Genomic DNA, 206,371 nt, shown 5'->3' with positions numbered 1-206,371 from the left:
CTGCCAGCACAAGATAAGCTCTGTCCTGCCTAAAGGAGGCAGCTACCTATGTGCCTCATGATCTGTGCAGTAACTCCAGGGTGTTGATGCAAATACAGGAAGAAGTGACAAACTCAGGAGGCAGAAGATTTCAAAGGTGCTGACAACTAACATCAGAACTTGGGCTTGAGACATTGTGATGATAAACTGCTCCAGCCATTGGGGCTAGTGCCAGACAGCAAAAATAGGCAGGATGGAGAATGAAAAACTAATCTAGTCTTGGGTCAAAGAGAGAGTTCTGCTCCTGCCTCAGGCAGTCTGGGAGTGCAGCACCAACACACCAGCCTGAGCACTGCAGGCTGCAGCTACACACACTAAATTTACTGGTTATCTTCCACAATCACATTTTGGCAATTCTTTTTCTAAGGCTTGTTGAGTACAGAAAATCTCCCTCTAGGAGTGGAACAAGGACACTTAAAAAGATGAAGAAAAGCAACTACACTTTAAATTAAAACATGTTGCAATCAGTTCAAGATAGTTAGGAAGAAACTAAGACAATTGTTTTACCCAGCCCGAAATGCAGTTTTCCATGTACAAAGGAAGTGTAAGAATTGTATTCAAAGACAAATGCTATTTTTTTTTTTCTGACTTTACATTTTTCTCCACAGAGTAATGGATTAAACCAGAGCAGTGAAATATATTCTCCACAGTACAAGACAGCCAAAGTGGCATTGGCTGTATACAGAAGCTGCATAACATGCTCGTACCACAGGTAGTTTTTGGTGGAGATGGAGGAGAAACAGACCCAGAAAATGGCAGAATATCCCTCAAGCAGCTGGCATTTGCAATGTTATATGTAATTATCCCATGACAATGTGTGCACATGCACTTTATCTGAGAAAGATTCAAACAGCAGCAGAGCTATTATTTGTAATTACATGTTCAGTGTAGAGTACAAAGTGTCTAATTTAGAGTTGTTCATTGTGATTTGGTCTGTTGCATTCCTACAAAGGTTTATTCACTGAAACAAAGCAATGCTAAAAGTTAGTTATTTCCAGCTGTGAGTGTGAGGGTTATCCTCTTCAAAAGGGGAAGCAACTTTCATATCCTTTGCCCATCTGTGAAATACCCACTATCTGCTTACATCAGCTGAAATTATTGCCACTTGGGAGCCATAAAGAACTACCAATTAATTTTTCTCTCTTGCACTAAATGAACTTCTTCATATTACCTGAGGAGTAAATTTATATCAATACATCTATTTTAAGATGGTTCATATTTATACTTTAAGCACAATAACCTGGCTATGATGGTTTGGATGCAAAAATATTTTAAATGTCAAACAAGTTGATACCATAATGCACCAGCACTTCTGATATCTACTCATCATTTATAAAACTTTTGTCAGAAATCTGAAGTGCAAGAGGGCTTCACCCTGATCGTGGACAGTCAGGCTTTAGGTGAGGCTTTCCAAACTCAGTGTGCATTTATCTGTACTCCAGGTGCTGTGGCCAAAACAGCCTCCAAACACTTCACAGTTTGAATGCCACAGGCTCTCAGGCAGAGGCCCATCCTGGATATACCTTGGCAAGTTCCAAAGTCCATCTGCACCTAAAGCACTATTACAGGTGGCATGACCTGAGAAGTTAACTTTTTAAAAGCAATACATATGATGTTGGATCTATGCACATAATTTAAAAATGAAAGCCTCATTTAAATGAAAAGATACTTTAAAAATGTTTTTAATGGAAAAAATGTTGAAAATCTCCCCATAGAAGTTATTTCACTGAAGATATAATACAATGGACTCAATTTTAAATTTTCTTTCCACATCTCAAAAAATTAGAAACTCATAAAGGAAACTTCAACAAGCTGAGCAGGTCTTCTGTGATTTTAGAAACAATTTGGCAAGTGGTTTAAAGGGCTGCCCTTGGCCATGCCATAAATAGAAAGGAGCACATGAAGATATTGTCCCTTTAGGCACTGACTGAAAGCAAAGTGCAGGGCTGATATTACTTTCCACAGAAAGCAAACTACACAGTGATAGTACCAAAAATATATGGCAAATTTTCTCCTTGATTTAAAAGACTCTAGACTCCTTTGTAGGATGGCAAAAATAGAACAAATATATTGATTCTGCTGTTTAATCCCCCAGTCCTAAACTTCTGATTCCTGTAAAGCAGGGCCAGGCAAGTTCTCAGCACCTTCTGCAGACCGAACGCTCTCTTATCAAGTTATTTTCTGTGGAGCAGAAAATGCTAATCCATTCTGCTGCCTGGGATATTTTAGGCAATGGATGAGGAGAGGGAAGACAATAAAAATAGCTTTATTATCCCAGTCCTTGAAAGGTGAAAGTGACATACAGCAGGCTTAAAAATGTTCTGTAGAAAAATGTAAAAAATGAAATATTTTTTCTTTCACACCTATTTTTTTTTGTAACTTCTTTCGGGTTTGCTACATATTTTAGGGTTAATTTGGCAAGTATTAACCCAGGAAAGCTAATTCTTTTACACTGGCCAAGTCCAAATTTTCTAGGAATCTTATGGAACAATCAGACTTTTTCCTGTGTCACATGGACAATGTTAGCAGTAGATTCCATGTTGTTCCTTCCCCCTCATTTCTGCTGCCCTTTCCTCCCCTCCATCAAGTTTCAGGGTAGTGATGACTGTCTTCAGTCACAGACTGATTAACAACAGTTCAGATCTGCTCTTTCACTGTATTTACAGCTCTGACCTGACCTGAATGACCAAGAGTTGGACTCTGCAAATGAATGGTCAGATCCAGTGCAGTATTTTAGAAACTTATCATCACAAGACAGTCTTCCTTCCAAATTTACAAACTTAGATATTAAATCTAGAGATGGATGCTCTCTAAAAATACAAATGAATCATTTTTATTTGAAAATATCAGCATCTGTTGAGACTGCAGCGAAATTTGCATTTTATTTTACTAGTTTATCTTTGATTTGAATCATCATATGTTTTAATGAAAAACCTCTCCATTGCCTGAGTGCATGAAGGTCTATTGAACACAGTATCTATATTGGCAGAGCCAATATAGCTGGACCTACTCTCTGTGTGTAGGGTAGGAGGAATACAACCAGAAAGCACATCAGAACAACACAGCTCAATATTTATTGGATTCCAAGTCCAACCCAGTTCTCTTCTTGCGCCAAATATTCTGAAAAACTGAAGTGCAATTGGCTTAAAAATAAATGAAATGATGCATGAAGAGGCAGAATATTTAACAAATATGAATTTACTGTGCTCAGGACTGAACTATTATCTTCACATCTATTTGGATGACATTTTTCCTCTATTCACCCTGGGTTTTAATTCCCATAGGTAGGATTATAATGAAGAGCTGCTCAGTATAATGTATTTATTCAGATTTGCTGGTCATTAAGGAATAAGAGTGTTCTGAAGCTTACAACAATTTAGACTATTCACATTTTATGTGGTCATAATGGTCATTATGTGCTCATAAAAGCATGTTACCTCATGATACCTATGAAATCAGCGTTGAGTTTCAGGTGTTCTTAATATACACAAGAAACACCAGACACAAGTTCACTGAAATGACTGTAAAGCAGTAGGAATACACCTTTCACATTTCATGCATCTGTTAGTGTTGGTGGACTGACAAGACAAAACCAGTAAACCAGTAAAAAATACTTTGTACTTTTAATCTGAAACTTTAAAAAAAGCATTATTTTATCATCAGTATATTTTAACAAAGTGTTTTGCAATTTCTAATTTCAATGCAAATAAACATACCTCTTTACTAACACCTCACAACAACTCCAGGAAAGTGCAACACTGAAAAGGGCAACAACTCCACTGAAAGGGCAAACTCCCCCAGGAAAGGGACCACCTGATTTCAGCTAAATTCATGGATGGTCACATAGAGATTGTGTTAGGAGCTAAATGAGAACACCTGTTCTGCCTCAGTGTTAGACAAGAGCCAAGAGTGATGCCTCCAGTAGAAGGGAAGGGGGTGTCCTTGCCTTTTCCCACACTTGTAAGAGAGTCAAGTTAAAACATCTCTTGGATACATCAAAAGGGAGGCTTTTTTCCAGTTATCTATGAATGAGACCCATCTAGGTTACAATTTCTGGAAATATTTAATAAGAGAATAATTTAATTGGATAATGTGCCTATGAGTAGCTATCCAAATGAAGAGAAGTGACCTACTTTCACTTTTATTTCAGGCCCCAAGGAAGGATCACACTGTTCTCCAACATTACAGCAGGAGCAACAATCTTTTCTATTCTTGTACCTCCTTGCTAGCAAGCTGTGGGTGCACAGGGACTTGGGAAGGGATGGCTGAGCCCACTGGACCCAAGGGAACTCACACACACATCCTCAGGAAAGCATCCTCTGGAATCCAGGTGTGACAGCCACACCTTTGTGGGCCACCCTGCCTGGGTCAATACCATAACCCCCCAATGCCTGTGGCCAGGGACAAGGAGTGCTGGGCTGAAAGATGAGTTCCTTTCAGGTACATCACATTCACTTCTGGAAACAGAGGTACCCAAACCATCAGTCCCTTTGGGAAATCATTTTCCCTGGACTTTTCAAAACCTGACTCCTGCTGCACATAGGGACTGACCTGAGCAGTTTGAGCTCAGAATTTCTTAGTGGAGCACATGGAATGCAGAGCTAATGCCACATGCTTTTGTGTTCTCTGTGTGTGTTTGGGGGATCCTGGCCGTGTCTTTGCACAAACACCTTCCCCAGTTCACTGGGACCAGCAGCCAAATCCTGCATAAACACCCATTGGACCTGAAGTCTTCATTGCTTCACTCTGTCTGAGCCAAGCATGCAGCTTCTACAGTGTCCACTATAACCCAAATTAAAGAAAGCAAAAACCTAATCAAACCAGAACAGTATCATTTAAGAGAAGAGCCTCTCATTACCCTCCCTCAGTGTAGAGGAAGTGTCCAGAGAAATCCTACACTCTCAGAAGACTCTGACCACAAATAACACTCAGATGCTCTGACATAGTATATTTTTCTAGACAAAACTTCGCTGTTCATACAATAAATTTCTGCCTTTCTGATGATGATGTACAGATTGCAAAGCAGCTGCTTTTCCTAGGATAAGTCTGCTCCCCCTGAAGAATTTCCTATTTGTTAAAATAAATTTGCTGTTATTTTAATAAGGACAGAAAAATCCTTCACTGTAAAAAGTCTACAGAGGGGAATGAGAAAAGCCTATAAACATTTTTGAAGGATACATTAAACAAATTAGATACATAGATCAGATTTCTGGAAAGAAAAAGTGTTTGCTTGCTTCTCTTCATTTTTCATTCTCTTTTTACCCAGAGAGCTTTGATCATGACAAACTGAATCCAGTTGGATCAGCAGAAAGAAATAAGTCATTAATAAATTTAAATCTTGAGGAAATTCTTCAGGCTTCAAAGAAAATATTATAGCTTTTGGCAGTGAATGCTTTTGTATTGGCTATTACTTGTTTATCATTCAAAATTGCTAATTTTGATACATGTTAATCAGATTGCTTTGGATACTTGGTAATCAGATCACCAGGTATTATTCAGCAGGAAATTCTGAAAGCACTCCAACTCCTGTGGTGGACTGGCTGGAACCAGCCACTGAGAAGAAAGGTCAAACTTACACTGACTTCCCTCCTGGGGGAAAAAAGGTAATGGAAAGGGAGATGAAATGCTGGTAAACAAGTTTTCCTCAATACTCCCTTATACACCACCACGAGTGCTTGGATATACAAGCCCAGATGCTGCCTTTATTCCCTGCAGCAAGCACTGCTACAGCCCAGAGAAAAGTGCATAACATTTTATGTGTATAACTCAAAAGAAGGAAATTGATTAATGAGGTCTAAAGGAATGGGTAGATTTTTTTCCTTCTCACAACTCAGTCCTTTTTCTGTGCATTGATTTTTTTTTCTGTGCAATCAATTTCACTTTCAATTGCTTCTAGCAGTTGTTTTGTTGCTACAGGAGCTTCCAAAGTTTCTCTAAGCTGATCTCACTATTCAGCTCCTACTGATAAACCCGTGACACTGAAATGACCTTGCTCCAAATGTTTTCATTTCTCCCAGTTTCTTTTCCTTGTCCCTTGTAGCAGCATTATGAAAACCTCCCATGTACAGTGGTCTTAAAATATTCTGGATTTACTTTATTTACCAAATTTTTCTTCACTTTTGTTTTTTCCCTAATATATTAAGGGTGTAATTAAAACTGTCATTTCAGTCTCTTTATGCTACTGACTTCCTTCAACAACACTTTTTACTCTGGTTATTTTTTAAATGATTCTGTCAAAACCTGCCTGAAATATCTTTTTTTGATTCTCTTCCCTTCGTTCTCCAAAACCTTTCCTAATCTACCCCTACCTTATTTTCAGGTCATACTCTCAATTTATGTGCTCCTAGAGCTGATCTGCTGTTTGCTCATATTGAGCTGTTCAGCAAGTTTCACTGTTCACCTCTGCAGCCTGCTGTTTCCTTCCTTGTGTTAAAGGATTCTTAAAAAATTCTTCAGTGGATATTACCAAACATTTACTTAAAATTCTAGCATGTGGTTTAAAACCACAGCTAGTCTATACAGCTGCTGCTGTTGCACCCACACCACTGCCTATTGCACTGATCTTTCTTTTCTCACCATCCTCTGTTGCCTCCTGCCTTCAAGAAGTTGGGGCAGCCATGAGTTTACAGCATTTAAAATTCATGTGTGGACCTTCTGAAGCCACCAGAAACACAGCAAATAACACTATTAGCAGGACAGAATAACCCTGCTATTACTTCTTGGTGTAGAAGAAGTTAATATTAAACAAGACATGGTTTTGAACAGAATCTCAAACCAGCTTCTCCTTCTGCCTTTCCACCTGAGTTCAAAGACAGCTTTCCAAATTATTCTCATAAATGTGTACTTCACTTCCAAAGAGGGAGCCAAATCAGTTAAATGCTTACTAATAACTGCAGGGTTATTGAGAACATCAGTGTTTGTATACTTGCTGGGGCCTTTTACAGAAGCAAGCAAAGGAAACAGAAATAAGCAGCAATATTTAGCCAGAACATGTGCCATATTCAACTGCCAGTGTGTCAACCTTGACTAATTTCCTGTCAAAGAAAAAGAAATCACAATTCTCACTTCCTCCCTTGAGGTTGTCAGCACGCTATTAACTTGAGAATCTTTTAAAATTAGCAATCAAATGGTTAGTCTAGGACAAAACAAGGAAACATCTGTCAAAATAATAACTGCAATACTCAGTCCTTGAAATGAATTAGCAGACTTCTGAAAACCTATTGAGTCCACTATTCCCTCCTGTTTTGCATTCTTTTAAAGGATCATGGTAAGTAAGATAAATAAAAACTAAGGGTTTGCAGTGGATATATTACCTGGAGATAGGCTGCTTGCTTGCACAGAGCTATTCATGGAGCTGTGACATGCTACCAAGATAAAACACTCCACTCAACTGTGAGAGTGGCTGAAAAAAACAGATATATAAGGATTAACAAGTTACAGCAAGGAAAATTTCTGTTAAATCATTAAAAAAAATTTTCAGAATTTACAGTGAGGGGGAAACATTGGAACATATTAAAAGTGAGGCTGTGCAATCTCCAGCCTGACAGATACTCAAAATTTGACTGGACAAGGCCTTGAGCAATCTGCCCTGCTCTCAGCAGTGGGTTGGACCAGAGACTTTCTGAGCTACCTCACAGCATGAATGATTGCCACTCTATTCTGTTATTGAGTGAAGGAACCACCTCCTCTGTTTGGTTATGATACTCTTTTATACATACAGTCTGCTACATTATGTCACTGAGGATACCCTAAAATGCCCTGTTCTGCTGCTTCCATCTGAAAAGACATACAATCTAAACCAAGTCCAAACACTACAAATTTTCTGAAATCTGCCCTTTTGTTATGTAGATATCAAATGATGAGAAAAAATAATTTTGCTTGTCATCATATGGAAGACAGTGTCTCTGCATTGCTCCACTATCTAGATTATTTTGAAATAAGGTGCTTAAGAACTATAAAGTTAATTTGAACTGGCTGTGGAGGTAAATCCAGACTACTGGTAGAAGTGACAAAAAGCAATTATTTACATGAAGAGAAAGATTGAAAAGTTTAAATTTCAAGCTTCTGAGTTGGCTTTTCTTCTTTGGCTTATCAGGATGAAGAGGTTGCAGAAGTGTCTGAAGTGCCCTTGTGGCATTTCCTGGGCTGCTACAGACTCCTTCACACAGTTTTGCTTCTCTTTGGTCTTCACACCTCCAATCAGAGGCAAGTTTCAGGGAAAAGGGAAAGCACTTCCACACTCTGCTCAGTGCAGAGAGGATAAATAAAAGAGGCACTCTGGAAAGCATTTTGAAAACTGACAGTTCAAAGAGAGTCAGGACATTCAAAGCTGCAGAGTCATAAATTAATCATTTTTCATCCAGCACATAAATGCTATATTTTCACTGCATTTCTTCGTTTGATGTCAGCAGTCTACCATATCTGTGAGGCACAGCAGCACACAAGTTCATTCCCCATGATAGTAATCTGACACTATTCACTTTGAATCCTATTGCACATTTTAGAAATATAAAAATTTCAGTTTCTTCATGTTTCCATTTTGTTTAAACAACTGTGGTGAAATGAAAACAGTAAGTTGCATCTCCTTCCCCTCCACAAAATACTAATCTTGGTTTTCAACTTTTTTCCCTCTGTATGTTGGTGTTTGCTTTCCTGATTGTGCAAGCATTCAGACCTGTCATGCTGTAGGAATTGAGGCATTTCCTATGGAGCCAATTACTTTCCTTATATTTAATCTTCTCTCTCACTCTTTTTAGTAGCATATGAGAGAGTTCAGTGTTATTTTATGCTCCGTGTTAGAGAAGAAAAATAACTTGCTTTGAAGATGTAAAAAGGGGCAATGGCTGGGACAGTTCTATGTGTATTCTTCTAGTTGAGGCAAAACAACTGGAATCTTGTGTCTGATATCATGCAGAACAGGGATGTATTCTGGTTTAGAATTATATTGCAGTGGGATGGATTTCTAGAAGATTTTAGCACACAGAGATGTCAGTGCCTGCCTGGGGAGCTAAGAGAGCTCAGCAGCCCCCAAAATGAAGAGGGTTGGGGTCTGTAGAATTAAATAGTCAAGCCATTTCTTTCCTATGAATGTGTGCAATAATAACTGAACTCAAGGTTCTATACTATGATCTGAATCTGAGCCTTGAGTTAGTAAATCCCTCTTTGAAGTCTCTGGATCCCAAAGGGAACTCCAGGCACTGCACTTGTCCTGTGTGTGATATATTCTCCTCTCCCACCTCTTTGTTCTGCATGTGTCACCACTCCAGACTCTGGTGATGCAGACATGGCTGGAAATAGCTGGGTTATTTCAAGTTCCTGTAGCAGAAAATCACTAAAGTTTTTCCCAGAGAAGCTTGGACACCTTTAACATTTGGCACAAGGTAAAGGCAAGGTCACTGTTACATGACATGGAAGTTGGAAATTTCTATTATTTTATGCAAAAAACCCAGTTATCATCTGTATTTGAATGGGTCACATCATGCAGAGTCTTTCATGCTGTGAGGAGAAATGAGCATTTGAAGACCTTTTGACGAGTTCTGCCAGCACTGCTTTGTAAAGTTGTGATGATTCCAGCCATTGGTACAATTCATGTGACTCCTTTAGCTCCCAAAAGAACTGTTCTTAAAGAACACAGCAAGAGCAGAAAACGTGGGTGTTGTATAAGGTATTTTCCAGAAGAGATGGGTCTTTGTGAGGGAACACCAAATGAAAAGCCCAACAAAATTTCCCTTGTATAATAATAAGGTTGCTGATTGAATTTTAAAGCTGTGCCCTAAGTTGATTCAGCAACAACCAAGAAAGCTGAGCCAAGATGGATTTAAGGTGCCAAGTTCTTGATCTCTAATTCTGCTGTTAAGTGTATCCAGTAATTTGGTGTCCTAATTACAGCTCTTTCCCTTTTTTTTTATAGGCACTTCTCTGCATACTGGAAGGGAAAAGTGATGCAAAAACTGGGAGGAAGGGCAAATGTAATATCTGCAAAGAGTGAAAATGCCTTAAGTGCATTGGCATGACAAAGTCCCTTTAGAACTTGGAAATTAAAGAGCGCAAGAAAACTCATTTAGAACATAAATATGCCCTGAAAAGAGTGCAACAGAGTAGGAGCAAGCTTCCTCCTACAGAAGAGTTTAATTTTCACAAAAACACCCTAATTGATCTGATAAATGTGTATAAAGTTTCTGGGTACACCAGGCTAGGCTGGCTGGCTGCATAGTAAGTGCAGCTGAAGTGTTTCAAGCTGACTCTTCCATGCTGCTAAGGAATCTCTTGGTTGGACCCTTATTTAAGCATAGCTCCAAGGTTTCAGTTGGCAGCTGGGATTTGGAGAGCACTGCACACTCCACCTGAGGCAGCATCATGTTCAGCATCTCTAGCTGAACAAAACTGGGCCACAAGCAGTGACCTGGACAGTGCAAAACTGTGAGTAAAAAACCCACTGCTCCTCAGGCAAACAAGCTTTGAATTCTTTCTAGTGTTTGCATGGCCACCATTACCTTAGCCTCACAAAGGAAGAGCAAAGTTTTGGGTTAAGGAAAGGGAAAAAGGAGGAGGGCAAAAAAGACAGAAAGAAAAAACAGGTTTATACTAGCTAGTTTTAAATGTGGTTTTCACTGGAATACCCTCTCATTACTTCCACTAATGGATTTTCCTTTTCAGTACAGGAAATTAGCTAACATAGGAGTGTGGGCCACAGTTTCTGTCACTGGCTGCTGCTGTGTAGACAGTGACAGGTGGTGGTGATTATTTTTATTAGGCTATGTATTATGCAATCAGAATACAAATGCAGATTTGGTTTTGCTTCAGTGGAAGGATAGGTCTGGAGGGAAGTAGAAGAAAAAATTCAAATCTCTAGAGCTGCACACATGGCCAATAGTAATCTAATACAGTAGGAAAGGGGATTCTATCAGAACACATGAAAAACTTTCACAATCTTGCTGTTAATCTTGTGAAAATGTAAAAATCTCTCTTTTATTTTGAAACCATGCAGGCAAAGTTTCCACTTTTATCACCTTTCTGCCACACACAAAATTGTATGTAAGGAAAGAAGTCAGCTTATTTGAGGGAACACAACAGGCCTACACTGGAACAAAAGTGTTTCTGCCAGGAACAGACAGGTCTGCAGAGATGGGAACTAAAGTAAAGAAAAGGAACTCTGGCTATGCACTGACAGTCCAGCAAACAGAAGTCATCATGACTACATAAAATAGAAATATGAGATCCAAATAATCACACTAATCACATCTCTATCCAGATATCTGATAAAAAGCTCCAAGAGAAGCCACTGTTATAAGTGTAAGCAGATCTGAATTGTGTCCTAGTAATACCTTTCATGTTGGAATACCTACACGTTTTCTTGATTTTTCTGTTAAAAAAATGTGTACCTAAATCTGGAAGAGTATCTCCAGAATGCCTTCATGTCTGACATCCTATATCCCACCTGCAGCTACAGTCTGTCCATACAGTGCTTCAACAACAAGTAAAATGGAGAGGAGCAATGTTTGGGGTAATCCCAAGTGTCTGGGGTGATACTCACACGGCCTCCCAGGGCTCTGTATTCTCCTTTAGCTTTTAAAACATTTTTCTTGTCCTCCACATTGCTTGCTCTCTGTTTTTTCTTGCTAATATTCTTACCATGGAGTCTCAGACTATTCAGAGGACTAAAGGAATGAAGGGAATTGCCCTGTGTTCATCAGTAACTGCTCTCCCAGCAGCAGCATTCACTCCAAGTCCTGTTACTCAATTTGCAATATCCCACAAGCCCCAGTACAGCATGTTGTCCTTGCCAGCACTCAGCCAGTGCCATGGCCAGCTGCCAAAATGGGAACAGCCACAGTGTCTAACTCTGGACAGTCTGGGCTGTCCACAATATCCATCATTAGTATAGCTGCAGTAATGAGCAATAGCAGAGAAGCTTCACAGGAAAGTCCCGTAGACATGAGACTTTTCAAAAAACAAAGAGGTCTCTAAAATGGAGAGCAGGTATTCAGATGAGGTGTAAGAGCATCTAAAGAACAGACAGGAGAAAAAAAAGCATGTGTCATTCTATTTAAAGAGTTATATATTTTCCCACATAGCACAGTGAATCTGATTTCTTACAGCAATTAACATAAGCTCCAAAGAATATGCATGTCCAGTTTTGGAATTCTGAAATGCAGTGCAAGAAAAAAATTGAAATATTTCCTACAAAAGTTGCCTTGCAGGGAATAACTGCTGACTGGAGACCTCACCACAAGGAATATCATATAGATTTTATTTTACAGAAAAATGCAGAGCTGTTTTGAAGCCCTGTGCATTCACCCTGGGGAATCTCCAGAGCCCTTTGCACTGTAAGAAAGATATCTTGTCATTAATGACTAATGACTGGTGGGTAATCCTGCAGCAGAGTCTCTTTATCTGACAGGACTCCACACATGGATGACTTGCAGCACAATTACCCTACTGTGGTTGCTAGGTGGCAAATGCAGTGCCTAGAAAACATCTGATGCTGACAGCTACTGTAAACTGTTTTGTAGGAACAGCTTTAGCACAGCATAAATTCTGCAATAAAGTTTTCTAAACTAGAGCTATTCCAAACAAAAGCACCACAAAAATCACGTTTATACTGAACTTTTGACATATACAACTTAACCCCCATTTCTCAGGATAAAAATTTATAAAACCAGAATTTTCTAAAAGCTGAGTCAACAAAACAGCCAGGTCACTAGAGAAAAGGCTGTTCTGATCCCCTCACAGTTTACAGGCACTCCTAACTCTGCCCTCCCAGGAGGGACTTGGCACTGCTCAAATAGGCATTGTAGCTGATGAAACAAGGATGTAAAATCTTACTTGCAAACTACTCAAGCACCAATGCACTTCTTGTGCACTGCTCACCATGCAGAGTTAACACCTTGAATTCCTTGGTCTTCAAACTCCCCCTTCCCTAAGGATTTGCATATGTTGTTAGCTGTAGTACTCTCCCAAGATGCACACCCTGAACTCTGATCCTTGCAGCTTTGTGGCCTTCTTCAGGAGATGTGATCCTCACACAGTGACCAGTGCATCCTCTACCACTACAAACTTCCATTTCACATCCTCTTCATCTCTGCTTCCCCTGTCTAAACTGGTCACAGAATGTTACCAACAATTAAAATGTAGCAAAAAGCACATACTCTGACATTTAGGATTTGGCACAGCATAATGCAGCTACTGTAGCAGAATAAACCTAAATTATGTCCAGTTGCAGATATTGAGATGGAGAGTACACCTAATCCTAATCAAGAGAAAAAGAGAGAAAAAAATCTTTACTTGACACTTGAAACAATGGAAGTAAATGAAAGAGGGGAAAGTTAGATAGATTAAGTTGCAGGAATCTGAAGGAGAGTGAAGGCCTTTAAACAACACCATCAGAACAGCTTATGGCTCAGCTTGTAGTATAGTGAGTAATTGCTGGTATTCAGGAAATTAATCTGAAGATCTTAATTGCAACTCAAACAATTACTCATAATCAGACTGCTGTAATAATCTTCCCTACTAGCAGATAAAACAGCTCCTTCATGTGTTAAATATTGCCCATATTTAATGTTCTGATTGCTCTGGTGCAATATTCCTATCCTGGGTTTCATAGGTTGTGTTTACTCCCAGGAAAACAGGAGGTGTAAACAACATCCAGGCAAAATTTATCAGGAAGCTTGCAGGAAAATATGATGACCAGAGTTATCAAGAGACTAGATGAAGCTGTCTGAGTTGATTTGTCACTTTGGGATTAGTTTTTCATATTATTTCCATCTTCCCTTTTTACATCACTCAAACCCCCATTTTGTCTCTAAACCATCCCTACCTTCTCTGCCAGCACCAGGCAGTTCATCCTAAAGTGCAGAAGCAAATGTTTCATTAGATTTCCATTCTGGGTAGTTATAGCCATGTAGTGTTTTCTGGTTTCCCCAAGAGCTGACACTTCCAGTTTGAGGTGTTTACTGTGATGTGCTTGCAGAAGTGCTCCCAAAATTCAAAGCTAAGTCAGGCAAATTGGCACAAGTGTTGAGATAACAAGGGATTTCTTTTTCTCTTTGCTAAGGTAGGGAGGGTACAAACAAGGCTTTATCTGGAGAGATTTTCACTGCAATGCAATCTGTCACAGAAAATGCAATGTACTGAGGGACACTGATTTGTGTCACTGCTCTTACACAGTTTCAGGAAGCACTTGCTGTAAAAAGCAGGACTATGGTGATAAAGCCTAATAAGATTGTGAAGCAGTTACTAAACGTTTGCCTACTCAGTCTCAAAACAATCCTACTCCAATCTGAATGTTGTAAACGCACAAATTTGCAACCTGAACAGATTTTCTTTGGGTTTCCCCAGCTAACACATCCAATACATGTCTTGGAGAGAGGAAATATGGCTCCAGTAGGGGAAGCAGTAAACAAGGAGAGAGCTAAAAATCTGGTAATGTTCAGAGCCACTTTTTTTTATTTGATTAAATTCACTTAAAATGGTTAACTTGAAAAAGAAAGCTTCAGTGCCAGTGTACAGGATGGAGTACTTACATATCCATATCTCCAAATCAGCCAAGGTCTAACAAGATCCATACAGAAACACTAAAGACTTCTTTACAATTGGATTTTTTAATACCTGGAAGAAAGAAGTTACTTAATAAAACTAGTTCATGTGACAACTCTTCCAGAAAGTCATTAAATCACTCAATTTTTCATTAAATGTTTCTTCATAAAATAAAGAAAACAAAAAATCCAACCACACACATAATGGTCAGCAATGTCATTTTTAAAGACAATTTTTCTATTTTGGTCCCTGTTCCTCTGGACTATCTGCAGGCTATGAAGGTTTCTAAGCTTGTGCTTATCTAATCTTCCATTTTTGCAGCCGTTCAGATTCCTACTAAGAAACCAGTCAGAAGCTGATTGAAGACTGTTTGTCCTAAGAGACATCTTTGCCAAAGGAAAAGCATATTCTGGGCCACACTGCTGATGACAGAAGGAAATAAGAGCATTCTAAGTTCATCCAGATTAGGAAAAGGCTGCTACACACAGGAACATAAAATATGTGGGGTTTTATCCATGGATGAGAGAAGGAATGAAAATAAAAACTTTTAGCCTCTGCTTCCAGTCTTGTTGTAAATCTCTTTGTGGCAAAGTTAAATTGCAGGAGATGCTGAACCACTCTAACAGATGTGCTTTCCAAATGTATAGCAAGGAATCTGTTCTTCAGCATAACAGAGTTACCTATAGTGCCAAGCAAACACCATTCCTGAAAAGTGGAGTTTGTTACACTGCCAAATCTTTAACTAGGAAACCATCCCCTCTCCTGTCTCCTATAGATCGGGCCTGCAGCCTAATTACAGAGCAACATTTGATTTTGCTAAAACCTGTCTGTTCTCAATTTAAAATAACATGTTTTAAAATGGGGAACTGACTGCACCCAGATCCATGGAGTGAGCCTGAGATGCTGGCACTCTCCAGATGTCTTTCCTCAGTAGGCTTCACAACTCTGGCAGACAGCTTTACAAATAACTGCTGCACAAAGGAAATGCTTTGTACCTTGTTCATCAGTTTTCAAGTACACAAACAGTCTTCAAAGCATGAGACTAAGATGTTCAACACAGCAAATTCATATTTTTACATATTTTGAAGCCGTGGAAGTGAATAGGATATAGCTGCAGCTATCTCCTAGTACTGCAGCAAAATAAAGATTATCCTTTTCATTGTGAGTATGATGCATAGCACTGTTTTCACCTTTTATCATCTATGGAGTTACATATAAAAGCTGTATTTTCAGGGCACAATGCAAGGCATCCAAGCAGAAACACCTCTTGTCCCAACTTAGGTTCTATGCCAAAAAAGGGCTTCAGCCTTCAGAATCCTAAATTAAAGCTCATGCTCAGATGGCTTTTAAACAATCCATTTTCCCTGGCCTGGATTCCCAGTCTCTCATCATGAAGTACCACTTACAGCACTAATCGGAATTAGAGAATGCATCATTCAATTATGCTGTCATATAAAAACTATCTATCTTCTGAGGGTTTTCTTTTAAATAGCTATGGTGGGTGTTCCTAGCACTAATGCAGACGTGGAGTGATTCTACTCTTCAGATATACAGTGAGGCTATTCTCACATTAATCTCAAAAGTGCTTTTACACTTCATGAGTCATACCCATAATTACAAATAGCTGAGTAAAAAACCCAACAGATGCTTTCTTAAGCAGAAGGCTAAGGAAAGCTGGTAGGGTTCCACAGCAGAAGAATGCAAGAAAAGATTTGGGGGCATGTCCAGCATACTCTGGTAGAGGAAGCAAATCCTGGTTTAGTATTACCCTGAGGTTTTGCAAAACTTAAAAATAATTAAACTTCGACCCACACAAACTATTCATATACTTTCATTTCTCTTCATGCACAGAGCTGGATTAATAATTTCTTGTGCATTTTTTTCCCAGGTGAAATAAGAAAATATAAAACCTGCTCAAGTTGCTGGAGAGGGTCAGCTTGGTCCTATTTTCTGTGTATGTGCTCTCCAGTGACCTGTAAGTAAAGGTGCAAGATGTTATTTACACCTCCTCAAATACAGACAGCAGCAGTTTGTCCTTTTTAACAATCCCCCTACAGACCTGCAAAACTGTTCTGTGTGGTCTCTTTCCCTGATAAACTTTCTAGAGTGCACAATGATTACTGAACACATTTTGCACCAAGGAGTGCTACAGAATAGCAGGAAATGGAACAGATATTATGGGTGTAATATGCATCTGCTGTATATTCTCTGTGTTTCCCAGGGGAAATAGAGGGAGTAGAAATAGATGATTTATTTTACTGGCCACCATCTCAGAAGTAATACAACATATGCCCCTAATTAAAGGAACAAATATTGACAGTAATTGTTCAAAATCTAAGCATAATGAATATACAAAGAATATACTTAGAGGGACAGGGTATAACTGACAGAAGGAAACTCCAAAAACAAGTACTTTTAAAATAGCCACATTAGCAGACAAGGAGTGTGTGATGTAAATTTGCAACAATGGAAACAATTTATTTCTAACAAAATAAAAAGTACAGGTGTATCATAATCTAGTAATTTATTTCTCTGACAGTGGTATAGTCCCTGAAGAGAAACAAAGAATCTCTATAATTAGTAACACTTAAAATCAACACTGCTGGAAACTATGCTTGGGTCAGAGTAGCTGTCACAGTGGCAACCACAAGTGACCCCAGAATTGTTCTGTGGATAATTCCCAGTGAAATCTATAAGCACATGTAATGGTTAAACTCTTGAGTGCTTGTGATATGAAAACATCAAAGCAGAAGGGTGTGCTTTAAATGACAGCATAAATTCAGAAAAGTGTCAAATCTCTTTATGTAAGTTATGAATATTGAGGAAGAAATTGTATTGATAAACTTGTAATTCTTCTCCAAGGAAGAGAAAAATATCTCCTGTAGTAGCATGTTGCATGTTTACAGTTGTACATTAGTTGTGCACAGCCAAGGAGCAACAGTAAATAAATGAGAGAAAACTCTTAATTTTTTCATCCTTAGCACAGCTGAAAATCAAATTACTCAATTGCTTTAACTGAGTATGCTTCAGCAGCTCCTGGTGAAGCATATAGTGGGTTCTGTGCTCCCCAGGTGTGGATCTGAGATCATTAGACCCTTGCCCCTGCTAAAAGCCTTAAATGTTAACTGAGGATGGGTGAAGGTAACAAAGTAAGAGGAGCTTTTAAAGCAATTTTAAAGGATTAACAGCACTGCACTTTCTCCACAACAGACTGGAAATTTCCCATCCAAGCCTGCACAGAGCAAGCAGCTCATTTACAAAGATAAGAAACTGATGTGAATGAACCCACTTTGTTCTCCATGCCATTTACTAAATATGAGATACAAAATGACTATTAAAACTTTCTCAAAGGCAAAAAGTTTTCAAATTATACCAAAAGAGATTGCCAGTCTTCTTCTCTTAAGGCTGTGCTATTATTGGATGGCTTTTACCAGTCAGCTTTGTCATAATTGCATTCATGATTTTTGTACAAAAGGGCATGACCCTTCTCCCTGGAATGGATTGGGACACTTACATACAGTGGAGATTCCATCCATGGTTATGTAAGTACAGCAGGCATCTCTGGGGAGATTCAAGTAACAAAATGAGATTTAGCTATCTTATTAAATTACTGGCCCAAAGGCTACCTCTGCATCTGCTCCCCTCACAGAAGGTTACAGCCATGGCCAATGGTACTTTGCCAGACTATTGAGACCATTGGCTACCGACCGGGGAAGTAAACAGTGTCTGCTTACTCTTACACTTCTTTCAAAAAAGATTATGAGCTTTTAAGGTTTAGTAGTGTTTTATCATCTTTTCTATGGTAGTTCAGTCATAAAGACAGTAGAAACTGATGCTGCACTACACTTATTAGATCCAAAGCTTAAACCATTATTCTTACATTAAACAATGACTTCTATAAAAATGTTCTTAACTGGCTGTGGTATCTCAGATATTCCATGCCACCATACATTTCTGATTAACCAGAGTATAGGATGGTGTGCTTGGGGCAGTGTGTACCATGAAACAGCTGCTCTGCTAATGCTGTAAATTGGTTAGATGGGATTTGAGAGCAGTCCAGAGTTACCTGTCATCTTAGGAAGGTCTCCTGACACAGCAACATATGTAAGGGGCTGTACAGCTCCCAGGCAAAAGATGACTTGTGTCTGGATGGCTTAGAGAGCAAGTAGAGGAGGTGAGACATCCATGGGGGTACTGGGCCATATTTAGCTTTCCAGTGAACGAGAATGGAAAAGAGACCACACACCTTGTTTCATGCTTATGGTGGACACTGCATTTAAGGAAGGAAAAATTAGTTTTACCCCATAGAAAATTTTGCAGTCAGGCTGGTTTTGATTAGAATAGAGTGAGTTTTCTTCATAGTAGCTAGTGCAGGGCTATGTTTTCAATATTCCTTGAAAGCAGGGTTGATAATTAAAAGAGAATAATAAAATGAAGTAATCTGATTCTTTCCCTCATCCTGCTAATGGGAAGCTTGTTTGCTGACTGGGGTTAAACCACGCTATAAACTGTGTGTAAAACAAGTTTTTTCTGGAAGTTATTGTGACTCCCAAACTTGATCTTCTGTCACAGTCTATTTCTTCAAAACTCATTCTTCAAAACTCAGAGGAGCCTCAAACAAGTTGGGATCTCTGTTACCAATAACTATACCCCATCCGAGAAGTCGCAATATTCTTTTTTACTCCAGTAACGACCAACCTCAGCCGAAGGGTGACAAATCCCTGTATTGAGCAATTTCCTAACTGCAGCACCATGGCATGAATTACCGAGTAAAGCTGGTATAGTGGGAATGCGACCTTTCTGCAGGTTTGAGGTAGGGAGGCCGGCGCTGTCTGCTCGGGGCCACGGAACGAGGGCTGGCTGGGCCCTCAGTGCCGCCAACACCGCGGCGGCTCAGGCGTGGCCTCCGCTAACAGCGCCCCGTCCTGTTGCTGCCCGGTGAAACCAGAAGGCGCCTCTTGCAGGATCACAGAGGTGTCTGAGGGCTTATAGCCCGGCGGGGATGGCGAGAAGAGCGCTGGGGGGGCTGGGTCAGCGACGTCCAACGCCCTCAGTGCCTGGCGGGGGTGGCTGTGCCCTCACGCCCTCGCCGTGATGCCGCGCGGGGCTCAGGGCTGAGGGCTGAGCCGCCGCGGGGAAGGAGCGCGACCCTTCAAGGGAGCCCTTCAGCCTTCCGCGGGCCGCCGGCCCCGAGACCCACCAAGCAACGTCTGGAAAACATGTCCTATGGAAAGTGGCTGAGGGAGCTGGGTTTGTATAGTCCCGACGAGATTCCGGGTGGACCTCATCACTCTCTACAACTGCCTGAAAGAAGGTTGTAGTGGGCTTGGGGCCGCTCTCTTCTGTCGTGCCCACAGTGAGGGGAGCAGAGGAAATGGCTTTAAGCTGGCACGGCGGCTGTTCGGGTAGCCAGGCAATGGAACAGGTTGCCCAGGGCGGTGGTGGCGGCACTATCCCCGGTGGTGTTTAAGAGGAAGAGGCGTCTGGATGTGGCGCTGGTTGATGTGGTTTACAGATTTTGGGGTGATTCTGAGAGTGCTAGATTGACGGTTCGACTGAACAGTATTAAAGATCTTTTCCAACCTCGATGATTCCACGATTCCATGCCTCTATGATTCTCCGACTCTGTGATTCTCTTCTGTGATTCCATCCTCACCCCTCGCGGCGTGGGGCGGGACCCACGGCGGCTGTCACGGAAAGGGAGGGAAGGGCCGCGGGCGCCCCGCCCGTCAGCTGTTGCTGCCCGGGCCCCGATTGGTGCCGCGCGGCGCCGCCCGGCCCCCGCTATAAGGCGGAGGCGCGGGCGGGGAAGGAGCTGCCGCGGCCGCGGCGAGGCTGGCGGGTGCGTGGGGCTGCTGCGGGATGGTGACCGCGGGCGAGCGATCCGGGGGCGGGAGAGGCGCGGCTCGGTTCCTTGCGGGGCGGGCGGGCGGGCTCGCCGTGCTGTGAGCCGGGGCGGGGGTCGGTGAGGCGGGCAGGGACCCGCGCCGGGGTCGGGGCCGCCAGAGTTCCCCCCGCGTTCCCCCGCCCTGGGCCGGGGCCGCCCCTTCTCGCTCTTTGTGTCCGCGCCCGGCCCTGCCGGGTTCCGAGCGGTGCTGAGCGCCCCGCAGGCCTCGCGTGGGCCCCGTGGGTGACTCGGGGCTCCCCCGGCCCGCGCTGCCTCGCCCGGGGCTCGGCCCCGTCTCCCGGCGCTTTGCAGCCGCCCTGCCGTGCTGCAGTCACAAGGCGATGCCTCACGGGTCGTCGGCGCCTGCTCGGGGTGGGCGCCGGGCTCCTCTCGGCTGGAGAGGCTCGTCCCTGCTCGCCCAGTGCGAGGAGTTCGGTACGTGCTGCAGGGTTATGTCCAAAGCGACCTTTGCAATGACAATCCAGGAGTTTTCGGTAACGCAAGTTGCTCAAACTGAGTCTTGTTCCTTCCTCTGAGTATCTGCAGTGTACCGTGGCGTCTCGTGCTCTTCCTTTTCCTGACACAAGTGTAGGTGTAGACATTACACTTGTCAGTAGAAATTGCTTTTGAATAAAACCTAAAGAACTTGAAACCACTTGTGAGACTGTTACCTTGATTAGCAGGTAGGTGAAACAGTAAGGGATCTTTCCCTGACAGCTTGTGCCAGACTGGTTAGTAGTTAAACATGATTATGTCACTGGAAAGCTAAAAGTGAAAGGCACTCAGGATGCAGAGCAGCTAGAGACCAATGTGATCGCTCTCCACAGGGGAAGAGCAAGAAGGAAGACTTGCCAGACGAGATCCAAAACCAGTGTGACCTTCGCCTTTAATAAGGTGATTCAGAAACTGTGTGCGTAGAGGACTCCTAGCCAGAGCTGCTTCCTGCAGGTATGTGACTGACTCCCGGCATACTTGCTGTCTAAAGTTTTGAGCTGTGTGTAAAAACGGTTTGACTGTCAGAAACATCAGGTGCTGTGTGTAGTTGCTGTTACACAAAGCCATTTAAAAAAACCCCAAAATTACACATTTGGAGAGCTACCTTGAATCTAAATTAAAAAAAACTGGTTTTATGAGCAAACTTAATGTTGACATCTCAGTAATTTTTTAATATATCAAGAATTAAGCTGTGCCAGGGGATATATGCAACATAATACTTCTGGTAATGGAATGTCAGAAATTACTCTTACCATGTCAGGACAGACTCTTCATTAGAGCACCATGTGGATGTGATACTGACAGATAAAATCTGGAGTCTGACAGATGTTTTGCCAGCCATGCAATTGCCTCTGAAGTCAACATGGTCTTAACACTGTAAGCCTGTTTCCAGTTCTGCATTAACTGGCTGACTTGCCTGTCAGGCAGTTACAGCATAAACCTCCTCCACTAACTGTGCTGCTGAGAGCCTGTCTGCTCTTTCAACTGTTGTCACATCTGGAAAACATCTTAGACTACTGCTCTCTCATCTCTCCATCTTGCTGTCTTCTGTAAACTACCAACTTCTGTGTGGTTTAGCTTGGTGCAAAGCTTTAAAAGTGACTCTTGATTAAGTCTAAGGTACCACTACACCTCGTGTGGGAACTAACTGCTGTTCCAGCCAATGCTGATAGGTATTGGCTTTTGTTCTAGAGTGTCTAACAATTGCCTGAATGCTAAGTTCTTGGAATTCTGTCCACAGCTAATTAGCCACAGAAAAGCCCCGTTCTTCTATTCCTCATCAAAGCTATAGCAAGGGTGGGAAGAGATGATTTGCATTGAAACCTTCTACTAAACGGCTCCCTACTTCTAAAATAGCCTCTGGCCAAGCCCCAGCTTGTGCAAGGTAACTTGGCATTATCACAAGGAGGTGATATTAACTGGAGTTAATGAGGAATAACAGTGATGCCAATTTTTTATGTGCAAGTGGTGAAGCCTGAGCACTCCTGTATTGTAAACCCTTGCTTTCTATGGGTAGTGTGGGTACTATACACACTTGAGTGCTAGTGGTAAGTGTACAGCACTGATCTTCCCAGTGGGTTCTCCCCTTGTCTTCCATTGGCAAGAGGTGTATTACTGTGATGGGTATGCAGCATTCCTCTACAGGGATTTTACTAGAGAAGCAGGAGAAAGCATTTTTCACAATTAGAAGCATGTTGATTTAGAAGCTGTTGTTGGAGGCTTTTTAAGGAAACCGTTCTGATTCTTTTAAAAAAATTGAGCTGAAGGTCACTCTGATAGTTTTATTCTCACTTCTTTACTGTGCCCCATTTAACTTACTTTAGGTGGAATACTGTAACACAGTAATTTCCACCTCCTCCCCTTCCTGCCACCTCCCTCCCCAAAAAAGCCAAAATACTTAAACCTTGAACTTAACTCCTTGATGAGGACTTCAGTATATCTGGTGAACTATAGTAAACTTGCTTTTGAAGCCTCTCCCTACAGCTTTGGCTTGAATGGTAGCAGTGAAACATGCCTGTGGGCATTAAAAATAGTGACCTTAGCAGCATAATGCCTGTAATAATGAAAAACTTGGTTTAGGAACTAATTTCAGTCTTGCACTGCATTTGTCCCCTAGCAGCTTTCTGCAGTTCTGACTGCCTTTAGTTACAGCTTCTGAATTGGATAATAAATCTTCACAAATGAATTTCTGAGTAGAAGCTGGTATTAAGCAAAAAAGAAAAGCAAGTTAATTATGGAAAAATGGTTTCTAGCTGATGTTTTCACTGCTTGATTGCTGTAAGAACTAAAATAGGCTATTTGCAGTTCACACCAGTCATCTGACTAATCTTGCTAATGAGTAAATATGCTTAGATGCTTGATTTGATAGCAAGTGTGGTGGGAAGGGACATAGCTCTACAAGTGCCACCAAATATATGGATGGTGATGGCAATCCCTTTGAAGATCAGAAATTTACAGCCTCGAAGTGATGAACAAAGGCAGTGCTGCTCCTGGCATGCTCAGAGGGGCTTTTTAGCTCAGGTAGGCTTTAAGGGGAAAGTGAGTCTGAACAATTTGTGGCCTTTAAATCAATTTAAGGGCATTTACAAAATACAGTGTTTCACCTATCAAGGAGAGTACAGAGACAGCTTAATCTGGATTCCAGTTAGTTGCTGGTGGAAAGAATGGTTGCAAGGTTGGAGCTGTCTGTCCAGAAAACAACACAATCCCAAGGCTTCTCCACAAGTTCTTGCTGATGTAGTTACAACATGCAAATGTACCGTGCTAAGACTGCAGGAGAGCTGTAGTTCTAGCTGTACAATGACCTAAAGCCAGAAAAATAGCAGCGTGAGCTAGCAACAACACTGTAGCTTCCAAACTATCTAAAGCTACTGTCACACACTTCTAACTAGTTGTTTGTGCCATCTGTACAGATGCTTAATACCTGACTTTACATAAGGTGCTGGCTCTCAAATCCCTGAGTGGGAAGAGGATATGCCTGAAGGAAGGATGCCTGCACTTTGTCATTGAGAGGTGAAGTTATTTGAATTCTAAATCAAATAGAAAACATTCAGAATTTTAAAGGTAACCTATAGATTTGACCAAGAAAGGTCTTTAAGAGGAATCTGTAAGTTGCTGTGTTGGACTCAAAATTGTCAAGTCATCATAAATCAATCTTGTGCATCCTGAAATAAGGTTGCCAGAAAATCCTGGTGATGGAGAGACTGGTGATGTGAAGTTTCATACTTTATATGGTTGATGCTGTCTAGTCACAGACTGGTGGAGGGGTAGCATCTGCAATAGTTTCCACTATGAAAAACTATTTTCTAGGTGACAGTAACTGCTTAATGTAAGGCTATATGCTGACCCAAAGTGCTGTAGAGGAACAGTAGGCTGTCACAATAGTGCAAGCTGCAGAAGAAGCCTCAGTGTGGCTGTGCAGTGTCTGCATGTGAAGCAATGTAAACTATCTTTTATGCTGATGCTGTACTGTTTTGGCTGGATCAAACAGTGCTGCTCTTCAGACATGCCCTGAGGAAAATGAACTACATGAAAGTCACTCTTAATCACCCTCAGCTGATCACCCTGTGTTGAATAAGCATTGCAGAACCAAGGTGATTATTGCAAATCATAGAATACTTGGACTGCAATGGGCACACAGCCCTGCTGAGGGTGTGTAGTGTGGTCAGGTTTGGTTTTACTATTTAGGCAAAACTGAGTCTGCAGAACTTGGCTGGTTGTATCAGATACACTACAAGCTATTGATTGCTGTAGTTTACAGGGCTGGAAATGTAACCAGAGTGCAAGCTATGTGACACTGGATTCTAATGGCACCTGCTGAACTCTGGAGTGGTGTCCTTGCTGAAATGGTGATACACATGGGTCTGTTATTCCATGACACATCAAGGAGCAAACTTGGTCTATGGCTTGAGCTGTCTTGGTAAGGATCCTGCACTGTAATTGCCTTGACTTGTGTTGAAATGCAGGTGAGACTTGGTGCAGTTGGGTGTCACTCACTGTGACCCAGTGGTCCTGGGTCGGGGTGGGTTAAGACTGACTCCTGAGGGGTTTTTGTATGAAGATGCTGTACTTGCACAGCAGTGATGGTGAGGAGGAGCCTTTCCTGACCCTCATCAGACAGCAGCCAGAAGAGACTTCTGTTACTGCCAGTCAGTGGGAACAGGTCCAGAGACAGGCACATGTGCACTTGGAGCTGGCCTTAGAGCCTCTAAGGATTGCACCTTTGTATCTGAAATGGCAGCATTGAGCCCTAACCTGATTTTTACAGTAGTACAGAGGTAAGAGATGTTCCTGGCTAGGACTGGTCTGGTCTCTCTATAGTCTTGCATGAGTTTATGTTTTCTTGAAGAGCTAGAGTAGTAGGAAAGAAACAAGCTATTCATTCATTACCTTTTATGTCCTAGTTGAAGGAAGGAAAGTGAAGCTGTCATCTTTATAAACAGTAACTTTGAAACTAAAGACAAGGCTCACATGACTTTAAAAATAGGGTTGTGAATTTGGAAGAAGTAACAAAAGACATTTACCTGTATATTTTTTTCCTGCAAACACTACAGCAAACTAAGGTAGTCTTGGAGCTCTTCCAGTTTCCTGCTGCTGCCTCTCTCCCAGTTCTAGCTGCAGTCCTAATGGACTATGTTTCTCTTGTAGTTTTAAAGCCACCAAGAGGAGCAGAAGCTTCCATTGTGCTTTGTTAGTTTTAAATACAGCTCTACCTGCTTTTTGTGAAAATAGCAACAGATGTTTTATGTGCTCAATGAACAATTAATTACCACATACCCAGCCCTTGTAAGCAGATTAGTGTTATAGAAAGACTTATAGTAATGCATTAGCACTGCAATCACCTTCACAATTGGCTTACCAGTCCTGGAATTGTTAGTATATAAGAAGGATGTTTGTAAATTAAATTTTAAAAAAGGCCAGACACTCAAATGTATCTATAGAATTCCTTGAGGAAAACTAAAGGTAGCTGAATTGCTACCTTGTCACAGATTTGAGATTTCACTTGTGATACAGCATTTGTATGAACAGTCTTGAATCTCCCTGTGCTAAATCGTAATTCCATAGAGCTTTCAGTCTTGTCTTGTACTCCTAGTGAAAATTGTTACCTCTTAGTAGGTTGACCATGTGCTCTCTTAAGCATGTCAGGAGCCAAAATGTGGTTCTGTGATTCTGTGATGAAGCAGCATAAAGCACTGGAGTGCAAGAGGCTCACATGCCCTTGTGGACAATACCAGCCATGAATATAATATTGCTGAATGCAGTAAAACTGCACAAATTCATTATTTATTTTTAAACCTGCAGGAGTTTGAAGATGCATCAAGACTGATAGTGAGGATAGAAAAATCTCCTGAAGAAGAGCAGAGCCTGAACTATTGGCCATGTCCATCACAGATCACAGCCCCAGCACGGGAGTGGTGACTGTCATCGTTACCCTGATCGCTATTGCGGCTCTGGGAGCGCTGATTCTGGGCTGCTGGTGCTACCTGCGCCTGCAGAAGCTCAGCCAGTCTGAGGATGAGGAAAGCATTGTGGGCGAGGGAGAAACCAAAGAGCCCTTTCTGCTGGTGCAGTACTCTGCTAAAGGACCCTGTGTGGAGAGGAAAGCTAAGCTAACTCCAAATGGCCCAGAAGCACACAGCTAACTCAGAGCAACACCTGCAGATGGGCTGTGATCATGACGTGTAACCAGCAGAAGCATCTCAATACTGTGAAGAACCTGGTCTCCTGCACAGTACTCATCAGAAAACATCCTGATGAGCATTAAATAAGCTTTGTTTGCAACTGCATGCACTGAGAAGTTGCATTTTGCATCAGCTGTGTATCCTAATTCCTCTGTGGCAGGAGCTGACTGGCCTGGTGTAATGTCCATTGCTGGCAATGGGCACAGGGATATACTGGTGTGAAGAGACTACTACTGTATTTTGTTACTTGAATGTTCAGCTGAGCCTATTTTGATGGAGCTACTACTGTAATGTGAACTACTTCACAAGTGTGAACTGTAAATAGGCTGCCAAAACTTCTTGCTTTGTGTTCTGTAGCATATGATGCAACTGTATATAATACACTGGGACTCCTAAACCACTACCATGGATAGGACTCCAGACCTTCCAAACCAGATCTGCAGTTCCAGCTTGCTTCTGCTGCTAGATGGAGTGTGCAGCCAGAACTCCTTCTTTGAACAGTTTATTGGATGATGCAGAGTACTTCATTTAAAAAGAAAGGATAAGCCTTCAGTAATATACTGAAGTAGGAAACACAGGAGCAAGAAAGGAAAAGTTGCTTTAGCTGCAGCTATGTTGGGTAAACTTTTGGCTGCTAGAACTGAGTTCTCTATGTAGCTACTGCTAGGAAACTGCCATTTTGATGGGTTCCAGCCTGGGAACTTATGATGGATACTGAACCCTCAGGGAAAGTCCAGATGGTTTCCAGGTGTTTGAAATGGCAGTAGAGCAGGCTTCTGTCTTCCATAGGTCTGTGTGCTGAAACTGCTTAGTGGTTACTTAGCAGAACTGGCTTAAGTGCAACTAGTATAAATTCTTCCTAGAACAATGGTTTGTGTACTTAGAGTGTATGTTAACAGCCTGTTAAAAAAGGCATTTTGTAATACATGCAGACTCTAGAATTCAGTTAATGCATCTTGTATGTAACTTTTGATGGAACTGTACTACAACAGGAGAAGTTTCAGTCTTTTCTACTGTTGACAGGGGCAAGAGTTATTGCTGGTCAGTTTGTAGAAGTTTTTAGCAAGCAATGGCCAAGTCCTTTGAGATAACACATTTCCTGCTCTGTGCTGGAGTTCAGCTATAGGAACTGTAAAAAGATGTTAAATGGGAAGTTCTGGACTGCAAAGGTTTTGGGGAGAGAAGAAGGAACAACACTGAGCAGCCACTGGCAGCTTATATATTCTAAAATTCTTCCTGTAGGGACACATGCTTTGAGGTCACTGGCCTGTTTTCTATTACTTTATACATGGCCTCCTTTGCATACTGATGTTTTTAAACACTTAATTACCTAGCCTTAATTCAGCTCCAGAGGAAGCATTAGACTTGCTTCTTGTACTTGTACATATGGAATAACTTAAGGCCTAGCAAGCTTGCTTGAGAATTTCAACTATATGCAAGGCAAGAATGGCCTAGACAAAAAGTTGTCCCCTTCTTCTACACTAAGATGTTGAATTGCTTTGTTAGTGCTACATTTGCCTTTTTAAAATTGAAAGCTGTAATTTGAAGCAAAAAATTGCTGTCAGTAGTAAAAAGCTCCTGCTGTTGCCTCTTGAGTACAACATATGGGGTACAGCTGATAATGTTCTTACCCTGACACATGCTTTTAAAAATACTGCTCTCAACGGACCTGCACGTATAGTCAGACCACTCCACTTAAATAGCTGTACTTGAGACCTCTAAAAAGCAAAGAAAAAAAGGATTCATTCAGTAAGACTTCCTCTAGTTTTCAGTAGAGAACAGTTCACACATGGCTCTTGTGGTTTCCAGACAATCAGAATACCTGTATACAAAAGTGATACAAAGTGCTGAAGTTTGAGAACAGAACAGTTGTAGCAAGATGACTTTGTCCATTCAAGTTTACTGATTACACAGATAAAGTGTCTATTTTAATTCAGCAAAGAGAATGCAGTGTAAAGGGCAAATTTCAGAAATTATGGAAAAGTATAAATCAAAGGTCTGATTTCCTTTCTAGCAGCTGCAAGAGAAAGCCAGTGAAAACTAACTGGTCCTTAGTCAGAGGTGCTGCACACTGCTGCCCCTACAAACCAGTATCTTTCATTTAAATGGATAGGTGTTGGCAAGTTAGTGCAATAGTAAAGTGCAGAAAGTGTTTTCCATTCTCCTCTTCTCTTAAGATGGGGTATCTAATAAGTTGTTCAAGTATACAAAAATATTCCATTTGATTTTTCTTTTTCTAGATCATGTGGGGGGAAGTCTTTATTTACAATGAATGTCAATAAAATTTGCATAAATACCTACCCAATACTGCATCACTTGACTTTGTGTAAGCAATTATTCTGTCCTATTTCCACTACTGTGCTCTGTCTCTATGGTATCAATATTATCAATCCTTTTTTCCTCTAAAGCAGCAGTAGCTGTTGAAAGTGATATATCATCTTCAGAAAGTGTTTGCTCAGATTGAAGGGGTTCTTCAATTTCATCTCTGCTCTGTAGCTTTCCTCCTCTTGATGCCACCAGAATTCTCAGTAAAGCATTTTCTTTAAGGAGGTTTTCTGATGCATCAGCTAATTCTTGAAGCTTTTCAGCCATTTCTAACAATTCTTGATTCTTCTGGTCATATGTGGCCTGTAATTGCTCACTGTGGAGCTGCAGAGTCTTGTGCTGCTTTTCCAGGGTGTGTTTTTGCTGCTGTAGTCTCTGCTCCTCTCTCCTGGCTTCAGAGAGCTGTGCTTCAAGCTGGTCATGGGCCTGATGAAGGGCACTGATTTCTGATCTCAACTTCTGAATTTCTCTCTCCAAGTGTGAGATGTGTCCTTGCTGTAGAACTGACTCTTTATGTAGGCATTCTCTGGTACAGGGCTCTGATGGAGAAAGACTTGAATGATGTAAAATGAATTTCAGGAGATTGGGAAGGTTAACTGAAAAGTCTTCAGGGAACTTCACACTTTGCTCCTTCCTAGAAGGACATAACAAGTTAATAGTAAAGTACTCTGGAAGGTTAAGCATAATTTTACCTAAGCATCTGCTGTTTACCAACTTGATACCTTATTTTTCATCAAGTATGGTTAGTACAGCAGCTAAGAGAAAACCTAAACTCATGTAAGAGAGATAGATCACACAGATTTTCTTTTGATGTTCATTTTGCCCTGTGTTCCATCTGAGTGCTCTAAGCATCTCTGCATGGGACTGGTATTTGAAGAAAAAATTCCGTTAAATCTCAGAAGACAGATTTAATTCTTAAAAAAGAAATATTCATGATCATGGGTTATGAGCTTCAAGTACATATTAAAGCATCACTGTATGATCAGAGTACAGTGCCATTAGTATTTGTAAGTTGAAGGATGATGTTTAAATGTTCTTAAGTCTATGTATATTAATTAGACTCTAAGTCCAGATATATAAAGCTACACAATGGGAAATCACTATTTTGATTAGAAAAAGCAGTAGCTTAGTGAGTTCTGCCACCTGAAAGCCATGGCAAGGGAGCAGTTTGCTTTTAAACAGTAAGTCACTTTAGTCAGCAGTAAGGCCTGTTCAAAAATAAATCTCTTCACTTGTTCCTTTTACTGCTTTGTCTTTATGTCATAAGTAATGAAGGAAGCAAACCAAACAAGGTTTTTCTGTTGGTGTTTTTCCCCTCCTGAAGCTGTGAATACTAAGCCCAGCATATGGAGCAGGTAAGCCTCCTTGCCTTCTGCAGGAGCACAAACTGTTAGAACAAGAAAGGCCAAGAACAGCAAGTACCGAATTTCTTCCTCAAGACTATCAGCCACTAAAAAACAGCTCCAGCTGTGACAAAAGTTACAATTACTGCCCTTTGTGAACCCTGTGCACACATATAAAGCCAACTATCCTCTAAGGACTAGACTGGAAGTCACTCCTGCTCTTCTCTTTCTGAACCAGTTCCACCTTCAGCCTTTCACTCAGCATGTTCCAGTGTAACACAATTTCTCTTCCTCCTGCAGCACAGCCACTTCCACCTCACCCTGTACAACTGGGAAACCAGCTAATAGTTTATCACTTTGGGTCTGCTCCAGTTTTGCCTGTCAGCAGTGTATTCTCTCTTTCCTGAGGCAGCCATCAAAACAAGGAAGAAAAGCTTAGTTTGCTTCCATCTGGCTGTCAAACTGATGACTAGAGTAATGGTAAGCAGCATACATTCAGATATGGGTTAATTATGTAAGTGAGAAGAAGGACAGAGAATAAGCCCAAACAAAAATGATTGCAAAGCAAGAAAGCCAGATTCAAGTACAAAGCCTGAAGGCTCATGGTGCTCTTGAACAACACAAACCAGATAACTCTTTATGTCCCCTTGTGTTTAACATCATGTCCTGAATTGGTTACAATGTGCATCTGGAACAGGGGAGTTCCTTCCTTACCAATTACACTTCCCTCAAAAATGCCTTCTGTAAAATCCAACTCATAAACATGTGGGATATAAAAACATTTCATTTCATTTACTGAAAACCACTTACTGTACAGCAGGTAGAAGACAGATACCATCTTTTATCAATAATTCAAGAACTTCAGTCAGATGAGGCTCCTGCTCATCAAGATTAAGCTATTTCTGGCAGAGTGAGCACCATGAGTGTTCCTCCCCTGCAGATTCCTGATGATGGACCAAGTTACTCTTGTAATTACCATCAGCAGTTGCTCAGCTGACTATCAGCTCCCATCCCAGATTAAAGAATCACAACATAATTTAAGCAAAAAATAGTCTATGCTAAATCAAAATTGACTCTCTATATTGTGGCAATGTTTTATTACATCATCATCTATTTTTATTGATCAAAACCACAGCATGTATCAAAGAAGCTAAAAGGCTATTTAAAACAAATAGCAGAACAAAACATTAACAGCATGTGATGGAAAGAAATTGAGAACAGAGTTAATTTGCAAAAATTGTCTCATAAGGCAAATGGATAAGAAGCTGCATTAAAAAGCCCTAATATGAGGCACCTTTATATCCAAAATGAATATGTGGCTACTCTAGTAGTCCTACAGGTACTACAAATACTATCAGATCCTAATTTTCTTGATTACTCACATTCAGCAAAATATATAAAACACTGGAGAGGAAAAGCAGGAGTGAAAGCAATGACTAGAGGTAAGGTACCTTTATAAAGCCAGTTGGAACATTATAAAAATAATAATAATCTTAATAAAATAATCTTAATAAAAGTACTCAGTCTGTCCCTCCAGAGACTGTCTAGAGCATTACAGAGACCAAATGAGTACCTACAAAAAGAATCAGGGAACTGATCAGTTGGGGTGGCTCAGAACTGATATAAACAAAACTCACTCTGTATTGGATTAAAACATCAATGGCAAAACTTAAGGCACAGATTCAGAGATTTCGTGGTACGTAGCTGCCCAGCACCAGTAGAATGAATTCCCATTTGCTGATGGTAAGAGCCCTTGAGGGAGAAGGGTGGAAATCTGGGAGTGTTGGTTGGGTTATTTTGTTGTTTTCCTGGTGGTTTTTTTCATTAGAATATGAATGTGGTAAGAATGCATCTACAGAAATGAATTAATCTTTGGCTTTTTTCTCTACTAAGACACGTAACCAAATAATTACTGCAGCTCAGTAAAATAGAAGTTAAAAAACCACAGGCACAAGAATTACTTTACCTCTGATGAGGAAAAAATAAAATGGTTGGGAGACGGTCTGTCATAAATTCCCAGGGAAGGTCATTTCGAGTCACATCAATTCTGTGAGGAAAAGACACACTGATGAAGAGAACAGGCAGATGAACAATCTGCATTTCCTTGTAAAATGACATTTTAGGGATTGGGAAGAAGGAAATCTTAAGTATCTGTGAAAGAAGTCTAAATGTGTTCTGCCAGAAATACATTGTGCATGAGTCAGCAGAATTAATTACCAATATTCAAGCTGCTGACTCTCAGTTTAACAAATATCTGTGTGGGTTTTTCTCTCAAATAGTATGTTCAATTCTGCAACTGCTCTCAGCCAGCAATTAAACCCCAGTTGCTCTCTGTGTACACACAGTGCACACATTGTGTACACATCTTCCTTCTGAGACAGACACACCAAACATGAGACAAGTTATTTTTAGTCCCTAATTTGTTCCTCAAGTACATCTCTTAATATTGATCCCTCGAGTAGTTTTGGGAGTAAATTATTTTGCTTCTTCCAAGGATAAGCACATGCTTAAAGGCACTTTTTTCCCTAAAGCTCTGAGTAGAAAGGAAGCCATGATTCAACTGTTTGTTACTGTTTTCTTCAGAATTTTAGAGCTTCTTTTCACAAATTTCTTATTAATTACAAATAATTATAGAATAAAATAGACAATCACATCAGTAATACTGCTGTGAAAATAACGGAGCAAAGGAGAGAACTTCAAAGTCAGGCAAGAGAATGGATGTAGCCTTGGGAACAGCATCACATCTGTGGCAATAAAGCCACAATTACAAACAGGGATAAAAACCCAGATTTTTAATTGATTTATTTTTTCTCTACATCTCATGCTATCTCCTGGAGTAAGTTCAGTCAGAATCAAATAAAGATGCAATCAGAGCAGATGTTTTAAGTATTTAGGTATTATTATCACATACATGAACAAGAATGTTTCAGTTGCACTGAAATATTAAAAACCCTGGAAACACCAAAGAAAACAATAGGTTTTTTTACATATAATATGTGTTTAACATATATATTAAAAATGTACATTACACATATGCATATAAAGATATAAATATATTTCTGTAAACTGGTCTGGCTGGGGTAAAGTTAATTTATCATAGGATGTAGATTGCCATTTTAGATTTGTGATGCAAATGATGTTGCTAACAAATACATATATATACATACACACACACACAAATAGCATATTACTATTTGCTACAAATCACCACAAAGTTATGGATTCACTTCCTGAAATTAGGAAGTTTCAAGGTTAATTGCACAGTTTAAAAATTAATTTTAATGGAAGTGGATAACTACTGCAGTGAGATTGAAAACACCAAATATATGCAAAGGAAAACAAAACAATGCATTCAAAGAGAAATGAAGCAGATGACATTCACATCTATATTGCATGGTTATAGAGAGAAAAAAAAGTATTTATTTTCTAGGCTGATGACCTCAATGATCTTAAATTATTCTGGAAAGATGAAATTAGAATCTTTTTACCTTGCCACAGTGAAACTGTCAGGAGGCAAAAGCCGAGCAAGTTGAATAAAGATGTGATTAAGAGAAGCACAGAATCCACACCACTGTGCATAATACAGCAGCAAGACATTCTGGAAAATGAAATGGAGAAGAGTTTGATTATCTGTTGGAGGTAATCTGCAGAAAGGAGGACTAGCTTTCACACCATCTACCATGGGAACTGTTGAAATGTGAAAGCAATTTTTTCCTAATATTAATGAACTTTATTGTAAGTTATTCACTGCTGCTCTCTGACTACTGAGTTAATACACAAAAATTATTGGGGAATTCGCTTTCCATAAAGTCAAAATGAAAAGATTTAGTTTAGGATCATTCGCTTTAAGTGAAAATGCACCAAACTTTAAAACACTTCCCAAGATTCTTTTGCAATCTTAAATTCTATATATCTAACACTGACTGTACACTTCATATGGAAGTAAAAATAATGTCCAGACTTCTGCTTTTTGCCTCTAACTGGCAAAGCAGGACTGGGGCTGCTGGAAACCAACTGGAGATGCAGACATTCACTGCAGACTTGAATGACAATGGATTTTCCTTACTATCATGTATTTTACAAAATCGAGGCAATTTAACTGTACTCAGGATGACATCTGTTCTCATGGCATGCAATTGGAAAGCTTTTGAATTCTTACAAAACACTGTATTTTATGTTATAAGTAAGAAAAGCATGTCAATATTAAACATGCCCTCCCTAAAATCCATGCCCTGATCTGTGAGAAGCTGCAGGGTGACTTGGGGCTACCTTGGCACTCAGGAACACGGTCTGGTGGAAGGTGCTCGTGGTCACTTCAGTCACCACATGCTCCTCATCAAAATGGACTGAAGGGTCATCAACCAGATGCCTTTTCAAGGGACTGTAGAGAACGCTGAAGTTTTTAATGAAGGTCTCTGAAATGAAATTGATACATATCAAAGTTATTACGGTTTTGCAGAGGTGATTTTGGTACTTTTTGCTTTAGAACTCAGAAGAACTAACAGAGAAAATACAGACTGAAATCTGGTTTCATGTCATTAATTTCTGACAGTTTGGTAACCACAACTGATGTGAAAACAGGATAAACCTTCACTGTTTGTTTTTTATTTTGCTCATTACCGTCTTGTCAGTTGCCACACTGGATTTTAATCTTGTGTCAATGTGCCATAATAATAATATTCTATTCTCCTAATCACACACCTGCTAAATCATACACAGTAACCGCTCAGTTTTTTGAACTTATATATATATTGAAAGGTTCCACTTAGTTCCACATTTATTTGCATTTTTTCTTCCATTTTTAATTACTTTCTCTGTAATTCTTTTCTTTTGACCTTTAAACATCTGCTATTTCCATGCCAATATCACCCATTCCCTTTTGTCTACCAGTGACCACCTTCCTCTTTGTTCTACTTTCTCCTTAATTTTAAGATATTTAGCAAGTAGCTGGCAACTGGTAAAAATTTAAAATAAGCTCCAAAGCCCTCAATTACCTTCAGCTACACTACTCTGAGCCTGAACTACATTCTCAAAATTGCTGCAAGGCATCAGCAATATCCTTCTTTTCAACTTGGATAGAGAAGAATTATTCTGTGCATTAAGAAATAAGTATATTTAATAATCAAGAAAAAAAGGTAAAATATGAAAAAACATTTAAAAGAATTGTTTTATCAAACAGAAACGACTTTGTGCTTGTATTTCCAGCATAAAAACTAGGCCCAAGTAAAACTGGCACTTTTGTACAGACATACAAAATACCAGATCAGAAAGTTTATCTCTGAAATGTGATCAGCAGTACATTTAGTTCCTTATTTACTATTCAGCATTTCATTTAAATCTCACACTAGGCCAAAAGAGGATTTTTTTTCTTTTCAGATCTCCAGACTTGGAATACTTATTTTATTTTAATTAACCCCTTTCTTTCATTACTCTTTTATCATGCCTACATATTCCTGAATTTCTAGAAACCATCTATAAAGACTGAGATCTGACAAAAGTATTAAGCACCCAATGATTTGTTTTGATATTATGAAATATTAAGTCAAAATCTTAAGGAATTAAAATAAAAAGCACCAAACCCAATCATAAATCAGAGACTCCTTGATAAAATATGTAGAAGCAAAAGTTTTCTGGATGTTCAAATGATGGAACAGCAATGTACTGAATATTACTCTGCAGAGAAACCCTCATCATGCTCAGGAAATCCTGTGACCTAAAAAATGTTTGAGACACAAAGTACTGGGAGCACAAAGGGGAAGGAAATTTCTATGTCCTCATTCTGATCTTAATATTTCCTAAGCATCCTTTTATGGTCACTGAGGTTTTTGTTTGTTTTTGCAGAGTCTTTTCCTGGGTTGGGATAGAGACAGGATACAGGGCTGCATGTGATCCTTAATAAGAACATGGCTATTTATTCTATGTTGTACATCTTTTTGTACTTAGATTTATGGCAAAAAAGAAATGTAATTGGTGCTATAAGAATTATAGTGATATATGTTCTTGAGCGATTTATTTTAATAGCTGAATTTTCTTCCATGTTTACTTACATAGCCAACATTAGGAAACTCAGTATTTTCTGAAGGTACACTCAGTTTTGCACATCAGCATGACAGGCAAATGCACACAGTTAGGAATATTGTGTCTTATTCACAAACTTGCAAATAAATCAGAACTGCAATCCTTGAGTTGTTTTGTCAGCTTTTTTTTGCTTTGTTTGTTTTTCTGGGTGTCTTTTTTTCCCTCCTCCAATTCAGACAGGAAATAACAATTGGCAGATTTGGCCACAACCACTTCAGAGCTCTACCTTGTTACCTTGAAAACAGACACACTTTTCAACATAAATTTAAAGCAAGTTGGTTTCAGAGGACAAGAGGACGGGGAAGTCTCTGCTGCTAAGTGGTCAGTATGTCCCAAAATTCTGTGATATTTCAGAACAGCTGAGCAAACACCAACACCATTATTAATATACAAGCATCTTCTGTAATCAGTTATTTTAGATGAACAGAAATTTTTTTCCACACACAAGTTAATTTAGATTTTACCAATTCCACCAATGCATGCAGTCAAGAATCACACATTTTAAGGTGAATTCTTATAAAGCAAATTACTTATGGTATAAGGAACTTAGCTCTTATGCCACCTAGAATATGATTCTATTCTAGCCAACAGAATCATTCATAAATGCTTAGTTAACTACTAAATAGAATAGAACAAATTATAATTTACAGTGTTAACTTCACAAAGTAGTCTTACTTTTACAATGGCATTAAATTTTCCATTCCTGCTTGGAAATACAATTTTCTGAACGCAAGCATTTGTATAGTGAATACTGTACCTAGGGTAGGTCCAACAAGTGACTGATTCTGGTCCAGAACATAGTGCACTTCTTCTTTCAGGTCAACAATGGCAGCAAATTCCTTAAGATGAGTAGATCTTGATGCTCCTAGTCTCTCTGCATATATCCAAAAAAGATTTGAATCCAGTAGATAGAGATTCAAGGTTTTGTTGGTCCTGCAGCTCAGACCAGTAATGTTCATGCTACTAATATTAAGGTCAGGAATAAAACAATTCCTATCCTCAATGTGAGGAATAGAAAATTGAGTGTTATCTTTCTTCCCATGGGAAGAAAATGCTACTTTGGGGGTCTCAAAGATGGTCTTCTCAGAACTCATGAGACTTAAAAAATGCCTGTTTACTGTCCTGCAACATGCAGTGTAATAGCTAAAGGGACTATAGAAACTTAAGAAATTGCTGCATTCTATGGTATTTGATATTACTTGGAAAAAAGTATGTTCCTGGAGGTAGAAAGAGTCCAAAGCTGCTTCTATCTCTAAGAAGTTACAGTGTGGCACATGGACTTTATTTGGTTTGACACCAAGAGTCTGGTTAACACAGAGCTCACAGACATTGTGGGTTCTGGAGATGGAGTGCCACTGTGGAAGCACCACCGTGTTACAGCACGGGTACTTGGCTATGGGAAACGTTTCAGGGAACTTCAGCTGTGCATCTGTCACTGAGGAATCAAAAGCTGGTGAATCAGAGTCTCCTGCAGGCTGAAGGTCTGCCTCAGCTGCCTGGCTTTTATTACACTTGTGGTATTCCAAGGCCACTTTGGTAATCTTAAAAGAGAGAGAGAAAAAAATCAAGATTAACTGTACATAGTTCACCCAAATGCAGTTATCTTTTGCAGGTTTAACAACATTATATGCAATTAGAGATGGAACTTCAGAAACACTGAGTTGACTAATCTTTGCTCTTTCAAAAATTTACAGGGGGCTCTGACTTAACAACAAAGTTGAATTTTCATATATTTCAGCATATAAACATTGCATATATAGAACAACAAGGTCAATTTAAAATATTATTCAGTTCATCACACTGACAGCAAGGTCCTCCATGCAACAGATTTACTACAGTGCAGTAACACTACATGTTATGGCTAAACCCCACTACACAAAGTATTACTGAGTAGAGGTTCCTGAATTTTCCAATAGGAGGAGAAAATACATGAAAGCATTCTCATATGAAAAGGAAATAGAGATTTCTTCTGGCACAGGTGGTAAATGGATTTTGTAACAATCACTGAGAGTGCTGAAGCAATGTTTGTATTCTCCCAACCACGGGCAGATAGTTGTAATACTCCAAGTGTATTCTGTACATTGTAACTTACTGGGAGAAGAAAGAAAATAAGAAAAAACCAACCTGTCCCTCCATGCAAACATTTGTATACTTCATCACCAGTTTGCTTTTCATAACCAAGGTTAAACAAGCAGAGAAAAAAGGACATGTATGGACCATATACGGAATTCCCTTTCTGGGAGACAAGTGACAGCACACGCAAGGAAGAAAAACGAGAGAGGAAGTTTCCTATCATTCTTATTAGCACACTAAACAAAATACAGAGCACCACACACTGCTTACAGGAGAACACTGATAGAAACCATTTAAATTATCAAAGGTATGTTGAAATGTCACATCCAGGAGGGCTGTTGTGTCACAGGACCCTCAGTATTAATGTGGTCTACAGCAATGCATTGTTACAGTCTTCTAGAATTAGCTGTTGGAAATTTTCATCCTGAAAAGGCTTAACTGAATACTTGAAAAAACTTGGCCCCTCACACTGTAACCTAGCCTGGAGATCTGGACTACCTAAAGAAGCTTGAGAAGAGATTATGAAGAGAAAACCAGATGTGCAGTAAGAAATCTCATTTCAGCGAGCTGTAATCAGAAAAAAATTTTTGCTGTGAGATTTTTCAACACTCAACTTGAGAGCCTTGTTCTCTGCAACTGCCTTTCAGTCAAGTGGTTTCACTGCTTGATGAAACCCACAGGCTGGCTGCAGTAAACAGCTCTTCCCAGGGCAAACAAGTTGCATAATATCTCCCTGTCCAAGTGAAGCTATACAAGGACAACGGGATTATTTTGTATCTCATTTCATATTTTGATAAACACTGTTATTTAGCAGAATGAAATCTGAAATGGAACATCCACCTTCTGCTGCACTGATTTGGTAGAAATAAGTGGTAGCTGTTACTAGAATGTGTCATCTGTGACAAGCCCCACTGAACAAAGCCTGCTAAACAGAAGACAGGTTACTACAAGAGTAATGGCAGCTCTTCTCCAGGCATACACTTCCCCGATCCTATTTCATAGCAGTCTAGTGTACCTTTTATTGTGTCTATTTAGCTTAGCTAAATATTGTTTAATAAATTACTTTAATTTTTTCCTTATTGTTTCACATACTGCAATATTAATTAAGCCTCCTTGTGGAAACTGCACATTCCTGGACACAGATGCCAGGTAAGTCAGCACTGTCACAAAAACTCAGCCCTGCTTTTGGTCTTTCACAAATGATTGTCTGTTCCACACTGCTTAGAGCTACATGATCACACTGGGATGTGCAGCTTTGTGTTATACTAAATGGGATGATGGGTTCCAGCCAGAAAATAGCCCAGGGACAAAAAACTAGTTTTCATCCAAGTTAGTTTCCCTATCTCATTTCTCCACAGCCCCACAAACTCCTGTCCTAGGCAGTTCAGAGGAAGAGAAAATTGGTAGGTGATTAAGGAACACCCAGGATATAAAAATCAGATTGGCTCCGAGTAGTTTGATTGGGTATTTCAAATAACACTGTCTGGTTTTACAAAAGATCCACTCTTCATTGCACAAGCACCTCTGGAAGAACAAGAGAGGAGAAATAGAATGGGGTGGACAAAACACTCAAGTCTTCAGTTCTAGCTGGGAAAGATCTGCATCTCTTACATTGCACCCACCACAAAAAGTAGGAGGTCAAGGAAGAGTTAGATACCTTTGTTCTGAACAGCTGTTGAGTCAGGCAAAGGCACACTGTGTGAGATGCAAACCAGTGTAAGGGAGTTGTGATAATAGAGCTTGAAAAAGTACTTCTAAACAAAACCAGATACTTGGAACAGTGAGCTGAAATGAGGTATGTGTCACAATTAACCTCAGACCCCTGACCACAGCTCTCATGTTTTAGTATTTTGAAGTAAAAAAAAAAAAAAGATTTCACTTACTTCATCTAAAAGAGGATGAATTTCTGCTAGGGGGTTATAAGGTATAAATATGAGAAGTGCTGGTCCTTTCTTCAGCTCATTGTTTAGAAGAAGGCTTTTCCCACCATGAGGTCTCAGCCAGCGGATGAGCATCTCCCGATTTTCCAGAGCCCACTTGCAAATGTTCTCAGCAGTGAAGTTCATGATGTCTTTTGGATAGATCTTGGAGGGGGAAAAAACAGTTTTGTTCTCACTTCATTTAGTAACAAATGAAGTTCTTCAGTATGGTATGAGTTGTTACTGTGGTGATTAGAACTTTCTTTCTAAATGCAAAAGTATCATCAAACTGCAGCATTTCATACAAGCTTTCCAAATGCTCATCAGATTACAGTAACATCCACAAGCAAAAAGGATTCTATCAGGGAAGCTCCTCCTTCTTTTACTACATCTTTGTAATCTTGACTTTTCTCAATACTACACATTTTCTTTGTAAGCAAAAGAGCTTTAAGCTGGTACCATCATTTATTTTAATTCATGTAAAGTTAGAACATTCTTCCCACTATTCAGTCACCATATTAACTCATTTTAAATTAGCCTTTTAAGACAAACATCAAGGCTGCATTTAAAACTGGTATTTCTCATTCCTGAATGCAAAGGAAAGAAGTATATACTAAAAGGTGCTCACAGGTTCTAGGATCAATTTTAATATAGTCAGGCAAGTTTATCTTAAGTAATTAGCAAAAAAAAAATATTTTAATGTATTTTATGCTATTTCGCCCAAAGCCCTGTTTTCCATAGTCTCAATTGAATAAAATACACATCAGAATACCTGCTTTACACTCATGGTGCCAGTGTGGCTAGGTAGTGTCTCTATGCCAAATAGTAAATCTGAAAGTTAGTATTTTCAGCCTTAACTTTTCAAATGCAGGGCACATGGATTAAGAGTTATTATAAATTAATTTAATTTAATTTGGGTGATTTGTCTAATCAGTGCCATGTTATACCTTTAAGCCAAAATGGAAGTTTTCACCGTTCCTATTATTCCTCCACAAAATCATTGTCAATATCCTCATTCAAGTAGTTTTCTAATTCTGATCCCTGAGCATGCCTACACCACATCAGAGTCCCTACAGCACACAGCAATACTCACAAGAGATGTGTTGGCATGTCTGTGCAAATACACACTGCCAGAGTGCACCAGGGAGATCTCCTCTGCCACACGCTTATCCGTGACCACGCCAAAGCGCATTGTGCCAAGGTAATCTGAAAGGTTTCAATCTTTGAAAACAATTACACACACTGAACTCCCCTGGAACACCACCCCCAAACCAGAACACACAACAGTGCTGGGTAAAGGCACAGAAATCTTTGAAGAGCTACTGCCAACACTGGTGATTACAGCAGAAGAAAGATGGCAAGAAGCATAAACGTGTTCCCCTCCTGCACTCCAGGTATAGAGACCTCTCTGTGTAACCTCAATTGTCCAAATGTGAGATGCCATAAACCACAGCAAGGTGCATCTATGGTACCAGATTCTGTATTTCCTAAGCCAATTTCCTATTTGCTTAGGAAATACAGAATCTGGTACCACAGATGCACCTTGCTGTGGTTTATGGCATCTCAAAAGCCAAGATGATATACATGCATGAACATTAGGTGATGCACATTTACAGTAAATATGTATCATTTATAAATATATATTCTACACTTATAAATATGTACACATGAAGAAAGACTGCTTATCTTTATGTTGCAAAGAACTAATACCCTGTACAAATGTGAAAATCACAGAGCAAAATATAGAACAGGCTCTTTATCACATCAGTGGCACAGTAAAAAATAAGAATGAGTAAGTACGAATAAGAAAAAATAAGTATGAATCTCCTTCATTGCTGACAGGAAGAAAAATTCAAAAAACATGTTAATTTTCAACTTTAAGAAGGGTCTATCCCAAACTGATGACCCAAAAATGAGGTATCAATCATCACAAAGTGTGCATGTTTAAACACAATCAAGAGGGTTTGTATTTTAGATTATCAGTGGGAGAGAATTTAGATTATAAGAGGGAGAGAAAGGCCCTTCTCAGGCTGCCTTGCAGCAGCTCTGTAACTCCACCCATCACTGAATTCAGTTTCCAAGGGCTGACACAGCCCAGTCCATCCCAGCCTGTGACACAGGACAAAGACTCCTGGATTCACTCTAACCAAGTGCCAGCCTGACTATGGCCCTGGATGGGCTGCAGCTACACGTGGGGGTCTGAGGGAACTCTCTCCTGGTGTAAACCAGGCTGATCACATTGCAAACTTTTTATGTAAGCAATCCTCAACTGTAATGAGACAGTCCCACAGTTAGAACACCAAGAAACACTCAGAAGGGATTAATTCCTAAGTTAGAAAATATTGCAGAAAACTACTGAAGCACTTAGACATAACCCATTCACAGACACCTTAAATTATGAAAATAGAGCTTTTACCTTTCTTTAATGAATGTAATGCTGATGTGAAGAATGTTAAATAACCAGGCGGTTGAGGTGAAGCATTGAACTCAAAAAATCCCACAACTCCAGGCTGAAACAATAAGAATTAGAGTTAATTAAGCCATTTTCAAGTATAAATATATGAGACTACAGTAAACACAACAGACTCTTAAAAGACAACAACGTTTACTGAAGAGCAGTCACTTTATGCTGCAACAAAAATTTTAATATTAAAAGACTGAATGGGAATCAGTTCTCATTGAAAGAATGAAGCTGTCATTCAAAAGCTCATGTAAGAGAGGGGCTTTATGGATGCTACATTTCTAATGGTGTTTCCCATGTTGAAGTTCACCAAAAACAATTACTATTTTCTTTGCAACTATATTTTAAACCAGTTCCAGCACCAAGGTAAGAAGCATAAGCATCATAAAGGTTTTTTTAGAATTGGAATATCAAAAACAATTTTTCAGAGTATAAAAGGCTTAAGCAATAACACTTTAATTGTTTATGTTGCACATAATTAGTATTTACACATGAATTCACACATTCAGTGTGTCAATACTTGACCTGCTAAGGTAAGTGATTATCCCATCTTTATGCTACAGTCACTGTAAATCCTTTCAGTATATCCTAAAGAGTCAGTGAGAGACCAACTGCACAAAAATCTTGAGAACTCCATATCCCACCTGCATATCCATAAAGCTCTTCAAATTGCCAGACAGACAAATTCCAAATTTAAAAGACTCATCCCAGAACAGGCCTACTGATTTTTCCAGGTGAATGACTTCCTAATTAACTCAGGAGAGAATCTGGGAGAGGCTGACTTGGAAAAAAGAGGTACACACTAGATTTTTTTCATTCCAATATTTCAGTTAAGCTTTGGTTTTAAATTTTTAGAAATATAATCCATTAAAAATTACAGTTAATTATATTTTTGACTCATTGCTCAAATGGGCTTAACTAACTTTCAGGACAGACTAAGTGATGGCATTTGGTTATTTGGTGTTATTTGTCCCTCATTTCCAGCAGTGCATACAGAAGGCATTTGACACACAAAGCAAGAGCACTCCAGGGACTGCTGTGGAACAGAAGATTCCAGACTCACCTGGCACCCATTTGTGTGGCAAATACATCCTCACACGAGGATTTTCATTTGGTACTTCAGAGACTGCCTTTTTTTTTTTTTTGAGCTCTACATATAAAATTTTAAATTTCTTTTTAAAACATGAACGTACATTTACCTGTTATTATTAATATGAATTCAGTGATTCATATCAGCCTAACACACTGATCTAATTCAATACAATCAGCAATCTTGAAAATGTTCACCAATGACAACATTTCCCATTCCTGCTCATGACTTCTCTTTTTAGGCATGAATCCTCTTTCATGGATGAATGCTAACCATAAAGCCCCTGTTCATAAGGATTCTTTGTAAGGTACCCCAAAAAATTATCAGTAACAAAAATGAGTTACAAGCAATTAAGGAAATTTCTGCAACAATAATTACCAAGAAGAAAATAAAAACAGAAATAAAATAGTATCAAAAAAACACAATAAAATGATAGCACTCAGTGTTCTTTTTTAAACAACATACAGGTTAGTAATTCATGATCATCTTTTTCTCTTTACTAAGACAGTAAAAAGAAACAATCCCTTCTAAAAGACTTTGAAAGCATTCAACTGAATGAAAATAAGGAGACAGATAAATAATCAAAATTTTCACGTCCCATTTCCCAGGACCATTTTTGAATACTAATGTTGTACCAAGTGAATTCAGGACACCAACTAGTGAAAGAAAGGAGAGTCAAAAGTGACAGTAAAGTGTGGCAAGAAGCCAGAAGTCAGATGCAGAAGTATTTATAATGTTATTTAAAAGGTAACATTCTGATTCAGAGTGACAGTTCTGCTTTACACTAACAGAAGCTTAAGATTTCCAGATTGTGAATAATGTTTCCCAAAAGATAATTATTTTTGTAAATTGTTTTTTCAATTAAAATATGTGTAGTTGGAGAATATATGCCACTATACACTACTATATATACTAGTATTTACTAATGCTCTATGCCTAATCAGTAATCTGGTTAAATAAAGTCCTTTTAATCATCATCCCAGACCAGTGAAAGTTTTTGCCCTGTTACAGGTGCAATTATACACAGGAGTAAAGGGACTAAATTACTGTATTTTTTCTCAAGTACCAAGAAAGTTTTCCTGTCTGTAAGAGTGAAATTTTTAGTAAGACTGAATGCTTTCAGGTATTGCAACTGTTAACAATTCTTGCTCTGTACAAGTGAGGTTCAAGTCTCACAGAACAGGTATCACAATGTGAACAAGAAGTTCTTGGTTTGGAATACAAGTAGGCCAAGAAGAGCTGAACAGCAACAACTCCCACCTTCTTCCATGTAAGAGCCTCCAAAACTCAGGAACAGCTGGAGCAAACAGTTCAGGAGGAATCTACACCCAATGTGTTACTGAGGAGCAGCAGTGTGCAGCTCTGGGTACCCACCTTCATGTGAGCACTCAGGAGCCATCAGCTGAAGCTGCTGCTGACTAAGCCAGAGGAATAAACACTGACATGTCCAAGGGTGCTTAGGAGCATTAGGAGCATGGGCACTGCTAGAGTGGAGCTTGCTGCAGCTCTTCTTTCCAGGAAATGATTTTTGCAGTCCCTGTCTCAAACCAAGTGTCTGTAGGAAAGGCTTTGGAGCAAACCTGAGGATGTCCATTAGTGAAGAGTTCTTAGTGCTATCTCCTAATGGAACTCACATATGGAAATACAAAATCATAAGTTGTAGGGAAGCCTATTTCTTGCTTGGTCCCTACACCACAGGAATGGAAAGTGATGTGGGATACAATTAAATCAAGTAACAGACTTACCAGGCATCTCAACAATTACCAAACAGCAAGTGCATGGAAACTTTAGGAATGAACAGAGATTTTCAGATGATTAATTTCTACTGGAGAAAAGCTAGCAGTGTTATTACTGAACCATGCCTCAAACCTATCACAACTTGTAGAAGGAATAAGCAAGCATGTAGATGACTCCATGCAGCAGGCTGTAATTCCCTGAAGTCTAGAAGAAGTTACCAACCACTCCTGAAGAAACTAAGATGATAAGAAATAACATGGAAGGTCCTTTTCCAGCTTAGGAAAGTAGGAAAGACAAAAAACATTTAGAAATTATTGTTTTTCAGCAGTCAAAGATAGCCAGCCAGGATGTGTACTGATACTCAAGCACTTCAATATTTCCATAAGCACTTTAGAAAAGGGAGAAAAGGGTGAGTAACAACACTTGCAAAGGTTGATGGGAGTCACTGAAACTACAACTGCCTTGAAGAGTTTTAGAAAGGCAGCATTAAATGACTGTGAGGAAAAAGCTCTGAAATTTAAAGGCCAAAAAGAGTGACATGATGGGAACGGAAGATATGAAAAAAACCCCATGATTAGTTTACAACTGCATAAATGTCTTTAGTACTCCAGTTACTTCTATATCAATTTGTAATTTTAAAAAAATGTTTTGGCTATATTGCATTGAAGTAAGGGAGGTGATTTTTTTCAGACTCTCAGGCTTGTGCAGGCAGACAATTCCTGCCTCATTTTATCTGTGAACATGGGAAGGCCAACAGCAAGAGGAAAGGAATGTGTCTTCTCTGGGGTACAGAAGAACCAATATTACATACCACTATATCTGTACTACAGAAAAGCAAAGAAACTGTTGACTGATACTAGATTAAATTTACATTTAACATCATTTTCCAATGATGTTAAAATCATTGTGTACCCAGACCTGAAAGCAAATTTTCCCACCATCATTTAACATAGGCACCACATGAAAGCCAGCTGAATCTCTGTCTGTGTCAGATCTAGCCAGCTGCTGATGCTCAGGAAGCATTCCTACACAAAGAGAGCAAAGCAGGAAGCTGACATGTTAAGAGACACAGCAGCCACCTCCCAGAGAGACCAACTCCTCCCTACTGCTCCTGAAGCCAGAAAATGATGGATTCCCTGAGCACATTTAATATTCATAAATGAGTGAAGCTTTTTGTCTAACTGCAGTGGCTTCCTGTTTCCTCCTCTGTGCCTCAGGAGGCCGAGGCCATTTCTAGCAGCTGGGGCAGTCAGATGAGGAATGAGACGCGCCAGTTTGGATTAAAATGAAACTGTTACATCTCTGCAGTTAAGAAAACAAAAGAAATTTGATTACAGGTATTCACAGGTACCTTGAGTTATGGCAGAAACTGCACATCTTCCTGCTCAAGATTTTAACTGCTTTCCAAATGGCACATTTTCCTTGTTCTCAAAAATTAATTCGTATCCATTTCTAGTTTTACACTAGTATCATTCCACAACCCCCAGAGAATACAGGAGCTCAACTTTCGAGTCCTCAACCAGGTTTTTTCCATGGGGATTGAGCGCCCTCTAGTGAGAGCAAGTGGCATGTCACGACAGTCGTGATTCGGTCGAGGAAGGAACCGAAGACCGAGTAACAAACACCATCGGTTCTTACATTTAACTGGATTCTGTTCATCAGGATCTCTTCTGGTCTACAGAATCCTTTTGCTACCAGAACAATCCTGGTCTACAATCCTTTGCTACCAGGACTGAAAATTAGATAGTGATGATGAAAAATCTTGCAAATTATTTTGAGCTTGAAATTAATTAGCTTTTCAGTGAAATCACAAAAACACGATCAACCAGCAGAGAGTTGCCAAAGTGCCCAACAGCAATCCTTGACAGTCCTCTGTCCTTTCCCTTCTGCTAAAAATTAGTATTTTTTATACAGAGAAGATCAAAAGTCAAAAGAAGACACTAGCCAAGGGTCTCAAAATAGCAATTAGTTTGTGCCATACATGTCCCAACTGCCCATAATCTACTCTATTCCCCAAACTTTCTCACTTAAACACAGGACAAACCCCTGGATTGTATCTTCTACTACAAAAGGTATCAATTCCTAAACTCATAGGAAAAACATTGTAAAACATTCTCATTTCTGACTGAAGTGATGAAACAACCTGTTTATTTCCAGTTTAAAACTAACTTTTCCTTTGTGTCTACGGCTTTCTCTGCGTCCATCTTCATAAACAATTATGTTTCTTTCATCTTATCTGTATCTGTTACTTTTGTATCCCCTCCTTCCTCTCTTGCATAAATTTACAGAGGCAAGAAAGACATTGAGCACCTTGAGCTGTGGTCTGGGACAGAACCTCAGGCAGAAATGACCGTGGGGCAACATGAATAGAAACAGCCTCTACCAAAAAACCAACAAATACTGAGCATAAACAGCAACTCAGCACTTGGAGCCACAGAATTTCAAGCACAGGAAGGGGTTAAGGCCTGAATGCAGAAACAAAAATACCCGTTCAACTGCTAAGCAGTATTTAAAAATATTTTTGTTGCTCCTAAATTTGTCTTTTATCTCAGTCTTTTTCCAGTGGACGTGCACCTCTAACTGCAAAGCAAATTTAAGCTTAATGACAATATGCTCATTGGTAACCTTCTGCAGTCTACCAAGAAATAACATAACACAAACCAAAAACCAAGCATGGCTTTCTTCAAATCTCTGTAAGAGGCAAAGAAATGTTTCAGAATTTTAGAACAGCAAAACTGAAGCGATGGAAGGACAAGAGAATTGCTTGTGATCACAGGAAGTACCAGCATCCAGAGACAGGCCACAACTCACTACTCCCAACTCACAGTCCCCACTTAAAACACTGGAAAACCAAAGCCAGTGGTAGCTCCTGGTATGAACAGCACAGCCCCTGCCCAGAGGAGCTCCCAGCATGGGTCCCCTGGGCTGTGGCAGCTGCCACTGAGCAGCACAGGCCGTGCCCCGTGCTGCAGCACAGGCAGGCTCTGCAGTGAGCAGCACTCTCACAGACTCTGCTCCAGCCCAGACACTGCAGGCATGTCCCTCCCATGCTCTGCCCACTGCCACAGCACTGATTTGTTGATCAGTTTTCCACACTGCTCTCACAGCTTGGGCTTTAGTAAGATTATGGTACTTCTGCACTCTGCACTGCGAGAATCAACAGTTATAAAGGGATTTTAAATGGCTCTGTTGTAAGCATATTTTGTCTGACTGGAAGTTATTATTCCACCAGTATTGCTACTAATCTCATCACCCCTGAACACAAGAGACAAAAATGAATAAAACAACATGTACCAGTGGATTAAAATCATCAAATTACCACATACAAAGTGATTAGGAGCCCTTGCTTCAACTGGTTTCATATTTGTTTTCAGTTAAAAGACTTATCCTACTAGAAAAGCTTACTATTCTTTAAAAATTAATGATTATATATTTCTCAAATGCTGTGCCAACTTAGACCACAAGATTTTTGTGAAAAGATTTCTCCTTTCTTGTTCGTACTTAACAGTTAGGTGAGATAACAACTTTGTTGTCTCTACATACTAAAGTAATGTAAATTAAGAGCATCACTAGATCATAATAGTAACTATACAGGGAATCAACATTATGAATTTGTCATTTCATATTTTAATGATTTTAACAAATTTATAGGGCACTGATTTCAAGATCCTGAAAATAAACTAGTACTTTGGAGCAGATCAAATTTAATCCTTAAACAAGTCAAACTCTTTCTGAACCACAGTGGTAAAGCTAGAGAAGAGAGACAAGTACCTCATAATTTGAGAGGAAATCTAGTAATTTTGATCGAGACGAGATGTAGAGTAGTGGTGTCATCACCCGGCGAACAAACTTTTCAATATAAACAGCACTCATAGGGCCTTTGTATTCAATTGGTCCAAAACTAGTACCAAAAAAAATAATAGAACATTAAGACTTAAATTAACAGTAGAGAGTCCCTCCTGGGGGTGGCAGATAGGAGTTATACAGACAGCATGCTCAGCCTCTAGGGAATTGCTCTCTGTTGTACCAGTGGCTGCTGTAAGTGATGAGGGAGTTGTGTTACCAGAGGGAAGCTCCAGAGTATCTGTGGAAGGGGCAGTGTTGGTGATATGGAGGGATGGAAATCACTTCTGAGTCCCATTAAAGAACTTGGTAAAACTCAGATATAAATTACATGACCATATACGTATCTTTCCACTTCTTCTGAAGTAAACACACGAGACTTAAAAATACAGATCTGAAAAATGTCACTATTTTCCCTTGTTTTTCAGTGTCTCAAACAGTATCAGTCTGAAAAGGTGCAATGTTTTTACACAGCCTTTTATGAGCAGCAATCAGTAAAGCAGGGACAAATTCAGTTGCACTGCTGATGAAGAGACTCAGCAAAGCTCCAGTTTCCCCCTCAGCCATATGATAAAACAGCTCACACAACGTTAGTGCTAAAACAAGGTGGGCTGGACTTGCAGCTGTGAATTCCAGAGGATTTCCTCCTAATTATAAATGGACTGGGCACAGAATCATTATCCCACATGAAATCAAACACAAAGAGCATAAAAAATTAGTCCATTTCCACTGAAGAATTTAATGTGATGCATTTTTAATATAGCTTGTACATACACTGGAAAATATCCAACTCACACTGAGATACCTGTATTGAGGTGCTTCAAAATGGTCTCCTAGAGCCCACTAGATCATTCTACATTCTGCATCAGTTTATTACAAACCTCTGTGCACATTGCAATACTCACTGCTCAGCATGTCACATGCCCAGGGCACCACATGTGAGGTTTAGTATCTGAGGCATGAGGGGTGCACTGCCCTTCAGGATTTTATGAAGTATCAATAGGGATTTACACCTCATCTTGTTACAGCTCTGTTTAAGGTTACTGATGATACCAAGTGCATCCAGTTACTGTGTTGTAATTTCAAGGTCAAGTAAGTTTCAGTCAAAGTACATCCAAGCGGGATTGTAGGGTTCTTTTATTACAGCTTGAATTATGCCAGTGTCTCGTGTCTATTACACGGTCAGCTAACAAAGACCAGGACTGTTCCTCCTCAATGCATAAATTCCCCCCAAAAAACAAAATCAGCCTCTCTAATGAAAGAGAGAGGCAGTTCAAGACTAGTAAAATAAAAGGTAAAATACAAAGGATAAACACTTTTATGTAGTGTTAGAAACTGTGTTTCCTTACCTTCTGCTCCACAACGAGGAAAAAAAACAGATAATACACACAAATACTAAAAAATAAAAGTGAGGGTGTGTAAATTTTTATACAATGATATCTTAGCTTTGGGGAATAAAAAAGTGAGTGCAAAGTTAAAAATTAAAACAAGGTCTTCACTATGTAGTGCAATTTAAATATGCACTTAAATTCCACTAACTTCAACAACCCTTAGGTACATTCTTTAATGCTGTCATAAATTAGGACCAGTTGTTGTAATCCATCCAGAGAGCAAGCAGACATCTGAAATTAATATGTAACAGTGAATTCTTTTCATTGGAGGCAGAAGTTCCAGGAGATGCACAGGCAACCCAAAATTTCCATAAGGATGACGAATTGCCCAGTGTGCATTTAACTGACAATTACAGCCCTACCTGGCACTTGAGCAGCATTACAGGATGAGCTCACCTAGAATCTACCCAAAAACTATTTACTGAAGCCAGAAATGTAACATTTTCACAATGCAGCACTTTATATGATACCTCTGTTTCCCAAAACAATAAAAAACCTAGAACTGTATATATGAAATCTTACCTTTGATGGTACAAGTGTATCACAGGAAAATAAAAGAAATGCTTCTGCTTCCTGCATTTCCCCTGGTTCCACCAGCAATTTACAGCCACAAACAGCACCTGCAAAGCAGGTAAAAATTCACAGCTAACAAAGTACATTACTGTGACCTACTTTATCCAAGATGTACTTCATGTACTTTTTCCGATCCATTTCATCTGATATTTCCAGGGCCTTTTCAACTCAGTATTCCATATCTGTCACAGACAGACTTTTTAAAATTCTTTTTGTCATTTTGCAACAGAAATCCTTTTGGTGACCGTTCTTCTTAGCTCTTAAACTAAATTCTTCAAATTTATTAATTTAATCATAACCCACATTAATTACTTTTTCTGCAGAGTGGAGCTCAACAAGTGGAGGTTTAGGACAGCTGTGCCTGTGAAATATTCACAGGCACTCAACGGTCTGAAAGCACTGTTATGGTTACAATATTTAAATGATTACCAGTGTCTCCAAGGATCCCAGAACTGGAAGCAAACTCCAGGGAATTTCTGTCTGAAGGTAGGTAAACAAATCTGAAAACACTTTACAACAAGAAAGTTGTAGCCTTCCCCCTTTAAAAGCAGAAATAACAGACAACTGAGCAGGAACCACAGGCTGTCTCCATTTATTGTACCACTCTGTATGCTAAATTAAATTTAAGATGACTGATGAGTTTCCCTAAAATGTGAGTGTTCAAGTCCTACTGTTTCTCACGAGAAGACAGACAACACCACCAGCTTGGACACTGAAAAGCTACCAGGTGGTGTTTAAGATTGGTACTTTCTCTGGAGTTACCTGGTCTGACAACCTGCTGGCCACGTGTTCTATCTCCTCTCTGGCTGCGATGGACTGCCCGCACCAGGGCGCGTAGAAGAAGTAGAGCACAATTTCCGAGTCCTGCCGGAGCTGCTCCGCGTAGTCCAGCTGCCCCCGGAACAGATCAATCACTGCAGATCTCGGGGAGAAAAAACTCACTGGAAGCTTCGCTGGCATTGTTACATCTTTTGCTCGGCTGCAGGAAGAAAATTGAGTGGTTATTGAGACTGTACAGCAGCAGTTAAAAAAGGGGGCCCAAAGCCCTAAGTTTTACTCTTAGCAAAAGTCACACAATGACAAGATTGATGCAGAACGACTACAGTTTATGTTATCTGAGTTAGTTTCATGAAATACTATAAAAATCTAAAGATCACCCTTCACAAGCTTTAGAAAGTCACACTCTGATACCATGCACTGTGCTTATGGGTATGTTAGCTCACACTCTAATGGCTGGTTGCTGTAGAGCATAAAATTACCAGGAAGAGTGATTTCTTTTGATTTCTTCCCTGGCCTCATCCTCTTTTAACACTTGTACCTTAGGTAACAGCAGCCTGACAAGAAAAGAGATACTGGTCATAAAGTTTTGTGATGTGTTGTTTATATAAACAGAGCCTATTACCCTGCCTTATGCTTTGTTTTACAGTATATGATACTCCCTTTGCTTTATATTCTATTAGGAAAAGATATATAAATGTGCACTGGTTTATTTTACTGATCAGAGCAGCGACTGCAAACTGCTCAGGGCACATCACAGTATAAACAAATAGTCTAAATTTAAAGAGATTATGAGATGGAGTTTTTTAAGAGAAATCAGATTGGCCACTAAGTAATACAAAGAAATAAACCAAATTCTCAGGAAACCCTTTCTATCCAATCAGCAATCAAACAATCCAGAATTTGGGACTTCCCCAGTGTTCAGAAGTTGCCATGATATAATCTGCCTTAAACACAAATAAATGTGTGACTCTCTTTTTATACAGTCTTCATTTTAAAATTTTTCCCTAGATATATTTACACTAGAGTAAGCCAGACTGAAAACTGGACAACACTGTCATGCTCAATTTTGCCATGGTTCATAACAAGACTGGAAGTTTTAGGAAAGACTGTGTATTTCTTTACTTTGTGTGCATTTCTTTTACTTTCTTGCAATAAAAAGCTACTATAAAAATCTTATTATCTGATATTTGATCCTTGTGAGGTTAAAATTTTATTAATTGTGATAAAATTATTGAGCCCTGAACACTGTCAACCTCATGTATTAAGCAACCTCCTAAAAACTCTGCCACACTTTCAAACTTTACAATCTATCTAATTTTTAAGAAGTATCTTTGTCTTTATAATACAGCAAAAAACTGTATTGTAGCTTGTCTCTCATTTCCAGGCTACTCACTTAAGCTTTAACATTTTAGAACTGCCCTCAGTACATATCACAAATTATAAAAATTCTTAATTTGTATATAAAATTTCTTCAAAATCAAATCTTCAAAATCAGAATTTTGAACATTTTAAATGGTTCCTCCTGTTTATAATTCATTAATTCATCCAGTCACAACATTATGTTTTTACACAGATTATCAAAAATCTACTTTGTTCTATGGACTTCTGCCTGTGTTCCTTCCCTTCTCCCCCAGCCACCATCTCAGCACCTCCTTCCCAACCCTCAAGTTCTTCAGACACCTCAGAACCAACACCTCTGGTTCCCTGCCATTCCTGCACCCATGCTGATGCAAACTGCAGCTTCTTGCCATGATTTCTGCCTGCCAGCTGGACAGGACACAGCTCAGGTGTGAGCTCTGGCACTCACAGGCTGATCAGCTGCTGAAAGCACAACACTTCTTGAGAGACAGCAGCTAGAATTTCTCCTCTCCATCTAGTTTAATGAAAACAGACAACCTATTGAGGTTGTCTATATGTTTAAAACCTCTGCTTCCTCTACTGAATTAAATAGAAAGAGGATGATTGGTTCAAGAATTACAGCCTAAGACCTAAAAATTAGATAATGAATTGGCTCCAAATTTTAAGAATGGGTAGAACACATCAGCAGAAATCCCGCGACATGAGTGAGTCAGAAACTGCACGACTACCTTCAAATATGACAAAAACTCCAGTAACTATTAAAATGAAAACATAATAAATCAATAGCTAACAGCTGCTTAAGGAGATTTGCTAAGCAGTGTCCTCCTCGGCAATACCAAACATATAATAGAATACCTTGACTAATTTCCCTAAGAAAACCCCTAAAATTTACACACATGTAAACTGAGGATTACATAAGAAACAATTACATAATAAGCACAAACTGTTTATTAAAACACTGATTGTGTTATTGAGCTGCTGCCAGAGCCTACAAAAACTTAAGCTTTCTATGAGAACACCATGGTAATAAAGAGAAGCACATGCAAGTGCCAACAGGACCAGCAGCCCCTTTGATTGCACAATCCTGAGAGTGGGCTTGTTTTAAAGACATTTGCATAGTGCCAGAAATAATTCAGGTTCTAGACCACAGGCTTTCATACCAACCTGTGCTAGGTCAGGTCTCATTTGGCTATTCCTTGAGTCACTCTAAACTTGCAAGACATCAAATCCCACTAATGGACTGCCTTGCAGTATAGGAATTTTCCCTTTCTGTACTTTTTATCCCTTGATATCGAAAGCTATATATTGTAAGAACCAATGCCCTGGTGCTGTGTCTTGCTAGTAAATCATACTGACATGTGGTGAAAAACTATGTCCTGTACTTATAGTTAACATGTGCAATTAACCATGCTCCAAACTTCACAAGGAATGTTTACACCTAATTTTCTATATTTCTGACAGCAACCAAACAGGGAATACCTAACTGATATTAGTCTATTTAACCACAATCTGAAAAGCTGAACCCCATTAACACAACTTCTAGATTACAAGGTAGTGAGAACCACATTCCAATCACATTCCATCGGTGAGCTTTCAAACACAACTAGCAGTAAAATGACAGGAATATGCAGGTTTTGAATACAGGAGAGCAGGAAGCATCATTGTAAGTACAAAAAAAAGTATTATTTTCTTAGTAATGTAACACCAGGGAGGTCATTATGTTCAGAAATCCTTCACCACACATTGTGAAATACGGCAAGAGCTTTGCAATTTCATCTACATTATCAGGTCACTGTGAAATACAGCCTCCTGGAATGGAGGCACAGCTCCTCTGAGGCACTTACTGACAGACTTAAAATTCCCTCTGATTCAAGTAACACACCCTTTGTGGACAGGTAAGCAAAGAAAGCCTTAGCATTTTTCAGATGCATTACCTGTGAATCAAGTGTTTTGTGGAACAAAATTTGTCAGATACCGGGGAATAGGGGAATCAGCACCTCGTAGCCTTCTCCTAATCTCAAAATTAAACCCCAAGTGCAGTAGATGTTCTTAATATAGTGTGACCTGGAGCACGTAACAGTCACATTGACCTAAAACCCATGCAGAATATTTAGAGCCTGGTTTAGGCTCCAGAACCGAGCAGCCCGTGCCCACCGCTCACTGCCGCTGCTCCCCGCCCTCCAGTACAAACATCCCCTGGCTCCACGTCCACCAGCTCCGGGCAAACAGGAACTGCAGAGCCCTTTACAAAGAAGGAAGTTCCAGCTCCCCAGAGGAGCACCACCAGACTGGGAGGGAAACCACGAAACATCTTCGTGTCCGAAGCAAGTGCAGGCAAAGGGATGATGTGACAGCAACACCTGAGCCAGGACAGACTCGTTTGGCCCCGCCGATGCCGAGAGCGCTGAGGGCAGGGCAGCGGCCCAGAGCCCGCTCGGCGGCGGCGCGAGGTCCCAGCTACCTCCGGAGACGAGCAGAAGCAGCTCCATCTCAACAACGTGCCTGTCACAGGGCCTCAGCACGGGGCAGGCTGGAAGAGACCACAGTAGGTCCTTTGGTTCCACCTCCCCGCTCAGGCAGGGTCATTCCAGAGCACATGGCAGAGGATTATGTCCAAATGGTTCCGGAATATCTCCAGAGAGGGAGACTCCACAGCCTCACTGTACAATCTGTCCTAGTGCCCGGTCACTAACGAAAGAAGTTCTTCAGGTTCAAGTGGAATTTCCTGGGCATCAGTTCCTGCCCATTGCCTCCTGTCACATTCCTGAGCCCCACAGAGCAGAGCCTGGTTCACCACCTGACACCGCCCTGCATACCCTGATGGTGCCCTCAGAAGTGGGTGCCTCGCGAATCTGCCGCCACAGCACGACACCCTCTAAAACACTCCGCTCCCTCCCCACCCACGTTCTTATCGCCCCTGCCCGCCCCGCTGCCATCCTGCTGAGGGAGACATGGCTGTCCCCCCGACACGCGACCGGTCCCAGCCGCCCTGAGGACCGCACGTGGTGGGGCCCGGGAGGAGGACCCGTCCCCCAGCCCGGGGATGCCCGTGCCCGACGCGGCCCGGCCGCAGCGGGTACACGGCGCCGCTGGGCGACCCCGGCCCTTCAGGGCCCGCCGGCGGCTCTGCCCCAGGCCCCGGAGCAGCACCGCCTCTGGGAACGGCGGCGGACCGGCGGCCGCTCCCCCCTGGCCGAGCCCCGGGTCCGCCCGCTCCCCCGCCGGTACCTGCAGGTGACTTTGAGGGCGATGAGGAAGGCGCAGCCCAGCACGATGGCCGCGCCGCACAGCAGCTCGGGCCGCCGCGCCATTAGGGCGGCGCGGGGCCGCAGTCGCGGGGCCGCCGCGTCGCCGGGGCCGCCGCACACCGACATGGCCCGGCCGAGGGGGGCAGGGCCGCGGGGCCCGAGCCGCTCCCGCTCGCACACGTCTCCCACCGCCCGCCCGTGAGGCGCGCCGGGCCGGGCGGGGCGGCCGCTCCTCCCGCCAACCCGCCGCCGCCACGTCCGCCCGCCCGAGCAGGCGCACAGCCCGCCCGGCGCTCCAGGTCCTGCTCGCGGCGCCGGGAAAAGCGGGACGGGGATTGCTGTGCTCGCCTCCTGCGCTCGGCAGCGGGAGGAACGGGACGGTGATTGCCGTGCTCGCTTCCTGCTCTCGAAATCGGCACCGTTGCCAGGCCCCCGGCCGGGATCAGCCCGTGGATAATCCCCGACCCCCCAGCAGCTATTCCCCAACAGCCCCCCCCGCAGCAGGAAAGATTTCACACCGGCCTTAGAGAACAAGGATGTCATGTTTAGTTTTGTCTAGAATTACTTCCAATGATTTACAGAGCATTTACATTAAACAATGAAAGCATAAAATTGAGAAAACAATTCAGAAAGGCACACGATACAATCAGGTTTTGTCACACAAATAACAGTGTCCACAGTACTCTGTCTCACAGTCACTTTATTACAAACAATGTAAAAAATCAGCACTGCAGCAGGTGGCATTTCCAGCACCAAGCTCGTGTCCTACTCCAGTGTCCCGAACCCAGCCTGGGAGGAGCAGTCACTTCGCAAGAGCCCCAAGCTAAGGCTGAAGCACACAAGGGGTTGGTTTCAAAGTTGTTGTGCTTTTGTGAAGTGAAAGGGAGACAGCATCCATGTCATGTATGGGTTATCACTGAACTTTGGTTCAACACTTTACACAGCCAATATATGCCCAATGACTACATTCAAACTACTGAGGTCATTGTTAAAGCTCTTCTAATTATGTAAGGAACAGAGAAAAGTAACCTGGGGGGGGAGGAGAAGGAAGGGAAGAAACCTAGTTTTAGTTATTTTGAATGAATGGCCGAAAGAAACTTAGTTGGGGAAAAAAAAAAGGAAATAAGTAAACCCAAAGAAAGCAGAAAGCAGGATCTGCAGAGAAGCCAAAACACAACAGAAGCTCCAGGGACTGGAAAGCCCAAAGGCTCAGCAGTCAGGAGTTACCTCAGCCTGCAACTTGTTTTCCATTTCCTGTGCTCTGCAGGAAAGGCAATGGGAAGCACCATCCACCGTGCAGCTGAGGCAGTGGTTCATGTGTTCATGTCCATGTCCAAGGCTGAAAACGTGTCCCAGCACGACGTAGCTCCAAACTGCTTGCCCATATCACAACTTACTGGCCATTTCTGTTACTTCAGCGATGCCATGAGCTAATGACAATACAGAACTGCAAACGAGCCACTAGCGACACAAATACCAACTCAGTGAATGTTTAGCTACAGGTGCTCAAGCTTTTGCTAACTGGCAAATCATTGTTTTTACAAAATCTCAATCCTGAGAGGCTACATGCAGAAAACAGCTTTGTGTAAAGTTCTCTTTATTACAGGCAACATTAGTCCATACAATAATACACAATACTGACATACAAGTGTAATCTTTCAAAATCATCATTTAAACAGCAAAGACCAAGAAACAGAATTTTAACTACTTCATTTCAAAAATTAATACTTTTTTCCTCTCAAGATCCTTTTTCAGTAAATTATATTGAAACATACAAATAGAGAAAAAATACCCATTCAACGTATATTGTAGTTAAATGGTTATTTTGTTTAAAATCTTTAATAAGAAAATCATTTTTAGCAACCTACATATAGATAAGTAGCAAACTTTGTTTTAAACAAATCCTCTCCATTAAAAGATCTGAAGAATTTTCATCCATCATTTTCTTAGCCCACTAACACTCTCTTTTGCAATACCTTGATACCTTGAAGTTTTTCAACTGAAGGTCTGAGACTAGGGGGCTTCCTAGATATTATAACCACTCTTCCCCCTTCTATTTCCTAACTTTCTGTCCAACAGGAGGTGAGTAAGCACATAATACTTCAGATTTTTTTAATCACCACTCTGTTTCATGAGAGCATAGACAGGTCTGCTCCATCCCCCTAAATCTACCATACTTTGCTGTTCAGGAGGAACAATGTATGCCAATAAAAGCAGAAAACCTGCAGCTTTTCTGTCACATGCTTTTGATTATTGTCAAATTTTCTGGTTTATGCTTCCAGCTGATAACATGTATGTGTCATCTCAGTATTAGTTTAAATCTTTAAACAAAAAACTATATTTTCCAAAGTCATTATCACTGGGAGCAATCAAGTGGTCTTTTCTTGCTTTGCTGAGTTTCATTCTTAAAACTTGTCTTCGTTCTTCCCACTCACGGAGTTCAGCATTTCCATGGGCAAATTTACAGTTGTTTCCTTCAGTGCAAGTACCAGCCATATATCTGTTAAGACAGATTTTGAACAGTGTTTTCACAGAACTACCATGATCTCTACTGTGTCTATCTTTTCTTCAGGTCAAGTTTTTCAAATAAACTGCATAGGAAGGACCAAAAAAAAAAAAATGGAAGCATATATACTTTTAAAAGTTAGATGACACTAACTCTGTTTAGCATTTGGTTGTATTTTTGTTTCCCAGCTGACAAATATATACAGAGAGTAACAGATGGCTCTTTTCTTTCTATTCTTCATGTTCCTACTTAGATTGAGACACTTAATGCTTGAAATCATCAAGTTCATCATGTTAATGAATACCTCATCATTTAACTTACTAAAGAACGACTATTGTTTAAAAAAATCCAACTAATTAATTACCCTTGTTAACTAAATTTGAGGTTAGAATATTCAGAGCACCTTAACATGCCAGTTTGTATTCACTTTATGCTGCATATCCAAGGTCTGTTACGTTCAAAGCAAATACATTTAGAATGCTACTTAAAAATTTAGTAAAGGGACATGTAAGTTTCCATGCAAAGACTGCAAATAAAAAATAACTTGTTTTCTCTGCTATGCAGTTTCTCAAGATATACAAGACACTCAAAATCTTCAACTGAAAATGGAATAACAAAGGCATCTGTACCAGCAAACTGAACCTTAAACTCCAGAATTCTTGATTCAAAAGTTTTTAGCCTTCCAAAAGGACTCCGACAGTGGAAGGAATTTACAAAATATTTACAAACAGATTTACAAAAAACATCTAATGAAGTCAGGTAAAACAGGCTGCACTGAAGAATTAAAGGGAGTAGCAATACAACCAGTTCTGGAAAAATACAACCGATCTTGGAAGTCCTCTTCCACCTATTCATAAATAATTTCTAGTGACAAACAATTTTAACAAATTTGGTTTGATGCTAACATTATTTCTACTTGCCTTAAAGCTCCAGTATCACTGTCCAGCTAGGCACTGTTGTTGGGCTCTAATTAATACACAGATGCCTAAGGAAACTTGTAATAATACCAACAATATTCACTTCACACAGCTGCAATGAACTTGCTACCACCCATTAACATCACACAGGCAGTTAATTTTGTTCCAAAATTAGGCACCTTGTCACTCCCTGAGTTCTATCATGTTGAAATACTGTTAATTACTTAATCCCTTGTTGAAAGATGTATGCAAATCAAGAAATACTAGAAACTTTGTCAGAACTAGTAACTGCCTTAATTATTTAAACTATGAACTGTAATTTCTCAGTATTTTTGCCATCTTACATACCTATCACAAATGCTAAAATATCCAGTTGGAAAGCGATACTGCCAGCAGTTCTGATCATCCTCAGTGTGGAAAACCTTCTCCTTATGCTTTTCTGAAGCAATGTGACCCTGCCATTGCTTCTCACTATTACAGTTCTTCCCACACATCCAACAGTGAAAATCCACCTGTTTTACAAGGAATTTGAAAACAAAACATTGCAAATTCAATGCTGTAAGGACAGAACTTCTCCTAATACATTTTGAATGTTTTCTTTTTGTTGGCCAGCAGGATATTGTTTACCTAAACAGACACAATTATTTAAACAATCACCTAAAGTTTATAATCTCCACTGCCTTTAGAAGAGCTGATGCACAGTGTCAGTTACATTTAGTGTAGTTATCTATGGTCTAAGGAAGCACCAAGGAAATAAGGGAAACAACCTTAGTTACTGACTGGAAAAAGAAAAAGCCCAACAAACCCCCACATGCTTGGATTTGAATTATACCCATGATTACTTACTGTAACTTCAGCATAGTCAGTTGGCATATGAATTTGCTTCCCATTTTCTCTGCTTGCCTGAGCAGCTGTATCATCTCCTTTTTCTGGTTTTTGAGTTTTTAGCCATATGTCATACAACTGCTCCAAGTCTTGAACTAATGAGAGCAGAAGCTAAAATAAGTAATTAGCAATTAAGGCAAGAGTTTGAGAACACTAGATAAACGACTGAGTTTGTGAGCATAATTCAATCCCCACCTATTCTAAGAACAAAAAGGGAAGGAAACAAATGTTGACAGTTACACAGTTCAGAGATTAAGAGCAGGGGAAGAGGCATCTCTGGCTCCTTACCAAAAGCCCTCTGTGTCTCTTGAGGGGACAGCAGGAGATTACAGGTTTCTGAATGGGTACCCAAAGTACAGACAGCAACTCTGCTGCTGCATATCAATACTGAATTTCAAAGAATAATCCCATGTGTGCTACAGCTTTTGGTAAATTTAGCTTGCTTTCTTGCAGATCATGATCTGACAATTTATGTCATTTATTACTTCTGATTTTTGATGCTTTCTCCCTAGTAACACTGATGGGATAGTAAAGTCAGCCACAAAAAGGGAATGGCAATTCCCAGTAAATACACTGGGGGGATTGTTCTGCAAATAGTTTCCCCCATATGTAATTCCATGAATCCATGTGTGTGCACATGGCAATACAAACACCAACTGATATTGCTGCAAGGACCAATATTTCTAAGACACCTAAAACAACAACACAGGCTACTTTGTTGTTAGAAAACCCATCAAACAGTGAATACACAACACAGCTATTTTTATTTAATACTATTTTTGAATGCCTGGTCTGGGTTTATTTAATTTCAAAGACAAGGGCACCTGCAAGATTTACTAAAAGAGATAATGAAAGAAATTAGATTAAAAAGCAATTAAGTACAAAAAGGAAAAGAACAGTTGGATTTGCAGCATGTTATATTTAGTCTTCTACTTACTGCTGTTCTCCTTCATATAGGTCCACATCTCTCTCTCCTCAGGACTGTGAGCAAATGAGCAGTTTCCATCATACTGACATTTCTTGCCTGAAGCAATATGATTGCACAACTGGAACATGAATTTAAAGAAATCCTTAAGAATATAAAGCAGAATGGATGCTAGTAGAATTTTTGTATTTTTTTTCAGTCTTGGATAGTGTTTCCCCTCCCAAACATTGATATAATGTGAAAAATAAAATGTTTATTTTACAAAAAGCCTCGTTTATAGTTAGAAAAAGAGAACTGCTGGAAGCAAGTACTATGAGTGCTTTTTGCCTCCTACCACACTAGAAGACCCCAGATATGTATAAATAATTTCAGAATTATTTTCTTCAACTGACAAGTAAGGACTTCAGTAGTAACATGAGATCAGTGCTTTCCTAAGGCTGAACATTGTAGGAACACTATGAACATTTTCCTACCAACTCCCATGGGAATTTCTACAGAACTGATGAAACCAGCCCAATTGCCAGCATTTTCCAGTGATTATTATCTATTTTCTTAACCAAAACATTAGTTTTAAGTTAACATACATCAAACTGCAGAGGCACTTGTTTCTTTGCAGGCAGAGGACGAATGGTCATCCACTTCTTCCGTTCATTAGACATCACCAGCACCACACGGCGATCCTTGCTCCATCTGGAAACCACAAGCATTCAATCAAAGAAAATACTATTAAAAAAAAAAGCCAACACAATTTCTGCACAAAAGCACAACCAGGAAAGCTCAGACAGTTTATTTTTGAAGCTTTCACCATGTATTTAAGATTTAATGAAGTTCTACAGAACATTGACCAAAACTCTTAATACAAAAAGAACCCCTCCAAAACCAAAACACAAACACTTTGGTAGCCATCAAAGTGTTCTCTCAGTACCAATTATTAGCATACCACAGAAGAGATAACTCTGTTTTACATCACTATGTTTGGGGGTTTTTAATTCCTTGTATGACTCTTTCCTAAGAAGCAACAGCTTCCCAGAAGTGGTTTTAAATGGCAGACTAAACAGTAGAACTTTCACTGATCTTACTTACGGGTGTCTTGCCTTTGCACTACAGTATTTTTTGTTTCTGTCTGGCTCACTAACTTGACCATTTCTCCAGCACTGCCCACAAACAAACTTCATCTTCAAATTAAGTGATCCATATTTCATTTGGTTCCCAAGAATCTTAAGCAAAAAAACAAAAAAAAAAACCAACAACAATAAAATGTATTTTTTTATCTGCAAAGATATCATACATAATTGTTAATTACCCCCTATGGCAGAGATTCCAACACATGTTGGGAAGCAGATATACACTGCATATCTTGTAATAGCTCAGCTTGTCATTTCAAACTAGACATTTCTAAACAAACCCATTTTTTCATTGAACTTATTTCTGACTTAGGTATATGTACCCTAAAGTTGTGATAATGTGTACCAACTAAACACATAAAAGTGCTACATATTGAAAAGATAATTAATTGCCCTGGAGCAGCTGACTTTGAACTTATATTTACATTTTATGTTCCACCTGGGACAGAACAAGCAAAGTAAAAAAGGAGATGCACAGCAACAAAGCAGGCATTTTAGTCCAAGTGAGCAAGCTGAAGAAAGCCTATACTGAAACAGATTATTTGGAAATCATTAAAAAAGTAATTTCTATAATAACCTACATTATATACACACATTAAAAAAAGTATTACTACCACAGTCACTGCAAAATTAGTTGAATGGAAAACTGAAAATACCTGTGATCCATGTGCACTAGCTTCCATGTTGTGCCAGTACTTCTTTGATTCTTGAACTATAGTATCATGTGAAATACCTGTAAAGGAAGGGAAACAGTCTTTGAAAAGTACTTATGACTGCTGCAGCCTTACAGACAGGCTCAAACTGGAATGCTACTGAAGCCCCAAATCTTTGATCCATTTTTCTTTTTGTGTATTGTGTAAGTGTTCACACGTGTGTGATATACGTGCTATGCCCTTACATCACAGATATGATGTTATGTCCATACACACACACATACACATTTAAGAACTCTGTGAGGGCATCCAAACCAGAAATGTTGGCTGTATCATCCCAATGGAAAGCATACAAGGTTTTTAAATTACAGACTGCTCATATAAGTTAAGGTGCATCTTTCAGTACTTAAATGTAATGTACTAGAGCTCTAATGCCAATGTAATTATAAAACCTACACTGTTTGTACCTCTCCCAAATGCAAGCTGAGAGGCACCAGGTTGCTCCTGCTTGCTCCCTGCACTGATCCCAAGCTGCTAATTTCAGAGGGAGTCAACAAAAGGAAGGGGTAGCAATACAATGAAGAGCAAAATGAGCATTTTACTAAACATACCTGATTCCTTTTGCATTATCCAGACTTTAAGCTCTACCAGACTGTGAGCATAAAAGCATTTATCCTCTCGTAAGCAGCCATAGTTCACCTCATGTCTGCACAGGTCAAGCTGACACCGAACTTGGAAGGGGCGGATTTTGGAATACTTCACCATAGTCTCTCGCAAAATGTGGACAAGGCACCTGATTTGAAAACAGTTTTAGATATTCTTTAAAATAACCATCCTTCACCACAGCTTGTTCAAATATCCATTAAACACTTTTTACTTGAAATCAGAAAGCAAAGTTCCCAGAAGGAAGTCACACCTAAGCATTGTTTCGAGGCTGAGTAAACACACTAAACAGCACCAAACAGTGCTGGGAACCCAGAGTCCCTCTTCTGCAAAGCATTACTGAATTCAATCCAGCTGGATCACTGGTTTCCAAGAAGGAAAGCAGGTCGTGCCCACTTTCAAGTATATAGCCTAATCTAATTACTAACCCATGTACTATAAAGGAATATTTACAGAGCACCATTTAAGGAAGAGGTGATGCAGAACAGTAACAGCCTAGCTCTTGCAGCAGCAGTGCTTCCTCAATACAGGGAACTGCAATACAAACAAAGCAATTCCAATGTTCCTACTGACTCTTACATCATACAATGACAAAAGTCTCTTAATTCTCCAAAACTTAATTTATATCATTACAACAATAAAACGTTTTAAACTTTCCAAGAGCAATTAAAAACACTCCTCTCACTTTTTTATCAAGTATTTTATACACTGTAATTAAGGTAAGCCTGAGTTAAAACTACAGCAAAATTAGCAAAATGTATCAAAGAAAGAGCAACTTTCCTGTTTTAATTTAACATTACACATCTATTTAGAGCAATACAGCTCACCAGGTAGATAAGCTATAAACAACCTGACACCAAATCCCATAATATTCAAAGATGAGGGCAGACACCACTAATTTTGAATGACTGATAAAGAAATAGCTCACTTTAACTTGCTTATATTTGTCAAACCTTGCTCTTTAAGTCTGTCTTGCCTATACTGCCAAAGTGTAAGGGTTAGCAGGAAAGTTGACCAACAGGTAAGAAATCAAAATCAGTATTAAAAACTGCCCTTGCTTTTAAATTGCAACTTATAGAGATGATATTTCAAACATACTTGTTATCTTCAAAGTCATGCATAGCAGGGTGAGAACAAGAAGATGAGTTATCTTTGTTCCTTTTGCTTATTATTCTGGGCTTGTGATCAAAACATTTCTGGAATAGAAAAACAAGTAATTTTATGGTATATATTGTAGAAAATTAACAATATACCTTACACTAAAGATTTTAACAGATACTTCATTTAGTCTCTAATATAAAGGCAGCCAGATAATTACTGAAATCTGCTCCAAAAGTTACAAAACAATCATGCACGAACCAAAGCATTTCTTTCCACATATTTTAATTATCTATTACCATTTTTATTGCGTTACGAGAAATAAAGCAGCACCTCACAAAGAAACATAAATAATCCGTGGTATTCTTGAAGAAGTTGGGACACAGTCAAGTTGATCTTCCCAGGTCCTCCAAACAGAGCTTCTCTGCTGAAGGCTCCCTTGCGCTCCAGCGTCCACACATCGATCTCCTCCTGGCAGTAGGCAAAGGTGCAGTGCCCTGGGTACCTGCACTCCTCCTCAGCAGCCACATCTCAAAGGACAGCATCAAACAGAGCACTGCTTTTACACAGCTTTTCTTGGAAATTCATCTTAAAACTTCCATTATATCAGTTTCAAATACTTTTAATAAAGAAGTTACAGAAAGCTGCTGTAGATTTGTCACTTAAATCTAACAGAACTAAAATATTATGCTGAATGACTTGGTGAAAATGTAAAACTCATCAAAACAGCTAATGCACACCTCTATCAATTATCCTGCACTAATCTAGGGCAATGATGCCAAGAACCAAGAATACCCTCTGCTCAAATAAAGCTGCTCATTAACCCACAAGTCATCTTGCTCACATCCTAATTAGAAGTTCACATTGCAAAAGTCTAACAAAAATGCTTCTTTTTTGCTGTGTTTAATCACCCAACACTCAAAAGCAAAATTATTCCTGATGGAGAACAGTATAGAAGTAGACTGCCTGTCCTCTGAATAATCATATTAGTGGTCAAGACATTGCTCTCCTTACACCCTTTGAAATTATAAACAACCCAGAACTTCCTTCTCCACCTCCCATAAACATAAATAAAAATTCCTTCTATACTTCACTATGGAAAAGCTAAATTGTATTACTTTGAGCACAGGCATTACCAGGTTCCCTCTGTAACACCTACCTTTACATATATGATACGGCCCCACATACTGTGTCTTTGTTGGTCTTGGACGTATTTTTTTCCATGATTTATCTTCGGAGTTTTTTATTCTGCCAATTAAAATATCCTTCTTACATTTATGTTCTAAATTTGGATGGTAAGCATAATCCAATAATTTAGGACCTGAAACAACCACAGAAAATTGCTTCTATTGGCATAAATTGCATCAAACATGAACATGTCCATACACACACTGGCACAGAAGCCCAAAAGCAAAGTAAACAAACACATTGTATTGAATTCCTACTTGCAGCAGCAGCTCTGAAGAACCAAAAGTCATTAACCACCATGTTGAGCAAAATAGAAAAAAAAAAAACAACAAATACTTACAAAAGGCAGTCTCAGCAAGAAAAAACCCACAAGTTATTTTATATTTGGGGAGGGATGTTGTGATACAACCTCAATGTTTCTTGGGGTCAGCAAATTGCTGCATTTTTTCAAATTACAAAGTATCCATTCCAATAAAAGTTGTTTAAAACTTAAATTGCTTATGTATAGTAAGTCAAGGCAGGTGAATTCCAGTCATCAGTAAATGGCTCTCTTAACCTTCAACGTTTATTTTATTAGGAGAGGTACTACGCTCAGGGACAAAACACACTTGGTAGGAAGTTCACATGTGCCAAACAGATAAATGCCAATCCCAGAACTTTGTGATTTTGGAACTAAAAATACACCTAGCTTCAAACTCTCTCTTTAGGATGGTACTAAATGAAGACATCAGGAAGAGCATCTGAAGATGAGCAAGGCTCAGTGAATTCTGCTATTCATGAGACTGAAAAACAAGAGCATGACCCAGTTTTCTCTGCACAAGAAGATGATGGAACAGTGTAATTTCAAGAGACTTAAAAGCTTTGATAGAGATGGAAAGAAACGGAGGAAGCAGATGCATTGACACAAAAAGTGAAGCTAGGAACATGCTAAGTATTCTCACCAATATGTTATAGCTCCAGCTTTAGCAGAACATGTTCTATGGTTTTTCAAATGTCATTTGTGGATTTTTCTAGTAAAAATAATTTTAAACTAGTATGGAAATTCTTAAGGGTACAAAAGTCATCCCCCTAAAGATCTCAATACAATTCTTTATTAGCATATTGATATCAAGGATACCTGTAATTTCAAACACAATGCTTATTTTTAAGATTAGTTTTAATAGAAGCTATTGCCTTTAAAACATGGCTCTGTTTAACAGCAACAGCTCAGGCCTAAAAGATTAGTTATATTAATGACCAATACTGGTTAAGCTCCTTTAAGTCAATACAGTGGAGTTAATTATTACTAAGGTTTGGAAGCCTCATGATTATGATTTAGAATTAGTTTGAAAGAACAATAAAACAGATGGGATGTGAAGGTTACCAGGTACTTTGAACTGCAGTTCAATTCCCCATGGCCAATCAGAGAGAATATTGCAAGTTTTATTTAGTCTTGAGCAAAGGTGTCATTCTTCACAGTACCCTGGGGTTTGGGAGGAAAGGGGATACAGAATGTGAATGACCTTACACACAGGGAAAGCGTGGGGTGATTTGTGCTGGGTTTAGAAATCAAGAAATCTATTAGGACAAGAAATAAAGACAAGAGGAAAGAAGATAAAACAGTGGTTGAAATATTTCACCAATCATAAGATCGTGCTACATCTGCAAAGAACAAGTCAGGATTAACATGGTTTAGAAGCCAACAGTGTTAAATTAGGAGCACTAATATTTTAAATATATGTTTTTAAATTAAAAGAAAAAAATAAATCAACCCCATCAAGTCCAATAGCTCCTTACCTTTTTTGACAAAGCATAACTGGCAGGCCTGTCTTAGCTCATGTGTGCCTTCCAGTGGGTTCCTTCCTGCCAGTGCTGGAGATACAGGTATATTAGCAGTTGTACTGCTAAAAACATTGGAAAAGTCATTTCTAGTTTGGCCTGCAATTCCCATGTAATTTTCAGATCCAAACAAACTACTAGGACCATTTATCTGTTGAAAGAAAGCATATTTTACTTGATACAGAGAATGTATTTATCTACAACTAAAATTTAACCTACAGAAATTTTTCTTCATAGCCATAATATGAACTTCAAACACGTATCTGAGAAACGACATGGAGATTTTACACAGGCCACATACACAGCACAAACTAAGCATAAAACAGGAGTCAGCCAGGTACAGGCAGAACAGCAGCCTTTGTGAGGCTAATTATTATTAATTATTACTAATTACTCCTCCCTCCTGGCTCCTGAGGATTCAATCCTTCATCCCACCCTTTCCCACACAATCAGTGCCAGCAGCGTGGCTGAAAACGCGCAGCACAACTGCAGTGCAGACACAGCCAGATCCTCAGACACACAGGGGCATCTGCTCTGTTCCTCTACTAGGACAGCTCTTCAGGATGCCTAGTGCTTGGTACTCAGATCAGGTCTTTTATATTAGTTATTTTACAATTCAACAGTATTTTACAGCAAGTTCCTCAAAACAGAATAATGGTTGTGACATCAGTCAAACTCTGCATACATAAAACAACCTCCATACATTTTTTCTTTTGTTACCATTCCCTAAGTTCCCACAGCCAGAACCCATTTTTAATGGTAGAAGTGCTATTTTTCTAGAAATAGAAACTTCAGCTGTAAAAATGCAGATCTGTGTAAAGCCTCCAAGGGTGTGAGCAAAAACATGAAAAATACGTACAAACAATGGGGAATTATTGCTGTTAAGTGTTGGTGTTCCATCTCTAGGAGCTGAACTTGAGATGTCTAAAGAAATAAAAAGATATTTTAATTAAATGAGTTCCCAAGAACATTCCATGCAAAAAATAATTTATCATTCCTGAGAAATATCAGAGGTTTGGGTTTTTTGACAAACACCAACCTTTTTTTTTTGTTTGCTACAATAAGTTTTTTTTTAATTATGTAAAAGCCCCTTGTAAACATCTGGGCTGAAAAGTTATTAGGCAATTATTTTCAAAATATACACCTGGTTACCACCAGCAGTGCTGGCAGATACTGAAGGCAGATACTGAAGCAACATGAATATACTTGTTCAGTACAAAAAGGGCAGCAAGATAAACAATATCTGACTATGAAAAAATGAGGAGATGAAAGAGGGGTAAGAGGATTCTTTAACTTTTTATTTTATTTTGTAAATCTGGCTTTGTTCTGAAGACAGCATAGTCCTGTAACACTGATAATTAAAGACAAAACTGTATTTTATCTTTTGTAGTTTGTTACTTATATCTTCTTATTTCACATACCTGATTTCACTACATAATTACAGTCTGTGCAGTTTGAATCCAAGCATGCAATACTGGTACCTTTTCAGAGTACACAGTTACATTACCCTTTTAGAATTCTTTTTATTGCCAAATCATGACAAATGGTTTAAGCAGTAAGAGTAACATTGTTTAAAAAAAAAAGTTTGAGGGAATAGTATTTCTTCTTTAAACTTATTCACTTAAAACAAATAAATTTAGATAATGGATACAGAAAAACTACACAGAGGGAGCTTGGAGCATGCTTATGCAGACCCCAGGGAAACAAATGCTTTATTTATGAATTCTTATATATAACCAACACTCAAAAACTATTAGCACAGCTCAAATGTTACATGTTAAATGTAACAAATAGCTGTGAAAATTAATTTGTTAAAAAGGAAAATCACTTGGCTCATGCACAATTCTCATCATCATTAAAGGTTACATATTAAGACTCATTTCTTACCTCTTTTTGGGTCACTGATTGAAAAAGTGCTTAATGGCGAACAGAAGTTTTCCAGTGATGAAGCCAAAGGCTGTGAAAAGATTTCTGAAAGAGAAGCTGAAGGAACAAATCCTGCAGTAACTGGCAGTGTCCCCAGCAAAGAGGCAGAGAAAGGTACGCTAGGAGCTACGCTCCCTGCAGGAATGGGTCCTCTGGCTCCTGTAGTTTGCTGGAAAAAAAAGTTTTAAAAGAATGTTCAGACCAAGCAAGAAAGGCCTCAAGAACATAATCCACCACAGTATTTCTTTTAGTCACGATTCTGCATAGTTTTTGTAAACCTACTGAAAAACATCAGACAGGTACACCACAGTCCTGCACAGAGCCCCAAACAATGCCCCAGCTGCAAGGCATTATCCACTGAGCAAACATGTAAGGGTTCAGTTACCAGACACTAAGTTAGTAAAAGATCTGGATTTTTCAATCCATCAGATTATGGCTGAATTTCCAAATTATGTTAAAAACAGAGACACCAGGAAAGAGTAGGAAGAGTCTGATATCAACAGGATTTGTTTCTAAATAAAGAGATATAATTCAAACTGTAGTACAGCAAAAAAGGTATGGGTTGGCTTTGAGGTAAGTCCTCAGATCAATCAAATGGTAACACATTCTGCAAAGGCCAGGTCACATTCCTTCCTCCCATGGAAAGTAACACATCCCTCTGTACATTTCTGTTAAGGACATACCAAGTGGGGGAGTTTTCCCTCCCTTCCTGCCATGCCAAGGAGCTCCCTCCTTGTCTGGCTGTTGAGTGAGTAGGCCTGCACAGAGTCTGCCCAGTGGGAAACTCCATGTTCCCCCACTTATCAGTCTGCAATTCACTCAGTACAGCTCACTCAATTCTACACTCCATGAGACTGCAGTCTCTCTTGGAAGACTGCATTTCCTTCTGGCTTTCACTATGGCAAACATCCTAGGATCTCTTAAAAATAATTACATTCTCTATTTCTGACACATTTTCTAAAACATTAAGTGCATAAAATAGAAAATCAGAAACTCGAGCATTTTTGATTTAAAGATTTGCAACTGTAAATCAGAGTTGAATGAGGAATTAAAATCACAACTGCAGAACTGAATGTGCCACAGCCTCATTTAACACTGCAATACAAATACAATACAAAATAAATACTCCAAATGACTGGCAGGGCCAGAGCAGGGAGTCAGTAACCTTGGTAATAGGTTCAGACATCTCTGCTCATCAATCAGAGCTCTCATTTTGACTAAAAACTGAAACTCTGGAGGCTTCACAGTCTGCTCTAGGTCTGGCATAATGGTGTAAGTAGGAACAACACTTCACAGAACTGCATTTCTCTAATATCTCTTCTGAAAACACAAAAAGTCAGGCTCACAATGGTCTGTCTCTGCTCAGGCAGGTGGTGGATCTGGACCGAGTTCTGATTGCAGAGACACCACTGAGCATCCCAGAAGGACACAGCCCAAGTACTACTCTGCTGCAAAGCTTTTTGCTTATGTTTAACCATAGTTTCTACACCTAGAGGGTGAGCATTCAAACACACTGTTCATGTTCTAAGAGGGTTTATTGGCAAAAAAAACCTCCCAAAAAACCTCACTAGCCCAGACTTCAAATGTCCAATTTGCTTTTCACAGTACTTCTTCTAAGTAGCATGGGTAGTAGCATAACAGTATTTTTGAAGTAGTCCTCCTATCCTTACAACCACATTTAAAAGAATCTGAACCTGAAAAAAAATCAACCTGACTATGCCCAAAGACAGCCCACCTGATAAAAATATGAGATCCCACTCCTAAAGAGAGTCTTTCAAGAAAGAAAAAAAAGTCTTACCATTACACTTTCATCTGGATCAGGCACAGAATCAAGTAACTCATCAAGTTCTTCTCCAATAATTATATCTCCATCTCCACAATCTAAACATGCTTCTGGCATAGGGAAAGAAACATTGCCTCCATTTGCCAACACTGCAGAAGGCAAAGGAACCTTTTCCATCTGAAGAGGCATAACAGGAGGTAAAGGTGCTACAGGTACTGGTGACACTTTGGACACTTCAGAAACAAAGTTTGATGAAGAAGCAGCAGAAACCACCTCTTGTTTCTGGTCAGATAAATCTGAAATAGGTAAGATGGGAATGACTGGAACCTTTGTAAGATGTGAGAAGTTCTTGCATCACTTTTACCCTGACAAAGTGGAGGGTGAGAGAGTGAAGAAATGTGAAGAATGTTTAAGCAAAACCACATTAAATATTTCCAGCTTCTATCAGCTTCCAAATTATGTGTATCTTCATCTCAATGTTTATTTGTTACTCAAGCTAAAACAGAAAGAAAAGGTTACAGGACCTGATACTTTATTCAATCTTTGGCATATTCTCACCTCCCTATTTTTTCAAGCTAAAGAGGATATTATGGACACAATCACTACAGGAGCAGTTACAACCATATCAGGTTGAGGAGGCCAAAGTGAAATCTGCTCAGCCACTGAAATATACAGTTTTAGAGATAAACAGATCAGACTTTACCCCAGTACTTTCAAATGACCAGATGAATTTTCATCCAAATTTTCCTAATACAATGAGATATGTAGGGCATATCTAGCTCCCTAGCATTAGTAATGTAACACAAGACTCACCTAACTCAATATCTTCTACAGAAGAATTCTGTAAATGAGAAAAAATATCTCTCAGCCAAAAGAGCCATTAAAATTTTTCAAATACATATTTACAGACAAAGAATGTAAGCCCTCTCAAATTTAGGTTTTATAAAATCTCAAATTTACAAAGTCTAATGTAATGTAAGGTTCAAATATTTTTTTTTAGATAAAGCATCCATTTGCAGACTGAATTCCACTCGTGGTATCACTGAAAATTTGCAACCAACCAACCAAAGTGAGAGTGACACTTTAGGGAATGAAAGAGTCTAAAAGGTATCTTAAATGAACTGTTCCTTCATTTCCTCATCCCTTTACAGCTAAATTGTCTATACTCCTGTGAAAGAAGTCTGTAAGATAAACTCCTCTTCACTACTGCTATTCAGACACATTACAAAGAGCAAGATAAATGCAAGTTCAGCTGCTAATAAAGATCAAATTTGGATAAATACATGTAAGTAAAAGGGATTCTATCCCAGTACCCTTCATTTTGAAAATTGTCAACTAAAAAAAATAAAAAATAAATCAATTAACTTCATTCTTGCCTCAGGACATGAAAAGTACATAAATGCATTGCACTGGATTTAATCTTTTAGCTAACATTTATTCAACAAAGATAACTCCAATAATAATCTTATGTCCTAGTCTGCCACAGGTGTCCAGCAAAACTGAACATAACAGAACCCCAAATCCCCAAATAACAGCCTCTCATATAAACTGTCAATTGCACCACTGTCCCTTTATCATCATGAAATAATGAAACAATTATTCCCTGTAGCTTACAGGCAGCTTGCACTTGGAACATGTAAAACCTTACCTGAGTTGATACATCACTAGAAACTGAATTTGATGAGGGTGGCTACAAAGAAAAGATATTTTCATTAAATACAAATTTGATATCAAAAGAGGGAAACCTTAACATAAAATGTTAAAATAAAATCTTACCTTTGCTCTAACATATGCTTTCCTTATTTTTAACCCTAGTTTTTGAGCTAGTTCTTGAGTAAGCTTAATCACACTTTCATCCTAAAAGACATAAATAAAATTTCATAATTTACATGTACTGTCATCAAGCAAAGACATCTGTTTATATCTCAGTCTGTATTCTGCAAGATCCCTACATGCAGGATGTCTGAAAATGCAGCTTTATTCTTCCAGAAACACAGAACTGAAACCTATAACTGAAATGACAGCTACCCCCTGAAAATACAGCTAACCTCAAGCAAAAACTATGTTGACAGAAAACGGACAGTATCCTCCTTTTCCTTTTATCTGAATTTAAAATAATATAAAGGCTTTCCAAAGCCAGAGAAATTCAAATAAGTGTTTTGTTGGGGGTTTTTGGGTGTTTTTTGTTTTGGTTTTTGGGGTCTTTTTTGTGGGTGGGCATTTTTTGTTTGTTTATTTGAGGAGGGCATTTGTTCCTTAAGGGGAGGGGGGTTTATTTTGTTGTTTTGCTTTTAGAGAAATTGAGAACCATATTCCTGATTAGCATATGAGCTAGTACATGATACTGATGAATATTTAATGAGCACTCTGTATTTCAGGAGGCATTGCATCATACTACTAGAATTAAAAATGTCATTGTATTTCCCTCTGTCCTACAGTTATAACTACCTATTTAAAATATTTTAAGATTTAGTATTCAGATCACGTCCTACAGCTAGAAAAAGCTATTTATAAAACTTACATAAAGGCATATTAACCTTAAGCAAAAACATTCAGATCTGGAGGCGCGAAGTGAGGATCCAAAGTCCAAAGTTACACATTCAGATGAACTGTTTATGTTTTTGGAAAGACAACTGAAACCTTCTCTATCAAGAGGCAAAACCTATGCCCAACACTTTGTCTAGTGTCTCCCTGTGATTTTGATGCAGCAAGGTGAGTATGCAGCAAGTCAGTATTTTATCAGATCAGTCTATTCTGAGCAAAGCATGTAAAGATTCCATAAGCATGTAAGTTCAAATCAGAAATGCATTTCTGAAGTGAAATCTCTTAACCATCCTCACTCACAGCATTTGAGTTTGCATTATGAAGGGTCCCAGAGAACCCAAGTGGGTTTGGATATAACTAAAGCCCTGCAGGAATGCACTTGATGCACTCCAGCTCCTAAAAAACCCAAACAAATAAAAAACCACAACCCAAGCACACAAACAATCAGGGAAAGCAGATCCTCAGGACCAGCATTTCAGTCTACAGAGCATCTCCTCCACCACCCAGTGCCTGCTAACACACCCAGAGCCCAAGAGTCAGGGGGCACAGCAAGTGATTCACAGAGAACAATGCACTGGTAGCAATGTTAATAAACACTTGGAGAGCTAAAATGCAGTTATCAAAAGAATAAATGTATATTATAATTATGGTGGGGTTCTCTTCAGGTCATAGAGGATTTTTAACAATTAATTCAGTGGTTCTAGTGCTTTTTGCAAACTGAGCTTGGGGACTGTAATCTCTGCCCCCAGTCTGTACTTCCACAAGAAAAAAAATAATGCTTAGAGGAATAAAAAATATTTTATTGCATTAAAAAACCCCAAACTAGAAGAAACAACCTTGGTGTTTAAATAAGTGTATGTTTCAAAACTTTAAAAATAAACACCAATACACAATTTACCCACCTGTGGCACAGCAAGAGAACATTTTGCTACAGCATCATAAGCCTTCTTAAAGCTTCCCAGCTCATTCAAAGCTTTGGCTTTGCGATAGAGAGCTCTGAAATTGTTTTCATTCAATCTTAATGCTACCTCACAGTCCTCTAGAACTTTTTCATGCAAACCCTAGGAGGAGCAAAAAGAAAAAAGCCACTAATCAGAACTATTATCATGGAAATAGTGAATTTGAACTGCATTGGACAAAGGTATTGAAACACCATCAAACACTCCCCAAGGCCACTGCACAGTGCATTTGTAAATTTTGCTAAATCACCAAATTAGGCAACTAAAACAAGCAGTGCCATCATTACGTAAAACCCAGTAACAAAGAAAATGTAACTCTTTCACAAGAGCCATCTTGTTCCACAGAGAAAGCAAAAGCAGCCAACTCAGTGCAATCAGCAGTGTAAATGCATAAAAATTTGATTCCATCAAATTCCAAGCCCAGTATGACTCTTTTATGTTAATTCTAGTATTAGTAACTAAAATATCTCAATTACACATGTAAAAAGCTTTTCAAGGATGTGCCAAAGAGATGATTTGAAACGTGTCAATCTTCAAACTGCCATCAAAAGCTTTTCACTCACTAGACTTTGTGTCTTCATACCCTGTTTGCATCCTGTTCTGGAGAAATCCCAGTTTAAACAGAAGCTTACCATATTTGAATAACAGGCAATCCTGTTCACATGCAGCTTCTCTAAAACATCATCAGAAACATGGATTTCTTCTGAATTAGCATAATCAGCTATGTTTATAGCCTCTGTATAGTGACTCAGTGATCCTCTCCAATCACCTTCTCGATATACATCATTTCCTTCATGAAAAAGATTTCTAACAAGATCTCGTATAAATAACTGCAACAAAGAAAAGAAAAACTCATCAACAACAGTTGCTTGTTTATCTTCCACACTCCCAAGGAAAATTTTAAATACAAAATTTGTACTTGTAACTCCATGGAATCGGAGTGAAATGCAAAACTTTTGTCTACATTAGTGCTTTTCTTCTGACATTTTTCCAGGAACATCTCAAAGATGTATACATATTTTTCATATATTCTTTCAGCAAGCAGCAGCCATAGCAACTGACAAAGCAGAACACAAAAGCTGCTTTGCAAAAGGGGTTTTTTCATCAAAATGTGAATGGCAGCATTTTTATCTAATACGTTCTCAAATCCAATGAAATCACCTACCACTGGAAAAAGAACTAAAAAGACAAGTCTGAAAATACAAGCCAAAATTATGCAAAATCATTGCACATACAGAAATAAAATATGTTCTGAGGCTTTCTGTGACTGAAGTCCTTTTATTTTACTTTTGCTCTGCTACTCTGAGCTTTACTCAGAATAGCACATTGTTTTACTCAATTAATGCCTCAAATTCATCCACAATACCAGCAGAGAAATACTTCACCTCAACTGCTGTATGAGTAAATTCAGGACACACAAATATCTGAATACCTGTATCATAATGTTAGTAGTTGTCCAGTTTCAATTTTGAGACTTTTAAAATTACCATTCATGTTATATCATCACCTAAATGATGACTAAAACCAAGATTAACTGTAATAATACAGACCAATTTAAAAACCAGTCTGGAAATTAAAAAGACATTTCATTACCTCATATTGTTCTTGCGTCCCTGGATAGGGCAAAGTGGATCTAGAAAAAAAAATTTCAATCTTCACTTATTATACATATTGCTTAAAAGACAATCACACTGAGGAATGCTGGTTCTTAGTAAAAGCAGCCTTGCTTCTGCAACAGGCAAATCTCTGAATGTTGCCCATAGCATGCACTGAACGAGGAAAAGTGCTGTAGATGAGTTTTGATTAAAAAACTGAGCTGTCCCATTACTAATGGCTTACTTTCTTTTGAAGTTACATGGTCAATCTGAACTCTGATGCTCAAAATGTATTAAGGTTTTGAATGCTTTGAGAATTTTAGACATCACTGTTCTTTGTTTAAGAGCAATCCTTCCTCTCCTTTCCCCTGCAGAGCCATTTTATAGATGAGAGAACTGCAACATTCTAGTAAGTACTATAAAATGACAAATTATCTATCAAAAACCCACATCAATTTTAATTAAGTCATACCAATGACACAACAGGAATTTTAAGAGTCCTTCTGTATGACATGCAATAGAGATTTTCTCTAGGACAGAAAGGAGGGCTTTACTTCTACATTTCCAGGAAGAAAAGCAGAAATCCTTTCTTTCTACATACAGGTTAACTGAGATTCTGTTATTAAACAGTTTTTAAATGGTCAGGAGTTTGGCAGGGGAAAGTTTTGTTGGGTTTTGTGTTGGTTGGCGGTTGATTTTTTGTTTGTTTTTGTTTTCTAAGAATGCCATATATGAGCAGTGAACAAGTATGAAATTTCAAAATGATTTTAAGATAGCCAGGATCTAAAAAAAAAGTTGGCAGTGACCCAAATGAAAATTACTTAATGATTTCTCAATAGCTTAAATTTTAGCTCCAGAAAGTTAAAACATTTAGGTAGTGGTGAGCAAACTCATCTGTTTCCATAGCAACCTAGTTTTAGGTGTAGTTCTTCTAAAGGTGGATTATCAGGCTACCAACATTTTCTACCCACAAAAAAAGATTAAATGCTATTTTTTTCCTCAAAGGCAGGAAAGGAATAACCTCTCACCTTGCATTTGCTCTGTTTAGGAACAAAGAGAAGCGCTGTCTTTTCTTTAAAGCTGTTCCCTGTTTAACATATTAGTGCTAGCAAATATGCCGAGGAAAAACACAAAAGGCCTTTCTCAGAGCCATCCATCTCATAGAAATATATATAAACATGTAAATGAAAATACAAGAATAAAAACCACAAAATCATACTCTATAAACTGGAGTCCTTTCTTAATGTCCTGTTGTCTAGTGCTTCTCTCTTCCGAGACATTGGACATGTTATCCTGAACATCCACTTTTGGGATATGCCACTCCTCAAAAAGGAACAGAGAGAAATGGCTGTTAGAATGTGTGCACCTGGCCCAGAAGGAGCCACTCTCACATCAAGTCCATTGTACAAAGATGATTCTGCACCAAGCTTCAGAGAGCACTGCAGAAACTCCTGACACAGCTGAAGCACCCAGAGCAGCACAGGGAGAAGCCCCAGGTCACAACCAACATCCCCCCATCAGTGCCCAGTTACACAACATTCAATATTTCTGCAGAAAACCTTTCTTTCAGTTTCTAATTTATCTTTGGTTTCCACTCACTTCCTCCAGAGGATGCAGAGTCCTGTCAGTGTAACTGACCAAGCTACAAGCCCATCTTTTCAGGGATTACTGCTCAACTGAGCTGCAGTTCCACACTGTCCCCTTGGAAAAGCTTTACACCTCCTTTATTTGCTTGTTCAAGTGGAAGTAAACTCAAGACCCTGGTCTATTTATTAATAAAAACCAAACTGATAAGAAAGCTACCATGAAGTCTGGTTCTACAGCATCTCATCATCCCCCAAGCACCAAGGTGAAATTAGAAGCAAACACTGCTGCTTTATGAATATCTACCAGTCAGCCAAGGTGAAAACCTTGCACACTTTACCAGTAGCAAAGACTACCTACCTCACTTGAAAAACTGAACTACTCAAAGGTAATTCCACATCAGCTTGACATTTCAATTCAATTTATTCCACATCATCAGCCTGACATTTTGATTCAATTTGTTTCAATCACTGATTTTTTTTTTCAGTTTGTGTCTTTAACTGACTGGATTTACAAATACTCAAATTTAACAAGCTAAAATGATCTGCATAACCTTGAATATAAGGCTGTTTGAAGGCTGTCACAATTGTACTTGGTTTTGCCAAATTGTCATGTAAGAACACACTTTATTTTTCCAAAAAACTACCAGTAGGACAAAGTTTTAGTCTGAAAATGCTCAAGTTCAGAAAAAGGCTTTTAGCTAGAGGAACTGTGTATGTTTTGTGAAGAAAATTACTTTTTGTAGGAATTTATAGTTAAAAAAAAACCTGAACTACATGCAGTACAATTCTCTTAGTTTTGAAACTAAGTTAAAAAAAGCCAGTATTTTGTGCCAGGTTGCCATTTCACATCAGTGGCATAAGAATGAAAACAAAGTAAAATGAGAAACAAACTAACCTCAGCAAACTCCAAAAAAATCCCAACTGAGGACAGAAACATGCTGCAGAAGATACCCTGCTTTCTCTGAATGACTTGGAATAAAGAAACAAATTGAAGAATCTTCAGCTCTAATAATGTTTACAAACCTTTTCAAAGCCCCTTAAACAAATGTATGAAGTCTAGACTACTTCAAGTACTACAAGTTACTCCTATTGTAATACATTCCTAAAATGAGCATAAAAATGAATAATTTTCTTAAGGTCACTAAACAAATTATTGGAAGCACTCCAAGGTCCCCATTTCACCTCACTGTGACCTCAGAAAGGGCAAGCTTTTTTTAAAGCATGAAACTAAAACTCAGTTTTTAGATAAGTATCATGGACAGTTCTGATAGCTCCCTAACAGGAATTTCTCAGCTTTCTATAGAGGAACTAACTGTTTTTCATGTCATTTTATGCATCACTTTTTCTTCCATGAATTAATAATACATACTCTGATTTTGCTGTATGATAAAGGTTTTAATAAATAACAGCATATCCATGAAGAAATTAAAATGTAAATGCCTAAAGACATTTTACTTGGCATCTGAATAGTTTTTATTTACTCACTCATGGATTAGGTTTTAAAATTCAAACAAAATCTTGTAAGAATAAGAAATTATCATACTAACCAAAGAAAGTAAGAATAGTAGCACGTTTTCCCTCAAAAGTAAGCTCTGAAAAATACATTTTAGTCCTGTGAATTAACAGCTGACAATTAATACCTTGCCACACAAGAGTGTTGCATATGCCACAATCTGGGCAAAATTAAAATATGCTTTACTAATTTTAAAAAATCCCAGTATTCCACCCCAACTTGCAATGACACAAGAAAAGTCCAACACAGTGACACCTGCAGTTATTGATCACCTCCAACAGAACATTAAAGAATGATATATTGAACTTGAGGATGTGCAGATCCAATTTCTCCACAACAATAAAGTTAATGGAAATGTTACAAACAGGCATTGCATACATAAGAATAGCTAGCAAATGATGAACATATGTGAGTGCTGGAATTTATAATTCAAAGCAGTTTTCTATTTTTTCCCTACTCATCTGCATACAAGATATTCAGGCAAAAATTATCTTTTCTTAGAATACTCTGACAATTAAATTACCCCAATATTCAACGATTTTGCAGAGAATTTAAAATAATTTCAGACAGCACCTTTAACAGTATCTCTTCCCCCCAAATTTTCCTTATATCCTCTGAAGCAACCACAAACAGGTTAAGGCTCAGTTACATACAAGGCAAATGACAATCATGTCTTGCCTTTTAATGTTATCCATCCACTTCCCAAGATGAAACCCCACTTATGTAGCAACGGCCCTTCCCCTTCTGCAGGGACAGAATTTAAAGAAAGATAAACTTACATACATTGAAACAGTCTAAATGTTCCTGCTGTGTATCAGCGAGTTCACTATTTACACATTTACTGGGTGACAGGAATCTCGAATTTCTATACAGTACAAACACATTGAAAATTTTGTCATTACTGCAGTTGAAAGATCTCCACCAGCCTCAGTGGTTCAGCTGAATTAGCGAATAAAATCACACCAAGTGAAGAGACCCCTTCTGTATCCTAGCATCAGCCTTCTCCCCCTCAACTCTGACAGAAATGAACTCATCATCTACACCATCATATGTCAAAACTTTGCCAGAATCTGTGAAACCAAAAGCCTGTGTATAAAACAACACCAACAACAGTTCACCACTCTTTCCATATAGGAAAACTACTCCAAAGGAGAGAAGTTAAACCCTAGAATAAAGGGAATGCTGCAAAGAGAAGAGCAAGACTGAAACAGAACAGCAGGAGTGAAGATATGACTAAGAGGCAGGCAATATAAATCCCTCTCACCCACTAGAAGCAAAAGCCTATCTCGGCTGCTACCTCCTGCACCTCCAACAGCAGCAACAAGCACAATACACTCAGGCATTTGGATCCAGAAGCTACACAGGTGTAATTCCCAGCCCAGGGGCACAGGAAAGCAGAACTCTGCCTCGACAGAGCCAAGTGAGAAGTGGCATCAACACTACACCCAAATCGCTTCCCCAAGAGATGCCACCCACACAAACATCTCCAGGACCCCCAGCTCCAGCCCAGCCAAGGATCCAGCTGGACATGCAGCACACAGAATAAACCTTGCCAGAAAGCAGACTTGTCAAAGCCCTTTTATTGCCCGTGTCAGTCATCTGACAGATTAAAAGCATAATTACAGATAATAAACAACAGTGCAAACTAAAGCATGCCTTACAGAGATTGTAAACTGCTCATCAGACTTGGAGTGGCACCAAAATAAGGAAGGGAAAATAGAGACCTTAATACACAATCTGTAAATAATAAATGTGTTCCTCAGACAGCAAAAGCACAAAAGAGTTTATGTTCATATTTACACATAATTGAGCTGTTCTATGAGACATTTCAAACATGCAAGATGCTGGGGGAGAAACAGGAAACACATTACACAACACACATTTCAATAGTCCCAAGTAAACTTCTCTGCTTAATCTCGTACTTCTGGCCACAATCACAGAATTCTGTTATGTCAGCTCAAAAAACCACCTCACACAGACATAATGCAGTTCCACCTTTTAGTTCTAAAAAGTGAACTTGACTGTAATCAAAACGAAGTATCTGAATAAAAGAAAACAGAACATATAGCAGTAAATTAAGACGTCTTAATTCCCCACTCTTTACTTACCTTCGGTATTTAGTTGCATCTCCTCCCACTTCTTCCCTATCCACAAAATAATAAGATAGTTTTCAAGATTTATTTTTTATTTTCACGGCTTTACTACATTTTTTTAAAATCCATGTAAGAAACAGGAGAGAACAAAAACGCTTTGTGAAGTCATTTCACTTCCCTAGGAGATTAAGAAGCAGAGCTTGAAGACTTCGGTTTACAGTTCTCTCAGATACTTCAGTAAAGGACAGATCCAAAAACCTAACCGCAGGAAGAGCATCTCACCAATAAATCCAGATTTATCAACAGGACTTAAACCAAGATAAACTCTGATACTCGATTTTGGTCACTACAATCGACAATATTCGAGTTTCGTTGCTGGTTTCGGTTGTGGGGTTGGTTTGGGGTTTCTTTCCCACTTCCCGTAAGACAATTCTGACTTTGGGTAACAGAACACTTCCAGCGCTGCCTGCCGGGGCTGCCCGGGCACACCGGAGGCACCGGGACCGTGCCCAGACTCCAGGCACGGCCGAGGTCACCCGCACCTGTCAGCGCGGAAAGCCCAGCAACTCCCGGGGGCCGCGGGCAGAGGACGGGCCCGGCCGGGCGCTGTCAGCGCTCCGCGGGGTCTGTTCCAGTCACGGCGCAACAGGAGAGCTCCCACCCGCGGGTTGTGCCGCCCCAGCGCTCCCGCCCGCCCGCCGCCGCCTTTGTTCGGCTCTGGCAGCCGGGGAGAGACCTCCGGGGGCCCGGCCCGGCCGCGGCTCCGGCGGGACCGACAGCGGCCACGGCCGGGAGGACACGCGACCCCCGGCGGGAGGGGCGCGGCGAAGCAGCGGCTCCGCCTCGGCGGGGAGCGGCGGCCCCGCGGCGTGGGAAGGGACGGGCGGGACCGGCTCCCCGCGCCCGGAGCGGGGCGGAACGGCAACAGGGCCGGCCGCGGTTGGGCACTCCTTCCTCGGGCGGAGGGTGCCGCGGAGGCACCGGGATGCGGTGTGTCTGTCCCTCCCCCCGCCCGTACCTGCTGTGAGGCCGCGGGAGCGCAGCGGGAGGCGGGGCCGGCGGGACGGGCGCGACGGCGGCGACGGCGATAACGACACCGAGAGCGGCGGCAGCGCCTCCTCCGCGCCGCCCGCGCAGCGCCGCCGCCCCCGCGCGCCCCCTGCTGCCGGGAGGCCGCGGGCACAGCCCGGGGGCGGCCTGAGCCCAGCGCGAGAGGCGCGGGCTTCCCATTGGCTCGCCACGACTGTTTTGGGAAGCGCTGCTTCTGATTGGAGGCGGCTGGGAAGCTCTTGGCTGCTGATTGGTTGCCTGCCTGCGGCACTCCTTTCTTTCCCCTTCAGCGGGCCGGACTCCCCCCGCCCGGTTTGTGGCCCTGTGCGGGAGGTGCCGTGTGGCCGGTCGTGCAGACACCGGTACGACCGAGCCCGGAGCCGCTACTACCCGGAGCCGCTGCGCCCCTTTAAGGCACTGGTTGGCTCTCCCGGAAGCCGCCTGACGTGAGCAGCTGGCGGGATTCCTTCCGCCCAGTGACGTCACTCCTGGCCGAGAAGGAGCTGCGCGTGCGCGTTCCGCCGTGCGCGCGCCCCTCTGCCGGGAGGGCGGTGGGGCCGCCGGGTCGTGCTCAGCCGAGGGGAGCGCGAGTGAGCCCCGGGGCTCGGTGTGAGCTGGGGTTTCTCATGTCGGAATCCACAAAATAAAAATGCCTTTGCCCGATTAATGTCCCTGAGTGAGCACGAGGCCCAAGGAGCGCTGTGTTGTCGTTCATATAAGCCTCGGCGGGGACACCATCCCTGGGCCAGGCAATAGCGCCATCCCTGGGCTGAGCAGGTGGCACACTTCCCCTGCCCACGGAACGGCCGGATTGGCTCTAATGAGAGGAATTGGGTTTTCCCCTCTCTGTGAACATCGTTATGTTCGATAGTATCGTGAGGAACATTGTGAAGGGTCTGGAGAGGAAGCCATTTGAGGAGTACCTGAGGTCACTTGGCTTGTTCAGCCTGGAGGAGACTGAAGGCAGGCATTATTGTGGTCTTTGAGCTTCTCCATCAGGGCCAGTGGAGGGGCAGACACTGATCTCTGCTCTGGTGACCAGTGGCGGCACTCAAGGGAATGGCTGAAGTTGTGTCAGGGAAAGTTTAGGTTGGATAGAAGGAAAATGTTCTCCCCCAGAGGGTAATTGGGCACTGAAGAGACTCCCTAGGAAAGTGATCACCGCACCAAGTCTGACAGAGCCCAAGGAATGTTTGGACAGGGCCCTCAGGCCCATGGTGGGATTCTTGGGGCAGTCCTGTGTAGAACCAGGAGCTGAACTCAGTGATTTTTGTGGGTTCTTTACAACTAAGGATTTTCTGATTCTGTTTCCTTTTATTCAGCAACATTAGTGATGGCGATGTCAGTAGTGCAGTTGACCAGTCTTGTACAGATGCCCCCACAAATACTGTGGTCACTGATGTGACCTGTATGGTAGGACTGCATAAAGAAACCTTTAGAAGTTCTAACCAGTACAGTATGAAGATTAAACTGCCACTAATCAAGACAGGAAGGAATGCAGCCAAGTAGTAGTTTATCAGGTGAAGTTATGCTGATGGAAAGTTTGTTGACCTTGTGAGACCTAAAACATTAATTATTAATAAATTAATGTATTAAACATTGTTCCAGTCTAATTACCCTAGAGAAACTGAGTCCAAATTGTTGAAATGTTGCCTTGAGGCTTTCCTCAGCTCCAAAGGGTGAATTACCCCCTGCTGATCTTAGCCCAGTGATTTTTGAGACTCTGACAATTCAATCACAGCAGTCAAATATTAAATTGTGGTGCTTAAGCGTATGGTATGGCATTTAACAGATCCCTGAGAGTCATGGTGAAATTGGCCCTTTGCTTACTGCAGGATCTAAAGGGACATGAGAGAAACAGAAAAAGTGATCATGCATAGAGGAACAGTTATATCCATGGATCATAAACCATGAAATAGACCATAAAATGGTAAGAAGGCTTGTCCAATTCCAAATTATGATTGTTTAAACACTAAGCAGTTTAAGAAAGCAAGCAGTGTGATCATTCTCATCCAGAGCAACAAACCACTGCTGAGGCAAAACCTTTTGGCTGGTAGTAACACCATGGAAATATTAATCTTAGCTGTTAATCCTTTTGATTTCTAGGTATTACATAAATCATGCTGATTTTTCCAAGACTGCTCTTAGATTTGCTGCATATTATTCACCTGGAGAGAATGGCCTGTTGGGGATTCCTGACTGCTTTGGGAATATTTCAGATGTAATACAGACTGCAAATGTGAGCTTGAAAATCATATCAGGTAAAGTTCAGTTAATAAAATGTCTACATAAATATGCTGCCTTTCAAACTGTTAGAAAACAAAATAAATTTTGGGTTAGAATTAGGAGGTTATTGAACAAGTACCTGACTTTAAAAGTTACATTCCCATAAAATCTGGAATAAATTTATGAAACAAAGCAAATAAAGGGATTTCTCTTGAACTCTAAACATACTTTTGGAGAGGAGACAAAAGCAGTCTGACTTTTTATAATTCAACTATTATAAATTGTTTTGGAACCCATATTTATTATGTGCTCTCTGATCAAGAGGATTACATGGGTGTGAGTGATAGTTCCAGATGAGTGGAAGACAAGCATGTTTTTCCAGTGTATTCCTTAATCTGCAGCATGGCAAGTCCCTATCATGCAACACTTTCTGACATGAGGATTACAGTTCACTGGAATTTCTGATGTGCATAATATTTATGTATGGAGATAATTTGAGGAATGTACTCCCTTCAAAACACTTTTGATTTTGCTGTTTAAGTTTTCTTTTTTTCAATTTGAATCAAGTTCTTGAACTTTCCCAGGCTCAGAATTACATACTAAATATATGGCTGGTGACATTGCTCTCTTTCCTCAAACAGTGGTTATGGAATATATGGTTATTCCAGCTCTGCATGTGTCATGGGCAGGAAAAAAATATTTTTGAATAATTAAACTAGAAAATTTCCATTTTTTTCCTTTAAACATCTCTAAAAATAGTCAGATGTGATCAGACATGAATTTATGTTATTATTACTACCCAAGGAAATATTCCACAACAAAGAATCTATACAGTCTATACATTTCACCAAAACAGAGCTTTATACAAAGCAAGAGTATGAAAAGGAAAGCCCCTTTGGTGAAGTCATACTTGGGGTGTTGACCTGCATTAACCAAAGTGAAATACTTGAACCATATTAAAATCTATGAGAAGAGAAACCTGCAAAATGAAACTGAACTAAATTAGATATGCACAATTCTCTCCCAAAGGTGACTTAACTGAAATACTGCTGTTTAGTCAAGGTAATTATGTGTATGTGAAATATAGTTTAGTGTAATCCATTCTAAGAGTCACTTTGCAGTGGCTGTGTTCAGTTTGCTGCCACACTTGGCACAGCTCTTTGCTCAGGATGCCCAGAGGTGAGTGAGCATTTCTCTGGCCAGAACAGGAGGAGCTGTGGCACATTCCTGTGGCTGGCCAGCATGTGGAGGAGGACTCTCACTAAAGGTACTGCCAGGATTAGGGTTTGTGTCTGCTTTTTTGTTGGTAGTGATGGATTTTTAATATCTCTGTGATTAAAAAAATTGAGTATAGCATGCAAGTTATGCTCTTTGTGGTACTTTATTTGTTCTGTCATGTGCATACCATGCTTTTGAAAACCCTGACCCACTGCCTCATTGAAACAGCTTTTTCTTTTTAAATGCTAACAAAATTATACATTATAATTTCCAGCATTTACCAGTCAAATTATGGGTTTGAGCCATGAAAATAGGATGGCTTTTACTTTAGCAGAAGCTACACCAGTCTGTATGTTTTTCTAAATCCATACAAGAAAAAATATCCTATAGCAGACACCACTTACTTGTGTATGAATGAAGAGCTTGTGATGGTTTTTTTTTTTTACTTTTTTGCTTATTCTTTCATAAACATCTATATATTATAACTTGGTTACCCTCTGACTTGAGCTAAATTGTATCAGTATCTTCTAGCTGCACAAATGGGACGCTGCAAAGCTGTGTTTGTGACTTGTCAGTCCAACAACCCTTGAAGTTCAATTGCTCTTTACATACAACTCCTGCCCTGGCAGAGACTGATTTCTGCTGTCGCTGGGAGATTGACGGTGGTGGAGGGAGCAGAGTATTGACAACAGTCACAGGACAAGTTAAACTGTAACTTTTGTGGTATGAACCCGAGGTTGCTGATGAACCTTTAGTTTCCTTGGGAAACGATTAACATTTTAAAAATTAAATTAAGATTTCTTGCATGTTAAAATTGTGTTGGAATTGGTGGAAGGCACTGAAACACCTGTAGGTTTTTTACAACAAATAAAATCCAGGATAGATTTCAATGTCTCAATGGTAATCCGCGGCAAAAATTAACCCTGTTAAAGAGCCGCTCCGTCCCGCCTGGCCGGGATTTTCTCACTCGATCCCAGGGGAATTTCGGGCCAGCAGGGGGAGCGAGTCCCTCCCGGGGCGTGTCTGACCCGGCCTCGACAGGTGAGGAACAACCGAAGGTGCAACCTTCAAAAGGATGGCTTGAATTATAAAGTAATAATAATTTTAAAAAGTCAAGCCGTTTCAGTGCAGTGTTTGAGCACACAGAAAGCAGACATACTGAGCAGGGCTAAGCTGGGATATGGATGTCAGCCACCATCAGGAGCATCAGCTTCAGGCCTCAGGATAGCCTCAGAGAGAGTCATGAGTAAAATACGTTGCATTGTGACAGAGTCATGGATGGCTGCTCTAATGTGAGCAGAAGAAACACAAAACCGTTTTTCAAATGGGTGAATGGCTAGAGATCTTCTGTTAGCCAGAAATAAAACAAAAAGTGTGTGGGGTACTGCCAGTCTCTGTGTTTAAACCTTCTCTAAAGGGTGGTAACAATTATAATGGCCAGGTGGGAGATGGATCCAGGTTTTTTTCCCCAGCTAGCTTTACTCTCTGAGGTATCTAAGTTGCTCAAACCTCTCAGTATGTTTGGCACCAAATCAAACTGCACCATCTCACTTTGGCAGGGGGGTGGATAAGAGACAGAATCATTTGGCTGTGGGTGGTGTTACAGCTTAGACTGTCTCCTGATGGTGACACAGACACTTGGACAGGAAAAGGGGCAAAACTGAAACCATTCCTGAAAATGCCTCTACAGCAAATAGCCAAACCATCTCTTCCAGCATACTGATCTAAAACTGCAGTAGTTAATATTTTAATTGTTACATTCAAGGTGCCTAGCTAAGAGAGCCTTTCTAAGCATTAGTTGTCCAAAGTATGTAAAAATTTGCAAATAAATCTTTTTGCTGGACTATGAAATTTAAGATTCATTTGCAGAGCCACACACACACAGAACTTTGAAAATTAAATTCAGTTTTCTACCTCACTGAGCCTTGACACTGCATACTCTGAAGATCTGTAAATATTTTAAAGTGCTTTACTATTTGCTTAAGAGAGTCATACATTTGCAAAATTTCTTACAATTGAGAAGTGTATCTGTGTGGACAAAAAGGCTGTATTTCAATAGGAATCATATCTACCTTGCTTCAATTATTGATTTAACAATAACTTACTCATCCTAGCTGTTACAGGTAATGAGCAGTCAGAAGTTCAGATAGTTCTGTGAGCAGTTCTCACTTCATGTCCAGTGAGATAAGGACCCTTTCTGAAAGTGCAGGATAAGCACATAATGTTGTTTTTAGTTTGTCAACTCTTCTTTCAGAGACACTTCTCAGTTTGTTAATATTATGTTAGTCTTTCAGTTTCTCTAAAAAAAAAATGGAACTTTTCCTACCCTTTAAAAAGAATCATTTTTTCCCTGTCATTTATTATCATTAGAAATGATTAAATGTAGCAATCTATGTCCTATGTTATTTGATTATTTTGTTCTATTCCATTTTCTCAGAAGTGCTGTCTTATTTGTATGTAATAAAACAGGCTTTAGAGATTAAGGTGGGGAAAATTACACCTATTTTCTGACCTGTTTGCTAATATAATATTTACTCACTGTTGTAACTAGCTAACCCATTATCATGAGCTTCAGCTGTTTACATCACATCTCAATTTTAACATTTGCTTTTCTGTAACTGTGGCTGCACTAAGTAATTTAGCAATATAAGGTGTGTCTGATTACTTCCTTTGGGAGACAGACTGTCACTGCATCCACTGCTAGCATGAAATTCAGGAAGTGTTTTGTTCAATGCATAATGCTCATTGCAGCTGTACTTTAGAGCTATGTTTTAGTTACCTTCAACATCCTGATTTTTTACCTGACCTTGTCCATATTTGCTTTGCTTTCTATTTAGAGGTTAACTACAACAGGTCTTTAATGCTAGAGAACTCTGCTATGACTTGAAAGATGGAATAGGGATAAAGTGAATTGATCTCTTTTCTATCACAGGTTATATATAAGATTTAAATCTGCCCATAAAGAAGATGGGGAGGGGGAAGCAATGGTTTGTTGTCTAATTCAGTTACAGAATGGTGCTTTGCCAAGTAACACATCAGAACTGAGGAATCCCTCTGTCCACAGGGAGTTTCCTGCCAGAATAAACCTTTCTTTGGTTTTTAGCTTTGCCAAGATCTAGAAGATCTCAATCTCTTGGTAATGTCAAAGGAAGTTAGTGTGCCTTTTAGGAGTGTATATTTAGTACAAGCTGTCCAAGAGAGACCAGAGAGGAAGGTGTGCTGGTGCTGCTGGTTTTGCACATCCTCATGCCTGTGTGCAAGCAGACTCATCCAAGTGAAGCCCTTGCATAAAGCAAATGTTGTGTAGCTCAGTCTCAATGCACATTTCAGGGGTTAACTTTGGAACAGCTTTAGTCTGAACACACAGATTGAATGTCATGGTTGGAGGACACCTTCCTGTCTTATTCCCCAAAGGAGTCCCATGCTCTGAGACAGCTCCATCAAACAAACCAAAGCACAGTGCATGAGGACAATCAGTTTGGCTCAGTTTTGAGCCACAATGAAGTGCTAAATCACACACTTGGTGAGATAGATTGCTCTGAGCATGAGTGATCTCTCTGAAGCAAGTTTTGCAGGAGACTGCTGAGGGTTGCTTATAATCCTCTTGAAGCTGGCAAGCAGATTATCCTTTTCATAGGTGAGCTAAGTAGGTTAAACATCTTCAAAGCCTCTAAACTGTTTCTCTCCTATCCTGAAAGCTATTAACACATCAGCACTCAGTCTGCTTCCCTGCTATCTTAGCTCAAAGAGGCCAAATGTTACACCTCTCTTCCTTGCTTAACCATATCCATGTGGCTAAAACAGCAATTTTCCAATGATCATATTGGCTCTTATGAATTCTCAGCTCTCTCCATGTACCATGGAGGAAGCTCAGGCCTTCTATGGAGAATGCCACCATGATGCTCAGTTATAGACCAATACCCTAATTCCTGCAAACAGGATAAGCATTTCTTCATCAGCTTATCTTAACTGTCATACTTATTCCAAAAGGTCAAGGAGTCATCCAAATGGCAAAGTATCTTCAAACTCTCTGTGTATAAAACATACTTAAGGAATTCTTCAGCTTCACCTCTGCCACTTTGCAAGCAATTGGAGTTTGAAGTCCCTAACAGTAATACTTGTTTTTTGTTTTCTCATGTTGCAGAAAATACTGAAAAAAATTAATAATGTCTCCTGAAATGTGGTGAAACAAAAGCCATGCTACAAAATGAACAATTTTATATATACACTGAATAATTCTGAATCTAAATATATCTTTAAATAAGGAGTGGCCAGACTTGACTAGGATCTTTCAAAGAAAATACCTCTGCAGAAACACAAGGAGAATGAAGTTAGCTGATGCATTCAATGTACTTGCTTCTGGTTTTATGTTGCTGAGCATCAAATTGATAAGAGCTTTCTTTGTTTTCTTTACAATCCTTACCAAAATACAGGATTCAAAATGCATCTTCTTCAGAGGGCAGGGGTGAAAAGAGTCCTCCCACCCTCCTAAAACACTCACACTTCTCCAGATTAAACTTCTTTGTAGAATTCATCTTTCATTCCTTCCTGGCAATCTTCATTTCAATTCTTGACTCTTCTTGGGCAAGTAAGTGTTTTAAAATACAAATAGGGTAAAGAGAATTTTAATTGTTGTTTGTTAAACTAGTTTTAGGAAACTTTTTAAAGGAAAGTTAAGGAAATCACACAAGTAGAGCAGGAAAACATGAGAATTCTTTGAATGCATCCCTAAAGCAACCTGTGCTAGTGGAATTTGTCCTTGCCTGTGACAGAGGGGGTTGGAACAAGATAATCTTTAAAGTTCCTTCCAACCCAAACAATTCCTTGACCCTGTGAATGCTGCCATAGATACACTAGGAAAGTGTTTTCCATAGAGAATTGTGCATTACATCCCTCTGTCCTGCATTCCAACCAATATGACCCTAAAATGATAAAATCTCAGGCTAAAATTGATTTGCCATAAAAGCAACACATTGCTTGGAAATTAGTGGTTCCTCAGAGAATTATTCTGAAGAAATTGATATATCTAAAGATAAAGTTAGCATATTTTATTCTTCTTTGAAATAGTCAGTATTCCCCAGAAAGCACACTGCTCGAGATTTTGGGAAGCAAGTGTGAACTACTGTTTTAGCACTGCCTAATTTAGTAGTGCTGCCATAACTGCAGCTGTCAGCTGGATTTGAAGCATCCCAGGATATACAGATTACTCCTACAAACTGGCATTATCAGAAGTGATAAGAGTTCCATGACAGTGGACTGACAGACTAACTCAGTATCTGTGGCTCAGGGAGTTCTAATGCAGAAGTGTGGAAGAGAATCCAGAGGCACACACAGTTACAGCAGCCATTACCCACCATGGCACTGATGGAGCAGCAAAGACCTTTCACACAGTGCACACAGCCATTGCAAGGTAGGACATAGGTATGTGGAGTCATGTTTTCAAGAACAATTTAGTTGCAACACAATTGCACTGCCATTAAGATTGAAGTTGCTACAACAGGCAGAGTCCTGCTATTTCTCATACTTCACTCTAATCAATTTTTCACTTTTTACATGCTTTTGAAATATGTTTTATAAATCCATTTTTGTGTTTCTAACATTGTAGGCTTTCACAAAATTTAAAGTTTGAGTTTGTGTGCTGTAAGACTCAAAACAAACCTTGGATGGTTGAGGTTTTAACTTGAATGCTGCACTCTCAATATGGCACCCCACCTACTGGCTGCATAAAAAGGAGGTTTTTGATTGACAGGAGAGTTAATGTTCTTCCAAACCTCAGTCTGGAGCATGTGTAATTATACTAAAGCATTGTTAGATGCTATTTTAAAAGGAAATGTTGCCTGCCTTCTGAGGTTTTTCTATATTCATGTAGTCTGGGCATGTCAGCCTTTCTTTAAACCACAGCATTGTTATTCTTGATCAATAAGCAGAACTAGCACAGTAGAAAATGACAAGCAGCTAGACTCTTCAAATTTTCAGTTTGCCACTGACTTTGTAGAGAACTTCAGTTATCCTGAGTCTCACTACTTAAATTTGTAAAATGGGACTTATGCAGCTGTGATTATTTATTTACTTTAAAACGTATTTTCTTCTGTAAACGGCTGAATCTCAGGCATTAGATAATTTTATACATTTTTGTTACCTTTTAGGTATGTACTGAGGTCAGAACCTAACCTGTAACAAATGCTGTTTATATTTTCTGAAGACTAAGCCTTCTCTGACTGTCAGTTGAAACATTTTAGTATTGAACTTACTACCATTCCTTCATTTTCTCAAAGGTCCAAATTATTTATGACAAAGATTTCAATTAACAGCCTGTCTTTTTTCTAAGGGGTTAAAAAATTGTGTTTACTAAATTCTTTTTTTTTTTTTTTTTTGCTATAAAAATATGACACACTCTGAATGGCTGTAGTCCCATTTTACTGTAAGTCGATCAGTTTTAAATAAATCCTTCCCTAATTAGGTTGGTCTGTCTCTACCTCTGGTGCCTACTCCATTCAGCCTTTTTCCAGTCCCAGGCCCCTTACAAGATGCTCTTCTGATAACAGAACAGGAAGTTCTTTATCTTCTAATGTTGTGTGACTCCAAATTTAATTATATGCTTTAAGCAGGTAGAAAATATGCCTTGCTCAAAGAGAAATTACTTGGGCTGGTATAAGAAATTTCAGGGCCTGTGGCATACAAGTCAGATCAGATGATCTGACCTTCAGCTCCTTGAATAAATGACAAGGGACTTAAGAAGCCAAAGATTAATAAATGGTGGGCAGAGGCCAGAAAAAAAAAGTGATGGAAAACAAAATTCAAAGACCAAAAACTTGAAAGCAGCAGCACAGCAGTAAGCAGTGGCACTTGTTTCGAGGCCAGCCCTTCTCCAAGGGATTGTGATGCTTGGTGTTCTCCCATAGGTTTCTAAGTCCAGTATTTCAAGTAAAATTAGGACTGCTGCAGCTCCTCCTCTTCCTTCAACTTGCTGTCATAATGATCATAAAAGGACCCTTGTAATTCCAGTCCTTCCAGTTGGGCAGTAATCAGCTAACTATGCAGATTACAGAAAACTGAGGGAGGGGGGATGCAATATATGTGCTATGGTAGAAAATGTTTCTCTCCATACAGGAAAGAAGTGATCTTTTAGTGCTTGTATTACTTAGATCTTAAGATGCATTCTCTCCCCTAGGAACAGGAATTAAGTCATTGTAGAGAATTTACTGCTTTACATTTGAATTCGACTTTATTGTATGAATATAAAACTTGTTTGCACACATCCATAGACAAACTCTGCGTTGCTTCAACAAAAATAAGTACATGAAAAAACCCAGTTGATGGTAAGAAAAGGGATGTTCAGCAGCATCTCTGCACACAAGTATCTGTGAACTTCCCTGCATTTGGAAGAGTGCTGTGCAGTACTGACTGTTGGGTTTTTTAACTACACAGGTATTTTTTGGTGGCTGTCAGAAAGAACCAATCTAAACAAAAATTCAGTCTAGTATTTTACAGAATAAAAATTAGGCCTGCTTATATAATTAAGTTGACCCTCCATTCTAAATAAGACTTCAACATAAGTGAAGATTATCTGTCCCAGGCAAATCCTTCCTAGGGATTACATGGTGCATAAACTAATAAGGGTTTATCTTCTTGCTGAGAGGGGAGATAACTAGAGGAACTTTAAAACATTAATGTGGCATTAAAGAATTGCAAACAGAATTAGGAAATTAGATGGTTGTGAGCCTCAAAGCAGCATCAAATTACCATTACGTTGCAGTATGCAGATCCTATGTGCAGACACACAAAATTCTGAATACTCCATGTACACAGAACTGTTTTTCTCTGTGAAGTAAAAATGTCAAGTATGCATAAGCTGTTTATTTTAAAAGGTAATCTGAATATGGTCAGCATAAAATTTTGTATGTACCATATTACTCCTATTTTTGAGGTATCATAGCCACAAAAAGAAGCTAGACAAAATTTTTATCATTCATTATAATTTAGATGAAGATACTTCTGGTTAAGTAACTGAGACACAATTAAAATGTGCTGGTTTACACCCTAAAAAGGTAAAAATGTATTTAGTACCTACCATCTGAAAGACTTTTGTGAAGACTGCAATAGGGCAATTTAGGAAAAATGTCTGTTTATTTAAAAGGCTAATCAGTGAAGGCTATAACCTAGACTTGAAACTAGAAAGCTACCAAAGAAGGAGTCAGAGGAGTCAACTACTTTACTTTGTAAAACCAACAGCCACTTTTTGACTGCTGGTTTGAGATCACCCTTGATTGGATGCTACATATATGTATTGCAGGATAAGTACTACAGAAGAATTTAAATCTGTTTAGTAAGATTCACACCTCTAACACCTGAAGATAAAAAAACTAATTTTAAAGCTTTCCTGGGACTGGTTCCTCACTCCCTTTTTTCTTTCTGCCTTGCACATCCTGATGCCAGTTAGCAAGGCCTGGTACACACAGTACAGCAAACTCCCTCATTCTATACAGTAAATGCAAGGAGGAATTTGGTATTTGGTATATTGCCATTTCATGGCATTTGGTCTCTTCATTTTATAATGGCATTTCATATGCAATTAAAACCTTTTCTCCTTTATATGTAGGAACAATAGTCTTCATACTTGTTATTTGAAAGAATGCAGCTCTACTTGTTTAGGTTGGTATGAACTTTATTAGTCACAGGATCTGTAGATAAGAGTTTTTCTAGATGGCTCATGATGAAATTCTATCACCATGAGGTACTTGTTTTATATTAATAGTATCATCATGAGGAACTTGTTTTATATTAAACCAAGGAAGCAATTTATGTATTTGGATCAGGGCAGAGAATCACAGAATGGGTAAGGTTGGAGGGGACTGCAGTGGGCCATCCAGTCCAACTCCCCTGCTCAAGCAGGATCACCCTGGAGCACATGGCACAGGATTGCATCCAGCTGGCTCTGGAATATCTCCAGTGAGGGAAATTCTACAGTCACTCTGGGCAATCTGTTCTGGTGCTCAGTCACCAGATGATCATCCTCCTTGTATTAAAATACAATAAAAAAGAATGGCCAAGTCGAAGACTGCCAAACCCATTGGTGTGCTAGTTTTCAGTCTGTGCTATGGAAATCATGCAACAGTTCTATTTGTCTTTGAAGATTGACTGAACTCTGTAAAAGTTAATAACATGTACCAGGTACTGGGATTTCAATTCAGCAGCTTCCTTCACACTCCACTGTTTCCTTAGCTCTTTGTGGCAATGAGCCTACAAGTCTTTTGCTCATAAGTGTCCTGAATATGTCTTCTTTTGTCCATAACTGATCTTTTAAAATGAAATACAAAGTCTACAGAATTATAAAATTTTTCTTTGTTTTAGGAATATGTATTCTTAAGACAGTAATTGGTACTCCAAAGAAGCATGAGCTTAACTCTTTATAATTATAGGTTATATAAATAGTTCTAATTTGTTTATATTGTATAGTACCCATGGCATTTGTTGCCTTCCAATGCAATACCGAGTCCCCACTTCTCACTGAAAATCAAGCACCTTCTGGTGCCTAAACAACATTTTATTGAGCATTAGCCTTCCTGTTGTGCACTGGCACTCTGTGCCTGCTCTCAGCAAATGACTCTTGCATCTTGTGGCTGATTTGAAGTGTCTGGTTTATTCAGATATAGCAAATCATTATGTTAGTGCTGACAGTTCTCTGCTTCAATTACCCCTCATCCCAACCACTCTGCAAAAGCAAAGAATAAAAGCTGGGCTCCATCCCACAGAGACCTGGAGATGAGAGATTCAGAACCTACAAGTGACACTTACTCAGTTCTTCAGCACTATCCAGCACCTTTTTGATCTTACATGTCTTAAGATACAGGTTTTCCTGTACTCACATTTTTCCTACTCCTAAATTCTCTAGCTAATCCCCGTGTTCCCTACCCCTCAGTATTTCCAGGGATTTTTTGACCCTCAACAATAAATTCAGTAACTTCCCAGTTCCCAAAGCAGTCTGGATGGTATTTAAAGACAGAGGGCTCTTGTGCAGATTAGCCTGGAACAATCAAGGGCTACATTCCTTTGATGGACATATTATTTAGGGATTTTATCTTGATAGGTTCAGTTGCTATAAAACTGCACAGATGCTCCTGAAAGAAAACTGCAAGACAAGCAGACCTGACCAATAGGGTGTTCACTGTTAACAGGGTGAAGAACAAAACAACTAAGAAGTGGACAAATAAACAGGTAATGAAAATATCTTAATTTTATTTTCAAGCAGTTTAAACCATTTAGAGACAATGAAAAAGCCAGTAGACATGTAAAAGTTACACAGAACTGTGAATTCCTTTTTCTTCTCTCTTAAATGAAATATAGTCTGCAGTCTTTATAAATCCATGTTCTGTCTCTACCCTGGATACTGCATTCAATTCTGCAGCCTCCCCCCAGCCTCAGTAAAAATAGAACTGGAAGAAAATTCAGAAATGGTCAATAAGGACAAAGGCATAGAAAAGGAATTTCATAACAGTGAGTTAAAATGGTAGGAAAATATGAAAAGGGCACTGCTTCTGTTTGTGACAAAGCTGTCTAGATAATAAAAGCAGGCAAAATCTCAAGTCTCTTTGAATTCAGCACAGATGATTTCCCCAGTGCATTTGCATCTTTTACTTGGTGATATATGAAAAAAATTAGTATCAATTAATCTGTTATTGCAGAACAGGCCTACTGCCTTCCCTGCCTATAGGCCATGGTTTCATAAAAACCTTTAGGCAAAAGGAAGTGATATTGGAGTCTCCTTCCCTGGCAGGGTGGAACTGCTAATTTGAAGGTATCTCTCTCACATCACAATATCAGAATTGTGTAGGTGACATGGGACTGCTGCAAGTTTTGTAGTCCAACTTTCTCCTCATGGCAGGTCCCATTAAAGCAGGTTGCTTTTAGTCAATTCAGATGAGTTATGTGTATCTCAAAAGATGGAGTTGCCATAGCCTTTCAGGGCAAATTGCTTTAGTATTTGATCCTTAAAAAAATAAATTGTTTCCTATATTGAATTTCTGTAGGTTGTGCTCATTGCTTCTTGAGCACCTTTGGGAAAAATGTGGCTGCATCTCTTCTACACCCTTCCATTACAAAGTGCTTCACAGCACGATGATCTCCACTCACCATCTTCTGTAATCCTGGGCAAATCCAACTCTCTCATCTTCTTGTATGACATGATCTGCAGCTGCCTGAGCAGTTTGGTAGTCTTGCTTTAGTGTGGCTTTCTTAAAATGAATCACAGAGCTCCAGATGTGGTGTCACCAGTGTCAGATGGAGGGGAAGAATCAGTTCCCTCCAAACCTACCAGTGGTACTCAGCCCAGTTGGCAGCTGGGCACATTAGCACAAGCGCACACAGCTGACTCACATTCAGCTTGTCCACCACAACCCTCAGCTCTTTTTCTACAAAGCTGTTCTCTATGCAGTCAGCCTGTCCCACTTGGGGGGTTATGCCAACCCAGCTGCAGGGCTTTGCATTTGCTGAACTTTATGAGGTCCCCAAGAGCTCATTTTTCCAGTCTGACTAGGTCTGTCTGAGTAGCAGCTCTGCCTTGCAGCGTATCAGCCACTCCCCCCAATTTGGTATCACCTACAAATGTGCTGAGAGGTCACTCTATCCCATCATCCTGGTCATTACATCAGCCATTTCAAGAATCCAAGTTGATGTAACCTATATAAAGAAAGCCAGTCAAATATCCTTCCAGAGATATGCTGGAGACTTCAAATTTTGTTTTAGAAACATGCACACATTGCATTGCCAAGTCTTTTTCTAAAGATATAAAAATAAGAAGTAGCCCTGGGTTCCACAAGAAGCAGGCCACGAGTCTTTTTTTGGATGCAAATGCTGAATGTAGAACTTGACTTAAAGATGACTGTCAGAACCTAAGAGCTGAGCAAGCTGCAAGTTATTTATAGAGTCTTTCCCCAGCATCCCCAGTGTGTGCCTTTGCTCAAAGACAGGCAATGTATTTCCATGCCATAAAAATGGACAGAACTGCATTGGGAATGGTGATGCTCTGAGGATGTTCTTGCAATCTCACTGCTTGCCTGGGTGGTTGGATGGATGGAGTGGACTCTGTGCTAGCAGCTCTTGTACTAAAGGAGCAGAGGGGAGAATGGGGATCAGGAGAAAAACAAAACTAGGAGGAAGAGAGAAGAAAACTGTAGGAGTAATTCAGCTCCTCTGCAGACATTACAGCAGTTTCAAGAACAATCTGTAATAACAGCCTTTCCAGCAGACAGCTGCCTGTTATGGGCAGTGACACACTGCATGGTGTTTTTGCAGCATGGACAGAGTGACACTGCTGCCAAAGGGTAGGGAAGGACAACACTACAGACACGATCCCCAGAATTCTCTTGGGATATAATGTGTTACCAGAGACATTACAAGTTATGCTATAGGCTGGTAGAGTCTTACAGTTGGATTTTGTTGTGTATGCTCTAACTGGATTTGAGACAATACATGTACAGTGCAAAATACTATAAAATGGCTTAGCAGAATGTTTTCTGATCTTCCACATGGAGCTTGTCTCTCCAAACTTGGCTTTATAACTCTTGTCTGCTTTAGGACAACATCTCTAACAACATGAGCTGAAGAAAACATTGGTAAACAGGAAGCATTGGTTGTGAAAAGGAATCAAGAGAAGATGGAAGGTCATGAAAGTGAGGAAACCCAGCCAAACCTCCAAAAATGGGAACAAAGGCACTGAATGTTTCCAAGCACTCAGGTAATTAAGGCTGTTTGGTTTGGGTTTTCTATGGAGACAACAATGATAAAGAAGTTGTGTACTACAGGGACATTCAGTATCTGAAGGAACATACACTTGTAAAGGACATATTCCAGGCAAAACCTGTGTCCCAATCCAATGTTTAAGAAGATGTGGGATAACTTGGAGACATTTACCAAGTATAGCAACAAGTAAACACAGTCATTTGACTTAACTGCTGGGAAGCAACTCTTCAGTTCTAATTATTCTGATCCCCTCACAATAAGGCATGTGCTTCTTTCCTTATTTTCCTCCAGGAGACAGTGCCACAGAAGAACCTAATCTGGGACTGGGATGCAAAACATCGAATTCCTGTTTTCCAGCTCTGCTACAGCCATCATAAAGCACCTTAAGCAAATCATCCTGCCTCCATTCCCATCTCTAAAAATGGGAAAAAACCCATTCTTTATTAGTTCATTGATTCAGTGAGGCAGCAGGTATGCCTGATGGCTTAAATGCTATGTGCTATATGCTAAAAAATGCTCTAGGCATTTTTTAGGAGTGTGCTTGGACACCTACAGACCCTAGTACTTCTGTACTCATCAGCAGCAACTTTACATTGGTTCACAACAAGCTAAATGCAGAGTATTTATAAATTTGACCAAGGTAGGTGCCACGCTATTTCATTTCTCAGGAAAAATAGCTGCTGTTACTAAATAAAAAATTTTAATGGAACTATTATTAATACAAAAATACAGCTTTTCAGCTGTTAAGTCAGCAGTAAATCTACTATTACACTTCTCTTAAGATCACTACCTTCACCTGATCACAGGGTAGTGGATAACTTGCACTTACATGAACTATATTTTAGACCATGGTAGCACTTTTCATGAATATTTTAACATTTTGGGTTATTATACTCTGTCATTTTCCTGCATGTACATAATCCTGCACCCTGAGAAATGAGGCTTTTAGAACTCATTTAACAAGTTTCCTTATAACAGTGTTATGCTGTGAGAATGTTCCTCAGTAGAGCCTTGTGTCTCAGTTATATTAATCTATTTCTCAGATTTAAAAACAATTAAAGCAATCATAAGGCTCATGCAGCCTTTTTTGAGAAAGTATATTTGAAAAGCAAACACTTCTCCCCGCCTCTGCACGGCTCCAGCTGACAGACAGAAAGAATTCATCAGTAAGAGAGAAAATGCCATTTGTCACATAGGACTTAGGCCAGTTTCCAAGTACTTCAAATAGAAGAACAGAAACACTGCAAAGAAGAAATATGGCAGGTCTAAACTGCTACATAAGTTTTTAAATTAAGAAATTTAAAGGGAACAAAATCTAATTTTAAAAATATGACTCAATCATTGTAATCCATAGGAACTTCCAGTCTGTTACTGGTATATTTTCTAAGCCATATGCCTGGCAATTAACTGGACAATCTAGCTCTGCCTCAATAAAAGTATTTCCTTCTATCAGATTTCCTCCTCTCTCCAATTTCACTGGATGTTCTCCTTTGAACTTTTACTATACTCATAGGAATCAGAACTCATGACTTGCATTCCTTATTTCATCACTAAATACAGTTTCAGTCCCTACATATCTTTATGTACTTTCTGTGTAGTTTGAGCATTTCAGTCTCATTTGATTTTTCAGTGGTTCTAAGGCAACTTTCCTTTTTCAGAGAAAAACATATCAGCTGCACTAACCCATTGCATCAGTCAGCGTCCTGAAGAACAAGATGAAATGTAATTCATCTCGCTCCCTTGGATACTGTTTTCATTGTCATATGCAATGGTATGCTGGATGGGACAGTCTTCAAGTGGAAGTTTCATGAGGCAGCTCTTGGACACCACTGAGGTGCTCTAATAGGTGTGACTTATTGACCGGAAGAGTGGGTAAACAAATGAGGTGTAAGTGACAGTGCCAGACCAGGGTAACTGTAATTAGCAATGTGACTCCATGAGTAATAGCAAAATTGTCCTGACCCAGTTGATGGCAATAGCAACGAAATCCTTAAAAAATGTAAAAAAAAAAAAAATCCCCAATAGATGGGTTTTCTAGCAGCACTTATAAGGGTCATGAGCACCTCTCTGGTTGCCACACAAGCCCCTTCACTCGTGTTCCACTCCAGCTGTGCTGGGGCACACAGTGGCAGTTGTGCTCCCCACGCTGGCCAGAGCAGGCACAGGGGTGGAAGGAGAGGGCCGGGCTGGCAGCACTGTCCCAGCACACAGCACCTGTGGCTGCTTGGTACAGATCTGCAGGCATCAGGGAAGCCTCCAGCAACCTTCCCCTCTGCAGAACACCAGCAGAGATCCCTGCATGGGAATCCTGCTTATTTCTGCTGTGTGGGGTTCCCACAGGCACCCTCTGCCTTGCAAAGTGCCACGCACAGTCCTGGCTGAGCTGCCACACCTTGCCTGGTGTTCTGCAGGGGTTGCACAAAGGCCCACCAGGTGTTCAGTGGCATATCAACATCCTGCCTCCAATCAATGTTCCACATTTATCCCATGCTACCCTCACTTCAGTGCCAACACAAACGTTTCAGAGAGCTTGGATTAATGAGAGCATAACAAAAACAAGTCTGATCTGTCTGTGCATGCTTTTTGTTTCTTGGAATCATATCACATGATTTTCTACCTCTCCTGAATAAAGATGAATGTTATAACACAGAAATCAGAGCATTTTAATGCAAAAATAGAATTATTCCTCAGTACATGCATGAAAAAATTATCTTATTTCTTTGATGAAAATACCATTCACAAAACCCCCCACCAAACTACCAGCTTCTCTCCAATAGTAAGATGACATGACAAATAAAAAATTCTTTGTAAGTTCCATAAATAAAACTAGTTTTATTTCTCTTTCCATATCCTAGCAGTGTAGGCCTCAATGGGATCCTATGGGGGTAATATCCTGGAATATAATAATGCCAATAAAAAAAAAAAAAGTATGAGCACCACAAGACAAAACACATGCACACAAAATCAATATTCTAAATTTCAGGGCTCCTGATTGCTTGACTGAAACTGACAGGAAATGCACTGGTTTCAGTGTAATAATAAAAGGTCTGAAGAAATAGTTGGAAAGTATGAACACAGAAAAAAAATCACATAAAAGCAAGAGGTATTGTCTGTGTGTTGAGAGAAGCAATGAAACTGATTGTAATAAGACACCTAGTTGTATGTTTTACAAAGTAACACAAGAGTTGGAAAGGGAATGGAAAAATATGCAAATATACAATGTATAAAAAAATTACTCACTTTGAGAGTTTATTTTGTTCGCGGTACAATTAAAAAGTTTTTATCAAGACACAAATATCCGCAACCGGTTTAGGAGTTGGTTGTCCTTTAGTCATCCAAGGAAAGGAGCAATCAGTAGATGAAGTCTGCCTGATGCAGACTCCAGATAGAGCACGTCTTCAGCACTGGTTATAATTAACCACTAGACTAACTTACAACACAGTTCCTGCTTTCCTCTTCTAGATCTGGATGAAATTACCAAGGAACTGCTGTAATTCAAAGAGAAAACACAGCTGCCAGAGCAGGAAGGTGCGGAGGAGCGGAGAGGCGGCCCCGATCGGAGACCTGCGGGGTGTGACCCCCGCCTGTGCCCGCACCGCGCTGCGCTGCCCGAGTGACAGCTCCCAGCTCCCGCCGGCTCCTCCAGCGGCAGCTCCTCCCTTCTGGCCAGATGGACAGCACAGCTCGGACCTGGGCTCGGGGGGACCCGGCTCGGGGCAGAAAGCCGCCTTTTATAGCCGGCCCGCCGGGCTGCGGCTCACACCTACACACTGCGCCGCCGAGCACAGCGCCGCTGCCGGGACCCGCGCCCCCGCCCGTCGCTGCCCATGGCGCCGCTGCCCCCGCTCCTGCTGCTGCTGCTGCTGCCCGCGGCCGGTGAGTAGAGCCGGGCCCGGGCCGGGGCTCGGCACCCGCACGGTCCTGCCCGCCAGAGCAGCGGCCGCGGGCTCTGCTGGATGCGCTGCCTCGGTCGGACCCGGCCGGATGGGGATGGCGGGTGGGAAGAGGGGTACAGAAAGGAGCGTTAGGACAAACACTCCCGGGAGGTGCCTGTGTTCCAGGGAGAGCAGTCCCTGTGACAGGGGGCCAGCGCTCGGGCACAGCGGGGTGGGACTCGCCCAAGGGAAGCCCCGGTTTGCCGCTGCCAGCGGCGGCTGGAGCTGCCCCGACAGCCCGGCCGATGCTCGGACCGCGCCTGCACACGGCAGCGGGGCTGGAGGGGCGCACATGACTTCTGTAAGTTCATCGGTAATGTTCAACTCCGCTAACGAAGTTCCGTGTTTCAAATCAGATTGCAGCTTGCACGTGCAGTAACAATATTTCTATAAAGTCAGTAGCTTTACCCCTGCTCTTCTCTGGGTATTGGAGTGAGCTGGCACGGAGCACTTGAGTCACTAAGCAGTTCAGAAGCAGGAATTGGTGGGACTTAGATTGCCTCCAAAACCCTAACTGGGTTATTCTGAACAATGAATCAGTCTTCATGAATGAGTTATGATGTGAGAACATAATTAAAGGACCCCTGCCTCACACCTTCACACAGCCAATTAGTCACTTAGCAAATATTTAATTTTTTTTTTTTGTCTCCTACATCCTATTTATTAATCAGTGTTAAAGACTGGTTGTAACAATTCACAGTCCATTTCCTCATAGGTTTTCTGAAGCATTCATCAGTACACTATCTGATTGTACTAATTTCTCTGAAACTATATTATTGTCCCTCTTTTTCAGATAGGTATGTGGGCTGATACAAAAAAAGCATCCTCTAATTTTAGGTTCCCATGGTGACATGGTAGAACCCAATTTAACTTACAACTACATAAAATTATGTGGAACTGCAACTACTCAAAGCCTGGTTCTCACTGAGTGCTGTGGTAGCTTGGTACTCCAACCCCAGGATATTCAGCAGGTTGGGAGCCTACTATTTGTAAACATCAATAGGCATTGTTTTAAAGTGATTAAATTAACCTCATGCTGAACCTTTGTGACAGCTGTAAGGATAAAATCCTATCTTCCAGAATAGCAATCAGCTGCCTTAAGTAAAAAATTCTCTTACAGGTTTTTTTATACATTTCTACACAGTTTGCAAATTCACCACACCAAATCTTGCAAACAGCAGGATCCTAAAGGAAAGAGCCTTAATTAATTCCTAGCACAAATTCTGGGCACAGAATGGAGCAGGGTCTGGGGCAGGCAGTCCTGTGATTAAAGCCCATAAGGTAAGGTGCTTGCATAATGGGGCCAACTTAGGGCCCAGCAAGCTCCCTGCCCCAATTCTACTTCCTGACCTCAGATTGCCCCTTTGATTCCTTCTGCATTTTGATCATCCTCCAGACTCCATCCTTTGCATGGGACAAAGCCCAGAAGAACATAAAGGAAAGCAATGAAATCAGTGTTTCTGCCAGCCTGGAGTGCTCGTTACAGAGCCTGGCTGCGCTCCGACAGTTCTGAGTCAGGCACCTCAGTCACCCACTCCGTGGGCAGTGAGCAGCACGGGAAATGCAATTTACCTGTTTCCCAACTGGTCCAAAGTATCAAAACAGGCAAATTTAACCTTTCAGAAAATTTACATGTGACCAGAGTTTATGGAGATAGCATGTAAGTTGTGTGGGCAATAAAATGAGGTGAAAAAGGCCATTCCTGATGGCTTATGAAACAAGAGGTAAAAAGATAAGCAAAAACTAAGGTTTCTATAAGGCACAGAGTTATTTTTTGCAAGATTTTGAAAATGCATCAGCAAGTCTGCTTATTCCCAAGTTTCAAGTTCAGAACTACTGGAGCACTATGACTGCATAGAGATATCCCTAAAGGAAATTTTACACATATTTACCATAAAAAATGTTCCTGTACTCTCAGTCTTTGAAAGAATGGCTTAAGAATTCTTTTTAAATCCACAGAACAGCATATATACTATCATCATCATCATCAACATACTGATACTCTGATTGTTTCCATAACTCTGTGCATTCTCAGATGGTATTTCATTGCTTTTATTAACTCAGCTCATAAAGCTGTTGAAACAGAGTATCACATTCAGAGTATCTGTGCCATGCTGGTTTACAACTGGATGTCCAGATGCTGTAACACATATATGTTACAAGGACAAAAAGTTTATGTCCTTTGCTTTAAGACACATGGCATATTATACTTGAGCTCCTCAGGTCAGAGAGTTCATCACTTCTACTTGTCATGGATTTAAATCAAGGGACTGGGAATTGTCCCAAGTTAGCAAACAATTCTCTGATGAAACCAGGAATAGGATTTGGAAATTCTTATTTTCCTCTTAATGACTTGTATCTCTCCTACACCATCCTTCCCCAGTTACCAGGAACTGAGACACAAAAATTCTTCACTTTTTTCAGCATCCCCAAGGTCACGCAGAACAAACACAGCTCTGCCATTAACCATGGTTCCTGCAGACATTACTGGCTGTCTACAAGAGTAACCATTACTGACACTGAGGAGCATAACCAATTGTCACTTGTAATGCTGTGACCTTACTGCAGGGTTTTCAGCTCAGAATTTACTGAACTTGTACTGACAGCAAAGATAACACTCTCAATGCTATCATAAAACAAATCTGTTTATACCCAAATGGATGCTTCTGCTGTCCAGAACCAAAACTTCCCACTAAACATACAGGTGATGTTCAGGAACAGGAGCCACGCACAACAGATCCTGGGCACTGTCTCAGCAAGGAAGTTCAGCGCCAACTCAGCAGTTTTGAAATGAAACTGTAATCAACTACATAGCAAGGAAGCTTTTCTTAATTCCTCAGGATATGATTGCTTTTAATCAATGGCCAAAGCTGCATGTGCAAGTTTAAACACCCTTGTTTCAACACTCTGCCCCTAGATCACATGCCCAGAAAGCAGGAGAGACTGGGAGTGGTCACCAGTCAGGAAAGTGATGCTGCCTCAGATTCTTCCTAATGTGTTTTTTTTACCATTCTCACACACAAACCAATTGTATTTCTTACTGAGGTGATTTCATGAGGTGTTTAAATTCCATTGTTTCATGGCATTACAAGTGTCAGAGGTCACCAGCATCCCACACATTTCAAGTTATTCACCTGTGCTGGGACTGGTATTTTTTCTGTCAGATTTTCCATTAACTGATTATAGTTAATCATATAATCTATTATGATATAATCTATTACAAAAGGTTACTCTATTATGCTATTATAATAGATTATGTGCTTATGCAGATTATATAAAAACTGCATAATCATATAGCTATTTTGTAGGAAAGTAACCATCAAAGCCTTCAACAATGAAGTTTATTTTTTTTCTGCTGTCTGTCTCCATCACAGGTATTATCAATTATTAAATCTTAATGCCTTTTGGAATCTGTAACTAGTACTGCAGTTTAGGTTTATAAACTGTTCTCCCCATATCAAAATATGTAATTAGTTTAATTAATAAGAAACTCTAATCAGAAGCCTTCTAAAATGAATTTGTTTTGTAGCCATTCAGCTTCTTAAAATTTGCTGTAATTTTAAGAAGCTGCATTGCAAGGAGAAGCTCCCCATCACCACTGGGGTCTTACAATCTCTCAGCATGACATGAACCCCTAAAAATGTCACCTAGAGTCTCAACAGTTTTCTGCTGCTTGAGATCTCTTGCTTTAGTACTGATATGGGATGGTTAAAATAGTTCCTAAAGTAAATTTTGTTCTGGAGAAATGTGAGAATCACTTCAACAACAACAACCCCAAACAAAAGTAAACAGGAAAATAATCAAACCCCACTTTTCTCATTTCCCTGGAAAAAACTCCAAGCACCCATCTATTTCCCTGCCTTACATCCACCACACCATCCCCACCAGTTATTTGGCTGCTTTGTCTAAAAATGAGGAAAACCAAAACCCTATAATAAAGGACCTTTTCCTTCCAATGTAAAGCACTACATTCTACAAAATAATATGTGCAAAACTGCACATTATGTAAAAGAGAAAACACTGGAGCAGCTAATCTTAGCAACTGGGTGGGCCTGGGCCACAGAACACACTGGCCCTCAGCAGCTGGAAGACTGGAAATGACTGGTCTGCCATGGTACACTGCCTCCATGGCAGGAAAGCACTGCAGCTGTTCTCAGGGCTCAGTATTCTGCTCACTATGGACTGGGTCATGCAGCGTGGCCCCAAAGTGTCAAAAATCAAACCGGATTATTTTCAAGTACCGTCATTTATTATCAACTCTTTAAAAAACCCAAGCAATCCCAACTATTTCATATTTGCACGTTGGAGTCAATAACAGCTTTTCTTGCAGTTTCCAAGGGCACTGTTGAAGGCCGTGTGAGAAGCCGCAGGGGAATCCTGGAGCTGGCCGGAGCCATCAGGTGCAGCACGGGCCGCTCGCCCTTCGCCTACCTGCGCTACGGCTGCTACTGCGGCCTGGGGGGAAAGGGATGGCCCATGGACAGAGTGGACTGGTGAGACACCTGCTTAGCTCAATGATTCAGTGCCCAATGCAGATCACAAATGAAAGGACTAAAATATAAATGACCCCTATCTGACAGAGGGAACGAAGTTTAAACGCAGCTCAGATTGCTAAGAAATTCTGAGGCATTCAAACTGTGGTGCTATAGATCTACACAACCTTGCCTTTAATTCAAATTCTCAATGAGTTAGTACAGGATTCACAGTACAACTGAGTTTCTTTGCTGTTGTGTTTCAGCAGAGTTAAATAACTAAAGTCTTGTTGGAGAAGCTTTAAAGTTCAAACATTGAAGTTATCTAAAGTAAAAACTAAAAAACAAAGGCAATTAAAATCCTTTTGATTTTACATCTTCCATGTTATTAGTATTCAAAATAATACAGAAGAATTATGCAAAATTCAACCTGCTGAAAAATAATTCTAAAACCCAAACCTTTCCATTTAGAACTAAATCACAGCATACTATCATCAATGTAACTTATAATTGAACATTAAATGACAAGAAGATGATTTTGGGTTTTGTTCTGGATTTGTTGTTGTGTGTTTTGGGGTTTTTTAAAAATTTCTATGCAGGAAATGGATTTACTGAGCTGTGTTGTTCAGCTGTTATGCACCACAGGATCTTTACACAATGATTTGTGGGGAATGACCAAGTAATTACTTAATAAGCACAGGAAAAACAGTAATTGCAAAGTGAGAGCATTAACTTTTCCTTTTGCAGACACAAGTTCCTCAGGCAACCTAAACACCATCTACCTACTACAATCTGATGGTTTTAGTCTGCCAGGAGGAAAGTGAATGAGTGAGTGAGTGAGTGAATGAATGAATGAATGAATACTTTGTGGATACACCCAGTTCTTCCAGCAAGTCAAAAAGAAAGGATGTCATTAGTTTGCAGCAAAAAGCTGCATCATTACAGGTCCTCTCCTTGCTTTTCTGGGCTTGCAATGATTCCACAGCAGAGACACTACACCAGCACATTTTAATGCCTTTTTTAAGCATTAAATGCCATTAATTCTTACCTGTACTGTTCAGTTTCACAATGTCAATAGAAAGCCTAAAAATTCTTTGTGCCAATTAAGACAAGAACAATTTTGAAACAATTTTGAGCAACTTTCCAAATTTTCTGATGATAATGAGCTAACAGTTCATTTTGTGGAAGGGGGCTAGGAGAAAAGCATTCTCACATGTAACTGAGAATGCTCTGAGGATTCAATTAGCTCAATGTATATCAGACATTTTTCTCATCACTAATTACATGAAAAAGTAGTAATTTTTTCCAGGTGATCTCTTAAACCATGACCCTGGTTTGGTTCCTGAGCAGGTAATGCTTGGACACTCAGTGATGTTGAGTGTTTTATTATTCCACAGTGTAGTAACCCACCAGACTGTGTGACCATAAATCACCATCTCTGTTCCTCTCAGGTGCTGCTTTAACCACGACTGCTGCTATGGGAGGGCAGAACAAGCAGGGTGCCAGCCCAAGACTGAAAGTTACCACTGGGAATGCAAAGACAATTCTGCTGTGTGTGGTGAGTGAGCACTTGGGAGTTTTTTGGTGTTGGGTTATTTGTTTGTTTGGTTGTTTCCTAATTCTACTAATTATCTCTTTAGAAAGGTATTTTCTTAATTAACTGTAAAACTCTTCGTTTACCATCCTTCCTTTTGTAACTTTTTTTGCCAGGATACACTGTGCCTCCAGAAAGCACAGCTAAACCAATCAACTGAATGCAGTTTCTTTTTCTTAATCCTCCCTCTGACTGACATAAGGAAACAAAACTGTGAGCTAGAAGCATCTATTACCTTTTCAGAAAACACAACCACAACCATCCTTTTACTCAGCATTTACATTTGCTGAGGAACCCATGTTATGCTACTCCCTGCAAGGCTTCAGCTGGAGAGCAAATACAAACAGGAGATAGGAAAATTGTAACAGTTTAAAAAAAAGGATGTTTTCTCTACTTAGCAGAAAATATTCCCCACTATTTGTAAGTTTATAAAGGACATGGTTTTGGCATATTTATCCTGGATTAGTTGCACTGATGGCTGCAATTTATGAATGAATTGATAATTACAGGTTACAGTTTCAAACAATGAGGTAATAAAATATTTGATGAGTATGTTTATTTCTGGAAGTTAAATTAACAAATACTAATTTGAAAGTATCTACATAACACAAGTGTACAAATTGCAGCAGATTGCCAACCACATCCTGATAAATTTTGTTGGATTGTTCCAAAATATACTTGCCATGCTGAGGTAAGGGAAAGACAACAAAATCACAAAGAAAGAAAAACCCCAAAAAATGGTTAACAGGAAAAAGCAGCTTTTCTTTTGCATTATTTGTTCATAACTCTTAAAGTTTTAGCAAATGCTTTCCAATATACTCAAAGACTCATTGAAACCGTAGCTTCTCACAAGCCCCCAATATTTACAGGGTGGTTTTTTTGCTACATTTTTATATTGGTTTTTTGTTTGTGTGCTGTTTGGGATTTTGTTTGCTTGTTTTGTTTTAAAAATCAGATGCTCAGTCAGTTACTTTACATATAATTTTATGCTTCTACCTAGAATGCAAACGAGCTTAAAAATTGGTTATTATTTGCACTACAGAAATGCAAAATCCTTTACATAAGCTTGTTTAAAACAAGTCTGAGTTTCTGACTACCATGGTTTACAGGCAACAGTTGGCTATTTACACAGAACACAAAACCCTCTCATTTCATACTCAATTTAGAATTTGCCTGACCTGAAAACAAATGAAAATTTGGACATTGCTTCCTTTCCTCCTTCATATTCAATCTTTCCTTTGCCCAAGTGTCTACCTCATTCAGAGTCTCCACTTGCTCAAATCTTCCCCTGCCCCAGATGGACATAACATCTCTCACCCTAATTAATCACATCACAGTCCACCCTTATTTGGCTGTAAAGATTTTGCTCCCGACAATATTCAAAATACTGGCCAAGATATCAGGCAATGTGTCAGGAAAACAAAGTCTGGAGCAATACCAGGAGAAGAACAGAAGAAGAAATAGTTCTCAGTTAACATGTTTTCATTTTTTATCCTATCATGTTGTTCATGCTACCTGTGCTACTGAGTAGCTAGCTGCAGCATAAACACATTTACATTAAGAATACTTCTCTTTCATGGCAGAATTTGAATTCATTCACAAAACTGAACACTTGTTCTGCTCCTGGACAAATCTCAAGCAGTGATTTGGCTAAGCTTTTAAAATGGTAAACACTCAGACAAAATGTAATCAAGGATTCTTCAGTTTACAGACAGTTACAGAGAGAAAAAAACCACACACTTCTGGGTTGGCACACGGAACCCAAAATACATTGCTGTAGAAGAAAATGTTCATGCCAAGAAGAAACACTCATGCCAAGAAATCTGTTAAGTTACAACACTACAATTATAAAACAAACATGGCAAGACATGGATTAATCACACAAACACAGTTTTCCTAACTTCTTACTGAACCCCTTAATAAAAGGTGGGCAGTTTAGGCTGGACATGGAACACCTTGCATGCCATGCATATATCCCATGGATTATTTTTAATGCTATATCCTAGAGTAGATTATAAAGGGTCTGTGAATGGAATATCTTCCCAAAATCCAGTTTCACTAGAGGAAGAGGAAAGGCAGGGAGGATCCCATACCACTTTCTAAAGAGAGATCAATTATCAGAGTTCCTTTATTAAAAAACTCTAAGAAGAGTATTTAGACTTTATCTGGCTGTTGTATTTTCACCTGCCAAGATCAGTGATTGGTGACTGATGCACAGCTTCTCAGTCTTACCAAAGCTCAGTTCCTGTTGCACTTGAAATGTAAGGCATTTGTACTGCAAATATGGAACATGAGGGAGCAATTCTTGGTATTCCATTGGGGATTTTTAATTTCTTCAGACTAATATCAAACTCACTGTGTTTTCTTTCAGACTCACTAGAAGACAAATGTCAAAAAATGGCATGTGAATGTGACCGTGAAGCTGCCAAATGTTTTTCTAAAGCTCCCTACCACAGAAAATACCTTTTGTGGCCAGACTTTTTGTGTGGTGAGATTCAGCCTTTGTGTAGGTATCAGATACATGACTCTTGAATATATTTAAATCTAAAATTACTTTTTTTTTGGCCACAGTAATGACAAGAAATTATTTTCCCCTTTCTTGATACTCCTTCATTCCATCTCAGCCTCTCAACCTCAAAACGGGCAAAGTAAACATTTTTCCTGTTATTTACTTTCTCCCATGCACTTATTATTGACTAAATAGAAATCTGAGTTTATCAGCTTAAGGAGTAACTGACAATGTTAATTTTTGTTTAATTCAAATTCACAGATTTTTTCAGATTGATAATATCATTCACTATGAACTATTTATCCTCCCTCCACTGGCTATAAGATACAAATCAAACTTCTCCACTAACAAATCTTAGCATTTGTTAACTTTGAACTGACTGGAAAAAGTTCATGAAGTGACAGTGTCAGCACAAAGAGCCCTCTCATCTACATTAAACACTTAATACAAAGCCTAATTGAAGTGTTGAATTTCATTCACCTGGAGTAATGCTACCTGCATTGAAGAATCATATAATTGGATTTTTTCTAGCAATTACTTTTTAAAATGAGTTTTTTAAACAGCTGATTATTTGATAAGGCTCAGACTCCTTACTCTATGTACACCCTGAATTTCCTGCAAGCACAGGGAGGAATTCTACCCTTAGAACTTTGGAGCCAGACTTAAAAAAGCAAATGCAAACCATCACCAAAACAGAAACATGAAAAAAAATGCAGAAGTTGTTGGGACCAAGGGGCTTTCACACAAGTGTTTGGTCCTGCACAGCAAGAGTTTATGAAGCTCAGAAGTATATACACCTCATCAGGGTGTAAAGCTGGTTTTAGCTAGGGTCACTTCACAGATCATTTTAACCCTTTGTGAAGAGAAATCAGTACCCTGAACTGATGAATAATACACTGGTTTGTACCTGTTGATTTGAAGAGTTATAGATCCAGGAATGTTTTATGTCTGCTTTCACCCATCTCAACTTACTCAAAGATGCAGGGCTAAAAAACAGGTTTGCACAAGTCAAAGCTAATGACATGTACTTCAATATTAAAAGAAATAAATAAAATCAAAACCCAAACAAAAATCAAACCCCAAATTCTCTATAGGAATAGTGAAGATTTCAAGAGAGATCTTTAATCATGAAAAATATTCATAGGCAAATTTAGTTCACATTACTGACACAAATGAAATAAAACAACAAACCAATGCAGACTGCAAGGGGACAAAGTTCTTGAAAAAAAATCTTACCTTTTGATTCAGTCAAAGGAAAATACATTAACAAATGTCAATCCTGCTTACACAAATAATCAATATTTGCTCACAGAGATACACACATTATATTGCCATAAGTAATTACAGTGTCAGGTCACTTTTCCAAAATAATCCTTTTTAAGAGATATTTAAGAATTAGCAACAGAATTCAAGAAGAGAGAATGAAAGGAGCTATTGATGAAGTCTAACTGAGCTGAATAAAAAATTTCCATGGTAATTATCACATTTTCCAAGACACAGGAAAATTCAAGTAGCCTTTGCCTTCAGCTGCAGGAATTTTGGAACAAACTCTACTGTGAGATTCTACAGGGCAGTTACAATGCTACATGTACAGGAGACTGAGATAAATGAACATCAAGCCTATCCAGGAAGGGCATTCCTTTGGCAAACTGAAGTTGAGGAACACACTGCTGGTATGAAATGCTAAGTTTAAAAAGAAAAAGAAAGAAATCACTGTAGCAGTGCAGAAGACACTGACTTTAAGGCAGGCTTGAAAATACACAGAATGCTCAGGACAGAATAGAGAAATTTATCTGGTACCAATAGGGTGAGATGACTGTATGAGTTTTACATGGTTATACAGGAATGTGCTTTTTTTTTCCAACAGAAAATTCATTTTTCCTTCATCCTCCAATTTGGAATCAGCTGGTTTACGAGTAACTTATCTTAAAGCTTTTTCACATGTTTAAAATAACATAATCCATGATTTTCACTGCCACGTACATAAAGAAGAAAAGCAAAGTTTATTCAAAATGTCCATTTTAGAAGCTAAACAGCTCAAGAGTTCCAATGCCAATCACTGCACTTGTGTCTCCAGACGCCTTATCTCTGTGACCACAAGATCAATGTTTATAACTGGGTTAAAATACAAGGCCCAGTAAAACAAACAATTGCAGACAAACTGAGGAATAAAAGGCCAAAAAATGGCAACAAAAAGTCCCTGGGTTGAGACTTTCCAGAAATGTCTCCACATTCTGTGAGGAATAGTCCTGTGAAAAAGGAAAGGGAAAGGCTTAGAGGAACTTTCTGGTTTGTTTTTACCCAGCTCTAAGAAAACCTAACAGGTGCTACAGCTCTGCATTACCTAGCCCTTCCTCGGGTACCTGTAAAACACCATTCTGCACTCCAGGAAAAACTTTCCTAGAACCCAGTAGCAGCAGATCTGAGGAGGAAGCACGGTCAGTGCACTTAGACCACAAAGCCCAGCAGGTTCCAGTGCCCACCACAGCTCAGCCCAGCAGGTTCCAGTGCCCACCACAGCTCAGCCCAGCAGGTTCCAGTGCCCACCACAGCTCAGCCCAGCAGGTTCCAGTGCCCACCACAGCTCAGCCCAGCCGGTTCCAGTGCCCACCACAGCTCAGCCTCAGGCTCCCCTGCTCCCTGCGCTGTTCCGGGCACGCTCTGCCCTCTATCGGCTCCCAAAGGGAAAACCCAGTACAACCAAAACAAGAATTTCTCCCATACCAATTCCAAAGATCACACCAACTACGAATAGTAATATGCTTGAATTAAGACTGAGGTAGGAACAGAAAACAGAAATTCTGATAAATTATCAAACTAGTATCAGTATAACTGAACTTATTTATGATTCTGAGGACTCATCCCATAATAACCACACTCTATCATGACTAAAGTCTAAAAAATATTTAATTCTCAGCTGACAGCTAATACCAGGCCACCATAAGAGCAGTTCTCAAGGTAAGGTTTAATATCTCCAAGTGGTTAAGAACATGCTTTTTGCTGTTTCCACATTTGCTACATCTGATGAGAAAAACCACCTCTAAGAAATCCTTGGAAGCATGTATGGAAGCATACACAGAAATAAAGATATTCAAGAGCAAGCAGCAGCAAATGTGGGAATGCAGATTCTCATGTTATTAACCTCAGATTTTGGGTTAGACACTCATTCCAGTGAACAACTGGGAAATTGTAAGGCTGTTACTTTCTAAGGCCTTGTACTTCCCACCCTCTTCCACAAGCTTGTAAGACTTACTTCAATTCTCTTCTTGACCACAGCCTCCAAAAGGAGAATAATTCCAGAACAGAGAGCAACATGGCATTTACAATTATAAATCTTGAGGTCCAGTAATGCACATCTAGCCAATCCCAAGCAAATTCAGCTATCAGCTGGTATGGCAAAAATAAATACTTTACAGTGAATTCTCTCCACTGCCTCCAAGAAGGATCTTTAAGGTCCTGTAAATTAGGATAAAGAGACTGTTAACCAATTTTCTATTAAGCTAACTTACTACTGGCTTATTTCCACTAGTCTTTTGTTGAAAAGCTGGGGGTTTTACACACTGAAAGCAGTAATTCATTATACTTGCTAGTAGGTAATACTGTAATGCAATAATTTCCATTAGATTAGAACATCACTTTCTGTAGTTATGTGAGGTTCAGAAGAATCAGTTTCACACATATAAAGTCTTAAAAGCCTAAAATCAATCCTATTAAAGGTAATGGTTGCAACACTGGTGATTGCATACAATAATATCAAAGAACCACTTACTCTGTAGATGTTGTTTTTAAAGTCATAGTGTAAGGAGATGAAATGATGAATAATTACATCAGTGTTTTTATGCTGCTAGTCTTAAAATGCTTACTAAAGCAAGTAGCATATTTAATGTTTTGAATACTTACAAGTAGTTTTGTGACAGTATCTTCATACTTGTCTTCTTGCATAGGACAAATTGTGTGGATGAAAGGAAGGAAAGCTTCTGTGTAATCAAACAAATATAGGTATAACATACTGAGTCTTGGAGAACTCTTCAGTGCATACAGAAGAAAGAGTGATTTTCCTGGGTTTACAGCCTAAAAGACATCAAATTATTAAGTTTCAATCAGTAGAAAAATAATATGAAAGGGACATGCCACTTCTTAGATTTTCTGGCAATCAGTTTTCGAAGGGGTTTTTTTTTCCAATACAACAGGTCACTTAAACTGAGCAGTTTTTACACAGGTAACTCCACTACTTTAACACTCCTCCTGGTTTTAAGAGAATCTTCTTTTAAAGGTATTACTTTAAAAATAATTAATATACATGACATGACACACTTTATATAAAATTTACCTTGTATTCCCAAAGGTTCTGTGGTGGTTTAACACCTAAAGTTTTCACACATTCCAGTTCTGCTATAAGAGCTCTCCTGTGGTTACTGTTCTCTATACTGTAAGGCTCTTTGGTGAAATCCTCTTCAGTCAGTGTTAGGAGGAGTCTACAAAAGCAGAAGAATTAAGAAGGTAAACAGTGCCTATTCACCAAAAAAGACGACTAACAAATATACACAGCTGCACACTGAAACAATAGGCTACTGATACAAGGTAGCACCTTTTGGGTTAAAGAATCAGAGAATACTTTGGGTTGGCCAGCTTTAAAAGATCATCATTACATTGCCTATCAAGTGTTCTATGCCAACTGCATCTCAGAGCCTGGGTTTTAAATTTCCTTCTTTTCCAGTTTCCTCTTGCCTGCTTTCAGCATGGCTCTTGGGTGGAATACATATGCATAGAGCACATGCACATTTCCACAAGAAAGGAAAGGTGCAAGGGGTGGATAATACATCAGTAGAGTTTTACTCTTGTTATCATTTCAGTCTGCATTGTCAGCATTTTAACAAGTTCTTAGAAAATTTTCAGGTAGCTTGCTAAGTATCTACTACTACAAGTTTTCAACAGCAACTGCTAAAATTTCTTCTGATACATCAACAGAATGTTCCCACAATCTATGTCACACAGTATCATCATTTCACAATAAGCCACCCCCAATGAATCTGTCACAGTCCAATCACATAATAGCTGTCCTTGACCACAAGGCCTCTCACCTTCCATTTACTTTCTCCAGTAAAAATCCTTCTTTGTAATGTGAAGCCCATGGGCCCAGCTGCTCCAGCCACAGGATCACTTCCTCAGCAGTCCACTTAGCAACAGGCTTGTGGACAAGAAGATCATCTTCAAATTCTCTGCTACTCCAGTGATAGCCAAGTAGAACTACCTACAAAGATAAATAAACAAAGATCCTTTACTTGCAAAGCAAATACATGAATGATATAAATAAACACACAATAAGAGGCTCCACACGTAGAGTCTTCCATTTCATGGAGACTAGAACATTCAGGTTTTTAGAAAGTATTTAATTTTCCATTTGCTGTTCACTGCAGTTGTAGTTCCTGACAGACAGCTCTGAAGGCCACTTTACTTACTAAGCCCAGCTGGAGTCTCTTCTGTGCTGACAATGTTTTTACTGTGCATGTAATTTAAGAATATTTAATTGCATGCTTAAGGGAGCAAATAGGGAAAACCAACCAGATGAAACTTACTGCTACACAAGTTAAAGCTGTCAGAACACCTGAGAAAAACCCTCCTCGAGGATTAATTCTTCCTGTGTTTGGAACTGTAGGCATCTGGTCGTTCCCATGCTTTTGGAAAGTTGCTAAGCTGTGTGCTATATCACTGTTCTGTTCAATATCTTCTTTTCTTTGTTCAATGGCATCAGAAAATAGCTTTTCAATAACATCCCTGATAGGAAAAATATTTGTCATTATACTGTAACCACTGAGGCTTAATATTCAGAAAACAAAGTAATTTTTGGATTTTTGTTTTCCAGCCTTTACTAAAGACTTAAAAGCAAGAAAAAATTAGTTATTTAAGCTTAGTTAACTTAGAATTTTATCAATCACTGCCAAAAACCAAAACTAAAAAACCATTTTCCTTAGCTTCTAAAGCTAAAATATCACATAACTCCCAAGTTATTTCTTATATAAAATTAGAATTCTGTGTGCCACTGGCAAGCCTCAATTATTAAAAAATGCTAAACAAAAGACAAAATAAAAGCCTACCATCAATCTTACCATCTACTTATTTAAACATTATTAACCCCAGATAAAGTATTATTAACAAAACAACTTGTGAGTAATTCAAGACAGCAAGTAGATGTTTTTAGTTTTGTTCTGCAGTACAATCACACTTCTTCCAATAGATAATTCCTACTATAGAAATTACTATACAATTATCCAAGATCCATCTAACTCAGAATTATTAGAAAACAACCAGCTATATTACAAGACTGAGCATCTTGCCTCTCCATCTCCCGAAAAATGTAGAAGGGAAGGGGAAAACCCTCCCCAAAAAAACCTTCTCCCTGAAAACAAAACCAACCAACCCCACCCCTTAATTCCATGTGCTTGAACAGTTCATTACAAGTGCACAATCTGAAAGTCTTTAGGATTTAAATTTCTTTGTGACAGTTCAGATTACCAATTATCTATATCTGCAGCAAACTCAAGAAACCAGACAACTAATTTCTGTGGTTTCATTTATGTAAAAAAGACATTCACAAAATGGTTCCCTCACCTGAGGAGGATGTTGACTTTGGGGAATCCTTCCCATTTTTCTCTGCATTCCGGGCATTCATTCTTCTTAGAAGACACCCACCACAAGGCCAAGCAATGCCTGCAGAAGCTGTGCCCACAGTTCAGGGTGGTGGGGTTGATCAGAATGTCGTAGCAGCAGTGGCACAGGAACTCACTGACTGATATCTGCCGGCCCAGGCCAGGAGCAGCACTCGGTTCAACTTCTGCCCTCTCTGTTTCCCCTTGTAAAGTCTCACCTTCTTCCATTTTTCCTTTATGCCTTACACAAACAGAAAGCTCTCTTAGATCTTCAAAGCAGATAAGGCACTACTTCTGCAAAGCAACATGAACACAGCAATTATAGAAGTTTAGAATTGTGACCAATGTGATTTATCATTGCAACGCTTTTGACACTCAAATGGTTTTAAATTTTTTAAGTATTTCAGCCCTCCCCAAAATGAAACATGATCTACTTTTTCAACAATATATTCATTGCCAACTACAATCAAAAGCAGATTCTAGATGTAAATAGCTGGGCTCAATCTCCCTATGTTTTCTTCTCCCATGTTATAAAACACATGAAAGTGAAACAGAATAATTCACTATGATTCACATGACTTTTGACTGTAGCTTTAGTCAAGGTTTTAGTAAAAGAAACCAGTCAAATAAAACACAATTAAAAAGTATAATCAGCACATACAAAAATAAAATACCAGTATATTGTAATGATCTAATTCACTTCATCCCTCTTCTTTCAGGGCATATGGAATAAAACATTACTAACAGAGGTCAATGCTAGACATTGCTGGGCAATGTCAAAAAAAAAAAGTTTGATCCACCAGGTCATATGCTTCAGAATCATAAGGGATTGATCTGCACACCTTGTCAGCCAAGGTCTAAACTCCACATTAACTTTACTTGTAGTTACTTTGTTAACATTACAGAAAATGCACAGATAAGAGTTTAAGACGGTTGCAAGTTTACAGAAAATATATTTGCTTGATGTTCCTACTCCATTCTCTTAGTCAGCAGTATATTTCTTAAGAAAAACACTGATCCAGTTCACTCATCACTCATGATATGTTAGAGGATACCAAGAACTAGACAATTTTCTCCTCAGACACTACCAAACCACAACATAATTACACTCTCCACCTTGTGGCTCCTGCTTACCACTAAATTACCAACTTGTCACCCAGATCAAGCACGAAGAGGTAAACACGCAAGCAGGTAAAAAACAGAAATTACGAAAAAAACACAAGTTCAAAACAGAAACCGATAGTGAAATTAGAATCCTTAGACTTCCAAACCTGTATTTCCATGGCAAAGCACAGGCTGTTTGCTTTCTAAAACCTGAAACAGCACTTGTAAGAGGAGAAATAAAGACAAGATTTTGCCCCTAAAAACATTTCTTCTAGTTTTCCTGAAAGAGGCAAGAGAATTTCTGTGGAAAATACAGGAAAAAGATTTCACCGCTCAGTCTGCGCCAAGTAAGAGGCAGCAGCAGAATGATTCCCAGCTCCTCTCCTGTCTCTTCCAGCTCCAGTTTCCTGCACTCCGCGCTGCTTCCTCAAGCGCAGCACTGCGGGTCCGGGCCCGCGGCGTTTCCCGGTCGGACCGGCGGGGGCGGCCCCAGCCCGATGCCGGGCACACGCTCGGGCCCCGCGGCGCTCCAGCTGCACCCTGGGCCGAGCAGGGGCCGGGCCCGCGGCGTTTCCCGGCGGGGGCGGCCCCAGCCCGATGCCCCGCACACGCTCGGGCCCCGCGGCGCCCCGGCTGCAGCCCCGGGCCGAGCAGGGGCCGGGCCCGCCCCGCCGCTTCCGCCCCGGAGCGCGGCCGCAGCGCCGCTCCCCCCTCAGCGCGGCCGCCGGCCCACACCGCCGCCGCTCGCCTTTCATTTCAAGCGTTATCACCGGACGTGAGCACTGCTACACTCCCATTTCTGGGAATACACACACTTCTGTATTCGTGAGAACTGAGGCACGCTTGCTTACGGTACACTCGCACCCAGGCAGCATTCCTTCGCAGAAACTATTCAAGGCTGATTTTACAGTGGAGATTCGAGGTGTAATCTTAGGAGTAAAGGAGACTTTCAGGTGCTAGTTTTACCGCAGTGCTAACGCATCGTGCACAGACACTATTCTTACCACTTAAGAGTCAGTCCACACATGCACAATTACCTCCATCAGTCTCTGCTCCCTTACTGAAATTCTTTTGGCTAGTCCAAAAAAATTTGATTCACTCTACAACCCCCTGACAGGAGGCTGTAGCCAGGTGGGGATGGGCCTCTTCTCCCAGGGAACGAGTGACAGGACTTAGCTCTACTCTGCACCAGGGCAGGCTTAGGTTGGGCATTAGGAAAGGGTATCAGACACTGGAATGGGCTGCACAGGGAGGTGGGGGAATCACCGTCCCTGGAGGAGTTTAAGGACCGGACAAAGCTCCGAGTGCCACGGTATAAATGATACGGTGCTGTTTGTCACACGTGGGACTCAATGATCCCAGAGGTTTTTTCCAACCTAATTGATTCTGTGATTTTTCAAGTATACCTCTGAGATGTACTTTTTCAACTGTCAAAAGTGACATTTTATTTTAAGATTTTGTTTGTTTGATACAAACTACAAGTCCAGTTCAAATGGCATTTAATTATTCCAGCCTATTTCAAGAAAGAAAATAGTCTCTCGTTGTTTTCTCTCTCATATTATCTAGCTTTTTTCCAGAGAACCAATCAGCAGATCTTTAAACTACTCTAGCATGAAGGAATTCAACCTCTTCTAGATGTGAGGAAGTGCATATAGATCTACCTTGGTAAGCAAGGTGAAAATGCAGCCCAGAATACTTGTTGTAGAATATAGTTTTTTGCTACTTTATTGTGGCTTTTCACTTAGTTTCACATTCAATGTTCAGAAAAGTAAAAGAGCATACAAGTGTTTGATAGTCTGTGCAGCAGACTTGAATGATGTGAAAACATGGCCTTTCTGTTCCAGTTTATAAAACTTTTGACATATAAAAGGCCATGGAATCTTGAACGAACTGCTTGTATTGCGCTCTCATTTTAGGTGCTCCTTCTGCTTACATAACAATACATAGCTGTTGAAGTAAGAAATGTCTAATCTGTAAGACATTGTACTTCAACTCCTATTGAAGTACTTAATTACAGTACCTTACTGTTTGACTCACAGTTTATTTTGTGGGTGAGGGAAGCTAAGAGTTCCCAGATTTGTCAGCTACTTGTGGGAAAATGTCAGGCTTCTAAAACAGCTATCAAACACTTTAAAGTGTCATAAGCACTTTAATTAGAAAGTGCAGAAATGCATCTTAAAAAACTGAGGAGTAACATAAAAATTTTAGGCTTCAGCCAATTTACTGCAAAATAAAAACTTCTCTGCCATTTTAACTAACATCTTACTGGGAATCATTTAATCATACTAGATGAATTGCTGGGAATGTCTGTTGAATAAATTGCTTATACTGAAAAGGCAAAGCTTAATATTGAAGAACCTCTAAGAACTCTCTCCACTACATCCTGCATAATTATTTCTCTTTTTCTGTATGCAGAAATTACCCCGCACAATTTGTGGAGAATTTTTCATTTGTTTCCATTATGCCGGAATTCTGGAAAAGATGCTTTATGAGCCGTGTGAACTCCAGCCCTGCAGCACAACCTCTGAACTCTTCTGCGGCCCGTGCCCACAGCTCCTGCCCCGTGTCCCTGTGCAGCACCTGCTCTCCGGGGCAGCTCTTGCTGGCACGGCGCTGCTGCGGGCCCATCCTGCCGCTCTTCTGCAGCGAGCTCTCAAAGCGCCGCTTCTAAAGGAAAACGCTCCTTCTGTAACACGGCACGGCCTCCAGTTCCCCGGGAATTATCATCATTAAGGCACCGTCGCTAGCAGTTCTCCACCGTCCTCCCGGTGTCTCCTAGGCAGAGTCCCATGTTCTTCCTCCTGGCTGCTGTTAGTTTCGTATTTCTGGCTTTGAGGGCGAGGCCCACATCTGGGACATTTCACCACAGAACCGCGGCTGGTGTAAGACTTCCTTCCCCCCGGCAGCCTTGCTACTGCAGCCGCTCCGGTGGTGCGGCCCGCTCGGAGCACAGGCCAAGGTGCTGAAGGCGCCGAGCCCACGGGCGCTCAGGCCGGTGCGGCCCTGAGGGCTCCGCCCCGGTAGGAAATGGCGGCGGCCCGGCCTCACGTGCGCGCTCACGTGCGGCGCGCGGGGCGGCCCCGGAAGCGCTCGGCGGCGGCGGCGGGCGGTGCCGGGCCGAGCTCCGGCGGGCGGGGGCGCGGGATGGAGGTGATCAGGAGCAGTGAGTGACAACCCGGCCCTGCGTCCCCGCTCTGTGCCGCTGGCGCTATGCTGTTTCGGCGTCCCGGTGTCCCTGCCCTGGGCTGGCGGCCGCTCCGGCCTCAGCCTCTCCTTTATGGCGAAAGGGTCCCCACTGCCCCGCTCACCCATGAGGCGCAGCCCTGGGCGGGGAGGTGCGGCCCCGAGCTGAGGGGGCGGCGGGCAGGCCCTGAGGGGCGCCGGGCTGCCGGAGGACGTCGTTTGTAGTCTCAAGTGTGTTTTAACCCTTTACCCGCAGATTTTAAGGATAACCTAAACAAAGTGTACGAAGCCATTGAAGAGTCGGACTTCCTGGCCATCGATGGAGAGTTTTCAGGTACAGTCGCACCTGTTTTGTCATTGTGGACTGTTGGCAATCTCTGAGGGGAGGTGGTTTCACCCCGGTGCCCGAGTTCGCTCCTGTGGTGTGTCTCAGTTGGCTTGAAAAAGCTAAAGCTGAGCTACCACAAAGTGATTAAACCACCTGTTACGTGTGCCGTAGCAAGGCTTTGGTCAGATACATGTCATACTTGTACTCCCACAGAAATCCTTCAGCATGACAACTGATAGTTGTTGCAGCTCAAGGTAAAATACCCAGAAGGTTTTATGTGTGCCGTGAAAGCGCACATTGGGATAAGTGAGGGAGATCCTGCAAGTGTTTGGACAGGGAAAGGCAGCGCTAAGAACGTGTGTGCTTGTGAAACCCTGAGGGTATGTGCAGCAGAGAGATGCTTCAGTCGGTACTTTGCTTTTGGGATGCAGAGTTCTGTTCATTGATGAAGCTTTTGTTGCATGTGGTGTTTGTGGAAGTACAGTTGTTGCATAGTGCTTAAGGTGACTAAGTTATTCAATAAATCTCTGGGTAACACTCTTCCCATTTTTAGTTTGGCTTTGATCCTGCATTGTGTTGTGAAGCCCATTTACATTAGGGTACTGGTAGGTCTTGGCTGCTACTGACATATTGAATAGGAGCCAGAATACAGAGCTTTTGCAGAAGAGTTTTAATTCTAGAATGCCCCTATTGAAATTAGTGGCTTATTGCAGTAGTATTTTTCTCAAATTAAATAATTGTAATACATGGTTTAAGTGAAAGCAATTGCCAGTTGTTGCATTTCTCTGCTGTAGTTAATTTTGAAAAGCTTACCCAAAGCAAAATATGTTCTGCTTTTTCAGGGATCAGTGATGGGCCTTCAGTTAGTGCATTAACAAATGGCTTTGACACTCCAGAAGAAAGGTATCAGAAACTTAAAAAGGTAAATGTTTTACATGGACTAAAATGAAAACTGAAGCTGCCGCTGGTGCAGCATCTTGTTTGTGTGACCAGCAGGAGGAAAGAGAGATGGAACTTCCTTCCCTCAGTTCTTGTCTCTTTGTGGAATGGAACTGCATACTAAAGTTATCTTGGGCCAATAGTATGATGATTAAATGGGGATGAAAACTAGCAGAAAAACTCTGGCATGTCTACTTTCAAATTACCAGCAAAACAAACATTAGTTAAGAAGATTCACTTTATTTTGAAATGGAGAGAAATCATATTTGGATGCACCCTGGTAATGTTTAAATGTGTACATGTTTTATTCTCATGCAACATTTTTCTTTCATTTTACAGCATTCCATGGATTTTTTGCTCTTTCAGTTTGGCCTTTGCACTTTTAAATATGATGACACAGAAGAAAAGTATGTTATTCTCTTATTTCTTGTTTTCTTAATTGAGGATTTTCTAAGTACTGACAAGCTGTATTGACATGTAACTCATCTTTTCTACAGGTATATAATGAAGTCATTTAATTTCTATATTTTTCCAAAACCCTTTAACAGAAATTCACCAGATGTCAAGTTTGTCTGTCAGGTTAGTAGAAAAGCAGTTTAATTTTATTTGGTTAGGATATACCTGAAACAAACTTCAGCTTAAAAGGTAGAAAAATGTAAATTTCTGGGTTGGGTTTTTTTTTCTTATAAAGTAAATAAGAATCAGTTAAGAGCAGTCACAAAAATGGAGCTTTAAGGGAATGTCTTTGACTTTAGTTTTTAAATCTTGTTTTGTGTGATTTCTGGAATTTGTGATAATATTCCAGACTTGGCAAAATGATTCTATTTTTTTCCCCTCTTCTCATTGAACTTCCGGTTTCTTTGCTTTTTTAATCCTTTATTCTCATCTGCTTGTCTTGCTTTCACCGCTTCCTAGGCAATTGCCAACATTTTTCTGGTTTCAGATTTGTTCTCCTGAACCACATTTTGCTTTCTTTTATTTCCTCTCTCCACATAGTTTGTTCTTTCAGCTTTATCCTTTGCCATATTCATGGTTCTTGTACCTTATGGAAGTTGAAAATCAATAAGAAAAGTAGCAGAGCCTCAACTCTCAGTGGCTTCTTTGGGGTCTCAGACTTGGTTGTTCTTGGCTTTGGACTTTGTATAATTTGTTAAAAAGTGTGAGAATAACTGATGCCACAGCTACTTTTGCCAATTGTAAAGCCTTTTTCTCTTGTTGCAGAGTTCAAGTATAGATTTTTTAGCAAACCAAGGATTTGATTTTAATAAAGTTTTTCGCAATGGTGAGTTGTTTTGGTTTGTTTTCCATTTCTTTCAATGCCTGCAAAATTTGTGATGACACCTTTCATTGTTTTCTGCAAAAGAAAAAAGGCTGCCATCCATGATGATGTCTTAACACATAATAAAGTTCTTGAATTATTCTTACCTGCTCTACTGTTTTGCCCATGGTAACTCCCTTTCTAAGAATCACTGGAAGGGAAGGGTTTGCTTTCAGTCTGCTGGGGTGTAACAGAGGCAAATGCCTGAATCCCTGTGCATCCCTAATTAGTCTCTAAGTATTATGAGCTTTTTCTTTTTTTTTCCTTAGGAATTCCATATTTAAATCAGGAAGAAGAGAGACAGCTAAGGGAACAGTATGATGAAAAACGTTCTCAAGCCAATGGTGCAGGATCTCTGTCATACATTTCTCCTAATTCCACAAAGTGCCCTGTAACAATTCCTGAAGATCAGAAAAAATTTGTAGAGAAAGTAGTGTAAGTAACCCTGTTTAATATTCTCTGATGTTGTTAAAACTAAAACGTGAACAGTAGTGATATTTTCACACGTTAAGGACCATGTCTGTTATTTGACTGTTTGTAAAATGCTGCTCTTTTTGTTATGAAGCATTTTCTTGTCTTTTGGAGAGAGCTGTAAACTTCCAAAAAATAGAATAATAGATACAGAAGCAAATAATCTATTTCTTCCAGGGAACAGATAGAAGACTTATTAAAGAATGAAGAAAGTGAAAGTTTGGAACTCGAGCCATGTACAGGGTCAGTTTCTGAAACTGCATTTCTTCTAAAAATTATTTTTTTAGTTTGGTCATATAGAATTAGGGGAGTGACAGGGAAGAATATGTTTACTTGGGTTAACTGCAGCAAAATCTACATTTGACTAATTTTTGAATGTTGAGAATACGTGGTAATACATACAGGGGTTGTAATTGATTTTGAGCTGTAACTTCTGCATATAGTGGCAAAATATTTTAACTATAGTCAAGAAATGTCTTGTATGTGTGAGCTGCCTTTTGTTACTGCTGAAGTGATCCAGATGCATTTTATAAAGGAACTTTTCAAATCTTTTGAGCTATTGGTTGTTCACAGTTGGCAGTGTGTGACTGTTTGAAGTAGGTTTCCTTCCCAAAATTCTATTTAGCTTTGGAAACTAGATATTTGGAGAGTATGATTATTTAAAAAAATTTTTTTGAAGACTAATTTAGGAATAGTAGAACCTGGTGAAGCTGGGGATAAGGTACCATCACTGTGTCTGTACTGAGGGATCATGGCTGGACAATACTTTCTGATGGGAGGATACATGGGTAACTTTAAAACATCATGTACATGCTTTTAGAGTTTGGCAGCTGAACATCAGAATTCAGTAAATCTCTTCCTAGCCTATAGTTCTGCTAGCAGTGACTCTTGCTTTAAAAAACTTTCTACAAATGAACACTTAGAGTCAGCTTAAACTGGAAATCATTCCTAGGACACACTCTGTAAAAGGATTATTAGTAACATGATTGTCTTTTGGTTTTAGATTTCAAAGGAAATTAATTTATCAGACCTTGAGCTGGAAGTAAGTTACTGGTAATACTGCCTTACTGTATATTTTTAGTACTTTTGATAAAAAATCTGGGTAAGATATATCTACTTAACCTTGGCATGATTGATTTAGACTTTATTTTTCCCTTTAAAAAAAGAATTCTGTAATGTTCTGAAGATGAATTGCATTAAATTATTTGTGATGGTTAATTTAGATATTAAAGCTTAGTATTTGTTTTATCCTGTGTAAAATCTCTGAGTAGATCAGCACACAGCCTAGAATTATGTAACAAATGCAGCATGGCAGGTTTTTAGTGAGCAGAAAGTGCATGTGCTTGTACAGATTGTGGGCTTGAACTGAAAAAATAGCAGTTCTGTGGTAGCTACAGGTGTGGTTATAGTTTTCTTTTGGATACCAAGCATAAGCACTTCTGATAACTTCATATATAGCCTGAATGTATCTCTTAAGGCCTTAGGGGAAACTCCAAGGCTTTAGTGTGAGATTTTCACTGATGTGACTGCAGGAGTAAGATGTAGAAAATATGCAAGTCTTTTTTTGTTTGTTTAGTTAATTCAGTGTTTCAGCACTGAATCTGGCACTCTGATACTTACACTGAAAGCAGATAAAATAAAGCTTCTCTCTAGAAAATGGGATCTCAAGAAGTGAGCTTGAGAACTAATCTGAAAAAAAGCAGTTGTGTTTTCTACAGTTTTTCAGTGTCATTTTTAAACATGTCTATAGCTTCCTGTAGCATGTAGCTTTATGTTTGTCTGATACTTATCCTTGCATCTTCCCTGAGTGGATGGAAGAATGTATTCTTGTGGTTTTTTAACATTCAGCAGTGCTGCTTTATGAGAGCACAGCTGTGTACACTGTGTGTGTGTGTATTGGAGAGAGAAAGCCAAGCTGTGAAGGTAGCATGGAGCTAATTAAAGCAGAAGAGTGAAGTTATTGATTGCCCTTGTGTCCTGACCTCTTCACAGGTTTTTCTCTATTGAAGTATTCTCTTGTGCATCAGTGTTTTGATGCATCCAGGATTTGTGGCATGAGGCAGCTCACAAATGAGATGGAGATCAAAACTGTGTGAGAAATCAGGGTGGAAAGGACACGAGAGTGTTTGGAGTGTGCTCTCCAGTACTGATTCTGGGAGTAGCCAGAGGCCAAGGAAACTTGCTGGTTCTGAAGTGGCTGCACAGTTGTGGTTAGTTTATTATATTGAGATTATGAGAGTAATTGCTACTGGTTAAGCAGGAAAAGGCAATATTCTCCTACTTTTGCTATCAGTTGGATGCTCTGTGTATGGTGTTGTTTTGGAAATTAAATGGGATTGTAGTGATGTGATGCAACCCTGTAGCAGAGGTGATGACATTTGAGTTAATAATTCCTACTAAAATCTGCTGGTAGCAGAAGGTTCAGGGTTGTTAATAAGTCCTCAAATAAGTGATGTATTAAAGAGATGCCAGCTTCAAAGGAGATGTCTTGGAGTTGCAAGTAAATGAGAGCATTCTTGTTTTGGATTTCTTGAAAGCAAAGATTCTAGTTTGTGATGAAATATCTAGATGATATTTACTTAATATCACCAAAATAAGAAATTACAGGTTCCACAATAGCATGGGAAATTGTGTAAGTGCCAGTTACTGTTAGGTAATGTAAGGAGGCCAGTTAAATTAGCCTATTGCTTGAAATTTTGCACAATTAACATTAAAGAGAAATGTGTAATAGTTCTTTTATGCCTAAGACTTATAGAAATAATTAGACATGACATTACTAAATTACTGTTGTGGTTTCAATATGCTAAATGCCAAGTGAATAACTATTAATATTTACTTTTCATTTGTTTTGATGTAGGTATCCAAAAGGTATCCACGTGGAAACTCTGGAGTCAGATAAGGTAGCTAGGCCTGTTACTGCCTCTAACATTTGTTCTGTTGAAAGGAAATTGTATTTCTCAGTTTCACTATCTCTCTGATTTTTAGATCTAACTTGAGCTTTTCTATGCAAATTCAAACATTTTAAATTGAATACAGTGAACTACTTTCTATCTGACCAACATATGGATTGTGGGCATGTATTTGTGTGCCTTAATATTACTTTTCAAATGGATACTAAAAGGTGTTTTAAAATACAGTGGATCTGATGTGCAGTATTAGTTCAGGTTGTGATCTCAGAGGAAAACCAGCAGCATCATGTGCTGTGTCCTCACTTCCCAGCATAGATCTCTGCTTCATAAGGTATTTGAAACAAACTCTTTACAAGGAAATGCTGATGATCTTTTTTGAGAAGTAAAAAGTGGGTTTAGGAAAAATTAGGTTTGGTGGATGAAGCAAATACAGCTTTCTAAAATAGGCTTCTGGGAGTAGGTGATAATGTGGTGCCTACAATAGAAACAGCTGTGTTGCCAAGTAACTGCTGCTGAGGTATGACAGTTTTCTTTACATTGTAAATTTACAGAAACTTGCAGCAGCTTTAAATCTGAACTTTTCAGTGTCATTCTTCAAACTGTACATTTTTTGTTTCAGAAGGAGAGATATATTGTTATTACTAAGGTGGATGAAGAGGAACGAAAAAGAAGAGAGCAGCAGAAACAAGCAAAAGAGCAGGTAAATAAATTCAATTCCATGAGTTTGTGTGAGAGGAAGGGTGAGAATCTCTGACTTCACTCAGCAATGCAAAAATGCAGCATAGAGTTTGGTATTGTTTCCCTTTAGTTTGCTGTGGCTGGCTGAATTTGCTTTTATAAATTCTACCAGATAACTTAGGCCTTGCAACAGAGCAAAAAGAGTTGCAAGACACTCTAATTTTTTTTTAAAAATCAGAATTTGTGGAATACTGAATGAGTATTCTGGAGTAGTGACTACCTCCTCATATGACTCTCTGCTCTCACAAAAGTGTGTCCCAGTAAGAGGAAACATCAGTTTCTTGCAGAAATTCTTGAGCAAGTTGTTACATGGTTTGGATTCAGTCTCCCCTTCTCTTACAAAGCTTGCTTGCTCTTGGTTGGCTGAGTTAGTGTCCTGTGCACTGAATGTGTCATTTCTGGATTAGGGATAGACCCACACTGTGCACTACTGCTGTGGTAACAAACTGACCAGGAGGTCACACCTGGTGTATTCAGACACTCTCACTGTTTATTAGACTTTTATTTTGGTTACTGAGCGATGCAAATTTCAGGAGGTCATAAGACTTGAATTGTGGGAGTTCCTGATCAAACTCCTGTCATTTGTGCTTTCATATATCAAGATAAAATCAGTTTGGGTGGAGCAAATAATACTTGTGTGCAGAAATCCTTTTAAGAGGAAAAGAGATCTCTAAAGAGATATTAACTAATATGACATGTCTTTATCAAGAGGGCAGGCTGGGAGCAATTTACCACTACAGTAGGGTTTTTAGTGGGGGTATTACTTGCTCAAACTAGCAGCATTCAGAGCTGAACTAAAGTAACAGTGAATGTTTTTATTGAATTTTAGTTCTGGTTGAATAAAGACAGATAACACAAGGCAGAAATTGCTTCCTTAGACCTGAGAAAGAAAAATCTCTTACAGAACAGTTTGTGCTGTAGTCAGAAACCCCCAAATTAATCAAAAGTCAGTTTATACAACTACAGTGTTATATAATGTGAGTTGCACATTTTAATGTTTCTCCTTGTTTTTTTAAATATCAATAGTGAAGAATGTTTCTTTCTTCCTCAGTCTGTTGTAGCATAAAAGTATGGTCTGATTTAATAGGAGTGACAGTCAGGATTCAACCTGTTGCATATGTAACAATGTATGTAAAAAATACAGCTGAAAATATGTATGTTAATTTTAATACCTTGTGAGCTGTTTGCAGTGTCAGAGCTGCTGAGCACTATTGGGGATCACGTGCTGACAATGAACTGAGTGCAGCTGTTGCTGCTCTGCCTGGGGAGAGGTTTCCCTTCCCTGCAGCAGCCTGTGTTTTGCTGTATTTTGCTTTGTGGCTCAAACACCAGTGATACCATCCATGTGTTTTGTCTGCTGCTGAACAGCACTTGCACAGTGCCAAGGCTTTCCCTCCCACCCTCCCCCAAAAGCCAGGAGGCTGGAGGGGATGGGCTCTCATTATCCTTATCCACAAATCTTATTGTCTGCCTTTGAATTCTGGGTGAGGGGAGTGAGCAAAGGGCAGAGTGGCTGCTTGGGGCACCCCAGGACAGCAGCTTGTGACTTCTCCTGCTTGACAGTGAACTAGAGCTACACAGAAAATGGAAATTCTGTGAGCAGCATCCTGCTTTAACCTTTTGTGTCTTTCAAATATTGACATTTTCTTCATGGTCTGTTCTGGGTCTGTTTGAGGCAAACTGGGGGCATCTGGCAGTTTGCAGGTACACTTGTGGCAGTTTTTGTATTTGTGTCTCACTAATGTCAGAATCTTTCTTACAGGAAGAGTTGAATGATGCTGTAGGATTTTCCAGAGTTGTTCATGCCATTGCTAATTCTGTAAGTTAATGTGATTTTTAATCTACCTTTGTTTGTAATAAAAAAGAAATATCTCAAAGAAAGGATTCTTTTGCTGTTACATTTTGGAGGAGAAGATGAAATACAAGTTAAAGTGGTATTTTAAGTTTGTTTTGTGTTTTACAGTGGTTGAGTGTAGTAGGGTAAGTAAGCTCAAACTAAAGAATGGCATGAAGAATCTTAGTATCTGTAAGAGTCAAGAATAGCAATTTCTTAGGGCTCTTAGATAAATAAGCTTGGGTGGGTTTTTCTTTCTCTCTTCCAAAAATATTTTGGTGTTTTTTTCCTTTTTTTTCTTGGCAGTTAAAGGCTGTCAAAGAAGGACTGTTATCATGTCAAATGAATCAAAATTAACATTTTAAAAAACTGGTTGAGCTTTTTCAAAGAGCTTGCTTGTACAGCATCTGGCATGAGAGGTTCTGCACTGTGAGAAGCCAGATCATGCCCTTAATAACTACTGTATATTATAGCCATAAGGAATATATTGTGTGTTGTTGTATAAGCAAATTAAAAGGTGATGAACAGAGAAATGCCTTGACTTCAATTTTAAATAGATTACATTTGGAAACCAAGTTGTAAGTAGCTGTTCTAGTGCATGTTCTCAACATGTGAAGCTGCTGTGAAGCCTGTGATAAACAGTGGGAGTAGAGTTTAAAAAGGAGTGGCTGCTCTGAGAGAATGAAGGTGTGTGGGGCAGGCAGAGAGCAGATGGGGGGGTTTGATGTGTACCTGTTCCTGTGTGCCCTTGGCTGGCAGCTGGCATAGGGGTTTTCACAGGTGCCCTTTGCCATGGCCAGGACTGGAAATGTACCAGACATTTTATGTTATTTTCACAGGGCAAGCTTGTTATTGGGCACAACATGCTGCTGGATGTTATGCACACCATACATCAGTTCTATTGCCCCCTACCTGATGTAAGTAATCTTTTGAGTGTTCAGATGATGAAATAAATGCCTTAATGTATTTGTCTTTTAATATTTTCTCCACACTTTCTTCTGAACAGAAGAATTGGTTGGCCTGTGAACAAGTGTTGAAAAGTCTTTTAAAAAAATCTGTTTGGTACTTGTGGCCTTATTGCCATAAATATTTATGTAGAAAGTTTAGTTGGATTGTTCTCCTTTACATTTTTAAAAGGTTCAAATCAGATAGTAGAATTGTGGTTTTTGCTTATGTTGGGTATATTTAACTGACTGACGTGTTATGATGTACTGGTGAGGAGCTGCAGCACAGTTATGTGGCATTTTCTCCTTTGTAGTTTACAAAATGGGAATGTGTGGTTTTAAATAATATAGTACACTTTCTAAAATGATAAGCAGTCTTGTAGCAGGATGATGTTCACTGGGATGAAGAGTTATAATGTCAGAATAATTAGAGGGAGCACACTTTGACTGCAGCAGGGCTGTCTTAACAGTTCATGACTGGACTATTCAGTTAAACTAAGCAGTGTATTGGCACCCAAACCATTGTCTGAGGAAGCCAAAGGTCTTATTAGAAGGATGGCTCATGTGGTGTTTGGGGACAGACTTGATCATAAGATGGGAAGAAGAAGTTTGGGACCAGTTTGGATGTTGTTGGAATGTAAACAATTGTCAGGAGTTCCTGTATTTTTGACCCTTGGCAGATCTAAACCTGTAGTCTGTCCCTGCATACCTGGAGTGACTGCTTATATTCCATTGAAACAGAAAATGCTGGGAACATTGAAGAACTGTTAACTGGGCTGGAATCAGAAGTAGGGTATAAAACAGGATAAGGTGCTGGCAGTGAGAGAACATTTTATTACTAATGATGGACAAATCAGGAATATGTAGTCTGTAGTTGTGTGTAATTGCAGGTGGTGTCTGTGGTAGTGCTGACATCTCTTCCAGTGAGAATTCAGTTACTGTAGCTCACTTTTAGAGGCTGTTTGGATAATTGTAGCTACTGCTCTCTGTCCTCCCGAGACTGTAAACAGTTCACTGACTTGGATTTTATCTTCTGGTTTAATGTTAAATTAGGACCTGAGTGAGTTCAAGGAAGTAACATCATGTGTCTTTCCCCGGTAAGTTCTTAGTTCACACTTTCATCCATTTCAGTATAGTTGTAGCAAGCTGATGTTTTTTGTCCTAGCCCTGTACCCTAGCTGTTACTGGAAAAGAAATGGGGATCAAGTTAGATAAATACAATTTTTCAAGTAATTTTGAGCAGCTTTTTTCAGAAAAGCAGTGTTGTTGGTTCACTTCTTGGCAAAAGATGCACCCTTGCTGTTCCCCTGGGTTTGGCATGATGTTTGGTGTTTTGAATCTACACTTCATTTGGAACAAGATTTATTTGCTATTAGTTGTTTGCATCTCTTGCTGTTCCTTGGTTGCTGTCCTTTTTCATGCTGAACAAAGCCAGAGAATGTTTTGGCTATTCCAAATCCAACAGTAATTTTCAGTGGGGTGCTGTTTCCCAGCTAATACACTGAAACATGTTTTGAGGATTTGGCAAAATGGGCATTCTTCTGTTTCAACCTATTTAGCTCTTATTTTGTTTCTAGGTTACTGGATACTAAACTGATGGCAAGTACACAACCTTTTAAGGTAAGTGAATATTATAGAATGATTTGAAGATAGAAAATTACATTAATACATGTGTATTGAAACAAATGATACTGCTTTGTGGAGAAAGATGTTGAATAATATTTTCTGTGATGCTCCTTTTATTGTAGATGAATTATTTTTCTTTACCCCTAATCTAAACTTAGAGAATTTACAGAATGCAAATTTTTACTTTCCTACTATTGGCTTTTGTCACTTTTGTTTGAAGTTTTATGGTAACTTGGCAGCTTTGAATTCCAAAATATGACGAGTTTTTGCTAGGTAAAATGTGATTAGTAGATTTTCTTCTTGTTAAGTAGCATGTGCCCTCAGGAGATAAAAAGTGCTGTTCATGAACAAATAGGATCTGGAAGCTGCTTGTATATTCCAAGCCTTAGAGTACTGTGAATGCTGACTTAGATTTGTCTGGAAAAATGCTTTATCATCATTAGGTTCTCTTGTGGCCTTTGCTCTGTGGGTAGTCAGCAGGAGGAAAAAAATTGCAGGTTTCTCTTAAAATCTCTTACAGCCTGAGTTTTATTCCTCTAAAGAAGTATTGAGACAAGTGTTCATAAGCTCTTGTTCCCCCATGTGCCCTTGAATTAATTAAAAAACATGCTGAGGAAGCAGCATCTCTCTCTGTGCACAGCTCTGTGACTCCAGAGCATTGCATAAAGAGGTGCTATTGAATGCACTTGTAGGTATTGTCAGGTTTGTGTTGCACACTGCTGTGGTTAGAATGGAGGCTTTGGCATTCTGAAAAGTAGGAAATCTCCATAAGTTTTATGTTTGGTACAGCTGTGTTGATATTTGTGATTCTACAGCAGATACTTGGGTTTTTAGCCTGTTGTTATGAAGCCCTGCTTTTGGGATGCCAAATGAATGCATCATTTGAGCTTGTTCATTGTACTTAGTTCTTGATAACTTTTCAGTCTGCAGATTTGATGAGTGTAAACAGCTAAGTTTGATTGAGAACCAAAGGAAATCTGGTCCTCATAAATCTCAGACAACTTTAAGAAAGATTGTGTGACATGTTTTGCTTTCTCTGGCTGTTAATTCTGAATGTTTCCATTGTACTGATTGACAAAACATATTTGATTCAAGAACTTCAGTAAGGAATTAATCTATAATATATCTTTGTGGCTCTTTATTTTATGCATATAATTCATCAGTAGATTCACTGATGCTGCTCAACTAAGTTGATGTGTAGGAGCAAATTTCGGATTGTCAGACTTCTTTCACTGTCTCTCTGTTACTTTAAATCAGCAGTATTTACATTGTAAAACTATTCAAGAATGTCTAGTCAGCAAGCACATTTCAATACTCACCTTGAATGCCTTCAACCATTAGGATGAGTATTTAGAATATTTGCCCTGCTGTTTGTGCTGCCTTTAACTTGGCACATGTACCCTGCATGAAACCAGATACAAACAGAAATATTACTTTGGCATAATCTCTCAATAATTCTGAGCAGCATTAATAAATGCTTATGATGTAAGTGAGGCAAGGTAACTGAAATTTGTCTTGACACACCTCTGGTGCATTAGTTTGAAATAGGGCTTTGTGTAAATCCTTGGAGAACACCAGGTGGCAGCAGTAAATACTCATTTGATCCTGTTTGATTTCAGTTTCCAGGGAAAATGTGCTTGGCGTTGGCAATTAATGATGGCTTTTCTTGCAGGAGCTCATTAATAATACATCACTTGCAGAACTGGAAAAACGTTTAAAAGAGGTTCCATTCAGCCCTCCTAAAGTTGGTAAGGATATTTCAAAATGCTCTTATTTCTGAAATGCTTTGATTATGTTTGTTCTTGGTCTGAATTATAAATTCCCTGCTCATACTGAGTGTTTTGATGAAGAGACTTTAAATGAGGGCACTGTACATACAGTGCAATTATATTTAGAAGTATACCTGGAACTTCATAGGAATCTAGACAGAAAAGAATGGATGAATTCAGTGAACAGCAGTTTCACCATCTTCTAATGATGGATTTGTTTTCTTTTAGGTTGATTTTTGGGGATTAAGATGAAATTTGTTTAAAACTTTCATTTGATGGTTGTCCTTTAGATCAAAGCCAGAGGCACTTGGACAGGAGGCACTTGGACAAAGAAAACTAAGAAAACTCCTACAGCAGTGACCAGTTGTGTGTGTTCTAGAAATTACTACAGTTCTTTTAGTAGGAAAAAGGGCCTTGAGGTGAACAGAAGGATATTTAATCAAAGGGCAGGCTTAGCTCAAGGTTCTGGAAGTTTTCTTAAGCTGCTAATTTAGAAAAGGGAGAGCAATACTGTAGAGTGGAGTATATTGAAAGGGAAAGTTTTCAGTGCTTGATCAAAATCAAGATGAGCAGTACTTTTTTATATTGCTGAATGTGCAGAGCATAAACCCAAAGTGTGTTTGTCAATAAAGACATCTTTAAATCACTCAGTTTAGTCTTCATTTAAATATCTTGAAAAATCTGACCTATCTGGTTAATAGTGAAGCTTTTAATTAGACTGTTCTCTTAAATGCAAGTCAGGAAAAAAGAGACTTTGTGGAGAATTCCACTGTCACTGTCTTACAATTAATGCTCCATTTTGGCTGAGCTGGTGTGGGGATTAAGGGCTTTTTAAGGGGAAAGCCTCTCCATCTTATGAACCTATTCGAATTTTAAAAAGAAAAAAAACCCTGCTTTTTAAAGAACTTAAGAAAATTTGAAGATTCTGCAAGTTGTATAAATTTCCCCAAATGATGTTATGCTCTAGCAAAATAAGCCTGTGGGTAAGCATACAGGACTAGCTTTATCTTCTCTGATAGTTATTTATAAATGTCTTTTTCTCCTCAGAAAGTGCAGAAGGATTTCCAAGTTATGATACAGCATCTGAACAACTCCATGAGGCAGGGTATGATGCTTACATTACTGGACTGTGCTTCATTTCCATGGCTAATTTCCTAGGTACATGTGAAATCTTTTCCAAACCTTCTTCCTGATGCTCTCTGTAGCTGCTTATCACATACTGAATTTATTCTTCCTTCATCAGGTTCATTCCTCAGTCCTCCGAAAAACCATGTGTCTGCTAGATCAGAACTCATTGAACCTTTTTTTAACAAGTAAGTGGTTGTATAAATCCTGCTAACACAAGGAAGTACAACACCAGCTTCAGCAGATCTACCTCTAGCCATGGAATCAATAGCTAACTGCATTTTTCTTTAAACTGAAGTTTTTCTGGCTTTCTGATTCATGCTGGTATTGCTGGAGAGGCTATGAAATAAATACCTTTTGTTTTGAGGAGGATGGTTTACTTTCTGCTGACCTGTGAAAGGACACTTAGAGTACCTGGCCTGCTTTAATGGCCTTGCCATTATTTCTGGAGTAAGCTTTGGAAGTGGTGGAACTGAAGAAAAACTGGTCAGGTGTTCTTTATGTTGTAGAACCCTCAGTAACTGGTGATAGTGAAAACTGAGTGTGCTCATCAGGCTGGAAAAACTAAAATATCCCTGTGGTGTTCAGTCCAAATAACACAAAGCATTGGTATTGACATTGTTGGGTAACCCATTTTTAAGATGGCATAAGAAATATACGTGTATGATTTATGGAATGCTGCTATAAGCAGTATTTTGGTTTTGAATTGGATCTTCATGCAAACTCCTTGAACAAATTGAAGTAAAACTTGGGGAATCTAGAATCCTTTATGCACAGAGTCAATCCTTTACATAATTAATCTGTAGATTTTACCTTAGGAAACTTCTAAAGATGCTGCAATCTGTCACATAAAGAACAAGGAGTTGAAATTAAAAAGACTCTAGTGTTTACTCTGTGTAAATTCAAGAGAAATTCTTGAATTTCAAACCTGTAATACAAGAGTTGGCAAAATTAATTATTTTATCTTCAGATGGCCCACACAAATGAAAAAATCATTGTGATCAGTGGTGTTCACCTTTCATTGTTCTGAAAATTTTATCATTATAGTGACAGCAGTTGCTATGTTCTCTTGACACTGAGACATGTGAGGCAGTAACTCCATATATTTTAGCAGATGCTACAAATATTCCCTAGATGGAACATGGACCCACAGTGACTGCTTGATTTGAATGTGAGGGTAAAGATAGAATTGATCAGCACAATTTCATTTTAAGATGGGATTTGTCACTAGGTTGTTGGTACACACATGCCAAGTAGTAAGTGCCAATTGAGCAGGATAATTCTTCAATAATAAACCAAAATTCTTCCTAGAAATGCATATTTGCAACAAGTACAAACAGCAACTTCAGGAGCTGTCACAATAGTACATTTCAATTTAAGCTTTTCAAATTAATTGTGTACTTGAAATGTGACATTCCTCTAGGAGTGGCATTTCAAAGTTGTGAGTGAGTGAGAGAAGCCTGCTGTGTCTGTTCTGGCTTCAGGGTTAACTGCCTGACTGCAAAGAAAGGGAGAGTTTACAAACTGTAGGGAGAACAGCTGCCTTTTTTTTTAAAACTTTTTTAAGCAAGAAATGAAAATTACTGTTTGCAAGAAAAGAATGTTTGTCCATTCTGCCATTATTGAGAACATATAGTTTTAGAAAAGCTATATATTGTTTTTAAATCATGGAAGCTTGGAAGACTTGCCATGTCTTGCCTTCACATAATTTTAGAAGCTTTGCCATATTCTAACTAACATCTGCCATATCACCCAAGTCAGAACCTAGAGGTGAGGCTCTCATCTTTTCCTTACAGCAAGCAGACCAAGGCTGGTATTTTTCAAGCTAGTTTTCTTTCTCCTATAATGTAAAACTAGCAAACCAGAATAAGGCAACTATTTTTTTCTTTTTTTTTTTAGATAAAGAATATTTAAGTACATGTCAGAAGTCAGAGCTGTGGGGTGTTTCAGTGAACAAGGCTTTTGCTCTGTTCACTCAGTCCCTGCAGGTCTCCGTGTGCAGCATTTGGTGTTTTTAGCACCTGGAGCAGCACCCAGGGCTCTGCAGTTCAGAGTTCCCTGATATCCCCTGGTGAGTGTGCTGCTCCTGGGGCTTTTTGGCAGGTGTGCCCTGGGCTGCCAGCCAGCTCCTGCTGCACCTGCTTGGCTCCAGTTTGTGGTCTAGACTCTTTCCCCAGCTGAGCATCCTCTTTCTGCTGGGGAGGAAAACACAATCTTCCTCCTTCCTCCAGAAGTCCTACTGATCCTCTGGGCAGCAGTCAGAACAAGGAAAGCTTTTCCTTTGTAGTCATATTCTTCAAGCAAAACACAAACTACAGCATGCAAACAGAAAGCTGAACAAATGGAAGTTATACCTTGTGTCCCAAGTTTTTCCTGAAAGAAGCTGAGCAGAGGAGTTTAGTGTAAGGCAGATATTTAGAAGCAGTGTTCTCAGTTTGAACTGTTATCCAGACAGTCTTGAAAATGTTCTTTAAAACAGACCATGATTTTTTGTGTTGTGTATAAAGTCTTAATTTCAAGATATCTGTGTATTAGATGTTTATATTTAACTACAGTTCAGTGATTAAACTTTCACATCATTGCTAGGACTTTGGAAATGTTTCCTGTTTGAATGGGCTTGCACTAATGTGATTTAAATTAGTAAATTTAAAATTAAAAAATCAAGCTTTGATTTTTATGAACTTAGCTTTCAACTGAAGGTAGTACTTTTTTCCAGAGTAATGTTGATATCTTTCATTATGTCATCAAAATTATGGAACTTCCTGGCTGGCTGTTCAACAGTAATGGCCAGGATATATGTTAATGTTCATATAGAATAATGATGAACATAGGTAAAATCTTTACTTTTAGGGCTTTTGTGAGAGTGGAACTGATTAAAAACAGACTTTCCCTTAGGGTTGTTTGGCTCTTTTAGGCATAATGCAGTAAGTTATATGATAAACAACTCAATAAAGCAGGAATTCCAGAGATGCATTTCTGTAATCTTTATGCTTTATTGTATATACAACATCTTTGAAAAATCCTGTTTGTCTGCTGTGAGTAATCCCCAGTGAACATTTATGAGTTGAGATGATGGGACTCTTTATTGCAGTATCTAAACTCTTGTGTGTATAATTTGGGTACTGTTATTGTCTCATACACTTATGAGTTGGTTTGAAATTTTTTGACTGGTTTAGGGCAATGGCTCTTCCATTTATTCCTGCCCCCACCCACAAGCCCCACAAACTTTTAATGACAATGTTCTTTTGTATCTCCTTGGGTTGTTTGAATGCTGTTTATTCTTTTGCTGTAGCTGGAGGCAGAGGATGGAAGAAGTGTAGAGAAATGAGAACACCATATTTTATTGAGCTGAATAGCATCATGGCCTGTAGAAATAGAAATTAGCTTAGAAATGTTTTTTATACAATGGATATCAGAAACCAAAATCCATGCAAATCACTTGGGTTTGTGCTATATTTCTAGAAAGTTTCTCATAGGGAGCTGTGTTCTCTGGCATGTACTGGAAATCCCTCAGCTTTTCTATTAATTTACTTTTCTTTGCAAAATTACTGCAAAAGGAGATTGGTGTGTTTTTGTGCAGTTTTACCAATAACTTCCCACTCTCACTGTAGGAATACTTGCAGCCACGTGTGGCTGAAGTAGTCACTGACCTGGACTGGTAAACTGAGCTGGGTTAAAAGAAATCTCTTTTCTTTTTTCAGCTAGATCCATTTCTCTGCACAGTTCACCACACAGCTGTGAAAACTTTCATCCTAGCTCAGTGCAGAGGAACAATGTTGACTCCTTGAGATTATTTCTGCACTGCTGTGACTGGCACAGTGATAGCCTTCCTCTCCTCGTTCCCTTTGACTTGCCACAGAAACAACTGTTTTCCAAGTAGCTCCCTCAAAATACCCCAGAGTTCTTATTGAGAAGTGGATTTCTGTCCTCTGACTGTGTGATCTGGCTGTAGTCCCTAAACAGTGTAGGAAATAATATTTTTTTAGCTTGGTCTGCTTAGCTTTTAAGGAAGTACAGCTATGACACTGATTCTCACAACACTAACTCACAACTTCATCAATCCAGCTAATTCAATATAGAGCTCATGCTGTCATACAGAAAAGTCTTATTAATTTAAATGTTCTGCAGTTAAATGAGGAATCCTAGAACCACAGTTATGGATACTTAATTATGGATTATGTTGGAGCTCAGTGTTCATAATCCATGTGGTGTAAGTTAGTGCTGCAAGCTGCAGTTACTTCTGTTACACACCTGAAGTGCACTTGATACTAAAATCAGTATTTAGGCTGCAGGGAGTACAGGTGTATGTGTGTGTGCTGTTTAGTGACATAATTGTTTGGCCAAACAAATAAATGTAGGATTTGTCTCAGGGAATAAAAACCTGATCCTAATTAATTTCAGGTAAATGTATTTTTTTGTCAGTAGTGTGTTCTTGCAGTTGGCCACTGTATTGCTTTCCTCAATATGATAAACCCTGGGGCAGGGAAGCTTAACTAGTTTTCTCCCAGAAGTTTTTGTTGTGTTTTTAGTAGACTTCATCTTTATTTTTATGAAAACCTACTAAACTTACTATTTGAGTGCTTTAAAAATCAATCCCAAAAAACTTGGCAAAAGTTTGTTCAGATTATAACTTGGCTTAAAACAAACCTACCTTTTTTTTTTTTTTTTAATAAAACCTCCCCCTTTTGCTGAGACTCAGAGGATAAATTAGGTGGGACAGTGTGTGGCACAACTGGTGCAAGTTCTCACTCTTGGATAAGGGATTGGGCTTAGAGGGTCTGTTTTGTTTTAACATACCTTAGAATAAGTTTGGGATGGTTATTCTGCTTCTTTAGAAGAAACATGTAAAAAAACTATAAAAAGGAAGAGGTCTTCAGGCAGAAATTTGCTAATGGTTCTTTTCCATATTGCTTTTAGGCTATTTCTTATGAGAGTAATGGACATACCATATCTCAATTTGGAAGGACCAGACTGTAAGTAGCTTCTCTCATTGGAAAAGTAGTACCATGCTGACACACTTCCTGGAGAAGGAAGTGAAAGATTAATTATGTATATCTAAAGCAAGGATATCAGCATATCTGTTAGCTGTGTTTAGGTTATTAGCTACTTATGAAATGATTTAAATGTGTCTGCTTCCTTGTTTTCCTTTAACAAAATACTAAACCCAGAAATTCTTCAACTTTGACCAGAGAATCTGTATTATAAAGGGGGCTGAAGAGAACAAATTAAGTTAATGTAACTAAATGAGAGAGTTTGAAATTAACAGCTTTATTGTTATTTTGGGGTACTATTCTTATGTACCATATCACAAAAAAGCAGGCTCTTCACACTGTCCCCTCCCCCCAGCAGTAAATACAGAATTCAAACTAGTGAGTAGCAAATGGTTCTGAAATCTTGTGGCCACTTTGTTTCTCAGTTGCTGTGCAGTAGTACCTCTCATTACCTTCAGCCTGAACATCAGGATTCTTTTGCCACATGGGATTATGATAATGGAAAAATATGACTTAAAATATTTTTACCTTTCTGGTTATTTCAGTTTACAGACCTGGAGCTGTAATTAATTCATAATATATTTAAATTAAACTAGATTCTACTACTGTAAATGTCCTTACTTTTATGGGATGTTTCATTATGAGGGGGAAAACTTTGGATGAGAGTTCCTACTGATGCCTTGACTTAATAAAGTGTGAAGCCCTGGAAGTCAGTCTGGTCCTTGATTAGATAAATGCTTAATTTTATATTGAGGAGTCAGATATGCAGTGTCTTGAAAATTGTACCCATTTGGAAGCAGTACTGATGTGGAGTGGAGACATTTTCCACTCCTTGCATTGGAAAGCTCAGACTGGAGTGTGGCTTTATTAGATGCCAGTGTAATAGTAACAGAATGCAGCTCTAGAGAGATGCAAGTAACTGTTGGAAAGTACATGCTGTAAGGGCATAAATTTAATTTTAAATTCAGTTAGGTGGTCAGATCACTGAGCTCTGGCTCTGCTGGAATGGTAATCTAATTACATTGCATCTTCCTTCCCCAACTGTTTGATACTGAGTGGAAGAATGGGTAAATACTGTGGGTCATTGAGAGAGTGCCAAAGCTACTAATTTGTAAAGATGCTACTTCCACTTGCTGGCCAACTTACAGGATTGTTTTGATACTTTGCCAAGAAGGGTTGCCAAAAAAGAGTCTGCCTCTGCAAGTCTGTCTCTTTTATCTGAAAGCCACTCCTGTAGAACAGACTGATGCAGATATTCTAGGAGAACCTGAGCCAAGGAGGCTCTCTAAGGCTCTAAACAGAAAGCATTGCAGGGGTGGCACATTTTAGCCACTGGCCTGGTTGTTTGGGCTGGCTGGTTTAGCCACTTCAGTTGCTTTCTGAGATGTAAACCCCACTGTGGGTTCAGGAAGCAGTCTGGTGGTTGTTTGCAGAGAAGCAAAGCCACCTGAAGAGTACAGCCAGGTTTCTGTGGGAGGTGCACTTGGGGTCTGTATTTTTAAAAAGGAGATGAGGCACAGCTGACAAGGTGACTGTTGTAATTTGTATGTTTCTGTTTGTCACATAGTGAAACAGCAAGTTTGTGCAATTTTTCCTTAAATAATGAATTTCAGTAACATGTTAAATAGTATTGAATATGTGAATGTGACTTTCATCATCTTTTGTTAAAATGTGTGTTAAAAACTCATTTAAAAGAATGAAGTTGCTGCACAAGATAAAAAGGAAAGGGAAGAAAAAACCACATAACCACATCAGATGACAGTTTTAGGATATTCTAAAGATACAAGCAGTGACTCTTATTTTAACAAACACATTTTTGTTTTGTAGTGCAGCCTAAACGAGATCATGTTCTTCATGTTACTTTTCCCAAAGAGTGGAAGACTAGTGACCTATACCAGCTTTTTAGTGCCTTTGGTGAGTGATAGAGTCTGTCTTGTTGTTGTTGGTGGTGGTGGTTTTTTGGTGATTTGGTTTTGTTTTGGTTTGGTTTTTTGTTTGTTATTATTAATAAGGTAAACTTCTGGTTTGTTTTGTTATTTTTAGTCTGTGGGTGCAGACTTATTGCTAGCGTAGGTAATGATGAATCTCTTGTAATGTTTGAATTTGATGTCCTGTGGACTTTGTAATGATGTGTTGAAAATTACTGTTCTTATTAACTGCTTTTTAGAACTCTTTATTTTGGTGCTTGTTGAATATTGTGGATCTTTTATCCTTTCATCTACAGCCTCTTCTGATAGGAAGTAAGAATTTATATAGGTGGAAAAAGAGAATGGGGATTGGTGTGGGACAGATGGAGGCTTTAGGAACAGGGTTCATCCTGCAGCCAGTGTAAAGCCAAACTCCAGCATGTGAGTCTAGGCAAGCAGTTAAGCTTGAAAATAACCAGGTTGATTTCCAGATTGTGAGCCATCCAAGTGAGAAGAAACAGCAGAAAGGGTAGTTAATAACTGGACCAGTAGTCCTGTTGTTGCTCTACTTAGTAGAAGTATGAAATGTAGGTATCTGGAGAGGTGAAGTAATAGATGATGTGGAAGAAGAGACCTTATCTCTTGTGGCCTGGTGCTCTGTCTGTGCAGGGTCTCTGGAGCTGCATCCAGCTCTCTCAGTTCCGTGTGAGCATTCGATCTTCACTGCAGCAGGGGTCAGTGGATTGGTAGGATTTAATAGCCCCGATTGGGAGATGTAGGAGAGAGAATGTAGAGAATGAACAGCAGCTCCGCGAGAATGTAGAAATGGCAGGATTCTCGTGGAGCTGCTCTTCGGGGTGAGGAGTGTGCTTTGTGCCCCTCGGCTCCCGGCGCTTTGTGCCCCTCGGCTCCCGGCGCTTTGTGCCCTTCGGTTCCCGGCGCTTTGTGCCCCTCGGTTCCCGGTTTCCCCCCCTCGGTTCCCGGCGCTTTGTGCCCCTCGGTTCCCGGTTTCCCCCCTCGGTTCCCGGCGCTTTGTGCCCCTCAGCTCCCGGTTTCTCCCCCTCGGTTCCCGGCGCTTTGTGCCCCTCAGCTCCCGGTTTCTCCCCCTCGGTTCCCGGCGCTTTGTGCCCCTCAGCGCCGCCGCTTCCCTACGTGGGACGGGCACGGCCGCCAGGGGGCGCGCTCATACGCCGCTCAAGGCTCGCTTTGGGACTTGCCGATTCCCGCGCCTCTCCAGATTTTAGAGCTGAATGTTTTCATATTTCCATTTACAAACTCCAGGTTTGTAATTAATCTATATTTTTTGAAGTCTTTTTGCCGTGATATTTCAAAAAACCCTGCAGATTATTCCTTCCAAAATTCTGGAATACAGAAGTACCCATGATTTTCCAGTTGTAGGTGGATAGGGGCAGAGTGGTACAGCGTGAGGTTAAGCGATTTACCAAAAGCTACAAAAAAAAAAAAAAAGGCAGTAGCAGACATGAATTATCCTAAGATATTACATCAGTTAAAGCAAAGTGTCTTGAAATCAAGCAGTATTAGTCGAATTTTACAGAAAAATTATTTTAGAATGAATTCAAGCAGAGTTATAGTCTTCCATGGAGCTTCTAACAAAATATGGTGAAACAGCTGAAAGGGCAGCAGTGTCACACTTGGAACTGGTTTACATTTGCTACTCTAGAAGGGGTGTTCATGATTCTGAAATCCTTCAGGACTGCCTGCATACCAACTGGACACCTGTTCATGCAAGATGTTTTTATAGTCTCAGGGGTGAATGTAGTTTCACTGTACCAGTACTTGCAGCACTATGCAGTCTCTTAGAAGACTTTAGATTCTTAAATTTGCATTGTTTATTTGGTCCTGCTGATGTGAAATAGGAAGTCATTAAAACAAGATTTGCTGGAATACAGCTTCGGTGTATAGCTTTAAGTTCTACTTAAATTAATGTCTTTGGGCTTTTGATTCAAACTCATACTATCGAAGTATTATAAAAACTACTGCTTAATTACCAGTAGAAATCATGTAGGAGATGTACAAGAACAGAGTATAAAAAAGAAAATGTTTCAATTATGTAATCCATCAGTATGATTTTATTCTGTGGACTTTATCAAGTTTGCATGTTTGAGCTAATATGTGGAGAATTTTCAAATTTCTTTATAGAAGAAATACATTTTACTTGCGCCTTCATGTCATTGTCCACCCATGCCACCACCAGTGGCATTCGTCAAAGTATCGAAGACTTGATGAGCAGAGAGAGAGATTTCCTGGTTTATTTCTCTAGAGCTGGTGTTCCATTACATTGCTGTCCATGGCTTATCTGCACTGGCCTTGCAGTGAGCTGGCACAGGGCTCTGGTGATTGCTAAATATTGTACTGCAGCTGCATTTGCTTTCCAGATCTTTATTTGCATTTCACCATACTTCTGAAATGCACAATATTTACTGAGTGCTTAGCAGTATTGCTGAATGATTTAATTTATTAATCTTATCTCTCCTAAATTCTTACTTCTTAATAATGATGAAATGTGGCAGTCTGAAGAGAGCATTTCTTAAGCATGGAGAGTTGCATAAGAGCATTTATTGTGGTTTGCTTCAGATTGGAACTCAGTGTCTGCTATTTAATGTTTGACTTTCTTTAAATTCTGTATTTAAAATTTATAAATCTGAGTATAAAAGCAAGATATGTTGGCAGGTGTTGAAACCCTTTATTAGCTAAAAATGCAAAGTCAAAAGTCATATGGAATGCATCAACCTTTCTGCAACAATAAATTAGGATCTCATACTGAAATTATGTGCCACCAATAGGTTGGATTTTTATTAATTTATTTTTATTTTGCACTTAGTGAAAATATGGATTCTGAAGTCCATCTGAATAACAGCTGAATTCCTTTAGGAATTTTTTTTTTGTCTGTTGCTGATCCTATTTTATACTGAGGGCACAACTGCAAGGTATTCAGGAGAATTTTTCTTTCTGATCTCTCTTTCAGTCTGCTCAGGTAGTTTGAAATTAATAAACTGTATATATAGGAAGAGGACACAATCTGGACAGCATTTCTGTGTTCCAGAGTTACAACAGAATATGGTCTCAGATGTCTGAAATGATTGTTCAGAAAATTTTGTAATTAGTAATACAAAATTGGAGAACTTTATACACAAATAATTTTAGAGCAAAGACTTAGCAATGCATATAGAGCAATATGAATTTGTACAGTAATTTCTGTCCTTTAAAGGAAACTCCATGTCGGGGTCCTGCTAGATTGCACTGCAGTTCTGAGCTGCAATCACAGCTCAGGCCTTGCTTGTGTTGGGAAATGTTAATGTCCTGCCAAAAGGATGTTCTCCCTACACCAAAGAGACTTAGCCATAGGCAGCAGAGTTCTGTGTTCTTCAAAGGCAAAATTATTAGAAATTGAATTTATGTGCCCTAAAATATGTTTAAAGAAATTCTAACTTCATGGTGTAGGCTCATCTTAATAGCAACCTTAGCCCTTCAGTACAGGGAGATGTCAGAAACCATACTGAATTAATTATGGTTTTGGCAATGATCAAAATTATTATAACTTAAACTCCTAAATAGCTGGCTACTCAAATGTATAACAGGCAAATGAAATCTATCTAGGCTTTTATTTTTTTATAATTAGAAAATCTGTTTATAATCTGGCTGGATTTCAGAAGAGATTTCTATAACCTTGTAACCCATAGACTAAATTAGATTTCAATAGATTAAACAACTGAGAATAAATGTATTTTAGCCATTTTGCATCGTTGTTTTTAACCTTGTAATGTCTGAAGGTTAAATGTTGTTGTAACATTATATATAACTTGATTTTCTAGTCTACGTGAAAAAAATGACACCAGTTTTCAATATCTGAATTGTACTAACAGTAAAGCACTTAGATAAGGACAGGAGAGGTAAGCACAGGAGATGTAAATGGATTTCAGACTATAATAAGACCTTGTGTCTGGAATGGGAATCCTTTCCTCTGCTTTTGCTTGATTATGAGCTCTTTTAGTGCTAATGTGACATTTTAAGCCATTCACATAGAAAATGCACTAACTGCTTGATGAATAGGGGGACTTATTTCCAGTCACTGTTCCATTGTAACAGCTTCCAAATGAGGTCCAGATTTTGTGCATTTGTCCTCATATTGACTCAAATTAAGTTTTTAGTTCACATCCAGGAAATTATGTATAGTGGGATTCAAACAAATCAAAGTTTGAAAATTTAGTATCTCAACAGTAGAGTTCTCCCTTGGTGTGATCAATCCTCTACCTACCCCTTTCGACTGGAATTTATCATCACTCAAAGAGCTGTTATTTATTTAAGTAAAGGGCTGAAATTCCCAGATAATCACTTCAGTTTATTTTGTAGACTCATACATGAAGGGAGGATGTGAGCGTCTGGGATGTACAGGATGCTCACGCTGCCCTGACTTTCTGGGCAGTTCCAGGCCCTTGTGCAACTGGGTATGAACTACACACCTGTACCGTGGACAAAAGCCTTCTCAAGTGCAGTTACTCCTACTTTTCTTTTTTATGTCATGTCATACCAGATAAAAGTGTGTGACTAAGTCTAAATTAAAAGTAATCTTAAAAATTTCTTTTGCTTTTCTAGGTAACATTCAGGTTTCGTGGATTGACGATACATCAGCATTTGTCTCACTGAGCCAGCCAGAGCAAGTACAAATAGGTGAGTGTTGGGTTTACTTCAGCCTTAAGACTTTAACTGGCTCCTGCAAAATGCTCTGAGCCAGCAGGGTCTGTGATTCTAATAGCAAAACCACTGACTTGCTTGGAGGAATTGGACTTCCATACAGCAGCACATGTGTGGCAGCAAAGACAAGCCCAAACTGGACTTGCTTGAGAGTTTTGTGTTTCATTCCATGACCCTCCAGTACCTAAACCTGTATGTAGAATAGTGCTGGTTTCTTCACTTGGGGCTGTATTTATTGAGGCTATTTACTGTTACTTTGCACAGGGTATAACTGTCAAAGACTTTTGTGGTTTTCACCTCCAAGTACCCTTTGGACTGATGCACATTTGGTTTGGTTTACATTTACAAGGAATAAATGCAGTGAGAAGCCTTTTGGTGCTATTGTAGAGCACATGCAAAGTAAGAGTGTCCAAAGAGCCTGGACTGTTAATATGCCTACAGTCTGTGTAGGAACAATGTGCAGTCTCTCCAGACATAAGTTTGTAAATTTTTATTTGAACATTTGAAAATATTGCTGTTAGTTATGTGGGAAAACAGTCTTCTTGGTGTGTTGGGTTTTAGGTTGGGTTTGTTTGTGGTTTGGGGATTTTATGTTGTTTTGGAGGTGGCTTTGGGGTGGAGTTTTTTAAAGATTTTTTATTTACTTTAGTTGAATCCAGAAGCTCTTAGTGGTTTCTCTAGTTGTTTTGGGCATTTATTTGAGTTCTGACCCATAACCTTACTTCAGGGAACAATGGCCTGAATTTAAGGCCATTATAGATGATCATTTGGGATATGTTGGGTAATGTAACCCCCATTTACTGAAATGCTTGCATCAAATGCTGTGGGACCAGTGAGAGCAGCAGTATATGTAACTCTTCTGATTTTCTGGCTAAAATTTTGTTGCACTTAAGAGCTTTTCAGACAGAATTCTTACTATTAAAAAAAGATATAAAACAGATTAGAAAACCCCACTGAGTTTACCTCATCTGTCCTTACTATGCTCAACTAAAGAAGCTTTCAGGGCCTGGATGTGCAATCAGTGCATCTCTGTAATTCCTTATGAACATCCTGGGAGTGTTGTTCATACTTCCTCATACACTCATAGCTGTGCAGAGGATATTGAGGGCTCACCAGCAGCCTCCTTGTAGCAATTGCTCCATAGCAGCAAGAGCCATTGTTTCTTCATCCATATGTAGATATAAGAATGAAATAACTTCTAATGAGAAGTTCCAGATAAAGAATTATGTCAATTAAAGCTTTCCTAGATGCTGCTGCAGTAAATTCCCCACTGCTCCTCAGGCACTTATCCATTGTCTAAATGCTTGGCATATACATTGTCACCACTACTTTTTGTAGTTTTTGTTCTTAGGTTTGCTTTTGGTTTTTTTGTTGTGTTTTGGTTATAGTAAGTACATACTTTGGAAAGAACTGAATTATTGAAATTGAATCTTTCTGGCACTGCTCTGTGTCTTTTTTTGTGCTTTGACAAGCAAGAGGCTTGTTCTGTGGCCTACATGCTGGGAAATGTTATTTGTTTGAAAGCACAGGTGATTATAGTCTTTCATAGATTTTCATGAAATCAGGTTAGTAGATATTCATATACTGAAAGCAGTGAGTCAACCAAGCTGATAAATTAAAGTAACCTAAATTACCAAAAATTGTGTGATTTGTACTGTAAAATTGCTTAAAATTCTTGGTATTTCGTTGGTGTTTTTTTTTTTTTTTTTTTTGTTTGTTTTTTGGTTTTTTTGTTTTTTTGGTGGTTTTTTTTGGTTTTTTTTTTCTGTAATAAATGCATTTTAAAATCAATTCTGTTATTCTATTCCCTATCTTAAATTCTTTAATGAATTGTTTTGGTTATAAAAGTCACTGTTTGTACTTGTGATTTAGTGAGATATGCTTAAGTGAAGAACCTAGGAATAACTGTAATGTGACCTGGTTTTTAACTTGTTCCTATAAATGTCTGCATCTTCTGGACTTTGTAAAAAGCCTTGGAGGACTGTGAAACAATATGAATACAAGGCAAGATGTTGCTGTGGGTGTACTTCCATGCTTATATCTTGAAGAGATTTATGATTTTGAGCTGCTGTTTAGAATCTGTATAGGCACCTTCTATCTTAAGCTGATACAGGAGAGGAGAACAAAGGGATGGGCAGCACCATGTACAAATTGGTGTTATCAGTTTGGGTACAGCCTGCAGATAGTTGCTCTTATCAAGTATACTTGAGATACTCTGGTCAGCTAATTAGCCACATGTGTTAACATTTTAATGCCTTGCAGCAGAAATTGTCCAGGTATGCTTGAAAGACTGAAAACTGTATATAGGTTAACAAAAGGGGCCATTCATGTTACATTGAAAATTTCACTAATATTTAACAAAATATAGTTGAATTCTGCTTACACCTTGGCAGTGTCCATGGTTACATCATCATGTATGTTTCTTTAGGATTTATGGCTTCTCTGGGAGTAAGTTTGTACATTTGCTGTGGAAGAGCTCTGCCCTGAATGTTGTGTAGGGGACAATTGAATTCTATTTAGGTTAATTTAAAAGATGCCCTCTGATTTGGGATGTTGAGTCTTCTGCTTTCTGTTGATAAAATAGGCACACAGCCCTGCTGCTTCCACTCCTGAGTTTTACTTTGAAATACTGGACTATGCATGTGCACTTTTGTCATCATGGCAAACTTCTGGATTGTTACATGTGGCATGAATAGCCCTAGTAGTCAGTAAATAAGGCTGTGGAACCATATGGTGAGTATTGAGAGTAAAACAAAATGCCTCCTTAGCTACTCCTAATTGCACACTGTTGCTGTGGCTGAGGCAGTGCTCCCATGTTTAAGGAGAGCATGGTCAGATAAGGTGAATGCAGCATCCATACAGAGGTCTCTTAAAGGCTTCACAGGTGACATTTTACTGAAGTATTTCATAAGCTTAAGTGTTTAGCATTGCAGCCTTAATCTGTAGAGCTCTGTGTGTTTATTTTATTTATATATTGTGGCTTTTCTTTTACCTACATGGTTCACCAACATATTTGTCTTTTTATTAAGAGGCTTAATATTATCAGTGGCCATCTGTCAGGATGTTGCTCTCCATAAAAGCAAGGACTTGACAAAAAGGTGTCTTTGTAAACATTCCTCTTGGACCACTCAATGACAGTCAGCCTGTTTGATGTCTTCCCTAGTAATAAGGGAAGGTGCCATCCTTTAGAAATGCTTTTCCTAAAATAGTTTGCAGTTACTGTTATTCTGCTATGAGATAGAAACTTTGGGGCTGCAGTTAATATGAAGTGCAGCCACATGGTGTTGGTTACTAGGTCAGGTTTGTCCCAGAAAGATATGTCTCATCTCTTGAAATTTAAAGAAATAAAGAAATGCCCCCCCCCAACTTCTCTTTAGTTTTTTAGAATTCACAGAACATTCTAGCAGTGCATTTCCTCTCTTGGGAGTGCAGAACAACCTAACTGTATTTGCTTTGTTGGCAATATGGACAGCATCCATCAAAAAAGCATCAGAGGAGCTGCTCTTCAATTCAAGATCATGCAAGATTGTTTTATCGCTGTGGCTCCTTAGACTTCTCCATATGGCTTCATTTCAGTTTTTCAATGATGAAGCAAAATATTCAGCATGTAACATTTTATATTAAATATATATGCTATATATGTATATACATATATTTGTGTGTGTATGTGCCATATGAATGGATTGCTGTAAAATACATGCCTTATTTCAAGAAAGTAGACTTGACTTTGTACAAAAATACTGACTCTTGCACAGATTTGTTTTAGAATTATATTTAGGCCTCAAATGATTTGTTTTTCTTCCTTGAGAAAGGCCTGAGTTTATCAAGGAATTAAATGGCAGACCCATAACTTTGGCTCATATCTTGTAGCAAAACAAATAATGTTATTGTGTTTTAACAAATGAGTATGTATCAGATGATCCATGGTAACTTTGTGCTTGATTTTAGCAAGTAAAAACATGCTTGAGTTTAACTAAACAAATTTTCCCCCAAGGAATGTTGGCTGGCATGCAGTAAACTCCAGTGAGCCTTATTAATTCATTCATGATGCCTGCCCCATAACTTCAGGGGCAATAAATATTGTCCTAATTCTTACAAGCAGATCCTGTAACTTTGCAGTTCAAAACAAATACAAGAGGGATGAAAGGAGGTATGTCTGACACTTGTTGGTTAGTGCAACTATCTCATGGGGCTGTTAATCAGAACTACTGCTGTCTGTACTTGGGATTAAAATTAAATAGTCAACGCTCCTGCCTGGTCTTATGTGTGTTGCAACAGCAGCGTCCATATACCATGGCAGGTACTATAGATACCTGTTTCACTGTTACACAGCAAATACACAGAATGGATGCTCTGTCCTGAATGAGGAGGAAAAAACACATCCACCCATCTTCCTCTCCTTTCTGAAATTTGGTGTTGGAGCTTGCCATCTCTAGTGCTTGCACCAGAGGTAGCACAGAATAACATGTATTTATAACAGCTCAGCTAGAATCCCAGAGTGGGATATGCATCTGAAATGGCTCTAAAAAATTGGAAGTACATAATAAAATCAGGATTTTTGTCTCCACTACAATTGCAGTATTTTAAAATATGCAGAAAAAACAGTCTGAGGTTGGGGAGGGGGGGTTGTTGTGTTTTGTTTACATTTAAACTGGTTTACTGCTTGGTTTACAATACTTTCTTTCAGAGAGCTAGGCTGAAAGCAGCAGAAGACACCAGTTGACAGTCAGCTTAATTTGCTGATTCATCTGTTACAGGGATGGCGTCAGGCCAGAGCTTGGCTTGCAGACTAAAGGCTGAGAGCTGTGAAGATGCTGGGGCTTGAAGGAATGTTGTTAAATTGTTACTGAGTGGAGGCAGTGAAAGTTTTTTTTCTTTAGTTTTAAAGTGCTTCTAATTTTGCATTGACAGAAATCTTTCTACCTTGAACTCAAAGTGGTTTTCGGTTAAAGGGAGATCAGACATTAGAATGATACAAGGATGGAACAGCTGGCTGTTAGTTAAGTGCTTCTTCCATGGATATCTTGTGCAACCAAAAATGCAGCTCAAATAAGCTTATGTTTCACAGCAATCAAACAGAGTTTTGGCAAAGGCTTTGCAAATGTCGTCTTTTCCTGGCAGACTTGCAAAATAAACCTGCTGGGTTAAGTAATGAGACTAAAAGGGAAAAAATCCAGGAAATCTTTTCTTGCCAACAAGCAATCTGGAAGAGGGTTACGACTGAAGAATTGATAGTTTCTAATTTAAAAGAAATGTCTTAAGTAGATTTAACTCTTTTTGCACAAAGTCTGACTTTGAGAAGAGCTTTGAGCATCTAGTTCAGGCACTGTGACTTCTAGAGAATATGGCATTTGGGGTTTGTTTTGTTTTGTTTTTTTAATTGCTAACAATGGAACTAGAAATTGTTTTATGAACAGAACAAATAGCTTGCAGCCTTCTGCTTTTCCAAATAAGCTATTTCAGTAGAGGGCATGCTGTCATTTAAGTGTTTTGTATATAATATCATTCTCCTCCTCCATAGCTGTAAACACCAGCCGGTATGCTGAAAGTTATAGGATCCAGACATATGCAGAATATGTGGAGAAAAAACATGAAGAAAAACAGACCAAGAGAAAATGTACAGAAGATAGTTGGAAGGAGATGGAGAGGAAGAGGTTAAAAACCCAGTGCACACCTTACGTTTCCCAGAGTCGGTACTACTGTGTTAACAGGTGAGATGTCTGTGCTGCCAGCTCGTGTTCTTACTGCATTTCTGTACAAAATCTGACAATTTTCAGGTAGTTCTTAACTAATCCAGGACATTTTTTCTGTGTGTATTTCTTTGCATATAAATCAGCAGTGGTACATCAGCTGTCACAAGACAATAGGTAAAGGAACAGAGGGAATTTCATCATAAATGTGATCAGACAGACTTTTAAATGCTGGCATCTTGAGGGCAGGTCACATCACAGCTTCTGAGCTTGATGTAGCTGCATAATTTCTTATAACCAAAATTTCAAAATTATTTTCTTTTATCATATTACACTTGTGAATGGCTTGTGTCGTGTGGACACTTAGTTGTCATCATGCATCTTTTAAAGACCATGTTGGTTCTGGGCTGACTTTCCATGGTGATAATAGTGCCACAAAGAATGGTATAAATTCTCTTCTAGAGCAGTCCTGATGAAGTTGTCCTTGTGCTCCAGAAATAGGATGGCAAATGATGATACTTGCATGGCTTTAAGCTTTTAGTATAAAGCTTGAAAAGGGCTTTAGTTCATTATTTAAGGACAAAATTAAGTTAGGACATGATGCTTTTGGTTCTGGTACAGTATGTTCCCTGTGTTGCTGTGTGTATTTCTTGATCCATATTTATCTGCTGATATTAATGACAGGTTTTGGATATGATGGTAACAGGCAGCTTCTTTCTCAGTCATCTGTGTAGCTGAGCATGTGAAGAGATTTTTAGTGTTAATATAATTGTATAAATAACTTATCAGGTTATTGCCATTCTTCCCCCTCCCTTGTCCTGCACTGTCCCACCAGTTCTATGAATTCTGTGTGAGAATAAGTTTGAGTGGCGTGTCTAAGTTACACTTCTCTAAGCAGATGTTTTGGTTTGTTTTTGGGGGATTTTGTCACCTTTTCCTCCCTGCCCTGTGGTAACACAAACCAAATTTGGTGGTCATAAAACCAGTGCTGAGGTATTTCTGCTTTATCTTTCTTGGAATGCTACATTAAGTTCTAGTTCTCATTACATCTTCCTGTAAATGTTAATCTGTCAATAACAAATTCATTAAAATTGTTCTGTTCTTTTCATGACCTTATAATTTTGCAGGTGTGTATTTTGGCAAGCTGTCAGATCTTCATGGCTTTTGTCATGCTGGGAATTCTCAATGTGTTACAGACATGTTTGATTCAAAAAAACATATGGAGGGATGATGATACAATCCATATCAAATGAAGTTAGTTTAATGGAACTGTTGTACTCAGGGATCCTGGGGTGTCCATGCTGTGAGGAGCTGAGGAGCTCTAAGGGTTCTCCTGGCACCAGCCTGCACGTGGCTAAGGCTTAGCTCTAAGGTGGTGGACTATTAAATAGTCTGGAAATACTTACTACACCTTGAGATGCTGCAAAGAAACACTGAGTTCTAGTTTTGTTGCTGCCAGAGGAAGTGTCTCCTGTCAATGAGTGCTGGGGTTTGGGTACCTCACAGGCTGCAGGCAGATGGTAATGATGGCAGCTCATGAAGAACAGGAAATGCAGAAAGCTGATTTGCTGTTGTCTTGCAAAGAAGTTTAAGATCCACCACAAATGTGTCATTTGGAAAATTGCTGAACAAAATTTTCAGTAAATTCTTTCCCTAAAAGTTTGACATACCCCAGTGAGTTGTTTGTCTAAGCACCTACTCTCCTTGAAATTTTTTAATACCTTTTCTTCACCTAGTGTTGTAAAATTCTACAAGAAGTAGCTTTTTCTTTTCACATGTTCAACAGCTTGATAGCCTTGGAAAGCAGCCTTTATTTTGTTGACAGATCTCTTATAATTGATGTTACATAATTTTTTGTTCTCTTATTATTCCATTAATGAAGTAATTTGGTTCTGTCCCACGTTGCCTCTCATGCAGGTCTTTTGACATGTTTTTCTTCACTTAGTTTTATTTTTTACTAGTTATATTTAATTCTTTTGTCAATTTATATTTTGTAAATGCTTCCTCTGAAGTATAACCTGTTTAGTTAGAACGTGGAACTGCAAACCATGATCTTTGATTTCACTCAAGATGAACTCTTTATTTTCCAGAAGAAGGTATACAAAAATATTTCTATCTAAAGGTATATAAAATATTTCTATTTTATCTATTATATACAATAATATGTTTATTATATACAATAAATAGATTTGTTTTCATATGAAATATAATATCAATGTTTATATAAACAATCAGGACAAATATGTATGTGTGCATGTATATTTGTCCAGATTAGTTGAAGTCGTATCTAACTGAGCACTCAGCACTGTGATGTATCCAGCAGCTGATCCCTTATAATAGCTTCATGTTACTGCATCCTTTATTTATTTATTATTTAATGAGCTTGCTGCATCAGCTTCTGCCAAGGAGCACAGCTGCAGGATAGCAGTTTGTCTCCATGATGACAATGTGTCCTGGTTACTTTTTCATTCAGTAAGGAAGTTGTTGAGTATTTCTTGTAAGGAACTTTTGTCTTAAATTGACAGATTGATAAATATGTAACAAAGGTTCTTTAATTCTTGTCTTGTTGATAAAACTGTAGTTCTATATTATAGAGGAATTTCTCTTCAGAAAATAAAGTTTAATAGTGTTAATAGCTGTCACAAGGTAAAATAACTTATAATTAATATGTATCCCTTGCATATAACTTAATACTACCCTTAAATATAAAAATTGATTTCAATGGAAATACGGCTAATTATGAATGTTAGATGGAGAAGTAGATGAAAAAGTGTTGCATTTGACAAAACTTCAAGTACTAAATAAGATCCCCTTGTCCAGATCTGTTGCTATTCAGAGCACACATAGGAAACAGATGGAACTGGCTGTGTTGTGCTTAGCAAAGGACTGCCTGCCAGCTCTGCCATGACTGTTACATGCATGGCTTTAAGAGCTTTTCCTTAGCAAAACACTGTTAAACCATAGCAGGAAAAGTCAATGGGGTTTGCTCTATGGAAAACTAGGTGCCCTGCTCTATTTGTACTTACTTATTCTCCTGATCATCATCTGGAAAGAGTAAAGAAGAGTAAGGGCAATGCCAAAAGACAGTGTATGAAGTACAAGGAAAGAATACAATTCTGCCTAAAACTGTGAGTGCTGCATCTTCTGTCAAGTCAGGGGGCTGTTTGTAGCACCACTTCCTTGAATGCCTTCATTTTGCCAAAGATAGCTAATTCTTGAAATGTGCAAGTGTTTCTACTTGGTTTATTGATGATGATTCTTTTTGTTTATTACAGAAATGGTTGTTTACAGTGGTTTTTTACCCCCTAAAGAATAGGAATTGCAAAACTGAGGTATTAAGGGTATAGATAACAAATATTGCAAGTAAATTATTATAGTGTTCCTGCTTGTATTGTTATTTTTGGTGAATTCACCTGCTCTTCAGCTGAAATGACTGATTTTTATGATGGATCAGTATCTACTCCCACCCCTCAATGTTGTTTCAAGTGTCAAGAGAACTTAGTTTTGTGTAAATTAAATTTATTTGAAATTGTAGGTCCCTCATACATCCAGGCCAGTTACAAATACCTTGTTGTCATGAAGTGTTTCTTTGAAAAATCAGACATGCTTTTCCAAAAGAGAAAATGTTAAATGCTGCATCATCATAATTGTTTTCCTACTTTTTGCTCCCCTCCATGTGCTGATTATTTAAATTTAATTACCATAGTGGTAATTGGATTGCTGCTGTTTAGTACATCTGATAATATATTCTTTAGAAAATAAAATGAGTTATTGCCTGGATAGCTGTTGTAGAGGTGTATTTTGAACCCTGAGTGTTGCATGGTTAGAGGATGGGGTAAATCTGTGTCTCTAAATGGTCATAAGGACCATAAAAGAAGTCTGTCTGCATTGGGCCATGACTGAATGCAATTATTGTGTTCAGTCTTTAACTTTGTTCAGTTGTTTGTCAGCTGAATGAAGAAGTTGAGGCAGATATGTGGACACATCCAAAATAACTGTTATAAGTAGAAAACTGAACTTTGAGTAGTGCTCTAACTTGTATATGCAACCATACTCATTTACTGCTTGGTACATAAATAATGTTGCTGTAATCTTAAATCTTATTCAAGGTTAAGGAAGAACAAGACATAAAACAATTAACCCTTTCCCCTCCAGAAGCCATGCAGTCAATGAATGAATAGCAAATAAAAGTATTTGGGAGAAAGGAAGACAATGGTTCTTCATTATAAAATATGTTTATTTTGTATTTTGTGCTGCCACTTTTTGGTGGTGGGCTTTTTTTCCCCCCCCTAAGGTATCTGCAGGAGGCCCATAAGGCCTAAAATTAATTTTTATATTGTTCTTTGGTACGCAGCTACATGTGCACTGAAGGTCAAGAATTTGTTTCTCTTTATTTGCAATAACTTCACAGGAGTCGTATGTTGGAAAAAATTAAATTCAGCCATAGGACCATTCAAGAAGGGATCTTCTTCCTACAGTGAGTGCAAGTTCCCTTCTGAGAGCCAAGTGCTGAAGAAATCCTGGGATCATAATTTATGGTTCCTGAGTTTTTTCTTCCTAATGTATTTTTCAGAATGGCTTTCCCCAAAGTAGAATTCTTACAAGCTTTTCTAAACTGTATTTAAAAAAATAGTAGTTTTTAATTTCCTAATGTTACTTCTTCCCTAGATTTTTTTCTTTCCAGCCCTAGTTTTTGCCTGTTTTGCAATCCTGAAGTGTGTACATAGGATTAACAGTTCTATCCAGCTTTTTATTGGTGGTGGTTATGGTATGACTCAAAATGATGATTTGTAAGAAATCATGCAAGAAGGCCTTCTGTGTGTGAATGTTTGGAGGAAAAACCAGCTATTCATCAAAATAAATGGTGTTTGTGCTCCTAAAGTGGATATAAGAGCATGAGATGTAATCATATGTTTCATCTTTGTTTATTGCCTTTGGACATCCCAGACAGTCTCTGTTTTAAGTTGCAAAATGTTCAGCTGAAAAAATTCCATTTCAAAGCCAAAAGTATACTGCAAAATTTAACAGTTCTTCCTTTAGCTGAAACCTTACTGAAACACTGCAATTCACTGCTGTTGATTAAAAAGAAAAAAAATACCTTGTAAAGCTTTGTTTTATAACTTGGTATTAATATTTATTTAACTCACAGAATAGAATATGGCTTAGATGCATACAGCCATGTTGTGTAGTTCTAATTAAAAATAAAAGTTCATAAATCTAAAACTACCCTTTTTAAAATTGGTTGTTCTAAAAGCATTATATTAGACATTTAAGTGGCTGGTGTTTACATACATAGAAGTTCATAATGGGAACTGTTTTTTAATTAGCCCCTTTGCTACCTCATTCTGTTTTATATTCATGCTAATTTGATTTTAATATTGTCAGTTGTCTTTTAAGGAAATTTAACAATAGCATTGCAGTGGAACAAAAGCCTACACAAGGTTATTTCAGTGTGTGCTGAATGGAGTGGAGCTCTGAGTTATCTTTATACTCTGTTAGTCAGACTTCATTCAAATGCTGCTAATGAAATGAGTGTGCAATTTCTTGTGCTCTTTATTTTACTGGTCCCATGAATAACAGGGCTCTGCACTTGAAAGCCAGATTTAAATTTTATATGTGGAGCTTGATATTTTCCTCTACCTTTATATATAAATGCTTTTAAAACTACCTGTAGTTCCAGCAGAGAGGTGAAGTGAGCATGTAGACTCCTTCAATTTCAAGATGTGGTTTTGAGGCTTCAGTTGTGCATGATTTGCTGTCTGTTGACAGTGCTTTAAAGGGCTTGCATAACTATGAGAATAAAATGTAAAACTGTGCAGGGATAGAGAACTGATTTAATTACATTTCACATGAGTGATCTCATCAGAATAGCAGCTAAGTCTGAGACATCAGTAGTACAGAAATTAATACCTTGATCTACAGAAGATCAGATTAGATAGAAAATTTGAGGAATTTTATAGTTAGGCCAAATCTTTCAGATACTGCAATTTCATGGTACACTCAGGACAGTTTATTCTTCTACCTTCATAAGCATTTAATAGATGTACAACAATGTGTACTTATGTACCTGTGTCTTCTTGACTTTTTCACAATCATCTTTCTTCTATCTCCCAGTTTTACAGGTACCAGTACAGTGGGAAAGAGAAGCATGAGTCCTATTGAGGAAGAAACTGTTTCTGATGATATGGAAGAGGGAGAAGGCCAAGATCCAGAAAAGGATCAGACAGACTCCTGTGCAGAGTCCCTTCCAGATGGCAAGAAGAGAGCCAAAAAGTTGAAAAAGATCAAGACAGAGCAAGTTCCAGCAGGTAAGTGCTGGAACCATGTTAATGCACATGGTTTTCTGTTCTGTTTGGAAATGTTCTAGGCCTGAACAGAACTGAAATTCTTTTCTTGAAAGTCATTGCTTCTAGCAGTAACTTACTCCATTACATTCAAAGTTCTTCTTGAAACTGAAGACTGCATCATATAAAAATGGTAAAAAAACTCAACAAACAAACCCAAAACAACATCAAAAAGCAAAGAACTCAGCCCAAACCAAAAAACTCACAACCAACCAAAACCCAATCTGACACCAACCAAAGGAATCAGAATGTAGTTGATTTATTACTTTTGCTTACCTTTTCCTTAAAATAAAGCTTTTTTAATATTTTTTAATGTGACTTTGTAGATAAGGTTAGTCAATGTGTTTTGCATTGTAAGCAAAATTGAAGGCACTCTGTTTTGATGCATTATGTATGCATTAATACATTCAGTGTTTTGTGTGATATTTGTAACCATAACCTTTATTGGGCTTCATTTGGCTGAAGACTTTTCACCTAGGGCTGATGTGAAGGTGGGTGTTTTCAGATTTTAATACCTATGTAATTTTTAGCCAAAATACTTTGAACTGAACATCTGACTAAATGCAGGCAGGTTACAATCAGATGATGATGTTTCACCTTGTAATTTTTGCTGTTTTGTGAGTTACTGCAGCTTGTGCAAAAAAAGTTAATAACTATCCTTAGATCACATGAATTTAAACATGAAAATATTTTAATTTTATTGATCTATTTCTTGTTGATTCTATTTCAATGTTTGTTAATAATTTCTTGACGAAATTGGATTATAATAAAAATTAAATCATATTTTAATTTGGTCCAGATGACCATACCATATTAGTCATCTGGAGCACTGCTTGCATTGAAGTATATTCAAATATTCATAATTAAAACTTTGTTTCAATAACTGCACTAGCAGCTTTTATCCAGAAAGTAGTATTGTATACCAGACATCCTTTCTCCTGACTTAGTAGAGTAAAATCTTTCTTAGCTGATTCAAAAGCTGTGCTTGGAAATTGTTTTCTTCTTTTTGTTCAGTAGGGCAGTTGGGGCCTGTAAGCATATGCAAAATGACAAGAGTGTCTGTAATTCTGAGTATAAAATTCAGGCTCTTATTTGGCCTTATGGGAGTATGTATTATTGGTATTAATGATTCATCTTTATTCTTCAGTTAATTTGGGATGGAAATATTCTTCACTGTCTTAACAGCCTAAATAAAAATAATGACGAGTACACTTGGGAAAATAGTATTTAACTTTATCATCCCAGTAATTGCAAAACCAAAATTACCTAATTACTAGGGTTAAAAATACATTATTTACCATTTATGTAAGAAACTTAAAATTAACCTTTACTTTTCCCCCTTTTTTTTTAAAGTACCTATTCATAAACAGTCTCTTGGTTCCTCTTTGTAAATATTGACTTGCCAGTAATGTATCTAGAGCCTCCCTCTATAGGAAAATAAGTCTTAATATCCTCTGAAAGAACAACAGCAAAAAAAAAATCTTGATGTAATTTTTATTCCATGATTCTGTCTTCTAGGAAGCCTCACAAGTAGTTCCACTGGAATTTTTGAGGTTCCTGAAACATGGTAGGAAACAACTGCCTTAAAAGTGGAATTGATTGAAAGCAGTTGAGAGAATACACCTCTTGGAAGCCATACTTTATTTAAATAAAGTGGTGTTAACAAAGCAGTATGTGTCCTGAAAATCAGTTTAATTATTTTAAACTGTTTCTTGAACAATCACTGTCGATTTTACTCGTGTGTACATCACCTAGTATGTGACTTGTTGTTGATCCTGTGAAATCCTTGCTGTTGTAACTGATGTTAGGTTTAAGAAGCAAGACTCAGTGTCCTTTGGTCACCTCCTTTGGCATGCTGGCTGTGAACTGTACAAGAACTGGCACTCTGTGATTTTGTGCTAGGCTGTTTCCTTTGCTTGGGAAGTTACCACAGCTCTCCTAATATTTAACTGTTTTCAGGCAGCTTCAGTATGCTGCCAGCATTCTGGAAACAGGTAGAACTGCAGTTTTACTTATTGCTTTCTACCTACTACTTTATCTGGGAACATTTTTTGAATTTCTGTTCTCTACCCTCACCCCCAGTGCAGGTGGTATTCATCTAAATACCAGCATTACACATACCTACCCTTTCAAAAAACTGTAACTTAAAAGTTTCTCCAACATTAATTTCCTGGTGGGAGGTAGTTTTTCTTTGTTTTCACATCTGTTGTTCCCACTTTTAAATCCTGATTCTGTAAAAAATGTTTTTTGGTAAATGTGATAAACCTGCTAACTGCACCAGCCCTTTATTGTTTAAAAAAGGATCTGCATTGGTAGATTTCAGAAAATGTTTGATATTTAAATTTTTGTATCATGGAAATAAAACCAAAATATGTATTTCCATAACATGAAAATTAAAGACATTTTCTTAGGAACTGGTTTGGTTTTATTTATTAGCGTCTGAAATTGTTTGAGTGAGACCTTTATTTTGTTTTCCTTCTTCCTAATATAACATATTTTTGTCATCCTGTGAGTAGCAGACCCTTTTGTTCCATGGACTATTTTCAAGATATTTGTGAAATGTAACCAAGAAAAGCAAGCCTATTGTCATAAGATTGAAATTGCTATGTGTTTCCCTTGGAGGGGTGAAAACAAAAGAATTCTACAAATCAGCAAATTCAGAACCATTCCTGTGGAAGAGTGGAATATTAAGAAGACTTCATTATATTATATTTACACTAGAGTGGGAACCACTGTCTGTTAAACATGAAATAACCTGTTTGAAGGTATGTCCAAATTTGTGGGTTTTTAAATAATTGTGAACTTGCATTGCAAAGAGGAAAAATAATTTCAAGATGTTAAATGTGAAATGTTGCATTTCTAACCTTAGAATGCTCCCAGAAGTACCATAATTAAATTGTTTAATAGCAGCTCTATCATCACATTCTCACACTAGAATGTGGGAAAGACTTATTAGTGGTGCAAGGGAAAAATAGTAACTGAACTCTTCTGCTCTCCAGAATCCAGAGACTTTTCTTCCCCAAGACTCACGACCTTGGAACTAAATACTTAAATCACTTTCATCTTGAATATCCAAAGCAATTGTAAATTTAGTTCTCAGAATCTGTGCAACAGCTAGTAACAGTCGAGTGGAGTTCTCATCTCTCCTAGAGGTGATTCAGGTAAATCACATGGTGCTCTATCCAAATGTTGGAGTGAGTTGTTAACTGTATATCCTAAAGAACTGGTTTAACATGATTTGGGACAGAGCTTGAGTCATGATGACAAAAGGGTGCAGAAGCATTTAAGGGGATTGTCAGTAGTACAGGTTAAGGGGCAAGGAGTTAGCTGCTCAAGAGACAGAGAGGGCAACAGTGTCACAGGGAATCCACCTGGAGTCTGTACCCTGAGGCCGTTTGGATCTTCTTTACTCTTGAACAGCAATGCTTACATACCTGCAGGGAAAATATAAGTCTTAATTGCATTACAATCCAATCCCTTAAAACTTGTTTCTTCAGAGTCGGCTACACTACAAAGGTTAACAGCTCTACCCACTATTTCTATACACCTCCTCTCAGGTGTCATTTTGAGAAGCTGGATGTTAATGATCTTTCTCAGTAATTAATACTGCTTAAGAAAACAGGGTTCTTGCATGCTCTAGTCTTTGTGTATGTTGGATTTTACCAGTTGACACCTGGGTAGGCTACTGAACTGTGCTGGCTGGGGCAGTAATATTTCTGACACTAAACTTGGCTGGGTGTGTGTCAGAGCTCAGCGCCGGTGGTGTCCTGAGCAGGGGCTGACGCCGTTCATCCTGCACCAGACCCCACTGTTGTGTGGGGCTTGGTCCGCTTCCCTGTGCCTTAAATGAAATCATTAATTCTAGGAGGGAAAGAATGTAGCTTAACTTAGATCCACATTTATTTCATAATGTATGTTTAAAATACGTGCACAGAATTTGTTTTGGGAAAGCAAAGCTGTCATCACTAGTTGTGATGGCTCTGGGGCTTCCTGCTCGCTGGGGATTTGTGCTGTTACTGACTCCGGAGGTCAGAGAATCACACAATATCCTGAGGATCGTCGAGTCCAGCTCCTGGCCCTGCACCGGCCAGCCCCGAGCTCCGCCCGGTGCCTGAGGGCGCTGTCCCGGCGCCTCTCGCCCTCGGCTGCTCCGCTCCCCTCAGAGCCGGCCGGGCGCTGACGGCGCGGCCGCCGCCTCTCGCCTCCCCGCCGGCCGTGTGGGGCTGGGGGCTGCAGCCGCCCTGAGAGTTGTGCTTGTGCCTTCCCTCTGTCTGAAGGAGCCGACATGACCTTGCCCTCGGTAGTGCTGAGGTGGAACATTTTCCTCACAGCCGTGCCGCGGTGGGTTCCCCGCGCTCCCGCCTGAGGCAGGGTCAGGAGCGGCCGGTCCTCGCCGCTGGCTCTGAGGGGACGGAGCTGGGGAACGCTGAGGAGAGTGTAGGAAGCAACAAACAACAATATATAGAAGTGCTGGAAGTAGGTGTTGAGGGGATTGAGGAATTGCCTTGAGAAAGTGACGGAATTTTGTAAGAAGTGTTTAAAAAAAGACACTTGGAAGTGTAGGCCTGAACATGGGAGTATCTGCCGAAATAGTGTGGAGAAACGTGAGGGAGGTGTGGCTCAGCAGCAAGTGAGGTAGGTGAGCTGAAATCCTGCCACTGCACAGCAACGAGAATTGGCTTATTTGCACGGAACTTAGACTTGACAGTGGTAATTTATCTGTGGCAATGGATTACTTCATTGCTCACCTCAGAAAGCACGCTAAAACTGTATTTGATATAATAATTTTCAAATTCATCTCAAGTGTTTATGGGCAGGAAGTGTTAACGAGTCAAAATGCCCAGGATTGCAGCACAGGATGTAGGAAGTTGCTGGTAAATAGAAATAGAGATAATTGTATCATGTACACTAAGGGAAGAGTGTGAGTATCCCTAAAGCATGGATTTGAGTGGGGACAGGTAAGAGACAGAATGAATTTTATATGAAATTAAGATTGCTGTGACTGCAATGGCCTGTTCTTGGTCTCAGATTTGAGCTTATGGTTTGGAGCAAAAAGTTAAAAGCATCAGATGATTTAGATGGAAACCTAAATTTTATTATGGAACTGGTGGTAAAACCAAGAGAGAGACAGAAAGCTAAAATTTCTGGTGATTGTGGGAAAAAAAGTAAATGTTGTAATTCTTTCTTTCTTTAAACTTTTGAGTTCTGTCATGGTGCCCAGAAAATGTCTGGTACCCTGGATGTGTTCACTGTCTTTAAATCATAGTAAATGTAATGCAGACAAAAATGTCCCCTGCAATTCAGCGTCGGAGCCTAAAGACTCCTGACAATCAAAAGTTCTTGGCATCCAATGTGTTTAGACTGCTGCCAGCTGAGCAGATGTGTACATTGAAGAAGATTCCTCAAGTTACTCCACAGTACATTTAGGAAATGAATAAACATTTGCTTGTTTGTATTGTACTGTTACAGCTTTAAACTTACACTAAACTAACACTACATGTGTGCTTTACAGATATACTGCTACATATTCATTGGATGAAGAGCAATAGATCGTGGATTAGACTGAGTTTTATAGGGTCAATGTATTCATATTTAGGATGTTCTTTTTGCTGCAATAGGTGTGCAGGAAGCTCATTTTTAAAATGTTTTTTTTCCATCAGGGTAATTATTGGCAGCTATGTGCTTCCATGAGTGCTATAGCAGATCACAGGTCGGTCCCAGCTCAAGGCAAACTTGTATGAAACACATCTATTCAGAAATGCAGGAGAGAAAACATTCAGCCAAACTGGGAAAAGTTGAATTTCCCTGCACTTATATTAATTTCTTAAAATACATGATAGTCGTAGTTGTACATGAGTGGTCAACAGTGTGCAAGTTTTGCAAGCAATGTTGTGCTTTATTACCAGAGTGACCCTGTATGAGGGGGCAGGTAGTGCTGTGCAGCTGAACATGAATGTCTGGAGGTTGTGGCTGTGCTGGGCCGCTTGAACCCTAATCTGTGACCTGTTTTCAACCCATCAAATGACTGAAAATACAATTGTATTAAAGCTGATTGCTTAAAAAAAACCTTCTGAAGTTACCAACTACTTTTATTAGCCTCAAAAAGCTTGGCACTGTTACTAAGGTAAGAATGGCTATTTTATTTGATTCTAAATATTTATTATAGCTTTGAATATTTCTTTCAGATGGGATTTTAAACTTGGAATGTTTAAAGATGACTGAACATGTTTAGTTCATGTATATACTCAGGGCTGGGATTTTTTTTTTATTTGTTGTTCTGTTTTTTATTAGATATTAGGTGACTTAATTGTAAGATGCTTTTTACTTCAAAAATAAGTCTCTTCTTACTTCAAAAATATGCTCCAAGCATATGCATGTGTCTACAATTTAAAATTTTTGCATTAGGGGAAGTTGCTTGCCTCATTTGCAATAAATAACTGATACATGTTTGCTAACATTACCACAGCAATTGAAAACTGACCCTCCATTCTGTTTAGAAAAGGTCTGTGCTTCAGCCTTTCCTTCCCATTCTCTCATATGCTCGATTTAATTTCAGTTATCCAATTTTTGATGTGCTGTTGAGAAGCTGCCAGTTACCATCAGAAACTTGCTACAATGGTGTAGAACTGCTGAAAGTGGAAATAATGGTTCAGCTATTTGCTCCTGTGCTGAGCATGTTGTCTGCAATGAATAATGCAGTGTTGCAAAGAGATGATTTCCAGAGAATTTCCCCTCGGTGTTACTGGTCTCCCTCAGCACACACTGGTAACCTTTTCTGCTGGGTTGTGCCATACTGCCCTGGGTTTTACAGTAATTGTTACTGTAACACACTAAAAGGTGGTCTGCTAAATGATGGGTCTGTGAAGAAGTTAATGGGAACTGGCAAATTTTAGGAGGTAAATGAAAATGTTTAATATTCCATTCTCATAGAACAGATCATTGTATTTTTAGTACTTCAATCAGGTTCCTTAATTGAAGTAAATTCTGTCTTGTAGAGGGTGCAGATCTAAGGTGTTCTAAAGTAGTTATAACATCTTAATAATTTCTAATGGATATTTGTAATTAATGTGCAGAAGAATTTTTGAGACTCCCACCTTTGGTTTTAATCATGTCCAAGAACAGGAGTTTAAAATCTAGTTGTTCATTTAATTCATGTGTAATATGAAATTTAGGATGAGGATGTGTCTAAAGGAAAATGGAGATTTAGTGGCAGAATCACTTGCTTAATACCTTTTGGTCTTTTTATGCCTTCTTTTTGCTTTTTGAAGAAGGAACTAGAAGAATTAGACTAAATATAAATTAAATATGAAAACATTTTAGACTGATGGTTTTGGCAAACACCTCTTTTCCTTACAACCACTCTGAAAGATATTTTGAAACCCTTATGATGACAGTAGCAATAAGTAAATTTTATATGAGTACTAGCTCATACTAAAATCTAAATTAATGTAGTTTATCCTGAAAAAAATACAGCAGCAGCTATACAAACTCGTACAAAACTGTTGGGTTTCTAAGAGGACTAAAGAATAGAATGATGCTCAATTTAATTTTTTTTTAATCTATTTCCATACTAGTTGCACTCAAATATTAGCAGGTGGAGCTGTTTTTTGCCTTGGAATCTGTAAAAGACATGCATCTGACATTGCTACTCCAACATATAAAATAGGTCTAATAAGCAACAGTAAAAAGTAGCATTTTTTGAGGAAAGTGCACTATTTCTCATGGCAATAAAAGGCTTCAGTGTTCTGAGAGGAGTCCCAGTATAGCCTGGCAATTTTCAAAGACTTGCTGAATGTACAAACTCATTTTGAAGGGACCTTGTCTGGGTTTTTATGTATTTGATGCCGAATCTTAGGGTATGGGTGTTATGAGCAAGAGCTAGAAGCTTTTGTGCATGAGTCCCAGGATCTTAAAAAGCACAACTTTCTCATTCTGGCCTGCCAAAACAGGCACTCAGGCCTGTGTATTTTGGTGAAACAGATTTTCAATCTAGTGTAGATGTTTTCTCAGTTCATAGAAGGAATTTGGAAAGTTCTGTGTTCTGCTTCTACAGGAGTTCAGACGAGACAAGAATTGTGTTAAATTCTGAATTCCAGTTTCTTAAATAAAAGTACTTCCCTGCCTTCCATGCCAAGCATATTTCAACAGCTTAAGGTAATGCACAACAAATTTAAAGGTGCCTATCACATTCTCATCTATTTCCCGATACAAAATGCTTGCTTTTGTTAAATAAACTACTTTCTTATTTCTTGAATACATTTCTGAAAAGCAAGCACACACATAAACACAGCATTTGAAAATGCAGGAAAAAAACCTGAAAAATGTTGAATGTTTACATTACATAGAGTTTTGCTTGTGCATATTTTACCTTTTGGGAATAAATTATTGGCATAAAAATTCTGCTGTGAATTGATAATGGAGTACAATTTCAAATGCAGTCCCACAGTTTAAGGTAGATTTGTGAACTGTAATCAGTATTTATTGCTCCATTACTCATTTTGACAAATGGGTTTCATGTTGTTTCTCTGCAAGAACTGAAATTATCACTGTGTTTAAAATTGCAGCCTCTTTAGCTCTCACAGGCTGTTGTATGACTCAGGCAACCTGTGTAATCTCAGTGTGTTCATGGGTAGAGCACTACATCTCCATGAGCAGAATATTTATGAGAAGTGGGAAATAAAATGAATATTCTGGCATGATGGCTGTTAACGTACTGCAAGGATTGAGTGCCAGCAGTGCAAAGGGATTCCTGCCAGCAGAAAGGCTGGGGGCACTGACAAACAGCTCATCCAGCAGTCTGAGGGCTGGACATTGTCAAACATGATAAAAATTACAGAAAACTTTTCCTTGGAGGCTGAAGAGCTAACCCAAACCCCCCAAAAATCTTACAACTGCTGAAAAAATTGAACAGAGGTTATCAGTAAACATTAGTTAGTTAGTTAGTTAGTTAGCTATTGAACTCTTGCTTGTGTCCTCACATTTAATGTTTCTTAAACAGAACTGAAAAGTCTTGTGCAGGTAAGATTTCATGCAGAGATGCCCTTTGACAAATGTGACACTAGAGTGAAAAAAGGTAAAATTGTTTTCCTGTCTTGTTGAATAGCATGCAACTCTCTGAACACTGCCTGGAAGTGCTGAGCACTCAGCTGCACCACAGGATATGGATGTTTCACACTGGGGAAGATTTTGTGTGTCTTGTCCTTATCAGGGACAATGAATTCATAGCCACTGACATTTCTGTTTGACATGCATTAATAGTGCAACAAGCTCTAAGGTTACTACTAATACTTGTTTGCACAGCTCTTTTATTAAATGCCAATACTGTGGAATTTATATCACAAACTTTTACAAGAACCTACCTTGTTTTATGTTAGCAAACAATACACAAACTTTAAGTCAAATAGACACTGGAAAATGAACAAGTGGCTTGTATTATCCAAAATCCTTTACTTGATTCTTTTTATATCCTTAAGAACAATCCTGGCACCACATTTGATCATTTAATTTTAGTTTGCAAAGGTGAGAACTATTTTCTTATCAAGCATTCCCAGTAGGTTTACTGTCTGTATGTTTCTTTGAGACAATTGGAAGATGCTGTATCTGCTTTAAGTTTTTCAGATTTCTGCTCAGTTTTTCAGTTTATAGATAATTACTGAGACTGTGAGCAGATTTTGCTGAGAAAGATATCACTGTAAGAAGACATGTTTGTCTGAGCAGTCTTTGAAGAGAATATTCCATTTCTATTCCATCCTGGTCTTGGGAAGTCTTGTTTGTATTGCAATGCATATTCTAAAACTAAGGTACAAAAATGTGTTGTCTTGCTTTAATGGGAGTGTGTGATGAGTGCAGATGTGTATGTGATGTGCACAGGAAGAACAGGGCCAAGCATTGGCATCTCAGCACTGTGGGAAGCAGAATAGAGCAAGTGATCTTTCTGCCCCATAAATCTCACTGGAGTTATGTTTGCTAACAGTCCAACTGTAGAAACTTCTGGGAAAAAACAGCAGGAAGCTGACACTTGTCTAGTGTTCTGAGTAATGGAAGTGCCAGCTAACTCATTTTCAGGAAACCTGGGGGTTTGTCCTTTTTCCTTAATGCTGAAATGTATTTGTATCTCACATAGGTTTAGAGTTCAGTCTGGCAAAAAGGTCAGATGATTTTTAAGTTTCCTCTAAGGAGAAGTGAGTTCCTTGTCACGTTTAATGTAGTCAAACCTAGAAAAACAGAAAATAAACATTTCTGCTGTAGTGAGATGTAAGTACAAGTACTTGTAGTAGATCACAAAAGTTTTCAGGACTTGTCACTTTTATATATTTTCCATTGCTGCTCTTGCTTTGTGTATTCTGAACCTACCAGACATCAGTGTTTACTCTATAGATTAGGAGAGTCCTACTAAGATCTGTCCACATTCAAACTAAAAAAAAACCCCATCACACTGAGTTTTCAAAGGTTTTAGTGTAAGCAGCACAGAGTTATTATTGTAGATAACAAACTGGGAGTGCTGCCATGTTCCAGGCTTTTTTCTGTGGAATAGAAATCGATGTGAATGATCCTGAGCTGTGACAGTGATCCCTCTGGCTGGGTGGATCCATTTCAGCATGCTCTGGCTGGGTTTTAGGTAACTGAAATTACTGTTGGAAACTGAAATGGAAAAAATGGGTAATGTAAATAAGTTAAAGCATCCATAATGATAGCTACAAATGATAGCTACACAGTATCTGCTTAATAAAAAAACCAAGGCAGGGACTTAACAGCCTTTATAAAATTCAGAATATCCAAACAGAAGAACAAATGGAGAATTGACATAGTTTAGCTGAAAATCATGAGTGCTTTACTTCTGTTTCATTGGAAGAAGGTAATGGCTTAGTGATTAAATAATATTATGCCACATTCAAAAGCACAGTCTCCCACTCCCCCTTCATTTCCTGAAGTTTGAGCCCTGTTTAAATCACTGTGGAACTGCTTGGCACTTAGTCATACTCAGACCTGCCAGTTCATGTGCTCCTGGGATCCAGCTCCCTCTCACGTGGCTGCAACTGTCTCGCACCTTTCATGCTCTTTTTTTTCTTTTAGCACTGACTTGAGTGGGAGCTACAAATGCAGGCTTGGAGTTTGAGCAGCTGCATGAGTTCCCTTGTACAACACTCAATTCTTATGCCATACGTGCTATTGAATATTATATTCTACAGAATCCAGAACTTGGAAGCTAAAAAGATTCAGAAATCATTTGTCTGAAATGAAAGCAATTCTTCATAGAGTGATTTGTCTCTATTCCACCCTGGAATGTTTATCACAAGTTTAGCACTGAAATTCATGGTTGGTGGGAATCTGCAAACATTTTGTTCTTTGTTTTTATATGTACTTGCTTGAGATTTTATAACAAATATGAATAATGAATTTTTATTCTCTTTTAGTTTATTTGTATTTCCACTGCTCTTTTGAGGATTATACAGCAGCATACAACTTAACCAGAACAGTTCACAAATGTATTTTCAAATTTAGTGTAGGATGAGATTCAATTTAAGGGAGCTCTTGCTTGCACAGTGCTTCTTATTCTTGTGACATAATCTTATTCTCAAAAGACAGAAATCCTTCATTTTTGGAACTGTATGTAAGTAGCTATGGCTGGGATACTCAACACTGAGTCAGCCTGCAGAGATTTAAAGTGTTTTGTAAATGTGAATTTAATACTGTATTCAGCTAAAGTTTTTAGTTGAGCATGGTTCTTCAGGGAACCTGTGAAGATTTACAGCATTCTAAGGGGAAGCAGTACAGTATTTCCTGTCTGTGCTAGCTCTACATAGAGTACTTGCTCTGTCAATTTTACTGGCACTTCTTTCAGTTTACTATAAAATCGTATCACAATGAATTTCACATTTTTCCAACAAAATCAAACCAGAAAAATTAATATTTCAATAAATCCCACGGCTAGAACGGCTCCAACATTTAATCTGATGGTCGTTGTAGAGCTGTTTTAATACTACAAACTTACTAGGGGATGTTCAACTTAACTTATGTTTCATTAGTGTAATATAAGTGTGTTCTATTGTCTGTTTTTGTTCTGTTATTCTTCCCTTTAATAGCCACCTAAAAGGAACAGCCACTGAATTGCTAAAAATGAGGATGAATGACACATTGTAAGGAAAGAGGCTCTATGCCAAATTCCACACATTTACACTGCCAACATTTATCCACAATGTTGGCAAAGTGGAGAAACACTTCTGAGCTGCTCTGTTATTTATGAGACAGATAATTTCTTTCCCTGGTAGCATGGTGCTGGATAATCTGATTTTTGTCACCATCAGCTTAGCCACCAGTTTTTAGGGTGCCATTGGGCAGCACACTTTAACCCTTCCGTGTCTCTGGTTTCTCCATCTGTAAAATGGAAGTGATAGTTACATATCTGATGTTTCTCTGACATTGAGTTCAGTTAAGCTCCATAGGTATATTTTATTCTCATGTGAGGCATTATTGCATATTAAAAGAATCATTGCTTAAATGAATTTAGTACTTATTTACTCAGGATTATGTGAGTTTTTTCCATGAAAGCTGTGCATGGTGAATTAACTTGTTTTACATCTATTATAAAGTGTTTGACAAAATCAGGTATGACAGTTTTCTTCAATTTTATTTGACCAATATGACCATACACACTGAAAGATATTCTGCCTCATTTGTTCTTTCTGAAGTCTTTCCAGGATCCATCTGCAGAAAATATGTGAAATACCATGTTTTTCTGTCTTGGTCCTTTCCCCTTCCCTCTGCCTCCACAGTGTTTAAACTAAGCTGTGTTATTGAACTAAACTCTGTTATTCTGTATTTTAATCCAAGGCATAGGGACAGTGTTGTTTTATAGAGTCTTAGTTTATGCAGTGATCTCACTCCCTGTCCCCAGCACCACCTTGTCCTGAAAGGACCTGCAGTGCAGCTTTTCCTGGGATTGTAAACTCCCAGCTCGGAGCGTGGAGTCAGAAATGTGTGTTCATTCAGGGAGGACTTCAGTTCGAACAATGTGTACTAAGGCTTTGTGAATTTGGAGGTTAATTACTGTGTAAGAGATCTCTTAGAGAAGTTTGTTCTGAGCAGTTGCCTTAGGCAAAAACGACAAACTCTTACTTTTTGAGATGTCTTCACAACAGCAGGCACTGAAAGCGTGCCCGAGGTCCTGCAGATAAATATTCACTGTAAACCTGACCTGGGCAGTTACTCTGCTGCACAGAAACTCGGTTTTTATGCAGCTGAATGCTACTCAGGAATTTTGCAGTACTGGGAGGAGGCAGGGGAAATGAAGTAAGAGAACAATTCGAATAGCTGTTCTTTGAAATCACAGTCTAGGTTTTCTTGGAGAATATTTGTGTATTTGTGTAGGAATGGAGGTCCGTGGGACAACACAGCCTTTTCATCTTGATATTTGTAGGAAAAGGCACAAAGTTTTTTTAAATTTCCTTGAATAAATACACAAAAATACTTTCCAGTGACGTTTAGTATCTGCTACAGTTCTCTTAAAATATTTTCCTGGTGTAGTTTAAGCATCATGTAAGCACAAAGAGAAGGGTTTCTCCTGTTGCCTGTGCTCAGTGTTGTGAGACATACTAATTTCAGTTCATATCCAGTGCATTCCCTCTTCCCTGACAGACCAGGACTCTAAGGTTCAGGCCACTTATTTGTAATGCTCTGATTGCATTACAAATGGGAGTAAATTGAATTTGGATTTTTGTTTGTTTGTTTCAATAATCTAATTATAATTTTTGCTTTTGAGTTTGTGTGGAAGAAAAAGCATAGCAAAAAAGAAAGCATGCTTCAATTTTATTTCTTTTCAACTTCCACATATGCTCTCTTTGTGTCCTTATAGTTTTATTTCTTGAATGAAAATTTTAACATTAATTTCACATTCAATTTTTTTTTTTTTAAGTTTCAACAAAGTCTTTCTTTCATTTTATTCCAATACAGTGTTTTCTCTTGTGCTGTGTTTGGACTTATTAGGGCATCTAAGCAAAAACTAAATGTTGTTTTTTTTAAAGGTCATGTACATTCTGCCTACTGTGCACATTGCTGGTGAGCCAGATATCTCCAGGAGAGGGGTGGTGAAGGTGGCTTGAAAGTGTCTGGGATTTAAAAACCGTGCAGAGTAGACACTCATAAAATACATTATTTATGCAGACAGAGTTCTTTGAGTGTAGAGAAAAAGTCTCTGGGACTCACAAAGAAAGGTAGCTAACTATAAGCAATATTTTTAATTTGCTTAGGATATAACTCTCCATGTAATCTATGCAGTGCCTGCAAAGTGCAGTATCCAGCTCTGTAATAGAAGCACCTCACACTTGAACTTGAACTTAATTTGGTCCAAAATAATTTAGCCAAGTTGAACCATACATAAGTCACTTATACTTTTTTTTTAATTTACAGTGTAAAGTTTGAAAATGTTTTGCTGTGATTTCAATGTTGAATGTGTGCAGTAAGAGAGGGACGTTTGTGCAAATTAACTTTAGCATTTACAGCTTCCTGACCTTCAACTGACTTTTTCCCAAGTTGCATTCTTAAATTGGTGCAACAGAAAATCACCTTTAGAAACAGGTGAAATAATATAATTAACACTTCTGATTAAAAGCTTGTGTAGTCCTAGTGGACACAGTGCTCTCAATTTAAAAGGTGCTTGTTAGTTTTCACATTATTTCCCTTGCCCTGCAGTAGCAGTGGGCAGACATGCACGTGGCTTTAGTAGCACAAGAACTTCTAGAGAAATCTTTCTTGTCCTAGGGGCTCTTGGGCCCTCATGTGACAATGGGACACAGGCATTGTTGGAAAATGTGCATGAGGAGTGACTTGACCACCTTATGGAGCCTTGGAGGTAAAGAAAGGGGGAAAGGAAAAACAAGTGTGACCAAGTAATGGAATTGCAGTAGTGAAACAACGGGTAACAGGCTTACTTCACTTTGAGGTTCCTTCTCCTTAAATATACGGAGTAGATTTGTTAATATAAAGTAAAACTACAAATACCTTTTTCAAAAAAATTTTTTAAAAGCAACCTTTAATTAGTTTCTTTAGTGTAGATCACATAAATGGGATCAGGACTTTTTCCATGATGAGGAAATATGAAGATGCTACAAACTGAATTGTAGGAATTGTCTCCTCTAAAAGAATAGCTACATCTTAGATGAGCAATTACCATTACACTAAAAGCAATCAGAGTAATCTTCAGATCATGCTCACATTGAATTATTTGGATTTTAAGAGGTATTGATCATATGCAACAGAGTTGGACTTGGTGATTGATAATTCACTACCTTTATATGACAAGTCCCTTTGAATAAAGGTACACATCAAAATGTGACTGTGGTTAAAACATCTGGGTGATTTTAAACAGCAAGCTTTCCCTTTGGTGGAAGATAGCAGGCAGGAAAAGTGTATTTAAACCACCTATTTAAAATAATTCTGAAGTAGATAGCAGATTTTCCTTTACAGTATGGTGCTTAGGAGTTCAAGAAGTGTTTGCACAATGTTCTCAGGAGCATGGTAGGATTGTTGGGGCGTCCTGTGCAGGGCCAGCACTTGGACTTAATGATCCTTGTGGGTCCCTTCCAACACAGGATATTCTATGATTCCATGAAAATGCATAAAAAAATAAGTGAGAAATAATAAAATATCACCTTTATTTGCAGAAGAGCCAAGTGATGTAAAAAGCTACATTTTATTTCAGAATTACCTAATTAGGACATTAAGGCCAGGGTTTCCAAAGATTCATTGGTTTGACCCTCCTGAAAACTTTTGCTTCTTTCCCAAAAGCACACTGTAATTTCTTTGACCTCAATTTAAAAATTCTCTAGTGCAGAATTCATTAGGGACTTAGTATAGAGTAAGTACACACTATGTGGTATTAAATGCATTTTAATTAAAAGACCAATTTTATAAAAAAGACAATCAAACCAAATATATTCAGGGCTGGGAATTTTACTTTTGCACAGGCCTATGCAAGCCAATAGATGCTTGAAATGACTGAATCAATAAATAGCAGTATTTAATGAGATTTTGGTACCCAAATCAACTTCAGACAAGTTAGAGTTCAAGCCTTGTGCAAACAGGTGCAATTGAAGTGGCTTGAATGGATCTGATTATTGACATTTCTTGGGAGGCTGAAGAGACTGAGATAAAGCTTTTTGAAAGGCTGCACATAAGGGGCAGTTGCCTGTGTGTTTCCCCACAGAATTTTAACATTTTTTACCTCCTGGGGAAATTCTCGATTTGAAATGTTGTAAATTTACCATTGTTGCACTTCCAATGTTGTCACATTTGCAGCATGAAATCTCCTAACTTACTGCACATTAGCTTCAGCTATTTTGCACATATACAATTGGAAATTATTAAATAAGGTTCAATGAAACAAATTTTCCCTGAAAAGTTCAAAAGTGGAATTTTATTTAAATGAACAAAATCATTAGGAAGCCATCTGTTTAAAAAAGATCTAGGACTTGGAATCTAACATTTATGTCTGTATTATCTGGTATTGCATTGTTGACTCTTGTATTCATAATTATGTGAAACCCACACACAGGATAGAAGAATATGGGGGTTTATGTAATAACTCTAATAAATGTTTGTGATTATTTGTTTGCTGCTATAAATTTTCAGAACATCAATCAGTTGGTCTCCTAACTTGCATTTCCCTAAAGAACTGTAATGTTCACAGTCTCCATCACATTCCTTACCTATAATTATTTTTCATAAGTTAAATGGAGAAATAATGTCATACACATGGCAAACTCTTAAAAATCTCATGTTTTGTTACTTTTTACTTAGCAGTTTCCCATTTGGTACTTTACTTTGGACGGTATATAAAGCCAATAAGCAGGTGGAAATTGGGTCATAGGAATCTTTCTAGTGCCAAAAACCAACTTAATGGAAATTGTTAAACATAGCTGTATTTTGTAAAGGAGCTTTAGTGTTCTCATCTGAATTTGGCATAATGTTCTGCATTATGTATGTTTGAAACAATTGTAAATTAATGCTGAATCCACTGGCTCTCATCAGCCCCTGTCAACAGCAATCACATTTCGTACAGATATATGTTCACTGGAAATAGGAAGTCTTTTATTTGAAAGGTTACAGCTTTACTTTTACATTTTTATGTTATTTAAATTTCAATATTCTTATTTAGACAAGAGTTGAAGCTGTAAAATTTATCTGCTGAAAGCTGTTCATTAGCTTAATGCTTGCTTTAAAAATTACGAAATAAAACCAGGTTTTTGAGTAGGACTGACAGTTGAATGGGTAATATTTAATGCTGTACAGAGGTCTTAAATTTCCTGCTATTTTCATACTTGATTAATTGTCCTTAAAGATTGATTTTTGAAAGTCAGTACACAGCAACTGCTGTTGTCCTGTTGCTGTGTGCTTTTGGTATACAAACATGGTAATTCAGTGAATAATCCCAGAGGTTGACTTTGACATCCTGGAGTGAAGGGCTATTTTCTCCATTGGTATGGTGGAGAAAATATAATAATATAATATATCCAAAAGATATATGAACTTCATATTTCACTCAGCTTTGCTTTTCCATGTTCTTCTCACTTGAGATTTAAGCCTCCAATTCAAATGTTTCCTCTAGTAGATACTCAGAAAATAAATCAGAATGCATTCTGTGACATTAAGAGTACTAGTTACAGGTCTTAGCCATTTAATGATATAATTATTTATTTGTAATTTAATGGATTTTACATCCAATTACATAATCCCTTTTTCTTTCAAAAAAGATTTCTCTCATATGAAGATTTTATAGGGTATATCCTATCCTACACTGAAATAAGTGTATTCCCTTATATAGCTGAAATAATAAATCAGGTTTATATCTGCAAGAAAAAAAATTTGAAATACCATAGAGAAAATATTTCTGGAGAAGTATTGTACTAAGCAAGATTTTGCAGGATTTGCTGTACAGTTGAAAGATCGGTTTGCTTCTGAATGTTTGGACAGATGAGAAATTCTTTTTGAGGACATGCGGATCTTTTATTAAACTTGAAATGCCTTTCAAAAGAAAATGCAAACATTTCATAATCTCTGTATCAGAATTTGTGGCAATGCAAATTCATAATGTATGTTAATGCTTCCTTCATTAGCTTTGATGTCTAATTTTGCAAAGCATTAAATTTTCTATGAGCTAAGTGACATAGATTTTTCCATACTTGAATTTTTTTCTGAGTAAAAACCCAAAACAAGCTAGAATGCTCAGAAGTGACTTACACTAAACTCTGTCAGATTTATTGATATCAAATGTTTCAGGGTTTATTTGTCAGGGTTAGGACTGAGTTAAATCTGTATTTGGAATTTTAACATGTGAATCATAGTGAGATCTTCAATAGCAAATGTTTTGACTGGGTGTCCCAGGTGGAAAAAAAGCCCAGCCACTAAGATCTCACTGAAGAATAGTTCTATAGTTCTCTCTTGACCTCACTTCTTTATTCATGTTTTATTGTTTCCTGTATGGAGAGAAAAAACCCAACCAACATTCACACAGCTTCTTTTATGGTCATGATTCACCACCATGGCAATCGAGCAACCCTTGGAAGAACACTGTGTGGGGCTTTGCCAGGGCTTTGAAGTGCAGGCAGCCAGAGCTGTTTGGACATGGTCTGACTTGAGTGTTGTGCTAATGTGTGATTTCCAAAGTTCTTGCTTGTGGTTCTCCACCCAGAAAAAAAGAAGACAATCACAATGCATCCTCATACTTTTTTCCTATGGACAAATAAGAAATACGTAATAATGAAGAGGCATTGAAAACACTAAAAATGCAAGCTGCTATCTTACAAACAAATTATTCTTATGAGTAAAGAAGCCAGTGACAGAATTAACTACCTGTAATGTCAAGGAAATTACTCTGAATGTTGTCCTGACCCTATTTTTGGTATATCTACAAATGGCATGAAATTCCAGTTTAGTGGCTTGGGTGTAATTTTACAATAGGGTAGAATATAGATTTTATTGGGAACAAGTATGTGTCTCAGGTAGGAAATGTTCCTCTGGCATTTGGCTAAAACCATAGGAAGAATAGACAAGTAACAGCACAAATTTTGTAAAAATTATTTAATGAAGAGCATCTCTGTAGTGAAGAGCCATTTGTAGGTATGAATGCATGGAAGGTTTCCTAAAATAATCATAATTATGTTAAATTTTATTGAAAGTGAAAATTTGATAACTGGCCTGCGAATTTCAACTGATACAGTAGTGATAAGAAACAGGCTTGTCATAGGCTTCAAAATGCCCAGTCAGCTGCAAATGGACAGGATTGCTTTGTTTCCTTTCTTTCTCTTGAAGCCCATAGACCTTTAAGCTCTGTTTGATGTAAGTGGAAAGCAGATTTCTCTCTGGTTCATTTTCCAGTCAGATTATTTGTCTTTATTCCTTGGTAAATGTGAGACTTTGCTGGCAGCTTGCACTTGTGCCCCAGCCCCAAGGATGAGCCCTGACAGCTGTGTTGCTACATTCTCTGAAAGATCAAGCACAGCTTTTCCTTTTGCCCCCCTTTTATGCACTCAGGGTTTATAGAAAGGTGTGATAGTTGAGGGAGACAAGCACAGGTGTAAAATTTTCATAAAATCAATGATTCTTTGTATTAGCTGGCATCTATCATACAGCTGAGAAAACACTGGCTATACTGTGTATGCTTCCCTCCCTCGGTTCTAATGTTGTTTTGGGCATAGTCTGTGCACTCTGTGCCATCCACTTCTGCACAGAGCCTTGCTAAATTATGTTGCACGCATGTCTGTGTCACGGTTCTGAAGCCAGTTTCCTTCTCATTTGGCTTGGCCCTCAGTTAGCAAAGCACACCTCACCGTTCCTTGTCCATGCACAAGTTTTCTTGCTTTCTGTGATTCATAGGATTTCTCAACTGATTTAGCTTTTAAGGGCTGTAGGTGTTGATCTTCCTTTCAAATTAGGGGAAAATCTGTAGCTTAAGACCCTGTCTTGCAGGAAGAGTTTGGGTGAATTTGTGGTTGTCTGGCTCAGACACCCCATTGTCCTTTTCTGTTCCCTCTTAGCTGGGAGCTGCTAGGGTGGGACATGTTCCACAGCCCCTGTCTGAGACATGGATGACTCAGCCCTGACAGCATATGGCTGATTTCACATCCTCTGAGATATTTAATGATACAGCAGTTTCATAACCACAACCACGATTCCTGCTTTGCACACAGATAATTTCCCACGTCGGCACAGATGCTTTTTCAAAGGCAGTTTTTTAACAGTTCTGAGTATTTTACCTACAAGCTGCGCTGGTGGCATTCTCTATTTCATAAAATACTTATTCACCTCACTGCTTCCTATGAGCAGAGTATGTAAGAGGTGTTAGAGTGGAATAAAATATGAAAAGTGAGCTTTATCACACCACATAACTTCTAAGCAGAAAGGTGATTTTCAAAGCCAGCAGCTGGTTTATATAAATCTTAAGATATAACCAATACTTTTTCAAGCAAAAGAATCTCAGACTGATTATGAATCAGAAACATGAGGAAAACTAATAGACACATAGAAGGCTAGAAGCTTGGAAGCAAAATTTCTGCTTCAGAAGTTGTGGCTTCAAAAACCACATCTTTTTTCCCTGCTGTTGTTTCAAATAGCCTGATCTGTTATTTTTGACTTGCACACAGTGAACATCCAGACAGGAAAGGTCATCTTGATCCTGGCTTCACAGTCCTACCTCACTGTTATACCAGTTCAGGGAAGTGAACTGGCAGAAACTAATTAATTCCCTTGTTTGTGAGGATAACATCTTGCTTGCTTCACTCCTTGAGCTTACTTAAAAAGATGAGCAGAGTCTTTCTGACCAGCATCATGTCAGGAAATGCTGCTTGGGGGGAGGGAATGAGAATGTGTGACCAGAGACTAGGGAAGCCCCTGAAGTTAGTGCCTGAGGAATTGCATTGCATTATAAGCTCCGTGATCCCCCCTTTCTCTGGCATGTTGAGCATTTTCAAATTAAATTGCTGTACTTAGATTTTCTCAGACTATTGGACATATGAACTTATTAGCTGAAACCCATTGTGTTAAAAACTATTTAGAAATTGAAAGAGCATTGAGAAGGAAGAAATACTAAGAGGCAATTTGAAGTGTTTTAATTTTTTATCAGTGTACATTGTATCTGCTTGTATCTTGTAATGTTAAATATATTTCTTGCATATTAAGAATATAATTGAAAGAAATTTTAAACTTCAGATTCTGCAGAATTCATGTTTTGGCACTCAATCCAAATGTCTACAAATTCTAAATGAGTACTCCTAGAAGTTATGCTGCTCTACCCAATATCCACATGTGATCGTCTGGGATGTAGTTTGGGTAACTATGAATACCATAGCAATCCTTGAAACAAACAAACAAACACACAAAAGCCAAAGAAACTACTTAGAAAATCAACATGGTAAACTTCTTCAAAATTTTTTCTTTTAAGTAAGCTGGGGATGTGTGTTCTATACTGTCATTATTGGGGAAAAAAGGTCTGGCAACTTTATTCTTTCAAATACTGGAATGACCCAAAGGCTTGGAATTGAGATTTGATGTTGGCAGGAAAGTGACTTGCCTGTTGAGGATGTGCTTTTTGTTATTTCTGTGAAAAATCTACATATTTAACCAAGTTTTAACCCTTTTGGGCATAACTCCCAATATGATCTCTGCTTGCTAGAATTAAACAGTGACATCTTTGATAATTTTATTCCAGATTTTTTCCATAATCTGTCTCCAAATGAAGCATGTGCATATGAGCTCCACTGAGCTGTTGGATACACTCTCTCCTCACAGGTCTCAGTGTGACTGGACTGCAGATATTCTGGCAAAATATGAAATGAGAAATCTTTAACTGCTGTAGAAGGTAATTCAGCTGAACCCAACTGGCTCAGGAATGCAGTTCCTTTTACTGGAGCCTCAGGATGATACAAAGTTAGTAAAAGGGGTGACATCTTAACACTTATCACAACTGTCTCTGCAGTGTTTGACCACAGCTGAAGAACCCAGGTAGGGGAATTTCTTGGTTCCAGAGTTCAATTCATCTGTCAGCTCTGCAGCTCAGCTGTCCCATTCCAGGGCTGCAGAACCAAAGGAATGTTGGCTTTGTGGTCATTGCAGGTCATGGGGCTGTGTGTTAAAATTTAACAAATAGCAGCTTTTTTTTCACTTGCTCAGCACTGGACTGTAGATTTCCTTCCCAATTTTTATCCTGAGGAATTAGCATAAAAGGTTAAGAACCTAAATTTTGGATGTGGCTAGCATGAAAAAAGTAGTGTGTGAAAGGTTGGCCTTATTTGATATTGCCAGCAGTTAATGGTTACAAAGTGTTTGCAGTTACTCAACCTTTTCACCTGCTGCTAAGAGAGTTAAGAGACATGACAGTTAAATCTGATTTTAATGGTTTAAAGGATGTGTTCTGTTCAAAGAATTCTGCAAAACTACTGAATTGCAAAAGTTCTGAACTTGCTTTTTCAGTTAGAGATTTTTCTTTACAGAATCAACTTCATGTATGAACCACCTTTCATGAGTGTCTGTATGTATAAATGAATTGTTTTCAATGATTTAGCATTAACTCTGCTCTCTGTAATTCCTGTCACTCCTTGTAGTAGTTGTTAAATAAGTATGGAGAGAAATGATTTTAATTCTGCAGAACTTGTAAGTAATTCTGGATTTATTTAAGAATCCAGATGCTTGAAAAAAGCATTTTTTAAAAAGAAATAATTCACTGGGAACATCAGTTAAAAGTCTTTCTCAAGCCTTTATCATCTCTTAATCTCTGAAGATTTTTGTTGACTAATTTTTTATGATTAGTCTGTTTAAATATTGGGTTCCTGACTGCACTATGACCAAGCAGTGTAGATGTTTACATCTTAAACTGAGAGCAGAAAGAATTCATCACTCATTCAAAACCGTGCAGTGAAATAAATCTCGAGCAACAAAATTCCAATCATCTCATGAGCACACATAAGTGCATATGTAAAGCTACAAGTGGAGCTTGCAATGGGAATCAAGAAATCACCTCTCACTTTGTGCTGTCTCCAGTGCCTGTCAAAAATTAATGCAAATGAATGTTAGAAATACTGAGTACAAAATCTTGGTTCAACTTACAGTTTGCATACAAATGAACATGTATGTCAAGTGCCACAAAGAAGAAAATAAGACCTCAAAAATAATTTCCTTTTAACTCTAGGTACTTGCTATGTTATGCTTTCCTTTTTATTGACATAAACATAATATTTAGAATTAATCATCTACATGTAAACAATTATTTTATGTTGATTATCTTTTTCTCCTGAGCCAATTCAATCTTTACAAAGCTTGTGCAGGGATTCTAGAATGCTCCTCAGTGTTAGGCTTGTCTGCCAAGAACACTCTCCAGTTGTGCTAAAAAGCTTCTCAGTTCCTGTCAGTCTTTGGAAAATCCTGTTTTTCTCATAGCTCAAAACATTTTGGATAACTTGTTTTTTAATAAGACAGTGCCATAATTAAACTCCAGTGAGTTTGCTGCAGCCCTTTGAATCTTATCTATTAAATTCGCCCTTTTTAAAAAGATCTTTTCATAATACTGTATTTCCTGAAAACAGCAATATTATTTATAAATTAAAAATATGAAATTACTGTTGAAATATGAAATTACTGAAATTACATAATGTTACTTCAAAAGAAGTTAACAATTTTTCCTTTATATCAGTTGATCTGTATGGGCAATCTATTAGAAAATTATAACTAAAGAGACAGAAAATGAAGTGGGTTTTTTGCTTTTGCTTTTCTTTTTAAGCATTCCAGTTAGTGAGGAATTATTCCATGGTCTCCCTAATCTACAATATAAGTATTCAAATAGTTTGATATATAGTACAATAAGAAACTAAGCAGGTTTTTTGTATGTTAATGGTAGTTTATGGTAGTGAGGAGGACAGTTGTATTTTAATATGAAGAAAACAAAGAAGGTCTCCATTTAGTGAAAAAAGAAATACACAGACAATCCCATGCATTGCTGCCAAAAGCATGACTTATAAATGAATAAAAATAGTGTAAGTGTTGAATTCCATTCCTTATGTTTTCCCTTGGAGAATGGGATGTTTTCTTTTTTGCATGAGTGGCAATGAAAGTGCATGAATTAAAACAAAACAAAACAAAACAAAACAGAAAAAACCCAAAACAAAACAAACAAACAAACAAAAAACCCCAAACACCCAAAAAGAACCCCCCAAAACAATTGCAGTTATTTAATACAGCAACTTCTGGCTCATGGAGACCACAGTCTGAGCTTTGATTGGAAAGGTTAGATTTTAACCAGCTGAATTTCATTGAAAACTTGGAGAATGAGAGAAATGGCAGTTATAATGTAATTTATCTTGATAACCAGAGAGAGAGAGACCACATTCCCACAGTGCAAATATTTGTTTGACTAGGTTTGCTGGCTCTTTTTTTGCCTCTTCTGAGTCCTTGACAGCTTTTCTAGGTGGCTTTCTAATGTGGATTTCTTCTGGGCTTTTCCTAGAGATGTATTGAAGAACATGAGAGAAGCACAAAGATTTTATTTCTCATGTTTTATTACAGCTCCTCATTACCTTTACCTGCTGTATTATAAATGCACAGTGAGGTAATCCAAATAAAGGGACAGCACATAACAGAGGTGTACAGAGAGTTTCAGAAAGCAGAGGTTCTAATCTAGGGGCTTTATTTTGTACCTGTGATTTGGGACTATGGAAAAAGAATTAGAAGTCATGTTTAAAATTTCTGAAATCACTCAGGATTTAGTGGAGTGTTTAATTCAGATGTTTTTATTTCAAATTGTTCAAATCTAAAAGCTAGCTAAAGGACTTGGCCAAAGGCATGTAATTTTGTTAGTGATCAACTGTATAGAAGAATATATCTTCAATGTCAAAACAGATTAAAATTCACAATGGTTATATTTTAGTCTCATAAGCTTTCCAGATAGTGAGAAACAACAACAACAAATGAGTGAATATGTGTAGTTTTGAATTAAGTTTTAAGATATGAAAATGAATCTTTGAACAGCTGTGTTATGTCAGGGACTTGAGTGGATAAAGGAGAAATAAGCTAACAGCAACTGAATATTTGTGAGGATTTTAAATACTGTATAAATAACATGTGCCCTCTTTGAAGCAATGTTACAGGAGATACTCAGGACAGGTTTGTGCAGCCATTGGTGTTCTTGCCAGGAGAGTTCTGTTCCACACTGCTGCAATCCATGGCCATGACAGTGTCCCGGAGTCCCCTCCGTGTGTCACCTCCTCTCGAGGAGCAGCCATGCCAGGACAGTGCCAGGGACACCTCTGTCCCCCAGCTCAGAACTGCTGCTGGCACATATGCTGGGGCACCTGGCTGGGGTTTTTCTGACTGTATCTACAGTACCAGAATGGGTACACAGTAGCTGTTAAATCCAGTGTACTCCCAAGAGACAAGAACCTGTTATAAATTCTCAATAGTAAAAAAAAAATTAAAATGCTGTGCTAGGACCACAGTGCTTTTCCTCAAGCTTCTCAGGAAATACTTTGTACCTATTTTAGCACTGACAGGCCAACAATCAGATTATACAAATTTGTTTTACCAAGAAGCTAGGCAGGAAAGGTAGTCAGTGTCACAAATTATTTTCTTATCAGATTCAGGTTTGCTATCCCACTTAACTGTTCCAAACTCTACATTGACAAATTCCATTTTAGCAATCTGGAATTTGTCCCCTTTACTTCTGAAGTCAGATGAAAGGGAGATGTCTGTATATTTCCAGTTATCAAAGAAATCTTTTACAGAAGTCTTCATCATTCTGTTATAATTTCCTTTCCTTTCTACTGAGTCCGTTCTTTTAGGAAATGTTATTAATTTGTTTTGAGGGAGTGGGAGGGAATTTTTTTAAAAATCCTACTAATATAATTGTATCAAATGTAACGTACTATCATCATCATCATCATCATCATCATTAAATATTAGAATGGAGTAGAGAGGCATTGACAACATATAACATATTGGAAAACTCAGATTAAAATTATATGAGTCCTACTAATTATTTACAGTCAGCTTGATTTATCAGAGATTCTCAATACAGAAATTGTAGCAGGAGTTTATATTTGCAGGACACATGTAGTACTCACCATCTTATATTAGATATTATGATGAACCAAAAGGGGGAAAAAAAGAAAAAAAAAAGTTATTTTGTTTGGGATTTTTTTTGTTGTAGGTTTTGAGGTTTTTTAATGAAAAGGTAGAACTTTCCTTTTAAAAAGATGAAAAGTACAATAATAATTATAAAATAGCAGACTTGTTGAGGCAAACACATTGAAGTCATTCAGAAACATAACTGCATGACATCATGGGAGAAAGATAGAACCAAAAAAGGATAAGTTTTGCAGGCCAAATAGCTTCTATTCATTCCCAAAGAATTTGTCCTACTCACACAAGAATTGGGAGAAAGCAAAAAAAGAAATAAAACCTTCATCCTTGGAAGCTCACAAAACACAAATATGTTGTCCCAGATAGAAAAGGTCAAAAAAGTTTAAAAAAAATGAAACAAAGCTATGACTCTAATCAGGAATGCTTACTGAGAAATACTGACTTCCTGCTTAAAAAGGAAGTTTCAAGTTACTCCCAGCAGTCCAAAGAACTCCTGGAGCAATTGTGAATCACTATAAGCTTTTATTATCTTACATTTTCAGCAAACTATCATTTGCATATTAAAGGATGATTTTTGACACATTTTTCTATCTCCATCACTCAGAGCAGCAGGAAGCATTTTACACCTTTATGAATTTAGCAAGGTGATTCCCAGGTACTTGCTTGGCACTAGGAAATGTCAGAAACCTGAGCTGCTCATCTGTGCCCTGTAGCTTATCCTGTGTTTAGGCAAATAATTGTGTTGTCTGTACCAACCCACACAGTTCAGGAGGAAATGGAACATTTGGGTTCGGAAGGCTTCCAGCACTGAAGTGCTACATAATCTCAGGTTTTCTGCCCCTTGACATATCCAGGCTACTTTGAAATAAATGCTATGCTAAATACCATGAGGTAACTCTTGCTCTTTTGCCACAGGCCTGTTTATCTGCTCTGTTTCTTTACCTGCCCTATTATTATTTTGTGGCTTTCTGTACCTCAAGGGCATCTGTCTCTGAACAGGTACCTGCTGCTCCCTGCCTTGTCTAATGATGGCCAGTTGTCATTACTGCTCCTTCCCTCCTGTTTGCAATTTTCACATCATGTAGTTCAATCCATTATCTTAATAGAAATCTTATTTGTCCTTGAATGTGTGCAATATGCTTAAAAAATAGTATATTATCAAATTAACATATAAAAGTCCTTGAATTGATGTTTCTGAGGATGTTGTTAAGCTCGTGCACTGTGTTAGTCACAGCATTCTCCTTTAATTAAACAGAGCGAAGGAGCTGCTGTTGTTGAGAGGAATATAGAACAGAAAGAGAAGTTTCAGAAGTTTACAAAAGCAGGGAGGTAATATCAAAAGGGAAGTGGCTGTGTTGTCTGAAACCTGAAAAGGAACTTGTTTAAAAGGATACAGCTGGACAAGGTTAGAATGGCTGGGTACCTTTTAGTGTGCATACATAAGTAATCACAATTATTTTCTTGAATCATACTGGGGCTACCTTCAGAAGGTGGTGCATCTTAAAATAGTGTTACCATCATGTAAGCATGTAATTTTCAGAAATAACACCTAAGGCTTCAGAGATATATTGGTGCTTAACAGCAGATTTGCTGGCTTCCTGGCATATAAACTTTGATAAAATTTATAGATTAAATAATGACATAGAATATTTGAGACACTCTTAGCTTTGTGATTTAAAGCCAAACAACAGTAGCCCTAAAGTGCCAAAGCACTAGAAAGGAAGTGCCATTCTTAGAGGAACTTAGAATTCTCAGATAATGAAAATTGTTCTTTAAGACTATGCAGAGTTTGAAGGCAGCAGTCCAAATCAGACTAAGAATGTGGCTGTAAAGATGTCCTGTGCCATTTGAATGTTTTAAAGTATTAATGTGAGATTTCTAAACTTCTAGGCACAAGCTTTGCATTGTGAAAACATGGCATTACTGTTACCAATCATTTTGGTTGCATTTATTTATATGCATGTATGGATTTAAAATCACAGTTGTACTGTGACATGTATTTATCTTAGGTATTTCCTATGTATTGTCCTAATGAAAAAGTTTAAATGTAAGGTTAAGGAAGGTTTCTCACTTGTGAAGAATGTGAGTCTAAACTTCTCAGCAATTTTTTTGATAAGTCAAGCTGCATCCTTTACATGATGGAGGTAGGTGAAATTACCAACATTACCCTACACACATTCAGATGAAAGCTGCATTCAGCTGCAAATTCGAAGAGTGTTAGTTTAAAAGAAGTTTTTGCTACCATTATGCTTACAAAAAATTTCCTAGTAGCAATGTTGTTGATGTGAAAGTCTTCAGTGCTGCATGATGTGCTACACCATACAAACTGGCCATTGCCTGTAGGTTTACATTTGGTTTGCAGCTGTCTGTAGTTCTGTGGAAAAGACACCCAAAAACAGTATTAATTTCAGAGCTATGAGTTGCATTCAAACCTCCATTCTGGTGGACCAGTGTCCAGGTAATTTCTGTGAGCTGATTGTTCTCATCCTTGCTCAACTCAGAGATTAAGTTTGTATCTCTTCTGTAACAATGTTCTCACTCCACCTTTTTAAATATTGGTTGTTTAGTCTCAGCTAGTTACTCTGGAGTTCCTGAAGGCAGTTCCCAGGGAATGGCCCTTTACAGGCTTTTTCCTGTAACAAAGCAGTCACTTCTGGAAGGCAGCTTTTCTTCTTTCCATCTTTCCCCAGACTTTCCAGACAGTGCAGATTTAGATGAACAATTTTATTGGCATACCTACAAAAAATCGGTTCCCCCAAATCATGATAGTAATGGTCCTGCTTCTTCTGCCTTGTTTTCTTACAATGATAGAAAGCACTGAGAAAGTCTTCCAATTAGTATTTTCTGCTGGCAGAGTCCTCTTTAGAAAGCCTGTGTGAAATATGCATACGTGGTAGGAACTAAAAAAGGAAAGACCTTTTCTTTTGCACTGTCCAGAAAGAATTTCTCATCCTTGTTTCCCTCTAAATTCACTCAAAAATGTAATTGAACAAGCCTGCAGATCTACTTAGTAAATTGGCATCTAAATCCATTGAGCAAAGTGTTTACTTGTAATAGTCTAGAAATCTTTATAAATGTAATAGTTAATTCTTTACAATTCAAGCCCAACAAAAATGTGTGCCAATATTACTTTGTCATAATTGAAGCCTATTAATCTTTCTAAACAGATGAAATGCATTTTTCATATTTATCAGGAAATCTAGGGAGAAAAACACAGCCTTCTCTCTGAATCTTTAGTAAGAATAAGGGAGTTGTAGGTGGGACATTAAAAAAAAGTCATGACAATTTTATTTTTTCACGCAGGTACAAAGAAACACCACCCACAAAGGTAATCAAGGTCTATATTAAGGAATAGCTTTCAAAAGCTTATGGTTCAGATTATTTCAGTTGCCAGCACTTCAGAGCCTGATTCCCCAAATGAGAAAATGATACATGGAGAATAAACAGAAGAACATTCAGTGTTTCATTTTTTGGCATTATTAGTACATTTTAGATGGCATGTAAAAGTCAGAGCACAGCATTGGAATTTGGATCAAATAATCTGTTTTATTTCTTCCAACAGAGAGAAATTAAAACAAATCCCGTGTGAGCTGGTTTGAGTTCAGCATTTTGCAATCAGTGCAGTGAAGTAAGCAACTGAAGTAACCTGTACACTGTGTCAAGTCTTTCCTTATAAACTAATGCATTTGAGTACATAAAAAGCACTCCTTACTGTTATATTCCAAATGGTGCATGTAGTGATACATAAAATAAACATCCATAGAGATAAACCACTTTAGTTTTTATAGTTTGTAGATTGATGTTAAAAAGAAATCTAAAACTCCCTGCAAATGAATTTTATCCCATAAGACCAGTAAAACAATGGCAAGTATGCAATCTGCCTCACAAAAAGATGATTTAATGTCTTCATGGCTCTAAAAGAGCTTGGTGTGGCCTTCAGTCTCAAAGGCAATTTCACCTGTTGCAGAGCTTGACAGAATTTTCAAAACATGTCATAAATAAAAAGTTCAAGGTGCTATTTCTTTTATTTCTTAAAGCTATGTGCAGCTTTAAAGGTATTGCTTCTGTACATTGGAATAGAAAGAAGAGTTTTCACAAGACAATATTATTGCAAAGGATTTTAGGCATGAATTGATTGTGTATTTTGAAACTATTTTGAAGATTAGCAATATTAGAAACATATTTTAATAATAATGCCATTAATAGTATATTTGTTAAAAAAGTGGAAGATTTAAAAATGGTTAGTAATAGGATAGATAACATGTAACTGAATTTTGTGGGAGATGGTCAAAAAGGAATGAGACAGAACACAAAGCTGCTACATCATTATCCTCTTGGAGTTGTAAAGGGTAGTCAGGCATGTTAAAGACAATAAAAGGTTAAGAGGAAAAATGAAGAAACAATCAAATTAGATCAAATTAGATGTATTTTACTATTGCAGACTACAATAACTTAACTGCAAATACTACTTTTATTCAAGAATCCAACTCATTTCTCTTTCACTAAGTATAAAAATAAAAAAATGTAGAATAAACTAGGAAAAATAATTTTCTGTCATCTGGAAGACAAGCAGGAAGTGAGTAACAGGATGGATTTGTGAACAACACACCAAGTTAATCAAGTTGGATTTCCTTCTACAACAGGGTAGCAGCTCTTGTGAATGAGGGATAGGCAGTTGTATATTTTCATTTTAATAACCCTTTTGAAAAATCTCTCAAATAACATTCTGATAAACCACCTAGGGAAATGCAAACTAGGTCATACATTGGGAACGTTAAGGGCTGTATGCCAGATTTAATTTCCCTCTCCAAATTCTATGATTAAGAACCCAGTGCAAGTTGTGAGCCATCACATCTCACACAAGATGCTTCGTGCTGCTGATGTCCCCTCTGTAAAGATGGTGGCTTCTCACATGTATCCCTGGGAGTGTGCAGTGAGCCCTGCTGGCAGGGCAGGCACGAGAACAGACACACAAATGGAGGGGCAGAGCACTGTAACAAACAACAGCTCCCAAAAGCTGAGCTCTGCCTGCTGGCCAGCTTTATGAGCTCTCTTGATGGAAATGGGAAAGGCTGCTGAAAACCCAATATTAATGTGGTCTCCTTTGAACAGGTACAATATAACTGTGCATTCATCTTCTGGCCTTTCTTGCAGCAGGTCAAAATACATACATACATTTTTGTGTTACTCTTGCTGTACATTTAGTAGGGGTTGAAAAGTACTCATTTTATCAAGTTTACTTGTAGTTATATAAGCATATATAACTATATATATAGTATTCCTATACTATCTATAACTATATATATAAAATTATACTCATTTTATCAAGTTTATCAAAGTACTCAAGTTATCGGCTGTGGAAACCTCTTGTGTCTTGGTCCATAGCAAGTGGAACTGCTCAGCAGTGAAAATGTGAAGAGATGTATTTGGAATCAATGCTGACAGTTTGAGAAATACCAGCTAATAATGAATCAGCACCAACAGCTAACTGTTCATTCTCCACTAAACTGTCCAAAGCTTGGCTTGGAAGTACAAGAATTAATTAGCTGATGTCAGGATTAGAAGCAATGATCAGCAATGGACCACCTGGGCATATTCATGTCCACTGAAGTCAGTGGATAATGCTGATATCAGTAAGAGAGAGCAGGACTGATGCAAGCCAGGAAAGTAAGAGTGACCTGGCTCTGCTTCTGAGTTTTGTTTTGGAGGTAGATTAGTAGCAGAGTTTTCTGTCTGGTGAATGACTCTGATCTGTTACTCCTCAACTAAACAAGCCAACACAGAATTAAAACAAAGCAACTCTCCTGCAAATGAAGCAGAGTGTGGGTGCCAGCTGTGCCCAGAGTGAAGCTGTCAGCCTGCACATGCAGACAGTTGTTATCACTGTATGTGGGGAAGAGCACTGGGGGACTGGTTTGGAAGCCAGGGCTTTCTGACACTTCTATAAGCTGATCCAGACATTTCTTGATCCAATCAAGATGTGATCCTATGCAATCTGCTCTAGGTGGACCTGCTGCAGCAGGGGGATTGGGCTGCACAATCTCAGCTGTTCAATGCTTCTGTGTGGCAAATGTCTGGGAGGGCCATTGTCCTGCCTAGCACAGCCAGCCACAGAGCAAAGCATGCCTCAGCTGAGAAAAGGCAACATCTCATTAACTCATCAAATGTACAAGCATGAGGAATGCAGAAAAGCTGTGCAAAGTACAATAAAGCTTTACCAGAAGATCCCAGAGACCATAGCAGAGGTGAAGAGAATATAGTCAGCCTTTATGAAATCTTGGTTAACCAACATTTGGCTGAACAAGATAAAATGTGGCAACAGAAGTATAATGTATGATCTGATTTATTGACATACTTGTATACAAATACCTTGACCAGCATGGGTAATAGCAATAACTTAAATTTATTAAAAATCCTATCAAGAAATTGCTATAAGATAGTACAATTAATAAGTCATATTTCAAGATGTTGACAAAACAGTAGAAGTCAGCAAGGCCACTGTTTTTTTTTAAGGACATTAAAGGATAGCTATTAAAACTTTTTGCCCTGCACATGAGTATTTTGAATGATGCAAATTACAGTTCTGTGCTTCCCTTCAAAGGTCTGTAGGCAATAATATTTCTCTTTCCAAATGTTACTTTTTTTCTTTAAAGAATGTTTGTACATGCTTAAACCAAGCTTGCTCTTCAACCTAATTTTTTAGAGAAGAACCATCTTTCTATTGGTGTATTATAGGAATGAAGCTCCCTCCCCCTTCACAGAAGATGGCACAATTCAGAAGAAGTTGTTTCAGAACATACTCAGTTTAATTACAGGATCAGTGAACACAGCAACATTTTCTTGGCAACAGGTAGAAAAGCTGGCAGTTATTCATTTTCTCTGGAGCAGTTTCTTGGCATTACATTGCTGCATTAGAAACTTGGATTTCATTTCTCACTTTGTTTTTCTGTTCCACTGCTTCATTTCCTCTTTATCAGTTTTCTCCTAGTGGTACATAAAAATAACATGCTGCATTCTTTGTTATGAAGAAAAAATTAACTCATTTGCTTTTAAATCAAAAGCAGGAATGTAATGTGGTAGGAATCCTATGCATATACATGTGCAATATCTGATAATAAATAAGGTAGATAAATTAAGATCATGAAGAAGAGATAAATGTTGAATGTTAAACTGATGCAATTGCCATTGACTGAACTTATATATTAAAATATATGACATGCATAAGAAAAAAGCAGGTTTATAATGTAAATTTACTGGTATATCAAGCAAGAGAAAACCCTTAGAAAGAGAACAGCCACCAGCAGTCCTTGTGACTTATGATAGAGTTTAATTGCTGTAGCCTTACTGCCCCACTGCGCCATGAAGTCCATATCTATTGATCACTGCATATATTAAGTTGAATTTAATACTTGGAAGTAGATATCATATATAAAGACCAGTATTTTTCAGAGAAAATCTATTGTTCTCCTTCCTTTGTCCCTTTGAGAGATTAAACAAAACTAATAAGAGAAGTAAATGCTGACTGAAAAGAAAGATGGTGTAAACCCTGTGTGTCTTTATTTTCCTATATTTTAACATAATGATATGAAGAATTAATGGACAATCTGCACTGGATCAATGATGGAGCTCTCTGGACAAAGACGAGCCACAAAGAATGACACACTTAATAGTAACTGATGGAAGTTTTAGGAAATCATTTCCATATCTGTCTAGCATTCAAAACCATCTTGCTTTTGCTATATACTTACCTTTATTTTGTTTTCATTGTTGCTTTTAATGCAATCTCAAAATAGTTTTATTAATATTTTTCTCTTCATAAATAGAAAGTATTTTTGCTCAGATACATCATTATTTTTGTGCTTGTACAGCATATGGAAGATAGAAATAGATTCTTCTTTAGGATCATGCCATGCCTATATTCTGGCCTTATAATTTTAGTTCCTTTTTGTAACTCTACACAAGCTCCTTTCATCCAAAGGAAAAAACCAGCACTGGAAATGTTTCTTTTCTGTTGTCCTTTCTGATTACTTAATGCCATTGTAGAGCAGCAATTGAATGTGGCTCCTGTTACTGATCTGCACCATGGATATTGTCACGTCTCAAAACTGTCTGGTTCTGCAGTTTCTAGGACTGAATGGAGTACCAAGATAAGGTAATTTTTTCTTTTTTTTTTCCTTAGGAAGTAATTTTGCCCCAATGCGAAAGTAAAATATTTATACTCCTTTTTTGAAGTCTGCAAATCATAAAGTAGGACAGTACTTTATTAGGTTATGATGTTATGCTGTGTTTTGTTGAAAGCATAGTTTTAGAGTTGGGGTTTTTTAATATGAATTGTGAAACAATTTCTGCAGATTTGTACCATTCCATAAAAAAAAAAAAAAACCAAAATATTTTCAGAGGTAGTGAGGAACAGGACAAAAAGAGTTAATAACCAAACAGAACAGCTTCTGGAGAACTTTAAACTTCTTCTCTAAACATTCAGCATAGAGATAGCCTAAAATTTTAATCTAAATTTTTGCATGATGCTATGAAGTGTTTATAAGACTTTGCAGTGTTTTTCACTAAGTCTGGAAAAAATTCAGTAACTTTTTTAGCAGAAGTGTTGCTTATCTCTCTGCAGCTCTTAAGTGGCTTGAGCTTATCTCTAACAAATAATGGTTTTTAAGACAGGAATGGCATAGATCTCTACCCATAGATGCTAGATTTTCTGCCTGATTCCTGTATACTGTATTATTCAGGAAAACATTTATTAGAACTAGAGAATGTTTCTTTTTCTGCAGAGACACCTTCATTCTGGAGCAAGATTCTGTTTATCTGTTTACAGACATCGCAAACATTAAATTCAATGCTCAGTACCCTGTGTCTTCAAATAGTTTATTGAATCAGGCTGGTATTACTTAGAGTCATTTCCTGAACCTGGTTGCTAAATTATGCAAGTCCTTGGAAGCAAGACTCATGTTCAGCTACTCATTTGTTCAAGTATGTCACTGAATTATGCCTCAAAAAAGGGCTATACTGAATCTTTATGATAATTTTATGCATTTTAAAAATTTGTAAATATCTACATAGGGTATCTGAATTTGATTTCAAAGGATTTGTCTGGAAAACATAAACTAGAATGTTATTCCACTGGTTTAAGTTCTTTTTCAGAACTCATTTGAGTGCTTAAAGAAGAACTTTCTATTTAGTGCTTCTTTAGTAGTACTCTTCTCAGATTTCAGTACTCTTCTCAAATATTCTTTCTTTGGAAAGAATATTAAAGATGGATTTGCTCTCTTAATCTCTTTTCTTCATTTCCTCTTCACTGCATTCTTACAGTACAGTTTATAGAATGATAAATATGAGAGTAACGCCTGTTGATTTTGACTCACTTTGGATGATAAATATGAGAGTAACCACTAATGATTTTGACTCACTTCTGATTTCCTTTTGGGGCTTTCTCCCTTTATTTTCAGGCTTAATCACTGCTATTGCAAAAATATTTACTGTCTTCACAGAAGTTCCCAAAGGATTTTTGACTATGACTTGGGTGTGTCCTGTTATTCATACATATAGAATTGATCCACCTATGCATGTTATTAATTAACTGCCAGTTAAGTACAAATCTTATTTTATTCCAAATACAAAATACACTTTTTCCCTATCATGCTGTGCCACACTTAAAATAGTGTTTGAGGAATTTCCCTAATCTTTATTTAGATACGCTCATACTGCTATAAGATAAAAAAATATGTTTTTGCTAGCTAAACATAATAGGCTTTTAATTGTTCTACTTTTACTAGACTTAGTGTCTGAATTTAGTGCAAGAATATAAATATTTTCCTGGGATGTCCAGGATCGTCAGGTTTCCAGATTGAAAGTACTTAGAAGTCCAGACTTATTTCACCAATTTTCTGTACTCTGAATCTAGAGTGAATGTTCTGTTTCCACTTTCAAATGCTAAGAAATAGTTTCTTTTTCTTGTAAAAGTCATGATATTATTTATTTCTAAAGGAATACTTACTTAACCACATGGTATTTACTATGACTTCTCGATAGTGTGTGTGCTTCTGCAAAAGTTGCAGAAGTAATTTATTTCCAGAGTAGAGGTTTACTATTAGTCTGGTTATCTTACAATTTTCTGACCATTAATGTGAGAAAAAAGCTTTTTCTGAACAGAAATTGTGGTCATGTATAGCTTACTTTTGACCCATTCTAGTGTAGAAAGCAAGCAAATTTCTTTCCAATTATCCATATAGCTAATTTTCAGTTCAGTTTATATTTTTCATAATCCTTTTCATATGTTGTTATCTTTTAACTGAGTTGTATTATTGCCATTTACAATATCAACCCAAATAAGAGTGAGGAATAGAGGACACAAAGGAAAAGTAAGAATAAACAATTTACAGTCTTAATAATTCCTTATTAGCTGCTACTTTGGATCCTTTAACCATGGTGATAATGAATGTGGAAAGCTCTGGAAGCCTTGGTAAGCTAGCTTGATCATCTGAAGAATGCCGGTACTTATTAGGGAAAGTTCATGATTCATACGCCAGCATTAAGCCAGGAGAATCTTGTGACCTAAGCAGCCTGGCTCTGCAGTGGTAAAAATGGGATTTTCTTATCTTACAAAAAATTCTAGTTGTGACAGACAGCAGGGATGGGAGCAGACAGGACACGTTTGGTGAGGAGTGAACACGCGGGCTGTAGGAATCGCTGGTTTGGCACATTGCTGGTACCACGACAGAAATACAAAGTTAAACTGCAGCACACAAACTGTTCCACAGGCATGAATCAGAACATTCCTGAGAAATGGCAGTGAGGAGAATTGTAACATGAAATGTGTGGGGGTTTCATGTTCAACATTTGAGTTATTCTTAAAAAATTTTTAGTAATTTTCCTGATTGGTCTTCCATGGGATGTAAGCACTTAAACCCAAACACATGAACATTTATCACAGTGTGGTAGGTGGACAATTCTGGATGTAAGATTTGGAGGCATGACATGAAATCTAATCCTTCTTCTAACAGTAAATATTGACTTGATAGAGTCAGTCAGATTCAATATTTCAATTTCCACAACTGAGTTAATAATTAAACTTTTGATATGTATGTTTAGAGCCTTGGGAAAAAAAGGCCTTTGAAATATGAACAATAAGGGATGCACAGCATAAATGAGCATTGCAAACCAACTCACTGAGACAGTCACATAAACACACTATCCTTTTGCAGAGCTCATTGACATAAACAATCTTGGTTATATTTAGAAGCCTTGCCACCTCTATTCTTCTCTCCTTTTTTTAGTGCTTTCACTGCATTTGACAAATTGAAGGGGAAAATGGAAGTACAAAAGCTGTAACCTAAATCATCACTTTTTACCTGAAATTTGCAGTCACAAGCATGAGAAAAGTAAAACACATATTGCTTACATTTCTTTTTAAAAATGGATTAATATCAGCAGGCAAAAATGTAATCATTGTATGTAACTGATGATCCTCTTGGCTTCCTTTAAAACCACGCTGGCAAATTCCTTAGAATTCTCAATGCTGAGATTTCTGGCAGGCATTTGAGGGTTTCAGTGGTAGCTTTTGTGGGAACTGCAGGGGTGGGGGTCACAGCAAACTCCTTCCCGTGCCGTCATGTGTACAAAGCAGTTTTAAGGAATGATGATGTAAGACAGGCCACTCACTTTAATATTACATCAGGGGGTTGGTTTGAGTTCTGTGGAGGAAATACATTTAAAGCTTCATGCAAAGAGATGATTTGTAGGAAAAATTTCCCATCCTTACACTCCTGTGCTTAGTCAAAACATGTCACATTTGTATTCACACTTTTCTTCACCACCCTGTTGAGTTGTGGTTGAAATAAAAAGTCATACAATGAAAACTATAATCCATAGCAGAACATACAGCAAGTTCCATTACTACTCTACTTTATATCTTTGGTACTATTAGCTAGAGATGTTTTATTTACTAGCATCTATTCCGATGATCAGTGTAAGTGCCAGAAGGTGTCTGCCACAGACAAAAGTGGGCCCTAGAAGTTTTGTGAGGATTATGTAGTCTTTCAAAAATCTGTACAGTTTGTATTGGGAAAAGCATTTCATTTATATTTTATTCTCATTCCAAAGTTATACTTATTATGAATATCGAAATATACAGAATGTACATAATTCTGACACTTGCACAGACATGAATCACCTCACTTTTCAACATAGCTTTAAATAACAGAATAGAATATTTTACCCATAAGAAAAGAATAAGCAAAACAAGGATTATGACAAAAGTTAGATTTTTAAAAATTTTCCCATAAGCATTGTAAAACAATAGCAAAATATCCTTTTATTTATTTTCTGTTGAGTAAAAAGAATAAAAATTCCTCAGTTTTACATGGCATTGTATCCAGGCAGTCCTGGTCCTCTGGGGACTTCCATCACTGAATTATGTTCAATGAAGATTACAGGGCTCCTTGCAATAGCACAGTTTGCACAGGGAAGAATAACACATTTATATAACATAAAAAAACCCCTGCTTCTACAATGTTATACAGGTTTAGGATTTAGATTTTGAGCCAAAGTGAATGCTGTAGTTATTGTCTGCTTCTTCATGGGTATTGCAACTATCCAGAACTCAGAATTAGAAAGGATTTCTTCATAACAGGAAATGGGCTGAACAACTCCATTTTACAAATACCTGGAAAATAGAGATTATGGTAGAAACAATGCTGCATTTTGCTGAGTTTTACCTTGCAGTATTTATTTTGACAATCTTTAAAAATTTGATGTAACCGAAACTCAGTCTTTATCAACATTTTAGGAATGCGGTGTATGGACTCTGTAAATTCCACCAGTGCCCTTAAATTCCACACAGTGGGGTTCCCTACAGAGTGCTCTGCAGCAGGCTTGTATCAAAAAACAGCTATTTGCTAAATCTTTTATTTGAACAATCTTATTGTATTGTGTCTTAATTAGGAGAAAACCCATTTTCCCCAACTATAAGTCATTTTAGATATCGAACCAATCCAGGTTTTCAAAGCTCTGACATTAGGCTGAAATGCATTTTTCAAATGGAGCAGATTTCATTATTAAATCAAACCTTCCCACAAACAGAACAGATAGCAGGAACATTAATGACACATCCATAAGTCTTTCATTAAAAGCTGACATAGATATAATAATGACAATTAAAATCATGTGGTTATTTAAAAAGACTTTTATTTTCAGAGTATAAATATTTTTGCAGTGAAATTATAGTCAATTCTCTCAGAAAATTGTTGTAAAGCTGATTTTCTTGTAAAAGCGAGAGAGATTTCTGCATTATTTATATACTCCTACACATGATAAATGGTGTCAGTGCTGTCTTTTTTATTAGCATGTCTTTCCTACAGTATTTATGACATTAGAGGATTAACAGTATTGGCTGCAGTCAAGTCAAGTGCAGAGAGCACCATGAAGGCTTCTCCTATGTATTTTAACTAAACTATTGCATTTTAGGACAGAGTCTTAAGCTAACAACTGAGTTTGCCTTTTCCAGTTGATCCTGAAAAGATTTCCTATTGCAATTTGTCCATGCTGCTAAAGACTTGAGGAATTCTGATGGAATTGTGTATGTGTACTTTGTTTGGTGAATAAGTGATTATCACAATTAATTCAAGCTAGTGAACATTTTGCTAGAAAACTTCAATCCAAGACTTGAAAGATTTTACAGGGAACATTGTTTTCTGTCACCAACCACTAGAAATTCCTTGTGTAGGTCATGGTTTGAAAATGTGCTTTTTACATTATTCATTCTAGTCAAGCAGTTGCTTATGGATAAACCTTATGCTACAGGTAAAAATCCATTCTACAATAGGGAGTAAGGGTTACATTAATAATGGATGTGTATAAAGAGTGTAAATATTGAGTGAAAATGTACATTTGTATAAATGAAACATATTTGTTGTACAAAGTGTGAAACAACACCTACAAGCAATACTTTTGAATGTTAGTTTTAAGGACAAAATGCAGTTTTCCTAGATGATTTCTGGATTATGCTACTCATTTGACAGTGTTCTGCAGCTCAAAGTAAGTACCTGAGATGTGTGTCTGGGATTACATCACAATAGCTCTTTATTTTGTCCAACTGCTGGAATAATGAAAAAATAATTGTCTAGTTATCATGCAACATGCTTTTTTACATGAAAGTCAAGCAATCTCCTTCTTCCCTGAGGTCACAGCCTGGCCCAGGCAGTGTTTTGTGTAAAGAGATTTACAGATACACAGCCATGGGACACTGCTCTCTCACACACAATTTCTCACTGCAGTGGCAGCTCCCACTGCAGCAAAGGAGCCTGTTTAAATGTGGAATTAAGCATAGGATTTATGGTTAATTTGTTGTGTCCTCTCCTCCTAAACCAACAGGAGTATTGCAGAGGAATTAGTACAAAGAAATTGCCAGTAGCAATATCTAAAAGTCATCATCCTTATTTATTCACTGTGTTAATCCAGCTATCAGAGTCTGTGTTCAGAGAGAACCTCCTCTGGGACAGGCACCAGCCATTTTTATCAACCTGCATTTCCAGCCTCCAATGTTCAATCACTCTGCATTTAATAGGAGAGGGACCCTTCCTGTTCAGTACAGTCGTAAAAATTGGGATTTTAGTTTTATGAATATAGCAAAAACATTTCACTTTGGTAAATAACTAGGCATGAAAAGGTTAGCATGGATAATTCCTTCACTTTTGTACTGGTTTCACATACTTCAGACTTATTAATTCTCCAGATTCTGCAAGAATCACGGCCAAAATCTCTTGAGTTTCGTGTTCTTGCCTGTCACCAGTACTATTTGCTGTGTTGAAAGGAAACCAAAATCAGCTTAGGCACACTGAATATGTTAAAGGGAATTTGGTCTGGGTTTCCAGTTGATTTAAAAGCAAAACAGCCTATTCAAATCAAGACTCTTTTCATAGATTGAGATTTGTTTTTCAAGTCACACTGGTCTCTGTGACACTTGTAATTTATAAAAGTGATTTTTAGGATGAAATATAGAAATAGGGGCTCAGAATAAAATGTTCTGTCAAAAGAACATTTTACTGTATTTCATTATAAGTTAAATGGTCTCACAAATCTACTTATTTAAAGGCATGCTAAAATTATGGTTGTGCAGATCAGTTTCTGATTTCAAAGCTTTGTAGAGCTGTCAGGTAATAGAGACACCTGTTTCTGCTGGGATTTTTTTATGACTCATACCACAGGGATTTTTACAACACAATATTTAGTGTATACTTTTATACTGTAGAAAGTTTTACCAATATGATAATAATGACATAAAATCTTACTGCCAGTAATTTTATGGAGATAATTACTGACTGTTTTTTCATTTAGACTTTATCTTTGATCATGTTACTTGCTGTGAGTTAAATGTGTAGTTGCTTTATTTTTTTCATGTGATATTAGCCTTGTCTAGTTCAATTCAGAATGTATTTATAGGTGGAAATTATTTCTGCATGATAAATGCATTATGTTTTCTATATTGATGTTCAATTTTGTTTTGTCATTTAGAGGACCTGTAGGTTGCAGGAATAGATTTGTGCAGTTTATAAAGTGGTGTCATATGTAGAATAGGCAGCCACAATGAGGCAATATTAGAATACTCCTTTTTTCAGGATTTCTTCTGATCTTGTATGTAAGAAAAATAATGTGCTGACTTTTGATTTTTTTAATCCTCTAAGGAACATAGTGACTTTAAGGATAATTAATCCCTCCTTACTTTGGGTATCTAAAATCTAGGCACCATGATGAACAAGAGGACTATTTATCAGTGAAGAGTAATGGTACTGTCAAAGAGTTATTCATCCCCTCACATGATAAGCCTCTAAGGTAGGTAGGACTCCAAGAGGAATTTGTTGAGTTTTGAAAGATTCTACTCTGAATATGGATTTACCTACAAAACCGGACACCATCCTTAGGGGGGTTAAGCTCTTAAGTCACCCAACAAACATTCAAATGTGGGTTCTATAGAAAAGAGGCATTTCCTTTGGATCTCCTAAAGGAAACTGTAAGTGTTTGTGTGTGTATACATATATATATATATATATATATATATATATATATATATATAGCTATATATAACTAAATAGGTACTGGTTAAATGATCATTTAAATGATCATTTGTTGCCATGAGGCAGAACCAATTACAATGCATTACCTGCATTCTGAAATGTTTGCTCATTATTTTAATCACTTACATTGAGACCTTGGCCAACAATCTATATGGCTGTAAATCCAAAAATTAAGTAGAAATAGATATTTCATTTATAGGACTAAATATAATGTACTTCCCATATTATCAAAGATCACTTAGTAAAGATTCATAAATTTTTAAAAAATTTGTTACTTCAGTAAGAACTAAACTAGTCATGCTCTGTAGGAATGCTTTCTAGTACTCTCCTCAGTTTATACTCCTCTGTAAAGAACTTACCAATCAGCTCTGTAGTATTTTTTTCCATAGAGAAGGACTATGGTCTTTCAGTTCCATTCATGGTTACATTCCATTTGCTGCTTTGCTAGGATGTCCTGGTTTAGGGCACACAGGATTAACAAAGCGTTCCAAGTATTGTAACAGGAAAGTAACACATTCACAAATATTCTCATTAAAGTCCTTATCTTCAAGTTACAAAAGACTGCACTTTTTAATGATTAAAAACCACATACTGAAGCAACACATACTTAGAGAATGATTCTGACAGTACTTGGGTTGCATGGATTTGGGAAGATCCTCTCTTTGCTACCCCGTTCTTGTGTCTTGGAGCTCTTTTACTGCAGTAATAAATACTGAACTGTTACTCAGGAACATGATATGTGTTTAGCAATGCCTAACTAACACATCTCTTATTAAAACAATTTCAATATGGAAATGTACAGTTTTAAATGTAGAAGATCAAATTATATTTGGGGTTGTACAAGGTGAGTAAGGCTACAAGTACACCTAAATAGCATCTTTGTATGAAAGGTGCTATTTATTTCTTGCAATTTATATATTGCAAGATTTATGTCTGTTTCATAATAATCTGTGAGGATTCTTAATTCATACTATAGTATTTTTAGAATTCAAAGGAACTCTATGTAATTCTAACCACAACTGGAATACATGATGTAAGAGCAGACTAGGTGCATTATCTGAGCAGAGATAAACATCAGAGCTTGTTGGGATGAATTCCTGTGCAGTGCTCCTGGTGCACATCAGAGCCATTACTTCAGAACAGCTTCTCCACCTCCAAATTCTCTACAGCACATTCTGAAATCAGGAGTTTCTGAATCAGAGCCTGCTTCCAATATACATCCTCCAAAAAACCAAACAAATAAACAGCAACAAAAAAAACCTACTGCTGGCCTATTGTTTTAAATAAAGGGGTCCTTGAAGTGCCTTTGTAGATTACTTTTGCAATGATGTGTGAGACACAACCTAATCTAATAGAACCCAATTTAAAAAGTAAAAAAAAAAAATCTGCTTTAGGCAGGAAAATGAGTCTAAGTGCTAGGAAGTGGTCTTTTATGACATATGAGCTTTATTCAACCTTAAACATTGAATCTGTCAGACCCAATATAAGACAAATGTTATCAAACAATATTCTCTTCCATTTTATCTTCATTTTATTAGCTCCTTACAGCACAGACTAAGCAAAATATTCTTAAACCTCAGAAGACAAATGCTATCTGTCTGTCTTCTGTGCTTGCCATATGTGATCTATTCATCTTAGGAAATACCCTCAGCTAAGTTGGTGTGAAGTTGAAAGAGTTGATTCTTTGGGCAGTGTGATGCTCCTGTAGGCACCCAGCCAGCTCGTCTGGGACGTTTCTCCTTGTTCCTGCATTCTCACAGGTGACTATTTATGATACAGGCCTGCATAAATTCCCATAATGATCCATTAGTATCCTGCTTTCTTCATGCCACAGTCAAGGTAGAGAGTAGTTTCATAAGATGTGTTACCTGCTGATTATCACAATACAGACTTTGACAAAATCTGCTGATTGTCACACAAAGGTGTGCTGCTGTTAAACACCACACCCTTTGGAGGAAATTCATTGCACTGCAAGAAGCTTTAAGCTTCACAAAATACTTAAATTGAAATGTACACCTTATAGACCATTTTCTCAGACTGCTCACATTCTGAATCTTAGAACTGCTCTTAGCACCAGTTGTTTAATAGTGGAACTGTCTCCTGTACCAAGAGACCTCTAAGTTTAGTGCCCTGTTGTACAAAGGCCATATCTCACCCCTCAATTTACATGTGTCACTGTCTGGTCTGTTGTCTAAGTTTTAATATTCGAGACTGGAGAATCAGAGGAAGCCAGAATAAGCAACTGAATATGTGAATTTCATAAATAACTGAGTAAAAAATTAATTTATTAAATTTTTAAACTTATTTAGTTAATGGAAAATATTTAACATGCCAATAGCAATACTTCTGTGCTATTAGCCTCAGAGTAGTTCAAATTCAAAAATAGTAACCCCTAGCTGACTAATATTAATATGGTGAATAAATATGCTACCAAGAAAATTTAATATTTTCTAGGAAGCCAAGCATCTGCATATAAACAATTTCTGCCTTTAGCAGAATGTGATTTATTGTCTAAATATACAGAGGGGGAAAAAGCCCTTACTCTTTCTCCTTCAAAATAGACAGGAGTTTGTTTACTTTCACCAAATATCTGCATGTGTGACACTCTGTCATGAGCATTCAGTTGCTATAAAACTTTTTATTCTTTTCCATAAACATCCTGCACATGCATCTCCCGTGCCTGTGCCCTCAGTAAGGGAGGAAGGAAGCCCTGAAAGACTGTCAGTGTATTCAGTCTGAGCTCCCAGTGGGAAGCCAAGGCAAAGGACACAATTCTTATACAATGGGCAAAGGTACCTACATTCCACAGTGCCAAGCAACCATCAAATCCAGAAGTTCCTAGTCCTTACCCTTGCCCTACTTCAGGCATCTGGGAATCATTGAAGTCTTGCAAATAACTGAAAATATTACCTGACTGATCACTGATCACATCTTGCTAACGTGTACATTTGATCTTATCCTAATTTTCTTGTCCCTTTTACCCCATATTGTGAGACAGGAAATTAAAGTAAGTTCTTCTGCCTTTGACAAAGTGTAACAACATTTGCCAGATAAAATGTCAGAATTTTCTCCTAGATGTGTTATTATTATTTCTCTAGAGCCATAAAAATTGGCATACCACAAATGTCAATGGTGCCTTAAAGTCTGTCTTAGTGGGGGAAAGGGATTATAGAATAGTATGGTTACTTTTGCAAGGGAAAAAACCCCAAAAATTTTGTAAAA

At 38.7% G+C, this 206,371-nt stretch overlaps 6 protein-coding genes across 18 annotated transcripts; 3 read left to right on the top strand and 3 right to left on the bottom strand.

The window, feature by feature from the left end:
* Nucleotides 1-20,356: 20,356 nt before the first annotated feature.
* On the top strand, nt 20,357-28,942 carry SNN (stannin). 3 transcript variants are annotated; one of them, XM_063171070.1, is made up of 4 exons: nt 20,357-20,416; nt 21,289-21,409; nt 24,710-24,875; nt 26,258-28,942. In XM_063171070.1, exon 4 carries the CDS (start codon nt 26,335-26,337, stop codon nt 26,596-26,598), a length of 264 nt encoding a protein of 87 aa, XP_063027140.1. In that variant the 5' UTR covers nt 20,357-20,416; nt 21,289-21,409; nt 24,710-24,875; nt 26,258-26,334; the 3' UTR covers nt 26,599-28,942. The 3 variants fall into 3 exon arrangements, with proteins under 3 accessions (XP_063027140.1, XP_063027141.1, XP_063027139.1); XM_063171071.1 differs by lacking the exon at nt 24,710-24,875 and adding an exon at nt 23,869-23,968; XM_063171069.1 differs by lacking the exon at nt 24,710-24,875.
* TXNDC11 (thioredoxin domain containing 11) lies at nt 28,518-56,983 on the bottom strand. 3 transcript variants are annotated; one of them, XM_063171066.1, is made up of 12 exons: nt 56,838-56,983; nt 52,233-52,449; nt 51,420-51,517; nt 49,435-49,564; nt 42,792-42,885; nt 41,469-41,581; nt 40,340-40,540; nt 37,141-37,924; nt 34,575-34,720; nt 33,794-33,903; nt 32,272-32,352; nt 28,518-29,596 (listed from the first exon to the last, which is right to left on the bottom strand). In XM_063171066.1, the coding sequence occupies exons 1-12, from the start codon at nt 56,981-56,983 to the stop codon at nt 28,972-28,974; spliced, it is 2,745 nt and encodes a 914-aa protein (XP_063027136.1). In that variant the 3' UTR covers nt 28,518-28,971. The 3 variants fall into 3 exon arrangements, with proteins under 3 accessions (XP_063027136.1, XP_063027138.1, XP_063027137.1); XM_063171068.1 differs by lacking the exon at nt 56,838-56,983 and adding an exon at nt 52,730-52,830; XM_063171067.1 differs by lacking the exons at nt 49,435-49,564; nt 56,838-56,983 and having other exon boundaries at nt 52,233-52,364.
* Nucleotides 56,984-57,380: 397 nt separating this feature from the next.
* Nucleotides 57,381-83,738, bottom strand: ZC3H7A (zinc finger CCCH-type containing 7A). 4 transcript variants are annotated; one of them, XM_063171063.1, is made up of 24 exons: nt 83,652-83,695; nt 82,649-82,684; nt 78,661-78,764; nt 77,440-77,479; nt 76,479-76,676; nt 75,790-75,948; nt 74,120-74,200; nt 73,992-74,033; nt 73,157-73,184; nt 72,359-72,639; nt 70,522-70,729; nt 69,494-69,558; nt 68,593-68,785; nt 66,788-66,949; nt 65,962-66,158; nt 65,629-65,726; nt 64,479-64,660; nt 63,871-63,947; nt 63,174-63,307; nt 62,675-62,780; nt 62,103-62,211; nt 61,127-61,260; nt 60,629-60,792; nt 57,381-59,357 (listed from the first exon to the last, which is right to left on the bottom strand). In XM_063171063.1, the coding sequence occupies exons 3-24, from the start codon at nt 78,726-78,728 to the stop codon at nt 59,168-59,170; spliced, it is 2,916 nt and encodes a 971-aa protein (XP_063027133.1). In that variant the 5' UTR covers nt 78,729-78,764; nt 82,649-82,684; nt 83,652-83,695; the 3' UTR covers nt 57,381-59,167. The 4 variants fall into 4 exon arrangements, with proteins under 4 accessions (XP_063027133.1, XP_063027135.1, XP_063027131.1 ...); XM_063171065.1 differs by lacking the exon at nt 82,649-82,684 and having other exon boundaries at nt 83,652-83,738; XM_063171061.1 differs by lacking the exon at nt 83,652-83,695 and having other exon boundaries at nt 82,649-83,157.
* A 19,777-nt stretch (nt 83,739-103,515) lies between these two features.
* On the top strand, nt 103,516-112,832 carry PLA2G10 (phospholipase A2 group X). The gene is made up of 4 exons (XM_063171060.1): nt 103,516-103,741; nt 108,131-108,293; nt 109,724-109,830; nt 112,238-112,832. Exons 1-4 carry the CDS (start codon nt 103,693-103,695, stop codon nt 112,396-112,398), a joined length of 480 nt encoding a protein of 159 aa, XP_063027130.1. The 5' UTR covers nt 103,516-103,692; the 3' UTR covers nt 112,399-112,832.
* A 643-nt stretch (nt 112,833-113,475) lies between these two features.
* Nucleotides 113,476-123,112, bottom strand: BFAR (bifunctional apoptosis regulator). Of its 3 annotated transcripts, none has more exons than XM_063171058.1 (8): nt 122,707-123,112; nt 118,985-119,316; nt 117,952-118,150; nt 117,457-117,626; nt 116,706-116,850; nt 116,276-116,446; nt 115,629-115,831; nt 113,476-114,624 (listed from the first exon to the last, which is right to left on the bottom strand). In XM_063171058.1, the coding sequence occupies exons 2-8, from the start codon at nt 119,248-119,250 to the stop codon at nt 114,432-114,434; spliced, it is 1,347 nt and encodes a 448-aa protein (XP_063027128.1). In that variant the 5' UTR covers nt 119,251-119,316; nt 122,707-123,112; the 3' UTR covers nt 113,476-114,431. The 3 variants fall into 3 exon arrangements, with proteins under 3 accessions (XP_063027128.1, XP_063027129.1, XP_063027127.1); XM_063171059.1 differs by lacking the exon at nt 122,707-123,112 and adding an exon at nt 122,549-122,694; XM_063171057.1 differs by lacking the exon at nt 122,707-123,112 and adding an exon at nt 120,457-120,615.
* Nucleotides 123,113-123,225: 113 nt separating this feature from the next.
* On the top strand, nt 123,226-162,622 carry PARN (poly(A)-specific ribonuclease). Of its 4 annotated transcripts, none has more exons than XM_063171054.1 (24): nt 123,226-123,289; nt 123,566-123,643; nt 124,480-124,559; nt 124,916-124,983; nt 125,074-125,155; nt 125,798-125,858; nt 126,164-126,329; nt 126,543-126,608; nt 127,369-127,407; nt 129,223-129,265; nt 129,894-129,974; nt 131,775-131,831; nt 132,686-132,763; nt 133,844-133,887; nt 134,368-134,410; nt 136,089-136,164; nt 137,233-137,343; nt 137,429-137,498; nt 142,228-142,283; nt 144,129-144,215; nt 148,823-148,897; nt 154,443-154,632; nt 160,726-160,919; nt 162,474-162,622. In XM_063171054.1, exons 1-24 carry the CDS (start codon nt 123,271-123,273, stop codon nt 162,524-162,526), a joined length of 1,917 nt encoding a protein of 638 aa, XP_063027124.1. In that variant the 5' UTR covers nt 123,226-123,270; the 3' UTR covers nt 162,527-162,622. The 4 variants fall into 4 exon arrangements, with proteins under 4 accessions (XP_063027124.1, XP_063027126.1, XP_063027123.1 ...); XM_063171056.1 differs by having other exon boundaries at nt 123,258-123,276; XM_063171053.1 differs by lacking the exon at nt 123,226-123,289 and adding an exon at nt 123,412-123,461.
* The last annotated feature ends 43,749 nt before the right edge of the window (nt 162,623-206,371 follow it).

This window comes from Melospiza melodia, chromosome 18 (genome assembly GCF_035770615.1).
Source record: "Melospiza melodia melodia isolate bMelMel2 chromosome 18, bMelMel2.pri, whole genome shotgun sequence".
NCBI lineage: Eukaryota > Metazoa > Chordata > Aves > Passeriformes > Passerellidae > Melospiza > Melospiza melodia.
This window is presented reverse-complemented; position numbering and strand designations above follow the sequence as displayed.

Excerpts from the sequence above, each read along its gene's own strand:
- SNN (XM_063171069.1), top strand. The coding sequence starts at position 26,335 with ATGTCCATCACAGATCACAGCCCCAGCACGGGAGTGGTGACTGTCATC.
- TXNDC11 (XM_063171066.1), bottom strand. The coding sequence starts at position 56,983 with ATGTCGGTGTGCGGCGGCCCCGGCGACGCGGCGGCCCCGCGACTGCGG. Across the intron at positions 51,518-52,232 it reads CCAGCAGGTTGTCAGACCAG|GTGCTGTTTGTGGCTGTAAA; the intron begins GTAACTCCAGAG and ends CCTGCTTTGCAG. Across the intron at positions 40,541-41,468 it reads GACATGCCAACACATCTCTT|ATCTATCCAAAAGACATCAT; the intron begins GTGAGTATTGCT and ends TCCCCCTCCAAG.
- ZC3H7A (XM_063171065.1), bottom strand. The coding sequence starts at position 78,728 with ATGTCCAATGTCTCGGAAGAGAGAAGCACTAGACAACAGGACATTAAG. Across the intron at positions 65,727-65,961 it reads TATTTATGTTTCTTTGTGAG|AAATGTTTTGATCACAAGCC; the intron begins GTGCTGCTTTAT and ends TTTCTATTCCAG. Across the intron at positions 63,948-64,478 it reads GATAATGCAAAAGGAATCAG|GTATTTCACATGATACTATA; the intron begins GTATGTTTAGTA and ends CTTCCTTTACAG.
- PLA2G10 (XM_063171060.1), top strand. The coding sequence starts at position 103,693 with ATGGCGCCGCTGCCCCCGCTCCTGCTGCTGCTGCTGCTGCCCGCGGCC. Across the intron at positions 108,294-109,723 it reads CCCATGGACAGAGTGGACTG|GTGCTGCTTTAACCACGACT; the intron begins GTGAGACACCTG and ends TGTTCCTCTCAG. Across the intron at positions 109,831-112,237 it reads AGACAATTCTGCTGTGTGTG|ACTCACTAGAAGACAAATGT; the intron begins GTGAGTGAGCAC and ends GTTTTCTTTCAG.
- BFAR (XM_063171058.1), bottom strand. The coding sequence starts at position 119,250 with ATGGAAGAAGGTGAGACTTTACAAGGGGAAACAGAGAGGGCAGAAGTT. Across the intron at positions 117,627-117,951 it reads CAGCTTTAACTTGTGTAGCA|GTAGTTCTACTTGGCTATCA; the intron begins GTAAGTTTCATC and ends TTATCTTTGTAG. Across the intron at positions 116,447-116,705 it reads AGAACCTTTGGGAATACAAG|GCTGTAAACCCAGGAAAATC; the intron begins GTAAATTTTATA and ends GATGTCTTTTAG.
- PARN (XM_063171053.1), top strand. The coding sequence starts at position 123,437 with ATGAGGCGCAGCCCTGGGCGGGGAG. Across the intron at positions 132,764-133,843 it reads TCTATTGCCCCCTACCTGAT|GACCTGAGTGAGTTCAAGGA; the intron begins GTAAGTAATCTT and ends ATGTTAAATTAG. Across the intron at positions 142,284-144,128 it reads CAATTTGGAAGGACCAGACT|TGCAGCCTAAACGAGATCAT; the intron begins GTAAGTAGCTTC and ends TTTGTTTTGTAG.